The 244202-nt window shown below is 43.4% G+C and overlaps 2 protein-coding genes across 2 annotated transcripts; both read left to right on the forward strand.

Moving 5' to 3' along the window:
- Positions 1 to 9387: 9387 nt before the first annotated feature.
- Positions 9388 to 99345, forward strand: si:ch73-60h1.1 (calcium/calmodulin-dependent protein kinase type IV). Its single transcript, XM_051935012.1, has 11 exons — positions 9388 to 10020; positions 36650 to 36728; positions 44626 to 44688; positions 48042 to 48124; positions 52625 to 52697; positions 73018 to 73108; positions 77809 to 77883; positions 78121 to 78196; positions 88886 to 89012; positions 98037 to 98189; positions 98270 to 99345. Exons 1-11 carry the CDS (start codon positions 9902 to 9904, stop codon positions 98627 to 98629), a joined length of 1299 nt encoding a protein of 432 aa, XP_051790972.1. The 5' UTR covers positions 9388 to 9901; the 3' UTR covers positions 98630 to 99345.
- A 19524-nt stretch (positions 99346 to 118869) lies between these two features.
- Positions 118870 to 242725, forward strand: LOC114662902 (PWWP domain-containing DNA repair factor 3B-like). Its single transcript, XM_051934989.1, has 18 exons — positions 118870 to 118964; positions 138255 to 138314; positions 139193 to 139288; positions 144320 to 144396; positions 155310 to 155380; positions 155654 to 155752; positions 157159 to 157913; positions 166602 to 166905; positions 176124 to 176270; positions 176390 to 176460; positions 179764 to 179843; positions 206309 to 206369; positions 217222 to 217297; positions 223322 to 223372; positions 223828 to 224060; positions 226527 to 226736; positions 233743 to 233831; positions 239332 to 242725. The coding sequence occupies exons 3-18, from the start codon at positions 139232 to 139234 to the stop codon at positions 239414 to 239416; spliced, it is 2466 nt and encodes an 821-aa protein (XP_051790949.1). The 5' UTR covers positions 118870 to 118964; positions 138255 to 138314; positions 139193 to 139231; the 3' UTR covers positions 239417 to 242725.
- The last annotated feature ends 1477 nt before the right edge of the window (positions 242726 to 244202 follow it).

The following is a 244202-nucleotide window of genomic DNA, read 5'->3' on the forward strand; positions in this document are numbered from 1 at the left end:
AACTGATTCATAGAGCAATGAGAGAAGTCGCAAAATCAACTGGAATGTTCAAGCAAATTCTAGAAAAAAAAAAACCAATCTAAATCCATGAAGCAGTTCTCTTGTTTTCTAGCTAAGCGGAGGTAAGTGTTGGGAAAATGTTGGGAAACTAAGGTGCTTTCTAAATAAACAGGATTGTAAGAAATTAATTCCTGCATTTATTTCTAGTAGTATTGACTACTGCAATGTGGTGTTCACTGGATGTTCAAACTGTTCTCTATATAGCCTCCAGTTAATCCAAAATGCTGCTGCAAAAATTATTACAAGAACAAGAAAATACGAACACATAACTCCAGTCCTCGCATCCTTACACTGGCTCCCGGTTAAGTTTAGGGCAGATTTCAAAATCCTCCTTTAAACATTGTCACACACGTGCGCATGGGAGGCAGCTAAAGGGCTTGAGTGACGGCAGTTCCGAGGCATACCGGGATGTGGCAGAGTGCACGGACTCTTTTTCTCCCTTTCCTGTGGACCATTCCCGGGAGATTCCACCTGGCTCTCTTGACGTCACTTCCCGGGACCGAGCCAATGGAAGGAGACCTTACCGGCTCCGGCCCCTGTGATGTTACATCCGGGCTCGAACCAATGGCTGAAGAACATGGGCCCAATCCTTCTGACCTCACTTCCTGTCTTCCCCTTTAAAAGCCTGCCCCTTTTCCCTATTGGTCAGTCTTGTTTTGGTTGTGTGCACATCAGTGCTGTATACTTTAAAAAAAAAGCAACTTTGCAGCCAGGAAACAAATTATACGGGTGGCTGCCCCAAACCTTTATATGACTCTGTCTCAACTTTGTGACAACATATAAAGCATTAAATGGCCGAGGTCCGGCTTACTTGACTGGACTTATCATGACTTACAAACCTGAGCGCACATTAATGTAACAGGTGTCTGGTCACACTTACAGGTAATCTAACTTAGACACCATTAAAATATCCGACTACGCGACCCAGTTTAATTAAGAGACTGGGAACTCTCTGAAATTTACCAATAATAGCACGCAGGTTTCTTTAAATTGGTCGGTGAGTAAACACACAATGAAAGACATAAAGCAACAGTAAGTTCTATTACACAAGACAATATAAGGTACATTAAAAAGATAAACGAACATAACAAAATCTAAACATATCAGCAATTAATTTCCTTTTTTAAAAGGAAAATACACAGTCCACACTCTAAAAGTCCATTAAAAACAAGAATCGGAGGATGCAACCTTTAGTGGTGCAGAGTCCAAGTTGCTCACTGTGTTACCCCAACACTTAATCGTTCAACTGTCCACAGATGCACTCTGTTCACCGGACACTCATTTCCCAACAGAAGTTTTGTCAAACCGTTGAATCCCTGTCAACGTCTCTTCGTCGTTCCTTTTTTTCCACTCTGGCTCCTTGTGTTGCTGGGACCTAGGCACGCCTCATTTCTCGTCTGCCAGCTTTGCTTGGTCCTCTCATGCGGCTTCCCTCTCTCGCTGGGCCCACAACTGGCATCTCCTTGTGGAGCTGTCTCTTCCTCCCTGGAAGTAAATGTTGCCGTCCTTGTGCCTCACGTCATGCCAGCCAGGTACCCTCATTTGCCTACGAGACCCTGTGCTCTGTCTGAGTGTCTTGGCAGCTGTAAAGGACAGCCGGATTCCATGCCCGGCAGGGACGCCCCTGCTGCATCTGTTCCGGGGGAGCCACCACAGGCAGCTCAGTACCTCCCCCAGGACGCTTGGTGGCAGCCTTCCTGGCGGATGATGATTCCCCAGCCTGGCACATGGCTCCATGGGACATGGAGTCATCCACAGCCTGGTTGGGGGCTTGGATGGCCGCCAGGGGGAGCTGCATGGACTTTCCAGCCCGGCTGGTCAATTCCTCAGCCCCACCCGGAAATGCAATTAGGCCCAAGTGACCAAGCACCTGGACTACATCCGGGTGGGGTATAAAAAGGCCAGCCACCACCACTCGGGAGAGCCAGAGTCAGGAGGAGGAGGACTAAGCCTGAGGAGGAGTGGTGGTAAAAGGGAGAAGAGAGAGTAATTGTGAGTGTATTTGGGACTGTGTTGGGCCTGTGGGACACGGGGAAGGCATGCCCCACGGCTGAAGAAGAAATAAAGTGTGTTTTATTTAAGTACGTGCCTCTGTCTCAGTCTGTGCCGGGTCGGGCGCTATATAGCGCCTTTTACACAGCGTTCTCAGCAGACTGTTCCCCCCTGCCTTCTGCTGCCCAGGAGTTTAAATCTCCTTCAGTCCCTGCTGTTGTCAGTCCTGGACAATCAGTTTAATCAATGGAACATCTAAATTTCCTGGGTTTAACAATTAATGAAAACACAAGTTAACAAAATGTATTGTTACCAACCATTAATGAGTACAGATCTGCTGAATAGAAACCAATATTGTCAAACATGCTAATTTCAGGTAAATACAGACATCCTCCAAGGAAGCAGCAGTTCTTTTATCACACATGGTATCGTTGGTATACTCAACCAGCCAGACTTCAAAGTGGTGACTCCTTTGCAAGACAGCAAATACCTACACAGACAACCCTGACACAATCAATAACTGGATTATCCAGGAAATCGAAAAACAAGGTCCCCTTCTGACATTAAGATCTCAAGATGCTCAAGGATTAATAAAATAACAGGGGGAGGTCGAGCTTTTAGTTACAGGACCCCCCTAAACTGTGGAGTGGTCTGCCTGCTACTATAAGAGATGCCCCTTCGGTCTCAGCTTTCAAATTCTGGCTGAAGACTCACGACTTCAGTTTAGCACACCCTGACTAGAGCTGCTGATTAACTGTACAGACTGCATCTCTGTTGTTAGTCATTAGCACTAAAACATAAGTAACATGACAGTTAGAATTTGTTACTCACCCTCACCTATTCTGTTTCTCTTCTCGGTACTCAAATGTGCCACTTGGTGCCACAGCCCACCTGCCAAGTTGTTTTGCCTGCCTAAGTTAAAGTCATCCCTGATGGAGGATCACAGGAATCGTGGGGTAAAGGGGTCCTTTCAAAAGATTGGCTGACTCAGCTGTGGAATTGTCAATAGGGGGCAGCAGCTTGATGGCCGAGGTCTCCAGGACTCTCTGAACAAATCCAAATCATATTATGGGATATCATCTACTGTTAAATTCTGCTCTGTACTTGTAATATTTTTATTTTTATACTGTATTGAGGATTTGTTCTGTGTATTGTATTGTATTGTATTGACCCCCTTTTCTTTTTGACACCCACTGCACGCCCACCCTACCTGGAAAGGGGTCTCTTTTTGAACTGCCGTTCCGGAGGTTTCTTCCATTTTTGCCCTACAAGGGTTTTCTTGTCTTCTTAGAGAGTCAAGGCTGGGGGGCTGTCAAGAGGCAGGGTGTGTTAAAGCCCATTGTGGCACTTCTTGTGTGATTTTGGGCTATTCACAAATGAATTGTATTGTATTGTATTGTATTGTAAGGTATGCTCCAAGGCTGGCGCGTAAGTGAGGAGGGTCCTGCCCAGCTCCCCTCTCCTGACATCAAGCTTCCACCTTCCCTCTGCCTGCTGCCCCCGTCTCGGATTCGTGGCAATAAGTCGGTACGGCAAGTGAACTACGATACTTAGCACAATGAGAGGAGTCGCAAAATCAACTGGAATTTTCAGATAAATTATTGAAAAGAACCTGATCTAAATCCGTTAAATAGTTCTCTTGTTCACCAGCTAAGCGGAGGTAAGGAACTCCCCAAAGCTGGTGCATGAGTGACGAGGGCCCCTCCCCTTGGCCCGCTGCATGTCTCTCGGATTTGGGCAAATAAATTGGTACCGCAAGCAAACTCTGATTCTTAGGGCGATGAGCAAAGTCGAAAAATCAACTGGAATGTTCAAGCATATTCTAGAAAAAAACCCAATCCAAATACGTGAAGTAATTCTCTCATGAAAAGCGGACAGACAGACAGACAGATGTTAGATTTTATATATATACAGGCAACTTCTAACTTCTGTTCATTTTAGGGTATTCGATGGTAACAAATCCATTTCTCACATTTATTTTGAGGTCAGAAGTATAATTCATGACGTGAAAATTCTTTCTCTGACATTTTTGACACCTTTTGCTCCCACCTATGGAAAGTGCCGTTTTTGCTTTCCTGTTGTTATGCCAGGTTGCTAGGGGTGTGGCTTCAGGGGTCACAATCTCAGGATCAACTACAGTAATTGGGTAAAAATTTAACTGAGGTGTCCATTCTCTTTCCCCACTTGGCAGAATAAACCCTAAAAGACTTACCTTGTGCTTTTGTTGTTTAAGAAGGTTTTTTTTCAGGTAACAACCCTTTGGCTACAACGTCTGACTCCAGTTGTCGAGTTTTCTTTGATTTGGGTGTTAAGTGCGGAGTGATTTCCTGGTTTTTCATCCTTGCATGTCTTTTTATCTGGTGATTCCTCCACAAATTGATTCAATGTTGTGTCATTTTGTTTGTGGACCAACTGGAGGCGGGGCAACTCTGATGTCACTGCTGCTGGCTCCTCCCACTGCCTTTACTCAGCAGTGGATCATTTGTGTCATAATTTATATTTCCTGTCATGTTTCCTGGATAATCCGGTTGTTTTTAAATTATGTTATTCAGTCAGTTCCAAAAGTATTTGGACTGTAGCACAATTCTCATTTTTGGCTCTGTATGCCACCACAATGGATTTTAAATAAAGCAATCATTTCAGGCTCTAATTTAAGGGATTCACTAAAAATAGTGTAGGAGCTCCTTAAGAATGACAAATGACGACCATTTTTCTGCATAGTCCCCCTCCCACTCTCCCCCCCCCCCCCCCCCACCCCCCCATTTTCCAGGTGCTCAAAAGTATTTGTCCAAACGAACATAATCATGGATATAATGATTGTTTTCAATATTTGACTCATATATTTGTCCTCAATATTTGAGATTATATCTCTCCTCGTCTGTCCTAAAAAAGAAAAGCTTTTACTAAGGAAAATTCTGATTTGGCCCTTCCACAAGTTTCATACACTAATAGCCAATTAAAACAACAAGAAAATGAGATGCAAAATGACATCTTATAGGGCGACACAGCGAGTCTCAAGTCAGCCTTGTAGTTTAAAGCTCAGTGGTTTACTCAGCACTACTGATCACCGCCATGAAGTGATTTAAAAAGGAACCAACAACACAACACAGAAGGTAAATAAGGCCAAAAATCCCATGAAAATAAATAATGGGGGACATGAAATACCACTGGAAAATGTCCTGTTCATTTTCATCTATTCTTTTGTTTTATTTTTACAGTAAGAGTAATTTTGCACCTTAAAAATCCTGAGAGCATCGCTGGCCTCACAAGAGTCAGGAATGAAAACACTTGGAGCAGCAACTGTGAGGACGCAGTGCCACCTAGTGGAGGAATGTAGGAATAGCATTCGTTATTGTAAATAGCGATGTGACGTAGATAGATGTGAAAGGCACTATAAAAGAGATAGATAGATAGATAGATAGATAGATAGATAGATAGATAGATAGATAGATAGATAGATAGATAGATAGATGTGAAAGGCACTATAAAAGAGATAGATAGATAGATAGATAGATAGATAGATAGATAGATAGATAGATAGATAGATAGATAGATAGATAGATAGATAGATAGATGTGAAAGGCACTATAAAAGAGATAGATAGATAGATAGATAGATAGATAGATAGATAGATAGATAGATAGATAGATAGATAGATGTGAAAGGCACTATATAATAGATAGATAGATAGATAGATAGATAGATAGATAGATAGATAGATAGATAGATAGATAGATAGATAGATAGATAGATAGATAGATAGATAGATGTGAAAGGCACTATAAAAGAGATAGATAGATAGATAGATAGATAGATAGATAGATAGATAGATAGATAGATAGATAGATAGATAGATAGATGTGAAAGGCACTATAAAAGAGATAGATAGATAGATAGATAGATAGATAGATAGATAGATAGATAGATAGATAGATAGATAGATAGATAGATAGATGTGAAAGGCACTATATAATAGATAGATAGATAGATAGATAGATAGATAGATAGATAGATAGATAGATAGATAGATAGATAGATAGATAGATAGATAGATAGATAGATAGATAGATAGATAGATGTGAAAGGCACTATATAATAGATAGATAGATAGATAGATAGATAGATAGATAGATAGATAGATAGATAGATAGATAGATAGATGTGAAAGGCACTATAAAAGAGATAGATAGATAGATAGATAGATAGATAGATAGATAGATAGATAGATAGATAGATAGATGTGAAAGGCACTATATAATAGATAGATAGATAGATGTGAAAGGCACTATAAAAGAGATAGATAGATAGATAGATAGATAGATAGATAGATAGATAGATAGATATGAAAGGCACTATTTGATAGATAGATAGATAGATAGATAGATAGATAGATAGATAGATAGATAGATAGATAGATAGATAGATAGATAGATAGATGTGCAAGGCACTATATGATAGATAGATAGATAGATAGATAGATAGATAGATAGATAGATAGATAGATAGATAGATAGATAGATAGATAGTAACTGTAAGGACGCAGTGCCACCTAGTGGAGGAATGTGAGAGTAGCACTGGCCACATGAACTCGGTTAGCCCTCGTTATTGTAAATAGTGATGTGACGTAGATACTGTAGATGTGAAAGGCACTATAAAAGAGATAGATAAAACATTTAATAAATGAGTGGATGTTTCTGTGGGGCCATGGAATTGACTTTTACTCATTCACAGTTGGTTCCTGTCTTTTTGCTCTTTCAGACTTGGCTATAAGACAACCCAGCCACAGGGGATGCACAATCCAGTTTGTTTCTTCATGTCGGTCCCAAGCCCGGATAAATGGGGAGGGTTACATCAGGAAGGGCATCTGGTGTAAAATTTTTCCAAATCAATATGCAGACAACAATACAAATTTCAATACTGGGTCGGTCGAGCCCCGGGTTAACAATGGCTGCCACCTCAGGGTGCCTGGCAGAAACTGGGCTACTGTTGGCTGAAGCTGAAGAAGAAGAAGAAGAAGAAGAGGGTGGAGACATGTCTGGATGAAAGAAGCGAGGAGAAAGGTAAAGAGAGTGAAACTAAGGATAGGAACTTTGAATGTTGGCAGTATGACTAGTAAGGGGAGAGAGTTAGCAGATATGATGGAGAGAAGGAAGGTTGATATATGAGAGTGAAATGTCACACAAACTCCTTCATTTAAAGAGTAAATGTGTCCATTTCACAGATAGTTGAAGTTCACTCAGACGTTGACCTGTCAATCACAGCTGCAGCTACCCAATTAGAAAACTGGGCTTGTAGGAGGGAATCAACCAATGACAGCCGAGCAAACAGCCTTTCAGAAAATGGAAATGCAGAGGTGGGATGTCTGCAGTGCAGAAAGTACATTAGTGGTAGCTCAGCTACTGTTGGACCGTGTTTTGTAAACATGTAGGAAAAATATAATGATATTATTATATTAAGGACTCGACACTATCAACTGCCAAACAGTTCTTGTGAAGCCATTAAGAAGGCTAACAGACTGTCAGGTTATATAGCGCCTTGATGTGTGGGGTACAAGTCCCAGGAGGTTCTGCTCAAGCTTTATAACACACTGGTGAGGCCTCATCTGGAGTCCTGTGTGCAGTTTGGGTCTCCAGGCTACAAAAAGGACATAACAGCACTAGAGAAGGTCCAGAGAAGAGCGACTGGGCTGATTCAGGGCTACAGGGGATGAATTATGAGGAAAGATTGAAAGAGTTGAACCTTTACAGTTTAACTAAAAGAAGATGAAGAGGAGACCTGAGTGAAGTGTTTAAAACTATGAAGGGAATTAGTCCAGTGGATTGAGACAGTGACTTTAAAATGAGTTCATCAAGAACACAGGGACACAGTTGGAAACTTGTGAAGGGAAAATTTGGCACAAACATTAGGAGGTTTTTCTTACACAGATAACCACAGACACGTGGACTAAGTGACAAGTAGTGTGCTGGACAGGAGGACTTTAGGGACCATCAAACCTCGACTTGATGTTATTTTAAGTGAATAGAACTGACAGGCTTTGTTGGGCTGAATGGCCTGTTCTCATCCACATTGTTCTAATACAGGTTTCCCCAACTCCAGTCTTGGAAGGCGCCAGTGGCTTCAGGTTTTCATTCTAACCCTTTTCTTAATTAGTGACCTGTTTTTGCTGCTAATGAACTTTGGGCAAGTAGGAACAGGACAAGCACTGGCAGAGCCCTACAAAATGACCTCCAGCAGCCAGGCCACTGGTGTGAATGTCTCTGACCAAACAATCAGAAATAGACTTCATGAGGATGGCCTGAGGGCCCAACATCCTCTAGTGGGCAACGTGGAGCTCGATTGGCATTTGCCATAGAATATCAGAATTGGCAGGTCCACCACTGGCTACCAGTACTTTTCACAGATGAGAGCAGGTTCATCCTGAGCACATGTGACAGACGTGAAAGGGTCTGGAGAATCCATGCAGAATGTTATGCTGCCTGTAACATCGCTCAACAGTGTGGTGTGCTGGGCTGGTGACATCACTTCAAGAGAGGACCACCGAATACACAAACCAACTAAAAAGGCAGGCTCAGTTTTGAGACTCACTGTGGACCACCCGGAGATAATACAGAAAGAGGCAATGAAAATAAAATTGAGTGTCATTATGAACAAGGCTGCACATCCTCTCTGTCTATCTATCTATCCATTTTACAACCCACTGAATCCAAACACAAGGTCATGGGGGTCTGCTGGAGCCAATCCCAGCCAACACAGGGCACAAGGCAGGAACCAATCCCGGGCAGGGTGCCAACCCACCGCAGATCTATCTATCTATCTATCTATCTATCTATCTATCTATCTATCTATCTATCTATCTATCTATCTATCTATCTATCTATCTATTATATAGTGCCTGTCATCTATCTATCTATCTATCTATCTATCTATCTATCTATCTATCTATCTATCTATCTATCTATCTATCTATCTATCTATCTATCAAATAGTGCCTTTCATATCTATCTGTCTGCCTAAAATAATGAACTGAGCACATTTTCACTTTTGAATTATCCAATATTGAAGTTTTAAAGTTTTAGATTTAAAATTAACATTTCAAAATCCTTCAAATTCAATTTTTAATTTTTTCTACGAGATTCTTTACAAGTAATGTGTGGTCCCACTCAAATTCTCCGCTCTATTAAAAATGAGCTATTCCGGATTTGTCCGCTAGATGGCGAGCTTTAACGAGCAGCTGTAGTCATTCCACGGGAGTCCCACCCTCACATCGATGATCGACGAGGCTCTCACCCAATAAGCTGACAGCACCTGCCCGGATCTTGCTCGCTATTGGGCGGCTCGGGCAGGAGGTGGTGGCTCTTTATTTAAAGCTGCTCCGCGGTTCGTCTGCCTGTTCACTCAGCTGGCGGCAGGCGGCGGCGGCTGCTGTTATTATACTGTACTCAGTTGGCGTGTAAGTTTGTAGACTTCCACCGTCCGTTAGATGGAGGAGTCGTCGTTTGTCGTTTAATGACACATTTTTTCAGCGTCTACAAGCAGCGAAGCCTCCGTTTTCTTTCTAGCCGAGATCAGGCAACAACATCAGAGGAGGGGAGAAGTTGTCATTGGAGAGCTGCGGCGGCGTGTGCCAATGTGGCAGCCCCGCAACTGTAAAACATCGGCTGTCCACACATCTGGAGTTTGTCCGCTTCCACTTTGCTTTGTTTAAACGAGAGGATTCCCGCCGGCTGTCGCTGATGCGACGCTTCTCCGAGTTGCTGTAGGTGACGTGAGTGTCCTGTCGCGGAGCTGTCCCGTCTGTCTGGTGCTGAAGGACACGAGTTCTGCTGCGCTCCCCTCCGCTCTTTTTCAAATGCCGGCCAGCACGCCCACTCCGCGTTCTGGGACCGGAGCCGTGGAGTACTGGGTGGACGGCTCACGCAGGGATGCGCCGCTTGAAGACTTCTTCACAATGGGCCCAGAATTGGGGAGGTAAGTGGAGCGAAGGGGGAACATGGGGTGGCGATGGTGTCCTACGCGAGTCTGTTACGTACATCTGGTTGTGCTGCTGAGAACGGAAATGGCGTGGCGGTTTACTTAATCTTATTCTGAAAAGAGCTCCAGAATCAAAAATCTGAATGTGAGCATTAAACCTAAAAGTGGGATAATTTATGAAACGGATGGAGGGCAACATTTTACTTAATTCGCATAACGGAGTTTTGGAAGGTGATGTCAGCCACTGCATTTTGAGATCATTCTAAATGATCTCCTTGGGGTTTATTGTACGGTGGATTCAGAAAGTATGCAGGCGCGCTCACTGTTTTAGACGTTTTGTTTGGTCGCAACCTTGAGCTTAGATCATATGTGGCGGTTAGTCGGGGTTCTTACCCGGCCAGGATGCCCTGATTATGGAAGCACTTGGGGAGAGAGTATTTTCAAGACCATTTAAGCCGACAGAGTTGGTTTACAGCGGGGCCACGGGTCATGAGCATAAAAGCTTAACCCTGTTGGGGCCCGTGACCACCGCCAGGGGGCGCGTGGACGTTTTCAGGGCCCTATTTGGTAGCACTTCCGGCCAGAAGAAGCTTATTGTGCACTTGGAACCCTTCCGGGTTCCCTATAAAAAGGGGCCAGTCAGAAGGAGTCATTGTGTCCAGCAGGGGGCGCTAGCTACCTGGGAATTAGGTCTTTCGTAATTGTGGTATGTTACATAACCCAACTTTAATATAAAAAGGACATACCCCTCCCCAGTGATACGGTGGTAAGAAATCACACAAGAGAAATAACTTAGCTTTGTTTAAAGTCAACTTACGCTGCATAACAGACGAATGAAGCCAATGACAAAACCCAGTCCGTTGGTGGAGGTCCAAGGCGTAGAGTCTGTGGAGCAGTGGAAGGCATTTTCGGGAACAGATGATGGCGTCTCCCATCCGTTCATTGGCTTCAAAGATGTTCTGGGCAATGTTCCAAGGCTTTATACTTTTACTTCACGTGCAGGGCCCTCCTTACACGAACTTACAATTCCAAATAAGGCCACGGTGCTTAAATGAGGATATGATTCCATGCTGACTTAACAGATAGAAACAGCACACCGTTACAGCATCTCACAGTCTGACCGCACGCTTTCCAGTTGTTTCAATCTCTCTTATGTCATTCTGCTTAACTGGAAGTTCTATCTGGTGAACCCCTGTGCTTAATCTAGCATTGCGTCTGCTGTGCATGTGAGCAGAAGAAAAAAGATTTATAAGATACTAGCCGTCCCCCACGGCTCCACCTGCATAGATGTGAAACAGGACAGTGAAGAGGACCCTGCCTGGCTCCCTACTCCTGAAGCCCCGCCTCCCTCCCTATTCCTGAGGCCCCGCCTCCCTCCTTACTCCTGAGGCCCCACCTCCCTCCTTACTCTTGAGGCCCTGCCTCCCTCCCCACTCCTGAAGCCCCGCCTCCCTTCCCAGTCCTGAGGCCTCGCCTCCCTCCCTACTCCTGAGACCCCACCTCCCTCTCCACTCCTGAGGCTTCGCAGCCCTCCCTCCCCACTCCTGAAGCCCCGCCTCCCTTCCCAGTCCTGGGGCCTTGCCTCCCTCCCCACTCCTGAGCCCCCGCCTCCCTCCCCACTCCTCAGGCCCCGCCTCCCTTCCCAGTCCTGAGGCCTCGCCTCCCTCCCTACTCCTGAGGCCCCACCTCCCTCTCCACTCCTGAGGCCTCGCGGCCCTCCCTCCCCACTCCTGACGACCCGCCTCCCTTCCCAGTCCTGGGGCCTTGCCTCCCTCCCCACTCCTGAGCCCCCGCCTCCCTCCCTACTCCTGAGGCCCGGCCTCCCTCCCCACTCCTGAGGCCCCGCCTCCCTTCCCAGTCCTGGGGCCTTGCCTCCCTCCCCACTCCTGAGCCCCCGCCTCCCTCCCTACTCCTGAGGCCCCGCCCCCTCCCCTCATCCCGCAGCCTCTGTCTGAGTAGCGCTAATAAATCGCTCCTGCAAGTGAACAAATGATACTCAGTGCGATGAGAGAAGTTGCCAAATCAACCAGAATGTTCAAGAAAATTCTACAAAAAAACTCGATCTAAATCCGTTAAGTAGTTCTCTTGTGAAAGCAGACAGACAGACGTTGGATTTTATATAAACTGCTCACAAAAATGAAAGGATCCCTTTTTAATGCGAGTATCGCATCAAGTCAGTGGCACTTGTGGGCTGTTGATCTGCTCAGTGAAGTAGCAGAGGGGCTTGTTCATCAGTTTCGGCTGCTTTGGTGCACTAGAGGGGCAACACTGAGATGACCCCTAAAACAGGAATGAATGGTTTAACAGGTAGAGGGAGGCCACTGACATTTTTCCCTCCTCATCTGTTTTGTCACTCATTTTGCATTTGGCTACAGTCAGCGTCACTACTGGTGGCATGAGGCCATACCTGGACCCAATAGAGCTGGCACAGGTAGTCCAACTTCTCCAGGATGGCACCATCAATACCACGTGCCATTGCCAGAAGGTTTGCTGTGTCTCCCAGCACAGTCTCAAGGGCATGGAGGAGATTCCAGGAGACATACAGTTACTCTAGGAGAGATGGACAGGGCCCCTCGTAGAAGGTCCTTAACCCATCCGCAGGACCCACCGGTATGTGCTCCTTTGGGCAAAGAGAAACAGGATGAGCACTGGCAGAACCTACAAAATGACCACCAGCAGGCAGGCAGAACATTGGTGTGAATGTTTCTGACCAAACAATCAGAAACAGACTTCATGAGAGTGGCCTGAGGGCCCGACGTCCTATAGTTGGCACTGTGGAGCTCGATTGGCATTTGCCATAGAATACCAGAATTGGCAGGTCCACCACTGGCGCCCTTTGCTTTTCATAGATGAGAGCACATGTGGCAGACGTGAAAGGGTCTGGAGAAGCCGTGGAGAATGTCATGCTGCCTGTAACATCGTTCAGCATGACCAGTTTGGTGGTGGGTCAGTGATGGTCAGTCTGGGGAGGAGGCATATCCATGGAGGGACACACAGACCTCTACAGGCTAGACAACGGTGGGCCCCTTGACTGTCATTATGTATCAGCATTAAATCCTTGGACCCATCGTCAGACCATATGCTGGTTCCTTCTGATACACGACAATGCCCAGCCTCATGTGCTGAAGGAATTGATACCATTGACTGCCCCACACACACACACACTCACTCGCCTGACCTTAATCCATTAGAACACCTTGTTCCCTTTGATTTTCGGGGTGTCCCTCTGTTGGTTGATCATTTTCATTTCCATCCTTTCGTTCCTCACACATCACCATATCAGGCTGTAGCAGTACAGAGAGCCAGCAGGATTTTTTCTCCCATTAAGATCTGATGGGTTTTCAAAGTGGTCCTTTAATTTTTTTCAGCAGTTTATATATAGAGATGTGGTGGGCTGGCGCCCTGCCCGGGATTTGTTCCTGCCTTGCGCCCTGTGCTGGCTGGGATTGGCTCCAGCAGACCCCCATGACCCTGTGTTAGGATATAGCGGATTGGATAATGACTGACTGACAATGAATATTGGGCCGAGTGGGCCGACCTCGTCACCCGGGCCGGTTTTGAGACCCTGGGGTTAGACCCCTAATAAAGGATCAAAATAACGTTGAATTTGTAATCGCGGACCTTGAGATAGTCTAAAACGGTATGCCACATGTGTATGTTTGAAATGTGTCACTTACAGGGGGCCAGGATCACCAACAAAGTACCAAATTATATTCAAAATATCAGACACGTCTATTTGTCAGGAAGTCAAACCACAGAGGGAGCTGCTCACACCAAGGTGTCTGAGCTTAAGCACCAGGCTGGAGGGCACAGTGCTGTTGAAGACCAACCTGACAAAAGATGTGTTTGGTTCTCCTAGTGCCCCAGGGCGAGAGAGATGGCATCACCCACTGATCTGTTACGCCGGTGTATGCGATTGTGCAAACTGTTGCAGATCCAGGGTGGCAGGGATGTTGCTCATTTTTCGCACGCAGTGTCAGGCAGTTGAACCCGCAGCCTCAAAGCCATACCAACTTGACTACGCTGCACCTGCCTGTATAGATTTGTAAACCTTTGGTCCACTTTGATTAAACAGAGAAAATGAAGGGGAGGGCAGGCTGTGCTGGCGAGCAGCTCATTATCATTACCATGCAAGGCGCTATATAGCATGCAGGCTGATTGAACTGTCCCTTGGAGGTGTGCCAGGTGGTGGTTGGTAGTTGGTGTCTCTTGTGTGTTTCTTGATTTCTTTATTTAATCTGCGATGACTGACACAGCAGATCAGAAGACCCCACCAGTAGAAGCAAAGTGGGCTTAGGGCTTTGTTAGCAGCTGGCTGATGAGCTTTATTTCAGTTTGTACCTTAGAACTGAAGAGTGATGGGTGTGGGTGGAGCCAATCCAGATTTTCCCTGCCTCATTCTCTGACTCCGCCCACCTTGGCTGGCTCCCTCCGTCTGGCAGCTCCTCACCAGGATGCAATTGCCGTGAGTTCTGCTGTCCCTCGCCTAGGGGGGTCTGGGGATTGGTGTTGGGGGGGGGTTTAGAGCAGCGCCTGTTGTTTTGGAAGAAGTGTCTGGGTGTCCCTGGAAACCATCTCTGTGGGAGGAAACCGTGGAGCACAGGAAGAGTGCAGAATGTAATTAGAGGTCAGCCTGAACGAGTCAGCCCTCATTAAGAGGGGAACACGGGGCCAGAGCATCCCTGGAGCCGCTGTGGAAACTGAAGATGGAGCAGCAAGGCGGCCGCCGGGCTCTTCTGCCAGGTGGCTCCTCATCACGCAGGCCTGTAGGTGACCTCTCCTGCCGAGTAATGCCTCACTGTGGGTGATTTGCAGTGCTGCCAGTGGCCAAAGTGTGGCGCTATATGGCTACTCTCTGGCTTCCTGGTTAGCTCTGTTTCCCAGCCTTAGCATCATTTGAAAGGCGCTTTATTGTGATATAAAAAATGAAGTATCTGAGTGGAGGTGAGTATATCAGACAGCTCACCCGGACCCCCAGCCAGAATAAGGCTCTTTAAAATACACACACAGCTGCTTTTCATTGAGAATCCCACTACACGGGGCTTTGTGGGTTTAGTGCAGCTGATTCTCCCATCTGAGCTCAGGGAACTTAAGTGACTCCCAGTGAAGCTGATGACCTCGGCCACCGTCAGACCACCCAGCCTGCCTGGTGCCTCCAGAAGGTTGGAGGGGCAACTGAGCCCCAGCCTCCCTGAGTCTGACAGAATCAATCAGGCAATCAGTCGTTACTGTTTACGGTGCCCCTCCATGGTGTTCATCACTCCTCAGGGTTTTTAGTGCTGCCATGCGGTGGCTTTCAAGAATTTAGCTGGATAAATCAGGAGTGAAAGGCACTATATGATTTATTGAAAAATATAGCGGGTATAGAAAAGAATCCCCCTTTTCAAAATATTTCCATTTTATTTGCTTTACAGCCTTAAATGTAAACACACAAACTAATATTTCTTCCCAGCTTTACTTACTCAATGCCACCTCTAACATCCAAGAGAAAGATATCACAGCTACAGTTCAGAAAAATTATTAAAAAATCAAAAACAAGACCTACTGAGATTAATAAAGGATCACCCCCCCCCCCCAATGTCAGTGTCATTTTGTTGACCCCCCCTTTTGCTTTAATGACAGCCCTGAGTCTCTTGATACTTCTCTATCAGCTTTGCACACCTAGATTGAGTAATATTTGCCCCCCATTCTTGGAATCACTCACATTGGATGGTGAGCGTTGGTGGTCTGCTATCTTCAAATCTTTCCACAGATTTTCAGTGTGATTTAGCTCTGGGCTCTGACTGGCCACACCAGGACATTCACTTTTTTCTTCTTCAGCCACCGGGTGGTCAGTTTTGCTGTGTACTTCGGGTCATTGTCATGTTGAAAGGTGAACATTCTGCCCATCATCAACTTTCTGGCAGAGAGTAGCAGGTTTTCCTCAAGAATTTGACGCATTTTGCCCCATCCATTTTTCCTTCTACCCTAACGAGAGCCCCAGGCCCCCCACAACAGGATGCTGCCCCCTCCATGCTTAACTGTAGGTATGGTGTGTTGTGGATGGTGAGCTGCATTGGTGTACCGTTTGGTGTTGAGGCCAAAGAGTTTGATTTTGGTCTCCTCTGACCATAAGTTCCTTTTTCCACTTGGCATCAGAATCTTCAAGGTGCATTCTGGCAAAGCTCAAACGAGCCTTAAGGTGGCCTTTCTTGAGAAGTGCGACCCTCCTGAACAAGCCACAATGGTGGAGCGCTTATGAAATTGTTGTCACCTGCACACCATTAATGACCACTCTGTGCCATCAAATCCTGTAACGCCTTCAAAGTGTCGGACCCCGCAAACAGGCTTCTCCGACCCCCCGAGTTGGGCAACTGCCAGTTGTCGCTCCAGAACCTCCAAAAGACCATTCATATCCTTATATGGATGCCTCCAGACCTGCTGGGCAAGATATTCTGGCATGGCATTAACCAACCCCTCACAGGCTACCTGCTCAACCACCTGGAGGGCCCTGGTTGACGTCTGGCCTTAGCCAGCGGCCATGCTTTCCCCAGAACTTGAACGCCTGGGCTGTCGCTGGGCTGTTGGGGTCAAACTTCCATAGCCACCATTCTCTCGCCTGCTGACCCGAGGTTACGCCGTAGCATTTGAAGATCTCGGTCTTAAGGAGGTCATATTGGGCGGATTGTGCTGCGCGGGCCCCTTCAAGTACGGAGCCAGAATAGACTCCCACTCCGACCTCTGCCACTGGTTTCGAGAGGCAGTCCTCTCGAAAACCGACATATATACGACTCTATGTCGTCTGCCTCAGAGAGCGGTACAATAGGAGGTGGTGGAGGCCGAGTGGGCTCCGGTTTCACTGCTTCTGCCGCCACCAGCCATCTTCGGGTCTCAGCCAACTCCACTTTCGTAGTGGCCTGGTCCACCTTTAGAGCCTGCAGCTCATTAGCCATGGTGGTCAGGACCGCATTTAGGTCTTGCCCTTCTGTCATTTCTTCAGTGCTTTATCCTGCCGGCTACGCCACTGTAAAGAAATACAAAGACAATTGTAAAGGTTTGGGGTTTTTAGGCCCCGTATACTGTAAAATCAAAGGGTTTCTGTCAGTAAATTCCACTACAGACAAGCAACAACAAAAAATGGCTGGTGGACAATTTATAGTGATGGACAGGAAGTGATGAAATTGATGGGGTAGTCGTGATGGTAGATGGGTAATTGACGTCATCAGGAGGGGACCAGAGGAAAGAAAGGAACCCGGAAGTGGGTGGAATCAATGGTCTTCCGGGTACAGTCATGGCGGCGGTGCTTCGTTCTTTCTGGAGAGATAGAGAGAGGGGTTAGTACCCCGCCATTGTCCCCTGACACGACTTGTCGCGGCGCCCGTTGGGTCCTTAAGCCGCTCCCCATGTGCTTGTGCGTGACAGTATATATGTATAGACTCCAAATGTTCCAAAATACACACATTTTATTTTCAGCCCAACCCACAGTGCACACACTAGCCACAATTATGCTCTTTTTCTCTCTCTTCTGCCGCCTCCACTCCTCTCTCGCAAGCTCCGTCCCACTCCGGCTCTTGGAATGGAGTGAGGTGGCCGCTTTTATAGAGCACCCGGAAGTACTCCAGGTGCTCCTCAATTAACAACCGGCAGCACTTCCACAGTTCTGGAGCTGTCTGGGCGCCCCCTGGTGGTGGCCACGTCCTCCCATAAGGTTGAGCTTCTATGCTCTGTGGACCCCATACAATCCAGGGAGGTCGCCCTCTTGCGTTCTGGGGAGGGAGATATAGCGCTTCTCCCGGTCTTTCCCATCTCCAGGCATCCCGTTGGAGCAAGGTCCTCGGACATCTATATATACAGTACTGTGCAAAAGTTTTAGGCAGGTGTGAAAAAATGCTGTAAACAAAGAATGCTTTCAAAAATGGACGTGTTAATCATTTATTTTCATCAATCAACAATGCAGTGAATGAGCAAAAGAGAAAGCTAAATCAAATCAATATTTGGTGTGACCACCCTTTGCCTTCGAAACAGCATCAATTCTTCTAGGTACACTTGCACACAGTTTTTGAAGGAACTCGGCTGGTAGGTTGTTCCAAACATCGTGGAGAACTAACCCCAGATCTTCTGTGGATGTATGCTTCCTCACATCCTTCTGTCTCTTCATGTAATCCCAGACACACTCGATGATGTTGAGATCAGGGCTCTGTGGGGGCCATACCATCACTTCCAGGACTTCTTGTTCTTCTCTACGCTGAAGATAGTTCTTAATGACTTTGGCTCTATGTTTGGGGTCGTTGTCCTGCTGTAGAATAAATTTGGGGCCAATCATACGCCTCCCTGATGGTATTGCATGATGGATAAGTATCTGCCTGTATTTCTCAGCATTGAGAACACCATTAATCCTGACCAAATCTCCAACTCCATTTGCAGAAATGCAGCCCCAAACGTTCAAGGAACCTCCACCATGCTTCACTGTTGCCTGCAGACACTCATTATTGTACTGCTCTCCAGCCCTTCGACGAACAAACTGCCTTCTGCTACAGCCAAATATTTCAAATTTTGACTCCTCAGTCCAGAGCACCTGCTGCCATTTTTCTGCACCCCAGTTCCTATGTTTTCGTGCATACTTGAGTCGCTTGGCCTTGTTTCCACGTCGGAGGTATGGCTTTTTGGTTGCAACTCTTCCATGAAGACCACTTCTGGCCAGACTTCTCTGGACAGTAGATGGGTGTACCTGGGTCCCACTGGTTTCTGCCAGTTCTGAGCTGATGGCACTGCTGGACATCTTCTGATTTCGAAGGGTAATAAGCTTGATGTGTCTTTCATCTGCTGCACTAAGTTTCCTTGGCTGACCACTGCGTCTACGATCCTCAACGTTGCCCGTTTCTTTGTGCTTCTTCAAAAGAGCTTGAACAGCACATCTTTAAACCCCAGTCTGCTTTGAAATCTTTGTCTGGGAGAGACCTTGCTGATGCAGTAGAACTACCTTGTGTCTTGTTGCTGTGCTCAATCTCACCATGACATGAAACTGTCTTCCACAACCTCACCTTGGTAGCAGAGTTTGGCTGTTCCTCACCCAGTTTGAAGCTGTTTCTGTTTCAGTTAATGACTGTGTTTCAACCTACGTGTGACATTGATGATCATCAGCACCTGTTTGGTAGAATTGGTTGATCAGACACCTGACTAGAATCCTACAAAATCTCTGACTTTGTGCAAGTGGACCTCTAAGAACTGATGCTGGTTTGAAGGCAAAAGGTAGGAAGACCAAATATTGATTTGATTTAGAGTTTTCTTTTGTTCGCTCATTTTGCATTTTGTAAATTGATAACAATAAACAATCATTTATATTTCTGAAAGCACTCTTTGTTTACAGCATTTTTTCACACTTTTGCACAGTACTGTATGCAGGTTAGGCACATTGGCGATTCTAAATTGGCCCTAGTGTGTGTGTGTGGGTGTGTTTGTGTGTGTCCTGCGGTGGGTTGGCAGCCTGCCTGGGATTGGTTCCTGCCCTGTGTTGGCTGGGATTGGCTCCAGCAGACCCCCGCGACCCTGTGTTCGGATTCGGCGGGTCGGATAATGGATGGATGGATGCACAATAGGTAAATAAAGGCAATGGAAGGCACTCTCTGCAAATGAAAGGTTCATCCGCCTTCTCACAGGGGGGTGCTGTGAGCCGCACAGTGGGCTTTGTGACACTGAGGTGGCCTTTCTTTGCTCACTTAGGGATATCACAACTTCTAAATGGCTTACCCGGGTGTGTTACTTGGTGAGTGGCAGCAGCAGGCGTTGGCCGATGAGACCATGGAGCACTCTAGGAGTGACCCACCTGTCTGATATCACTGGGCCACCCAGCACAGCCTCTACTTTAATCTCCTTTGCAGAAAATCCAGCAGATGCAGATTTCATTCCTGGGAGATGCTGAAAGGGGGTTGGGAGAAGGGGGCAGGAGGGGGGGTCTGGATTATTTGTGTTTTTCCTGTGCATTTTTAAACGGGTCACTTGAGAGATCATTGCGACTGAGATAAGCTCGGAAACAAACCCAGATGGGTGCTGCGTGTTTCGCTTTCAAAGCTCCCAGATGAAATCCGAGCAGGATGGTGCAGTGCTGGCACTGGAGTTGGGACGTGGCAGGGTGACAGGCGGGCATCACTGCTCTACATTCGTCTCCCCTGCAGAGTCATGGACGTTATAATGGGTGCTTACTGTGAAAGGCGCTGTAAGGGAGAATAACATCACGGTTCAAGATTACCTTTTTTAGTCATTCAAAACCACACAGCAGTGCAGTGCAGAATAAATTTGTGCCACCTGGCCTGGTTATGTGCGAGAAGAAACGACAGAAATAAAAAGAATAATAACAAGAATAAAAAAAGAGAATCAGCAACATACACACATACATACATCAGCCACAACATTAAAATCTTCTGCCAAATATTGTGACGGTCCTCCTCGTGCCACCCAAACAGCTGTGACCCATTGAGACGTGGACTCCACAAGCCCTCTGAAGGTGACTGGTGGTATCTGCACCAAGATGTTAGCAGCACACCCTCTAAGTCCTGTGAGGTTGGACCACCATGGATTGGTTCTTGATGCTTGACCAACTTGAGATCTTGGAAATCTGTCAACACCTTGAACTCTTTGTCATGTTCCTCAAACCATTCCTGCTAAAAGAGGCCACTGCCATCAGGGAATACCATCACCATGAAGGGGTGTTACGTGGTGTGCAACAAGTAGGTGGCACGTGTCAAACTAACATCCTCATGAATGCCAGCATACCTGAGGCTTCCCAGTAGGACGCTGCCCAAAAGTATCACCCTGCCTTCATCGGCTGGCCTTCTTCCCATAATGCATCTTGCTGCCATCTCTTCTCCAGATAAGCGACGCACACACATCCGGCTGTCCACGTGATCGTAAAGAAAACGTGATTCATCAGATCAGGCCACCTCTTTCCATTGCTCCATGTTCCAGGTCTGATGCTCACGTGCTCATCGTAGGACAGGGGTCCGCTCGGATGCTCTGACCGGTCGGCGACCGTGCAGCAAGCTGTCTGATGCACTGTATGTTCTTCCACTGCCAGCATTACATTTTCCATGAGTCTGTGCTCCAGTAGCTGTTCGGTGGGATCGGACCAGACGGGGTAGCCTTCGCTGTCCACTCGTATCACTGAGCTTTGGACACCCATGAACCTGTGTGGTAGAAATTTAACATTTTATTAAAGAATGAAGCATCCTCTAACAGGACAAATCAGTTATCAGGCAGGAGAAGAGCTGTTCATTGTATCTAATAACTCTTTAGGGGTAATTTTTTTTTTTTCCTTTTGTTCCAGGCCTGAATATTTCTCCGAAACAGTCAGTTTTCTAAAAAGCAATGGTTTCACACATAAATCAGTATAAATTACTTATTTGTGACAAATGTCACTCTGTTTTATTTCCCATGAGCCCCAACAGCATGTAAATTCACATCCTTATTCCATACCTGTTTGTCTCATCACTCAAAAAATTAGGTTTACTTACCTTGGCAGTGACATTCACGTCTCTGGTGACTCTTCCTATGAAGCCAGTAGACGGACTGGAAGAACATGGGGGGTCATGAGGTCGCTGGAAAGGGGTGTGTGGTGCTCCTGATATCTGCAAAAGGACGAAGGTCCAAGTCTTTAGAGTCCTGGTGCTTCCTGTTTGTGAGATATGGAAGCTATCCAGTGACCTGAGATGAAGACTGGACTACTTGGGTACCGTGTCTCTCCGGAAAATCCTTGGGTACCGTTGGTTTGACTTTGTGTTGCTCATGGAGTCCTGAATGAGGCACATGACCTGCATTGTGAGGGAGCGTCAGTTACAGCACTACGGCCATGTGGCGCATTTCCCCTGAGGGTGACCCAGCTTGTAAGATCCTCATTGTTGGGGACCCAAGTGGCTGGACCAGGCCAAGGGGTCACCCACGTAACACCTGGCTGGGTCATTTCTGGAGGGTGGGACTGGACCGCATGTCTGCCTGGGTGGTTGTCAACCGGAATCCTGAGCTGCTTCGTCGTGTAGTGGGTGCGGCAACGTGCTGTACCAGTGCATGCTGCCCAACTTGACTTGACTCATCACTCATAAGCTGAATGGCACTTTCTGGAAAAAAAAAACTGCTTGAAATACTCGAGTGGCTGGTAATCCACAGTGTCTGCCAACACGCCATGTCGCTTGATGAAGTCCAGTAGCCACGGATCTACGCCTGTGTAGTCTTCCCAGGGCGAACGTTACCATTCTACCGTTAGCTACATAAGCGTGTTCACCACTACAATTAGCTGGATACTGGCCAGCTGATGTCAGTCACCTGTCTTTCGCTTTCCAGATTGTTTACATCAAAATAAGAGTTCAATATGTCCGAGTCCGGTTCAGTAATAATACACAAAAAATAAATAATATACGTTGTGGGATATGGCCAGCCTTTCATCCCGGCCAATACCCCCAGGCTGCCAGGTGGAACCCTCCCTGCAGCATGGAGGTGCCCCGAATGCCAGCAGGGAATTATGGTCATTGGAGTTTTCCTTTACAGCCTGATGAGCATCATCAACTCTCTTTGTGAGGTCCTCAGAAATCTCTTTTGTTTGTGCCATGATACATTTCCACAAACGTGTTGTGAAGAGCAGACTTTGATAGATCCTGTTCTTTAAATAACACAGGGTGCCCACTCACACCTGATTGTCATCCCATTGATTGAAAACACCGGACTCGAATTTCACCTTCAAACTAACTGCTAATTCTAGAGGTTCACATACTTTTGCCACTCACAAATATGGAATATTCGATCATTTTCCTCAATAAATAAATGACCAAGTATAATATTTTTGTCTCATTTGTTTAACTGGTTTCTCTTTATCTACTTTTAGGACTTGAGTGAAAATCTGATGATGTTTCAGGTCATATTTATGCAGAAATATAGAAAACTCTAAAGGGTTCACTAACTTTCAAGCACAACTGTACATATACAAAGTACAGCGATGGCAAAAGTACATTCTTGCTCCGATGTAGAACAGTCGTCATGATCTGAGTTGACCTCTGTTGTAGCGCGTGTTTATGTGAAAACAGCAGTGTCAAATGCAAGGGGTAGGGGGGGGAATTGGGAACGTGACTGAGAGAATAAAACTGAATTTAAAGAAAAACCAAAGCTAACATTTACAAGTATCATAAATCACAGCGGCTGTTACAGACTGGAATCAAATGTATGTTTTTATTCTAAAATAGTAAGAATATGTGCAGCTCACTTCTCAAAACAGACTCGTCCGGGATCGAACCCGTGAAGTTTAGATTACCAGTCAACAGCGGATACCGTTGCACCACCAAAGCGATCACAGCAAATGCGTGTCAATGTCGCACCCTAACGCGGGTTGTTTTTCTGCAGTTACATTTTTGAATAAAAGTGCACTTGTTCTGTTATATTTGTACCTTTTGTGAAAGTGTTTCTTTGATATTTGGAATTCAGGCTTCACACATTATAAACTTCATGTCTACATTTTGCCAATCCTCTTTAATAAAACCCCTGTGTGCGTCCAGTGTCCGTATGTGTGTCTTCTGGTGAAGTGCGCATGCGCAGGGCACGGTGCGATGCTTCAAAGCAGATGCTTCAAAGGCCACCTGACGGGTCACACAAGACAGAGAGGGCGGGACCTATAAAATATCGCGCGGCAGATCCAATCGGATTTCGGTAAATGAGGTAAGACCTAAAACATAAAACACGAAAAATCCAATCGGGTACTGGGACACGGAGACCAGCTTCCCCATTGTTGTGCAAGTGTTCACTCTGAGGATGTCAGATTTGCGATTAAGAAGCTTGGCCTGGTAAAGTGTAAAGTGTCAGTCACTGAAGGGGTTTTCCTAAATATACGAATTTTCATGATATTACAATACAATGACTTGTAAAAGTTGATTTAGTTTCACGCACATTACATCAGTTGCTGGGGAGAATCTGCTGATTGCCCACCGTTGTGACAGAAAATTAAACGCATATTACGGACAGCAAAGCCAGTATTACTGTCAGAGAAAATTACAGGCATTTTACGGAAAAAAATTTAATGAGGTAAAAGGTCCCTTGCCATTTAATATAAACTGTTCCTACTAATGTTTATGGACTACTTTTCTAGCGCCCGTTATTGTAACGGGCTAAATGTCTAGTTATTACTAAAAGATGAAAAACGTTTCTGTTTTACATAGATCGTTGTAGGCACGGAACACACATGAAATGCAAGTGTTCCACATAACGATATAGTATTTATAAAAGGTGTCATTTTGCTTGACTTCTCACTCTATACAATTCTAAGCAACTGACACACAGGTAAACAGACTTGAGCTGAGAAAACTGTGCAGGGTTGGGGATGTGATAGCAGGCTGCTTGCTGCTTATCAACACATTTACAGGACAGAAGAGAGAGACGGAGAAGTGCGAAGTGATTTAAGGTGGGATGGATCTGCGAGTTTTTTCGTAGGCTCTGGTAATTCTAGTGTTAATGGATTATTTATTTATTTAATAATGTTTGAAGCACTGCACTCTTTCTTTGAACGCTTTGTTTTGACTGTTTTTGAGTAAAAGCACTCTTGCACTTTTTTCTTGCACCATCCTCTAGCTTGGTCGTTGTGTCTTCACTGATCAGCTCATCCGATGGTGTCGGGTTGAAAAGCTCCCAAAAACGGAGATGGGAGCATGAAGTGGAACTTGCATCGTCACAGTACCATACCTCCACTTAGCTATCGAAGGAGAGAACTGCTTAACAGATTTAGATCGGGCTTATTTCTAGAATTTGCTTGAACATTCCGGTTGATTTTGCGACTTCTCTCATCATGCTAAGTATCAGAGTTCGCTTGCGGTACCGATTTATTTGCGCAAATCCGAGTGACACGCAGCGGGCTGAGTTCCCTCCTCACTCACGCACCAGCCTCGTGGAGTGTACCTGTGATATAGTGGGTCCATAGTTCGCTTGCAGGAGTGATATATTTGCACTACTCTGAGACGGAGGCTGCAGGCCGAGGGGAGGGGGAAGAGTGACATCAGGAGTAGAGAGCTGGGAGGGGCCCTCCTTATTGTCCTGTTTCACTACTTCGCAAACGAAGCCACAGGGGACGGCTAGTGTAAAATTAAAGTCTATTACCGTATATACTTGCGTTTAAGTTCTCCCACATATAAGTCGGGGCTTGATGTTACCATATAATTTCCGGTATTGTACTGTATAATGTCGGTCGTATAAGTCGAATGCGGAAAACTCCCAGTATTGGTCCAATAGATTACAATATGCAAACGCCCACCTGAGAGAGTAACCACGGAGCACATGGCCTTTTTATTTTCTATGTATTGTGCCAACGTGACCACACGGTAATACCCGAACTATTCCAAAGCGACGTTTGCACTGTTTTGTGTTTTTTATATCTCACCCCCTCATACACCTTTATCGTAAGAGCATCTGTTATCTATGATGGAACATTCGATCTGAAGAAAATATGAAGCTGGTTTTAAATTAAAAGTCGTTCGAGTGGCAAAAGAAATTGGAAACTGCGCTGCTGCAACAAAATTCGATGCGTCTGAGAAACTGGTGTGAGATTGGAGGAGACAAGAAGATGTAAAAAAAAATTTTAATCTTGTATTTTTGAACGGGCGTATAAGTCAGGGTCTGATTTTATGATGAATTTTTCAGGTTTCAAGACCCAACTTATACACGAGTATATACGGTACTTTATTTTCAGGTTCTTCTTATACCTTTCAGTTGAGCCACCAACCTGGAAATTTCTGTACATATACCAAATGTCCATTCTGTTTTTTTACAGGACATCTACTGACTTCTTAGTCATCTTTCCATACATTTTGTTGCTCACTTGACTGGTATCTGATTTCCAACATTTTTTAGCCCTTTATGATATTTCTTTATGATGAATGCTATATTACCCTTAAATTTTTCTTCCAAACCTGACGCCAGTTCACCAGTTGTCCTTTCTTGGACATCTTTGGTAGGCCCTCATCAGACCACACAAGACCCGCCATTATGGAGATGTTCTTATTCGGTCATCTCGCAATCAGAATGCGGCCTTTGTCAAAGATCATTACACTTGCCCAACACGTCACCTTCAAGAACCGAGTGTTCGGTAGCTCACTGCCTGATGTATCCCACCCTTTGATGGGTGCCATTTGAATGAGATAATCAAGGGTGGTCGCATCACCTCTCAGTGGTTGTAAGTTGATTTTTGGCCCTTCCGAGGTTTCTGGTATGGCCACTAGTAGTCGTGGTCCCCCGGAACAGCACTGGATATCATCAGCTAGGAGTCTGTGTGTCATTTTTGTCCCACGCTTTGAACTGAACAAACAGGTAAATTCTGTTGTTAAAAACTGTTTTTGCCATTTAAGACTGTTGGCTGTAATTCTCTGTACACAGCGGTCAGCCAGTTCCTTCTGTCTCGCCTACAGCTCGTTCAAAATGTAGCTGCTACTCCCATACTGGCCTCTTTTCATTCTCTTCTACCTGATAGTTTAGATTCAATTGAAGCTTTATTGCTCATTTATAAATCTTTAAATGCTTTTTAGCACTGGTATAGCTCGCCACTCTTCCCCCGTCTCGGTCTTTAAGACTCATTTGAGCAGTTTGGTGGGTGTCTCAGATAAGGCTGAAGCCATAGGGGTGATCATGCATTTACAGTGGCTGCTCCATTGGCTGCTGCACGTTAAATCTACTCCGAAACTGAGCATTTTTAAATCTCGATTGTAGTAGTAGGATGTTGTACCATGTTGGCCATTATGGAATGACAAGTCAAGCAAAATGACCCTTTTATTGGCTAACATAAAGATTACAAGATTATGCAAGCTTTGGAGGCAACTCAGTCCCCTTCTTCAGGCAGATATAACACAGAAACCTGTGTTTATAGTTTATATAGACACTAAATCCTGATTGAAAACGTATCATTTTTTTCCCTGGTTTTTATTTCCATTAAAAGGGTTGCTGGTTTGCATTTTATGTATTGGACAGCCACTACGCTTTATACATGTTGACTGTAATTATGAAATGTCTTTCTGTTATGATACATGTTATTTACAGTCTTTTATTATCGCTGTCTTTTACTGTACAACACTTTGGTAAACACTTTTGAGTTTTTATGTAGGTGCTTTATAAATAAAGTTGACTTGACTTAAGTAGACCCCATGGCAACAGTTGACATTTTCAACACATTTGACAGGCAAGGAGGTGCTTACAGATAAAGAGGACATATCTGATTAAAAAACACAGGGGAACTTTGCCTTCTCAATCATTTTTTTCCACCAAAATATCAAGAGATGGAATAGTGGTCTAATGGAGGGAAAGTAAACACCCCCTCGGTTTCAGAGGCTGGCTTTGCCACTTTCAGCAGAAGTGATTTCTTACAGATGTTTTGCATAACTGCCCACCAGTTTCTGACATCGACAAGGTGAAATTTCTGCCCACTCGTCCATGCACAGTTCCTTCAGTTACAAGATGTTTGTAGGTTTTCTCGCATATCCTGTCCTTCTCAACACTTTGATGGGATTCAAATCAGGGCTTTGACTTGGCGAGTCCATAACCCTCCATTTCCTCTTTCTGAGCCATCCCTTGGCTGATTTGCTAGTGTGCTTCAGGTCATTATTGTGTTCATTTCTGGTTCAACTTCAACTTTTGGACAGATGGCCATCTCACATTCTCCTTGTGTTATCGTGGTATTTCCCTCTACTTATCCTTTATTTATTTTCTTCAGGTATAAGTGTACTCATCAGGTTTGTTACCGGATTGGTCTACCGTCACACCTTAAGATTAACACACACACACAAACACACAGACCCTAACAACAACACTGCCCTATGAATGACGTCCACACAGCTGATTAACCTCTAGCATTTTAAACCACGCAAATACAGACACAACTTATCACTCTCTTAGCAATTCAAGAGACTTATTTTTTACTGGTACAAACAACATACGATGTTTTAAATATATCTGTATATACAAAGGCTCCACATCCTTGGCTATCAGCCATTTATCAACCAAGAATGCCTTATTTTATGGTCTGTTCCATACTGTTAGGTGGAGCTCACACCCTCAGCCTTAATAAGCCTTGCAGCACTTAGCGTATGGCAAACTCCTGACTGCTCCGGGTGCTCTTCAATATAAAACCTTATTACCTCATATCACTCTAGATATAAAGACAAAGTGTAGAAAGTTAAAAGCAGCATGGTATTTATTACATGAATAATAATACCAAATAGAAGAAGGAACACTAGGAAATTAGATTAATAGTAAAGTCAGGATATATATAGGCTTTAGAAAAAGCTTACGTAAAATTAAACATGTCGAAGATTTAGCAATCAATATTCATGGAATCCTTTAACTTACAATCAGAACAAAACAACAACAACAACAACAACAACATTTATTTATATAGCACATTTTCATACAAAAAGTAGCTCAAAGTGCTTTACATAATGAAGAAAAGAAGAATAAAAGACAAATAAGAAATTAAAATAAGACAACCTTAGTTAACATAAAAAGGAGTAAGGTCCGATGGCCAGGGTGGACAGAAAAAACAAAAAAAAAAATCCAGAAGGCTGGAGAAAAAAATAAAATCTGTAGGGGTTCCAGGCCACGAGACCGCCCAGTCCCCTCTGGGCATTCTACCTAACATAAATGAAATAGTCCTCTTTGTAGTTAGGGTTCTCACGGAGTCACTTGATGCTGATGGTTATACAGACTTCTGGCTTTTAATCCATCCATCATTGTTGGAACATCATGGTGCTTTGGGTAGATGGTGGTGGCACAAGCCACCACCAATAGGACACCGGAAAAGGAAACAGAAGAGAGAGTAGGGGTTAGTACAAATTTTGAATGAATAGTTATTATAATGAATTGGATATACAGAGTGTCAGGATTAAATTACAGTGAAGTTATGAGAAGGCCATGTTACAGTAATGTGTTTTCAGTAGTTTTTTAAAGTGCTCCACTGTATTAGCCTGGCGAATTCCTACTGGCAGGCTATTCCAGATTTTAGGTGCATAACAGCAGAAGGCCGCCTCACCACTTCTTTTAAGTTTTGCTCTTGGAATTCTAAGGAGACACTCAGTTGAGGATCTGAGGTTGCGATTTGGAATATAAGGTGTCAGACATTCCGATATATAAGACGGGGCGAGATTATTTAAAGCTTTATAAACCATAAGCAGAATTTTAAAGTCAATTCTGAATGACACAGGTAACCAGTGTAGTGACATCAAAACTGGAGAAATGTGTTCGGATTTTCTTTTCCTGGTAAGGATTCTAGCAGCTGCATTCTGCACTAACTGCAAACGATTGATGTCTTTTTTGGGTAGTCCTGAGAGGAGTGCATTACAGTAATCTAGCCGACTAAAGACAAACGCATGAACTAATTTCTCTGCATCTTTCGATGATATAAGAGGTCTAACTTTTGCTATGTTCCTTAGGTGAAAAAATGCTGTCCTAGTGATTTTATTAATATGCGATTTAAAATTCAGATTACAATCAATGGTTACCCCCTAAGCTTTTTACCTCCGATTTGACTTTTAATCCTAATGCATCCAGTTTATTTCTAATAGCCTCATTGTATCCATTATTGCCAATCACTAAGATTTCGTTTTTTTTCTTTATTTAATTTGAGAAAGTTACTATTCATCCATTCTGAGATACAGGTTAGACATTGTGTTAGCGAATCAAGAGATTTGGGGTCATCAGGTGCTATTGATAAATACAGCTGTGTGTCATCAGCATAGCTGTGGTAGCTCACGTTATGTCCCGAGATAATCTGACCTAATGGAAGCATGTAGATTGAGAAGAGCAGCGGACCCAGGATAGAGCCTTGTGGAACACCATATAGAATATCATGTGTCTTTGAGTTATAATTACCACAACTAACAAAGAATTTTCTCCCTGCCAGGTAGGATTCAAACCAGTTTAAGACCCTGCCAGAGAGGCCCACCCATTGACTAAGGCGATTCTTAAGAATATTATGATCAATAGTGTCAAATGCGGCACTCAAATCTAAGAGGATGAGAACAGATAAATGGCCTCTGTCTGCATTTACCCGCAAGTCATTTACTACTTTAACGAGTGCAGTTTCTGTGCTGTGATTTGTTCTAAAACCTGACTGAAATTTATCAAGAATAGCATGTTTATTGAGGTGCTCATTTAACTGCATAATGACTGCCTTCTCTAGAATTTTACTTAAGAAAGGCAGGTTAGAGATGGGTCTATAATTTTCAAGAGCAGAGGGGTCGAGATTATTTTTCTTAAGTAGGGGTTTAACTACCGCAGTCTTAAGACAGTCTGGGAAGACCCCCATATCTAATGACGAATTTACTATGTCAAGAACATTATCGATAAGCACACCCGATACTTCTTTGAAAAAATTTGTTGGTATTGGGTCAAGGGCACAGGTGGATGGTTTCATTTGAGAAATTATTTTATGTAAATCAGGTAAATCTATCCTAGTGAAAGACTCTAATTTATTTATTATGGAGTACTGGGGTTTCGGGGGATCCTTAGTGTTGGGGAGATATACTATGTTATTTCTAATATCATTAATTAACGGTCACACGTTGCTGGTGCCCTCTTCTGACATCACTCGCTGTCTTCTCATTGTTTAGTCCATCGTATTTATTTTAAAATTCCATGGGGGTTTCGTAACACATGATTGTTATATACACCTGATTGGCTGGCTGTCAATATGATGGATGAACTTGCTCAAACTCTTTAATTTGTTAAGTACTCTGTTTTTTTCAAACTACAGGGTGACGCAGGGAAACGGGAAATTTTGGAACTAGCGACCCTGAGAGGTTGGCAGTTGTTTGGGACCAATGCGACCTCGTTTAGAACCCCTTGCTATGAGTTATAATGGAGCAGTGGAGTGGTGTGCAACAAGTGGTTGTTGTGAAAGCCTTTTATAAGAATGGTGATAGTGGGACTGCTGTGCAAAGGGAATTTTGGCGTCATTAACAGTTAGGACGTCATGATGTGACGTGTTCCTTCTGCTCATGCGATTACAACATCTGAATATCGAAAACATGTGGTTTTAACAGTACAGAGCCACTTCGCATACTGCCCGACAATCGATGGCAGCTATTCGAAGATTGTTTGGAAGGCACGTCATTTCACGCAACGGTGACATTCTATGGCCTCCGAGATCCCCAGATCTCACTGTTTTGATTTTTTTTTTCCTGTGGGGTCATCTTAAAAGCCAAGCGTACTGCACACATCCTGCAACCATTGCTGAACTAAAAAGGAGGACTGAAGAGGAAATCGCTGGCATTCGTCTTGACATGTGACATCGAGCATTGCAGAATCTCCACAACAGGCTGTTAGAATGTGTATGGAGAAATGAGCAACACCTTCATGATGTTTTCTTCAAAACGTAAAATGAATATTGATTACCATCATTAATTGCGTATCCTGTACAATACATTTCATCACTAAATGTATTTTGTAATGTGTTTATTCGTGCATTGAATGTCAATTTAAAATTTCCCGTTTCCCTGTGCCACCCTGTATTAAAGAGTTAAGAATCTCCTGTCCCAAGCTGTACACTGGTTTGGCCATTTCCAGTCCAACGGCATCTCCTTCTGTTTGCAGGTTGTAAAGTAATCGGACACAACTTGAAGCATCAGCAGGTCTTCCGTTCCCAATTTAGTCCTGGTGCTCATCTCTTCACAGGTTATAAACTCATCAGCACAGCTTGAGGCATCTCCTGAACTGCTGCTCAGTTCAAACAGATGTTACTGTGCTTTGATTAATAATAGTAATAATAATAATAATACATTTTATTTATAAAGCGCCTTTCCCATTACTGGAACAATTCAGGAAAACAGGAGGCATTGATGTTAAAACTGCCCATGCAAGTGTCCTGTATTGAAGTTCATCTTGTTTTGTCTTCAGCAAAATATAATGAAAATATAGACCAATACTTGCAGATGTTGCACACCACAACACTTCTCAAACACACTTTTATAATATGGCACAGAATTCATAGTTGACTCGATGACTTCATGCTGCCCTGATGCCGACTCCAGACCAGAACATGTCCACCGCCAGGCTGCACAGCTGGTTTGAGGGTCTTCTCCTGAAATGCTGTCAAATGTGTCTACTGTTACCATACTTGCCGAGCAACTCTCTTGTTGATTCATCTGTCCAGAGGACATCAGAAGGCCAGGTCTTTGCTTAGATGCTCCATGGCGAGTTTTTTGTGAGTTTTTCCCCCTTGTCTTCTTAGATAGTCAAGGCTGGGGGGCTGTCAAAAGGCAGGGCCTGTTAAAGCCCATTGCGGCACTTCTGTGTGATTTTGGGCTATACAACAAATACATTGTATTGTATTGTACTGTCAGTGGTTTCCATTTTCGATATGTTTTTCAATTTTGTCGGCATCACGCTTTATATCATTCACTATTCTTTCTACTCTGTAAATTGAAGTAATACTTGTGGCACTTTCGCCATTTCGTACATGTTTAATAATTTCAGTTTTTTTGCGACAATTCCAACACCACACACATACGTTTATCCGCCATAACAATGTACAGTAGATTACGAAACACTACTAAAACTGAAGGTGCGTAACTTGCACTGTGATTTCAAAACATGGTATGACATGTGGTGCTGGTGGAAGAACACTAGATCGATAGATAGATAGATAGATAGGTCTTACTTATAGTGTAGTCGGCAAGATAGATAGATAGATAGATAGATAGATAGATAGATAGATAGATAGATAGATAGATAGATAGATAGATAGATAGATAGATAGATAGATAGATAGATAGATAGATAGATAGATAGATAGATAGATAGATAGATAGATAGATAGATACTTTATTAACCCCAAGGAGAAATTGACATACTCCAGCAGCAGTATACTGATAAAGAAAATATTAAATTAAAGAGTGATAACAATGCAGGTATAACAGACAATAACTTTGTATAATGTTAACGTTTACCCCCCCCCAGGTGGAATTGAAGAGTCGCATAGTTTGGTGGAGGAACGATCTCCTCAGTCTGTCAGTGGAGCAGGACGGTGACAGCAGTCTGTCGCTGAAGCTGCTCCTCTGTCTGGAGATGATCCTGTTCAGTGGATGCAGTGGATTCTCCATGATTGACCAGAGTCTGCTCAGCGCCCGTCGCTCTGCCACGGATGTCAGACTGTCCAGCTCCGTGTCTATAATAGAGCCTGCCTTCCTCACCAGTTTGTCCAGGTGTGAGGCGTCCCTCTTCTTTATGCTGCCCCCCAGCACACCACCGCGCTGGCACAAGGGAGAGCTGATCCCACATACTGAGCTCGCAGCGTACGGCACACCAGTAGTAGGACAGTAATAGGCAGGCGCTGGCGTACGCAATGTTTTGTTTTTTTTTCGGTTAATCGAGTGACGGATAATTGAGCTTTTACTGTATATTGCATATATTTATTTTGATATATATTAATTAGATCTGGTTGGTCTGTTTTCAACCTTAATGTATAAATATTTTAATTAAAAAACCTTTTCCTGATAACCGTGAAGGTTTGTTTTGCACGTCAGTGGTTGACCTTTGCTTAACAATACCCGGTTGATTTTGTATTTAGGTTCCTTACATTTATTGGAAATGATCACAGTATTAATTAATGATAATAATCCAAGTAGATTTGTGGTAAGTCTTTGTTTTTGTTGTTTAATCTGTGGAAAGCGCTTTGAGTTGCCTGTAAATGTTTGATAAGGTTGGTTCAATGTTGCTTTATTTAGTCAGGTTTACACAAGAAAACAGGAAATTTGCCTTCTCAGTTGCATCTAATAACAAGACAATAAGAAATGAAACGACACAAATAGGGTCCTCCCTGCGTGGAGTTTGCATGTTCTCCCCATGTCTGCATGGGTTTCCTCCCACAGTCCAAAGACATGCAGATTAGGTGCAATGGCGATTCTAAATTGTCCCTAGTGTGTGCTTGTTGTGTGTGTGTGTGTGTGTGTGCCCTGCGGTGGGCTGGCACCCTGCCCGGGATTTGTTCCTGCCTTGTGCCCTGTGCTGTCTGGGATTGGCTCAAGCAGACCCCCGTGACCCCCATGCCAATGACGAAGGCGTGGAGTCCCGAAACGCGCCGGCCTGACGGAGAGCCATGTGAAGTTCAATTCTTGGATATTTTGGTTCCATTGACCCTGTGGGCTTTGTTGCTTATTTGTTATTTAGGGTTGTTTACCTGACCTGTTTATACTTTACAAAAATGGTTATAAAAATGTTTAAAATGTGGGAAGTCTTTGTGCTTAAATAAATACTGTTAAATATTTTTGTATTTGAGTGAAGTAAAAATCTTTGTGATATGGAGGTTAGGTGAACTCATAATTTCTGATTAAAAAATTTTTGATAAATGACCTGGCTGTTCCCTAGTTTGTATCTTCATCAGGCTGTGACTTCGGATGCGGTGGGGCATTTTGCTGCCGAGTGTGAAGTGTCCAGGATGAGGATCCAAGTCTGAGGTTGTGGTGCTCAGCAGAAAAAGTGCAAGAGAGTGTAATTACAGATTGCTGTACCTAGGAGTTCAGTCCCGTAACACCCCAACACCACGAAACGCCCATCACATCAAACTACGGTTTAGCTTAGGGTTGTGGGAGGGTCATCTGACTCAGTGGGCATTTCGTGACTGATAGTGTGGGCATTACCTGACGTACGTCATGGGTATCTCCAGGTTGGGGATGAGGTGCTGCCTCAGTCAGAGCAGTTTAAGTATCTCAGGGTTTTGTACACAAGTGAGGGAAGAAGGGAGCAGAAGATTCACCGGCAGATCAGAGCAGCGTCCGCAGCCATGCACAAGTTGTATCGGTCAGTCGTGGTGAAGAGAAAGAGCTCTCGGGTTACTGGCCAATCTCCGTTCCATCCCTCCCCTATGGTCACAAGCTTTGGGTAGCGAAGGAAAGAACTCGTAGATCACGGATACGAGCAGCAGAAATGAACTTCTTCATAGGCTGTCTGAGCTCAGCCTTAGAGATGATATTCGGGATGAGCCTCTGCTCCTCCACATTGAATGAAGCCAGCTGAGGTGATTTGGGCATCTGATTATGAAGCCCCCCTCGGGAAATGTTTCAGGCGGGTCCAACCAGAAGAAGACCTCAAGGCAGACCAAGGACACGCGATGGCCTGGTAACGTCTTGGTAAACCCCAGAGGTGGTAGTGGGTAAAAGGGACATCTGAGAATCTTTGCTCAGTCTGCTGCTCCTTTAACCTGGATGTGTGTAAGCCTCCAAAAATGGATTGATGAAGGGATGGAAAAATGTTTCCTTTGCTAATATTTTAAATTATTATTGTGAGTAAATGAACTGTGTCTTGCATGTTGTACTGAAAACTCATATACGCTGTGATGGACGGCCAGTGTTTCAGTCTGGCCGGGACATCCCTCAACTAAGAGAAAGAGCCTTATTAGGACACTACATTCCCCGGGACGCTAGATGGCAGCTCCCCTGGACGGAAATGGTTCCCCAGATTCCCGCAGGGCAGCATGGGACATGGAGTCTGGTTCTTCAGCCCTGTTGAGTGCCACCAGGGGGAGCTCACCAAGAACCCGGGGACTATTATGGTGATGTTAACCCGGAAGTACTTAGGAGTCACGAGGACGGAAACCCACAGTACTTCCGGGACACCTGAAGAAGGATTTTGACCCGGAGACGAATACTTCTGGGTCAGAGACTTTAAAAGGACTATGGGAAACCCCAGCAGAGTGAGCCAGAGTTGGGTGGCAGTGTGACGGAGCTGCTGGGAATTGGAGGGTTGTATTATTATTGTTGATTATTGTATTGATTTATTACTGGAGAATTGTGGAGTGTGCGGTGCTTTGTGCACTTTATTGAAGAATTAATATTAAAGAATCTTCTTGGTGTTTTAAACTTGTGTCTTGGATGTCTGTCTGGTGGGTTCAACGGGGCAACAGCGACCCCTAGCGTCCACAACACATACCTACATGGTGCTGATCTTCAATCTTGGAGATGTTTTGAGAACGTTGAACGATATATACTGTAGAACATTCCATTTTGGTTCACAGTATCAATTTAAGTCCATACCACCCTGCCCTATACTGTACTGTCTAGGATACGTGAATGAATGTGTAACTTTCTCTCCTGCCTGTCCTAGGATTCTCCCTTTTCTAGTTTCACCTGCCCATTCTAGAAAGGGAAAAGTAATGAACTACAGGAGTGGTCCACTGTGACGGTGGTCAGGCTTCCAGCAAGGGCTAGAGATGGGGCGTTCTGTTAAGGTTGGCATAATAAAGAGTCTGAAAGGGAAATGAGGGTTACCTGAGGACCTCACCACAACAAAACAGTGAGTACAGGGACAGATTTCTACGATAGCCAGGAATTTTGGAAATGACAACAACGTGTGGTTTACGCATTGTGATCTGATGAACATCCATCTGGTTTTTGCACCTGCCCCATTTTCTGACCACTCTTTTTGTTTGCCCCCCAGAGCCCCTTCAAAGCTAATCTGTCTATCGGGATGAGCCTTTATATCAGTTTTCAACACAGGGATCAGCCAGTGAGATTGTCATCCAATCAGGAGGTGTTTACCAAAATAGGTGGAGCTACACATTTCTCATGGGTGCTTTTAATTAAACTCAGAATCCTGCCGGGGCTTTTGGCAGGGGGGCTACAATTCCCTAATGAAGTGTTTCTTTCCCTAGGGGCGCCACGGCTGTAGTGTTCAGATGCGAGGAGAAGCAGACGCAGAAGCCGTATGCGGCCAAAGTCTTAAAGAAAACGGTGAGTGGGCAAAATCGTCTGCACTCAAAGTGCACTCCACACCAGTAGGTGCTAATGACCAGACTTATTGATGTCACATTAAAACGTTTTTACAGTTGTGCTTGAAAGTTTGTGAACCCTTTAGAATTTTCTATATTTCTGCATAAATATGACCTAAAACATCATCAGATTTTCACACAAGTCCTAAAATTAGATAAAGAGAAACCAGTTAAACAAATGAGACAAAAATATTATACTTGGTCATTTACTTATTGAGGAAAATGATTGAATATTCCATATTTGTGAGTGGCAAAAGTATGTGAAGCTCTAGGATTAGCAGTTAGTTTGAAGGTGAAATTCGAGTCCGGTGTTTTCAATCAACGGGATGACAATCAGGTGTGAGTGGGCACCCTGTGTTATTTAAAGAACAGGATCTATCAAAGTCTGCTCTTCACAACACATGTTGGTGGAAGTGTATCATGGCACGAACAAAGGAGATTTCTGAGGACCTCACAAAGAGAGTTGTTGATGCTCATCAGGCTGGAAAAGGTTACAAAACCATCTCTAAAGAGTTTGGACTCCACCAATCCACAGTCAGACAGATTGTGTACAAATGGAGGAAATTCAAGACCATTGTTACCCTCCCCAGGAGTGGTCGACCAACAAAGATCACTCCAAGAGCAATGCGTGTAATAGTCGGCGAGGTCACAAAGGACCCCAGGGTAACTTCTAAGCAACTGAAGGCCTCTCTCACATTGGCTAATGTTCATGTTCATGAGTCCACCATCAGGAGAACACTGAACAACAATGGTGTGCATGGCACGGTTGCAAGGAGAAAGCCACTGCTCTCCAAAAAAAAACATTGCTGCTCGTCTGCAGTTTGCTAAAGATCACGTGGACAAACCAGAAGGCTATTGGAAGAATGTTTTGCGGACGGATGAGACCAAAATAGAACTTTTGGGTTTAAATGAAAAGCGTTATGTTTGGAGAAAGGAAAACACTGCATTCCAGCACAAGAACCTTATCATCCCATCTGTGACACATGGTGGTGGTAGTATCATGGTGTTTTGTCTCGGTAGAGTAATATATATATTGCTCTACTTTCCCCTATTGTATTATTAATATGTATCCTTAGAATGCCTAATCTCACAGACTTACCACTGTTTATAAGGTATTATTGTATATAACTTATCCCCACCTTCCCTTCTATATCTATAACCTTAGGCAATTAGATATAGTAAAAGACAAGCAGAAGTTAAGTTACAGTTTAAACAATGTATTAGTATTATTGATAATATTCATAAATAATAACAAAATGCAAAGTACTTTTGAATATCGGCAACCATACAACCTGATTAAATGGTGATATGTAGTTCAGGTGGCACACAGACTTCTGGTTACTTAAATGTCTCTAGTTAAGGCATCATTGATGCTCAGCTTTCAGCCACATGTCTGTTCAAAATGGCTGCTGAGCTGTGCTGTTCATTGTGTTCTCTTCAGGTTAGCAAGAGAGATGCTTCTTCATCATATGTTGGTTGGTAAGAGAGAGATACTGAGGTTAAACACATACATTTATAGATGTTCTGTCCAATCCCGAGAGCCAATAGGACATCATGGTACTTAAAGGCCTCTGAACCAAGCCAATTCCAAACAGCCATACTTCATACCAATGGGGGAAATAGAACATCTTAACACCTGCCCCCAAACCATATGTTAAAGTACACCTTAGCCCATTTGCGGGGGTAGAAATGACTTTAGCAAAGAAACACTTGCCAAACTACTTTAAAACACACACATCCCCCAAATCCTGTCGTAAAATTCAAAGAGGCTCAGCCGTAAAAGGGGGGCAAACACGAATGCCTCTCACCAAAGTAACACCAAATTACATTGCTTTGCCTAAAAATCAAATAAAGACATACAAAAATATTCATCAAATAATATGTAAAATCTCATATCACAACACATGGTTTGGGCCTGTTTTGCTGCATCTGGGCCAGGACGGCTTGCCTTCATTGATGGAACAGTGAATTCTGAATGATATCAGAGAATTCGAAAGGAAAATGTCAGGACATCTGTCCACGAACTGAATCTCAAGAGAAGGTGGGTCATGCAGCAAGACAACGACCCTAAGCACACAAGTCGTTCTACCAAAGAATGGTTAAAGAAGAATAAAGTTAATGTGTTGGAATGGCCAAGTCAAAGTCCTGACCTTAATCCAATCGAAATGTTGTGGAAGGACCTGAACAGAGCAGTTTATGTGAGGAAACCCAACAACATCCCAGAGTTGAAGCTGTTCTGGACGGAGGAATGGGCGAAAATACCTCCAAGCCGGTGTGCAGGACTGATCAACAGTTAGTGGAAATGTTTAGGGGGGTCACACCAGATACTGAAAGCAAAGGTTCACATACTTTTGCCACTCACAAATATGTAATATTCGATCATTTTCCTCAATAAATAAATGACCAAGTATAATTTTTTTGTCTCATTTGTTTAACTGGTTTCTCTTTATCTACTTGTAGGACTTGAGTGAAAATCTGATGATGTTTTCGGTCATATTTATGCAGAAATATAGAAAATTCTAAAGGGTTCACAAACTTTCAAGCACAACTGTAAGTGTATATTTTGAGTCATTTTATGGTTTTGTTAAAGGACAATTGATTAGGAAGTTTTTTACTGGTGTTAGTTTGTTTTGACAGACTTTTATTTTTGTTTTTTGTCTAGGGAAGTCTAGGGAAAAGGATTGTAATTGTCCAAAAATTCAATCTCGAGGTTTTGATGGAATCTCGACGTTTTAGACATCCCTGAGTCTGAAAAGACCATTTTTGAAATTATGTCTGTGCGTGTGTGTGTGTGTGTCTGTGTAAACAAGATAACTTGAGTACGCTTTCACGCAGGTCAACCAAATTTTGCATATGGAACATATTAGGTACAAAACGTAGATTTTTATCAACTTTTGAGCTATTTCCACTAACCAGAAGTGGTACTTTACCTTAATTTCATGCAGCTGCAGAGTCCGATTGATTCAACTTTACTTTTATAATAATTGTTCTGTCCATCCATCCATCCATTTTCCAACCCGTAATATACATAATATAAAAATATAATCCTTGTCTTGTGGTTTACTCCTCAAATATCCATCTCCATATCTGAGTATATGAGAAAGTCGAAGAGAGACCACTAAACATTTATTCATGTTTATGACACGCTAGCATTGCATCATGTGATCCTGAAGCATTTAATTTGGGAATTCTCTCTCATTTGGATATAAACAAAACAACTTTTTGTGTCACTTAATTTCCTTTGCAAAATAGGCCTAGCATTGGTTTTCATTTTTTCGGTTTTTGAACTCTTTTTCCATCTTTGCTCCTCGTTTTGCCCTTTGCTTTTTGGTTGCCTTCCTGACGGTCTTTCCGGCTCTGGCCCAGCTTTCACTTTATTGACAGTGATTTTTGGCTCACATTGCCGTCCCCTGGTTATGCTTGCCGTGGGTTCACATGTTCTTGGACAGATCTGAGTTGTTGAGTCAGAAAATCCACCTGAACACTCCACTCCCCCAGCTCAGAAATACGAGTCGGACAATTCTGACAAAACAAAGCTTGCTCGAATTTTCTGAGTTGTGACGTAACGCTGACCTTTCACCTTAGTCAATAGTTTGACCTGGTCAACCTGAAATGTCATATTTTGGTCAAATTAGATTTGGAGTGAAGTGAAACATGATTAATTTGTTTATTTTGATCTTTATTTCCATGTTTTGATTCTTTATTTCCATAGGGGCGGAGTGGTGGCTCTGAGGCTAAGGATCTGTGCTGGCATCCTGAAGGTTGCTGGTTCGAATCCCCATCACTGCCAAAAGAGATCCTACTCTGCTGGGCCCTTGAGCAAGACCCTTAACTTGTAATTGCTCCAGGGGCGCTGTACAATGGCTGACCCTGCACTCTGACCCCAAGGGGTATGCGAAAAAACTAACAAATTCCTAATACGTGTAATAATGTATAAGGCAAAATAAAGAACAAAAAAAAATATTACTGATATTTTTGACAGACCAAGTAATAAATCAACAGCGGCTTCATGTTTCTCTGAAACTCACGTCAACACACTGAAGTGGGACAGTGAGACGTCACCACTCAGAGCTCTGAACAGTCCAAGAGCACACGATCACAGCAAATGACACGCAAGAGAATTGAAAACAGCCAGGACAATCGTAAGTCGAAAAACGGGCTAAAGGTCAAACACCTGAAGTCAAGAAACAAAAATGCGATCGAAAAAACAATGGTGGGAATTCAAACAACCAGAAAGACTAAATAAGGACCTTTTAATGCAAAATGTAATCAGTCAAGCTCGGATATCCTAGAAACACCTGAGGTGACCTTTGTATTGTTGCCAATTTGACATCACATATGAGCGCACCACAAGGAATTCTAGGTAAGACCACCGTGGAAGCGGCAGAAACAGAAACTTAACATATGGGAAAGAAAAATGGTGTCAAAACGTGTAGATCTGACGCTCCTCCAGATCACTTCCTTTTCCTTTTTTGTGTTTTGATGGTTAGACCCGTCATTGGTTAATAACCGGAACAGCTTCAGACAGATAACACCCAACATTGGGCAATGCCGTCAAACATCGCCGTGCAGCTCACTGTCCTGTCCTGTATTTAAATGTGTGGAAGCCAAGGCAGTGTAGAGAAGCACAACAAAAACAGACAATGTTCAGTACAAAGCACACTGCTATAATATCCTACAACATTTTGTGCTGAAATATACAGCGTGCGACGTTCAAAAAGTTTCCGCACTTCTTTTTAACTCTATTTATTAAGAATTTCAAAAACAAATGACATCACTTTTCTACATAGTCCCCTTCCTTTGCAATGCATTTTATATAAATACGGCCACATGGTGCACCAGCAATAGTTCTGAGACAGTTGCGGTCAAAGACATCCCAACCAGGATGGTTATAACAGTCTCTTTCTCAGTTGGGAGGCCAGAAGAAATGTGGCACATTGGGAGACTGCCTTCCATGCACATGTCATCCATCCACACACTGGGCCGCAGGGCAGTTGTGGTCCCATAGGGCTGCCCTGTTGAGTTCTGTCACATCAGGTTGGAGAGCCTGCACTGGTACAGCACATTGCCACACCCACCAAACAACAAAACAGCTCAGGATCCCGGTTGGCATCCCCCCCATGCAGACATGCGGTCCAGTCCCACATTCTGGAACTGGCCCCCTATCTGCCGCAGCCAGGTGTTAAGTGGTGTGGTCCAGCCACTCGGGTCGTCAACAATGAGGATCCTGTGAGCCCTCAAGGAATCGCGCCACATGGCCGTGATGCTGTAACTGACGCTCCCTCACAATGCAGGTCATGTGCCTCATTTGGGATTCCGTAATCAACACAAAGTCCAACCAGCGGTACCCAAGGATTCTCCAAAGAGTGACAGTACTGAAGGAGTCCAGTCTTCGTCTCAGATCATTGGATAGCGTCCATGTCTCACAACCATATAGCAAAACAGGTAGCAGCAGGACTCTAAAGACTTGGACCTTCGTCCATTTGCGGAGACATCAGGAGCGCCACACAATCCTTACCAGTGACCTGATGACCACCCCCTCATGCTGTCCCAATCTGTCTACTGACTTCATAGGAAGAGTAACCGGACACATGAATGTCACTGCCAAGGTAAGTAAACCTCTCGATGAGGTCGACGCTCTCTCCGCAGACAGACACACTGCTGATGGCTGCGCCCAAGAGGCCATTAATTTAATTAATTCTGTGGTTCTGTGGTAGAAATTAAATTGGAAATATATTAAAGAAAGAAATCCGTCCTCACTAGGACCTCTTTGAGTCAGGAACCTGGCAGGAGGAAACTTGTCTTCATGGAGAGGGAGCAGCACCCTGTTACAGCCGTCTACTAAGGGACAGTACCCTCGGCAGAGAGAGAGAGAGGTTGGGAGCATGTGCCAATCGTTCATTGCTGCACCCACCACACGACGAACCATCTGGATTGGGACCCGAGTGTAGCGGGTGACACCTGAATGGCACAGTGTGAGGCTTTTTTTACAGTGCCTGGAGTGCCAAGCCTGACACCAACCCCCAAGTCTTCCCTGTGAGTTGGAGGACCTGCTTGTTGGGCTGGGTGCAGATTAACGTCATACACAGGATGGAGCGATTTCAGGTTAAGGGTCTTGCTCAAAGGCCCACTTCTAGTAGGTGTCACCAAATGGCCAAAGAGCAAAGACAGAGAGACTCCTACTTATAGATAACTGAATTAACATAAGAGTGCTGAATTAATGCTTCCATTCCACTTGACATTGACTCTGATTGCTTCATTCACGTACACCATCAGAATATCTGCTCTGATTGGTTAAAAGACATGAGATGTTTTCAGCAGAGAGTACAGCCAGCTTACATACCCAAAATAAAAAGTCTCCAATATCTCTTAAAGTTCAGCTCTCATTCTTTTATGCAAAACGGTTTGCGTGACAACAGGTACATGAAAGAACATGACATCTCCTGGAACATTCTGCTTGTTTCCTTCACCATTTCAGCACTCTCTTCACACTGTTCTCTGAGACAGATGTATAACAAGTAGGCCCGCGATTTGCTAGCGAATCGGAAATCCAAGAATGGCAATCAGTTTCTGTTCCATCCGATATCTGGATGGATGACATATCATGGAGGGTGGGTGCGTCTGGGGAAATGTCATTTAATTACATAAGCATATCTGTACTAAGGCGGTTTCATTTTGTGGAGACGTGATTCCGTTGCCTTTGCTGACACCGACTGTTGGCAGAGCGGAGCACAGCAAGTCTAGTTTACAGGTTGTGGTGTTTGTGTGCCAGCCACCGAGTCTGGGAAGCCGCTGGGTTAGCGTCTGTGACCGTTATGTGATCTATATTACTGGCACAGTGGATTAGAGCAAGTGTAGCTCACAGGTTGTGTTGTTTGGGCGCCACCTACTGACTCTGGGAAGCCGCTGCGTTTTGGGAAGCTGCTGCGTTTGACTCTGGGATGGGCACCACGGCGCATTACATTGTGTTATTTGGGCGCCACCTACTGACTCTGGGAAGCCGCCGCGTTTTGGGAAGTCGCTGCGTTTGACTCTGGGGTGGGCGCCGCCGCATTTTGGGAAGCCGCTGCGTTTGACTCTGGGATGGGCACCATGGCGCATTACGTTGTGTTATTTGGGCGCCACCTACTGACTCTGGGAAGCCGCCGCGTTTTGGGAAGCCGCTGCGTTTGACTCTGGACTCTGGGGCGGGCACCAAACTGAGTGACCGTTATGTGATCTACATTACTGGCACAGTGGATTAGAGCAAGTCTAGTTTACAGGTGGTGTTGTTTGGGCGCTCAGAGGTTGTGTTGTTCGGGCGCCACCTACTGACTCTGGGAAGCAGCCGCATTTTGGAAAGCCGCTGCGTTTGACTCTGGACTCTGGGGCGGGCGCCAAGCCTGCAGTGCGCATGCGCCTCGGTGCGTCTGCCGTGCATATATTAACTGTGGTTTAGTAAGATAGATATTTCTTTTTAATGTACACTGTACACCAAAACACATCATGCACAAGCCATGTTACCCCTAGATACCGATATGATTCTCTCACAGTTCCATTGGGACCACCAGGGGGAGCTGTTGGGTGATGAATGAGGGTGTTGAGGGCGGTTCCACCTGACCAGGAAGTACTTGGACACCAGAAGTACTGCCAGGTCGGATATTAAATAGAGCAGGACAAGCGAAACTTGATTCCATGGGATCAGGTGGATGGGACTGATGAGCTTTGTTTGGCTGGATGGCCTCTTCTTGTCAAAATGTTTCTAATGTTCTAGTGACACAAGTCCAGTGAAAGCCTCCATGTCTTAATGCATGAATTAATGTGTCACCTTCTCTTTCTGTCTTTCTTGTCTCTCACTCCTGCCTCCTGGCCCTTTGCAGATTGACAAGAAGATTGCGAGAACGGAGATTGGCGTCCTGCTGCGGCTCTCACACCCAAATATTGTAAGATGGCTTTGAGTTACTTTCTGACTTTATGAATCTCGGCAGGTGGGAGCCATGGGGGCTGCGGCTTCATGTCATGGATGGTGAAGGGGTGTAAACTGGGATTTTTCCTTTACATAGCACACTTTTTAGTTTCTATTTTCTCATTAGTAAATTTCTTGTAGAATTCCTTCTTCTCCATTTGATTTATCATGGTGTGTATGTATCAGTAAATCTGTCCTGACATGCGACATTTTAAGGTCACTCCAGACAACTACATTTAACTTCTTATTTGCATTGAATCACCGTGTTGGCTTCTTGTGTGCAGCTTCTCATGTTACGCAACTACAGACTCAGAAACGTAGAAGGGATGGACCTAAAGCACCTTCAGGAAATGTTCAGTTTGTTCAATGTTATTTTGGAGCCTTGGGCTAAAATGCTTTCTTCTTCATGTTCTCCTCAAATGAAGCAACACTCAATAGCCCAGAATGACAAAGCAACAACAGGATTTGAGAAGCCTGGCCCGTAGAGGTATTGCTATAGTGGCAGTCTCCCCACACCAGGTACCATGTGTTTACTTTATTACTTCAGTCGCTCCAGATATAAGCACAAAGTATAAAACTTTAAAAGCAAAAGTAGTATTTATTAAAATGGAATAACAGCAGTAGAAGAGAAGGTACCCAAGTCTGGATATACATTTAGTGTCCAGAAAATCAGCAGGAATGTCCATAGAGGATGTTGATTGCTTTTAGATTCAGCAGTCAGTCATCATTGGCGTGGTCTCTGGATGATGAAATGTTGGAGATGCAGAGGGAGGAACAGAAAGACCAAACTACCCAAATGCCTCGTCATCTAATTAGTGACAGGGAGGAATGGATGAACGAGATTCCCACTGTCCCTACCAACTTACTTACGATACCACATCCAAGGGAAATGAGATTGGCATAGTCATTAGGAAAAGAAGACCCTGCGGTATTCAGAGCAACATACTGCTTGTCATCCAAACTGTTTGATTGCATGATCAGGTAGAGCTCAGACAACATTTTAGAAGCCCTCCGCTGTCGAAAAACGCACTCCTGGAATTACTGTAAGAGAAAGGATGTCACGCGAATAGAGCGGTGGTCTTCTGGCCATTAGCCTACCTGTTGCTTTGGTTTTTGATTTAGAATAACGGACCTCTAAAGGCCAGGCTGTATTTATATTAGGCCTTTCTCCTCCAGCACCTACAGCAGCGGTTCTCAAACTTTCGTATTTCGAGCCCCCACCCCCCCCTATCTGGAATAATTCTGCACTCCCTGCATAATATTGTGAATTTCCCCTTGGGATTAATAAAGTATCTATCTATCTATCTATCTATCTATCTATCTATCTATCTATCTATCTATCTATCTATCTATCTATCTATCTATCTATCTATCTATCTATCTATAGTGAGAAGCAGCCCGGACACAGACAGACGGACACCATTTTAAAGTTCACCACACGTTTATTTCCCATATTTACAAGGACCATAAGTGCACAACCCCAGTGCCTCCAGCACCAATCTCCCCAAAGTCCAGGCCTCTCTTCCAGTGCATGCTTCCTTCAGGCCACCTCCACTCTCCTTCACTCAGAACCTTGTCCACTCCTCGCCCGACTCCAGTCCTCGTTTGTAGGGAGGCAGCCCCTTTTATACATGCCCGGATGGGCTCCAGGTGCTTTCCCAACACCTCTCTGCGGACACTCCCCTGTGTGGCGGAAGTGCTGGCTGTGCTCCCGGAAGCCCTCCGGGTGTCCCCAGTCTTCTTCCCCTCAGCACTTCCTAGTGTGGCAGAAGTGCTGGGGACCCGGGTCCCTACAGGGTTGGACTTCCAAGCCCTGTAACTGTGGCCCCCAATACAACCAGGACGGACGCCCCCTCATGGTCTGGAGGAGGAATGAGTCCTCCTTATGTTTTCCTGGGCGTCCCGGCTGGGTGCCACCCCCAGCCGCGTGCCGCTCTATCTATCTATCTATCTATCTATCTATCTATCTATCTATCTATCTATCTATCTATCTATCTATCTATCTATCTATCATATAGTGCCTTTCCTCTCTATCTATCTATCTATCTATCTATCTATCTATCTATCTATCTATCTATCTATCTATCTATCTATCTATCATATAGTGCCTTTCCTCTCTATCTATCTATCTATCTATCTATCTATCTATCTATCTATCTATCTATCTATCTATCTATCTATCATATAGTGCCTTATCTATCTATCTATCTATCTATCTATCTATCTATCTATCTATCTATCTATCTATCATATAGTGCCTTATCTATCTATCTATCTGTCTATCTATCTATCTATCTATCTATCTATCTATCTATCTATCTATCTATCTATCTATCTATCAAATCCTGCCAACTACGCTATCTATCTAGCTATCTATCTATCTATCTATCTATCTATCTATCTATCTATCTATCTATCTATCTATCTATCTATCTATCTATCTATCTATCAAATCCTGCCAACTACGCTATCTATCTATCTATCTATCTATCTATCTATCTATCTATCTATCTATCTATCTATCTATCTATCTATCATATAGTGCCTTATCTATCTATCTATCTATCTATCTATCTATCTATCTATCTATCTATCTATCTATCTATCAAATCCTGCCAACTACGCTATCTATCTATCTATCTATCTATCTATCTATCTATCTATCTATCTATCTATCTATCTATCTATCAAATCCTGCCAACTACGCTATCTATCTATCTATCTATCTATCTATCTATCTATCTATCTATCTATCTATCTATCTATCTATCTATCTATCTATCTATCTAATCCTGCCAACTACGCTATCTATCTATCTATCTATCTATCTATCTATCTATCTATCTATCTATCTATCTATCTATCTATCTATCTATCTATCTATCTATCTATCTATCTGCTTGCTGTGTCCAACATGGGGTGCCGTGACTCTGTACAGGGAACAATGACATCTCAAGACCATCCGAGACATTCTAGAACCAACCAGTGTTCTAACGTCATAGCTCAATAATGACTTTGTTGTCGTGTTTCTCGTTTCCATTCTCCATAATAACATGACATGAAAAATGGTTTTCTGACATCACAACAGCAGAGAGTAAGTAACAGATAAAGGAAATAGTCATTCTGGGTGAAGTACTCCTGTAATATTAATAAGGAAAAATTAAAACAAGAAATCAAGAATGCGATTTCAAAACTTCCACATACTGTTCACAACGAAAGGCACTATACACTGCAGGTATTCCAAAATGGAAACACAGAGCAGAGCTCTTGTGAAGGGTGGAGGTGACACAGAATGTAAACGGAGGTCTGACTCATTCCCTTCTTTTGCAGATTCAACTGAAGGAAATCTTTGAGACCCCTTTGGAGATCACACTGGTCTTGGAGCTTGTGACAGGCGGAGAGCTTTTTGACAGGTAAAGTGAAAAAGAGGCTTCAAGATGGAGGAGGGATGGCGGCTGCAGGGATCGGGACCCTGCATTCTCTTGGTACATTCTATGCCTGGTACAGGGTGGCCCATGAAAAAAAAAGTGGCTCACCTCCACCGAGATGACTCCTGTCTCGTCTGCCGTCGGAGAGCGAGAGTTTATGGCCACCACGATCGCCTGACTTAACAGCGTGCGACTATTTCTTGTGGGGTCATTTAAAGAACTGCATGTGTGAGACAAATCCACGGACTGTAAATGGATTGAAGTTGAGCCTTGAAAATGCAATACAAGGAATCGGTCCCATGACGTTGCAAAGAGTGTACGTGAAGATGCTGAAACTGGCACAGTGATGCATGGATGCACAAGGAGATCACTTTCAGCATCTTCTGTAAATGTGAGTGCCAAATTTGATCATTTTTCTCTTCACCACATAATGCAGTCGTCTTCGTGGAGGCAGCCCACTTTTTAATGCTTACAATAGATAGATAGATGGATGAAAGGCACTATATGATAGATAGATAGATAGATAGATAGATAGATAGATAGATAGATAGATAGATAGATAGATAGATAGATAGATAGATAGATAGATAGATAGATAGATAGATAGATAGATAGATAGATAGATAGATAGATAGATAGATAGATAGATAGATAGATAGATAATGAAAGACACTATATTACAAGTATGATAGATAGATACACACTGTATAATAGATAGATAATGAAAGACTGAAAGATTGACAGGAGTCTGCTCAGCGCCCGTCGCTCTGCCACAGATGTCAAACTGTCCAGCTCCATGCCTACAATAGAGCCTGCCTTCCTCACCAGTTTGTCCAGGCGTGAGGTGTCCCTCTTCTTTATGCTGCCTCCCCAGCACATCACCACGTAGAAGAGGGCGCTCACCACAACCGTCTGATAGAACATCTGCAGAATCTTATTGCAGATGTTGAAGGACGCCAGTCTTCTAATGAAGTATAGTCGGCTCTGTCCTCTCTTGCACAGAACATCAGTATTGGCAGTCCAGTCTAATTTATCATCCAGCTGCACTCCCAGGTATTTATAGGTCTGCACCCTCTGCACACGGTCACCTCTGATGATCACGGGGTCCATGAGGGGCCTGGTCCTCCTAAAATCCACCACCAGTTCCTTGGTTTTGCTGGTGTTCAGGTGTAGGTGGTTTGAGTCGCACCATTTAACAAAGTCCTTGATTAGGTCCCTATACTCCTCCTCCTGCCCACTCCTGATGCAGCCCACGATAGCAGTGTCGTCAGTGAATTTTTGCATGTGGCAGGACTCAGAGTTGTATTGGAAGTCCGATGGCTGAACAGGACCAGAGAAAGTACAGTTTCCTGCGGCGCTCCTGTGCTGCTGACTACAATGTCAGACCTGCAGTTCCCAAGACGCACATACTGAGGTCTGTCTGTAAGATAGTCCACGATCCATGTCACCAGGTATGAATCTACTCCCATCTTTGTCAGCTTGTCCCTAAGGAACAGAGGTTGGATGGTGTTGAAGGCGCTAGAGAAGTCCAGAAACATAATCCTTACTGCACCACTACCTCTGTCCAAGTGGGAGAGGGATCGGTATAGCATGTAGATGATGGCATCCTCTGCTCCCACCTTCTCCTGGTATGTGAACTGCAGAGGGTTGAGGGCATGGCGGACCTGTGGCCTCAGGTGGTGAAGCAGCAGCCGCTGCATGGTCTATACAATGCAAGTCAGAAATAATGAGGTTTCCCATCTTTCACGTTCGCTCTGCATAGGTGACAATTGGCTGGGTTGACAACTGACTGATGTCATGGTACGGAACTCCTCAAACAAGCAGTCAGTTGTCAGCTGCTGTAGCACCTGCGCTCCAGAACAGCTCACCCACCAGAAGATAAGCATGTCTGGGCTCAGCCAGTACTTGGATGGGAGACCATCTAGGGAAAGCTTGGGCTGCCACCTGAAGAGGTGTTGATGAGGCCAGTAGGGGGCACCTATCCTGTGGTCTGTATGTGGATCCCAATGCCCCAGTGAAGTGATGGGACACTGTGCTGTAAAAATGGTGCAGTCCTTCAGATAAGACGTAAATCTGAGGTCCTGACTCAATGGTCATTAAAGATCCTTGGGCAACCTTTGTAAAAGTAGGGTGTATCCTGATGTCCTGGCTAAACTCTCCAGCATGATGTCATCCATTGTAGCCCCCTAATTATCTCCTGGTCTCTAATTGTCTCTCTCTCTCACCACTTCACCACCTAATAGCTCATGTGTGGTGAGCGTACTGACGCATAAATGGCTACCATCACATCATCCAGGTGGGTGCTGCACATTGGTGGTGTGTTGATGTGGCTCCCCACTCACTAAGAAAAGAGCTTTATAAATGTAAAGAAACGTGATACTCACGTTTACTCCTTCATAACACCAATGTGCCACACTTGAGCTCTCTCAGCACGGCCCTAAATAGCCAGAGGGATGGTGATGTCAGTGTGGCCCCGCTTTCTAAGGTGCTACCCACAAAATACTAGGGACATGGGAGAACTTACGTTTACAGATAGAAACGCAAAATTTACAAATGAAATCATTAAACAGGTGTGGTCGTCCAAGGGGGTTCCAGGACGACACAAGACATAAACAGTGGGGTGCCAACCTGGCCATCCCCTTCTACTTCAGTCATTGAACAAATGAAAAAAAACACAACAAACAGAAAACACGGCCTCCTCTGGGCTCTTTGTATTTAAGTTGCTCCAGCAGTGATGGAGCTCCATCCCGTCATCTGCTCGGTCAAGAAGAGATGACGCCATCTGGGTGGTTGCGATGGTTGTGCCTTCATGGCCCAAGGACCAGAAGAGATGGAGTCAGTTGCCCCTTGGAGTCCATATCATTGTGTGGGCGTGGCTTATCTTTCATAAATGGCACCCCTACCTATCCTAATAGTCCTAAAGCCATGTGGTTGGCAGCTAACTGCCGACAGTTAAACTTGGAGATGTCAAAGGCTTTGATTTTTCGATTCCACTTGATTAGACTCGAGTTAATGGCCATTCCTGCTTTTCCTCAGCTTTGTCTTCATAGCTCAGCAATTGGGTTTGGATGCTCACACCAGTTCTATTTCTAACTTTTGCTTTTTTTCAGTTAATGAACCTTTCTTATTTGAGCCAGTGCAGAAATGGAGATGCTTGGTTCATGTGTTTATCTCAAAATGTTTAGATTATTGCAATTCTCGTTTGAGTAGAACGTCTCTGACTTGTACGCAATCCTTTGAAAACGCTGCTGCCAGGTTGTTAACGTGGCCTAATAAATGCTCTCCTATTACTCCACTTTTGAGATCTTTACACTGGCTTCCAGTGGAATAGCAAATTCGTTTTAAAATTCTGGCGCATTTTGAGCCCCACAGTATATGGCTGATCTTGTGCATCACCATTCTTCTAATTGAGCTCTAAGTTCATCTTACCGAGATCCTTTAGTTGTTCCACGTACAAGACTGAAGGCACGCGGTGATTAAACTTTTCAGTCGGTTGTGTCGAGATTATGGGTCAGTCTTCCTCCTGCTTTGCGTGCGGAGGTTTCTAAGAGAGCATTTAAAAAGTATTGTAGTTCAGAACTCTGTAGTGGTAGAGGAGACGCTAAGATTCACCCCGTCCGAAGACGGTCCTCTGTTCATTTTATTGTGGGGGCTACAGGAACACATCCAGCCTTGACCCGGCATGCCCACACTCACACACTGATAAATAATAATGAAACAAAGAACACGCAATATAACCAAAAACGTATACACAAACACCCTCCCCAGCTCCCCAACAGTGACACTAACGGCAAACAAGAAACACTAACAACAAGGTCTAAAACAGTTCAGGATAGCAGATGCAGGAGATAATGGATGTATGAATGAAAAATGCCATGAACCGCCTTCTGAAAGCTATGTAAAGTTTTGTCCTACCAGGTTCCTGATGAAGCTTGAGGATCTGAGGTTATGGGGACAGCTCTGCAGTCAAGAAGGGGCAGGTCAGCACTTACAATACATCCAGCCAGAAACTGTCATCCAAGGTGGTCAAGCCGTAATCCAGTTGCATAATGGGACATATTAACAAACCGATGAATGGTGTCTTTTAGGTTCCAATCTTCTACCCCAGCCAGCCCCTGCATCCTCCTAAGCTGTTCAATAGCATTGTGATACAGGGGCTGCTGGGAGATGTAGGACATTTCAAGTAGCGGTGCTGCAACTCATCCAAGTATTTTCACTTGGTGGACTGATTCAAGTGGAGTCGTATGTCTGTTAAGCACCCTGAGCATGGGAAAGGTGCTATGTAAATAAAATAAATTATTATTATTATTATTATTATTATTATTATTATTATTTGGTGCTTGTTGTTTGTTTTTGGTGGTGCAGTCAGTTTTTTTTTATTATGATTTTGTCTTTATGTAATTTGTATGGCACTCTGTGACTGCTGTCTGAGATGGGCGATTTATAAGTTATTTATCAAATAAATAAATGTGTGTCCCCCTTTAGGATCGTCGAGAGAGGCTACTACAGCGAGAGGGACGCCGCGCATGTCATCAAGCAGATCTTGGAGGCAGTGGCGGTAAGTTCTTGTTCTTGTTCTTGAATGTTCCTCTGTTCTGCCAAAGCTCAGAGTGGGTGGAGTTAAACGGCGGGCAGACTGGTAGCGGGTGATCGTCGATCCGTTACTGTGTTTAGTGCCTTTCACCAAGTGCCCCATCTGTTTCAAGAATACGATAAGATGCAACAAAAGGCGTTCGGTTTAATAAGTCTAAATCTGGCAGTATTTGAGATGTGTAGTGCCTCTCGTTGCGAATAGTTTTGTCATAAATTATTATATAGCACCCTTCACAGTGTGTGAAATAAGCCAGATAAGCAGGTGGCCCGTGTTAGTGTTGGCTGAGCACTGAAGTCTTTCTCTTACTTTAGAATATTCCGGCAGTGCCAGATGAAATTCACATGACGCCCCTGAAGTTACCAAAACGTCACCCTTCAGTATGTTACTAAAAGGTCCAGAGCATGCACCCCATGCGTTTCATAAACAATTCTCCTCAGGTTCCAAAAAGCTCTCCCAGTATTATTAGACTTCGAGGATGAGGACGGGTGTCAGTGCACCCCTGAAGTTAACAAAATGAACCCCTCGTTGTCCTTATAGGTCCAGAGTGCATGCCTCTTTAATAACGTTAATGGCACCCCTAGGTTTCCATGCACACATTAAACAATTAAACAAAATGTGCCTGGTGTCTCGAACACGTGCCCCATGAGTTATCAAAAGGGTGCCCCTTGTTGTCCATATCACACACTGGAGAAGGGGAGCCTTAAATGTCTGGAACGCCCGCCTCTTTACTAACATAAATGGCACATTCAGTATAATTAGATTTCAAAGGCCAGGGCAGGGGTACCCCTTGGTGTCTGGAGCATGTGCCTCTTGAGTTACCAAAATGGCGCCCCTCGGAGTCCATCATTCAGTGCGAGGGGGGGCTTTTAATATCATAAATGGCACACTTCAAGTGACGGCCACCAATGTCACCTGATGGACTGCCCGACTATGTATTCCGGTGTCTGCTGTTTATGGACTGAAGGCGTACCAGGGTCTGAAATCCATGGATGTCTTTCTACGCAATATGGAGACGGTGTTTAACCACAGTGGAGTGTTTATGAAAATGGTTGGACAAGTGTTAAGCACAAATAAGAGTGGCACGCCCGTCCCCTTCAAACAACAACATTGAGCAAGTCCTCACCATGAATCTGCTGAACTGATGATGGTCTCGGCCCCAGGTACACCTTAAACCCATAAAAAGTGGACCAACACTCACTGCTCTTGTTTAGTAATTCAAGGATTTATTTCATAGAATCCCAAAATCAAAAATAAAATGAAAAGAAGTCAAAAATAACTGCCAGAAAGGTAAACTACAAAGATTACAAAATGACGTCCACAATCCAGAATCAAAATTCCAACAGCCATACCACCTGCACTTCAGAAGAGTTCACCCACCTGAAGTTCAGGCCAGGCCACTACTTGGATGGGAGACCACCTGGGAGAACTGGGGTTGCTACTGGTGAGCCCAGCAGGGGGGTGCTGTGCTGGATCCCAATGCCACCAGTGTAGTAAACGGGGACACGGTTCTGTAAAGATGGCACCTGTCTTCAGATGAGATGTAAAACTGAGGGTCCTGACTCTCAGTGGTCATAAAAGGACCCTGGGCATCCTTCGTAAAGAGTAGGGTGTATCCAGATGTTCTGGCTAAATTGCCCACCACGGTCTGGTCATTCTGTCCATCTAATCATCCCCTGTCTCTAATTGGTGATCTCCTTCACCACCTGACATCTAATGGGTGGTGAGCATATTGGCACAAAAATGGCTGCCAGGTGGATGCTGCTTCACACTCACTACGTAAAGCCCTTTGAGTAGTGAGAGACAATAGCATATAATCATTATCATTATTATTATTAAAATCTATTAACAACAGCAAAGCCCATAAACACCTGCAAAAATCCACAATCACTCCAGAGATCCCGTCTTCACTGGTCCAGAGTCCAATGGCAGCCTTTACGACACTTGGCATTGCACATCGTAATCTGAGGCTCAGATATGGAGACCCAATTCATGAAGCTCCCGATGCACAGATCTTGGGCTGGTGTTGCTTCCAGAGACCATTCTGGAAGTCTGTGGTGGGTGACACCACGGTGGATTGGCCATTTTAACAGAAGTCATCACTCGGTGACCCCGCTCTGCGAGTTTGTGTGCTCTGCCACTTCATGGCTGAGCTGCTGTTGCTTCTCAACGCTTCCACTTCACATTAACAGACATCTAGGGAAGATCTCACAGAGCAGAAATGTCATTGTAGCAAAGGTGGCATGCTGTGACAGTGCCATGTTTAAAGTCACAATGAGCCCTTCTACCGCCAGTGGACACATTCATGGCTATGGGCTTGGTCTGATGCCCCTCTTAACAGTGAAACACCAGAATGCTCTCATTTGGAGAGGTGGCCGCAAACATTTGGCCAAATAGTGTACATGATCAACAAACCGTGAGACAATCTATATATATATATATATAAGCCAAATCCTACTGACTCACTCATCACGAAATCTCCTGAACCATGAGGACTTGGGACTTGAAATTTGGAATGTACCCTCAGCCCATAGCTGCTTGCTAAGAAACGGTTTTAAAAATGTCATTTTCCAAGCGTGAAATTTCTTATAGTTTTTTAGACCCATTTGTATGTCTGTCCGCTTTTCACGAGAGAACTACTTCACGGATTTAGATCAGGTTTTTTTCTATAATTTGCTTGAACTTTCCATTGATTTTGCGACTTCTCTCATCGTGCTAAGTACCAGAGTTCACTTGTGGTCCCGATTTATTAGCGCAAATCCGAGAAAGACTCATTGGGCTGCAGGGCCCTCCTCACTCGCGTGTCTGCATTGGGGCGTAACCTTAACTCCGCTTAGTTAGCGAACGAGAGAACAACTTCATGGATTTAGATCTTTTTCTTTTCTATAATTTGCTTGAACATTCCTGTTTATTTTTGGGTCACTGGGGTCTGCTGGAGCCAATCCCAGCCAACACAGGGCGCAAGGCAAGAAACAAACCCCAAGCAGGGCACCAGCCCTCCACAGGGCACACACCCACACACCAAGCACACACTAGGGACAATTTAGAATCGCTAATCCACCTAACCTGCATGTCTTTGGACTGTGGGAGGAAACCCATGCAGACACGGGGAGAACATGCAAACTCCACGCAAGGATTTTAGGTCCATAACAGCAGAAGCCCGCCTCACCACTTCTTCTAAGTTTAGCTCTTGGAATTCTAAGCAGACCCTCATTTGAAGATCTGAGGTTACAATTTGGAGTGTAAGGTGAGAGGCATTCTGAAATATAAGATGGAGTAGATTATTGAAGGCTTTATAAACCATCAGCAGGATTTTAAAGTCAATTTTAAATGACACAGGTAACCAGTGTAGTGACGCTCAGACTGGGGTGATGTGCTCAGATTTTCTTTTCCTAGTTAAGATTCTGACAGCTCCATTCTGCACTCGTTGTCACTGATTGATGTCTTTTTTGGGTGGTCCTGAGAGGAGTGCATTGCAGTAATCTAGTTGACTGAAAACAAAAGCGTGAACTCATTTTCAGCATCTTGCAATGTTATAAGAGGTCTAACGTTTGTTATATTTCTTAAGTGAAAAAATGCTGCACTGGTAATCTGATTAATATGATTTAAAATTCAGGTAAGAGTCAATAGTTACCCCTAAATTCTTTACCTCCGTCTTTACTTTTAATCCTAATACATCAAGTTTATTTCTAATACCCTCATTATATCTATTTTTGTTAATCACTAAGATTTCTGTTTTTTCCTTATTCAGTTTGAGAAAATTACTATTCATCCATTCAGAAATACAAGTCAGACATTGCGTTAGTGAATCAAGAGAATCGGGGTCGTCAGGCGCTATTGATAAATACAGTTGCGTGTCATCAGCATAGCTGTGGTAGCTCACGTTATGCCCCGAGATAATCTGACTTAATGTTAGCATGTAAATCAAAAAGAGCAGCGGACCCAGGAGAGATCCTTGTGGACCACCATTCAGAATTTCATGTGTCTTTGAAGTGTAATTACCACAACTAACAAAGACATCTCACACCTAATTATACCACTCATATATTCGTATTGGAATACATGCATACCATGAAGCAAAACACTAAAAATAAAACAAAGACACTATAAATAATACAGATAGTGTGCTAGGATTCAGTATATACTGTGTGATCAGAAAGTTTAGCAGCATTTAGGATTGCTATTGCTTTAGGAAAAAACAAACTATTCCTGAATCTACTGGTCCTTGTTTTGAGACATCTTGAGGGCGAACGTTCAAACAGGGAGCAACCAGGATGAGAAGTGTCTTGTGTGATCTTAGTTGCTCTAGAGAGCAATCTAGAGTTGGCAATCTCCTCTAGAGAGGGGAGAGAACAGCCGACAATCTTCTGAGCAGTGTTAATCACACTCTGTATTGCTTTTATATCTGCTGAAGAGCAACCAGCATACCACACAGTCACACCGATACATCAGGATGCTCTCGATGGTCAAACGATAGAAAAGCACCAGCAGCCTTGCTCACAAGTTGCATTTCCTAAGAAGTCTGAGGAAATGTAGGTGCTGCTGTGCCACCTTCACTGCAGCCACTGTCTGCCCGAGATGAGGGTTCCCAAGAATTTAAAGCTGAAGCAGGCTGAGTTGCTGCCTTGTGATTGGCTGATTAGAGATTTGTGTTAACCAGCAGTTGAACAGGTGTACCTAATAAACTCACCACTCACAGAGTTAAAATCTTGGGGCGCACATTAGCCGTATGATGAAGCGGCAGCCTGAGACTGGCTTCTTCTGTTGTTTGAAGTTGCAGCACTGGAGGCAGCTGCACGTCTTTTTTTTTGTTTCCAATGTTTCTGTGCCGATACTTTGCACTGTTTTCTTCCATGAGAAGACAAAAACACACTGTAAAGCATCATAAATCTGTTGTTATTATTATTTGACGGGGTCGTATGTGATTTTTTTTTAGGCTTTAAGGCTTGTGTAGTTGGGCACATTTCTAGTTATACATGAAAATTAGCCATGCGGCAGCGCATGACAGGGATCAGTGTTATATTGTACATCCTGTGGCAGCACTCATAGTATTCTCATTATGGTCAGTTCAAGTAACCCCCAAATGAAAATGTTTTTTTTAAACACATGGACGACTGGAGTGGTGACGTCACTCTTGCCTGAAGCAGCTTTAGCGTTGATGAGCGGTTCACGAACAATGCGTTCTCTTTGAATGACTCTTTTCAGTGAATCAAATGAACTGATCTGTGAACCCAATCAGTGGACCTCAAGTGCTAAAGTGAATGCTTGGCCTTCCTATGTGATGTCGGCAGCATTTTTGTTTTCGCCGATTGATGTTTAAAAACCGGCTGAATCGCGAGTCCTGACTCATCTGAATAGTGAACGAGCCACGGCTTGAGAATCAGTCTAACGACTCTCATTGTAAGGAGCACAATTCTTATTCGTTTGTGATTCTGCAATGAAACGTTTTATTTTAATTATGCGTATTAAATGTGTTATCATGCTTGTGTATGGAAACAGGACAATGCCATATGAATTATCATATTAAATATATAATGGCCAGTAACGGCGCACTGCTATAACGATAACATGCAGTGAATACACTTGCATTGATAGTTTTCATCCTCTTTCTTTGTACGTTTATCATTCGCTTGCTCAGAGGTTGATGCGCTTGCTGCTTCCTGAGCAGCTCTTCATTTCTCCACCCTAGTGGCCCGCTTCTTCTCTTTTTCCGTCAGCATCTTTTCGCCTTAAAACTGATTAAGTCCGTGTTTGTGTTGCAATTACTTAGTACATTTTCTTTAATTTTTCACTTAAGCTGGCACTTAAATCTTCAATCTGCCTCAAGAATGAGTTAAGACATGAAGAGGTAGGGGAAGTGACGGCGAAGGTGGTAGGGATGAGAACAGCACCCGCTGCCAAGAATTGATTCTACAATAAAATAAAATAAAAATGAAAAGAGGAATAACCTTGGAGGTCAATCATCACCCCGAAAGCGGACAGTAGACTTCACATAGTATATGTGTACCAAATTTCAGGTTAATAGGTCAAAGGGTTTATGAGCTACCGGTGATTTAAAATCCTGGACTGACACATGGACAGCCACGGTAACGTATTATATAAGAAGATATATTTGTATGAAATTCTACTCATTATTATATATAATAAATTATATATAAATTAATAAACACTGATATTATTTATATACACACAATCATAAACTGTACATCAAATATTGTACGAGTTATTAAATTATTTATACTGTATGTGATGCTATCGGTGGCAATCCCCACCCCCACCCCAACTTCCTATATGGGGGGTCCTCGGGTTACGACGTCTCAATATACGACATTTCGAGTTTACAAAGCTCACTCCCATAAAAACTTTAAAAAATTGAACTGTGAGTGTTTCGGCTTACGTCTTTAGCGTCGTACTTACAGACTACATGGTCGAACTAGTTTGGTTGTACGCAGCAGAAGAATACGCAGTAATGTGGCGTATGAGTGAGGGAGTTGGCGAACTTGTTTTGTTTGCGCGTTGTGTTCTGTTCTTTTTTTGGCGACTTTTTGGCCCTTATCATAGCTCCTAAACGAAAGTCAGAGTCTTCAGACGGTAGTGCTTCGAAGAAGAGGAAAGCCATCACGTTGGAGTGAAATTAGACATTGTAAAGAGATCAGAAGGAATAAAGATAAGGAATGTTTTTTACACTCATTTTTTGTCATTTTTTCTGTGGCTTAGTTGTGTTTTTATGTTCTAGATCAGCAGTTCTCAAACTGGGGGGGGTGCGAAGTAACAGAAAAGGAGGCGCAAATGTGGCCATATATGGTGTAATTTCACTATTCGTAGGAAAATTTTAAACTTATAGCAGTGTATTGGCAGCAAAAAATGCAGGAATAAATTTTATTAGGGTTTCAAAAAGACGTTAGGGGGGTGCGATTAAAACTGTTATGAAAACTCGGGTCGCAAATACTTAAAGGTTGAGAAACACTGTTCTAGATTATGATTTTGCAAATGTGTTAGGATAGGTAAGTGACTTAGGTTAGGGTGTGTTTCGACTTCGGGTTACATCACTGTTGTAAGAACGGAACTGTGTCGTAACCCGAGGGCCCCCTGTATACGCCAGACTGTAAAGAAATCAAACAAATTGATTCACATAAACTGTTAATTGAAATGAATTAAATCAATAAAGTGAATTGAAATTCCCTTTCACTAAACTCCACAATGATCTTACAGCGCACACACGCGAAAGTTCTGCACATGACTGTTACAGCTCTGTGATCTCACGCTGACTTCGCAAAGCATCATGGGACACTGGACAAAAAAATGTTTGCCTAAGTCGGCTGCCGGGCGAGTTTCCATGAAACTATTTGGTGAACAAGGACATTGGTGAATACAGCTTAGGAGTATTTCGTTATTTTTTTTTTTTTACAAATTAGTAGACCTCAACAAAATGAAACTTTGTTTTCTCAAGATAATATATCATTTTCTCGACAAAAAGAAACTTTGTTTTTTCAACATAACAGAATGATTTTCTCGCGATCTCAACAAAACGAAACTTTGTTTTCCCAAGATAATCGAATCATTTTTTTGAGATCTCGACAAAATAAAACTTTGATTTTGTATGATACTATATGTAACCTATTTAACCTTCCATCTGTAAGAAAGGACACAGACAACTGTGAAGTGTGGGGGCACCCGTAGGCAAACCCCATATAATTTAAATAAAATGTAGGTTATAGACACATTGAGAAGAAAACGTTGTTGCAGACACAAGTCTCCAAATACACTATTTCAAGATGGCGGCGCTTCCGCTGATGACGACTTTCGGTAAGAAGAGGCGGGTCCAGGCAGTTTGACACAAGACGTGAGGTCAAGGGTGGTGAAGCCGTCAATTTTATGGTTTGCAAAGGGAGGAAGAGATGATGTGTTAGTCAGCAGCGCCCTCATGTGTTCCAGTGGGAAATTTACTAGTAACCAAGCCTTTAAACTGTCCCCCGTGTGCCTACTTGATCGCTTCTGTCCTCTGTCTTGATTTGGATGGTGATCAGATCACTACCACTCCTAGGTCTTTCTCACAAGGGGTACTAACAAATTTTAGATCCCCTTATTGTGTATTCAAACCTCACATTCTTTACTTCCTACGTGTAATTCTTTACATTTACTGACATGAAATATCATCGTCTACTAATCTGCCCATGTCTATGTGCAGGTCCAAGTCCCTCTGTGACAATTTTAGCTGATTCTTCATAATCTTCTCTTCCAATAAGTTTGGTATCTGCTGCTGACCTAACCAACTAGCTAATTATATTCTTATCAGATTGTTTATGTGTGTGAAAAGAGCACTGGACCAATGACTGACCCCTGCTGGACACTACTGTTAGCATCACCTAATTCTGGTAAAGCTCTCCTTACTGCCTGCCTACAGATCTGCCATCAGGGTGTACTGGGGGCCCGTGACAGTAAGGGACCTTTTCACCAATGAAATGACAGAGATTCATCAAACTGACTAAGGGGGACACCCCCCTTCCCTAGCAAGAATGAAGAGATCAAATGTCATGCCGAAATCAAAGAGTGAAATTCCACGCTATATTAAATGACTCTCTGTCCGCCCCCTGCATTGTCACCCAGGGGCCTGTGGGGGTCTTAATCAGGTCTTGCCCACCTCTTTTAGTTTGACAACCAGCCTCTCTTATCAAACATCTTCTGAAAATCCAGAGAAGTAATCTCACCTGCATCTCTCTGACTGTCTGCTTTTTCTGCTTCCTGATGGAACTCCAGCCTATCAGTGAGTCGCGGGTCTGAACCCATGTCGAATGCTCACTAACACGTCTCTTCTAGATAGGTGCTGCTTGAACTTTTCCATTGGCTTGCCTGTGATTCATGCTAGCCTTGGTCTGGACTGGCTACTCACATCCTACTGGCCAGTGCCAGGGCATTATTGACTCAATGCTGGCACCTTTAGTCCTACCCTTCACAGGCAGACTCCCTGCCAGGTTAAACCCACTGCCTTCTTATTAGTTCAGCCTCACAAACCTCACCCCTCACCCACTTTGGTTAATCTGGAATGGGAGACAGCGAGCCCCCCCCCCCCTACAGATACGCTGTGCGGATTAGGCTGAATCCGCTCTCATTCTCTCTATTTTTTATATTAATCTTCAGCCGTAAGCTCTTGGGGTGGAAAGGTGGGTGGAATAGCAGCTTATGTAGGCAGCAATGCACGTGGGGTGGAACACGTGACAGTTTACAGGGTGAGGGGCTACTCACACAAGTGCTGCTTCTGCTTTTTTCCCATTTTGCTTCTGTGTTATTGTGATATTTCCCTCTACTTACCCTTTACTCATCAGGTTTGTTACCCGGTTGGTCTACTGTCACACCTTAAGATTATCACACACACACATACACAGATATACGCAGACACACACAGAAACTCAACAGTACCCCATGAATGACACACACACACACTCAGCTGATTAACCTCCAGCACCTTAAACCACACAAGTGCCTTAGGAATAACACGGCCTGTCACTCTCTCAGCACTTCAAGAGACGTACTTATTATCGGCACAAACAACATACAATGTTTTAAATATATCTCGGACATAAACATTACTTTTGGTGTCTTGGAATATTTTCAAACGTACAAATGCTCAAAATCCTTGGCTATCGGCCATTTATCGACCAAGAATGCCTTACTTCAGGCATGTCAAACACGTGGCCCCCGGGCCGCATGCGGCCCACAACAGAAATCTGTGCGGCCCGCATGACAGATCCTAGTTAGCACTGATCTTGTACAAAATGATTACTATCATTTGTGATTGAATCATTCTGCATCTTCGGTGTTACTTATTGACTTTTCTTACTTCTGCCTTCTGACAAAAGCACGTTTTCCCATGACATTACAGTACCGGAAACATCATCTGCTAGTATAGCCACAAGCCTTGACCAAAGTTAATGAGCCGCGACGTCGTGCTAGGCTGCAGCAGGGGTGGCCTTAGGCATGAGCAAACTGTACACCTGCACAGGGCCGCCAAATCCCAGGGGCCGCCACGCCAATATATATTGAATATAAAACAGAAAGAGAAAATAACGACACAGCTGACGGCAATGTGGCCGAAAAACATTGTGTTTCTTGTTAATTAGTACGCTGTATTTACAAATGTCGTTAGAGTCGGAGCAGTAAGCTATATGTAGTATTATAACATTCTGCTGTAATGAGAATATCATGGGCCGCCACTTGGTTTTCAAGTTACGGACACGCGTATATAGAAGCGTGTCATGAGCACGAGACGGCTATGCAGTGTCTGCAACGGACATGGCCACTCGCCGTGCATAAGATACCGTATTGACATTGCCAGGCAAAGGGGCCACCAATTCTTTCTCTGCCCAGGGCCGCCACGAGCCTAGAGCCGCCCCTGCTAAGGCTACACTACTGAGTGGGCTGCTGAGACTGGCCACTGGGCAGAACTGACCATCACGAGTAGTAATAGCCCGCATATTTTCACGTTTTTTTGCTCTAGTTTCATGTAATTTTGTGATAGTATTGTAACGAACAGTTAGTGCAGACTACAGCTGAAGATCTGAAGTAGACGCGAGAAGTTGGTGAGTTGTTTATTAACAAAGTTTTGTGATTTTAAGTTTGTAAAATTAGTGTAGGACATGGGGTCTTTTTGCATATCGGCTTATTTTACAATATAAACTTTGCAGTAAACTTAGTAAAGTAAAATTTGATTTTTGGAGGATTTGTTTTCCAACTTGAATTACTGAGCAATGAATTCAGTGAGCATTTTCGTGATTTCAGTTCACACAAACAGGGCATTGCGCTGTTCTCTTACAATGTTGAGAATGCGCCTGAGAATATCCAAATGGAATTGATTGAAGTGCAGTCAGATTCTATTCTGAAGGCAAAATACAACGAAGCTGGTGTGCCACTCTCGTATGTGCAGATCCGTAAGTTGGCATCGAGAGTACTGTCAATGTTCGGAGAGCACTTACCTTTGTGAGCAATTGTTTTTGTTAATGAAAGCTACCAAAACCCCACATCGCTCAAGACTTACCGTCGAGCATCTTTCATCCCTCATAAAAGTTGCAGCTGCACAAGATTTCAAGCCTGATATCGACGAACTGGTTACTAACAAGAGATGCTAAGTGTCGGGACAAAAGAAATAAATCTCAAACTGTAAGGCTACTATATAAGCAATAAATATAATATAATGAATATAATATAATAAGGACCTAGCTAAGAGGCTAAGACTCTAATTCTACACTGTTGTTTGGAGACTGTATGGAAATAAATTGCTTTTCTTTAAACTTTAAGCTTTAAGTGTTACATTTTTTAAAGTTTTCAGTATTGGAAAGAAAGCTACAGTAACTTTGTATAATAGTATAATAATATTTGTTACAGTGCGGCCCGCTGACGCACGTATGGCAGTCAAAGCGGCCCACCAATGGTAGTGAGTTTGACATGCCTGCCTTACTTGACGCTCTGTTCCCTACTATTGGGTGGAGCTCTCACCCTCAGCCTTAATAAACCTCACAGCACGGAGCGTATAGCAAACTTCCGGCTGCTCCAGATGCTCAAAGAAATCGACCTTATTACTTCAATCACTCCAGACATGAAGACAAAGCATAGAAAGTTAAAAAAAGTGTGGTATTAATTGCATGAATAATAATACCAAATAGAACAAAGAATAATAGAAAATAAGATTGATAGTAAAGTCTGGATATATATCGTCTTTAGAAAAAGCTTACGAAAAAGTTAAGATGTCAAGATTGAATGTTCTAGGGCAGCACTGATCTGGCACTCGAAGCTGTTCATGAGATGCTTTGCTGACGATCAGATGGAAGTGGCCGCATATTGTTGGCGCCCTCTACTCATGTCGCTTTCACCCTCCTGACGTTGCTCTGTCCTCTTTGTTTAGTCCGTCATATTTATTTTGAAATACTATGGGAGTTCCACAAGATGTGATTGCTACATGCACCTGATTGGCTGGCTGGCAATATGATGAATGAGTCCTTCATCAGTTTGATTTCATCCGTTTTCCCAAGCGATACAGTTTTTGATGTTTTAACATAATCTTCTGTATTTAGTCCTGGTGCCTTTGCCTTTACAGGTCATAAAATAATCAATACGGCCTGAGGTGTCTCCCAAATTCCTGCTCAAATCAAACAAATGGTACTATGATCCAGGAAAACAGTCTTTGATGTTAACAGTCCGTACAAGTATCCCGTATTTAAGTTCATCTGTTGTTATGTCTTGAGAAAAATATAATGAGAATATAGAGCAAAATGTACAGATTGAACACACCACAACAGCTTCCTTCGACTTGACCCCTTGGTCATCCAGTTCAAGGGTTGATTTGAGAGCCTCTGTGTTTATGCAATCTTAGAGCATCAGAAGATAAAGGAAGGCGAATAAGCGCTGAGCAGACATTTACGTCCATCCTTTGGCCTTGGAATTTGTCTGGTCCATGGCTTCTGTGAAATGCTCGAACACGAGGAAGGTTCTGTGCAGAACAAGCCCTACTTCACCTCGGCCACTAGCAGTGGAAGAAAATGAGATTTGATGAGGACCCTGGGGATGCTGGGGTGTGTACTACACCATCAAACTGCCACCACCAGTCTGTACTGTTTTCACCAAACACGATGGATCCATCAGCTTGGTTCCTTGTGCCATTCTGATCTTTCCATCAACATCATGCCAAAGGAACTTGGATATGTCCGACTAATTTCTTCCATTTCCTAATATCTCATCATCTTCTTAACTGCTTCTCTTAGTGTGAGAGTCACAGTAGGCAGCAGGGCAAGCAGGTCAGCCCAGACTTCCCTGTTCCCAGTTATGAATTCCATCCTAGTGGAATATGCCCAGAGCAGCTCATCTTTACAACAGGCCCGTACCCCCTCAACTGGCTGTCCTCCATTTGGTGGAGCAGCGACTCCTCTCTGAGCTTCTCACCTTATCATGGAGTGTCAGCCAAGCCACCCTGAGAAGAAACCTCACTTCTGTCACTTGTCCTCCTGGTCTCACTCTTTGAGTTGTTACCTAGTAGCTCATGGAGTGAGGACAGGGATGGGCAGGAAACCGAGGGGCTTTGTCTTTACACTCGACTCCTGCTTCACCACCATGGACTGGTGTAGAACACCTGACGCCACTCCAGTCTGCTTGTCGATCTCACGCTCCCTTCTTCCATCACTTCTGAATCATATCTTCTCCATTAAGGGTGGTTGTCCCCTACCTCACCTGGCATCCTAAAAAGAACCGTGACCTCCGATTTGGAGGTTCTGATCCTCATCCCAGCCACTTCACACTCGATAGCGAATCATTTGAATGCGTGCTGAAGGTCACAGTCAGATGAAGCAACGAGGACAATGTCATCTAGCATAATGCAATGATGCTACCCCTAACTTCCTCAACTGGACACCCACCTTGATATCCTGTCCACGGAAACCACAAACAGGAGTGGTGACAAGAGAAGAGTCCGACAGCCGCAGTCCATTCCTCAATAGTCCCATTTACTTCTTCTGTGCCCACTGTGGATGCGCTTTCTTATTTATAGCCAACAAATTTGGCACCCAACTGTCATGTTTCAGCCAGCTGGCTGAGATTCAAAGTTGTGTGTTTTGTCTAATTTTGTATCATTTATTTGTTTTAATACTTCTTTTGTTTATTATCTACTAGCCATTCCCCTAGTGAAACAGGACAAACTTTAACAATCAATAAACAAACCGGTCTGGCTAGCTAAGCGGAGGCAAGGTACGCTTCAAAACACAGTGGTACAGCGACTCGAACGGAGGCTGGCACGTGAGTGAGGATGGCCCAGCTCACCTCCCCACTCCTGATGTCACACTTCCCTCTCTCCTTGGCCTGCAGCCTCAGTCTCGGATTAGCGTGAACTAGCGTGCACGTGAATTATGATACTTAGCGCGATGAGAATGGAATGGAATGTTCAAGCAAATAATAGAAAAAAACCCGATCTAAATCCGTTAAGTAGTTCTCTCATTCACTCAGTAAGTGGAGTTAGCTACACCCTGAGGTTGGCATGTGAGTGAGGAGGACCCCACCTACTTCCCCCTCCACTCGTCCCGCAACCCCTCTCTCGGATTAGCGTGAATATATCTCTCCTGCATGTGAACTATGACTCTTAGCACGATGAGAGAAGTCGCAAAATCAACTGAAAAGTTCAAGCAAATTATAGGAAAAAAAACAATTGAAATCCGTTAAGTAGTTCTCTCGTTCGCTAGCCTTGCGAAGATACACGCCATGAGGCTGGTACGTGAGTGAGGAGGGCCCCGCCCCCTCCCCTCGGCCAACTGCGTCTCTCTTGTATTCACTCAAATAAATCGATAAACCGTTACCGCAAGTGAACTCTGATACTTAGCACGATGAGAGAAGTCGCAAGATCAACCAGAATGTTCAAGCAAATTCTAGAGAAAAACCCGATCTAAATCCGTTAAGCAGTTCTCTCTTTCACTAGCTAAGCAGAGTTAAGCTACACTCTGAGGTTGGCGCGAAAGTAAGGAGGGCTCCAACTACTTCCCCCTCCCCTCGGCCCGCAGCCTCTCTCTCGGATTAGCACGAGTATATCACTCCTGCAAGCGAACTCTGATACTTAGCGCGATGAGAGAAGTCGCAAAATCAACCAGAATGTTCAAGCAAATTATAGCAAAAAACCAATTTAAATCCGTTAAGTAGTTCTCTTGTTCGCTAGCCTTGCGGAGTTAAGGTACACGCCACGAGGCTGGCACATGAGTGAGGAGGGGCCCCGCCCCCCTCCTCTCAGCCCACCACAACTCTCTTGGATTCACACAAATAAATTGATAAATTGATACTGCAAGCGATCTCTGATACTTAGCGCGATGAGAGAAGTCGCGAGATTAACCGGAATGTTCAAGCAAATTCTAGAGAAAAACCCGATCTAAATCTGTTAAGTAGTTCTATCATGAAAAGCGGAATGACGGACAGACAGACGTTGGATTTTAAATATAGAGAGATATTTTTCCTTGTGTTTATTTGTAAGTGAAACTGGCACAGCTTATGTCAAATATATTTTGTGGCTGGTTCCCCAAGGGGCAGGGCCACCTGCCAATCACTGTCAGGAACAGCCTTCCACCCTGTTTATGGGAGGGCCTTCCACAATTCCCGGCAGTTCATTGTGAATGCTATGCTACAAAGTTGAGAGTTTCTTGGGTTTTTTATTTCTATTGCTTGTGAATTCCTAGATTTTTTGAACCTGTGCTTTGTTTTTGACTTTGCCTTCTGTTTTTGGACTTTGTTTGTCACAGATATGCCTTCCCTCTTCAGGCAATTCCCTTTTTTGTGCTTGTAGGATTTTGACAGTATTCCCCACCACCTAGAGGGCAACCTTTGTAAAGTACTATTGGGACTCCTGAGTCACGTCACCAACGTGGACTGCTGGCAGCCATTCGATACAAAGTCCTATAAATGGGGTATCTAAGATGACATTCTGAGATGATTTGGGCATGAGGTGTCTACTTTTGCTCTGTCCGTTTGCTTCTCGCCATTCTCATTTGGTTGTGATGCACCAGCGCAAAATGGCAAAGGGGCTGAAGGCTTCAAGAAAGGAGCAACACTAAGCAAGGACCTTTTACCAGTGTGCTGTAATAAGGCAAAATGTACACAAAAAAAGGTTTGGGGATCCTCCCCGTATATTGTGAAGTCGGGAGTAGTCTGATACCAGTCTTTAAACTGCTGTACACAACACAAGACCAAAAAAATGAATTAATTGATGTTTCTTTATAAGAAGGCAGCAGGAAGTAGGAAGTGAGGCCATTAGTACAGGACAGAGGTGAAGTCATCAGGGCAGGACGGCAGTGTTTGGAGAGAATAAGTTATTCTTCTGTAGATAGATAGATAGATAGATAGATAGATAGATAGATAGATAGATAGATAGATAGATAGATAGATAGATAGATAGATAGATAGATAGATAGATAGATAGATAGATAGATAGATAGATAGATAGATAGATAGATAGATAGATAGATAGATAGATAATCCCAAGGGGAAATTCCCATACTTCATCAGCAGCATACTGATAAAAAACAATATTAAATTAAAGATTGATAACAATGCATGTATACAGACAATAACTTTGTATAATGTTAACATTTACCCCCCCCGGGTGGAATTGAAGAGTCGCATAGTGTGGTGGAGGACCGATCTCATCAGCCTGTCAGTGGAGCAGGACGGTGACAGCAGTCTGTCGCTGAAGCTGCTCCTCTGTCTGGAGATGATCCTGTTCAGTGGATGCAGTGGATTCTCCATGATTGACCGGAGTCTGCACAGCGCCCGTCATCGCTCTGCCACAGATGTTAAACTGTCCAGCTCCATGCCTACAATAGAGCCTGCCTTCCTCACCAGTTTGTCCAGGCGTGAGGCATCCTTCTTCTTTATGCTGCCTCCCCAGCACACCACCACGTAGAAGAGGGCGCTCACCACAACAGTCTGATAGAACATCTGTAGCATCTTATTGCAGATGTTGAAGGACGCCAGCCTTCTAAGGAAGTATAGTCGGCTCTGTCCTCTCTTACACAGATCATCAGTATTGGCAGTTCAGTCCAGCTTATCATCCAGCTGCACTCCCAGGTATTTATAGGTCTGCACCCTCTGCACACAGTCACCTCTGATGATCACAGGGTCCATGAGGGGCCTGGTCCTCCTAAAATCCACCACCAGCTCCTTGGTTTTGCTGGTGTTCAGGTGTAGGTGGTTTGAGTCGCACCATTTAACAAAGTCCTTGATGAGGTTCCTATACTCCTCCTCCTGCCCACTCCTGATGCAGCCCACGACAGCAGTGTCGTCAGCGAACTTTTGCACGTGGAAGGACTCCGAGTTGTATTGGAAGTCTGATGTATATAGGCTGAACGGGACCAGAGAAAGTACAGTCCCTTGCAGTGCTCCTGTGCTGCTGACCACAATGTCAGACCTGCAGTTCCCAAGACGCACATACTGAGGTCTGTCTGTAAGATAGTCCATGATCCATGCCACCAGGTATGAATCTACTCCCATCTCTGTCAGCTTGTCCCTAAGGAACAGAGGTTGGATGGTGTTGAAGGCGCTAGAGAAGTCCAGAAACATAATTATTACTGCACCACTACCTATGTCCAAGTGAGAGAGGGATCGATGTAGCATATAGATGATGGCATCCTCCGCTCCCACCTTCTCCTGGTATGCGAACTGCAGAGGGTCGAGGGCGTGACAGACCTGTGACCTCAGGTTGTGAAGCTGCAGCCGCTCCATGGTCTTCATCACATGTGACATCAGGGCGACAAGCCGGAAGTCATTCAGCTCACTAGGACATGATACCTTTGGGACTGGGGTAATGCAAGATGTTTGTAGGTCTGTAGGAAGAAGAGAAAGGCATCAATGTTCATAATATTAACCCTAACCATAACCTTCTCCTAAGCCTAACCCTTTTCTCCTGTTTGATCGCCCTGAATTGGACCCTTTAGCTGACCCCTAAGTGCACGTGTGTGACAGTGTCTAGAGACAGGCCTGACCCAAACTCTGCATGCAGGCTTCTAATCCTACTCAGGCCCAAGGCACAAGCTAAATACTTGGGGAGAGGAAACCATAAAAAACTCTGGCTTTAAGGATAATGAACATGTGCTGACCTTTCTACCGTAGCATATCTGAGTCGCAGGACCTCTGAGTGTTATGAGTTGGAGCTTTAGGGGGCGATTTCAGATCCATATTAGGGTTTGATTCCTGTTGATTCCGTTAAGCATGTTTCATATTTAGGATACATTTAAGTCAGCTGAATTACGGTTGTGTCTTTTCTGACTCCATTTTGTTTGTCATGGGTGCCACCATATTCTGGAGCAGTCGCTACCACATTGCTTAGGGGTGTTTGACCCGGAAGTGTGTGGCACATGACATCACTCACCTATCGGTATAAAGATCACGGCGTGCACTTCCACCACAATCCGAGTTTACTGAGAAAAAACGTCAAGATTTCTTGAGTTAGTGTGCAAGCCTAATGACATTTGGACTGTTAGTTTAGGTTGTAATTTCTTTTTCAGTGATATTCTTTTCTGACCTCTCAGTTATGATTTTTTTGCCAGTTGTTGGCTTATCAACAGAAAACGGTAGCGTCTGTGGAAAGAACAAAATGGCGTCGGAAAAGACACAAAAATAATCTTTAGAACGAACTCAAAACAAAAAGCAAAAGTTGGATTGAATTTTTTTTTGGATATCTAAAATATAAAAGAAACATATGCAGTGCTGTGCAAAAGTATTTGCCCCCAACCCAATTTTGTCTGTTTTTGATGATTCATAGCACTTCATTGTTTCAGATCTCCAAACATATTCAGTGTTAATACTAAAAACAACCTGATCTGAGCAACTTTGACAAGAGCCAAATTGTGGTAGCTGCCTGACTGGGTCTGAGCATCTCCAAAACTTGTGGGCTATTCCATATATGCAGTGCTTACTGGTGAACCGGCTCCCAAGGCTCACTGATGCGCGTGAAGAGTGAAGGCTCCCACAGAGTGGTCGGATCCCACAGAAGAGCTACTGCAGCACAAATTGCTGAGAAACGTCATGCTGACCATTAGAGACACAGTGTAGCCCCCCCACTACACCAATTAGCATGTGACATCAGAAATGGACCCTGGAGAAATGGAAGAAGGTGGCCTGGTCTGAGGAATCACGTTTTCTTTTAGATCACGTGGGGATTACCTGGGGAAGAGATGCACTATGGGAAGAAAGCAAGCTTGCACTGCTAATGTCCTGCTGGGAAACCTCAGGTCCTGGCATTCATGTGGATGTTCCTTTGACAAGTACCCAGGGCCGTCTTAATGCATGGTGCATGTTGCCCGGGGGCCCCATGCTAATCTATGTATTTTGTGACTTGCTGAGTGGTTGTGTAGGTAGGGGTCCCAGTGCACTGCTTTGCCCGGGGGGGCCTATAATCCTGTTAAAGGTAGCCCTGCAAGTACCACCTTCCTAAAGACTGTTGCAGACCCCTTCGTGTCAATGGTATTCCCTGATGGCAGTGGCCTCTTTCATCGGGATAATGCACGTTGTCACAATGCAACAAATTCTGCAGGAATGGTTTGAGGATCGTGACAACAGAGTTCAAGGTGGGGACATGGCCTCCAAGTCGCTCAGATCTCAATGCAATCGAGCATCTGTGGGATATGCTGATGAAGGCCCCACCTTCAAGGATCTGCTGCTAACATCTTGGTGGCACAGGACATCTTCAGAGGTCCCGTGGAGTCCATGCCAGGATGGGTCAGCTTGAGTGGGGCCTACCCGATAATAGGCAGCTGGATTTAATATTGTGGCTGATCAGTGTATAAGTCAATTGTGATAATTAAGGTCCCCAAATGTAGCCGTAGATTATAAACCAACTATAATGATTAAAGCCCATGACATGTAGCCCCCGCGTGACGTAAATCGATGCCACTAATTAGGGCCCACCATTTGTAACCCTATTTCCTGCTTGGCATCCCCAGTATAATCCGTCTGGCATAATGGCAGCATTTTTTTTTTGATAGCTGGGCCGCCAACTTGCCCTATGAGGTGACTGGTGGAGACCCCCTTTTGTGTACCTCTACTTGTGAAGCCATCGATTGTATTAGTGCCAGGCCTTGGGGTAGCACCTAACAGACTCGTGACGGTGGTCCTCCACAAAGGTTGCTGTAACCTCAAACCTGACATGGTGGGGTTGTGCAGACCCTTTAGGCTGCAGGGCTCTCTGTGGTTTTGTCCTCTTTGCAGACGCAAGCAGAGCAGAAGGCACACAGATGACAATCTGACAGCAGACTGCGTCACTTCTTGTCCCACTTTATCAATTTGTCTTGCCATTTGGTATCATTCAGCTCCAGGCACCTTGCAGCAAATTTACTTATCCCATCTCCTGCTGCTCCATCTCTCCAGCTCCAATTTCCAGATTAGTGCTAATGGCCCACCGCAAGCCAACACCCCCACAACCCACCCCCCACCCCCCCCCACCAAACCCCCAGGCCTGCAGCCATCGCAGATGGAGCAGTTCAGTCCTTGTCACTTCTCATTTGACGTCGGAAAGACAGAGCCATCTGAAGGGTTGGACGCCACTCGTCCTTCAACTGTCCGCACTTGAGCCGTGTGACATGTGTTCACTCCTCGTCACCATGCCTGAGGGAGGCAGCACAGGCAGTCTAAGGTGGTGGCAGTGGCGGTGGCAGCGAGGGGGGTTTAAGGTCCCCCACCTTATTGTTACTCTGCTGGCCGTGGCTGTTCTCAATCGAAACGGTTTGACACTTCAGATGTTCTCCCATAACTTCTTGTCATCTGCACTCTTTCACAGTATTTGCAGGACAATGGAGTTGTCCATAGGGACCTGAAGCCAGAAAATCTGCTGTACGCTGACCGCTCGCCTGATGCCCCTCTAAAAATAGGTACTGGACACCTTCGTCTTCTTCATGCTCTTCTTTCTATTGTCTTATTATTGTGTATTTGGCAGACATCTTTACCTAACTTACAGTCGTGGCCAGAAGTTTAGAGAATGACCCAAGTGTTGGTTTTCACCAAGTTTGCTGCTTCAGTGTTTTTAGATCTTCGTGTCAGATGTTTCTCTGGTATACTGAAGTAGAATTACAAGCAGTTCAGAAATTTCGAAGGCTTGTATTGACAATGACATGAAGTTTATGGGGCGGCACGGTGGTGCAGTGGTAGCGCTGCTGCCTCGCAGTAAGGAGACCTGGGTTGGCTTCCCGGGTCCTTCCTGTGTGGACTCCCACAGTCCGAAGACATGCAGGTTAGGTGCATTGGCGATCCTAAATTGTCCCTAGTGTGTGCTTGGTGTGTGGGTGTGTGTGCCCTACAGTGGGCTGGCGCCAGGCCTTGCACCCTGTATTGTCTCGGATTGGCTCCAGCAGACCCCCGTGACCCTGTGTTAGGATATAGTGGGTTGGATAATTGGTGGATGGATGAAGTTTATGTGCAGAGTCCATATTTGCAGTGTTGGACCTTCGTTCTTTTTCAAGACCTCTGCAATTCACCCCGGCATGCTGCCAATCAACTTCTGGGCCAAATCCTGCCCATTCTTGCAGAATCAGAATTGGTGGGTTTTTGTTTGCCCACCCACTGCCTCTTGAGGATTGACCACATGGGATTAAGGTTTCGGGGGTTTCCTGGCCATGGACCCAAACTTTCGATGTTTTGTTCCCACTTAGTTGTCACTTTTGCCTTAAGGCCTGGTGCTCCATCATGTTTGGTCACCATACTGTTGTTGGATGGTTGGTAGAAGTTGCTCTCGGAGGATGTCTTGGTCCCATTCTTTATTCGTGGCTGTGTTCTTAGGCCAAATTGTGAGTGAGCCCTGCACTACCTTGGCTGACATGAATGATCTCAGGATGCTTTACTGTTGGCCTGACACAGGACTGATGGTAGCACCGCTCAACTTTTCTTTTTTCCGAATAATCAGAAAGGGGATTCATCCTAGAAAATGACTTTACCCAGCAGTCCAATCCCATAATACCAGTCTGTCCTTGATGTTTCTTTTGGCGTCTTTGCTGCCCTTCTTGACACCCACCAGGCTATCCTCCAAAAGTCTTCACCTCACTCCCACCTGCCTGCTGCCATTCCTGACCAAACTCTGCCCTGATGGTGCCCACAGCTGAATCCACTTTTGGAGATGCACCTGGTGCTAGCTGGACTTTCTTGGGTGCCTTGATGCCTTCTTCACCTCTCTAGTGTAACTCAATCAGCCTGACAGAGTGACCTCCAGCCTTGTCCTCGTCACCACTGTCACCCGTGTTAACAAGAGGACCACTGAAATGACGTCAGCAGGTCCTTTTTTGGGATGAAGTTCATTTCCATGGCAGACAGGGACTTTCAAATTTAATTTAATTTAAATGTATCTGCTCACTCTTCAGAACATTCTGGAGTAGCCATCATAAAAACTGAGGCAGCAAACTTTGTGAACATTAATATTTGTGTCATTCTCAAAACTTTTGGCCCCGACTGTAGATATTTTATTACGCAGGGAAGCAGAGGCAGCAAACTTGTGGTTTAAAGTCCACTGTCAGCCACTAGACCACCCGACCCGATAGATTGAGGAGCTCTGTTATGGAACAGTGTGATGGTATTGGAAGAGTTGGGGGGGGGAGGGGAGTTGAGAGGTGCCCCTTCTTTACTAATGTACTGTTACTGTGGACATTCATTCATTCATTCATTTATTATCCACTGTTTTTCTGAAACTGGGTTGTGGGGGGCAGCAGCGTTGAGGCCCAAACATCATTTTCTCCAGCCACACTTGAAAACTCATACTGTAGGATCTCAAAGTGCTCCCAGGCCATCAGCGCACCCTAAGTCTTCCCCCGGGGTCTCTTCCCAGCTGGTCATGCCCATAAAACCCCCCACAGGTAGGCGTCCATATCAGATTCCTGAAGCACCTCAATTGGCTCCTCTCGATGTGGAGGGTCTCTACTAGATGTCTGTGCCTCCCAGCCCATCTCTAAAGGAGAGCCCAACCTTACCATGTGGAGAAAACCCATTTTGGCCGCTTGTACCAATAACCTCATCTTAAAGGTCAAAGCTGATGACCATAGGTGAGGGTAGGGATGAAGACCGACTGGTGAATTGAGAGCTTCGCCTTCTGACTCGGCTCCTTCACCACCACTGCAGGTCGGTATAGAGACCCCATAACTGCACCCCCCCCCCCATTCTGTCTGCCAATCTCACCATCCCTCTTCCCCCTCACTCGTGAAGAAGACCCCAAAGTATTTCAGCTCCTCCCCCTGACGCTGTAACTCGCCTCCCACTCGGAGGGGACAGTCCACCTTTTTTCCGATTTGGAGGTGCTGATCCTTGAGGTAGTGTGGTGCAGCGGTTAATAACCCTGAAGTTATGGGTTCAAATCCCACTACTGACACCATTATGTGACCCTGAGTGAGTCACTTCACCCGCCTGTGCTCCGATTGGGAAAAGAAAAGAAAAGTAACCAATTACATCTCAAATGTTGTAAGTCGCTTTGGATAAAGGCATCGGACAAATAAATAAATATAAATGACCCTCCTCATTTACGCTCGGTCGTAAACCAGCCCAGTGCATGCTGGGCAGCCCGATGAAGCCAATCAGACGACGACATCTGCCGTAACACAATTCTAAGGCCTTGAATTTTTTCCTACTACAGTTAAACAAAACAAAGACCCCAGTAAGAATAACCCAAATGCCGAAACTGGAATGTCCATATACTGTATATGACTGGGACCCTAAGATATAACCCACAATTGAGACCCCTAGATGTTGCGCATAACTGTGTTTGCCGTAACTGGTGACCATTGATAAAAGCCAACTGCCCAAAATGGGATTTATTAGACGTAACCCTATTGTCATAATTGGGGCTTTCAGATGTAACTCATTGCATTAAATGAGACCCCCAGATATAAGGCAAGTGTAATTACTGAGAGCCACCATATGCACTCCATTTGCCATTATTGTGACCCCCATATACTGTTTAACCTAATTGCCATTACCAGGACCACTATATGTCAACCATAACTGCTACTAACACATATAAGCCCCCCAAATGTAACCCATTTGCCTTACATGGGACCCCCAGATATGACCCAACTGCAATGATTAAAACCCACTTTATATAATCCCCAGCTGCATGTAAATTGATTACATTAATTAGGACCCAGCAGATGTAACCCAATTGCCTTACCTGGGACCCCCAGATATGACCCATAATTGAGACCCCCTAGGTGTTACGCATAACTGGGTTTTGCCGTAACTGGAAACATTAGATATGAGCCAACCGGCAAAGTTGGGATTTACCCACTTGTCATAATTGGGATTTTCAGATGTAACTCAATTCCCTTAAGTAGGACCCCCGATATACACCAAGTGCAGTGATTGAGGCCCACCATGTTAACCAAAACTGGTACACACACATACTGTATATATATATATATATGCCAATTGCCATAACTGGTGTCTCAAGGTGTAAAATAATTACCTTAAATGGGACCACCAGATACTACCCAACTGCAGTTATTGAGACCCACATTATGCAACCCAGCTGACATTACTGGGACCCCCAAATGTATCCAGGTGCCATAACTGGGATACCTAGAAGTTAACCTTAACAGGTACCTCCTCACAAAAGGCAATTGCCATAAGTGGTGCCCCAGATATAACTTATTACATTAAATGTGACCCCCAGATATAATCCAAGTGCAATGATTGAGGCCCACCTTATGTAACCCAACTACCAGAACTGGAGCACCCAACCTAATTTAAGTCATTTTCAATAATTAGAGCCCAACAGATGTAACCCAGTTGTCTTAACTCAGACCCCCATATATAAGCCAACTGCAAAGATTGAGACCCATCATATTTTACCCAGTTGCCAATATTGGGACCCCTACATGTTAAGCATAACTGGTACCCACACATATAAATAAGCCAATTGTCATAATTGGGGCTTCTCAGAAAAAAAATATGGTCATAATTGGGACCCCTAGAGGTAACCCACTAACTTTAAACGTGACCCCCAAAATGCCCTAACTGCAATGATCAGGGCACACCTTATACAACCCAGTTGCCATTATTGGGATTCCCAGATGTAGCTCATTGCATTAAATGAGACCCCCCCCCCCCCCCCAAATATAAGCCAAGTGTAATGATTGAAGCTCACCATATATAACTCAACTGCCATAATTGGGGACAATCCCATCATATCAACCCCAATTGCTTTTTAAAGTCCCTCATGCCACATTGGGACTCCTTTTATAACCCAGTTGTTATGATGACAGCCTGTTGTTTGGTGTCTGTGCCACCAGAGGGCAGCAGTGCCTGCCATGAGAGATGAGTGGAGGTGACTCCCTTGTGGTGGTCTTCCACTTGAGAAGCTATGGGTGGTATTTATGCCAGGACTGGATTTAGAAGTGTTATCAGGGTGGTTGGGCACCATATAAGTAATTAAAGGCAGCTGATGAAGGCTGGGAAAACAATTGATTAATCCGCAGCCAAGCCAATTATCTATTTTTAAAATTTGTTTTGAAATCCCAGAAATACTATAATGGATAACTCCCCCACACCCCCACCAACTTTGCTAATCTCATTCTTTCTCAATATTGTGTTGCTGCAGCGGACTTTGGCCTGTCCAAGATTGTGGACGAACAGATGACAATGAAGACGGTGTGCGGGACCCCAGGATACTGTGGTGAGTGAACCAGTGGGCCACAAGAACAGAATTATGAAATTGAAGTGCCACATGGATCTTATACATGAACGCTTGCTCCTCTTCTAACGTCTGCTTTTGTATTGTGGCAGTGCTCTCCATGAGAGGCGCTATATCCAGTTTAAACTGGGTGGGAGAACTTTAGACAGGAGGGGGCAGTGATTGACATTATCAAATGGTGTGATCTTCAGCTACACTTTTTCTGACATCTTCTTGCAGCTCCTGAAATCCTGAGAGGTGCCCCCTATGGTCCTGAAGTGGACATGTGGTCAGTGGGAGTCATTACCTACATTCTGTGAGTTTTTGACACATGTATATTATTATTATTTTTGCCATTTTGGACATGTTCATCTTGACACCCTGTGTACCAAGAGAGCGTCACAGACTGAGAATGATCTCCTCTCAACTGCAAAAATTCGTAATCCAGTGCCTACAAAGCCATGCCAGCTTGTGAGCAGAGTGGGCACCACACAAATCTACTGGTCCTTTCACTTCCAAGCCCCTCTGTCTCTGTGTCCATTTACTGCTAGTTCACTGAGTTATGGAATCACCAGGGGGTCACATGTAGTGGGGGACACATAGGGGGTTTTATTTGTGTGTACGTATGTCCTGTTAAATGTGACTAACAACACTGGCTGCGTCGATTCCTGTTTGTAAATTGGAGTCTGTGCCTTTTAAACAGGTTTGCACTGATGCGGAGGGGTTTGTGGGATTTTTGGTTTCTATGCACTGTAAGGGGGTGGCCTACCTCACATCAGGGAGCCAGAGTCAGGAGAACGAAGGACAAAGCTTGTGAGAGGAGCGTAGGAGGCAGTGACCAGTGAAAGAAGGAAGGAAGGAAGCAAAGAGTTGTGCTATTGTGCTTGTGCCAATTTGTACTTGAGGCTGCGGTGGGAAACACTTGGTTTAAAGAGTTTCCCACAAGAAAAGAATCTTTATGCCTTTTAACTTCTGTCCATCCCTGATTGTATTGGGTGTTTGGGGCGCTGCAGCTCCCCCAGGTGTCCACAGTTTATATATTGACACACTTGGGCACAAGTCCAGCACTCCTAATATCGGTGTCAGAGAAGGAGCAATGCCCCTGCATGTTGGATATCCCCGAATCTGATGCGCTTAACTGAGCAGAGTTATTTAGAAAGCCCAAGAGGCTAGTAAGACAGTGTGTATGCCTTCCTGTTGTCATGCCAACGAGCGCTACTTTTGGTTCTCTTTTCTGGACCCTAACATTAAACAGGGTGGCCTGGTTGGTCCCACAAACTTTTTCTGAAGACTCTTCCTGTTGTTTTGCGCTCATCACAATATATTTACAGGCCAACACCTTGATTCTTCATACAGTAGTGGCCCACCTAGACAACAAGAGAGGGAATTACGTGTGAATGCTATTTACAGACTGTCATTCTCCAGTAAACATTATAATCCCCTCTAAGCTCAGGGATCTTACGTCTGAACACTTCACCGTAACATCCTGACTGGCAGACCCCTGGTGGTTCAATTGGGTGGCGCACCTCCTCATTTCTCAGTCTCGACACAGGGGCTCCACGGGGCTGTGTACTGAGTCCTCTGCAGTATTCCCCTTATGACAGCGGGGAAAATACGTACAGTGCATCCAGAAAGTATTCACAGCACATCACTTTTTCCACATTTTGTTATGTTACAGCCTTATTCCAAAATGAATTAAATTTGTTTTTTTCCTCAGAATTCTACACACAACACCCCATAATGACAACGTGAAAAAAAGTTTACTTGAGGTTTCTGCAAATTTATTAAAAATAAAAAAACTGAGAAATCCCATGTCCATAAGTATTCACAGCCTTTGCTCAATACTTTGTCGATGCCCCTTTGGCAGCAATTCCAGCCTCAAGTCTTGTTGAATATGATGCCACAAGCTTGGCACACCTATCCTTGGCCAGTTTGGCCCATTCCTCTTTGCAGCACCTCTCAAGCTCCATCAGGTTGGATGGGAAGCGTCGGTGCACAGCCATTTTAAGATCTCTCCAGAGATGTTCAATCAGATTCAAGTCTGGGCTCTGGCTGGGCCACTCAAGGACATTCACAGAGTTGTCCTGAAGCCACTCCTTTGATATCTTGGCTGTGTGCTTAGGGTCGTTGTCCTGCTGAAAGATGAACCGTTGCCCCAGTCTGAGGTCAAGAGCGCTCTGGAGCAGGTTTTCATCCAGGATGTCTCTGTACATTGCTGTAGTCATCTATCCCTTTATCCAGACTAGTCTCCCAGTTCCCCACAGCATGATGCTGCCACCACCATGCTTCACTGTAGGGATGGTATTGGCCTGGTGATGAGTGGTGCCTGGTTTCCTCCAAACATGACGCCAAAGAGTTCAATCTTTGCCTCATCAGACGAGAGAATTTTCTTTCTCATGGTCTGAGAGTCCTTCAGGTGCCTTTTGGCAAACTCCTGGCGGGCTGCCATGTGCCTTTTACTAAGGAGTGGCTTCTGTCAGGCCACTCTACCATACAGGCCTGATTGGTGGATTGCTGCAGAGATGGTTGTCCTTCTGGAAGGTTCTCCTCTCTCCACAGAGGACCTCTGGAGCTCTGACAGAGTGACCATCGGGTTCTTGGTCACCTCCCTGACTAAGGCCCTTCTCCCCCGATCGCTCAGTTTAGATGGCCGGCCAGCTCTAGCAAGAGTCCTGGTGGTTTAGAACTTCTTCCACTTACGGATGATGGAGGCCACTGTGCTTATTGGGACCTTCAAAGCAGCAGAATTTTTTCTGTAACCTTCCCCAGATTTGTGCCTCGAGACAATCCTGTCTCGGAGGTCTACAGACAATTCCTTTGACTTCATGCTTGGTTTGTGCTCTGACATGAACTGTCAACTGTGGGACCTTCTATAGACAGGTGTGTGCCTTTCCAAATCATGTCCAGTCAACTGAATTTACCACAGGTGGACTCCAATGAAGCTGCAGAAACATCTCAAGGATGATCAGGAGAAACAGGATGCACCTGAGCTCAATTTGGAGCTTCATGGCAAAGGCTGTGAATACTTATGTACATGTGCTTTCTCAATTTTTTTATTTTTAATAAATTTGCAAAAACCTCAAGTAAACTTTTTTTCACGTTGTCATTATGGGGTGTTGTGTGTAGAATTCTTTGGAAAAAAATGAATTTAATCCATTTTGGAATCAGGCTGTAACATAACAAAATGTGGACAAAGTGTTGAGCTGTGAATACTTTCCAGATGCACTGTATTTGGAAACCCGAATAGGCTAGTAAGACAATGTGTGCCACTTCCTGTTGTCATGCCAACGAGCGCTACTTTTGATTCTCTTTTCTGGACCCTAACATTAAACACGGTGGCCTGGTTGGTCCCACAAACTTTTTCTGAAGACTCTTCCTGTTGTTTTACACTCATCACAATATATTTACAGGCCCACACCTTGATTCTTCATACAGTAGTGGCCCACCTAGACGACAAGAGAGGGAATTACGTGTGAATGCTATTTACAGACTGTCATTCTCCAGTAAACATTATAATTCCCTCCAAGCTCAGGGATCTACGGCTGAACACTTCACCGTAACATCCTGACTGGCAGAGCCCTGGTGGTTCAATTGGGTGGCGCACCTCTTCATTTCTCAGTCTCGACACAGGGGCTCCACGGGGCTGTGTACTTAGTCCTCTGCAGTACTCCCCTTATGGCAGCGGAGAAAATACGTATTGAACGTGTCAACGTTTTTCTCAGTAAAAATATTTCTAATGGGGCTACTGACATGAAATTTTCACCAGATGTTGGTAACAACCCAAGTAATCCACACATCTGAAGAAATCAAAACAGATAAGTCCATAAATTAAGTTATGTGTAATAAAGTGGAATGACACTGGGACACACATGGAAAACAGGAGGTACAGAAAGGCCTGGAAAGCCAAGTAAGTAGCTGAAATCTGTCAATCCTGATAGCCCCCTGTCAGTGCAAATGAATATCTGCTGCTTTAGTCCTAACTGATGGCCTAGAAAAAGGTTTCTCATTCCCAAGGTGTCACACAAGAAGTATCTCATAATGGGGAAAAGCAAAGAGCTCTCTGAAGACCTTCACAACCTTATTGGTGATGACATTGGTAACAGACGTATTTCTAAACTTCTGAATGTTCCAGTGAGCACCGTCGGGGCTGTAATCTGCAAGTGGAAAGAACATCATGTCACCATAAACCGGCCACGACCAGGTGCTCCTCACAAGATCTTTGACTGAGGAGTCAAAAGAAGAATCAGAAGAGCCAAGGACCACTCGCCAAGAGCTTCAGAAAGACCTGGACTTAGCAGGTCCAGTTGTTTCAAAGAAAACAAGAAGTAATGCACTCCACCGCCATGACGTCTATGCACGCTCACTGCGCAAGACTCCACTCCTGAAGATAAAGCTCATTGAAGGTTTATTGCACAACATTTGGAGAAACCAATAAAATACTGGGAGAATAGAGTCTGGTCAGAGAAGAGCAAAATTCAACTCTTTGGATGTATTTGGAGGAGAAATGGCACTGCACATCACCCCAAAAACAGTTTGGAGGTGGGAACATCATGGTGAGGAGCTGGCAGACTTCATAGAATTGAAGGAAGGATGAATGGATGGATTGTTGATAAGAATCTGCTGCCATCTACCAGGATGCTGAAGATGAAACGAAGGGGGGACATTTCAGCAAGACAAGGACCCCAAACACACAGCCAAGGAAACTCTCAGTTGGTGTCAGAGAATAAAGAAAAAAAAGAAGCTGCTAGAATGGCCCAGTCAGTCACCTGACTTGAATCCAATTAAAAATCTATGGAAAGAACTGCAGATCAGAGTTCATAGAAGAGACACCCGGAACCTTCAAGATTTGAAGACCGTTTGTGTGGAAGAATGGGCCAACATCACACCTGAGCAATGCATGCAACTTGTTTTTCCATACAGAAAGCGTCTTGAAGCTGCCATCACCAATAAAGGCTTTTCTACTAAGCATGAAGTAAGCGTGTTCAATACGTATTCCACTTTTATTACAAATAACTTAATTTATGGACTTATTTGTTTTTATTTCTTTGGATGTGTGGATTACATGGGTTGTTACTAACATCTGGTGAAAATTTCATGTCAATAGCCCCATCAGAAACATATTTACTGAGAAAAAACGTTGACACGTTCAATACGTATTTTCTCCACTGTAACATCATTGTCAAGTTTCTTGATGAGATAGCTGAGGTGGGCCTGATCTCTAATGACAATAAGTGGGCTGACCTGAATGAAGTGGAGAGTCTCTCACACTGGTCTCAGAACAACATGGGTCAGATCTGCCGCACATCGACGCAAGCATTCTCGTTTTCTTTTAGAAATCCCAACCTTTGCATGGAAAGCTGCGTATGTGCATTTCGAGCCCCTTTTTGTGCATATGCAAGCTTTATACAATCAGGGCCGTAAGTATTTGGACAGATTTTATAATTTTGACTCTGTGCACTACCCATTTCCAGTGAGAGTTGGACTCCGCCAGCGCTGCCCTTTGTCACCGATTCTGTTCATAACTTTTATGGACAGAATTTCTAGGCGCAGCCAGGGCGTTGAGGGGGTCCGGTTTGGTGGACTCAGGATTGGGTCACTGCTTTTTGCAGATGATGTTGTCCTGTTTGCTTCATCAGGCCGTGATCTTCAGCTCTCTCTGGATCGGTTTGCAGCGGAGTGTGAAGCGGCTGGGGTGGGAATCAGCACCTCCAAATCCGAGACCATGGTCCTCAGCCAGAAAAGGGTGGAGTGCCCTCTCAGGGTTGGGAGAGAGATCCTGCCTCAAGTGGAGGAGTACAAGTATCTCGGGGTCTTGTTCACGAGTGAGGGAAGAATGGAGCGTGAGATCGACAGGCGGATCGGTGCGGCGTCCGCAGTGATGCGGGCTCTGAATCGGTCTGTCGTGGTGAAAAAGGAGCTGAGCCGCAAGGCAAAGCTCTCAATTTACCAGTCGATCTATGTTCCTACCCTCACCTGTGGTCATGAGCTATGGGTAGTGACCGAAAGAACGAGATCACGAATACAAGCGGCTGAAATGAGTTTCCTCCGCAGGGTGTCTGGGCTCTCCCTTAAAGATAGGGTGAGAAGCTCAGAGTAGAGCATCGAGAGGAGTCAGATGAGGTGGCTCGGGCATCTGATCAGGATGCCTCCTGGACGCCTCCCTGGTGAGGTGTTCCGGGCATGTCTAAGCGGGAGGAGGCCCCGGGGAAGACCCAGGACACGCTGGAGGGAGGGACTATGTCTCCCGGCTGGCCTGGGAACGCCTCGGGATTCTCCCGGAAGAACTAGAAGAAGTGTCCGGGGAGAGGGAAGTCTGGGCATCTCTGCTCAAGCTGCTGCCCCTGCAACCCGACCTCGGATAAGCGGAAGAGGATGGATGGATGGATGGACTCTGTGCACCACCACAATGGATTTGAAACAAAGCAAACAAGATGTGTTTGAAGTGTAGACTTTCAGCTTTAATTCAAGGGGTTTACCAAAAACATTGTATGAGCTGTTTAGAAATACAACCATTTTCTTACATGGTCCCCCTATTTTCAGGGGCTCAAAAGTATTTGGACAAACGAACATAACTATAAAAATAATATTTGGTTGAAACTCCTTTACAGTCAGTGACTGCCTGAAATCTGAACCCATGGCCATCTCCAAGTGCTGGGTTTCCACCCCAGTGATGTTTTCTTTGTTCATTGGACTTTCTGCCTTGAGTTTTGTATTCGGTAAGTGACCTGCATGTCCAGTTGGGTTGAGCTCAGTTGATTGACTTGGCCTTTGAAGAATATTCCACTGCTTTGCTTTATGAAGCTCTTGGTTTGCTTTCACAGTATGACTTGGCTCATTGTCCATCTGTACTGTGAAGTGTCGTCCTATCAGTTTGTCAGAATCTGAGCAGACAGTATAGCGCCCTGTACACTTCAGAATTCATCCTGCTACTTCTGTCAACAGTCATATCCTCAATAAACACTAGTGACTGACTTCCATTGGCAGCCATGCACAGTCATGCTATAAAACTGCCCCCAGCATGTTTCACAGATGATGTGGTATTCATTGGATCATGAGCCGCTTCTTCTCTTCTCCATACGTTTCTATTTCCATCATTCTGGTACATATTGATCTTAGTTTCCTTTGTGGAAAGATTTTTTTTCCACAGCTGGATTGGCTTTTACAAAATGTTTTCTGGCAAAGTCTAATCTATCCTTTCTATGCTTAATGTTTGCCAGTGGTCTGCACCTTGTGGTAAACCCTCTGTCTTTACTTTCATGAAGCCTTCTCTTGATTGCAGACTTTGGCAATGATAGGCCTGCCTACTGGACAGTGTTCTTCATTAGGTTAAATGTCATTCAATGGTTCTTCTTCACCAAGGACAGAATTCTGTGATCATCCAGCACAGTTGTTTTCCATGATTGTTCAAACCTTCTGGTGGTGTTGAGCTCATCAGTGTGTTCCTTCTTTTTAAGAAAGTGCCAGATGCTTGATTTGACCACTCCTTGTGTTTTTGCTATCTCTCAAAAGGGTTTGTTTCGTTTTCTCAGCCTAATGATGGCCATGTTTTACTTGCACGGACAGCTCTTTGGACCTCATATTGAGGGTGCACAGTGACAGCTTCCAAATGCAAATATCCACACTTGGAATGAACTCCAGACCTTCTACCTGCTTAACAGTTAATGAAATAATGAGGGACTTGCACACACCTGATTAGGAAACAGCTTGTCAGTCAAACGTCCAAATACATTTGGACCCGAACATAGCGGGGGCTTTGTACAGAAATGGCTATCATTTCTAAACAGCTCATATGATTATTTTGTTAAACCCCTTGAATTAAAGCTGAACGTCTACACACTCCAGCGTGTCCTGGGTCTTCCCCGGGGCCTCCTCCCGGTTGGACGTACCTGGAACACCTCACCAGGGAGGCGTCCAGGAGGCATCCTGATCAGATGCCCGAGCCACCTCATCTGACTCCTCTCGATGCGGAGGAGCAGCGGCTCTACTCTGAGCCCCTCCCGGATGACTGAGCTTCTCACCCTATCTTTAAGGGAGAGCGCAGACACCCTGCGGAGGAAACTCATTTCAGCCGCTTGTATTCGCGATCTCGTTCTTTCGGTCACTACCCATAGCTCATGACCATAGGTGAGGGTAGGAACATAGATCGACTGGTAAATTGAGAGCTTTGCCTTGTGGCTCAGCTCCTTTTTCACCACGACAGACCGATGCAGAGCCCACATTACTGTGGACGCCGCACCAATCCGCCTGTCGATCTCGCGCGCCATTCTTCCCTCACTCGTGAACAAGACCCCGAGATACTTGAACTCCTCCACTTGAGGCAGGATCTCGCTACCAACCCTGAGAGGGCACTCCACCCTTTTCTGGCTGAGGACCATGGTCTCAGATTTGGAGGTGCTGATTCTCATCCCAGCCGCTTCACACTCGGCTGCGGACCGATCCAGAGAGAGCTTAAGATCACAGCCTGATGAAGCAAACAGGACAACATCATCTGCAAAAAGCAGTGACCCAATCCTGAGCCCACCAAACCGGACCTTCTCAACGCCCTGGCTGCGCCTAGAAATTCTGTCCATAAAAATTATGAACAGAATCGGTGACAAAGGGCAGCCCTGACAGAGTCCAACTCTCACTGGAAACGGGTTCGACTTACTACCGTCAATGCGGACCAAGCTCTGGCACCGATCGTACAGGGACCGAATAGCCCTTATCAGGGGGGCCGGTACCCCATACTCTCGGAATACCCCCCACAGGATTCCCTGAGGGACATGGTCGAACGCCTTTTCCAAGTCCACAAAACACATGTAGACTGGTTGGGCAAACTCCCATGCACCCTCCAGGACCCTGCCAAGGGTGTAGAGCTGGTCCACTGTTCCACGACCAGACGCTGACTATGTCTCTCGGCTGGCCTGGGAATGCCTTGGGCTTCCCCCGGAAGAGCTAGAAGAAGTGGCCGGGGAGAGAGAAGTCTGGGCATCTCTGCTCAAGCTGCTGCCCCCGCGACCCGATCTCAGATAAGCAGAAGAGGATGGATGGATGGTTGGACGTCTACACACTTCAATCACATCTGATTACTTTGCTTCAGATCCATTGTGGTGGTATGCAGAGCCAAAATGATGAAGGTTGTGTCACTGTCCAAATACTTACAGACCTAACTGTAAATCTGACCCCAATCATCTTCATCTTGCCCCTCCACACTGTCCCCAATTTCTGCATGTGAGAGACTCACCATCAGTTCACCTTGTCAATGGGCTTTGACTCTCACTAGTCTGTCAATTTTGATTAGAACTGCCCGGTGTTTTGTGTGTCGCTGCATCACCATTGAGGCAAAATATTGATCGCACATCTATTCTGTCGCTCAATATTGACTGAATTGACGGACATTACAGGTCATATCGAAGAGAGCTGAATGATAAAGGAGGTCGTTCACCTTCAAACTCAAAGCTTCAGAAACAGATGGAAGCCTTTGCATGGGTGCAGCTGTTGCTTGTTCAGGCACCTTGATGACATTGGTGGGGCTCTGACTGATGACTAAGCTCGACGTATGCAACTGCACCACTGCTGATGTTGGGTTACCTGCTATACATGAAAGCAGACTTGGTGTCTCTGTATAAACGTGAGACTTGAAAGTATGGCCAGCTCTGACTATAGTTGATTTCAGTTATTTCACCAGCTTCATGACATCCTGATCTGTTAATTTGTCACAAAAGATCTTAAATGTCGTAAGACATGTGATGTAATTTTTGGCCAGCTCCCAAAGCCTGCTTCTTGAGTTTAGGAGTGAGGCCATTTTAGGTAACTAGGCCTAAGTGAAGCCTGCTTCTTGAGTTTAGGAGTGAGGCCATTTTAGGTAACTAGGCCTCAGTGGACCCTGCTTTTTGAGTTTAGGAGTGAGGCCATTTTAGGTAACTAAGCATAAGTGAAGCCTGCTTCTTGAGTTTAGGAGTGAGGCCATTTTAGGTAACTAGGCCTAAGTGAAGCCTGCATCTTGAGTTTAGGAGTGAGGCCGTTTTAGGTAACTAGGCCTCAGTAAGCCTGCTTCTTGAGTTTAGGAGTGAGGCTGTTTTAGGTAACTAGGCCTCAGTGAACCCTGCTTTTTGAGTTTAGGAGTGAGGCCATTTTAGGTAACTAGGGCTAAGTGAAGCCTGCTTCTTGAGTTTAGGAGTAAGGCCGTTTTAGGTAACTAGGCCTAAGTGAAGCCTGCTTCTTGAGTTTAGGAGTGAGGCCATTTTAGGTAACTAGGCCTAAGTGAAGTCTGCTTCTTCAGTTTAGGAGTGAGGCCGTTTTAGGTAACTAGGCCTCAGTGGATTCTGCTTCTAGAGTTTAGGAGTGAGGCTGTTTTAGGTACTAGGCCTCAGTGGACCCTGCTTTTTGAGTTTAGGAGTGAGGCCATTTTAGGTACTAGGCCTCAGTGGACCCTGCTTTTTGAGTTTAGGAGTGAGGCCATTTTAGGTACTAGGCCTCAGTGGACCCTGCTTTTTGAGTTTAGGAGTGAGGCCATTTTAGGTAACTAGTCCTAAGTGAAGCCTGCTTCTTGAGTTTAGGAGTGAGGCCGTTTTAGGTAACTAGGGCTAAGTGAAGCCTGCTTCTTGAGTTTAGGAGTGAGTCCATTTTAGGTAACTAGGCCTAAGTGAAGTCTGCTTCTTGAGTTTAGGAGTGAGGCTGTTTAAGGTACTAGGACTCAGTGGACCCTGCTTTTTGAGTTTAGGAGTGAGTCCGTTTTAGGTAACTAGGCCTCAGTGGAGCCTGCTTTTTGAGGAAAAGCCTGTGATTAGAAGCTACATGGAGCCCAGCAGGTCCTAACAGTCTGGTTCTGCCCTGCTTTGTCAGGCATCACTTGATGGTATGAAGGATTCTACATAATATAAAGACTAAATATCTAAAACTGGATCCATGCCTAGTCTGGTCTTCTTCTATCACCATCACTAACAAGCCACAGAAGACCCACAGATGTTTTTTTTAGTTATCTGATGCTGTTTGTCAAGTTTGTCTCCTGTTTTTGTTTCCACAGACTGTGTGGGTTTGAGCCATTTTTTGACCTGCGGGGGGATCAGTACATGTACAGCCGCATCCTCACCTGTGACTATGAGTTTGTGTCACCCTGGTGGGACGACGTGTCCCTCAATGCCAAAGATCTGGTAAGTAGCCTCCATGGTCGTGGCCCACAGAGACATGTGAAGGTGTGTCAGGGGGCTGGGTGATGATTCTATGCACTTTGTCATTGTCCTAGCGATGTGGCTCATATATTTTCTCCATTCTTTCCAATAGTTAACCGTTTTAGCAGATGTAGAATTAGTTTCTGGTTTATTATATGATATCAACAAGCTCATCCATTCCTGTTCACTTTGATGGTCTGAAGTGTTTTTTTTTCTCACTACTCATTCTTCCCTTCTTAGTTGTCTTCAAGGCCCAGTCCATGATGGCTCACAGATTGGGAGGTCCCCCAAAATTTCATGACGGGGTAATTTTTACAAAATTGGTGTCAAAGGTCCTGCATCTACAACCACAAAGAGACTGGCACAAAATCTGACCTGCATGCAAGGTGTGCCAGAAAAAAAATCAAGAGTCTCCCCTACACTTTCTCGTATACTCAGATATGGGGATGTATATTTGAGGAGTGAACCGAAAGACAATGTTTATATTTTTATATTATGTACATTATAGAGCCATTCACAACAAATCAAATCAAATTAGTAATATATTGAACAATTATTATAAAAGTTGAAAAAATCGGACTCTACAGCTGCATGAATAAAAGGTAAAGTATCACTTCCGGTAAACGCAAATACTCCAAAAGTAATCTACGTTTTGCACCTAGTACTTGTATGCAAAATCTGGTTGACCTAAGTGAAAGTGTACTCAAGTTATCATGTTTACACACACACAGACACACGGACACAGACAAAGACATAATTCTAAAAATGATATTTTTGGACTCGGGGAGGTCTAAAACATCGAGATTCATCAAAATCTTGAAATCGAATTTTTGGACGATTCCAATACTTTCCCTATACTTTACTACCTTCTATCTGCTTAACAGTTAACGAAAGAATGAGGGACCTGCTCACACCTGGCTATGGAACAGTTTGTCAGTCAAACGTCCAACAACAACAACAACATTTATTTCTATAGCACATTTTCATACAAAAAGTAGCTCAAAGTGCTTTACATAATGAAGAAAAATAAAAGACAAAATAACAAATTAAAATAAGACAGCATTAGTTAACATAGAAAAAAAGTAAGGTCCAATGGCCAGGGTGGACAGAAAAAACAAAAAAAAAAAACTGCAGACGGCTGGAGAAAAAAATAAAATCTGTAGGGGTTCCAGGCCACGAGACCACCCAGTCCCCTCTGGGCATTCTACCTAACATAAATGAAATAGTCCTCTTTGTAGTTAGGGTTCTCACGGAGTCACTTGATGCTGATGGTCATACAGACTTCTGGCTTTTAATCCATCATTGTTGGAACATCATGGTGCTTTGAGTAGATGGTGGTGGCTTGCGCCACCACCAAAAGGACACCAGAAAAGGAAACAGAAGAGAGAGTAGGGGTTAGTACAGATTTTGAATGAATAGTTATTATAATGAATTGGATATACAGAGTATCAGGATTAAATTACAGTGAAGTTATGAGAAGGCCATGTTACAGTAATGTGTTTTCAGCAGTTTGTTAAAGTGCTCCACTGTATTAGCCTGGCGAATTCCTACTGGCAGGCTATTCCAGATTTGAGGTGCATAACAGCAGAAGGCCGCCTCACCACTTCTTTTAAGTTTTGCTCTTGGAATTCTAAGGAGACACTCAGTTGAGGATCTGAGGTTACGATTTGGAATATAAGACATCAGACATTCCGATATATAGGATGGGGCGAGATTATTTAAGGCTTTATAAACCATAAGCAGAATTTTAAAGTCAATTCTGAATGACACAGATAACCAGTGTAGTGACATCAAAACTGTAGAGATGTGCTCAGATTTTCTTTTCCTGGTTAGGATTCTAGCAGCTGCATTCTGCACTCATTGCAAACGATTTATGTCTTTTTTGGGTGGTCCTGAGAGGAGTGCGTTACAGTAATCTAGTCGACTGAAAACAAAAGTGTGAACTAATTTCTCTGCATCTTTCAATGATATAAGAGGTCTAACTTTTGCTATGTTTCTTAAGTGAAAAAATGCTGTCCTAGTGATCTGATTAATATGCGATTTAAAATTCAGATTACAGTCAACAGTTACCCCTAAGCTTTTTACCTTCGTTTTGACTTTTAATCCTAATGTATCCAGTTTATTTCTAATAGCCTCATTGTATCCATTATTGCCAATCACTAAGATTTCAGTTTTCTCTTTATTTAGCTTGAGAAAGTTATTATTCATCCATTCAGAAATGCAAGTCAGACATTGTGTTAGTGAATCAAGAGAATCGGGGTCATCAGGTGCAATTGATCAATACAGCTGTGTGCCATCAGCATAGCTGTGGTAGCTCACGTTGTGCCCTGAGATAATCTGACCTAACAGAAGCATGTAGATTGAGAAGAGCAGCGGACCCACGATAGAGCCTTGTGGAACACCATATAGGATATCAGGTGTCTTTGAGTTATAATTACCACAACTAACAAAGAATTTTCTCCCTGCCAGGTAGGATTCAAACAAATTTAAGACGCTGCCAGAGAGGCCCACCCATTGACTAAGGCGATTTCTAAGAATATTATGATCAATGGTGTCAAATGCGGCACTCAGATCTAAGAGGATGAGAACAGATAAATGGCCTCTGTCTGCATTTACTCACAAGTCATTGACTACTTTAACGAGTGCAGTTTCTGTGCTGTGATTTGTTCTAAAACCCAACTGAAATTTATCAAGAATAGCAGGTTTATTGAGGTGCTCATTTAACTGTATAATGACTGCCTTCTCTAGAATTTTACTTAAGAAAGGCAGGTTAGAGATGGGTCTATAATTTTCAAGAGCAGAGGGGTCGAGATTATTTTTCTTAAGTAGGGGTTTAACTACAGCAGTCTTAAGACAGTCTGGGAAGACCCCCGTATCTAATGACGAGTTTACTATGTCAAGAATATTATCAATTAGCACGCCCGATACTTCTTTGAAAAAATTTGTTGGTATTGGGTCAAGGACGCAGGTGGAGGGTCTCAGTTAAGAAATTATTTTATGTAAATCAGGTAAATCTATCCTAGTGAAAGAGTTTAATTTGTTTATAACGGAATACTGGGGTTTAGGAGGATCCACAGTGTTGGGGAGATATACTATGTTATTTCTAATATCATTATTTTTTTGATTGAAAAATACAGAAATAGCCTCACAGGTTTTACTGGAAGTACTTAGGAGGCATTCCTTTGAGTTACCTGGGTTTAGCAGACGATCAATCATCAAAAATAAGACTCTGGGATTACTAGCATTGTTATTATAATCTTAGAGAAATAGCAGCGCCTCTCAAGACGGACTGTGTTATTGTATTCTGTTATTTTAACTTTTAATATTTCATAGTGGATAGTTAGTTTAGTCTTCCTCCATTTACGCTCAGCTCTACGGCATGTTCTCTTTAAATCAGACACTCTTTGGGTCTTCCATGGTATAACAATGCTAGAAGATTTTTTAACTGTCTTTTCAGGTGCAACTAAGTCAACAGCAGCTCTCACCTTAGTATTAAAAAACACTTTTGGGCCTGAACATAGGGGGGGGGCACATACAGAAATGGCTGTCATTTCTAAACAGCTCATATGACATTTTAAACCCTTTGAATTAAAGCTGAAAGCCTACACTTCAGTCATGTATTTATTTCTTCACTTCCATTGTGGAGGCCTACAGAACCAAAATGATGAAAATTGTGTCTGTAGCTGCATTTTTTCAAAATTACCAAAGTCCTGTGGCTTTTAGTTGGCTTCATAGGACAGTTCTGGTAATAGTATGACACGTTCTCAAATATCTCCACAGACCAAATATCTTAATTTTAAAAGTTTTAGTACATTTACAGCAAACCAGTTCACACAAAAATAGAGGAAAATTCATACTGCAGTAAACCACTTATATTCTAGGTTTATAGTGTTTGGACTGTATTGCCAATAGATATCTCTACTTTAATCCTTCTACACCGCTGCTGGGGTGCTTGTTTTGTTTCGGATGTGCTCTGTCTCTAAGTATGTCAGATGACTGGGACTTCATGAAGTGTGGCCTAGCCACATATGGGGAAGCAAAATGGGTGGGGATGAGAGACAGAGAGCAAGCCATTTCTAATCTATCATTTTAACCCTTACAATTGTAAGTGTAAGTGCCAACATGATAATAGGTTTCATAGTAATAACTCCTGGCAAAATTGGAAATTAAGGTTAAAGCTATATTATGTAATAATTTACCACCTTAATTTAAGACTGCAAAATATCAACAAACGTTCAGAAGCAATGTCTCTATGTCCAAACAGTGAACTTTGTGAGCTGGAATGTCAAAGGTCTTAATCATGAATTAAAGTGAAAGAAAATATTCTCTCACCTAGCAGGTCTAAACGGCAAGATAGTGTTTTCACAGGAGACCCACATATTAAGCAAGGATCAATCTTGGTTGCAAAGAGATTGGACTGGCCAAATATTCCACTGCAGTTATACAAAAAAAAAAACCCTAGGCGTGTGGGAATCTTAATACATAGAACAATTTCATGTGTAGTATCAAATGTAGTACTGATTCAGAAGGGCGATATGGGACGATATCGTCATTTATTTAATTGTAAAGTGTTTTTTTTTATAAATATCTAAGCATCCAATGTGGATGATAGAAACTTCATCCAAAATATATTTGTATCCATTCCTAATTTGAACATTAATAAAATTATAAAGGCCAGAAACTTTAATTGTGTTTTAAGTCCAGACCTGGATAGGTCTTCAGCCACAGTGGCGATAACATCTAACACTGCAAAAACAATTACACAGTTTGTAATTGATCTCAACTTATCAGACGCCTGGAGATTTCTAAATCCAAACTCAAGAGCATATTCCTTCTTCTCACCAGTACATCACTGCTACTCAAGAATTGATTATTTCTTTATAGATAACAAATTTCTGCCTATGATCAAATCTTACAAGTAGAATGCTATCTCTGACTATGCCCCTCTGATCATGGTGCTCAAATCAATATGTCCCACATACTCAACTCGCAGCTGGCATCTTAACCCACTTTTATTAGAAGAAAAGAAAAGTTCTTGATTAAGAAAAGTTCTGTTTAAGGCTTTTTTTTTTTATCTTATTTCATTTCTTTCTAAGTTTGGTCATACTGTATGGTCATATTACATGTAGAATGTTCATATTAGAAATGGTCAGAAAACTGTATGCCAATCTCCCGTTTGCCAGCTTATTTACAGTGCGTGCTAGCAATGATACAGATTCCTAACTGGCTTAATATACACCCTGTTATATATTGTCTAAAGAATGGACAAAACGCCACATAAAGGTGCCGTATAATGTAAGTTGGGTTCAAAAAAGACAGAACTGATTTACAGGATACAAAATGGTGGTTTTAAGGTCAGGCAGAGGAATTGAGGCAACCAGGGTTAGAACTGGAAATGACATCATCAGGCCTGAAACCTGGAAGTGACGTCATTGGCCCCAGAACTGGAGGTGACGTCATCGGGACCAGGTGGAATTTCCTGTAGCTGGTCTGCAGAGGAAAAAGGGTTAGTGCACACCACCACCCCCTGGTCTGGCATGGAATTACCTTCATTCAAGCCCTTTAGCTGCCTCCCATGCGCACATGTGTGACAACATGTATGTGTGTATATACGTATATGTATGTAATCCCGGTATCCCAGCCGGTGAGGAAGAAGGGATCATGGAAGAAGGAAACTTGGAAAAGCATGGATGGTGTTTTGTCTTGGTAGAGTAATATATTGCTCTACTTTCCCCTATTGTATTATTAATAAGTAGCCTTTGTCAGAATGCCTAATCTCACAGACTTACCACCGTTTATAATTTATTATAGTATATACAGTGCATCCAGAAAGTATTCACAGTGCATCACTTTTTCCACATTTTGTTATGTTACAGCCTTATTCCAAAATGGATTAAATTCATTTTTTTCCTCAGAATTCTACACACAACACCCCATAATGACAACGTGAAAAAAGTTTACTTGAGGTTTTTGCAGATTTAATAAAAATAAAAAAACTGAGTAATCCCATGTACTTAAGTATTCACAGCCTTTGCTCAATACTTTATCGATGCACCTTTGGCAGCAATTCCAGCCTCAAGTCTTGTTGAATATGATGCCACAAGCTTGGCACACCTATCCTTGGCCAGTTTCGCCCATTCCCCTTTGCAGCACCTCTCAAGCTCCATCAGGTTGGATGGGAAGCGTCGGTGCACAGCCATTTTAAGATCTCTCCAGAGATGTTCAATCAGATTCAAGTCTGGGCTCTGGCTGGGCCACTCAAGGACATTCACAGAGTTGTCCTGAAGCCACTCCTTTGATATCTTGGCTGTGTGCTTAGGGTCGTTGTCCTGCTGAAAGATGAACCGTCACCTCAATCTGAGGTCAAGAGCGCTCTGGAGCAGGTTTTCATCCAGGATGTCTCTGTACATTGTTGCAGTCATCTTTCCCTTTATCCTGACTAGTCTCCCAGTCCCTGCCACTGAAAAACATCCCCACAGCATGATGCTGCCACCACCATGCTTCATTGTAGGGATGGTATTAGCCTGGTGATGAGCGGTGCCTGGTTTCCTCCAAACGTGACGCCTGGTATTCACACCAAAGAGTTCAATCTTTGTCTCATCAGACGAGAGAATTTTCTTTCTCATGGTCTGAGAGTCCTTCAGGTGCCTTTTGTCAAACTCCAGGCGGGCTGCCATGTGCCTTTTACTAAGGAGTGGCTTCCGTCTGGCCACTCTACCATACAGGCCTGATTGGTGGATTGCTGCAGAGATGGTTGTCCTTCTGGAAGGTTCTCCTCTCTCTACAGAGGACCTCTGCAGCTCTGACAGAGTGACCATCGGGTTCTTGGTCACCTCCTTGACTAAGGCCCTTCCCCCCGATCGCTCAGTTTAGATGGCTGGCCAGCTCTAAGAAGAGTCCTGGTGGTTTCGAACTTCTTCCACTTACGGATGATGGAGGCCACTGTGCTCATTGGGACCTTCAAAGCAGCAGAAATTTTTTTGTAACCTTCCCCAGATTTGTGCCTCAAGACAATCCTGTCTGGGAGGTCTACAGACAATTCCTTTGACTTCATGCTTGGTTTGTGCTCTGATATGAACTGTCAACTGTGGGACCTTATATAGACAGGTGTGTGCCTTTCCAAATCATGTCCAGTCAGCTGAATTTACCACAGGTGGACTCCAATGAAGCTGCAGAAACATCTCAAGGATGATCAGGGGAAACAGGATGCACCTGAGCTCAATTTTGAGCTTCATGGCAAAGGCTTTGAATACTTATGTACATGTGCTTTCTCAAGTTTTTGATTTTTAATAAATTTGCAAAAACCTCAAGTAAACTTTTTTCACGTTGTCATTATGGGGTGTTGTGTGTAGAATTCTGAGGAAAAAAATGAATTTAATCCGTTTTGGAATAAGGCTGTAACATAACAAAATGTGGAAAAAGTGATGTGCTGGGAATACTTTCCGGATGCACTGTATAACCTCAGGCAATTAGGTGTAGTAAAAAGACAAGCAGGAGTTAAGTTACACATAAAATAATGTATTATTGATAATATTCATAAATAATAGCAATATGCAAAGTACATTTGAATATTGGCAACCATACAACCTGATTAAATGTTGATGTGTAGTTTCAGGCAGCACACAGACTTGTAGTTACTTAATGTCTCTAGTTAAAGCATCATTCAGCTTTCTTCAGAACAGGCTGCATTGCCTGTCTCAATATGGCTGCCGAGTTGTGCTCTCCATTGTGTTGTCTTCTTCAGTTCATGGTGTGATGGTCTTCATCAGTTTGGTAAAAGAGATACTTCTTCATCATATGTTGGCTAGTAAGAGAGAAAGAATGTGGTTGAATAAGCAGATTTATAGATTCTCTGTCTAACCCCTACAGCCAATAGGACATCATGATACTTAAAAGCTTCTGATCCAAGCAAGTCCACCCCCAAGACCATATGTGTTTATGGCTTTCTTGCGGGGGTTGAAAGACTTTAGCAGAGAAACACTCGCCAAATTGGTTTAAGGCACACACACCCCACCCCCCCCCCCCCCCCCCCCCCCCCCCCAACTCTGTCATAAAATTCAAAGAGACCCATTCCTGAATTAAACATGAATGCTTCTCACTACTGTAACATTGCTTTGCCTAAATTACAAATACAGACATACAAAATATGTATCAACTTATATGCAAAATCTTATATCACAACAGACAGACAGCCCAATTAAAAGAAATGTCGCTAGGGGGTTTTACTCCCCCAGTACGCTAGATGGCAACAGCCCTGGATATCGGGCCCCAGTGGGAAACAAGCAGGGCATGCTGGGAAATATAGTCTGGCAGAGCAGCCCTGCTGGGTCACCATGCCATAATAGGGTGCTGTAGGGAAACAAGCTCCCTGTTATAATGGACTTCCGTGTGACCCGGACATACTTCCATCAGACAATTGCCCTGCCACTGGAAGTACTCCCAGGTCTGTAATAAAAGAGACTGCACTCCCTTATCCAGGCGAGTTGGACTGGGGAGGTAGAAAGGCAACACTTCACTGGAAGAGGGCGGTGCGGTGATGACTATAGTGAGGAAGACTTTTTGTAACTTATAAAGGAGTGTGGTGTAATTAACACACCTGTATTTGCACCCGGGACTCTGTGTGTGTTCGTGTTTGGGGGTTTGGGGCTTGTTATATCACAATATATAGTTCTCTTTCATGGTAACTTACATGGGGTAAAGGACTATACCGTATTCTAAGTAACTATGAGAAACTGATATTCTGTTGAAATTAAGCAGCCACACTTAAGTAAATTTAACATTAAGATTGGCGCTTACAGCGTTGCTGCCCAAACATTTATGGACATGACTGTATATGGAAAAAGTCAATAATTTCCATGGGGTGCACTTACTTTTTCACATGACTGTATATTAAAACGTAAAGTCGTTTTCTGGGCACCACATCAATAAAGGACAGTGCAGGGTGACCCAGTGTTCACTTCTGAGACCCTCCACTCGACTCTTTTCAGCTCTCCTTCTTTCTTCCAGGTGTCAAAGCTCATTGTGTTGGACCCCCTGAATCGCTTAAATGTCCAGCAGGCTCTGCAGCACCCCTGGGTGTCGGGTAAAGCCGCCCGTTTCTCCCACATGGACACCACACAGAAGAAGCTCCAGGAGTTCAATGCCCGCCGCAAGCTAAAGGTGAGTTGGCAAATGTGCCATTCAAATGGCACAGTGCCCGCGTGAACTCAACCCAGCCTTGTACCTCACTGTCTCCACAGGCAGCTGTGAAGGCCGTGGTGGCCACCAGTCGCATTGGCAACCACAGAGACCACGAGGGATCCCGAGGGAGCCGCCAGGCTGAGTCTGAAGCTGGGTATCCAAACAGAAATACCAGTGAGGCAGGCGCACCACATTCCAGTAGCCACCCGGTCAAACAAGTGGCCAGTGCTTCTTCTGGTCTGACCTCCACAGGCTCTTCAAAGGGTGGGGGCAAATCAGGCCAGACTGGCAGCAACACCAGCACCACCGAGGGCCCCTCTAAGCCATCGGTCAGGTCGAAGACCAACTCGACAAAGACAGTGAACCCCAGGAAAAGCCGGGAGATGCCACCATCCCAGTCTAAGAAGCAGCAACCTTAGAGAAGAAGCCAAGTCAGGGGAGATGTGGGCGGCACAGTGGACCAGTCCATGGGACTGAAACTATGGAGGGCCTCACGCTCATCTTCACAGCCTGAAACAGTGTGAAGATACGGCAATGGCTGTGCCAACCTCTCTGTCAAGTATGTTTGTATTCTGCACTCTGAGGAGTGCCAGCTGTGCCATTGTGGCAGGAGGAGGAGGAGGAGGAGGACAGAGGCATCTCTGTGATGACATACTTAGTAATAAAGTGATGTTGGGGAAGAACAGGCAGCTTCTTCATTGTGTACAAACATTATGAGGAGGACTGCTGGGTCACATGTCACATTTCAGAATGAAACAGGACCTCAGAACATCACAGAGTAAAGAACAGAGAGGTCAGGCTACTTGGGGGATAACATGAAATGAATCAGCCAATCAAATAAATCCGGCAGGCTTATGGCGGGTAATGCATTTGGTACTAATAACGATGACGGGAAAATGAAACTAAATAAGAAAAACAAAAGCATCATGGGATATCTATGACTGATTTTATGAAAAGCAATAACTGCAAAAATTACAAAAAAAAACAAACAAACATATTTTTATATAGCACTCGTCAGCCGCCGAGTGCCGCAATAAGTCCACAGGTAAAATACGCAGAATAGTCAGCAGTGACATGCGGTGAGGTTGATGGCTGGTGACTCCTTCAGAGTCAGATTTACAAATATATGAGCCCCAAAGAGGGCGGCACAGTGGCGCAGTGGGTAGCGCTGCTGCCTCGCAGTTGGGAGATCTGGGGACCTGGGTTCGCTTCCCGGGTCCTCCCTGCATGGAGTTTGCATGTTCTCCCCGTGTCTGCGTGGGTTTCCTCCGGGCGCTCCAGTTTCTTCCCACAGTCCAAAGACATACAGGTTAGGTGGATTGGCGATTCTAAATTGGCCTTAGTTTGTGTGTGTCCTGCGGTGGGTTGGCACCCTGCCCGGGATTGGTTCCTGCCTTGTGCCCTGTGTTGGCTGGGATTGGCTCCAGCAGACCCCCGTGACCCTGTGTTCGGATTCAGCGGGTTGGAAAATGCATGGATGGATGAACCTCAAAGAGTCGCTTATTCACTATGCAATTGGCCGCCAGCATGCACATGGACTACTGCTTATGTTTCATATGTCATTCTTTACACACACAGGTAAGGTGCATATTTGGCTAAGAAAGAACGGCGAGAGAGAGCGGAGACAGCGCATTTGCTCCTCACCCTCTGTGTGTTCTAAATTTGCCGTTGCAATTCCACAATTCAAACTCATTCAATACAAATGAAATTATAGAGTGGTGTACAAAAAAAAACGGATTTCAATGTTGACCGTAATAGAAATATATAGTTGTTTTTAAAAGCTTCTAATTCTGATGCTTTAATCAATTTTAATACAGACTGTTCAACAAAAGAAAAACAAAAGAATATTTTATTTAAGGTCAAATTTTAGTTCTTAAATATTGGATTGTTTTTTTCTTAGTCTGATCCCATTTTGTATAAAATTGAAAACCGTTCATGGTCTTACCTTTATTTGTAAATGAAGTCCATGAAAATCTCCTCCTTATTTTCCTTTAGTTTTAAAAATTTTAATCTTCTATTTTGTCAGTCAATCGGAATAAAAAATAAAAATAAACGGAGCGCTGCAGTGCACTTGACTTTCTGATGTCGCTAACTTATCGGCGCCTCTGAGTAGAACAGCAGCGACGGGCACCTGTTGGGCTCACATGCGCCCCCTTCAGGGCTGCACGGTACTGTCGGCCTCTCTCTGTGCCTTTTCACTGTGGTTTTATATCCGATCAGCAAGACTCAATATGTCACAGACATTCATTAAAGATATTAGTCAGACTGTGGGAAGTCAGGGTGTATAATAAACGTGTCTGCACACCTTATATTGGTGAGAGACAGCGACAGGCATCAACCCCATCAGTGTGTGAAGGAGCGCGCAGTCCGCGGGGAGGCGAATCTCGTCGCTGTCACACCTCACGTTTCTTCTCTTTATTTGAACAGGAAATGCGCAAAATCAGCGATTTTAACTATAAAAATTATCAAAATTATTGGAATCATACAGAAAACACATTTATAGCACAGACCAGTAGACACATTTATTTTATGTTATCATTGTTAGTTTTTTTACTTTTCATGATGACGTAGAGCCTCACCTGCCTCCCCTGACCTCACGTCCCTGGTAGTCAGCACACAGTAAGGGACATTAGTCTCAAACGTCGATGTAAAATCAGGCTGTTCATTTAATACACTCCTGAAAAGCATTTTGTTATTGGGCAAAAAAAAAAGAAAATATTGTACTGCAATCGAATGTCACCATTTCCATTTCAGTGGTAGGACGTGAAACGCTGAGAGATCCTCAGATGGTTGTGGTTCTCCATATGTCAAATTATTTTTGTGAAAAATGAATGTTAATAATAATAATAATAATAATAATACATTTTATTTATATAGCGCCTTTCCCATGCTCAAGGCACTTACAGAATATACAGTAATCCCTCGCTACTTCGCGATTCACTTTTCGCAGATTCACGACTTCGTGGAAATTCAGTTATCGCGGTCGGCCTTGGAACCTATCTCCCGCGATAAGTGAGGGATTACTGTAATAAAGAACGGCAGCGTATACAGTATATAGCATTGTACAAACCAGATAAATAAATAAAGAAGATTAAGACAGTGAATTCTGTTATCCAAACATAAGTAGAAATCATGCGGACCCCAGAGCCGTCTTACCAGCATTATAGGCCCCCTGGGCAAAGTAGTGCACTGGGACCCCTGAACAGAAACATACATAGGCATCAGAAACACTGGGGGCCCCTAGCCAGTGCCCATATGTTAAGATGGACCTGGTGGACCCACTGGTCCCCATACGATCAAGGATGTAGCTCCTGTGATAATAATACCGTATTTACACATGTACCACGCGCACATTTCTTCCTGAAAATTAGCATTAGAAAATCAGGTGCGCGTCATACACAAGGAAATTTATTTCTGTAATGTTTACTTCTTCTGCTTGGACGCTCACGGTCACGAGCGCTCTCTCTCGCTCGCACTCTCGCACGACGGAAGAAAAAAAAACTTTCATCATGCAACAAAAACAGAAGGGCATTTCACGGAAAACGTGCCCTAAACGCTTCCTATACAATCACAACACGTGTCGTACATGGGGCAAAATGTGATTTTCTTTGTAAAAATTAGGGTGCGTGTCTGACACGAGGGCACGTGGTACACGAGTAAAAACGGTAATAATAATTTGTCACACTTATATACTCATACTACTCAAAGCACTTTACACAGAGAGTGGGGAGCCACTTCAGCCATACGCAGCGTCCGCCAAGATGTTGTGATTTTTAGCCATTTTTAGCACCAGTATGCTAGTCACACGTTAGCTGTTTGGTAATGAAGGGGTGAGAGACAGTTAGCCAGTCAGAGACAGGAGATGATTAGGGGGCCAGAATGATCAGGCCGTGATGGACTCTTACTCTTTATGAAGGACGCCCAAAGAGAGTCGGGACTTCGGTATTACACCTCATCCAAATGGTGGCGCCAATTTTTCAGTGCAGGCCCAGCAGGTTGCACGCAGTGGATGCTGAAGCTGCTATTCTTCTTCTTCTTCTTATCATGTAATCAGCTTCTGCGATTTGCTTCTGTTCTCAAATCAGTTTGGATATTCAGTTTGCTCTAAGAAAGGCACAAATCCTGATAAAGTTGTGGAGGTTGCCGCTAGCCACAGGTTTTGCTTCACCAGCACTTATCCACCTTAATAAAAACATAAGTCTCTCTGTGTCTGTGTATCTTTGTGTGTATTGGGTTGCTATGTCTCTATCGTTCCAACAGATGGTGCATCACAAATATTTGTAGCACTAAAATGCATTCCATTCAATTTTCTAACAGATGCCGCATCACAAGCATCCTCCTTAACAAAAGGAAAAATGGCTATGTGTCCGTCCTGTTGCTACAGTATGTGTCTGTCATTCCAACAGATGGCGTATCACAAACATTAACACTATCAAATGGCATGTAACTGAGACCTATGCACTACATTGGGCAATTTACCATCTCAGTCTCACATTTATCATATCCATAATGGTTACTCACTTTAATAAAATTTGTCTTCTTCTTACTTCTGTTATTCCCTAAGTCAGTATTTTAGTAGTAAACAAACAGTCAAGGAGGAGGTGAATTGCATCAAGAATAGTAAATGGGAATTAAAAAATAAAGACAATGAAATAGCGGACTTTCTAAACTCACATTTTTCTGAGGTGTTCACAAGTGAGAAAGTGGATAACAACATTACAGCAGTAACAGGGACTACTAAGGAGGTACTGAGGGATTTGGAAATTGTAGAGGGAGAAGAGCTGCGGAGATTAAATAAGCTGAAATCAAACAAATTACCAGGACCAGATCATATTCACCCTCAAGTTGTTAAGGAGGTTAGCGAGTACAGATATAAACCCTTGACACCCATTTTTAGAAAGTCACTGCACAGTGGAGAAATTCCAAAGGACTGGAAAATGGCAAATATCATCCCATTGTATACAAAGGGTGACAGGTGTAACAGGGCGCTATCGCTTCCTTGAACCCTTGTTCCAGACACCAGATAAATGTCCAGTTATTATTTATCTTATAATAATAATGTGCACCAAGCACCCTCCACTCCACTATACTCATAAACACTACAATAATACAATCAATAATCAATAAACAATCCTCCACTCCCAGACGCGTTGCCACCCTTCCACCCAGCTCAGCTCACTCGTCTGGGGTTTCTCCTAGTGTTTATAGTCCATAACCCGGAAGTGCTCCCGAACCCCTGTCCATGTGATTTCTTAGCACTTCCGGGTCGGATAAAAACCAATCTTTCTTCATCCTGGAAGCACGTCGTTCCTTTTGTCCATGTGACCAGGATGCACTTCCGGGTTATAGGGCACGTAGTATTCCCTGAGTCTCCCTACAGCGTCTCCTGGTGGTCCCCATGGTATCCAGCAGGGCTGGTTGTAAAAACTACAAGGTCCATGAGGCCCTGCTGGAATTCGGGGAACTTCCATGCTGCCGGGAGGGCTCCATCTGGTGGCTTGGAGGTGTTGGCCGGAATATTTAGCCAGCCATCCCTCACACAGGGCAGATCAGAGCAACTATAGGCCAGTAAGCTTAACGTGCATCACAAGAAAATTAATAGAAGGAATTATTAAGGATAAGATTGAGCAACACCTGGCAAGGACAGGAGTTATTAGGAACAGTCAGCGTGGGGTCAGAAGAGGGAGGTCGTGTTTGACTAACAGGCTGGAATTCTATGAGGAGGCAACAAAAGGATACGACCAGAGTGTAGCAGATGAGATTATTTATCTGAACTTTCAGAAAGCATTTGATAAGGTGCCACGTGAGAGGGCGGGCATCAAACTAAAAGAAGTGGCACTTCAGGGTGTGGCGTGTAGGTGGGTGCAGAATTGGCTCAGACACAGAAGTAGAGGGTGATGGTGCGAGGAACTCAATCAGAATTGGCTGATGTTAATAGTGGTGACCAGCAGGGGGCAGTGCTGGGGCTGCTGCTATTTTTAACATATATAAATGATTTAGATAGGAATATAAGGAACAAGCTGATTAAGTTGGCAGATGATACCAAGATAGGTGGATCAGCAGATAATTTGGAATCCGTTATATCATTACAGAAGGACTTAGATAGCAGACAGGCTTGGGCAGACTTGTGAACAAAGAAATTTAATGTCAGTAAATGTAAAGAATTACACATAGGAAGTAAAAATGTGAGGTTTGAATACACAATGGGGGGTCTGAAAATTGAGAGTCCACCGTATGAGAAGGATTTAGGAGTCATAGTGGACTCTAAGCTATCGACTTCCAGACAGTGTTGAGAAGCCATTAAGAAGGCTCACAGACTGTCAGGTTATATAGCGCCTTGATGTGTGGAGTACAAGTCACAGGAGAATCTGCTCAAGCTTTATAACACACTGGTGAGACCTCATCTGGAGTCCTGTGTGCCGTTTTGGTCTCCAGGCTACAAAAAGGACATAGCAGCACTAGAGAAGGTCCAGAGAAGAGCAACTAGGCTGATTCAGGGCTACAGGGGATGAGTTACGAGGAAAGATTAAAAGAGCTGAGCCTTTACAGTTTAAGCAAAAGAAGATTAAGAGGAGACCTGACTGAAGTGTTTAAAATTATGAAGGGAATTAGTCCAGTGGACTGAGACGGTTATTTTAAAATGAGTTCATCAAGAACACGGGGACACAGTTGGAAACTTGTGATGGGTAAAATTCACACAAACATTAGGAAGTTTTTCTTTACACAAAGAGCAATAGACACTTGGAAAAAGCGACCAGGTAGTGTGGTAGACAATAAGACTTTAGGGCAGCATTTCTCAACCTTTAAGTATTTGCGACCAATACTTCATAACAGTTTTAATTGCGCCCCCTAATGTATTTTTTTTGAAAGGAGCCCACTAATACCAATTTGTTCTTTTTTAATTAATGATATATCATAGATGCATATTTTATTATACCTACTCTTCTGTGACAAATAGGGGGCGCTGTCATCCCCTTGAACCCTCAGACACCACGTCAGACACCAGATAAAAGTCCAAATAATGGTTTTATTATAATAATAATGCGCACAAAGCACCCTCCACTCCACTACAGTCATAAATCAATACACGTATACAATAACCAATAAACAATCCTCCACTCCCAGACGCGTTGCCACCCTTCCTTCCGACTCAGGTCGTCCGTCTGGGATTTCCCAGAGTCCTTTATAGTCCTTGACCCGGAAGTGTTTCTGAACCCTCAGTCCATGTGACTTCCTAGCACTTCCAGGTCAGATCAAAACTCTTCTTTTCATCCCAGAAGTACATCATTTCCTCTGTCGCTGTGACTAAGACGTACTTCCGGGTTGTAGGGGAAATAGAAGTCCTTGCTCCTTCCTGCAGTGTCCCCTGGAGGCCCCCATGGTATCCAGCAGAGCTGTGATGTAAAACTCCACTGTCCATGATGCCCTGCTGGAACTCGGGGCACCCCAATGTTGCAAGAAGGGCTCCACCTGGCGGCCTGGGGGTATTGGCCGGGATGAACGGCAGGCCATATCCCACACTACTTAACTTTTATCGACATTTATCTAACTCTATATTTATTTTTCTAGTATCAGAATGTAGTTTAAGTTCATTTGTTTTGGTTTCAATAAATGTATTTTTCATATTTTCGATTCTTGTTTTCTTTTTTTCACATCTTCGTGCCCCCCTTTTTGTTACTTCGCACCCCCCTAGGGGCGCCTGCCCCACAGGTTGAGAACCACTGCTTTAGGGACTTTCAAAACTCGACTTGATGTCTTTTTGGAAGAAATAAGTGGATAGGACTAGCGAGCTTTGTTGGGCTGTTCTCGTCTCGAGTGTTCTGATGTTCTAACAGGCGATTAATGGACTGAGTGGTCTCCTCTCATTTGTCACATTTCTTATGTGCTCTCCCAGATCAGGGGCTAGAAGCCTAACCTCGTTGAATTGGGTAAGTGGAGGAGATCGGGGGGTAAAGCCCCAGAACCCCAAAACATCAGCACTGGTCTTGGTTGTATCTCGAAATCAAGTTTCATTGCTTAAAACAGCAAAATGTATCAGTTTTTAATCAAAAATATAAAACATTTCTGGATGATTCCAAACTTCTGAATGCTCCTCTCTGTCAGCAGATCCGGTTTTGGAAGAAAAGCCAATGGAGGACAAAACATGACTTAAAAGTAAGTAAGATAACGTAAAGTAAGGTCAATAAATAAATAGTTGGTAGAAATAAATAAGTCCTTGCCATAAATAAAAGAATAAATAAATATGTAGAATAAATGAATAAATAAATAAGATTCATTTATTTACTCAACGCCTAAGCTGCATTCATTCATTTCCATTGTGGCCTGCAGAGGACACTCCTGTCACCCTACCAGACACAGACGGACGCAGGAGGCACACTTATAAAACACGAATGTTTTTTTATTTTTCTTCATCTCGTGGGAAACGCCTTCCTCGTTTCCCACAGGCACAACACAGTCCAAAGTACCAAACACAATACTTTACTTTTCTCCTTCACTCCTCCTCGGCAAGCTTTGGCCACCTTCCACCTGACTCTGGCTCACCGAGTAATGTATGTTGGCACCTTATATAAGTCACGGGCTCTGGAGCAGCTGCGGTGCCCCTTGGCAGCACCCCCTGGATCCCAACAGGGCTGTATCCACCTCCATCGCCCATGAAGCCTTGCGGGAGTCCAAGGCACCTCTGCCACCCAGGGGGGCTGCCATCTAGCGTTCATGGGGGAGGTAATGTTCTGGCCACATTTGCTCCCCCAGTCCTCCCAAGGAAGTGGCATTCCAGCCGGGTAAGGGCCCCAGCCATCCATGACAAAGCACACAGGCTTTTTATTTTTCTTTTCTCTCGTGGGAAACGCCTTCCCCATTTCCCACAAGTACAGCACAGTTCAAAGCACAGCACTAAACTCTTCTTCTTCTCCTTCTTCTTTCTCTTCTCTCCTTCCTCCACTCCTCCTGTCAAGCTTCATCTTCTCCTATCTGACTTTGGCTTCCGGAGTAGTGGCTGCTGGATCCTTTCATAAGGCACCAGTGGTCCAGGTGCTCATTGACGCATTTCCAGCAGCACTTCCAGGTGTGGAGGAAGTGCTGCAATTAAAGATTCAGCAGCTCTCCAGGCGCCCCCTGGCGGAGGCCAAGGGCCCCAGTAGGGTTGAGCTTCCATGCTCCAAACCCCCGTGGTAATGTTGCATGCCAGGGGGGGCTGCCCTCTAGTGCTCCGGGGGAGGTAATGTTCTGGATAGGCTCTCTCCCTCGGACCAGGGCCCCACAACATCCTGATGGATTTCTTTCTTTCCAGATGTATTTATCTGACGATTCACAGATTTCCAGATTTATTTATTTGCAGATTTCTTCCTCTCGGTGCTAATGAGGTGGGCAGTCATGTAGCATCGGCGCCGAGCACCCCAATGGATGGATTCTCCCAATAGACTCCAGCTGCAGATGAGACACTGTGAAGTCTCAGGCTCATTCAGCGATGTGAGACACTCTGAGGCCCATAAGATTATATGACCACGCCCACCCACCTTTAGACCCCGCCCACTCTTCAGCAGTCTCAGATGTTATCCCGGCTCAGAACCTGATGACGTGGTGCTATACGGGTCCTACAATTCAAAAGCTACAAACTTTGTGCTTTAAAAGTAACACTTCAAAGTAAGACTCACAATGTCTACTTTTAAAGTAAATTAACATATTATTTTTTGTTTTATTACCTACAATAAGAAGCGATGTAGCGAGTTCCTCTTAAGTTGGATGAAGAGCCCGGCACACACAAAAAATCTCCTCCTCTTAGGAAAAATACTGTAAGTCTATCAGGAACGGAACCAGACGGAACCTTAGCCCCAATTTTGATGTCCTCAGCTGGAGTTGTCTTTTATGAATTTGTAAAAGGAAATAACCACCCCAACAACTATTTAAACAAATCAATCAAACAAACAATAAACCCTCTTTAACCAATCCTCATCAAATCTGTAACAACTAAACGCACACTAATTAATATGCTCCCCCCTTAAACACTTCTATAATATACTCCCCAGAAAATGGCGAAACAGAAAAGAAAGAAAAAAGGCAAGCAAGGAAAAGAAACGGAAATATACCCTATATACAGACAGCACAAATATACTCACAGTACATACCCCTATATATACAGTCACGGCCGAAATTATCGGCACCCCTGGAATTTTCCCAGAAAATGCACCATTTCTCCCAGATAATTGTTGCAATTACAAATGTTTTGGTATCCACATGTTTATTTCCTTTATGTGCATTGGAACAACACAAAAAAACAGAGAAAAAAAGCCAAATCTGACATCATTTCACACAAAACTCAAAAACTGGGCTGGACAAAATTATCGACACCCTCTACTTAATATTTGGTTGCACGCCCTTTGGAAAAAAATAACTGAAATCAAGCGCTTCCTCTAACCATCAACAAGCTTGTTACACCTCTCAACTGGAATTTCCGACCACTCTTCTTTTGCAAACTGCTCAAGGTTTCTCAGATTTGAAGGGCGCCTTCTCCCAACAGCAATTTTGAGATCTCTCCATAAGTGTTCAATCGGATTTAGATCCAAGCTCATTGCTGGCCACTTCAGAACTCTCCAGCGCTTTGTCTTCAACCATTTCTGAGTGCTTTTAGAGGTATGTTTGGGGTCATTGTCCTGCTGGAACACCCATGACCTCTGACGCAGACCCAGCTTTCTGACACTTAGCCCTACATTGCGCCCCAATATCTTTTGGTAGTCTTCAGATTTCATGATGCCTTGCACACAGTCAAGGCATCCAGTGCCAGAGGTAACAAAACATCCCCAAAACATCTTAGAACCTCCACCATGTTTGACTGTAGGTACTGTGTTCTTTTCTTCATAGGCCTCATTCTGTTTTCTGTAAACAGTAGAATGATGAGCTTTACCAAAAAGCTCTACCTTGGTCTCATCGGTCCACAAGATGTTTGCTCAGAAGGATTTTGGCTTCCTCAAGTACATTTTGGCAAACTCCAGTCTGGCTGTTTTATGTTTCTATGTCAGCAGTGGGGTCCTCCTGGCTCTCCTGCCATAGCGTTTCATTTCGTTCAGATGTCGACGGATAGTTTGAGCTGACACTGTTGCACCCCGAGTCTGCAGAACAGCTTGAATATGTTTTGAAGTTGATTGGGGTTGTTTATCCACCATTCGGACTATCCTTTGTTGCAGTCTTTTATCAATTTTTCTCTTCCGTCCACGTCCAGGGAGAACAGCTACAGTGCCATGTGTTGTGAACTTCTTGATCATGTTACACACAGTGGACAAAGGAACATGAAGATCTCTGGAGATGGACTTGTAGCCTTGAGATTGTTGATATTTTTCCACAATTTTTGTTCTCAAGTCCTCAGACAATTCTCTGCTCTTCTTTCTGTTCTCCATGCTTAGTGTGGCACACTCAGACACACAACAGAAAGGTTGAGCCAACTTGTCTCCATTTTAACTGGCTTCACGTGTGATTGCTATAGTGCCAGCACCTGTTTCTTGCCACGGGTGACTTCAAACGAGCATCATATGCTTGAACTAAAATGATTTACCCACCATTTTGAAAGGGTGCCAATAATTTTGTCCGGCCCATTTTTGGAGTTCTGTGTGACATGATGTCAGATTTGGCTTTTTTTCTCTATTTTTTTGTGTTGTTCCAATGCACATCAAGGAAATAAACATGTGTGTACAAAAACATTTGTAATTGCAATCATTTTCTGGGAGAAATGGTGCATTTTCTGGGAAAATTCCAGGGGTGCCGATAATTTCGGCCATGACCGTATATCTACAGTATATACAAATATAAATTATACACACACACTCTCCACACGTTCCCCAGTCCCTTTTATAATAACTTTGTTTTAAGTGTATAGTCCACTGGGATATAGCCTGGGAAGTCTGCAATAAATCCAGCCAGATCAAGACAGATACAGTATGTTCCGCTGACTCGTATACTGTATCTATATGTAAAAGAAGCGATCTCACTGGCCTGGCGACGATTCTTTTGTTGAAAACTGAAGTCCATCTCACCCGGGTGTCTTGGAGTTGGCATCCGTCCATGGCCGACGCCCGCATTACAAATGCAAAGTAAAGTCGTGCGCTCCGAAGATCCTCTCAGATAAGCCAGCACTCCTTTTCCGTGCGCCCGACCGAGCCTTATGTGCTTTACCAATAGCTTCTTTTCTAATCACCTTCCCAGCTCCTTCTTTAAACAATCTTTCTTCTCTTCTTTCTTTTAAAATATGTGCCTCCTTGCCTTTTAAAGTCAGTTCTCCTTACGTCACACCACAGCGCGTTTTGGCAAGGACCCACAGGCGTGGTTTGGCCCCCTGCTTCCCCTTAAAGAGATATCACTTAAGACAATATTCCCTCAGACAAACTCTAAAGGGAACAAGCGGCAGAAACAGTTAAAAGCACACAAAAAATATGTGACAACCGTTACAGCGGTCCAACTTTATTAGATTAGAATCATTATAGAAACGTTATTAATCCCATGGGGGAATTTAACAATAGATAAAGTTTGATGTTTGTGTCGAGAAGAGTATTGTGTAATATTGGTGATTAAAAGTTTGTGCGAGGACAAGTTTGACATAACAGGTGTGGTAAAAAGCAGACCGAAAAAAAGGATTTGGGGATGGCCACCCTGTACACTGCAAAATACGCAAAAATAAAGAAAACACGTAATTTACAGGCGGAGTTCAAAAGGGAACTGGCTAACAGATTAACAACTGAGCTTAAATATGGTGGGGAGAAGGAGGAGGTGGAGTCAGGATGGCCATAACAGGAACTAATGTGACGGCCTGATGGATTCTGGGTACGGGAAATGACGTCCTCAGTGTTGGTCCGGAAGTGGTGTCAACAGTGGGTGGACCAGTGCAGTGGCATAGGGGGCGGTCCACCCTGGGCAACACATTTTTTGGGGCGGCATTATTGGCCAATAGGCTCAGTTCAGTTCACGTGTAATCAGCAGGGTTCGGAAAAATATCACCCATGAATGAAAACAATGTAAAATTCTCTGATTTTTATCCACAAATGCTTTAAAAATAATTTTCAGACTGTCGTTCTGTGACGGCATCGGACACAGCAGTTGAAATTTATGAGGCAATAACAAAAAACATTACAAGTGTATTGCGCCAACGTTTTTGAACGTCTTTATGAAATCTTTTATTTCTGCCCCTGTTTGGACCTACAAGGTTATCAGTTCCACTTGGTCCGGGCTGATTATTACTTTCCTTATTTTCAGAATTTGCAAATAGATTATTATTGTTCTTTTTTGCCTTCTTTTTTCTCCAACACTTTTGTGTCTCTTTTTGACCAGCTGCTCTTTCTTCTTCACTTAGTCGGTGCCATCTAGAACGTATAACATTATTAAGAGCTGGGAGCACATGTTGTGTGTCTGCCAAAAGCATTCCAACAACTGAGAGGTTAGATGTCCGTGATCTTGTTTTAAATTGTTTGTAAGTAGTGCATGACGTGCAAAAGTCACCGTCTCACGGGTCTTGCTTCCAAAGGTTGTAAAGTCTAGTCTCACTGGACGTCAAAGTGTTTTTCCGAGAAGGTCACATCTCCACAGGGGATGCACAAACCAGTGTGTTTCTTTGTGCCAGTCCCAAGCCCGGATAAATGGGGAGGGTTACGTCAGGAAGGGCATCCGGTGTAAAATTTTGCCAAATCAATATTCAGACAACAATACAAATTTCCATAACGGATCAGTCGAGTCCCGGGTTAACAATGACTGCCACCAGTACTGTTAGCCAACAGGGTGCTGGTGGAAATTGGGCTACTGTTGGCCGAAGAAGAAGAAGGAGAAGAAGAAGGGGGAGACATGTCCGGAGGCAGGAGGAGAGGAGGAAGGTAAAGAGAGTGGAACTGAGGGTAGGAACTTTGAAAGTTGGCAGTATGACTGGTAAGGGGAGAGAGTTAGCCGATATGATGGAGAGAAGGAAGGTTGATATATTGTGAGACTAAATGGAAGGGGAGTAAGGCCAGGTGGATCGGAGGGGGATTCAAATTGTTCAATCATGGTGTGGATGTAAGGAGGAATGAAGCAGGGGTTATTCTGAAGGAACAGCATGTCAAGAGTGTTCTGGAGGTGAAAAGAGTGTCAGACAGAGTGATGATTATGAAGATGGAAATTGAAGGTGTGATGATGAATGTTGTTAGTGCATATGCACTGCAAGTTGGGTGTGCAATGGGTGGGAAAGAAGATTTTTGGAGTGAGTTGGATGAAGTGATGAACAGTGTACCCAAGGGACAGAAAGTGGTGATTGGAGAGGATTTCAATGGACATGTTGGTGAAGGGAAAAGAGGAGATGAGAAGGTGATGGGTAGGTATGGTGTCAAGGAGAGGAATGAAGAAGGTCAGAGGATAGTGGATTTTGCCAAAAGGATGGACATGGCTGTGGTGAATACTTATTTTAAGAAGAGGGAGGAACATAGGGTGACGTACAAGAGTGGAGGAAGATGCACACAGGTAGATGACATCCTATGCAGAAGAATTGATCTGAAGGAGATTGAAGACTGCAAAGTCGTGGCAGGGGAAAGTGTAGTTAAGCAGCATAGGACGGTGGTGTGTGGGATGACATTAGAGATCAAGAAGAGGAAGAGAGTGAGGGCAGAGCCAAGGATCAAATGGTGGAAGTTGAAAAAGGAAGACTGCAAGGTTGAGTTTAGGGAGGAGGTGAGACAGGCACTGGGTGGTAGTAGAGTCACCAGACAGCTGGGAAACTACAGCAGATGTAGTAAGGGTGACAGCAAGAAGGGTGCTTGGTGTGACATCTGCAAAGAGGAAGGAGGAAAAGGAAACCTAGTGGTGGAATGAGGAAATACAGGAGAGTATATAGAGGAAGAGGATGGCAAAGAAGAAGTGGGATAGTCAGAGAGATGCAGAAAGTAGACAAGAGTACAAGGAGATGAGAGGTGAAGAGAGAGGTGGCGAAAGCTAAAGAAAAGGCGTATGATGAGTTGTATGAGAGGTTGGACACTAAGGAGGGAGAAAAGGACCGGTGGGCTACAGAGAGGGGCAGAGCTGGGAAAGATGAGTAGCAGGTCAGGGTGATAAAGGATAAAGATGGAAACATACTCACAAGTGAGGAGAGTGTGTTGAGAAGATGGAAAGAATACTTTGAGAGGCTGAAGAATGAAGAGAACTAGAGAGAGAGGAGGTTGGATGATGTGGAAATAGTGAATCAGGAAGTGCAACGGATTAGCAACGAGGAAGTAAGGACAGCAATGAAGACGATGAAGAATGGAAAGGCCGTTGGTCCAAATGACATACCTATGGAAGCATGGAGGTGTTTAGGAGAGATGGCAGTGGAGTTTTTAACCAGGTTGTTTAATGGAACCTTGGAAAGTGAGAGGATGCCTGAGGAGTGGAGAAGAAGTGGACTGGTGCTGATATTTAAGAATAAGGGGGATGTGCAGGACTGCAGTAACTACAGGGGGATAAAATTGATGAGCCACAGCATGAAGTTATGGGAAAGAGTAGTGGAAGCTTAGTTAAGAAGTGAGGTGATGATTAATGAGCAGCAGGATGGTTTCATGCCAAGAAAGAGCACCACAGATGTGATGTTTGCTCTAAGGATGTTGATGGAGAAGTACAGAGAAGGCCAGAAGGAGTTGCATTGCGTCTTTGTGGACCTGCAGAAAGCATATGGCAGGGTGACTGAGAGGAGCTGTGATATTGTATGAAGAAGTCGGGAGTGGCAGAGAAGTACGTAGGAGTTGTACAGGATATGTACAAGGGAAGTGTGACCGTGGTGAGGTCTGTGGTGGGAGTGACAGAGGTGGGATTACATCAGAGATCAGCTCTGAGCCCTTTCTTATTTGCAATGGTGATGGACAGATTGATAGATGAGATTAGACAGGAGTCCCCGACTATGATGTTTGCTGATGACATTGTGATCTGTAGCGATAGTAGGGAGCAGGGTGAGGAGACCCTGGAGAGGTGGAAATATGCTCTAGAGAGGAGAGGAATGAAGGTCAGTAGGACCACCACGACAGAATACATGTATGTGAATGAGAGGGAGGTCAGTGGAATGATGAGGATGAGGGGAATAGAGTTGGCGAAGGTGGATGAGTTTAAATACTTGGGATCAACAGTACAGAGTAATGGAGATTGTGGAAGAGAGGTGAAGAAGAGAGTGCAAGCAGGGTGGAGTGGGTGGAGAAGAGTGTCAGGAGTGATTTGTGACAGACGAGTATCAGCAAGAGTGAAAGGGAAGGTCTACAAGATGGTAGTGAGACCAACTATGTTATATGGGTTGGAGACGGTGGCACTGACCAGAAAGCAGGAGACAAAGCTGGAGGTGGCAGAGTTAAAGATGTTAAGATTTGCATTGGGTGTGACGAGGATGGACAGGATTAGAAATGAGGACATTAGAGGGTCTGCTCAAGTTGGACGGTTGGAAGACAAAGGCAGAGAGGTGAAATTGCATTGGTTTGGACATGTGCAGAGGAGAGATGCTGGGTATATTGGGAGAAGGATGCTAAGTATAGAGCTGCCAGGCAAGAGGAAAAGAGGAAGGCCTAAGAGGAGGTTTATGGATGTGGTGAGAGACGTCATGCAGGTGATGGGTGTAACAGAACAAGATGCAGAGGACAGAAAGATATGGAAGAAGATGATCCGCTGTGGCAACCCCTCATGGGAGCGGCCAAAAGAAGAAGAAGAGAGAGATTTAAGTAGATTAACATATTCAGATATGTTGGAGGACTGCAAATTGAAGCATCGCCCTGAGCGGCATGAACTCTAGCTATGCTACTGGACCGGTGGTGGTGATGTCATCATCTTTGGGTGAACTGCAAGAGGAACAAGAGGAGAGAGGATTACGGGAGAGCGCCAACCCCTGGTCTGGCAGACAAATATCGGTATTCAGTCAGTCATTATTCAACCCGCTATATCCTAACACAGGGTCACAGGGGTCTGCTGGAGCCAATCCCAGCCAACACAGTGTGCAAGGGGCAGGGTACACATACCCACACACCAGGCACACACTAGGGACAATTTAGAATCGCCAATCCACCTAACCTGCATGTCTTTGGACTGTGGGAGGAAACCGGGGCACCCGGAGGAAACCCACACAGACACGGGGATAACATGCAAACTCGCTCCGGGAAGCAAACCCAGGTCTCCTTACTGCAAGGTAGCAGTGCTACTATTGCGCCACTGTGAATATCGGTATTTGAACCTGTAAACTGTCCCCCATGTGCATGTGTCTGACACAGGCAAAAGTTTTCCATCCTTCCAAAATGAATGCTGGTGTAATAAGCTTCTCTTCACAGGCTTCACAGTGTCTGATGTGCGCGGATCTGTCCAGGGGTTAAAAACTGTCCTTGCTGCAGCTGGATGCTTCTCTGACTCTCCGCTCTTTGAGGTGGCTCACCGTCCTTAAATGGACTACTCAGCTTTTTGATGACTATGTGGATTTGCCATTTTTATATTCGCTCCTGCTATTGATGATGTAATGCCTTTTGGTGACTCGTCCCTGGCTAATGTGACTTGTCCACTGCTGATGCAGTACTGTTGGGGAGGGGGGGGCAAACCATGCAGAAGTAACGTTAACCGATGGACTATCTCTCTTCACTTCTCTCTAGTCACACACAGGGCCGTCTTAACGCATGGGCACTCTGGGCAGTTGCCCCACAAGCATAGGGGCCCCATGCTAATCTATGTATGTTGTGACTTGCTGAGTGGTTATGTTGTTAGGGGCTCCAGTGCACTGCTTTGCCCGGGGGCCTATAATGCTGCTAAGACGACCCTGGTCACTCAATGGCTACCACAAGGAAACCACTAGTGAAGGTGGTGGGCAACCTCTTAACGTCTGTCTAGCACATGTGGCTCTTCATCTGTGTTGACCTCTGCATTTAACTCTGCCAAAGTAACCAAGAATTCCTCCAAGCGAAATTGAACAAACACGTTTGGTGCTCCCATTTCATCTTCTTTAGCTGATGAGCTTAGGGCACTAATAAGAACCCGTGAAGCATTGGCCACTGGATAAAAATGGTTTCTGTTTTTTTTTGTTTTGCTAGCTGTCATTAGACAATAAGAATGCCAGCTGGCAGCCAGGGCCATCTTAACAGCATCATAGGCCCCCAGGAAAAGTGGTGCACTGGGACCCCTGTTTTGATAGCAAAACAGAAACATACATAGGCTTGAGAAACATTGTGGGCCCCTGTACTCCTGGGGACCCCCGGCAAGTGCCCACTGGCATTTCTTCCCATCCAAGCAAGGTGAGCGCAGTTCAGCACAATCCATCTCACCAATAGGGCTACAGAAAAAGGTTAGGGCTGCCCTCCTCTTTAACACAGAGATGAAGAAATACGTAAATACTTATATATGGAAATAAATAAGTCAATAAATAAATACATCTAGGAATCATAAATCTGGAAATAGATGAATCAATCAATGCATAAATCAAATAATACATAAATCTGGAACTACATAAATCAATACATATTTGGTGTGAATAAATACATGTAAATTATTATTATTATTATTATTTATTCTGCAGATTTATTTGTTTATTCTTTAATTCATAGCAAGTATCGGGCGTGCTAATTGATAGTATTCTTGACATAGTAAACTCATTATTAGATACAGGGGTCTTCCCAGACTGTCTTAAGACTGCTGTGGTTAAACCCCTGCTGAAGAAAAATAATCTTGACTCCTCTGCTTTTGAAAATTTTAGACTCATTTCTAACTTACCTTTCTTAAGTAAAATTCTAGAGAAGGCAGTCATTATGCAGCTAAATGACCACCTCAATAAACCTGCTACTCTTGATAAGTTTCAGTCAGGTTTTAGAACAAATCACAGCACAGAAACTGCACTCGTTAAAGTAGTAAATGACTTGCGGGTAAATGCAGACAGAGGTCGTGTATCTGTTCTCATCCTCTTAGATCTGAGTGCTGCATTTGACACCATTGATCACAAAATTCTTAGAAATCGCCTTAGTCAATGGGTGGGCCTCTCTGTCAGGGTCTTAAATTGGTTTGAATCCTACCTGGCAGGTAGAAAATTTTTTGTTAGTTGTGGTGATTATAACTCAAAGACACATGATATTTTATATGGTGGTCCACAAGGCTCTATCCTGGGTCCGCTGCTCTTTTCGATCTACATGCTTCCGTTAGGTCAGATTATCTTGGGGCATAACGTGAGTTACCACAGCTATGCTGACGACACACAGCTGTATTTATCAATAGCACCTGATGACCCCGACTCTGTTGTTTCACTTACACAATCTCTTACTTGTGTTTCTAAATGGATGAATAGTCATTTTCTCAAGCTAAATAAAGAGAAAACAGAAATATTAGCGATTGTCAATAATGGATATAATGAGGTTATTAGAAATAAACTTGATGCATTAGGATTAAAAGTCAAGACGGAGGTAAAGAATTTAGGGGGAACTGTTGACTGTGACCTGAATTTTAAATCGCATATTAATCAGATCACTAGGACAGCATTTTTTCACTTAAGAAACATAGCAAAAGTTAGACCTCTTATATCATTGGAAGATGCTGAGAAATTAGTTCACGCGTTTGTTTTCAGTCGACTAGATTACTGTAACGCACTCCTCTCAGGACCACCCAAAAGAGACATCAATCGGTCACAACGAGTGCAGAATGCAGCTGCTAGAATCCTAACCAGGAAAAGAAAATCCAAGCACATCTCTCCAGTTTTGATGTCACTACACTGGTTACCTGTGTCATTCAGAATTGACTTTAAAATACTGCTTATGGTTTACAAAGCCTTCAATAATCTCGCTCCATCTTATATATCGGAATGTCTGACACTTTATATTCCAAATCATAACCTTAGATCCTCAAATGAGTGTCTGTTTAGAATTCCAAGAGCTAAACTTAAAAGAAGTGGTGAGGCGGGTGACCTTCTGCTGTTATGCACCTAAAATCTGGAATAGCCTGCCAGTAGGAATTTGCCAGGCTAATACAGTGGAGCACTTTAACAAACTGCTGAAAACAATTACTTTAACATGGCCTTCTCATAACTTCATTTCAGTTTAATCCTGATGCTCTGTATATTCAATTAATTATCATAACTATTCATGGTGGCTCCAAAATCCATACAAACCCCTACTCTCTCTTCTGTTTTTTTTCCAGTTTTCTGTGGTGGCGACCTGCGCCACCATCACCTAATCAAAGCATCAGGATGTTCCAACATTGATGGATTAAAAGCCAGAAGTCTACATGACCATCATCATCAAGTCCTTCCATGAGAACCCTAAAATACAAAGAGGACTGTTTCATTTATGTTAGGTAGAATGCCCAGAGGGGACTGGGTGGTCTCGTGGCCTGGAACCCCTGCAGATTTTTTTTTTCTCCAGCCGTCTGGAGTTTTTTTGTTTTTTCTGTCCTCCCTGTCCTTCGGACTCTTATTCTATGTTAATTAGTGTTGTCTTATTTTAATTCTTACTTTGTCTTTTTTTCTCTTTTCTTCATCATGTAAAGCACTTTGAGCTACATTATTTTTTAAGAAAATTTGCTATATAAATAAATGCTATTTATTTATTTATTCACTTAGTTTTAAGACTCATTTCGTCACCCATAAGGGCCAACTAACTGCGCATTACCGTTAAAGAATAAAAAATCCTCCATGCGGACCACAGATCTGCTCTTGGCACACAACGCTCACTTCAACCTCCGAACGGCAGGTGGCGGTAGTTGGTCTTGCGCGTAAATTGTGACAACAAGACTTTTATAGACGAGACCGGAAGTGGATTTACAGCAAGCAAGTTGTAAACATTAGAGGTGAGTGTGCCGTCGTGTTTAGAGATCGCCGAAGGTGGGGAAGTTTGAAGCAGTGCTGTAACATGGTGCCGAGCACAACTGGGCGTTAGCTTTGACGGTGCTGCTTGTGGGGATGCCGCCTCTTGTCCCTTAAACGGGGTGTTGCGTGCAGTTAGGGAGCGCCCGTGCAGACGTTGGAGGAGCCGCGGAGAAGAAGGAGCACGACGAGGGGGATTCATTCGGAGCATCGGCGTGGGGATTCCAGGTGTTGTGCCCAGCGGGAATATGGAAAGGCTGCAGCTTCGCCGTTTGAGACTAGAAGGAAAGCTGGCAGATGTGAGCAGGCGGCACGTTTTATTCTTCTCTTTTTAGGGGAGTGCAAGTCAAAAGGCTGGTCAGTGGTGAAGTTTGCATTATCTTGTCATAGGTTACATCTTGCCTGATGAAGGGGCCTTAGCTGTCGCGAAACCTTGCATTTGTAATCTATTTAGTTAGCCAATAACAGGTGTCATTTCACCCTGCTTTCTCCTGTATCAGTCTATGGCTAACACGGTACAACACTCTACTGCTATTGCTGAAACGAGCAGAGAACAGGGTCCAGTTTTATTTATTTATTTGTTTGTTTATTTATTTTTTACCGATGTCCACCCTCATAGAGTCCTCCTTCCTTCCCTATTAGCACAATGCCGTTATGATTGCAGTCTTAATAAACCCAATTTGGGGGCGGAGGGCGCTGGATAATCTTCATAATTTGCTTGCGTCATTTCTCTTTTAGTGATTAACGTTTCATTTCCTCCTTTCTGTTTCAGTTACCTGTTCATTAATAATAATGGCCCGTCTTGCCTCTTTCTTATTCGTTTCTGTCGCTCCGTTTCTTTCTCTCGTCGACATCTGTTAAAGTTGGCCGTTTCGCCTTATTTAGTCTCCTATGGCCGCCGTTTGTTTCTTCTCTGGCAGAGGGCCAAGAGCCTTTCAATCAGAAAAAAATGATTGTAAGGATTTACCAATTAAAGTTTTCCCATATAGCTAAATATTTCCTTTGATGATTTCTTTATCTGTTGAGTGATACATAAAATCAACTGATGTAATATGATGTGGTTATTCTCGAGTAACAGGACATTTTGTTATATAGCAATGTCACAGTCATTATAACATTATATAATGTTAGTGCTGCTAGTAGCCTAAAGTGCTGTAAAACTAAGCCGTTGGGAACTCCATAATGATCCTTAGTTTCCTTCAGTTGTTATGTGTAAATAAAGCCCCCCCACCCCCATGCAGGAATGTGTTCAGGGTGAATTATAGTCCTTGTTAAGACTAAGGGGTTTTCACAAAAGCTGCAAGAAGAAATGACTTCAGTGCAACAACAACAACATTTATTTATATAGCACATTTTTATACAAAAAAGTAGCTCAAAGTGCTTTACATGATGAAAAAAAGAGAAAAATAGACAAAGTAAGAATTAAAAGCAGAGAAAACTAATTAACATAGAATAAAAGTAAGGACCGATGGCCAGGGAGGGCAGAAAAAACAAAAAAAACTCCAGACGGCTGGAGAAAAAATAAAATCTGCAGGGGGTCTACGGCCATGAGACCAGCCAGTCCCCTCTGGGCATTCTACCTAACATAAATGAAACAGTCCTCTTTGTAATTAGGGTTCTCACGGAAGGACTTGATGATGAAACAGGAGGGCAATGGGTATAAGAAGGTCCCCTGAAAATGTAACATTCCAAAGGACACAGTTAGGAACCTTATAAGGGGGTCTAAAACAGGGGTGTCGGACTCCGGGCCTGGAGGGCCGCAGTGGCTGCAGGTTTTCATTCTAACCCTTTTCCTAATCAGTGACCAGTTTTCATTGCTAATTAACTTCTTTTACTTTAATTTTAATAGCCCTGTTTTTAAGGATTAAGTCCCCTGAATTTATTCATTTCTTAAATGGCAGCCAAACAGAAATGAGATGTGAAATGAGCCAACAGATGATGAATTAAACTGGGAGTTCAAACTCCAACCAGTTTCACTCCAATCACTTTCTTAATGAGAAGCTTATCCTTGCTGTTAATTAAACCTGTTATTTAATTCTATGACTTGTTGCAGCTCTCATTCTGCCACAGTAGACATTTCCAAAACTGTTGATTTTCTGTTTTTTTCTAAGATGTTTTGGTGACCTGGGAGATCACCCTTACCAAGGCCATCACCTTTCTTTATTTTCAGATATTGTGTGATGGGTACAAGTGAGCTGGTCATGTGGCGGCTCGTTTTGTGTCTCATTATTATTTGGCTGCTAATTAAGGAAGAAGAGACAAACAAGGGGCCTGAATCAAGTTAATTAAAACTAAGGCAAAAGAAGTTAGTTAACAGCAAAAACTGGTCACTAATGAAGAAGATGATCAGAATGAAAACCTGCAGCCACTGTGGCCCTCCAGGACCGGAGTTTGACACCCATGGTCTAAAACATGTGGCACAGTTGCAAACCTGCCCAGCTGTAGGAGCGGGTCCAGCATTTCCTCAGCTTAATCAGGACAACTCAGAAACACCCCTTCTGTTACAGCAAAACACCTACAAGGATGATCTGACAAGTTTTTTAGTGGCAACTCTTACATGAAGGGCCTCGTTTGTAAAGCCTGCGAATGCACAAAATGTGTGTACGCCTCGTCTCACGAAATCGTCGCCATTTATGAAAGACGGTTTGATAGATAGATACTTTATTAATCCCAAGGGGAAATTCACATACTCTAGCAGCAGCATACTGGTAAATAATATTAAATTAAAGAGTGATAACAATGCAGATAGATAGATAGATACTTTATTAATCCCAATGGGAAATTCACATTCTTCAGCAGCAGCATACTGATACAATAAATAATATTAAATTAAAGAATGATAATAATGCAGATGAAAAACAGACAATAACTATGTATAATGTTGAATGTTAACGTTTACCCCCCCGGGTGGAATTAAAGAGTCGCATAGTTTGGGGGAGAAACGATCTCCTCAATCTGTCAGTGGAGCAGGACAGTGACAGCAGTCTGTCGCTGAAGCTGCTCTTCTGTCTGGAGATGATACTATTAAGTGGATGCAGTGGATTCTCCATAATTGATAGGAGCCTGCTGAGCGCCCTTCGCTCTGCCACAGATGTTAAACTGTCCAGCTCCATGCCAACAATAGAGCTTGCCTTCCTCACCAGTTTGTCCAGACGTGAGGCGTCTTTCCTCTTAATGCTGCCTCCCCAGCAGAGGTATACAGATAGACAATATCTTTGTTCCTCCACCACACTATGCGACTCTTCAATTCCACCCAGGGGGTAAACGTTAACATTATACAAAGATATTGTCTATCTGTATACCTCTGCTGGGGAGGCAGCATTAAGAGGAAAGACGCCTCACGTCTGGACAAACTGGTGAGGAAGGCAAGCTCTATTGTTGGCATGGAGCTGGACAGTTTAACATCTGTGGCAGAGCGAAGGGCGCTCAGCAGGCTCCTATCAATTATGGAGAATCCACTGCATCCACTTAACAGGATCATCTCCAGACAGAGGAGCAGCTTCAGTGACAGACTGCTGTCATTGTCCTGCTCCACTGACAGACTGAGGAGATTGTTCCTCCACCACACTATGCGACTCTTCAATTCCACCCGGGGGGTAAACGTTAACATTATACAATCTCCTCAGTCTGTCAGTGGAGCAGGACAATGACAGCAGTCTGTTACCGAAGCTGCTCCTCTGTCTGGAGATGATCCTGTTCAGTGGAGGCAGTGGATTCTCTATGATTGACAGGAGCCTGCTCAGCGCCCGTTATGATTTGATGGAGGAACATGCGTATATTGATGTCAACTCTGACCCTTCTGTACACAACATTTCGGAGAAACTGGGAAATGACAACTGTGACAGTCTGGGTCGGCCCCATGATCCCAGGGTCACTTCTTTATGGGAGCCTCTTGAACCCAGAATCATGGATAAGGTATCTGAGGAGGAGCCCTGGGCAAATGATGGGACACAGAGTCTGTAAAGGGATTGGTGCAAAGTGCTTTTATTTACGAAAAAAATAAAAAATGCACAAATGTGTTCAAAAATGCAGTGCTACAGTAACTCTGTAAATAAATAATCCATAAAAATCCAGTGGTTGTAGAGATTGTAGAGGTAGGTTGTAGAGATTAAAATTATTGGTTTAATTTATGACCAATAAATTAAACTTGCACCTCAAGTGCCAGCCGTGCCCTTCTGTCAGGACCATCTTCCTGACCACTTGCTTCCATTCCACTCGCACGGCCTCCGTCTCTTTCTCTTTCATTAACTTCCGCCCCTTCTTTCCGTCTCCCGATTCTGCCGTGTAAACTCCCTTTATTGATATAATTGGGGATGCGTGCTGCCCTCCATCTACTCCGAGGTGTGAGTAAAGCACTTGACTAACCCCCTCGCATTTGCATGTGAATCAGCCAAGCACAAGCAATCAACCTTGGAGCAGTGCGCATACCCTCACATGTGTATCTGTACCTGCATGCTCCGGGACTCATGATTATTTATTCAAATTTGGCGTCACCACAGACCTCTCATCACAACGACACCCTTGATAAAGTAGGGAAATGCAGCCAAGCCTGCTAAATGACTTGAGCCTATAATAAATTTTATCAGTGAACCGTTATTTGAATGTGTGTTGACGTGATAAACGTATTACACCTCCGAAGTGTTCACTGAAAGGCACAGACTGCATTTGAGTTCCCTTTTACATTTACATTTCAAGATTCAAGAGTATTTATTGTCATTTCATCCATATATAGTAGTACAGCATACAGTGAAACGAAACAAGGTTCCACCAGGACCATGATGCTACATAAAACACAGGACAACGAAGAATCCACGACACATACTATATAACAAGGTGCATGTGAGTCAAATGTGCAAATGTGCAACACAGCAGAACAGAACACAGATATCAGTCCAGTCCATGAGTGTTCAGGAGTGTGCTTGGGCGAAGAAACTGTTCCACATTCTGGTGGTGAGGGCCTGAATGCTTTGGTACCTTTTTCTCAATGGCAGGAGTGTAAACCGTGAATGTGAGGGGTGTGTTGGATCATTCACAATGCTGGTGGCTTTGCGGATTCAAAGTGTAGTGTAAATGTCCATGATGGAGGGAAAAGAGACACCAATGATCTTCTCAGCTGTCTTCACTATCTGTTTTAGGGCTTTGCGATCCCTGACCGTGCAATTTCCAAACCAGACAGTAATGCAGTTGCTCAGGATGCTCTCTATGGTTCCTCTGTAGAATGTTGTTAGAGTAGCTGGTGGAAGATGGGCTTTCCTCATCAGGAAGTAGAGCTGCTGCTGGGCTTTCTTGGCTAAAGAGCTGGTGTTGAGGGACCAGGTAAAGTTCTCTGCCAGGTGGACCCCCAGGAATTTGGTGCTATTGACGACCTCCACAGTTGAGCCGTCAATGTTCAGTGGCAGATGGTCACTCTTAGTCTTCCTAAAGTCAACAGTCATCTCCTTTTAACTCCATTTATTGGCTTGGCAGATGCTTTTATCCAAAGTGACTTACAAAAGAGGTCAACATGATTGAGTAACATTAGGCTCGGGCCTGTTTGTTCAGCAAGTGTAATAGGACAGGCAACTAAAGCTGATTGCCATAAATGCCATAATTTGCAATTAATACAGCAAATAAACTTAAACAACAAATTAACCAACAATATAAAATTTCACAGAGCAAACTTTTTTTATATATTTTATTTTATTAGAATCATAAAACATTCCATACATGCAAGTCAAGTTTAACAAAATTGATTTGAAACTAATTGACCCTCCACCCATGAGAAAGAGAGCTAGGTCAGCAGAGTAGCACGTTCGTTCATCCATCCATCCTCTTCCGCTTATCTGAGGTTGGGTCGCGGGGGCAGCAGCTTGAGCAGAGATGCCCAGACTTCCCTCTCCCTGGCCACTTCTTCTAGCTCTTCCGGGAGAATCCCGAGGCGTTCCCAGACCAGTCGGGAGAGAGAGTCCCTCCAGCGTGTCCTGGGTCTTCCCCAGAGTCTCCTCCTGGTTGGACGTGCCTGGAACACCTCACCAGGGAGGCGTCCAGGAGGCATCCTGATCAGATGCCCGAGCCACCTCATCTGACTTCTCTCGATGCGGAGGAGCAGCGGCTCTACTCTGAGCCCATCCCGGATGACTGAGCTTCTCACCCTATCTTTAAGGGAGAGCCCAGACACCCTGCAGAGGAAACTCATTTCGGCCGCTTGTATTCGCGATCTCGTTCTTTCGGTCACTACCCATAGCTCATGACCATAGGAGAGGGTAGGAACATAGATCGACCGGTAAATTGAGAGCTTTGTCTTACGGCTCAGCACCTTTTTCACGACGACAGACCGATGCAGAGCCCGCATCACTGCGGATGCCGCACCGATCCGCCTGTCGAACTCACGCTCCATTCTTCCCTCACTCGTGAACAAGACCCCGAGATACTTGAACTCCTCCACTTGAGGCAGGATCTCGCTCCAAACCCTGAGAGGGCACTCCACCCTTTTCCAGCTGAGGACCATGGTCTCGGATTTGGAGGTGCTGATTCCCATCCCAGCCGCTTCACACTCAGCTTCGAACTGATCCAGAGAGATGATGTTGTCCTGTTTGCAAGATCACAGCCTGATGAAGCAAACAGGACAACATCATCTGCAAAAAGCAGTGACCCAATCCTGTCACTGAGTTCATCAAACCGGACCCCCTCAATGCCCTGGCTGCGCCTAGAAATTCTGTCCATAAAAGTTATGAACAGAATCAATGACAAAGGGCAGCCCTGACAGAGTCCAACTCTCACTGGAAACGGGTTCGACTTACTGCCGACAATGTGGACACCGCTTGTACAGGGACCGAACAGCCCTTATCAGGGGGTCCGGTACCTCATACTTCCGTGCTCCGGGAGTATAGCACGTTTAATAAGAGTAAAAATATGCAAATAAATAAACAAATAAAGATAGAATAGAAAAAGAGGGGAGAGTTTAGTCAATTTACCATATCTAATCGCGTATAAGTTAGGTCTTGAAACCTGAAAAATCGATCATAAAATCAGACCCCGACTTTTACGCCACTTAATTTTTTATTTATTTATTATTATTATTACGCATATATTCATCTGTTTGTTGTCTCGTACAAATCTTGTAATTGATATTTAACCCACTTCCTATTGTCCAAATGACTTGAAATTTTGCACTCACTTCCGATGGCAATACATGAATCAATAACCAGTTTCACTAATAGATCAATTAACCGATGTTAATTAAGAAATGAAATTTTCATATGAAGAATAGTTCAAAATTTCACCAATAGATGGTGCTAGTAATGGATAGAAATATTAGCCAATAGATGGCGTTAGTATAAGTTATAACATTTCATTTGAGAATATTTGAAAAAATTTTCAAGACTAAAAAGTTGAAAATAATATATATAATTAGTCATTTAGCCCGTTACAATAACGGGTGCTAGAACAGTAGTGCATAAACATTAGTAGGAACAGTCTATAGATAGATACTTTATTAATCCCAGGGGGAAATTCACATACTCCAGCAGCAAAAAATATTAAATTAAAGAGTAATAAAAAATGCAGGTAAAAAACAGACAATAACTTGAATAATGTTCAACGTTTACCCCCTCTGGTGGAATTGAAGAGTCGCATAGTTTGGGGGAGGAATGATCTTCTCAGTCTGTCAGTGGAGCAGGACAGTGACAGCAGTCTGTGGCTGAAGCTGCTCCTCTGTCTGGAGATGATCCTGTTTAATGGATGTAGTGGATTCTCCATAATTGATAGGAGCCTGCTGAGTGCCTGTTGCTCTGCTACGGATGTCAAACCGTCCAGCTCTATGCCAACAATAGAGCCTGCCTTCCTCACCAGTTTGTCCAGGCGTGAGGCGTCTTTCCTCTTAATGCTGCCTCCCCAGCACACCACTGCGTAGAAGAGGGCACTCGCCACAACCGTCTGATAGAACATCTGCAGCATCTTACTGCAGATGTTGAAGGATGCCAGTCTTCTAAGGAAGTACAGGCGGCTCTGTCCTTTCTTGCACAGAAATGGCAAGGACTTGAACCTCATTCTGTTTGTTGGTCGTATTTTTCTTTCATTCTGTCTTTCTTTTGTTGATGTTTACTTGCTGAGCTGACCGTTCTTCGTGGGCTGCTGCCGTGTATTTTGTGTCTTTAATTTTCTGTGACAGTAATACTGTCTTGTACGTCCGCTGGCTTGTACGTCCGTAATATACCTTTAATTTTCTCAGGCGGTAATACAGGCGTACGCGTCGGTAATATGCCTTTAATCTCCTCTGACAGTAATACTGGCTTGTATGTGGCTGTAATATGCGTCACTGTATTGTGTACTTTTAGTTTCCTCTCGCAGTAATACTGGTTTGTATTTCTGTAAAACGCCTCTAACTCTCTGACAGTAATATTGCGCATCGCACTGTGCCCCGCGCATGAGCACTTCACCAGAAGCCCCGCGCATGCGCACTTCACCAGAAGACACACACACACACGGACACCTGGACGCACAAAGGGATTTTATTAAAGAGGATACTTTTTAAAAACCAAGGTTATATTAAGTTAAAAAGTAAAAAATAAGTCTCTCATACATCACTTATAAAATAAAAGTGTGGGCGCTTTTCATCAATCAAAATTCAAAAAGCTTCCACGCTTTTATTATTATTATTTTTTTTTTTTAACGAGTGATTTACACCTTCTTGCTTCCTCCAGTCTCACACCAGTATCTCAGACACATCGAATTTTGTTGCAGCAGCACGGTTACCGATTTCTTTCACCACTTCAATGACATTTAATTTAAAACCAGCATCATATTTTCTTCTGATCAAGCGCTCCATCGTAGATAAGGGATGCTCTTACGATAAAGGTGTGTGGTGAGGGTGGGAGATACACAAAACAGTGCGAACGTCACCTTGGAATAGTTATGGTATTACCTATTACAAGGGGTCGTCCACGTAAAACCTGGCTGCAGCAGATAGAGGGTCATTTCTGGAGGGTAGGACTGGACCGCGTGTCTGCCTGGGGGGTTGCCAACCGGGATCCCGAGCTGTTTCAATGTGTAATGGGTGCATCAACGCACTGTGCCAGTGCATGCTCCCCAACTTGACTTGACTAAAAATGCCAGTGTGCTCCGTGGTTGCTCTCTCAGGTGGGCGTTAGCATATCGTAATCTCTTGGACCAATACCGTGAGGTTTCCGTATTCAACTTACACGACCGAATTTATAAAATACCAGAAATTATACAGTAAAATTAAGCCCCGACTTATACATGGGAGAATTTAAACGCAAGTATATACAGTAATAGACTTTTGTTTTATACTAGCTGTCCCTTGTGGATCTGCCCATGTAGCAGTGAAATGGGACAGTGAGGAGGGCCCCGCCTGGCTCACCATTCCTGACGTCATGCTTCCCCCTCCCCTCAGCCCACAACTGCTCTCTCGGATTAGCGCTAATATATCGCTCCTCCAAGCAAACTATGATTCTTAGTGCGATGAGGGAAGTCACAAAATCAACCAGAATGTTCAAGAAAATTCTAGAAAAAAGCCAGATCTAAATCTGTTAAGTAGTTCTCTCGTTCAGTAGCTAAGTGGATTTTAGGTACACGCCCCGGGGTTGGTGGGTGAGTGAGGAGGGCCCCGCGTCCCCCACCCCTTGGCGTATTGAGTGTCTCTCGGATTTGCGCAAATAAATTGGTACCGCAAGTGAACGTTGATGAGAGAAGTCACAAAATCAACCAGAATGTTCAAGCAAATTATAGAATATAACCCCGACCTAAATCCATTAAGTAGTTCTCTCGTGACCAGCAGACAGACAGACGTTGAATTTTATATATACAGTATATAGAGATAAGTCATTTGGGTGTAAACCAACGAACCAACCAAATTAAATGTATGCACGGATTGACACTGTATCTAAATTCAACAGTTTATAAAATGAACTGAAGAAAGGCCGTGTGCTCCGTGGTTGCTCTCTCGGGTGGGCGTTAGCATATCATTATCTCTTAGTTTTCTGCATTCGACTTATATGACCAACCTTATAAAATACCGGAAATTATACGGTAAAATCCAACCCCGACTTATCCGCGGCAGAACTTAAAACGCAAGTATATATGGTAAGTGCTTATTCTAAAATGTTATTGATCAGATCCTGCCAGGTTTTGAAAAGGTTTTGTACAAATCCTCTAAGTGAGAATTTGATTTTTTCCAATTTTAGATAATACTAGGGGGACAACCCCCAGTTGCGGCTAGTCTGCTGCTCGCATTGTGAAGAGAGGGGCTGAACACACCCCAAGGAGACGCAGTCACTCCTCCGACACCCCCTCTGATACAATGGGAAACAAATACAATTTTTTTTTTTACCTCCTCTTTGCTCGATCAGCTGCTGGTGATCTGCATCTCGCACAGCGCATTGAACATTTAAAAGTCTGAACAGCAGCCGTCCTACTCTTTGTCTTTTATTTCCGGCCCCGGGTGTGGTTAAATCTCTTGGCAAAAAGTCTCGTCTCGCGGGACATGAGTCTTTGATATTTTTTAGTTTATAATTTAAAAGCGGAATAAGAATCTGAAGATCAAACAACATCACATTAAAGTCCTGAAAAGAATGATACCAAACATTTATATAGGATTTAAAATAAGCCTGATTTAAAGCGTGACAAAAAACGTCATATAAAATCATTGCACAAAATTGTTGCACTTTTAGGCTTAGGATTTTATATTTAGAGAGTAGATATAATATCAATTATCCACTGACTTAAAAGAGATGAGTTAGGATTATTCCAGTTGAGCGAGATAAGTCTGCGTGCCAATAGTGAAGTAAAGGCCTTTAGATTTTGTTTGTCCTTCTCCACTTTAAGCCCCTCTGTGAGCCCACCAGACACAGATGTTAGTGGGTTAGGAGGGTTTGTGACACCAAGGCTGTCTACTGGCATTTAAAGATTTTGCTCCAGAATGATGTTAATGTCGTGCCGGCCCAAAACACGTTACCCAGTGAGGCAGGAGCTCGTTTGCTATGCTCACAGGTTGGATCTCGGCCGGGAAACATTTTGGACAATTTTAAACGAATGAGATGCGCTTGATATATAATTTTAAGTTGAATAATTGTACGCTTTGCACATATGGAGCTCAAGTGAAATCTGTGCATTGCTACCTTCCACTCCTTTTCTGAGATGTTGAGTGAGTGATCCTTTTCCTCCTGTATTCTGGGGTCTCTGAAGGGGAAGGATTTTAACCCTTAAACTACCGTAACCGGCTATAGTCGGTCCCCAGTGCAATTTGCCAGCACACCGAGCTGATCAGTCCATACCGTACATTCATTGAGCAGCCAGCTCATGACCACTGGCGCCCCCTAGTGATTCAGCATCACTGTACCTGGGATTCAGCCGCTGCACTACTAGACTAGCCTGTGAGCGTCAGCGTTGGCCTTTGTGTGCAGCCAGTTCAAGATCAGTTAGCTCAGTGATTTACTGAATTTGATCAATGGCGTCAGTTGTATCCTTCTACATATCATAAAAAATTGTTTCAGTAGTTTTTAAATAGTTTTTACAGTTCATTGGCAGTGTGTAAAATGATCAGTGTTGCAGTAATTGTGATGCTCTTTGCATGAAAAAAAATGTGTTCCTTTAAAATTTCATTTTTTCTTGGTGAATTGTGACGTTTACTTACAGAGTGCAGCAAAAAGTATTTGCCGTCCAGGGGTTGCATTAACCCCAAAGTGTGTGGCAGTTTAAGTATTACAATGTTTTTTTAAATTACAGAAATGCTGTCCGAGTCCACAAGACTGATCAATATTTCTTCTGGGATAGAGTTGGGGGAGGTGAGGAAAATTGGGCAGGTTTTGTTTAACAAAGTTTCTGATTTGGAGGAACTGAAAGAAATGTGTTGCTGGAAAGTTCAGTTTGGAGTATAATTGTTCTAAGGATGCGAAGACGTTGTCTGTGTACAGATCTCTAAGTGACTTAACCCCGAATGCTTTCCAGACATTAAAAACTGCATACGTTTGAGAGGGTGGGAAAAGGTGGTTATCATGCAGAGGTTCCACAGATAAAAGCTTCTCCATCTTGAAGAACTACCTACATTGGTTCCATATTCTGAGTGAGTGAGTGAAGCACAAATGGGTTGTCAGTATATTGGCGATAACTTGTACTTATTGGGGTACATAGCAAGGAATATAAAGAGGTACTGCAGGATTTTATTTCTATTGGGGACCAAGCCTGTGTATGTTCATCTATTTAGTGAGGGGGGTGTGTTGAGAAGATGGAAAGAGTACTTTGACAGGCTGATGAATGAGAGAGATAGAAGGTTGGATGATGTAGAGATAGTGAATCAGGAACCCTAAAGGGTTAGCAAGGAGAAAGTAAGGACAGCAATGAAGAGGATGTAGAATGGGAAGGCCGTTGGTTCAGATGACATACCTGTGGAAGCATGAAGGTGTTTAGGAGAGACAGCAGGGGAGTTTTAAGTAGATTGTTTAATGGAATCTTGGAAAGTGAGAGGATGCCTGAGGAGTGTAGAAGAAGTGTACTGGTGCTGATTTTTCAGAATAAGGCAGATGGGCAGAGCTGTAATAACTACAGGGGGATAAAATTGATGAGCCACAGCATGAAGTTGTGGGAAAGAGTAGTGGAAGCTCGGTTAAAAAGTGAGGTGATGATTAGTGAGCAGCAGGATGGTTTCATGTCAAGAAAGAGCACCACAGATGTGATGTTTGCTCTGAGGGTGTTGATGGAGAAGTAGAGAGAAGGCCAGAAGGAGTTGCATTGCGTCTTTGTGGACCTGCAGAAAGCATATGACAGGGTGACTGAGAGGAGCTGTGGTATTGTATGAGGAAGTCGGGAGTGGCAGAGAAGTATGTAAGAGTTGTACAGGATATGCACGAGGGAAGTGTGACCATGGTGAGGTCTGTAGTAGGAGGTGGGATTACATCAGGGATCGGCTCTAAGTCCTTTCTTATTTGCAGTGGTGATGGACAGGTTGACAGACGAGATTATACAGGAGTCTGCATGGACTTTGATGTTTGCTGATGACATTGTGATCTGTAGCGATAGTAGGGAGCAGGTTGAGGAGACCCTGGAGAGGTGGAGATATGTTCTAAAGAGGAGAGGAATGAAGGTGAGTAGGACCACCAAGACTGAATACATATGTGTGAATGAGAGGGAGGTCAGTGGAATGGTGAGGACGCAGGGAGTAGAGTTGGTGAAGGTGGATGAGTTTAAATACTTGTGGAAGAGAAGTGAAAATGAGAGTGCAGGACGGGTGGAGTGGGTGAAGAAGAGTGTCAGGAGTGATTTGTGACAGACAGGTATCAGCAAGAGTGAAAGGGAAGGTCTACAGGACGGAGGTGACACCAGCTATGTTATATGGGCTGGAGACGGTGGCACAGGAGACAGAGCTGGAGGTGGCAGAGTTAAAGATGCTAAGATTTGCATTGGGTGTGACAAGGATGGACAGGATTAGAAATGAGGACATTAGAGGGTCAGCTCAGGTTGGATGGTTGCGAGACAAAGTCGGAGAGACGAGATTGTGTTGGTTTGGACATGTGCAGAGAAGAGATGCTGGGTATATTGGGAAAAGGATATTAAAGATAGAGCTGGCAGGAAAGAGGAAAAGAGGAAGGCCTAAGAGAAGGTTTATGGATGTGGTGAGAGGGGACATGCAGGTGACAGGTGTGACAGAGCAAGATGACGAGGACAGGAAGATGTGGATCAAGATGATCCACTGTGGCGACCCCTAACGGAAGCAGCCAGTGGTAGAAGAAGGTTCACCACCCAGTAATAAAATTGAAAAAGTTAGGTAGAGCCAAGCCACCGTCTTGCTTAGGTCTTTGTAGGGTCACCTTTTGGATACGTGGATGTTTTGAATTCCAAATAAGTGAAGTTATGGTTGAATTTAATTTCTTAAAAAATGATTTATGGATGTATTTTGCAATGTTTTGAAGTAGAAAAAGAAGCGTTTTGTAATTTGACAGATATTCACAGAAAAGGTGGGTCTTCAGTTGCTGCTTCAATACATTGAGGGAGTCTGCAGTATGGATGGAGGCGGGCAGCTTGTTCCACCACCTAGAAACCATGCATGAAAAGGCTGTTTATTGAGACTTGAAATCACGTAGAGATGGCATTACCAGATGCTGTTTCCTGGCAGACCGGGGTACGCGAGCATTGTCTCCATATACTGAGGTGCTGACCCATTGACTATTGTGTAGGCCAGCCTCAAGGTTTGAACTTAATCTGTGCCTCTACAGCGAGCAAATGTAGCGACCTGAAGAGAGGAGTGACGCGTGTCTTTTAAGAGGGCCAGTGCTGCGTGTTTGCACTTTTTGGATTTTTCGTCCTTTTTTAACGGCTGCATGTTGTCACTTCTCAGTGAAATGGCCAGCAGGTCAGGAATATGTCAGCCAAGCTTCACTTCATCATGCCTGCCATTAACCATCCAGCAAGGCACTACATCCAGTGTTTTTATGGTGTTTGTGCACATACATGAAATATTGCATAATTTTACAAACATAAAAAGTCAATTTTCAGCCTTGTCCAGTTCTCCTAATGTCATTGGTACAATTTGATGCACTCATATTGTAATAAGGGCACCTTGTGAGACTGAAGCTGCTTTTATTATCCGTGAGCAGTAACATTCCTGTAACAACCTATGGCTGACATACGCCATTGTTCGGTGGCCTGGGTCAACCCGTGACTCATTTATGTTGAAGCAGAGTAGCTTTGGTAGATTTAATGGTGTTGTACGTGTTGGCTTGTTGGTAAGGGAGCTAGCTGAACCCTCGATGTTTGATAAGGCCTGTACAACTCATTATAACCACAATCACATCGGTGTACGTCGTTAGAGGAGCACTGGAATCATCAGGTAGAAGAGTCCTTTCATCTGATTGGCTGAACCAGCAGTGATTCAGCTGTAAAGTGGCCAGTAGTGGGGAGGCGGCTTGTTGGTTGAGGTCTCCAGGACTCTGAACAAATCTGAATCCTCAAATGTGTTATCCTCTACTCTTGCATTTTGCTTTATTTGAACTATTACTATTGTACAGGGAGATTTGCTCAAAAGGAGCCCCAAATATTCTGTTGTAACTTCTGTTAGGATGAAGCAGTCTGAACCAAAAAAATATGCTCTATACCAGGGGTCTCCAACACGTCGCTCTCGAGCTACCAGTAGCTCTCCACCCCTTTCCAAGTAGCTCGCCAAAGGGTTAATAAATCCTACATAAATTTGAAAACTTGATTAGTCACATTAGTGGTGGCCGATCTTTCCAAAAAATCATATCACCATCCTTTTAACACAAACTGACGATCCACAATCTGAATTGCAGTCTCTCTTTTCAGTGTGGCATACACTTAAGAGAATATCCGGACTCAGACTCATCAAGACCTAAGTAACACTTTATTTTAAATATCAAACAAACTTGAATTAAATAGTTCTCTCATTCGCTAGCTAAGCGGAAATAAGAATCGCACGCCCCGAAGCTGGTGAGTGAGTGAGGAGAGACCCTAACCCCTCGGCCCGCTGCTTCTCTCAGATTCGCGCAAATAAATCGGAACCACAAGCGAACTCTGATACATAGTGAAATGAGAGAAGTTGCAGAATCAACTGGAATATTCAAGCAAATTATAGAAAACAAAAGATCTAAATCCATTAAGTAGTTCTCTCGTGAAAAGTAGACAGACAGACAGCGAGACATTGTATTTTATATATTATATACAGTTGGTCCCTAGGTTATGGACATCCGACCTACGACTTACGAAGGGGGCCGCAGTTGCGACGCATGCGCCTCAGTAACTGCCGCTCCGTCATCTTCGGCCTGGGGACGCTGTAAGCGGTGGCTGGAGGTGAGCGATTTCGCTGCTCGCTCAGTGTAGTGTCCCTCAGGCGGCTCCTGGCGGCAAGCGGTGGTGACCCGTGGTCCATAGTCATTGGGGCCACAGCTATTGCTCGTGTGCAGGACAGAGGCTTGATGAGGCGGTTCACTGCCCCCCCCCCCCACTACGCCGCCGCAGCAGCTACTGCTCCTGACTGGACACAGGCTGGATGGAGCGGAGGGGGGCATTTCACTACCCGCCCACAACACACGGCTGCCCCGTTCGTTCTCGGTGGGCGGCTGGTAAAGCTGCAAGCGGTGACCAGGTTGTGGCTGAACGGAGGCCATTGAGGGTGAATGGGGCGGCGGGGGGTAACATTGTAGTGTGTCTCGGATGGCTGCCTGTTGAATGGGGGCGGTGGTGGACGATTCCCTACCCGCCTTAGGCCGCACCGTTTTCGTTCTCAGTGGGCGGACACTGCAGGCGGCATACTGTAGTGGAGGTGACTGTGTGGTGGGCGAATGGTGAACCACCCCTCGCCGCCCCCATTCATTCTCAATAGCAAGCCTGCTTGTACTGTTACGTACATAGCAGGAAGTTGTCTCTTGTCAGTACATCAGACACGTTGACGACTGGTGCCTTCCTGCTGTGATAGTGTGTACAGTGCTGTGCAGAAGAGCTCATCTTAATCTTTTGTCTTCACCCTTCAACAATGTCTCTGAAACACAAATCTGATGTAAGTGCTGGTGATACAGTAAATAAGAGGAAAACCATCACCATTGAAAATTAAAGTAGAAATAATAAAAAGGTCAGAGAGCGGTGAAACTCCATCATTCATTGGCAGAGCACTTGGTTACAGTCAGTCAACAATAGCATTTATTAAAATAAAGTACCTGTTCCGACTTACATGTAAATTCAACTTAAGTACAAACCTACAGTCCCTATCTTGTACGTAACCCGGGGACTGCCTGTATTAGTAAACTTTCAAAATAATATGCAGTTAAAGTCTCAACAGCATCCTCAGCATTTCTGGAGCTTAGTAGAATCTTCACCAAGCAGCTCTGAAAATGTCTTGGGTCTCCATATCTATGCAAGTCTGACATGAATGTCATGAAGTCAAAATTCAGAACATTGAAATTACTCTAGAAAAATGAACCTCATAGCAACCATTTCACGTTGGATGTTTTTCTTCAAATCTTCCACATTGTTCCGATAGACTTTTCCTTTGAGCAGACCCCAATGGAAGAAGTCTGGTGGTGTCCGATCTGGCAACCATGGTGGCCAAAGCCCCTTTGAAATGACCCTGTTGCTGAAGGAGGACTCCATTTCTGCCATGCACTCCTTGCTGATGTGTGACACGTTAAGTTCTTGCACGATCATCCAGTTGATTCTGACATCACTTAAACGAATTGGTGACCCAGTAGGTTCGCACCATGGAGCCGCGCTGCTCAATACTATATACCACCATCCTGATGAGAAGTCGAGTGACTGAGTGAAGGTATGGGCGGTAGGCACTCAGAAGTTGCAAGTGGAGGTTAAACATCATGACAGCTGTCCGGCGCCTACCTCATCACTCTGACGCAGGGGCACCCCAGCTTGTTCGAAGCTCCATATAGTGAGGAGCACGTTGTTTCGTTCAGATTGCTTCATCCTCGTGGGAGTTATTATTGAATATTTGGAGCCTCTTTCGAGTGAGTCTTCCTGTATAATTGTATTGTATTCCTGAGGTGGCAACGAGAGATTGGCCATCTAGCTCTTACTTGTGTTCTGCTTTGCGTGTTCTTTTGAATTTACCCCCTGTCTTGATGCCAGTTGCATGCCCAAACTACCTAAAAAGGGCTCTCTCTCTCTCTCTGTCTCTCTCTCTCTCTCTCTCTCTCTCTGAATTGCTTTTCCCAAGATTTCTTCCGTTTTTTTTTTTTTTACCCCCTACGAGGGCTTTTTTTTTTTTGTCTCCTTAGGGAGTCAAGGCTGGGGGACTGTCAAATCACAGGGTCCATTAAAGCCCATTTTAGCATTCTATGTGTGATTTTTGGGCTATACAAAAAATAAATTATTACAGGCCAGGTGATAGAAGCCAACTGTTCAGACGCTGACCCCTTACTCCTTTCCCGGACCCCCAGAGCACAGAGTAGAGGCGCTATAATGCCGCATATGATGTTGCGCCCTCCTTTGTGGTGCACAGCCACACTCTCTTGAATGCAGGAGGCGGGGTCTCGATGGTTCAGGTGAGAGGCTGCTCTACCAGCCAATGACGTTCTGCAGCATGATGATTGCATACAGTATGTACAGTGGAACCTCGGGTTACGACCGTAATTTGTTTCAAAACTCTGGTCGCAACCCGATTTGGTCGTGACCCGAACTAATTTCTCCCATAGGATTGAATGTAAATACAATTAATCCGTTCCAGACCGTACAAACTGTATGTAAATGTATATTTTTTTAAAGATTTTTAAGCACAAAAAAAAGAATGCACAGTGTAATAGTAAACTAAATATAAAAACATTGAATAACACTGAGAAAGCCTTGAACAACAGAGAAAACTAACATTGCAAGAGTTCACGCTACAGCCTTACGAACCGCTCGCTGTAAACACTTTTTTTTAATTTTAGTTTTAAGCACAGCGAAAAAAATGAAAATTTGAAAAATCCTTAATTTATACAAAAACTAACCATAAACAACCAAGAAAACTTACCTTGCATGAGTCGAGTTCTGGCATGAAGGAAGTGAGGAGGAAGAACTGGCCACTCGTAGAAGGATAGTTTTGCAGCAAATCGCCATGAATCTTCCTGGCTTTCTCGCATAACATCGCCTCGCTTACGCTGTCCCCTGCAAGTTGCTTCTCGTTCAACCACACTAGCAACAGTTTTTCCACCTCTTCCAGCACTTGCGACCTCTGCTTGGTTAACACTGTAACTCCTTTTGCAACATCAGCTGCTTTAATGGCCTCTTTCTGCTTTAGAAGTCGAAATCGTAGATTTTGACTTCTTGTACCCAGCGGCAAGATCAGTAACACGAATGCCACGCTCATACTTTTCAATTATTTCTTTCTTTAATTCGATTTCAGTTTTCTTCAAACCTTTCTTCTCACCAACACCACCACTCTTCACTTGCTTAGATGCCATGGTTATTGCAAAATTAATGCAAAAGCACACGAAATAGAGTACAAAGAGTTCAGAGCGAATGCACGCACATCTGACCGAGAACAATGCACAGGGAGAGACTAAACACATGTGGAAATCATCGGCGTGTACGAACTGGAAGCAAAACTGGCTTGTTCGTCACCCGAATGTGTGGTCGTGAACAGATGCAAAAGTTTGGCAAACTTTTTGGTCGTAACCCGATTTGTATGTGTTCTGAGAAGTTCGTGACCCGAGGTTCCACTGTATGAGGATTATTAGCATGCTCCATATAAGGCTGTTTCTGGACGGTGGATTTTAAATGAAATATCTCTGTTTAAATCTCATGTAATGTACCTCTTAGTAATCCAGTCTTCTGTGTTGTGCCAACAGGAAACCAAGAGGCCCACTAAGAGAATCCCTCCAATGTAATCGTGGGGCTAAAGCTATCAAGTAAGTGAAGGATGTGCACATTGTTTTAGCTGATTATAGTGTCATGTCTTCAAATGCTTGTCTCTCAGGAACAGCCATCAATTTTACTCTTTGCTGTTGTAAACCTTCCCATAGTTCAGGGGTGTCCAACTCCAGTCCTGGTGGGCCGCAGTGGCTGCAGGTTTTCATTCTAACCATCTTCTTAATTAGTGAGCTGTTTTTGCTGCTGATTTGTTTTGCCTTTGTTTTAATTGACGTGACTCAGACCCCTTAGTTGTTTCTTTTTTCTTAATGAGCAGCCAAACAAGAATGAGATGTAAAACATGACCAGCTCACCTGAAAATAAAGAAAGGTGAACATCTCAGTCATGTTGGTCTGCTCAGGTCACTAAAACATCTTGACGGTGGTCTTAGAAAAAAACAGAACGAGAGCAAGAGCAGCAACAAGTCCTGATATTCAATAACGACTTTTAATTAACAGCAAGAGTTGGCTTCTCACTAAGAAACTGTGAAATTGGCCGGAGTTTGATGTTCCAGTTTAGCTGCTCATCTGTCGGCTCCTTTCACGTCTCATTTCTGTTTGGCTGCCATTTAATGAAAAAAGGAATCAATTCAGAGGGCTGAATCCTTCAAAACAGGGCTATTAAAGTGAAGGGGAAAGGAGTTCATTAGCAGTGAAAACTGATTAGAAAAAGGGTTAGAATGAAAACCAGCAGCCACTGCGGCCCACCAGGACCGGAGTTGAATATCCCTGCCATAGAAGATGGACCACCCAGGCATTCCTTTTTGAGGCATCCAATGGAACTTGTGTGGTTTAATGAAAAATTGTATATTCTGCATTGGAAATCCATTTTACAATTTTTTTTTTCTTTTTCTCATCCTCTTGTTTTATTTGTAAAGTGGTGGTGACCCTTCAGCTGTTCCACATGAGGACTAAAAATGAAAGATGAGCAATATGTGTTCTGCTTATGGGAGGGGCGCTTTTGGCCAGCAAAGGTATGTGGAGGTTTGTTAGTTCTTTGCACATTTATAACACCATAGGACAATTCTGCTATGAAGCTCTTTGAGCTTCATAATAATTAATAATTCTTTCTTTGCATTTATATAGCGCTTCTCTCACTACTCAAAGCGCTCAGCAATTGCAGGTTAAGGGCCTTGCTGAAGGGCCCAACAGAGCAGAGTCCCTTTTGGCATTTACGGGATTTGAACCGGCAACCTTCCGATTGCCAGTGCAGATCCCTAGCCTCAGAGCTGTAGTCTCGCACTTCCGGGCCAGACAGACACACACACACTTCCATGTGTAGACGTTTATATATAAGACGTCACAAACTCTAAGACATAGCCATTATCATATGGTTTACTAGCCATTATCTAAATAATTCTAAAATTAAAACACTAAAATAAAACACAAATATTTTGAGCAGTATTTTCCATTCTGTAAAATCACAATTTTCCAACAGCATTACAGTTACTTACCCCCGTGTTGCTTGTAGATATGGCCGAGAAAATGTTTTCATGCAGAATGGAGCTGATAAAAGTTTCTTCTGTAATAAGCGTGTGTGCTGTACAACAGCAGACAATATCAAAATGTCCGTGGTGGGGGGCTGTCATGTTTGCTCATGTCACATAATCCACACGTGATGTCATCAATTCATATGTTCTTATTTTCTGAACACTTGCATGATTTCTAAATTACTGCTAATTGAAAACACTCTTGTGAACTTAAACAGAATATGCTCAGATGCAAATGAGCATTTAAATTGTCAGTTCGCCTCCCATTGTTATATTTACATTTATAGCAACGAGCCACAATTGGAGTACCTGGGGGTTATTTAGCAGCAGACCATGAAACTACACGAATGAATTTGAATTTCTGCTTGTTGTAGCATCTCCAAATGGCACAAGTATGAGGCATAGTCTTTTCCCAATCGTGTGCTCACTCACTTTTCTTTAAGAACCTTTAGTTTTACGTGTCTCTCAGTGAACCTTCTACTACTATGTGATGGCGCGTGTGGAGTACTGGACTGGTAACATCACTTCAAGAGAGGTCCACCAAATTGGCAAGCTAATGAAAAGGGCAGGCTCAGTTATGAGACACACTCAGGACCCACTTTAGATCATAGCAAAGGAGAGGATGAAAACAAAACCGAGTGCAGCTATGAACAACACTGCACATCCTCTCTCTGACACACCAACACTGAGGACTTTCAGCCATTGAGTCATTTAGCAGAAGTATGTCAAGGAACACACACACATGCCTTTGGCTTAATAAACTACAGGTGGTTACTAGCTCATACAGAATAATAAAAATATGTAGGCATAAGTCTTTTTAATCCTAACTCTTATATCTTAATGCTTAGTAGAATATAATGTCTACTTTTCACATGTGCTTATAATACTTTTCTAATATGCAGAGATTACCAATTTTAAGAATACAACTCTCTATAATGGGAGACTAAATTTGGAGTGCACGGTGGCGCAGTGGGTAGCGCTGCTGCCTCACAGTTGGGAGACCTGGGGACCTGGGTTCGCTTCCTGCGTCCTCCCTGCGTGGAGTTTGCATGTTCTCCCTGTGTCTGCGTGGGTTTCCTCCCACAGTCCAAAGACATGCAGGTTAGGTGGATTGGCAATTCTAAATTGGCCCTAGTGTGTGCTTGGTGTGTGGGTGTGTTTGTGTGTGTGTCCTGCGGTGGGTGGGCACCCTGCCCAGGATTGGTTCCTGCCTTGTGCCCTGTGTTGGCTGGGATTGGCTCCAGCAGACCCCCGTGACCCTGTGTTTGGATTCAGCAGGTTGGAAAATGGATGGATGGAAATTTGGAGTGTAATTGTTCATAGGATGCAAAGACATTATTTATATACAAATCTGTAAATGATTTAATCCCTGTTTCAATTCTAAGTTTTGCATATCAGGACATAACCAAAAAAAAAATCATCTGCTTCTTAGCAGGTCTTACCATTAGATAAATATAACCTCAGATGAACAGCAATACATAACATGTTACACCATATTGTTGTTTATTTAACAAAAAAAATGTGAAATTTGAAATGAAATTTAATACCAGCAAATGTAAGGTTTGAATACACAATGGGTATGAGAAGGACTTAGGAGTCGTAGTGGACTCTAAGCTATTGACTTCCTGACAGTGTTCAGAAGCCATTAAGAAGGTTAACAGAATGTCAGGTTATATAGCTCCTTGACATATGGAGTCCAAGTCACAGGAGGTTCTGCTCAAGCTTTATAACACATCGGTGAAGCCTCATATGGAGTCCTGTGTGCAGTTTTGGTCTTCATAAAGACATAGCAGCACAAGAGAAGGTCCAGAGAAGAGCGACTAGGCTGATTCAGGGCTACAGGGGATGAGTTATGAGGAAAGATTAAAAGAGCTGAGCCTTTACACCAGGGGTCCTCAATCACAGTCCTGGAGGGCCACAGTTGCTGCAGGTTTTTGTTCTAACCCGGTTGCTTAATTAGAAAGCAATTCTTGCCAATAATTTAATTTCATGTCTTGTTTAGTGCTTTAACTCTATGTCAAGTCATTCTCATATCCTAGATTTTCTTCCCCTTTCTAAGGATACCATCCAAATGATTTGAAGGCTAAAATGGATGAGTAATTCTCAGTCCTTCACTTTTTTTCTCTTCACTTTCCTTCCAAGTATTTAATTAAACCCAATAGTGCACAATAAATACACACAGGTGTAAATGGTAACAAGCTAAATGGAGAAATGCTGGTTTCTTTTGTCATTTGCATCTTATTGGTAATTAGGAGCCATTAAAAACCAGGAATACCGCAGTTAAAGACTAAAATAAGCAGTAAGGGTTCAAAATCTTAACGAGCGAGATGACTAAACTGAAGCAGAAGTGTTACTGAAGCAATAAGGGCTTCTTATTAGGCCATTGGGTTGGAGCAAAAACCTGCAGCCACTGTGGCCCTCCAGGACTGTGATTGAGGACCCCTGCTTTACAGTTTAAGCAAAAGGAGATGAAGAGGAGACCTAAGTGAAGTGTTTGAAATTATGAAGGGAATTAGAGCAGTGGATTGAGACGGTGACTTTAAAATGAGATCATCAAGAACACAGGGACACAGTTGGAAACTTGTGAAGGGGAAATTTCAAACAAACATTGAGAGGTTTTTCTTTACACAAAGAACGACAGACAGTTGGAATAAGTGACCAAGTAGTGTGGTAGACAGTAAGACTTTAAGGACTTTCAAAACTCAACTTGATGTTTTTTTGGAGGAAATCAGTGGATAGGACTGGCGAGCTTTGTTGGGCTGAATGGCCTGTGCTCGTCTCGAGTGTTCCGATGTTCTAACTAAGCCAAAATGCAGAAGCAGTGTGTAAAAAAATTAAGTGCACCCTTACTGCTTCCATAGGAATTTAAAAGGATATGTAGCAGCCTGGTGCAGCTTAACAAATGCACTCGATTAATTGATCATCAGCAAGTGTGACCACTTCAATAAAACCAGACATTCTGGAACATTCAGGTGTATGTGAACGCAGTGCCAAGGAGGAACAACATCAACAGTGATCTCAGAGAAGCAGTTGTTTCTGCCCATCAGTCAGGCCATTTCCCAAACAATTTGAAGTCCATCATTCTACAGTTAGAAAGATTATTCACAGGTGGAAAACATTCAAGACAGTTGCCAGCCATCCCAAGAGTGGACATCCCAGCAAGTTCACCCCAAGGTCAGATCTTGCGATGCTCAGATAAACTGCAAAAAACCCAAGAGCTCCATCTCCAACTCTACAGGCCTCATTTAGCTTGTTAAATGTTAAAGTTCATGACAGTACGATTAGAAAAAAGACTGAACAAGTATGGCTTGTTTGGAAAGGTTACAAGGAGAAAGGCTCTTCTCTCTAATAAGAACATGGCAGCACAGCTTGGGCTTGCAAAGCTGCACGTGAACAAACCACAAGACCTCTGGAACAGTGTCCTTTGGATAGTCAAGACCAAAGTCGAGATGTTTGGCACAGTGCCACATTTGATGAAAACCACACACAGCACATCAGCACAAACACCTCAGACCAACTGTCAAGCACAGTGGTGGAGGGCTGGTGATTTGGGCTTGTTTTGCAGCCACAGGATGTGTGCACGTTGTAGTGATTGAGTGGACCAGGATCTCCTCTGTGTACCAAAGTGTTCTGGAGTCAAATGTGATGCCATCTGTTCGACAGCTAAAGTTTGGCCAAAATTGTGTCATGCAACAGGATGATGATCTCAGGCACACCAGCAGATCTACAACAGAATGGCTGAAAAAGAAAAGAATCGAGATGTTGCAATGGTCAGACCTCAACCAAATTGAAATGCTGTGGCGGGACCATAAGAGAGTCATGCAGGGACGAATGGCCACAAACCTCAATGACCTGAAGCAGTGTTGTAACAATGAGCGGGCCAGCATTCCTCCACAATGATGTGAGAGATGGATAAAGACAGAGACAGACGACAGTGACTTCAAGTTATGGCTACTAAAGTTGCTTCTACAAACCATTCAGTCATGGGGTCTACTTAGTTTTTCACACGTTGTGTCTTCTCCATTTTGGCTTCATTTTTGTTAAATAATGATATGGTAGAATCTGTTGTGTGTTGTCTTACACCTGAAGTTAGATTTAAATAATTATAGAACCTGGTAAGGACCAGAGGTTTCTTTATTATGTCCTGATATGTAAAACCGTAGAACTGTGAGTGAGGGTACTTTTGTTTTCACGAGACGGTATATACAGTACACACAATTATATACAATTTGCACGTTCAAAAACACATGTAGTTTTTGTTATGTTGACTTGTTTTTCATTAAACTTACAATCTGTGGGTGGAAACCACCAATCTACTGTCTCTTCTGTGTGTGCGTGTGTGTGTGGTGTTCTTCTGTTTTTCTAATTACTGTTTTATTTTTGTAAATCTGTAGCTTACTTTGACATTGTGAAATATAGCAGGCGACAATAGACGTCAAAATTTCGGACCTTGAATGCAGTTCATAACGGCTGTGAGAAATTATATTTATGATAAATTCTTCTTCCTCTTTCTAGTGTATAAAACATCATGCTAAGGACACCAAATCGAGCCAAGATGAAATTGAGGTGGAGGTCCTTTATGTAGGAAAACGGTAAGGTTTGCTCAGGCTTTTGGGCACTTACGTATCTCTGCTTTTAGCCATGGGGCATTTTATTTTTAACATATAAGGAACAATCAATGGGGTTTTTTTTGGGTTTGTTGAAAGAGTAGATTTTTCCAAATATTTTGCATTTTGGTAACCTGTGTATGCTGCTAAGTATTAATGGAGTCTTATTCAGGAGTGCAGTGGTTTCATTAATATATAAATAAATACCTGATAAATAAGAGCAAAGGTGTCCTTTCATAAAAACGAGAAATTTAAGAAGTGCTACAGGTGCGTTAAAGGAACATCTGTTATGAATGCAAGATGGGAGACATTGTCATACAGGAAGCAACCTTTGAAAAGGATTTAGGGGTTTATGTTGATGCAACATTTTCATCGACTGAGCAATGAACAGAAGTAAATAAAATGTTAGGTTATATCATAAATAAAATTGTCGAATTTAAGTCAAGGGACATCATGCTTAAACTGTATAATGCACTAGTAAGAGCACATCTGGGGTGTTGTGTGTAGTTCTGGTCCCCACGGTACAAGAAAGACATAGCAGTACTTGAAGCTGTGCAGAGGAGAGACTTAAGGACATGTCGTGCTGCAATAGACGCAGAGAATTAAACCTGTTTGGACTGAGTGGTGACCTAATCCAGGACTTTAAAATCCTCAAAGGCATTGATAAAGTCAATCCAGCAACATTCTTTCAGCTTAAGGGTGAATCAGGTACTTGAGAACATCAGAGGAAATGAAGGGAAAGTGCATTTGAAACTGAAGCCAGGAAGCTCTTCCTTATGCAGAGAGTTGAGGGACTCTGGAAAAAACTACCAAGACATGGAGTTGAAGCAGAAACCTTTACAACCTTTAAGAAAAACCCAGATGAGATATTGGGACATCTTAGCTATGGGGTAAACAAGCGAGCTTGATGGACTGAATGGTCTCCTCTCATTTGTGAAATTTCTTATGTTCTAGAAGACAGCCTAAACAGAGCTGAATGCTGTCTGGAAAAAGAAGTCTTAAAATATTTATATGCGCCAGCTCCACCCTCCTGGCAAACCTACTCTGGATAGGCAGGTTAAAAAAATTGATGGACTGATATTTATACGAGGGCAATCCCAAAAGTAAGGTCTCCTGTTTTTTTAGAAATACAAACAACCGTTTATTTTCTATAATGTTTACATCATTTTAAAGGATAAAGACTTATTTCTTTTTCTACATAATCGCCATTTCGGTTGATGCATTTTTGTAGACGCTGTGGTAGTTTTAGAATGCCCATGTCATACCAGCTCGCCGCCGTGTCCTTCAGGAAGCGTTGAACCTCATCTTTCACCTCTTCATCGGAACAGAATCGTCTTCCGGACAAATGTTCTTTCAACTTAGGGAACAGGTGGTAGTCACTGGGTGCCAAATCCAGACTATAGGGTGGGTTGATGATGAAGTTCCAACCGCCGATCTTTACGCATGTTTTCCTCAACCTTCGCGACTGTCTCGTTGGAAATTGACGGTCTCCTGCGTGAACTTCGCACTTGGCGGTTCAACAGGAGCTCCATTTTCAAGGGCTGCCAAGCCAAGATTGAGCATCCCAGCGAAGCCGCACATGCTTGTTTGGGAGTGGAGGAAGCACCAATCACAACAGTGTGGCCAACAGCTGTACGAACAGTCTCTTTACGTCCCCACCGCTTTGGAGACCTTACTTTTGGGATTGCCCTCGTATGTTCCACTGATACCCAAGTACAAAGTGCCTGTCCACTTAAGACGTCACCAGTGCTCTTTTTGATTTCTGCCATTCTGAGCTTATTTTAAATAGGCAGCCCTGCCATTTTCTCTGCTGCTTGTTTTTTGCATTTTTAAGGCATATGGCTTGCCCACCCACTTTCAGAAAAAATTGATCATATTATTTTCTCCAACACAAAAAATAGACCCTTTCGGTTGTGAAAATAATGTAGAAAAGTAATTTTGCTAGTTGGTACGAGCCGTGGATAGGACACCAGGAGAAGCTTTGGATTGATGGATGCTTTGCAGAGTCAACAATAATAGACAGTGCTTGACCCGTGTGTTTGTTTTGTCCTTTGCAGTAGCACAGCCCATCCTGTCAGCTCAGATGTGGAGTACTGATGAGCTGTCATTGTACCCTGAAAAATCTATGAAAGAATCTACTGACTAATGCATGCAGTGTGCAAGTCAGTCAGGTGTCCTGGGCTGGTAACATCACCTCAAGAGAGACCCACCGAATCAACAAGCTAATTAAACTGGCAGGCTCAGTAATGGGAGGCACTCTGGACCTTCAGACCCTAAGCTTTGAGGTTGCAGTGAGGGAGAGAGTAAGGAATATGGGTAATTTGGACCTTGCAAGTAGAAGAGAGGCCTGTCTGTCTGATGTCTCATCCTTTACATACCGTGACTGAATAGAATAAATGTGTGAAAAAAACAGGAGCAGAGCTCGCCGTATTTGTAAACCCTTCGTGCAGTACCAGCTCCATCAGACATCATATTATTAGCTGTCAGAAAAAGGGGTAAATGTGCAATTCTGTGATGGAAAGTCATCACGCAATCACATAATTTGACCTGTCTCGCAATTACTAGTCACGTAAATTGTATAACCACAAGGGGTGCTAGTGAGCCACAGGCACAGATTCAAGATTCTTTATTTGTCACATGCATAGTTAGACAGGACAACACGCAGTGAAATGCATCCTGATCCCTTATGAAAAACTGTGCAAAGTTAGAAGAATATCAGTTAGATTAACAAAATTCATAGATTGAAAGATAACAGTATAGTAGAACATAATAAATAAGTAAAATTATGTGAATAAAGTAGAATTAAGTGTTAAGGTGCAATAGTGCAGTGATTATTGTGCAAAACCAAAGTTAGACTGGTGCATAGTTAAATGACAGATGTGATGGATGGCCGGCTAAATATTCCGGCCCACATCTCCAGGCCGCCAGGTGGAGCCTTCCCAACAGCATGGAGGTTCCCCGAATTCCAGCAGGGCCTTATAGACCTTGTGGTTTGTAGACACAGCCTTGCTGGATACCTTGGGGACCACCGGGAGTCGCTGTAGGGAGGCTGTCGGACTCTTGCATGCCCTATAACCCGGAAGTGCGTCATGATCACATGACAAGAAGAAACGATGTGCTTCCGGGTTGAAGAAACAGACTTTTGCCCTGACCTGGAAGCAGTGAGAACTTGTGGATTGTGGGACAGGAACACCTCCGGGTCAGGGGATATAAAAGGACTCTGGGAAAGCCCAGGCATTGAGCTGAGCTGGGAGGAAGGGTGGCGAAGTGTCTGGGAGAGGAGGAGTGTTTTTTGTGCTTTATTATTGATTATTGTATGTATAGTGTGGAGTGGAGGGTACTTAGTGCACAGTCTTATCATAAAAATAAAATGTCTTGGACTTTTACCTGGTGTTTGACGTGGTACCTGAGAGTTCGAGAGGTCGATAACAGCCTCAACTGTTACACAGACCAATTCCAAAAAAAGGTAAGGGTAGACGGCATAGTACAACTTACAGTCCAGTCTAAGTATGTGGAGGGTCATGGTTCAGATGGCATGTTTTAATTTAACAGTCTTATGGCTTGAGGATAGAAACTCCTTCTGAGTCTCTCTGTCCTGGCCAGGATGCTACAAAACCTTTTTCCTGATTTTAACAGATGAGACAGGGTATTGCTGGGATGAGAGGAGTCTTTGATAATGCTGAGAGCTCTGGTCCTACATCTTCTGGTGTAAATGTCCTGCATAGATGGTAGAGCTGACCTGCAGCAGCGTTCTGCTGCACAGATCACTCTCTGTAGGGCTTTACGGTCCTGAACACAGCAGTTTCCAAACCAATATGTAATGTTCTGTGTCAGGATACTTTCCACAGCGCCAGAGTAGAAAGTCTTTCGAATCCCTGAAGAAACCCCAAATTTCCAGAGCTGTCTGAGATGGTAGAGTCTCGCTTTGTCCTTTTGGTCTGAACTTGGAAAAAATCTGTCGTCCCGTGCACCAGATTTTACACTCTGTTTTATACTGTCCTATATTTGACCACCTGGATTAATAAAGTGACCTGTTTATGGACAATCTTTCTGATTCCGCCAAAGGAGCGTTGCCCACTGCCTCCCGACTCTGACTCGATTTATGAGAGGCAGTGGGCTTCCTTTTATACTAGACCTGGGAACTGCTTCCAGTCTCCTGTCTGGGTACAGGGCAACATCCTCTGGTGGTATCCAAAGACCCTGACAGGACAGCATTTCTGGACTCCCAACTCCCATGTCATTCTGTGAGTGTCTCCTGCTATGCAAGCGTTTTACTGTTTATACTTGTGCGCGTACTGAAAGAATCCACCAGGTGGCAGTGCGAGATTGTGCAAGAACAGATTGGGCTTCGCTATGTTGTGAACTGCCTGGAACACCCATTAAATTCCGATGACACCTTACCGCAATATTCCTGAAAAGGATGTTTAATGATTACATCCATTAATCCAGGGATGTGTCCATTCCAGCAAGCATTGGGCACGAGGCAGAAACAATCCCTAGACGGGGCATCAGTTCATCGCAGGGTGAATACAAGCACTCACATATTCTAGCGTCATTTTAGTGTCACCAAATCTGCATATCTTTGGAAGGAAGCCGGAGCCCACTGTGGAAACCCAGCAGGAAAACATGCAAACTCCAGGCAGGGAATACCAGCAATGTGACTTCCTGCGAGGCAGCAGTGCTACCGCTCCGCCACCGTGTCACCCCCATGTTTGTAATTATTAATTTCATTTAAATAATGAATACTGTTAACGATTTATCTGTAAAATGTAACATACATACTGTAATGCATTTCATCATGAAAGTGATATCAAGTATAAACCTAAGGATTCTAAATGTGCAGAGAGCTGGAATATCATACATGTAATGTGTTCTGTGTGGTGATCTATTGCTGTTTGCCGCTGCTGTCAGGTCAGGAGGAAGCCCCAGAAAAAAAAAAAGACACACAAAAGATGGTATGTGGGACTTTTAAAATGTATCGTGTCATTACGATCAGGAATTTATCGACGCTTGAATATAAAAGCACCACGAATGTATCTGTATGTCGGCATTTTGCATCACCACATCGAACCATTCATCAAACATCGAAGTGCGCACATCGATCCCGTAGGATCCGCATAGCGGCTTTCTGTCACATGTAGATAATGAACAGAGACCCTGATGTCACGTTCCAACTTTGATTACACTGCGCCCCCTGACTTTTTGCTGGTACTGCAACTCACACACACGTCACATTAATTTCTGAGGACCTGCTCAGAGGACTCATCAAATGAACACCGGGAAGGGAATGCGTGGCAGCCATGATGCATGTGCGTATGGGATCTGAGCGTGAAGTATAAACGAGTCCTTAATCTGGTCAAGCCTTAAGGAAAACGGCAAACTGTCATGTAGGGGGAATGAACTACTCACCGTAAGCCTGTTTGCTCAGTCCATCCATTATGGCCTCCTGGCCGGGTATAAATACATCCTTTATCCCAGCCAGGATGCCTGTCTTTGCTCACTCGTGCCTACATTTGACATGCACTGGCAATCAAATCAGTGACTGCAGTTGTCAACGTTAGCGTACCGTTCGACTAGAAGTTGTGTAATGTGACTTAAGCCTTAGGTTTTTGTTAATAAAAAATATTTATTATGGGTGATATGTGAATGTATACTTTGAAATCCACAGAATGATAATGACTTTCAAGGGAACTGAATACTTTTATGAGACACGTGTATATTAAAAATTCACGTAATTTATACGTACTAGCCATGGTACCTGTTTAAGACTGGTAATAGAATAATCTATATATATAAAATCCCTATGTGCGTCCAGGTGTCCGTGTGTGGGTGTCTTCTGGTGAAGTGCGCATGCGCGGGGCACGGTGCAATGCGCAATATTACTGTTAGAGAAAGTTAGAGGCATTTTACGGAAATACAAACCAATATTACTGCGAGAGGAAACTAAAGGTACACAATACAGTGATGCATATTACAGCCACATACAAGCCAGTATTACTGTCAGAGGAGATTAAAGGCTTATTACCGACGCGCACGCCTGTATTACCGCAAGAGAAAATTAAAGGTATATTATGGACGTACAAGACGATATCCTTCAATAAGGGCGCGCACAAAAAGGCGAGCCTCAAAAGGGCGACCTCAATTGGTCGCAGCGAATAAAGGCGCGCGTAAATAAAGATCTGCACCTTTGTTGCTCTTCACATATTCCTTATTGAATAGAGACGTACAAGACAGTATTACTGTAACAGAAAATTAAAGACACACAATACACGGCGGCAGCCCACGAAGAACGGTCAGCTCAGCAAGTAAACATTAACAAAAGAAAGGCTGAAAGAAAGAAAAATACGACCAACAAAAAGAATGAGGTCAAAGTCCCTTGCCATTTAATATAGACTGTTCCTACTAATGTTTATGCACTACTGTTCTAGCTCCCGTTATTGTAACGGGCTAAATGACTAGTTTAAAAATATTTGCCTTCTCTTGCTCTACGTGTACCTTGTGATTGTCCGAGGGAATGACAGGCTTAAACAGAAATAAATTTTATTCAATAGTTTGAACAAAAAGAACAGTAAAAGCTTAAAAAGGAAACAAAACTTGTGGCCATCAGAATAATTGGGCTGGTACAGTTCTGGCTTTTTCATCTGCTGTCCACAAGTTGTGCAGCTCCTTTACTGTGGTTGCTCTGAAAAGAAGTGACGCCTTTTTCCAGGCATTCGTGTTTTTATAGCCCAGAGACTGGAAGGGGTGGAGTCAGTTGCTCTTACTGGAAGGTTTCCCTGTACTGTGGAGGAAGAAAAAGATTAGAAGATAGCGGTAGCGCCCCCTCTTGGCCCGAGGTGGTATCACATACCTGGGAAGAACTTGAAGGATGACACTCTGATGCACATGTGTGATAACCTTCAGCGCCTTTCCTCTGTATCTGCGTATGTGTGTGTGTGTGTGTGTGTGTGTGAATGTCTCTCTACCGTTGCTCCCTCTCTTGAGCGCCGTGACAAGAAATACTCTCCAGACATTATAAAGGTTTGGGGCAGCCACCCATATATTATATCCTGGCTGCAAAAATTCGAAAATAATTGAACAGAGATGTTCACAAGACTGAGGTCAAAACAGAACTACCAGACTGGAGGTAAGATGGTGGTTTTAAAGGCCCGGAGAGGAAGTGACATCATCCAAAGCACCGGAACCGGAAATGTCATCCAAGGCACCAGAACCTGGTGGGATTTCCTGAGAATGGTCTGCAAGGAACTGAGAAAGACCGTCTGCACACCCCTCCCGCCCCCTGATCTGATACAGTGGGTACGGAAAGTATTCAGACCCCTTCAATTTTTCACTCTTTGTTATATTGCAGCCATTTGCTAAAATCATTTAAATTAATTTTTTCCCTCATTAATGTACACACAGCACCCCATATTAACAGACAAAAAAAGAATTTTTGAAATTGTTGCAGATTTATTAAAAAAGAAAAACTGAAATATCACATGGTCCTAAGTATTCAGACCCTTTGCTGTGACACTCATATATTTAACTCGGGTGCTTTCCATTTCTTCTGATCATCCTTGAGATCACCTTCATTTGAGTCCAGCTGTGTTTGATTATACTGATTGGACTTGATTAGGAAAGCCACACACCTGTCTATATAAGACCTTACAGCTCACAATGCATGTCAGAGCAAATGAGAATCATGAGGTCAAAGGAACTGCCTGAAGAGCTCAGAGACAGAATTGTGGCAAGGCACAGATCTGGCCAAGGTTACAAAAAAATTTCTGCTGCACTTAAGTTTCCCAAGAGCACAGTGGCCTCCATAATCCTTAAATGGAAGACGTTTGGGACGACCAGAACCCTTCCTAGAGCTGGCCGTCCGGCCAAGCTGAGCTACCGGGGGAGAAGAGCCTCGGTGAGAGAGGTAAGAAGAACCCAAAGATCACTTTGGCTGAGCTCCAGAGATGCAGTCAGGAGATGGGAGAAAGTTGTAGAAAGTCAACCATCACTGCAGCCCTCCACCAGTCAGGGCTTTATGGCAGAGTGGCCTGTCGGAAGCCTCTCCTCAGTGCAAGACACATGACAGCCTGCATGGAGTTTGCTAAAAGACACCTGAAGGACTCTGATATGGTGAGAAATAAGATTCTCTGGTCTGATGAGACCAAGATAGAACTTTTTGGCCTTAATTCTAAGCGGTATGTGTGGAGACAACCAGGCACTGCTCATCACTTGTCCAATACACTCCCCACAGTGAAGCATGGCGGTGGCAGCATCATGCTGTGGGGGTGTTTTTCAGCTGCAGGGACAGGACAACTGGTTGCAATCGAGGGAAAGATGAATGCGGCCAAGTACAGGGATATCCTGGACAAAAACCTTCTCCAGAGTGCCAAGGACCTCAGACTGGGCCGAAGGTTTACCTTCCAACAAGACAATGACCCTAAGCACAAAGCTAAAATAACGAAGGAGTGGCTTCACAACAACTCTGTGACTGTTCTTGAATGGCCCAGCCAGAGCCCTGACTTAAACCCAATTGAGCATCTCTGGAGAGACCTAAAAATAGCTGTCCACCAACGTTTACCATCCAACCTGACAGAACTGGAGAGGATCTGCAAGGAGGAGTGGCAGAGGATCCCCAAATCCAGGTGTGAAAAACTTGTTGCATCTTTCCCAAGAAGACTCATGGCTGTATTAGCTCAAAAGGGCGCTTCTACTAAATACTGAGCAAAGGGTCTGAATACTTAGGACCATGTGATATTTCAGTTTTTCTTTTTTAATAAATCTGCAACAATTTCAAAAATTCTTTTTTTTTTGTCTGTCAGTATGGGGTGCTGTGTGTACATTAATGAGGAAAAAAATTAATTTAAATGATTTTAGCAAATGGCTGCAATATGACAAAGAGTGAAAAATTGAAGGGGGTCTGAATACTTTCCGTACCCACTGTGTGGTATTATCACTACTCAAGCCCTTTAGCTGTCTCCTATTCGCACTTGTGTGACAGCGAGTTTCCGTAAAGCCTGCCTCTCAGACTTGGTCATTATTTTTGAAGAGCCTTTCTCACCTCCCGTCCAGTTTTATACTTCAAGCGTTGGAGTGCACCTTTTCTCTTTGCTGTGTGATCTTTGTCAGTGCTGTGTTACTGCCTCCTCAGCTTGGCTTCTGCTGTCTTTTCTCACTTCTTAGGGAAAAGGTGTTACTCATTCTGGCCCAAATGTTTAGATGCTGAAGTTCCCTAATGGTTCTGTAATGGCTGCTCCTAAGCAGACAGGGCTCGGTGATTAGCTTGGCAGACTGGAGAAGAGTTTGTTAGCTTTGACTTTCTAAGCAAGACTATCTCATAGCTTTTCAGGTTCAGAGATCAGGATTGAGATGTTTTCAGTCATCTTTAAGAGTTCACCATCCCTGAAAGAATCCCCAGGGTGTGCAGTGAGTGTCCAGTGAATATCCTAGAGAGAGAAAGGAAGCTTCTGGTGCATGTGGCTCTAAAGGAAGGTCTGACCTTCTCCTGATTGGATTAAAGTAACTTCCAGTGACTTATTGGTGCGTTCTTCTGTTCATCTTAGTCATCACCCTTTGAATTATCAGTGTTTGAGTCCATTTTGCATGTCTTCTGGCTCGAAATGTCTGCAGAGGGGCCTGTGGACAGATGTCAGGTCACCTCTGATTTGTTATCAGATGAAGTCCAAGCAGATCCTGGTACAAGCTGGAGTTCAGGGTTTTTTTGGGGGGGGGGGGGGTTTATGCAGCTGGATTCTGGACTTTCTCACTGAAAGACCTCAAACAGTACAGATTGGGAATATAAGATCTAACACCATCACACTGAGCACAGGTGCCCCCCAGGGTTGTGTGCTGAGCCCGCTACTCTTCACGCTGTTGACCCATGATTGCACCTCCAACTCTGACACAAACCACATTATCAAGTTCGCCGATGACACTGCAGTAGTGGGACTCAGAAGAGGTGGAACGGTTGGCACTTTGGTGTAAAGACAATAATCTGTCTGTTGAAAAGACAAAAGAGTTGATTGTTGACTTCAGGAAGACAAAGGCTGTCCATCTCCCACTCAACATTGATGGCGTCACAGTAGAGAGAGTGAAGAGCACCAAGTTCCTCGCTGTTCATATCACAGAGGACCTGTCGTGGACCAAAAACGCCAACTATCTTACAAAAAGAGCCCAGCAGCATCTTTACTTCCTGCGACGACTGAAGAAGGTGCACCTCCCTAAACCCATACTTACCACCTTCTACAGAGGCACCATAGAGAGCGTCCTGACCAGCTGTATTACAGTCTGGTATGGAAACTGCCATGCCTCCGACCACAAAGCCCTTCAGAGGATTGTGCGGACTGCTGAGTGCATCATTGACAGCTCTCTACCCAGTCTGCAGGAGATCTACACCTCACGCTGCCTTCATAAAGCCACTAGCATCATGGCTGACCCCCACCACCCCTCCCACCAATTGTTTACTCCTCTTCCATCTGGAAGACGACTCTGCAGCATCAGGAGCAGGTCTGCGAGATTGTGCAATAGTTTCTTTCCCCAAGCAGTCCAGCTCCTGAACACCATGCTGCCCTCCTCCACAATGGACTCTTTACTCCACATACTCTCTGGATTACATAATACTACTTAATACTGTATATGTTTTTTAGTTATATATATATATATATATATATATATATATATATATATATCTTGTGTACTGCACCTTTTGACTCTGGAGGACGATATTTTGTCTCACTGTGTACCGTAAGTATATTGTTAGGATGACAATAAAGCTCTACTTGATTTGACTTGACACCTGTTAAATCTGTTTCCTTAACAGGCCTGGTGTGCCATGAAAGCCTAGCAGAATGGGTATTGCCCACTTTGCCCTACAGGGCACAGTCTCTGTTTTTAAAGCTGCTTGTTCTTTTTTTTTTTGACAGAGTGCAAATAAAACGGAGCAACATCATTCCCCACAACAGGCAGACTTATGAGGATGTCTCCCAAGACCTGGGTAAGGTCCTTTAGAATTTTCTAGAAGGTGCTTTTTGGGTTTACCAGTCCATTTCGGTTCTTTGTGGCAGTGCCAAGTGATTTTTTTTTTTTCTTTCATACCTCGCAAATGGCTTTACTGGTTAAGCTGGAGAGAAACTGGGTCCAAGTCCTAATTCCTTTAGGATTTGAGTGCAATTTTGTTTTTGAATGGTGGCCTTTATAAATCATAAAGATAGAAGGTTTTAATGCAAGTCCTGATTTTGGAAAGCCTTTTTCAATTTTGTCTTTTCAGAAAAAAATCCAGACAGGCACCGAATATTGGATCTGTTTTTTGAGACTGAAGATGACAACATATCATTTAAGGGCTTTCCCATTGACGGCATCAGTATAGGTAGGTGGGAAATATTTGATTGCTGGTGAGACAAATTGAAATACTTCTGCTCTGAATGAATCTCTGAAGACTGGCCTCTCGTGAATTCTTGATGCCAGTTTGTTGAACTTTACACCTGAGTGGAAATGGAGGGTAGCAAGATACACAGCCTTGCCAAAGTGATCAGCCTCTTTCAAAATTCAATACAATTTTCTGGATTTCGGTAGACAGATATGAAAGGCACTATATAATAGATAGATAGATATGAAAGGCACTATATAATTTATAGATAGATAGATAGATATGAAAAGCACTATATAATAGATGGAACGTTTTGTCCACAGGGTGAAATTAGGCTTTTTACACTTAAATAAAGACATAAATAACTAAAGATAAGTAGATAAATACTGTAACAGATAGGGGGTGCGACTGGCCCCAAACCCTGGATACAAATGACAGACTGTCACTGCTTCAAAATAGAGGTTTTTTATTATAAAAATACCTCACAAAAGATTTCTCCCTGTTACACAAGCACAAGTAGAAACAACTTTTTCTCCCCAAACCCCACATGTTTGATACCTCTCCCTGACGTGGGGAAAACTTAACACAAAGCATTTAATGTGCTGTCTAACTTATGATGATGTTTGAGAAAATCTAGTAATTTAAATATTCATTTTAAGATGAAGTTTAGTGTACAATGTTCTACTTTAATGACAAACTACGAGAATAAAGTCAATGTGTCGACTTTAATCTCGACATAAACGGCTGCCAACAGATGACCAGCTAAACTGGGATTTCAAACTCCAACCAATCTCTTAATGAGAAGCCGTTTCTTGCTGTTAATTAAACCCGTTATTTAATTCCATGGCTTGTTGCTGCTCTCATTCTGCCACCGTAGACATTTCCAAAACTGCTGATTTTTCTGTTTTTTCTAAGAACGCCATCAAAATGTTTTGGTAACCTGAGAGATGAACCTTACTGAGACCTCCACCTTTCTTTATTTTCAGATATTGTGTGATGGGCACAGGTGAGCTGGTCATGTGGCGGCTTGTTTTGTGTCTCATTATTGTTTGGCGGTTAATTAAGGAAAAAGAGAAAACTGAGGGGCCCAAGTCAAGTTAATTAAAACGAAGGCAAAAGAAGTTAATTAGCAGAAAAAACTGGTCACTAATTAAGAAGATGATTAGAATGAAAGCCTACAGCCACTGCGGCCCTCTAGCACCAGAGTTCGACACTCGTGGTTTAAAGTATTCCCTATACGAGCAGCCATAGGGGTCTGGCAGGACTGAACTTGATGCTGTATGCAGGAAACAAAGTCAAATCATTTGTGTGTTAGTGTGATATGTATGGAGACCTTCCCTTCAAAGCCTTCCCTCTGTCTTTAACACACTTCCCTACTTCCCTGTCATCCTTTTGTATTGGTGCAGGTAAAGACATGGAGTCCAAGACATTCCAACCAGAGCTAATTTCACCTTACAGGAGAGCTCTTGAACAGATGATGGTTCTGCCTCTGAGTCCTTCCACATGCACATTGGCAGCTTCAATGACAAGAAACCGAGAGACGCCAACTAAACGACGAAGGATCACAAAGGGAAAACAATACTGCAAAGCCAAACGCTCTTTGGAGGACCAAACAGAATCATCAGTCGAAGTCACCAGCCTGAAGTCTTCTGATCCAAGTAAAACTACAATGGTGAGAAGCAGTGATGATGACCCTGGCTGCTACAAAGATACAGACAGAGAAGAAGTAGCAGACAGGAGATCCAAAAAGGTATCAAAACCCATAGAAAACTGTGACCCTTGCAACTCTGGGGGTAAAACTACAGCAGCTACATGGCTGAACACCCGGAAGGGGACTTCTAGGATGTCGAGGAAACCCACTGAGAAGAGTAATGGTTCTGTTCAAAATTTCACCCGCCACAGACCAGCTCTTCTCACTTCAACACCCCAGAACAGTTTCAGACGGCGGATGTGGAAGGATCCTGATTTCCAGTTTCAAGAGTCAGATTGTTATTTAACACCCAAACAAAAATTAACCTCCAAAGTGAAAGAGAAAAGCAAGTTTTGTACCAAAAACCAAAATTTCAACTGTCTGAGTCAGGCTCCCAGACAGAGCTGGCCTAAGAAAAATGTCAAAAGAAATTTTCAAAAGCTTTTTGTGGAGCACACTGATGAAACACAGGTAAGTTGTTGTTTCTCATTGCCTAATCATTATAAGGTGTGATCTTTCAAGGAAAAAATAGGTTGGTTGTGTAAGGAAAAAACATAATTTTACAGTATGTGTAAGTAGGTATTGTTTACAGTAGTAACATTTGTGCAATGCGATGAGGATACGTTAGAAAAATCTGGACGAAAACAGGCGATTCAAACTAACAAAGGTCACCTGTCTTATCCAATTAATTCTTCTAAAATAACATCAAGTCCCTGAAGTCCTACTGCCTGCCACACACTTGCTACATCATTGTTTGTTACCAGCGACTGTTACTTAGACTTGTCCATTGCCTTCATGGATGGGCTTGTAATTGAAGAAGGGGCCGCACTTGCCAAACTACAGGGCTCAACATTAACGGTAATGGCAACCAATCCTTGACCTTTCATTGACATTAGTCGCATCCGCTTTAGTGATGCACAGATTTTTTGGTGATAGATTGAAACTGGCCATTCTTTGCTCATTATTGACAGGCTGGCATACAACTTGCTAATCACTAGTTGGTTTTATGATTAAGATCATATCCCCGGGAGACCCAAAAAGCTTGATGTCTCAGGAAGACATCAAGACCAGTCATGAGGGGGTCTCATACCAGTAAGTCAGGAGGTGCCGGACAAAAATACTGAAGTGATTTCAAAGAGTTGACATGTAATTCTAATGAACATGATAAAGCTGAATAAACCTATGGCAAGCATACATACTCTTTACTGCATAACAATGATAATCCACATTACATAGTACATGATACACACAGTTACAGTATATGCAGATACAGAGGGGAAAATAAGTATTGAACGCGTCAATATATTTCTCAGTAAATATATTTCTAATGGGGCTACTGACATGAAATTTTCACCAGATGTCAGTGGATTACCCAAGTAATCCACACATACAAACAAATCAAAATAAATAAGTCCATAAATTAAGTTATGTGTAATAAAGTGGAATGACACAGTGAAAAAGTATTGAACACATGAAGAAAAAAACTTCCAAAAAGCCAGCTGACATCTGTCAATCCTGGTGGCTCCCTATCAGTACAAATTAATATCCGCTGCTTTAATCCTAACTGATGGCCTAGAAAAAGGTTTCTCATTCCCAAGGTGTCACACAAGAAGCATCTCATGATGGGTAAAAGCAAAGAGCTCTTCTCAAGACCTTCACAACCTTATTGGTGATGGCATTGGTGACAGACGTATTTGTAAGCATCTGAATGTTCCAGTGAGCACCGTTGGGGCCATAATCCGTAAGTGGAAAGAACATCATGTCACCATAAACCGGCCACAACCAGCTGCTCCTCGCAAGTTTTCTGACAGAGGAGTTAAAAGAATAATCAGAAGAGCCAAGGACCACTGGTGGAGAGCTTCAGAAAGATCTGGAGTTAGCAGGTCCAGTTGTTTCAAAGAAAACAAGAAGTAATGCACTCAACTGCCATGGACTCAACACACACTCACCACGCAAGACTCCACTGCTGAAGATAAAGCATGTTGAAGCTCGTTTAAAGTTTGCTGTGCAACATTTGGAGAAGCCAATGAAATACTGAGAGAGTAGAGTCTGGTCAAGTGAAAGCAAAACTAAACTCTTTGGATGTCACTGCACACCCCATGTTTGGAGGAGAAATGGCACTTCACATCTGTGGTATAGCGGGTCCACAGCTCCCATCAAAGGCCGGTTTTAAATAAATAATCACCGCACTCGTGCCTTAGTGAGGGGGCGTGGTGGTTGTGTGACTGAAGCGGTTTCCCGGGGTGATTCGGGATGTGGGCGTTTCTCACCTAAGTGCACAGGTGAGAAGCGGTCCGCATCCGTGATTGTTCCAGGCCTGCTGATTTGCCACAACTGCCACGTCCTCTTCATAAATAGAAGCGTGAGGTGGCTAAGAAAGAAAAAGAAAGAGCTGGAGGTTGCAGAAAGCTGAAGGAGAACCGGTGTGAGCGATCTAGCAAGAGTGAGCGTGTGCTCGCAGGCAGGCAGCTGGACTGTGAGCCCTAGCAGGAGTGTTTGGCCGACACTCAGTGGGGCAGAAGGAAGCGGTCGCTCCAGCTGAGCGTACAAGGAGCTGGAATGACCGGTGAAGTAGGACGGCTGGCCGCGTAAAGCAGAAAAGGCAGCGGGAGTCGGGACTTGGGACGTGGATTCCCCAGCGTGAGAGCCTTGGTCGTTGGGGATCCCAAGTCACTGTTTGGTGGAGCCTACCGGAGCCAGGGATTGGTGAGGCAAACCAACCAGCAGTAGTAGGCAGAGAAGGTCAGCTGCTAATAGGGCGACTCTCCTGTTGAGAAGCAGGGGAGACGTCAGGTAAAAGACACCGGGCTTGTGATTTTAAAGGGTCTGCTTCCAGGATTGTTTTAACCTCATTTTAAAGGATTGTTGTTTTTTCTATTTATTGGTTTTAACCTCCACTCAGGATTATTTATTTATTTAATGATCTTTGATGCACTGCACTTCTTTATTTGGACATTTGTTGTTGTTTTAAATAACAGCACTTTTGCACCATCCCCTTGCTCCATTGTTATGCCTCACTGCCGAGCTCATCGGTAACATTACCGACGGTGAAGGGTTCAAAGGCTCCCAGAAGCTGAAAGGGAGTGTGGAGCGAACCCGCATCGTCACAACGTCACACCAGAAACACCCCAAAATACTGTCAGACTACATGGAATTGAAAGAAGGATGAATAGAGAAATGTAGCAGAACATTCTTGATAAGAATTTGCTGCCATCTACCAGGACGTGGAATTGAAAGAAGGATGAATAGAGAAATGTAGCAGAACATTCTTGATAAGAATTTGCTGCCATCTACCAGGATGCTGAAGATGAAACGAAGGGGGGGGACATTTCAGCAAGATACGGACCCCAAACACAAAGCCAAGGAAACTCTCAATTGGTGTCAGAGAAAGAACAAGCTGTTAGAATGGTCCAGTCAGTCAATCAGCCGATCTGAATCCAATTGAAAATCTATGGAAAGAATTGGAGATCAGAGTTCATAGAAGAGACACCCGGAACCTTCCAGATTTGACGACAGTTTGTGTGGAAGAATGGGCCAAAATCACACCTGAGCAATGCATGGGACTCGTTTCTCCATACAAGAGGCGTCTTGAAGCTGTCATCACCAACCAAGGCTTTTCTACTAAGTATGAAATTCATTTCAGTAAGCGTGTTCAATACTTATTCCACATTATTCCACATAATTTAATTTATGAACTTGTTTTGATTTCTTTGTATGTGTGGATTACTTGGGTTGTTACCAACACCTGGTGAAGACTGCATGTCAACAGCCTCATTAGAAATATATTTACTGAGTAAAACGTTGACATGTTCAATACTTATTTTCCCTGCTATAAGTACATTTCAATTTCATTACACTAAACTACTTTGGAACCCAAAATATACACCCTGGGGGCTCCTGTCAGGTACCTGTTTAGTACGGTGAGTTTTATGGACAGTACTTTTCCCCAGGTTTTGGGCCCTGAAATACATTAAATGAATTTGTGTCTTGGAAGGTACTCTTTCAGAAATGCCATTTCTTGAAGTTCGATGGTGCTAGAATGCAATATGCCACATACTTACAGTTTTAAGATTTTCTTAAATGGTTTGTTTTTACCTTTTGGTGAATATATGTTCTGGTTTATCTAATTTTCTTGCACCCATTCTATTAACATTCCTCACCTTCCTCATAATTATTATTATTTATTTTTTTTGCTTCATCTTTCTGTTACCCAGCAAAGATTATTTGCCTTAACAGCAACTGCGTAAAAATTGCTCTCTCTGGAAATCTACCGATGCCCTTTATCCAACCATTTGGAAATCCTGCTTTTTTAAAAAAAAATTTTATTTAATTTTACCCTTTTAGAACTCTCAGCAACGAGGGTCAAGGAAGGGTCTGGTCCCTACATTGACAAATTGTTGGAAATGATACAGCTGGTCCATGTGTGGGTGTCACTTGATCTTCACTGCAGCTCTAATCCTCCTCTTATTACCCCTTGCTGCGGTTGATGCAGTGTTGCTCCTCTTCTATTTTATTCTCACTTATATTAGTCTGGCTTATTATTTTATTGCATGTGCCAAACTGATTTTCTTTCTTTAAGTGTTTGGCCTTTTTGTGTCTTTCATAAAGGATTTGATCAAAAACAAAAGACCTAACTGCATGTGTGTAGGAAACCAGAGTCCTGTTGCCAGTTGATTCCCTATTGGCAGTCACAGCACTGACTGGTTTAGTGACGTAAAGCATTAGTGGAGAGATTAAGCCAACCGCCGTGTGTTTACAGCCCAGCATCTTAATGCTGCCTTGATTTAACTGTTCATCCCAGATGTGACTTGAGCCTTGTTTCAATGGATTTATGAGCCCAGTGCTTTATCTTTTAGGCAAACTGGATATGAAGTCAAACATAAATTAAAATGCAAGTCTTTATTAAAAAATAAAAAAAAACTGATGTGGACGCTGAAGTCGAAAAATGACGGGAGACAAAAACACCAATTTAAATTAAAAGCAAATTCTTTATTCTTGGTGAGTTAAAGAGACTGCTGGCCCCCCCCACGCCTCCGAAGAGACTGGAGCCCCCCCCCCCAAGCTGGTCAGAACAGACAGTCCCCTCAAACAAAAGAAAAATCCTCTTATATTGCCTAGCGTATTCATTAGCCAAAGAAAAAAAACACGACAGTTCATTTTAAGGTCATACATAACTTGCTGTAATTATGGTTGCATCCTGATTATTACATGCACAAGTGCACAGAATTTCTTATCCAAATAAAAAGCTATTAGGGCGCTCACGTTCCTAAGAAATACGCTCTTATCCGCACACACACATAAAACCAGTTTAAAGCAGTTTCTTATAGTACATTAATTAGAAATTACATTCTTATAGTTTTAATATCTTCATTAGATTTTGTTTGGTTAGATTAATAAATCCTTTTTTATTAATCCATAAGGAACATGTTTCTTATGGTTTTAAGCAAGAATTCAGAAACTATCACATTGATTTATTATATCACAGGGTATATAAAGAAGTCAGCATTTTCTCATAAAAGAATGCAAGTTAGTCCCTTAAACTGTGCACAAGCTTAATTCTTTTTCTACCTAAATGAAGAACAAATTCAGCCATCCATCCATTTTCCAACCCGCTGAATCCAAACACAGGGTCACGGGGGTCTGCTGGAGCCAATCCCAGCCAACACAGGGCACAAGGCAGGAACCAATCCCGGGCAGGGTGCCAACCCACCGCAGGACACACACAAACACACCAAGCACACACTAGGGCCAATTTCGAATCGCCAATCCACCTAACCTGCATGTCTTTGGACTGTGGGAGGAAACCGGAGTGCCCGGAGGAAACCCACGCAGACACGGGGAGAACATGCAAACTCCACGCAGGGAGGACCCGGGAAGCGAACCCAGGTCCTCAGGTCTCCCAACTGCGAGGCAGCAGCGCTACCCACTGCGCCACCGTGCCGCCCGAACAAATTCATATAGAAGTAAAAATCATATAGCTCTCTGCAGCATGATCAATACAAAATACAGTCCTTGAGTTAAATACTTATAATCATTACAAATAATAATGTTTTTTCTTCCTCACTGGCTTTCATGCAATGGGATGCACTATTCTTAATAAAAACAAAAAAAAGGAAAAACAAATGCTGCTGTCTGCCCACCTTTGAAAAATTATACACAGCAGCCATACCACCTGCAATTCAGACCAGGGTATCCACCTGAAGCTAAACACGTTTGGGCCCTTCTGGTGCTTGAATGGGAGACCATCTAGGAAAAGCTTGGTTTGCTGCTGGAAGAGTTGTTGATGAGACCAGCAGGGTGCGCTTAACCTGTGATCTGAATGTGGGCTTCCCTGTGCAGTGACAGGGAACACTGTGCTGTAAAAATAGTTCCACCCTTCGGATAAGACATAAATTAAGATCCTGACACTCTGCAGTCATAAAAGCCCCCTGGGTATCTTTTGAAGACACTAGGGCAGAGGTTCTCAAAGTCAGTCCTGAAGGCCCACTTTGGCTTCAGGTTATTTGTTCCAACCAGATACTTAATCAGTGACAAGAGCTGATAACACTGATCTTTTCTTCTCTTATTCTACATTTAGTAAAGCACGGCAGTCTTACATCATTTATGTCTTTTTTCTCTTGTATCATTTACTAGAAGTCCCCCCCCCCCCCCCCCCCCCCGGCTCCGCCTGTGTACTAGTGAAACAGGACAACATGGAGGGCCCTGCCTGGCTCCCCACTCCTAATGTCCCGCTTCCTCATCCCCTCGGCCCGCAGCGTCTGTCTCGGATTAGTGCAAATATATTGATCATGCAAGCGAACTGTGTTACTTAATGTGATGAGAGAAGTCGTAAAATCAGCCGGAATATTCAAGCAAATTCTAGAAAAAAACCTGATCTAAATCCGTTAAGTAGTTCTCTTGTTCGCTTGCTAAGTGCAGATGAGAAACGTCCTCCTCCTCTCGGCCCGCTGCATGTCTCTTGGATTTAGGCAAATTAATCACTACCAATCTAAATCCATTAAGTAGTTCTTTTGTGAAAAGTGGACAGACATACAGACGTTGGATTTTATATATCTCTTTATATCCAATGTCCGTCCACTTGTTTTGAGAGCAGTACTTAACGGATTTAGATTGGGTTTTTTAGCGCGAGAAGTCGCAAAATCACCTAGAATGTACAAGCAAATTCTTGAAAAATGCGATCTAAATTAGTTAAGTAGTTCTCTCGTTCGCTAGCTAAGCGGAAATGAGGAACGTCCCCCTCCACTTGGCCAAACAAAACAAATCCTTACCAATCTAAATCCATTAAGTAGTTCTTTTGTGAAAAGTGGACAGACATACATACGTTGGATTTTATATATCTCAACATATCCAACGTCCATCTGTATGTTCGTCCACTTTTCATGAGAGAAGTAGTTAACGGATTTAGATTGGGTTTTTTAGCGCGAGAAGATGCAAAATCACCCAGAATGTTCAGGCAAATTCTAGAAAAAAAAAACGCAATCTAAATCCATTAAGTAGTTCACTCATTTGCTAGCTAAGCATAGGCTCCGCCTCCCTCCCCTCGGCCCGCTGTGTTTCTCACAGATTTGCATAAATAAATCGGTACTGCAAGAGAGCTATGATACTTAGCGCGGTGAGAGAAGTTGAAAAATCAACCAGAATGTTCAACCAAATTCTAGAAAAAAACCCGAGGTAAATCCGTTAAGTAGTTCTCTCGTGAATAGCAGACAGACGTTAGATTTTACAGTTAGGTCCATAAATATTTGGACAGAGACAACTTTTTTCTAATTTTGGTTCTGTACATTACCACAATGAATTTTAAATGAAACAACTCAGATGCAGTTGAAGTGCAGACTTTCAGCTTTAATTCAGTGGGGTGAACAAAGCGATTGCATAAAAATGTGATCATTACCTTCAGCTCGAACAGATCATTTCGGTCTTCACTGTGCTCCGCGGATGAAGTGGCAAGCCCATTTGAAGTCGATGTTGCCGGCTCGTGAGGGGTAGTTGACAACACGGTAAGAGGTAAGGCCATTTTCAGTTTCAATGAATCTTCTGGAATTGATGCGTTCTCCTGGCACGGCTCACTTGCACATTCTCTTCCACCTTCGCTCTTGGCTGGAGACGAAGCAGCAGCGTCAGGTCCCAGAAAATCTGTGCTTTCGCCTATCTGTTCCTGGTCAGTCTCTGGCAGGCCGTACCTTGAGCTTGAATTTGATGCCTGTTTAGGCATGGATGAAACTTTAGCTGTCTTTTCCTCTTCTTTTTGAGCTGTTTTTTGCTACGCTTGCTTATATTAATTGAACCCCCTTGGGTTGAGTAAATACAGGATGATAAAAAATGACATCGCTGCTAATGGAGTTCTGACTCAGACGCCCAACTCCCGTAACGGACGAGACCAAATCCCGGCAGCATGATTTTTACATTTATAAGACATTTTTAAATCCTGTTTTTGCTGTAGATTTAAATGCTTAACTCTCTTTTGTTGATTTCTTGTTATGTTGCCCTTTCTCTGTGCAGTTTTCTCCCTCCATTGTATTGTAATAATGACAATTAAAAACGAGCAGAGCAGACACCCAGGCAAGCAACGCTGCATGATCAAAGGCTGCATCTACTTTAGCGTCAGACCTACTAATTAGTAAATACACCTGGAAAATCGATGAAAATATTGTTAAAAAGAAAAAAAGTACATTATTCCAATATAACTGCTTAGTACATTTTAATATTTTTTTCCCTAAACTTTGTTTTCTAATTTCTGTATTGTTCCCAAAGCACATAATCTGTGAAGTAACAGCTCACTTAATTAGCCTAGCAGTCCAATTAAAAACAGAGGCTGGTTGGACACCTGCAGCCACAGGGGGTCCTCAGGACCCTGCAGTAGGGTGTTTCCTAATGTCCTGGCTAAATTGCCCACCATGGCCTGGTCATTCTGTGCCCCCTAATCATCCCCTGCTTTTAATTAACTTTCTCCCACCCTTTCACCACCTAACAGCTCATCTGTGGTGAGCATACTGGCGCAAAAAATGGCTGCCGTTGCATCATGCAGGTGGATGCTACACATTAGTGGTGGTTGAAGTGAGTAGTGAGAAAAGCGCTATATAAATGTAAAGAATTATTGTTATTTGAATGTGACTTTCTGTCAGATGGCTGTAGTTATCAATCCTCCCTTTTTCTCTATAGTGCTCATCATCTGCCCAGACTCTGAGAAATGGAGGGATCAGTGGAAGGACACAAACCTCTAGGCAGACGCGAAGAAAGAAATCCAGAGGAGATGCTAGAGTGGAGAGTTTGGACTTAAATTCAGATAAGCCTGTGCAGAAGATAAGCACGAGAAGCTGCTCGAGATTGGAGGACAAAGGCCATAACACGCAGTCACCCTTCACCAGTCACAGATGGAAAAAGCTGCCGATCTCTGAGAACAGGAAGCGGCCAATGAAGAGCCAACGGCACAACACACTGCCAGACTTTACCTTGGAAGAAATTGGTATGGAGCAGTGCTGCATGCTTTCACTTCTTTTGCCGACCAGTCAAAAGTGCAAAGGTGGACTGCTTCTGAAAGATAAGTGAGGTTAACAGTAGTAAATGATGAGTTGGCCTAGTTTCTCGAGGGTAGCTCTGCTTTACAAGTATTTAGTGAAGCAGAAGATAAGGATTCCCTGCCATCAGGGTGTGCCAGCATTGTTTCAAATTGCCAAGTGCAAAAAATCATGTGTGCTTGTTTATGCACTTGAGGTTCATTTTCCCAGACTCCCTTGGGTATCCACCGGCAGATTTATGACAGCCTGTTTCCATTTGCAAGCTGCATTGCCTTGTAAGCTGCTTTTATCAAGTGATGGGCTGATAGCAGCCATGTGTAGCACTTCCCACGAGAGGAGATTAGCCAGCAAACCGAGCTCTTCTAAGCAGTGCTTTGCTTCACAGGTCTCTTTGCTTTACATGCAGATGTCAAATTTGTGTTAAAGAGAGTGGGATAGAGACACAAGTCTCTCTGGATTTGGTGGCTAAGGCCGTTGTGTGTTATCATAGAAACAAATCTTATGAATTTGATTGTTTACAACACGTCACAGCAGTGGCTTCCCCTTCCTTTCTCCCCTAAGAGCTGTCAGCCCCTTTACTAGCAGTAACACCTTCTGTGTGGCCTTCGCGTCACCAAGGCGTGTCTGCACCCCTTGAAGCCCTCGCTCTGTCCCTCATTTACATGTACATTTATTGGCTTAACGGACACTTTTATTCAAAGCAACAACAACATTTATTTCTATAGCACATTTTCATACAAATAATGCAGCTCAAAGTACTTTACACGAAAAAGAAAGAGAAAAAAGACAAAATAAATAATTATAATAAGGGAACACTAATTAACAGAATAAAAGTAAGGTCCGATGGCCAGGGAGGACAGAAAAAACTAAAAAAAAACAACTCCAGACGGCTGGAGAAAAGAATAAAATCTGCAGGGGGTCCGAGGCCACAAGACCACCCAGCCCCCTCCAGGCATTCTACCTAACATCAGTGACCTCAATCAGTCTTCATGGAATTCAGGGTTCTCATGGAAGAACTTTATGATGATGGTCATCTGGACTTCTGGCCTTTAATCCATCAATGTAGAGACATCATGGTGCTTTGATTAGGTGGTGGTGGTGCAGATCGCCACCACAGAAAACCGAAAAAGAACAGCAGAGAAAGTAGGGGTTAGTACAGATTTTGGAGCCACCTTGAATAATAATGATAATTAATTGAATATACAGAGCATCAGGATTAAACTAAGATGAAGCTATGAGAGTGCTGCACTGTATTAGCCTGGCGAATTTCTATCGGTCAGCTATTCCAGATTTCAGGTGCATAACCGCAGAAGGCCGCCTCACCACTTCTTTTAAGTTTAGCTCTTGGAATTCTAAGCAGACCCTCATTTGAAGATCTAAGGTTACTATTTGGAGTGTAAGGTGTAAGACATTCCAAAATATAAGATGGAGCAGATTATTGAAGGCTTTGTAAACCATAAGCAGTATTTTAAAGTCAATTCTAAATTGCACAGGTAACCAGTGTAGTGACGCTAAGACTGGGGTGATTTTCTTTTCCTAGTTAAGATTCTAGCAGCTCCATTCTACACTCGTTGCAATCGATTGATGTCTTTTTTTGGGTGGTCCTGAGAGGAGTGTGTTACAGTAATCTTGCCGACTGAAAACAAAAGCTTGAACTCATTTTTCAGCATCTTGCAATGTTATAAGAGGTGTAACTTTTGCTATACAGTGAAACCTTAGATTGCGAGTAACTTAGTTTCTAAGTGTTTTGCAAGACGAGCTAAAATTTTTTTAAAATTTTAATCTTGATAAACGAGCGAGGTCTTGTAATACGAGTAGTACGTATACACTTTGTCCACCGAGCGTCACGTGGGGATTGTGGGTAATTGTCTCCCATGCCCATTCTTAGTCGGCATGCCTCACTCATATAGTCAACATCCGTACGAGCATATACTGTTTACTATAACATGGTGACCATGTGTGTGTGCTGTAACGTGCGATGTCCCTCTCATGCACCCCAAAACACAAGGCTACATCTCAGTACTTTAGCAAAACCAGCTTTATATATGCTTGCATATATTGTAATTGAACCCCCTTGGGTTGAGTAAATACAGGATGATAAAAAATAACATTGCTGCTAATGGAGTTCTGACTCAGACTCCCATCTCCTGTAACCGACAAGACCAAATCCCGGCAGCATGATTTTTACATATATAAGACATTTTGAAATACTGTTTTTTCTGTAGATTTAAATGTTTGACTCTCTTTTGTTGATTTCGTGTTATGTTGCCCTTTCTCCTACTCAGTTTGCTCCCTTCATTCTATCTTAGTAATGACAATTTAAAACGAGCAGAGCAGATACCCAGGCAAGCAACACTGCATGATCAAAGGCTGCATCTACTTTAGCATCAGACCGACTAATTCGTAAATAATGAATTAATTAAACAATTCAAACACCTGGAAAATCAAGATGAAAATATTGTTAAAAAGAAAAAAAGTACAGCCAAATTCTGTTTTCTGATTTCTGTATTGTTCCCAAAGCACAGAATCTGGCAAGTAACAGCTCACTTAATTAGCCCAGCGGCTAGGGATCTGCACTGGCAATCGGAAGGTTCCCGTAAATCCCGTAAATGCCAATAGGGACTCTGCTCTGTTGGGCCCTTGAGCAAGGCCTTTATCCTGCAATTGCTGAGCGCTTTGAGTAGTGAGAAAAGCGCTGTATAAATGCAAAGAATTATTATTAGCAGTCCAATTAAAAACAGAGGCTGGTTGGAACAAAAACCTGCAGCCACAGGGGCAGTAGGGTGTTTCCTAATGTGACCACGTGTGTGTGCTGTAACGTGCGAGTCCGTGATGCACCCCAAAACACAAGGCTGAATCTCAGTACTTTAGCAAAACCAGCTTTATTCAGTGTGAAACAGGAACAGCATGGTTATTTATTGTAGCGGGATCTACCGCTCCCCTATTCAGAGACACAGCAATCAGGCAGGGTCATGACCAGGTTAGTGGCTAAGTAACACTGTGCTCTTGCATTTATAATGTTCCTTGCATCACCCGTCGATGGCAGGCGCTTATAGTTTGACCGCAATCTTTTCTGATTCTCTTTTACAGCAAACTGCTACATCAGTGGGAGCCTGCGGTTGCTTTCTTCGGGGCATACGCATGTCCCCAAAAGAGTTTAGAAACTTTACAGTGCATAAACCATTTTTTAAAATTGTGTCCAAGTGTAGTGACTCTTTAGGCAAAAGCAACTGTCATTGGATCGGTTCCTTGTTAAAGTCGCAAAAAAAGAAAAAGATTCCAGTGAGCCAACAGATAACAGTGATTCTGTTAGTTAGAGTGAAGATTTTGTATTAATCATTTTTATATAAATATTTGTGGGTTGTGAAACGAATTATCTGAGTTTCCATTATTTCTAATGAGGAAATTCACTTTGATATACGAGCGCTTTGGATTACAAGCACATTTCCGGAACGAATTATGCTCGCAAACCAAGGCGACCATATTTGAGTACTCAGAAGAGAAACCGAATAATTGACTACTCTATAGGCACACATCAAGGATTTTAACCTGTGCTGCTATGATGGGGAACCTATGTAGTGACCTGAAAAGAGGACTGACACCAGAGCACTCGTGTGTTTTGAATCATCTTCAGTGGCTTGGTGACACATGCCACTACTCCTGCCAGCAGAGATTTGAAGTAGTCCAGATGTGACAAGACCAAAACCTGGACCAGGAGTTTTTCTGCATACTTGCATCAGATCTGGTCTCATCTTGCGGGTGTTGTATTGAGTGAATCTATAACACCGAGAGATACTTGCAACATGGTCAGTGAAGGACAGTTGGTCATCAGTCACCACCCCAAGGTTACATATAGAGTACAAACATGTCAAATGGTGGGTACGAAGAACCAAGCTGAACAGAGATGGGGTGTCAAATAGATGAATGAGCTGGGATAACAGGAAGGTCCATTTTTGCAGGGTTGAGCTGGAGATGGTGTCCCTTCATCCAGTTTGTAATATTGGTGAGTCACGCAAAGGTTCTAACTCATATCATGGTCCAGTAGAAGGAACGACTGGTACGTCGGCATATCATCAACATAGCACTGATAAGAGGATCTTTAGGTCAGGATGATAGGGCCAAAATGAGGTGAGAGAAGAGGGGACATCCCGGTCCTTGCTTGGTGCACCCTTGACATCTCTCCTCGCCAGGACACATGATAAGATCTGCCAGTTGCCAAGGTGGGAAGCGTTGTCCATCTTCACACTTCCTGCTGACATGTACATCGCAGACTTAGCAATCACTAACCAAAAAGTTAAAGTGAAATTGGATTTTGTTAAACTGTTGCTCCCCACAGGCCAATCAAAGTGAGTCCCACCATCAGCCCATGGACACCTAGCTAGCATGCTGGCTTTAAACTTTGTTAAACTGATCTGTGTATACATGCGTGTGTGTGCTTAAACAGCTTGGACACACACAGACTGCCAGCAGGTAATCAGTACATTGCAAATTAAATTACTAAGGTTTCAACCGACAATTGACATGGACATTAAAGTAACAACTTTTTCCACAAAGCTTAAAACTGTTTGTTGAACACAAAAAATCTACCATATATGCTCATGTTTAAGCTCTCACCTGGATGAGTCAGGGTTTGATTTTACCGTATGATTTCTGGTATTTTATAATGTCAGTCGTATATGTCGAATGTGGAAAATTCACGCTATTGGTCCAAGAGATTATGATATGCTAACGCCCACCTGAGAGAGTCACCACGGAACACACAGCCTTTTTTTCTATGTATTGTGCCTACGTGACCACACGGTAATACCTGAACTATTTCGAAGCGACATTTGCACTGTTTTGTTTTTTTTGTATCTCACACCCTCATACACCTTTATCGTAAGAGCATCCCTTATCTACAATGGAGTGTTCAATCAGAAGAAAATATGAAGCTGGTTTCAAATTAAACGTCGTTGAAGAGTTGAAAGAAATTGGTAACTCGCTGCTGCAACAAAATCCGATGTGTCTGAGAAACTGGTGCGAGATTGGGGGAAACAAGAAGATGTAAAAAAAAAAAATGTAATGGTCGCACGGGCGTATAAGTCAGGGTCTGATTTTATGATTGATTTTTCGGGTTTCAAGATCCGACTTATACACAAGTAGATACAGTAAATTGTGAGATGTAAAAAGCCGTTGAGTCTGCAATCCTGACTGTAAGGTGCTATGAGGTCCTTGGTATTGCACTTTGCACACGCTTTGTTTCTGTGAAAAAATGGGTCGTAAAAAGCAAGCGATTGGTCAGAGCAAACCTTCAAAGGCTAAGAGGGAGCGTAACACATTATTTCACGACGAGAAAATACAAATCGTAGATCTTTTGAAGAGTGGCATGTTGCTCTTCGAAGTTCTTATTGTCTAAACAGCGTGTGATAAATAAAGCAAATGAGCCAGATTAAGGGTTGGGGAGCCTCCCCGTATACTGGTTGTTGGTTTCAGTAATCAGTAACAAGGTCAAGGGTACAACAAAAACTTCGACACATTTGATAAAAAACTCCAGGGTCAGGAGGCTTTTTATAGAGAGACAAATCAAATTAACGGAAGTGACGAAGAGGGATTGAGCTGCGGAGGGACGGAATGGAAGTCATCAGGACGGACCGGAAGTGAGGTGATTCCCTGGGCCGGAACGGAGCGTTTTCTTCGTGGTGCGGAAATGTGGTGGAGATCAGTATACTCGTTGAGGTACAGACTTTTTATTCTGGTGTCTTTCTGTAGATGAAAAGGAGAGAAAAGCATTAATCCCGTGATCCAGATCCCCATTTCTTGTAGTTTCACGCATGATACAGCCCACTGACTGTCCCCTAATCGCGCTTATGTGACAAGTGTGAGAACTGTTTACATAGCATTTACATGTTATTAGAATGTAATTCACTTTTATTTAAAGTATATGGGAGGCTGTGCGCATGTTGTTTGCAAATACTGGGCCATTTTATATAAAGGACTTGAGCATCTGTTGGTTTTGGTATTCGCGGGGAGTGACAGAACCAATCTCGAGCTAATACGGCGGGCCGACTGTACTTTATTAATCCTTAATTGCATTCTGGTTTGTAAGTAGTAATGAGTCCAGATAAGTAGGCCGGGCCTTGCCTTTCAGGGCTTTATAGTTGAGAGGGAGGATTTTTAAACTTAACTGGAAGCCAGTGTAAAGACTTAAGGACAGGGGTTCTGCGATCAGACTTTCTAGTTCTTGTAATAATTCTTGTAGCAATATTTTAAATTGAAGATGAAAACGGGTCAGGTATAGAATTTTAGTAAACAGCTCAACAGTTTCCGAGGCATTTTACCAAAAGGGCCTTTATAAAGTAGAGGCCAAGACAAAGCTCTAGAAAGGAGTGGGGGCAAAATATGTCCTCGCCTGAAGATACTGCAAAGATGTTTCAGAAAGTGTTGTGGTCTAATTAGACCAAAGTGGATTTTTTTGGCTTGAGCACTAAGGAATACATGTCGTGTAAATCTTAACGCAGCACATCAGCCAAGTGACACCATCATCACGGTTACATGTGCTGGTGAGCAGCAGGGTCTGACAGTCCGGTCAGGATTGATGGGAACGTGAACGCTGTACCATGTAGAAAGAACCTACAGGAAAACTTGCACATTGTTGACATTTTAGTTTTTGGAACTTTTTTTTTTTTTTTGGGCAGCGCCGTGGAAAAAAATTTGCAAGTAAAAATTCACAGTCATATTGATCTGTATTGATTAGAGGGCTAAGACCTTCGGTAAGTCATCAAATGTAATAAAAATGATCACAAATATCTCAAAATCGTATATCAAAATCCCAGGTTTATGCAAAAAAAAAAAAAGGGTTTGGAACTGAAAACTTGACCCTTTTGCTCCTGGATTTTCTGTTTTTATATGAAAAATTATTTGGTGAGATATTCTACCTTTGGGGTGTCTAGGAAGCTCAAAAATGAAAAAACATAAAACGATCACTATTATTATACCATAGCTGCCAAATACTTCAATCTTCTTGAGGTAATAAAATTGAAAGTGGTACGCACAGTCTGGATGCGTCCATTTTCACTTCCATGTTTCGCAGACTGTATGCCAGTCTCTCCAGTCTGCGCTAATAGTAGCACACAAGGTTCCAACGGCTGCAAACATACCGAATGTGCTTTACAAAACACGGCTATATATATATATATATATATATATATATATATATATATATATATATATATATATATATATATATATATATATATATATATATAGTACTGTGCAAAAGTTTTAGGTAGGTGTGAAAAAATGCTGTAAACAAAGAATGCTTTCACAAATATCAATAATGATTGTTTATTGTTGTCAATTTACAAAATGCAAAGTGAGGAAACAAAAGAAAAATCTAAATCAAATCAATATTTGTTGTTCCTACCTTTTGCCTTCAAACCAGCATCAATTCTTATAGGTCCACTTGCACAAAGTCTGGGATTTTGTAGGATTCTAGTCAGGTGTCTGATCAACCAGTTCTACCAAACAGGTGCTAATGGTCATCAATGTCACACGTAGGTTGAAACACAGTCATTAACCGAAACAGAAACAGCTTCATACTGGGTGAGGAACAGCCAAACTCTGCTACCAAGGTGAGGTTGTGGAAGACAGCTTCATGTCATGGCGCGATTGAGCACAGCAACAAGACACAAGGTAGTTCTACCGCATCAGCAATGTCTCTCCCAGACAAAGATTTCAAAACAGACTGGGGTTTCTTCTTTTGAAGAAGCACAAAGAAACGGGCAACGTTGAGGATCGTAGATGCAGTGGTTGGCCAAGGAAACTCCGTGCAGCAGATGAAAGACACATCAAGCTTATTACCTTTCGAAATCGGAAGATTTCCAGCAGTGCCATCAGCTCAGAACTGGCAGAAACCAGTGGGACCCAGGTACACCCATCTACTGTCCGGAGAAGTCTGGCCAGAAGTGGTCTTCATGGAAGAGTTGCAGCCAAAAAGCCATACCTCCGACGTGGAAACAAGGCCAAGTGACTCAAGTATGCACGAAAACATAGGAACTGGGGTGCAGAAAAATGGCAGCAGGTGTTCTGGACTGAGGAGTCAAAATTTGAAATATTTGGCTGTAGCAGAAGGCAGTTTGTTCGTTGAAGGGCTGGAGAGCGGTACAATAATGAGTGTCTGCAGGCAACAGTGAAGCATGGTGGAGGTTCCTTGAACGTTTGGGGCTGCATTTCTGCAAATGGAGTTGGAGATTTGGTCAGGATTAATGGTGTTCTCAATGCTGAGAAATACAGGCAGATACTTATCCATCATGCAATACCATCAGGGAGGCGTATGATTGGCCCCAAATTTATTCTGCAATAGGACAACGACCCCAAACATACAGCCAAAGTCATTAAGAACTATCTTCAGCGTAATGAAGAACAAGAAGTCCTGGAAGTGATGGTATGGCCCCCACAGAGCCCTGATCTCAACATCATCGTGTGTGTCTGGGATTACATGAAGAGAAAGAAGGATGTGAGGAAGCCTATATCCACAGAAGATCTGTGGTTAGTTCTCCAAGATGTTTGGAACAACCTGCCAGCCGAGTTCCTTCAAAAACTGTGTACAAGTGTACCTAGAAGAATTGATGCTGTTTTGAAGGCAAAGGGTGGTCACACCAAAAATTGATTTGATTTAGATTTCTCTGTTGTTCATTCACTGCATTTTGTTGATTGATGAAAATAAATGATTAACACTTCCATTTTGGAAAGCATTCTTTGTTTACAGCATTTTTTCACACCTGCCTAAAACTTTTGCACAGTACAGTGTATGTGTGTGTGTATGTATGTATGTATGTGTGTGTTTATACTGTATATATATATATATATATATGTATATATATATATATATATATATATATATACACACACACATACTAGTAATAGGATTCAGGGCTGAATGGGTTAACTTGTAATTTGATCAAAGCCATAATATTAAACATTCTGTAATTCCAAATTATTTATTAGTGAGAAAATTGGAGCCTTGGATCATCTGCTTCACTTTCAGTGTAGCTGCTCAGATCCGCACTGCAGACTTCTTGCTTGTTTTCTTTTGTTCTGAGATCTTCACTCAGGACGTTGTCCTCTCATAGCAAATCTCTCTATCTGTCTTATTGTTTTTTCACTGTCTACAAATATTTTTTGACAGATATGAGCCATCAATCCTCGGATCTTTCACTGGGACTGAGCTTGACCGAGTCACTCATAGACACCTCTGTGGTGGAAGATGAAGAGGAGGATGAGGAGGAGGAGGAGGAAGAAGAAGAGCTACCTAGCATCTTCTTAGAGAGTAAGAGTGAGTACTTTATAATAAATACCAATAAAAAAAATATTGAAGAAGTTATTAGTGAAGTTCAAGTATATTCTGAGGAGTCACTGAGTTTACCTAATTATACTTTGCAATTTTTTCTGCAGAATCCTGCCCTATAGCAGAAGGAGCGTGCGTTTGGTGCAAATTCCGGAAATACCCATTCTGGCCGGCATTGGTTAGTATTCCCCACTATTCTTAATAATGATAATAATAATAATTATGATATATTTCCTTAAACCATCAATACAGGCTGGGGATGACAGGTGACAGTAGTCCGTTCTTCTCATCCTTATAAATTATAGGCGGTGAACACACTTTGGTGTCAAACACAAACAATTAAGAAATCTGAATTGGTGTAAGCTGCCCTAGTTCATGGTGTTCATAAGAAATGTGTTCATGAGGGTGAAGTTCATAATAATCGAGAGTAATTGAATCAAATGTTTGAAATATTCAAATGTGTGCTTCAATTTAAATATTTAAAGTCTCGATATTCCCTATCTTATTAGAAATTTGCTATTTATCCCCTTCTGATTGAGGTCCATAGATCCTCTAGTAAAAGATCAAAAATAGCATTCTGTTCACAATCGCAGACCTTGAAGTAGTCTAAAACGATACCCTGCATGCTTCAGTTTGAAATTTGTAATTTTTAACATTCTGTTAGCGGCTTTTAGAGTGCTAAGACCACCAGTAAATCATCAAATATCAAACGTGATCATATCTGTGAACCTCAAAATCGCATAAAACGCGACTCCACGTCTATATTACTGACATCCGTTTTTCTTTCAAATTTTTGTGAGAAGGAGTAACTTGAACATCTCACATGGCAAGTACAGGAGTTTTTCTAAACAGTCAGCATGGGGAAAGATGAGGGAGGTCGTGTTTTACTAACATGCTGGAATTCTATGAGGAAGCAACAAAAAGATACGATGAAAGTGGAGCAGATGAGATTATTGATGAAGACTTTCAGAAAGCATTTAATAAGGTGCCACATGAGAGTTAGGGCATCATACTAAAAGAAATGGGAATGCAGGGTGTGGTGTGTAGATGGGGGCATAATTGGCTCAGGCACGGGAAGCACAGGATGAGGGTTTTAAGGAACTTCATCAGAATTGACTGAAGTTAAGAGTGGTGACCAGCAGGGGTCAGTACTGAGGTCGCTGATATTTTTAATATATACTAGCCGTCCCCTGCGGTTCCCCTCGTGTAGTAGTGAAACGTGACAGTGATGAGAAAACTGCCCAGCTCTCCACTCCTGACGTCACGCTTCCCCCTCCCCTCGGCCTGCAGCCTCTGTCTCGGATTAGCATGAATATATCGCTCCTGCAAGCGAACTATGATACTTAGCACGATGAGAGAAGTCACAAAATCAACCGGAATGTTCAAGCAAAGTATGGAAGAAAATCCAATCTAAATCCATTAAGTAGTTCTCTCATGAAAAGTGGACAGACATACAGACACAGGTGTTGGATTATATATATATATATATATATATATATATATATATATATATATATATATGAGAGAGAGATAAATGATTTAGATAGGAATACAAGTAACAAGCTGGTGAAGTCTGCAGAAGATACCAAGATAGGTGGATTAGCAGATACATTACAGAGCGACTTGAGCATATTTGTCGCAGATGAAGTTTAATGTCAGTAAATGTAAAGTAATAGGAAGAAAAAATGTGAGGTTTGAGTACACAATGGACGATCTGAAAATCGAGATCTTATGAGAAGGATTTAGGACATTCTGTTAGCCTTCCTAATGGCTTCTGAACACCGTCTGACAGTTGATAGTGTCGAGTCCACTACAAGTCCTTCTCATAACAACATTCATTTCTACAGCACATTTTCATACAATTGATTTAGCTGAAAGTGCTTCACAAGATAAAGAAAAATGAAAAATCAAAATAAGATTAGGCAATACTAAGTAACAAAGAATACAGTAAGATTCAATGGGCAGTAGGACAGAAAAAACAAAAAAAATAATCCAAGTGCTGGAGGAAAAAAAAAACAAACAAACTCTGCAGGGTTTCCGATACCACCCAGCCTGCACTGGGCACTCTACCGAAAATAAATGTTCTCAATCAGTCCTCATGGTTTTCAAGCTTCACGTGGAAGAATTAGATGATGATGATGATGGTCATGTGGACCTCTGGCCTTCAATCCATCAATATAGGGACTGCATGGCACCCTGATCAGGTGGTGGTGGCGCTCATCACCACCACAGAAAACCGGAAAAAGAACAGCAGAGAAAGTAGAGGTTAGTATGGATTATAGCTCTATGATAAAAGTGATAATTAAATGCATATACAGAATATTACACTAAAGCTATGAGAAAGTCTTGTTAGCTGTATTATTAGACATATTAGGTGGACTCTCGATTTTTAGACCTCCCATTGTGTATTCAGACCTCCCATTTGTACTTCCTTTATGTAATACTTTACATTTACTGACATTAAACTTCATCTTCCAGAAATCTTCCCAAACCTGTGTGTAGTCCAAGTCGCTCTGTTTTGATTCATTGGACTTTAGATTATCTGCCGATCCACCTGTCTTGGTATAATTTGCAAACTTAGCCAGCTTGTTATTTATATTCTTATCCGAATCATTTGTAGATATTAAAAGTAGCATCGGCCCCAACATTGACCCCCACAATTTTGTTTGAACAAAACTGAAAACTTAACCTAAGCAGTCTGCAGTTTAATAAAAAAAGACAATTTTATTCCCTAGGATAGTTGGTAACCCCATCCGAATCATTTGTAGATATTAAAAGTAGCATCGACCCCAACATTGACCCCCACAATTTTGTTTGAACAAAACTGAAAACTTAACGTAAGCAGTCTGCAGTTTAATAAAAAAAGACAATTTTATTCCCTAGGATAGTTGGTAACCCCAAATAGCCACAGGGGTCCACTTCAACCACTAAATACACAGATGCTGGCCTTCTTCCGTTCTACAAAACTGCTGTCTTCCATCACAGATCTGAATTGTGCTTCTTCAATACTGGACAACCTTGAGAGCCTAACCTCACTTTAAAGATTCTACAAATCCTTGGACAAAAAAGCATTTGTGCTTGTTATGCTTTTTCATCTCCAAGTAAATGTGCCTGTGAGGAAGTGGAAAAAAAATGAAATGACCGAAAATGGGGTCGTTTAGAAGACCAGCCATGCAATTATGGTGAACTGCAAAGCCACTACCAGGTAGTCGCTGCACAAAGCGGCCATTGTGTTATCTGCAGTCCTATAAGGTGGTTTTGCTGCAGGATTGGCTAAGACAGAAATAAAAAGAGAAACATTAGAAACGAGAGGAGACCATTCAGTCCATCGAGCCCGTTTGTTAAATTAATAGCTAAGTGGTCTCAATAAAGATTTAAAAAGAAAAAAGAAACACCTGGGGGAGTTAATGTTCACAATTCAGTAAATTAGAGTGAAGGCTAATCTTGTTTTTTTTTTTTCCTTCTGACAACCCCATTGCAGGTCAAGAGCGTAAATCATAAGAATAAGAAAGCCAGCATCGTTTTTGTGGAGCAGCTGTTGACTGACAAACCTCGCAAAGGGTAAGTGTGGAGTCCTGTTCACTAAGGCCGAGGCTGCACAGACATACACACCGTCTTGCACAAGAACATTTAGTCGTTAATCTATTTAACATCCTTGTGATCTGAATGTGAATCCCAATGTCCCAGTGCAGTGATGGGGACACAGTGCTGTAAAAATGGCGCCATCTTTCAGATGAGATGTAAGACCAAGGTCCTGACTCTCTGTGGTCATTAAAGATCTCTGGGCATCCTTCGTGAAGAGAAGGGTGTCTCCTGATGTCCGGGCTAAATTACTCACCATGGCCTAGTCGTTCTGGTCCCCCTAATCATCCCCTGTCTCTGATTGGCTAATTATCTCTCACGCCTTCACCATGTAACAGCTAATGTGTGTTGAGTGTACTCGCACAAAAATGGCTGCCATCACATCATCCAGGTGGATGCTGCACATGAGTGGTGATTCAGGTGGCTCCCCACTCGCTGTGTAAAGCGCTTTGAGAACCTTGAAAAGCGCTCTATAATTGTAATGAATTAGTATTATTAATCATGGAACTGCTAGTCATTAAAGCAGTCTGAGAAACCACCATCAGGAGGCACCCGACAAAAAAAAAATAATCAGTTGTGAACCTTTAACAGCAAAAGACCGCATGTTGTCAAAGGAAGTTGGAGCACCACAGGCTGGCCGATTTAATGTTTAGTGTTAGTTTTGATTTGGTTTAGCGGTTTGTGCTGACTCTTACGTGCCCTGCTCCCTCAGTAAAGTGTGTCTGATGGTCTTGGTTTTTATTACGGTAAGCCCAAAAGATGCACGCAGCAGCCACAGTTTGACATTGCTGTGGCTCTCCAGGTCGATTTGGATCTTCTTGGTCGGATGTGGAAGATAAGAACTTTATTCATCCTGAGGGAAATTCTTATGTCATTGGCATGTTCAGTGCAACAAGAGAAATAAAGATAGTACAATCAAGATTTAAAAAGAGAAAAATAGTAATTGTGCAAATATACAAAAATATGACAGTTGTGCAAATGTACAAAAATACGACGGCATATGACAATTGTGCAAATATACAAAAATATAACAGATTATTATTAAATACAGATTATTAGTGTAGGTTATGAAAAGTGACTTAGTACTTATGCCTGAGTAAAATGAGCTAGCTGCTTGTGATGACAGGATGGGACTAACATACCACCATCAAGGCTGAAAAAGATCACCTACAGAACGAAGAGGATTTATAAAGCCTTATTGCCACAGGTAGAAAAGATCTCCTGTGGCGTTCGGTTCTGCATTTGGGGGCAATGAGTCTTTTGCTGTGTGTGCTCTGATGGTTCATCAAGGAGGCGTGCAAGGGGTGAGAGGGGTTGTCCGTGATACTGAGGAGCTTTTTCAGCATTCTCCTCTCAGACACCTACTTCAGATCCTCTAATTTGACGTCTAGGACAGAACCAGCCTTTTTAATCAGCTTGTTCAGCCTGTTGTGATCAGCTGTCTCCACTGCACTGCCCCAGCTCACAGCTGCAAAAAACACCACACTCTCCACCACAGAGTGATAAAACATTGTCATCATTTTCCTGCATACATTAAACGACCTAAGCCTCCTCATTAGGTAGAGCCGGCTATTCCCTTTCTTGAGCACAGTGTCTGTGTTCTTGGACCAGTCAAGTTTACTGTCAAGTAGGCAGAAGTAGGCCGTCTTTAATTTGCTGTGCTGCTGTCAACTCCTTTCCCTCCTCTAGCAGCATCTTGACCAAACTCCATAAGCAACAAACTGTTTTCCTTGTGTGTGATACAGCACTGTACAAGAAGAAGAATGAGACAGTCTGGGAAACTGTGGATAGCCAGTTTGCCTCAGAACTAGGACTTTGTTATAACTGACCGTGGACTTCCAGAGAAACAGAGAACTCTCTGTTGCGTTTTGCTATTAGAACATTAGAACAATCTAGATGGGAACAGACCATTCAGCCCCACAAAGCTCTCCTGTCCTCTCCACTTATTTCTTCCAAAAAAACATCAAGTTGAGTTTTGAAAATCCCTAAAGTCTTACTGTCTACCACACTACTTGGCTGCTTATTCCAAGTGTCTATCATTCTTTGTGTAAAAAAAAAATTACTAGTTTTTGCGTGAAATTTACCCTTCACAAGTTTCCAACTCTGTCCATGTGTTCTTGATGAACTCATTTTAAAATAACAGTCTCAATCCACTGGGCTAATTCTCTTCATCATTTTAAACACTTCACTCAGGTCTCCTCTTAAACTTCTTTGCTTAAACTGTAAAGGCTCAGCTCTTTTAATCTTTCCTAATAACTCATCCCTTGTAGCCCTGAATCAGCCTAGTCGCTCTTCTCTGGACCTTCTCTAGTGCTGCTGTGTCCTTTTTGTGGCCTGGAGACCCAAACTGCACACAGGACTCCTGATGAGGCCTCACCAGTGTGTGTTAAAGCTTGAGCAGAACCTCCTGTGACTTGTACTCCACACATCAAGGCGCTATATAACCTGACAGTCTGTTAGCCTTCTTAATGGCTTCTGAACACTGTCAGGAAGTCAACAGTTTATAGAGTCCACTATGACTCCTAAATCCTTCTCTTAAGGTGGACTCTTGCTTTCCAGACCTCCCATTGTGTATTCAAACCTAACATTTTTACTTCCTTTGTGTAATTCTTTAAATTTACTGACATTAAATCTCATTGTCCACAAATCTGCCCAAGCCTGTCTGCTATCCAAGTCCTTCTGTAATGATTTAACAGATTCCAAATTATCTGCTAATCCACCTATCTTGGTATCATCTGCAAACTTAACCAACTTGTTAGTTATATTCCTATCTAAATCATTTATAGATAACTAGCAAAATACCCGCGCTTCGCAGCGGCGAAATACTGGCTGAATATTTTAATTAAGAAAAAAGTAAACATTTTTAAACTGAGGGAAAATATACAAATAATTATTTGTTAAGGATCTCTTTGTACACGACGTTGTCAGTTCGTCCCTCCGGTTGTAATATGACCAAGCTGTGTGCTGAGCTTACTCTTGAGCATGCAACATACAGTTGGCCATGTGAAAAGCAATCCTGCCTCAAATCAATGCCAACCTTTTGTAGTGTTTGTCCTTGAGACTTATTAATTGTCATTGCGAAGCAGAGCCTTACTGGAAATTGAATGCGTTTGAATTGAAATGGGAGATTAGATGGTATAACGGGGATGCGAGGAATAAAAACTGTGTCACCCGAGGCACTGCCAGTAAAAATAGTTGCTTCAATCAGGTTGTTTTGTAGAGATGTGACCTGAAGTCTTGTGCCGTTACAAAGTTTTGGTGGCTGTAAGTTTCTCCGTAACATTATTGGTGCCCCGACCTTCAAAATGAGATTATGCTCAGGAGTGCCTGGAGGATTTAGAGTGTTGAGAAACTCTATCGGATAATGCACCGCGTCTTCTACTTCTACAACTGAATCAACAGATTGATATGTTTTTGGTTGTGAAGGTAGTTCTTGAAGTAAAATGTGGTTTATAGTCGTAGTCATGTCATTTTTTGGTGTCAGGATAGCTCTCTCTCTTAACCATGACACGTTATTTTGGTGGAGATTTCGTAGATCGGGGTAAACATTTTGAAGAAGGCTTTGTAAGGTATTCACGATGAGACAGAGATTTGTAGGAATATTTATTTTACGATTTTCTTGTATGAAGGTGCCATCACCTATACTCATCAGAAGAGCAGAGAACTCCTCGGCTTTTTTGTCGCCTTTCAAATGAACTCTCATGTTTATTTTTAAAGTAACAACATTGATTTGTGGCCATAAGTATGAAGATTTCAGAGATGCTTTAACTTCATCAGCGCGTGTTCCTCTGGGCACGACTGGTAGGGTTTGGCGGAAGTCTCCAGCCAGTAACACTGTCAAGCCTCCCATAAGTTTGTTGGTGTTTCGGATGTCTTGGAGGGTCCTGTCTAAAGCCTCAATACCTGCTCTGTGTGCCATAGTGCATTCATTCCAGACAATAAGCTGACAATGTCGCAGCACTTCAGCCATGTTGCTTTGCTTTGATATGTTACTCATGGGGGATTCAGTATGGTTGAGGTTCAGAGGCAGCTTGAAAGCTGAATGAGCAGTTCTGCCACCCTCTAGAAGAGTTGCAGCAATGCCAGAAGAAGCCACAGCTATGGCAATGTTACGTTTTGCTCGGATTTTTGCAAGGAGAAGGTTTATTAGGAATGTCTTACCAGTTCCTCCTGGAGTATCAAGGAAAAACACTGTGCCAGTGGCTGACGCAACGCTGCTCATGATTTGGTCATAAACTGACTTTTGGTCACTATTTAGCAAACGCTCGTTATTTGTGACTATATTGGCCAATTGCAAGGTGTTGTAAGATGTCTCTTTCAAGTACTCGGGATTTGACGTAAGTTGTACCAGTTGTGTTAAAGGTGAAGGCAAACCGTAATGATGAAGAGATTGACCTCCAATACCAATTACGTAGTTTTGAAGCAACTGTAGACAGTTGTTATAGATCAAATTTAACCACTGGTGGACTGTTTGTATATGATCTCTTTCAGTCTGTCTCCTAATATCTTCTGCTATGCTGTCTTTATGTTTTTCCCATAGGTTTAAGGGGTTTTCCATTTGGCAGAACACCAATATGACAGCAAACAGTTCACGGATCTTTTGAGGTGAGCGAGACAGAGCAGGTTCCTGTAGAGTCTCGTCCCAGTTGATATCATCATGTAATAAACCGAGTGCCCTGCAGGCTGACTTATAGGTCGGATGTAGGACACCATCAACTGTTCTGAGAGATTTGAAAGATGTGGGACCTGTGATTTTGTTGAGCAGCAGTCGAAGATGGTAGCATTCAGAGTTATTCGGGTGTACAGTGTAGACCCGTCCCAGCACATTATGCTTTTTCACTCCCGAATGTCCTGATACAGGGTTGCCTTGTTTTCTTCGACGAAACATGTTGTTTGCCCACACATAATATAATGGAATTTCATTATAATGAAGTTGTTTTGCAAAATCATCGTGTTTACAAAGATCAAAGAATGCTAAAAGGGTGGTTTGTGGTGGATTGTGTACTTTATCGGCAACGTTGGCTTCTGTGAAATAAATTCTTTGTCCGTTCTCAAGATGCACAGCAAGATGAACGACCGGAGGGTAACGTTCGTGAATGGGGAAACAGAAAATGCGCCAGGCTGCTTCAGAGCTACTAATGTAACGACCAGCTTCGTATCGAGATACTTCGTCATTTTCATTTTGTATTGTAAATACTGCCTGGTCACTTCCCTTGTTTACATACTTGCAGATGTATTTGATTGATTTTACTGAAGTGCAAAATTCGACATTGATGTGAGCATTGAAGAAGCGGGACAGCACAGGACTATAAGGGACCACCCATCTGTTGTCGATATCTACTCCTTTGATGTTAATTGTATGACCTCCATCAGCAGGTGCGCGCCGGTGGTACTGAGGGTAACCATCTTCTCCGGTCTGAGTTTCTGAGATGAACGGACGCGGGTACTTCTTAGTGCATATTTTGTTGATCATGCAGGGTGAGTTGATATTATGAGGTCCACATGGGCCGTGAATCATGGTGGATTTTACTATTTTGTGTAGGGCAGGGTCAGTCTGTGGATCAGGAATTTCCGCACGGATAACTTCATCGATGAGAGCTGGTTTAATCCTATCTTTTAACCACAATAGAATGTGTGCATGGGGAATACCTCGCTTTTGCCACTCTATGGTGTACATGTAGCAATTTGTACAGCCAAAAATGTTACTCTTCGTGAGCAAGTCTATGATTTTGCGAATCTTGAGATGAAATACATGACTGATAAGGTCGTGGCGATCGTGAGGTTTTTGACGTGGAAGGAGAATTTCAGTGATCTCAGGCCATTTAGGATTGCAAGTAAATGTGATGAATAAGTCAGGGCGGCCATAATGACGTACGTATGTCATTGCGTCTTGTGTACGCTCGTGCATATAGCGAGGTCCTCCAGTGAAGGAAGATGGTAATATCACAGCTTGACCAAGTTCTATTAAATCAGTGTCTTTTTTGTCAATAGCATCTTTTAAGTGAACGTAATTTTCAGCACATAGTTTTTTCTGATTTAGTCTGATATAATTTAGTCGTTCAGATTCAATTTTTACATACATATCAACTAAAAACTGATTTAATAAAGTTCGGAAGAAAAGGATAGTATTATCATGATGTTGTCTGATCATAAGGCGGTATGAATAGAAGTTTGCTGCAGAGACGGTTTTGTTCATAGGTAACTTACTGGTAGCATGAACTTGAGGTATAGACACAGAATAGCCGTCTTCACCATAGCAGAACATGAGAGGATATTGAAGTGCATCATAGGATCTGTGGGTTTCCTTAATGCGTTGTAGTTTATTGTCTCTGGTTTTCAAGACAATATCTCTACTGTTGAACGTTTGCCCAACGATGACAACACCAACTTGATGAACTGTGGGTTTATTAAATCTGCCTTCGTGTGCATGTAATGGTTTTTTGTCTGCGTGAATGACAACTTTGAAGTGTTTGTCATCATCTGAAATACTGTCCATTGTGGAGTGGAAGTCCTGGATGTAAGTGTTACAGTCATGGAGCATTTTTTGTAATTGCTTGACCAGGGGTATGTTAAGTCCAGAAAAATTAGCGCAGCAGATTTGTGCTTCCTTTTCATCATCCCCGACAAAATAAATTTGCAAAAATTTGTGTTCCTCACTCGGCATAGATAAAAGACTGCCAATCAAGTGATACACTTGTCCCTGAACTTTAAATGAAGGCATAAAATTTCCCTCAACGATTTGTTTAGCACCAAATGACGTCATTTGAAATGCGCTGTTGTACTTTCGAATATTGTTCAAGAAATGCTCACTTTGAGGATGTTCGCCATTTAGCAGGCTCTCAAGAAGGTCAGGAAGCTTACGTAAAGGAGTGAGAGAGACTTTACCACCGTTACAGCACAAACCAGGAGACTCGCATTTCCACTTCTGAGCTTGACAATAGTCACAGTGAACATCAATGGATCCAATGTGTACTGTTTTGTCAGACTCATAATGTATGTTTGGGTCATACGCAAATCCACAATTGGCTTTTTTGAGCCAAACCTGTTGTTTTCGTATGAGCCGCTTTTCATTATTGGGATCGTATCTAGAAACAGAAGCTCTATTAACTTGTGGATTTGCCTCAGTGTATTTAGCGACAGCGTCTCTATGAACTTGTGGATTTACTTGCGAGTATTTAGCTACAGCGTCCCTATTAACTTGTGGGTTTGCTTGCGAGTTTTTAGCCTAAGGTTGTGCGGTATCCAAATTTTGATACCGTCAAACCTCCTCCCTATTTTACCTCGGTATACGGTATTACCGTGAATAATAAAAAAAATGTGACGTAAGGCTCAGACAGCGTCACCAAACTGTTGGCTTGTGCCTAAACCGTTCAGAAACTGAATATCAAACACTAATACTGAAACAATAACAAAATAACATGCAGAACAATATTAACAACTTTTATTAGCAACAAATAGCAGTTTATAAAAAAGTGCAAATACAACAGTCAAACAGAATTAAATTAACATAAACATCCAGAACAGTTTTCGCGTGGAGACGCGCACACAAATCAATTAAATTAAATCACACCGCCTGAACAACTTTTAATAACAAAGAAGAGCAGCTTATAAAAAAGTGCAAATAGACCCACAACAGTCAACCAGAGTTGAATTAACATAAACATCATCCATATTATAAAACGTATTGCAAAGCAATAGTCCTAAACAAAAACTTCTTTCCAGTCTTCTTTCCAATATTGTTTTTAACGTAAACCAAATAAAAATACCTGAATCAATTAAATAAATAAAAATAAACACAGTGCGAATAGGAACGAGTGGCAAGTGGCATCAATCTAGTCAAGATTTTTCGCTAGAAAAACCAGCATGTTTACTTTGTCCGGCTTTAACAGGGCACGTTGTGGACCAACAACTTTACCTGCGGTGCTGAAAACCCGCTCCGATGGTGTGCTTGTGGCACAGACACACAGGTACTTTCGTGGCACTCGCGACATCTGGGGAAAACGCCCGGCAGCATTTTTCCACCAGAGAAGTGGGTCCTCGTCTCCTTGAGTAACTGGCTCCAAACAGTAGGCTGTTATTTCAGCTCCGACTCGGTCCTCTACGGTGCCGATGCCAACGGGACCTGCCATTGCATCCGATTTTTTTTGCAACATACTTCCCAGAGTCATCTTTTTTCGTGAGGGTGCAGGTTGCGCCTCTCCCTCTTCCACTCTGATGGCCACTGGACCTGCTGCCTCTAAGCTCACGATCTCAGCCTGTAATTCAGCCTTGGTCTCAGCCAATGCGTTGTCATCCGTCTCATATCCTCCACGGTAACGAGGGTCGAGGAAAGTGCATTTTCGCAATATTTTGCGCACTGAATTGGATTCATACTTGGCCTCCAGCTTTGTTAGAATTCCAGTTTTTATTGACTTTGTTAGCTGGAGGTCATTTTCTGACGCAGCCAACACATTGTCCCTGCAGAGCTGTAGTATGGGGAGGATACAGGAACTGGTCACATAATTTTCTCCTGACAAAATATCAGTGAAGTCACCGACTGGTTTCAGTGCTTCGTGAACAGCTTTCAAGACGTCCATGTCCTGCCAGGTCAGAGACAGGCTGCTCCTTCTGTCATCAGACAGGACGTGTCTGATCGCTTGAGCCTGCTCGAGGATGCGCTCCACCATTGCCAGTTTGGAGCCCCAGCGAGTTGCGCAGTCCTGCCGACAGATGGATGGATGAATTAATTAATGAATGAGGAATAAACGATTAAATGAATGAATAGGACTAAATAAACAAATAAATGAATAAATAGGCATAAATAAACGAATGAATGAATAAATAAATAAGTCTATTAATGTATATTATTCCATTTGGTCAAATTTGCATGCACATTTATTTTAGGCTAAATAAGTCCCTTATGCGCATCAAGCCTGCATTTATTTGATAAAAAATACAGGAAAAAAATTACAATTTAAAAAATGGTTTTCTATTTTAATATAGCCTACTTTTCAATATAATTTATTTATGTGATGCAAAGCATATATATATATATATATATATATATATATATATATATATATATGCCCCTTTTTTTATATTTGAGCCCCTGCCCCTGAGGAACTCTCTGCACGTTTTATGCTTACCGTTATGAGACTATGTTTTGGGAGTCCCAAGTCCACTTGCTTCTTGTGGAGTTCATGCTTACGTTGCCAACTGTGTGAAAAGGCCCCGACAATATTACGGCATAGTCCGAGGGCGCGCTCGGTTTTTTGCCTCTGGTCATGCAATCCATTTGTGACAGCCAAGTTTAGATTGTGACCGAAGCAGTATAGCCACGGCCAATGCAGGGACCTGATTGCGGCATGAATATTGGCAGCGTTGTCAGTGGTTATGGCTGAAAGTTTTTTCTCGTCAATTTGCCATTCCTGAAGTGCAGCTCTGAGCGCAGCAGCAAGATTGTCCGCTGTATGACTCTCAGGAAAATACGTAGTTTGGAGGCATTTGGATTCAAGTTTCCAGTCAGGTGTAATAGTATGGACAGTCAGAGACATATATGGTGTCATGTTAACTGACGACCACATGTCAGTTGTTAAGGAATAACTGTCTGCCGCTGACAGCAGCACTTGAACATTGTCTCTAACTTTACTATATAAATGTGGGACGGCTGTTTGTGAGAAATATTTCCGTCCAGGCAGCTCGTACTGGGCATCTAGGACCTTTACCATGTCCGTAAAGGACTTTTTTTCCACTGTGTGGAAAGAGACCATTTCCTTCGCCAAGTATTTTGTCACTGCATCAGTACAGGTTTTCCAACGGACACTGTCCCTTTTGTACTTTGTTGCTTTCCCGAAGGCCCCCATTATCGTCGGCTGCGTACTGGCGGTGGACCTAGATGTTGTTGGTCCTGCATCGGGAGGCGTTGAAACTGTTGCACTGAGTGAACTCTGGTTCATCCTCGCAGCAGTGAGTGGATGGTGGTTTCGTATATGCGACCTTAGGTTCGAGGTATTGCCATCTCTCGCGATCACCTTTTTGTTGCACAATTTGCAAATTGCCTCGTCCGTATTTACCGCCTCTCCCGTCTCGTTCAGTCGAAACCCGAAATACTGCCAAACTGCAGAAGTTGTGTTCTTTTTCGAGACCAGGTCACTTGGTGCACGACTCGCCATCTTTCCCCACCTCTCTCTTTCTCCTCCACGCTGTCACGTGATGGCAACCATGCATACGCATTTTTAGGCATTAAATAAATTATATTTAATATTTAATCCTTGTCTCCCATATAAGTGCATTGTTTTTATGACGGTATAACGGTATTGAAACTGATACCATTGCTATTTTTAGATCCCGCGGGATACCATATTACCGTATTACCGCCCAAGCCTAATTTAGCCACAGCGTCTCTATGAACTTGTGGATTTGCTTGCGAGTATTTAGCCACAGCGTCCCTATGAACTTGTGGATGTGCTTGCGAGTATTTAGCCACAGTGTCCCTATGAACTTGTGGATTTGCTTGTGAGTATTTAGCCACAGCGTCCCTATGAACTTGTGGATGTGCTTGCGAGTATTTAGCCACAGCGTCCCTATGAACTTGTGGATGTGCTTGCGAGTATTTAGCCACAGCGTCCCTATGAACTTGTGGATTTGCTTCTGAGTATTTAGCCACAGCGTGTTTATTAAGTTGTGGATTTTTGTGCGAGTATTTGGTGGCAGCTGCACGAAGTTGCTTCCGTCTAGCTGCATCAGAAAATCTACCACGACGTCTGATACGCCTCCTTTTTACTGTGTTCTCACAGCGTGGATTGCTGCTGTCATAATCGGCTCGAGCTGGATTTGTGTTGAACTGACATTCGGTATGTGTCAATCGATATAGGCATACAATTGGCTTCATCAATAACTTCGCATCCATGTTTTGAGAGTTGAAATATTCATAAACATCAAAGTGTCCACTACTCAAATCGTCACCTGTGAATCTAAGATGTTTAAGAGGTATTGACGGTTCTCCAAAGGTGTAAAATATTTGGCCATTTCGGTATACTTGAAAGCGACAACCAAACAATTCAGCGGCAGCCATCAACTCACATGCAGAACCATAGGTGAAGGGCTTAAGCATTTCAGTCTTATAGTGCTCCTGTGTAGTATAATTATCTCCTGTACCATCATCAGTCCACACTTTGAACCTGTCCCAGTCATTTAATACATAAGACACAATGTCCCTGCGGATATCAAAAGTGAGCCTGATATGTCCATGCATTATGTAACACAGAGAATGGAAAAGGCAGGCGCCATCTCCGGGCATACACACCACTCGGTAAGTGATAGTTCTTTGATTGATGGTGATCACCTCGATAGACATTTTAATAGGGGTAGAGTTGCAAGAATAAAGGGAATGGGTACTTGATCAACAGCAGAGAAGTCACGGATTAAATAAAGAAAATGGGTACCTGAACACTAAAGTAAGTGTAAAATATCTACACAATAACTATAACAATCTTAACAAATGAACAATAAAACAGCGTTGAACCCGTGGATTAAATGTGCTTTATAAACTGCGGAGCGCCTTATATCGGCAGGCAGTCAGGCAAAGAAAGGGATTCAAATATACTGTATAAACGAAGAAAACAAAAGCAGAGAAGCCGCGGATGAAATGTGCCTTATATGGCGTTCGTTTATAACACAGCAAAAAAGATGTGTAAAGACCGCTTCACAAAAAAACTGCAGAGCACCTTAGCTTCCTTGGCGAAGCAAGGAAAAAGGACGGCTTTATATCTCGTTCGTTTATAAAACTGTGGATAAGCTTTGAAAAGAATGCCTCCTTGGCGAACTGCAGAGCGCCTTATGTTCCTTGGCGAAGCAAGGAAAAAGGACGGCCTTATATCTCGATCATTTATAACACAGCGAAAAAGATGTGTAAAGACCGCTTCACAAAAAAACTGCAGAGCACCTTAGCTTCCTTGTCGAAGCAAGGAAAAAAGACGGCTTTATATCTCGTTCGTTTATAAAACTGTGGATAAGCTTTGAAAAGAATGCCTCCTTGGCGAAGCAAGGAAAGGAATTCATACACCGCAGCGAAGAACGGCTTTATATGGGCAGGCAGTCAATTACGTGAGGGGCGTGGTGATTTCCGCAGCAGCCGCAGGGAGGCGTGATGATGCAAGACACAACCGCCTGCTATGGCCGTATACAGTATAAGAAAAAGGTTCCAGTTATGACCGTTACGCTTTGAATTTCGAAATGAAACCTGCCTAACTTTTGTAAGTAAGCTGTAAGGAATGAGCCTGCCAAATTTCAGCCTTCCACCTACACGGGAAGTTGGAGAATTAGTGATGAGTGAGTCAGTCAGTCAGTGAGTGAGTGAATCAGTCAGTGAGGGCTTTGCCTTTTATTATTATAGATAGAAATGGCAGCGGCCCTACCACTGCCCCCTGCTGGTCACCACTGTTAACACTGGCCAATTCTGATGAGGTTCCTCACCCCATCACCCTCTGCTTTCTGTGTCTGAGCCAGTTCTGCACCCATCTACAAACATCACCCTGAACTCCCACTTCTTTGAATTTGATGCCCACCCTCTCATGTGGTACCTTATCAAATGCTTTCTGAAAGTCAATTTAAATAATATCATCTGCTCCTCTTTAGTCAGATCCTTTTGTTGCTTCCTCATAGCATTCAAGCATGTTAGTAAAACACGACCTCCCTGTCGATTGTTCCATAAAACTCCTTTACTTACCATGTGCTGCTCAAATTTTATTCTTAATAATTCCTTCCATTAGTTTTCCTTGTGATGCATGTACTGGCCTATAGTTGCTTGGATCTGCCCTGTCACCCTTTTTATATAATGGGATGATATTTGCTATTTTCCAGTCCTTCAGAATCTCTCCAGTGCACAGTGACTTCCTAAAATGTGTAAGATATCTATGTTGCAACCTTGTGCTAAAATTATTTAAATTAATTTTTTCCCTCTCAAGAAACATTGAAAGCCCCAGAATGACAAATTGAAAACAGCCGCAGTGGCTGCAGGTTTTCATTCTAACCCTTACCCAAATCAGTGACTGGTTTTTGCTGCTAATTAACTCCTTTTCCCTTCATTTTAATTGCCCTGTTTTTAAGGATTCGGTTCTCTGAATTGATTCGTCTCTTCATTAAATGACAGCCAAACAGAAATGAGATGTGAAACGAGCCAACAGATGACCAGCTAAACTGGTTGCAGTTTGAAATCCCAATCTCTTAATGAGAAGCCATTTCTTGCTGTTAATTAAACCCGTTATTTAATTCCATGGCTTGTTGCTGCTCTTATTCTGCCACTGCAGACATTTCCAAAACTGTTGATTTTTCTGTTTTTTCTAAGAATGCCGTCAAAATGTTTTAGTGACCTGAGAGATGAATCTTACTGAGACCTCCACCTTTTCAGATGTTGCGTGATGGGCACAGGTGAGCTGGTCATGTGGCGGCTTGTTTTGTGTCTCATTATTGTTTAGCAGTTAAGGAAAAAGAGACAACTGAGGGGCCCAAGTCAAGTTAATTAAAACTAAGGCAAAAGAAGTTAATTAGCAGGAAAAACTGGTTACTAATTAAGAAGATGGTTAGAATGAAAGCCTGCAGCCACTGCGGCCCTCCAGCACCAGAGTTCGTCACTCGTGTTTTAAAGTGTCCCCTATACAAGCAGCCATAGGGGTCTGACAGGACTGAACTTGATGCTGTATGCAGGAAACAAAGTCAAATCATTTGTGTGTTAGGTATGGAGACCTTACCTTCACAGCCTTCCCTCTGTCTTTAACACAGTTCCCCACTTCCCTGTCATGATGATTTTGTGACTTCTGTCATCATGCTAAGAATCATAATTTGCTTGCAGGAGAGATAAATTTGCGCTAATCCTAGACAGAGGCTGCGGGCCGAGGGGAGGTGGAAGAGTGATGTCAGGAGTGGAGAGCTGGGTGGGGCCCTCCTCACTCACACACCAGCTTCCATTCAAGTCGCTCTACCTCTGGCCACATTTTGGAATGTTTCTTGCCTCCGCTTAGAACATTAGAACACTCTAGACAAGAACAGGCCATTTACCCCAACAAAGATCACCAGTCCTATCCACTTATTTCTTCCAAAAAAACATTAAGTCGAATTTTGAAAGTCCCTAAAGTCTTACTGTCCACCACACTACTTGGTCGCTTAATCCAAGTGTCTATCGTTCTTTGTGTAAAGAAAAATTCCTAATGTTTGCGTGAAATTGACCCTTAAGTTCCCAACTGTGTTCCTGTGTTCTTGGTAAACTCATTTTAAAGTCACCGTCTCTATCCACTGCACTAATTCCCTTCATAATTTTAAAAACTTCAAGCATGTCACCTCTTAATCTTCTTTTGCTTAAACTGTAAAGTCTCAGCTCTTTTCATCTTTCCTCATAACTCATCCCCTGTAGCCCTGAATCAGCCTAGTCGCTCTTCTCTGGACCTTCTCTAGTGCTGCTATGTCCTTTTTGTAGCCTGGAGACCAAAGCTGCACCCAGGACTCCAGATGAGGCCTCACCAGTATGTTATAAAGGTTGAGCAGAACCTCCTGTGACTTGTACTCCACACATCAAGGCGCTATGTAACCTGACATTCTGTTTGCTTTTTTAATGGCTTCTGAACACTGTCTGGAAGTGGATAGCTTAGAGTCCACTACGACTCCTAAATCCTTCTCATAAGGTGGACTGTCGATTTTCAGACCTCCCATTGTGTATTCAAACCTCACATTTTTCCTACATTTACTGATATTAAATTTCATCTGCCACAGCTAGCGATGTCTGTTTGTTTGTTTGTTTTTAAAGTTTGTCCTGTGTCACTACTACATGGGTGGAGCCACATGGGGCAGCTAGTCTTTAATAAATTTGCCCCAGGAGGTCCACCCACGGTTAGAGCAGATTTAAGTACTTCTCGTGTCTCTTTCTGTTTCCAATGTCTCAGATGTCTCTTTGCAATTTGAGCGCATTATTTAAAGACTGCCTTATATTTGTCTGAACAATACCAATAATTGAAGAGCTGCAGTGCCTGACCACTGAGCTCCTTGTTTCCCCTTTTGCCCACCTTTGTTTTCCTGCCTGTTTACCTGGGAGTTGGTCAGTCAGTCATTTTCTAACCGACTCAGTCCTGAACTGGGTTGCTGGGGTCTGCTGAAACATATCCCAGCTAGCATAGGGCACAAAGTAGGAACAAACCCTGGACCCAGGGTGCTAGTCCATCGCAGGGCAAACAGACACCCACACTAACTATACACTAGGATTCCCAGTTCACCTGAAATGCATGTCTTTGGACTGTGGGAGGAAACCGGGAGAACATGCAAAATCTAAGCAGGGAGGACCTGGGACACACAACCTGGTCGTCTTATTGGGAGGCAGCAGGACTAGCAATGCACCACTGTGCTGCCCTACCTGGGAGTCTCCCATTCAAAATATTAACAACTCAGGATAATTACTGGTTTTCCCAGACATGCAAACAGACAAATCCCACTAAATTTCGGGGATGAATATATGGGTATTGTAAACGGTTATGCATTTTGCACAGGTAACCCCTGCTTTTCCTGACATTGGAGGTTTTGCTCCCATAACGTCTTTACAGTTACCACCAATAGACTGATGGGTTTGTTGCCGTGAACACAATTTCAGGGCTGTGCAACTCAAATCTTTTCATGTTAGCAGTGATGCAATAATTTAACAAAGCAGATTAGGCCAAAAAACCCTGCAGAGAGTTTCCTGTCCTGTTTCCGGAGCTTGCTTAGAAGCTTTATTTGTGGTGTGGCTTTAATTATATGTTTGGGTGCAAGTATGCAAGGTCTCATTTCTGGACTACAGAACGGTCATACTGTAGAATGTGAGATTAGAGGGGGCAAATTGACTGGGTCACATTTTCAGCAGTTCAGATTGGAATCGTGTGCCTTTGTGCCACAGATTGAAAATCTCAGCTTTGTGAGTAATGCTGTAGATCTGTCAGTGACCACCAGAGAGTATATTTGTATTCAGGACGTGATCAGCTGTAGATGTCGATGTGCATTGTGTGCGAGAGGCGAGCTTCACTCTCTGATTAGCAGTGACAGTGAGAAAGCACTTTAAACAGTGCGTTTACATGCGCCTCAATAACCTGCTTATTCATGGATACCTGTTTTATAAAATGTCATGTAAACCCTTATTCTGGTTTGAGAAACCAGGTTATTGATGTCTGAGAAATCTGCCAAACAGACGTAGATTTCTCGGTAAGTATGTGGTATAGCAGGTCTTCGGCTCTGAATGAAAGGCCAGTTTTGAAATCCATTTGGCCGTGTCAGTCTCCGCGGGTGCGATTGTGCTGCCGTGGAGAGTTGATGAGGTTATTGGGGCAAGTGAGGGTGCGATCGTCCTCAGTTAGTCAGCTTCCTGCGGTGTATGATTGAGCCGCTGTGCCCACGGAGCCGTATAAGTACAGGCCGGCACAGGAGAGATGGAAAGGAGGAAAGAACGGAAGAAAGGCTTGCAGAGCGAGAGTGTGGCATTAGGGCAGTGAAAGAGTGTACAAGCCAGCCAGCTTGAAAGAGAAAGGTCAGGGGTCCTGGGTCAGAGCGAAGGATCGGCGCTCAAGGGATGTGAGGGACGACTATGTGTGCGAAAAGGAAGATGGAAGGACAACCAATGGTGAGCATTCTGGCAGACGCCAGTGGAGGAAGCCAAGACAGAGGTCGGTGGCCTGAGGACCGCGGCGGCTGAAGTCTCCAGCTCACGCAAGGCTCGCTCAGGAAAGGAGCTATGCTTGGCTGATTTGCCCCAATGACTGCTGCAGGCTTTTAGTCTAGGTTTAGCCATGTCTTAAATATTTGGATTTTCTACCTTTTTTTATGGATTATGTATTTATGGACGTTTTTGAGCACTGCACTTTAGTTGGACACTTTTTTTTTTTGTTTTATTGAATAAAAGCACTTGCAGCTTTTCCACCCTCCCCTTGCTCAGTTTGTTTGTCCCCATCAGACCAGCTCATCTGGGTACATTACCGACAGTGTTGGGTTGAGAGGCTCGTAGATGTAAGGTGGGAACATGCAGCAGGACACGCACCGCCACAGAGTAACTCAGTTATTTGGCCATGTAAACCCTTATGTAGGTGCCACGTAGTGCTGAGAGGTATACCGGTTCATACCGAAAACCGTTTTTTTATTTTTGTTACGATGTGGATTTTTCTTATACCGCAATACCGGTTTAAATAGCCTAAACAACGTTCGGAATGTGGTGCAGCGAGAAACTTTTTAAAGGGGGACTTTTTTCACTGCTACACCGCTAGACACACTTGCAATGGAGTACAGTAATCCCTCCTCGATCGCGGGGGTTGCATTCCAGAAAGGTGAAAATCCGCGAAGTAGAAACCAAATGTTTATATGGTTATTTTTATATTGTCATGTTTGGGTCACAGATTTGCACAGAAACACAGGAGGTTGTAGAGAGACAGGAACTTTATTCAAACACTGCAAACAAACAATTTCAAAAGTTTAAACTGTGCTCCATGACAAGACAGAGATGACAGTCCCGTCTCACAATTAAATGAATGCAAACATTTCTTCCTGTTCAAAGGAGTGTGCGTCAGGAGCAGAGAATGTCAGAGAGAGAAAAAAGCAAACAATCAAAAATATCAATAGGGCTGTTTGGCTTTTAAGTATGCGAAGCACCGCCGGACAAAGCAGCTACAAGGAAGGCAGCAATGTGAAGGTAGTCTTTCAGCATTTTTTAGAGGAGCGTCCGTATCCTCCAGGCCAGTGTGTGACCAGCCCCTCTGCTCACACCTCCTCCGTCGGGAGCAGAGAATGTCAGAGAGAGAGAGAGACAGAGAAAAACAAACAATCAAAAATCAATACGTACCCTTTGAGCTTTTAAGTATGCAAAGCACCGTGCGGGAAGCATGTCGCTTAACAAAGCAGCTGCACAGAAGAGAGCAATGTGAAGATAATCTTTCAGCATTTTTAGAAGAGCGTCCGTATTGTCTTGGGGTGCGAACAGCCCCCCTGCTCACACCCTCTCCGTCAGGAGCAGAGAATGTCAGAGCAAGAGAGAGAGAGAGAAAACCAAACAATCAAAAATCAATACGTGCTGTTTGATCTTTAAAGTATGCGAAGCACAGTGCAGGAAGCATATCGCTTGACAAAGCAGCCATATGTAAGCCCAGCAAGGAAGAGAGCAATGTGAAGGTAATCTTTCAGCGTTTTTTGAGGAGCGGCCATATCCTCTAGGGGTGCGAACAGCCCCCGTGCTCACAATATATTTGAGGAGTTTTATTTAATACGTAATACGCGCTCTGGTTGGGTAGCTTCTCAGCCATCTGCCAATAGCTGCGTTCCTTGTATGAAATCAACTGGGCAAACCAACTGAGGAAGCATGTACAAGAAATTAAAAGACCCATTGTCAGCAGAAATCCGCGAACCAGCAAAAATCTGTGATATATATTTAAATATGCTTACATATAAAATCCGCTCCTTTAACCGCCACCTTATCGTGGTGGAGGGGTTTGCGTGTCCCAATGATCCTAGGAGCTCTGTTGTCCGGGGCTTTATGCCCCTGGTAGGGCCACCCAAGGCAAACTGGTCCTAGGTGAGGGATGAGACAAAGAGCGTTTAAACAAACCTCCTATGCTGAAAAACAATTTTGGACGGCGTTTTCCCTTGCCCGGACGCGGGTCACCGGGGCCCCACTCTGGAGCCAGGCCTGGAGGTGGGGCTCGATGGCGAGCGCCTGGTGGCCGGGCCTGTACCCATGGGGCTCGGCCGGGCACAGCCCGAAGAGGCAACGTGGGTCCCCCTTCCCATGGGCTCACCACCTATGGGAGGGGCCAAGGAGGTCGGATGCAGTGTGAGTTGGGTGGTGGCCGAAGGCGGGGACCTTGGCGGTCCGATCCTCGGCTACAGAAGCTGGCTCTTGGGACGTGGAATGTCACCTCTCTGAAGGGGAAGGAGCCTGAGCTAGTGCGTGAAGTGAAGAGGTTCCGGCTAGATATAGTCGGACTCACCTCGACGCACAGCTTGGACTCTGGAACCAATCTCCTTGAGAGGGGCTGGACTCTGTACCACTCTGGAGTTGCCCCCGGTGAGAGGCGCCGAGCGGGTGTGGATATACTTATTGCCCCCCGACTTGGAGCCTGTACATTGGGGTTTACCCCGGTGGACGGGAGGGTAGCCTCCCTTCGCCTTCGGGTGGGGGGACGGGTCCTAACTGTTGTTTGTGCGTATGCACCGTACAGCAGTTCGGAGTACCCACCCTTTTTGGAGTCCCTGGAGGGGGTGCTAGAGGGCATACCTTCTGGGGACTCCCTCGTTCTGCTGGGAGACTTCAATGCTCACGTGGGCAATGACAGTGAGACCTGGAAGGGCGTGATTGGGAGGAATGGCCCCCCTGATCTGAACCCGAGCGGTGTTTTGTTATTGGACTTCTGTGCTCGTCACGGATTGTCCATAACGAACACCATGTTCAAGCATAGGGGTGTTCATATGTGCACTTGGCACCAGGACACCCTAGGCCTCAGTTCGATGATCGACTTTGTGGTCGTGTCGTCGGACTTGCGGCCACATGTCTTGGACACTCGGGTGAAGAGAGGGGCGGAGCTGTCAACTGATCACCACCTGGTGGTGAGTTGGCTTCGATGGTGGGGGAGGATGCCGGTCAGGCGTGGTAGGCCCAAACGTGTTGTGAGGGTCTGCTGGGAACGTCTGGCAGAGCCCCCTGTCAGAAGTAGCTTCAACTCCCACCTCCGACAGAACTTCAACCACATCCCGAGGGAGGTGGGGGACATTGAGTCCGAATGGGCCATGTTCCGTGCCTCCATTGTTGAGGCAGCTGACCGGAGCTGTGGCCGTAAGGTGGTCGATGCCTGTCGTGGTGGCAATCCCCGAACCCGTTGGTGGACACTGGCGGTGAAGGATGCCGTCAAGCTGAAGAAGGAGTCCTTCAGGACCCTTTTGTCCTGTGGGACCCTGGAAGCAGCTGATAGGTACTGGCAGGCCAAGCGGAATGCGGCTTTGGTGGTTGCTGAGGCAAAAACTCGGGCGTGGGAGGAGTTTGGGGAGGCCATGGAGAACGACTTTCGGACGGCTTCGAGGAGATTCTGGTCCACCATCCGGCGTCTCAGGAAGGGGAAGCAGTGCAGTGTCAACACTGTATATGGTGGGGATGGTGCGCTGCTGACCTCGACTCGGGACGTTGTGGGTCGGTGGGGGGAGTACTTCGAAGACCTCCTCAATCCCATTAACATGCCTTCCAATGAGGAAGCAGAGCCTGGGGACTCAGGGGTGGGCTCCCCCATCTCTGGGACTGAGGTCACCGAGGTGGTCAAAAAACTCATTGGTGGCAGGGCCCCGGGGGTGGATGAGATACGCCCGGAGTTCCTCAAGGCTCTGGATGTTGTAGGACTGTCTTGGTTGACACGCCTCTGCAACATCGCATGGACATCAGGGACAGTGCCTCTGGATTGGCAGACCGGGGTGGTGGTCCCCCTCTTTAAGAAGGGGGATCGGAGGGTGTGTTCCAACTACAGAGGGATCACACTCCTCAGCCTCCCTGGAAAAGTCTATTCAGGGGTCCTGGAGAGGAGGGTCCGTCGGATAGTCGAGCCTCGGATTCAGGAGGAACAGTGTGGTTTTCGTCCTGGTCGCGGAACAGTGGACCAGCTCTGTACCCTTAGCAGGGTCCTGGAGGGTGCATGGGAGTTTGCCCAACCAGTCTTCATGTGTTTTGTGGACTTGGAAAAGGCATTCGACCGTGTCCCTCGGGGAATCCTGTGGGGGGTACTCCGAGAGTATGGGGTACCGGCCCCCCTGATAAGTGCTGTTCGGTCCCTGTACAACCGGTGTCAGAGCTTGGTCCGCATTGCCGGCAGTAAGTCGAACCCGTTTCCAGTGAGAGTTGGACTCCCCCAGGGCTGCCCTTTGTCACCGATTCTGTTCATAACTTTTATGGACAGAATTTCTAGGCGCAGCCAGGGCGTTGAGGGGGTCCGGTTTGGTGGGCTCAGGATTGGGTCACTGCTTTTTGCAGATGATGTTGTCCTGTTTGCTTCATCAGGCCGTGATCTTCAGCTCTCTCTGGATCGGTTCGCAGCTGAGTGTGAAGCGGCTGGGATGAGAATCAGCACCTCCAAATCCGAGACCATGGTCCTCAGCCGGAAAAGGGTGGAGTGCCCTCTCAGGGTTGGTAGCGAGATCCTGCCCCAAGTGGAGGAGTTCAAGTATCTCGGGGTCTTGTTCACGAGAGAGGGAAGAATGGAGCGTGAGATCGACAGGCGGATCGGTGTGGCATCCGCAGTAATGCGGGCGCTGCATCAGTCTGTCGTGGTGAAAAAGGAGCTGAGCCGCAAGGCGAAGCTCTCAATTTACCAGTCGATCTATGTTCCTACCCTCACCTATGGTCATGAGCAATGGGTAGTGACCAAAAGAACGAGATCGCGAATACAAGCGGCTGAAATGAGTTTCCTCCGCAGGGTGTCTGGGCTTTCCCTTAAAGATAGGGTGAGAAGCTCAGTCATCCGGGAGGGGCTCAGAGTAGAGCCGCTGCTCTTCCGCATCGAGAGGAGTCAGATGAGGTGGCTCGGGCATCTGATCAGGATGCCTCCTGGACGCCTCCCTGGTGAGGTGTTCCGGGTACGTCTAACCGGGAGGAGGCCCCGGGGAAGACCCAGGACACGCTGGAGGGACTATGTCTCTCGACTGGCCTGGGAACGCCTTGGGATTCTCCCGGAAGAGCTAGAAGAAGTGGCCGGGGAGAGGGAAGTCTGGGCATCTCTGCTCAAGCTGCTGCCCCCGCGACCCGACCTCGGATAAGCGGGAGACAATGGATGGATATAAAATCCTTGATAGAGTGAAGCTGCGAAAGTCGAAGCGCGATATAGCGAGGGATTACTGTACATGTGTTAGTGGAGGTATTAAGCGGTGAAAATGGGCGGGGAACACTCTGAAACTGAAGCTGTAGCAGAGGATAAAGTTGAACATGATGACACAGAAGAACTTTTGCCGAAAAAAGGAGCCGCGTCTGTTGTCTGGAGATTTTGGTTTTAAAAGGTCGGATGTGGACCAAACAACTATTTACTGCAAATGCTGTCGAGCTGAAGTTGTCGCCGGAGGCGGCAACACGAGCAAAATTTGCTGCACCACCTTAGCCGCAAACATGCTTTGGAGGACCATGAATGTATGGAAGTAAGATTGGCACCCTCCACGTCCTCACGTAAAACTGAAAAAGCTAGAGGACACTCGAGTCAGACGTCACTTGTAGACGCATTTGCTAGAGGGCTGCTTACGACCAAAAAAAGCAAGCGGTGGATCGAGATAACCAATGCCATTACAATCCATATACAGTAGCTAACGTGTCAGTGGCCAGAGATTGTTAACATTAACAGAAAGTGTAGTTGGTTTACAAAAAATATTTACTCTTTATTCCTTTTCTAAGACATGTTCAGTGTAATACAACTTTTGACAAGCACCTCTGAATATTTTACTAAGTCTAAATGCCTCTTTAGATGGTTGAAAATATGTTGTTTGCAAAATTTGTTCAACAAAAAGGTTCTATACTTTGACTGCACCTGTAATGCAATGTGATTCCTTCTCTTCATTAGCGCCACCCCCTTGAAAACTATCACTTTATGGGCCATGCAGACCTGTATTAATACTTGTGTGCACAGTAAAATGTTTTCTTATACAATTCTCATGACAGTGGAGTAGGTTATTCTTAGCCAGTCTAGTGCAGGAATTGCAGTGGAAAATGTGGTTAACATCCACTCATGCATGGGGAAAAAAAATACCGTTGAATACTGTGAAACGTATAATTTTGAAAAATACCATGATATAGAATTTTGGTCATACCGCCCAGCCCTACTGACACGTAAGAATTTTGTGGTCTGCACATCTCCGTTGTACTCTGAGTGAGCCTGTTGATGTGTTAGCTTCACATACAGCGGAGAAATAAGTATTGAACGTGTCAACGTTTTTCTCAGTAAATATTCTAATGGGGCTACTGACATGAAATTTTCACCAGATGTCGGTAACAACCCAAGTAAACCACAAATACAAAGAAATCTAAACAGATAGTCCATAAATGAAGTGCTGTGTAATAAAGTGGAATGACAGAGGGAATAAGTATTGAACACGTGAAGAAAAGAAGGTGCAAAAAGGCCTGGAAAGCCAAGAAAGCAATTGACATCTGTCAATTCTGATAGACCCCTATCAGTGCAAATGAATATCAGCTACTTTAGTCCTAATTGATGGCCTAGAAAAAGGTTTCTTATTCCCAAGGTGTCACACAAGAAGCATCTCATGATGGGTAAAAGCAAATAGCTCTCTTAAGACCTTCACAACCTTATTGGTGATGGTATTGGTGACAGACGTATTTCTAAACTTCAGAATGTTCCAGTGAACACTGTTGGGGCCGTAAGCCGTAAGTGGAAAGAACATCATGTCACCATAAACCGGCCACGACCAGCTGCTCCTCACGAGATTTCTGACAGAGGAGTCAAAAGAATAATTAGAAGAGCACCACTCGTCGAGAGCTTCAGAAAGACCTGGAATTAGCAGGTACAATAAGTAATGCACTCCACCGGCATGGACTCTATGCACGCTCACCATGCAAGACTCCACTGCTGAAGAAAAAGCATGTTGAAGCTCGTTTAAAGTTTACTGCACAATATTTAGAGAAGCCAATGAATTCCTGGGAGAATAGAGTCTGGTCAGATCAAAACTGAACTCTTTGGATATCGCTGCACACCCCATGTTTGGAGGAGAAATGGCACTGCACATCACCCCCAAAAACCCCACAGCAACAGTGAAGTTTGGAGGTGGGACCATCATGGTGTGGGGCTGGCAGTCTTCATAGAATTGAAGGAAGGATGAATGGAGAAATGTACTGGGACATTCTTGATAAGAATCTGGTACCATCTACCAGGATGCTGAAGATGAAATGGTGGAGGAACGTTTCAGGAAGACAAGGACCCCAAACACACAGCCAAGGAAACACTCAGTTGGTTTCAGAGAATAAAGAAAATAAAGCTGCTAGAATGGCCCAGTCAGTCTGCCGACTTGAATCCAATTGAAAATCTATGGAAAGAACTGAAGATCAGAGTTCACAGAAGATGCCCCTAGAGCCTTCAAGATTTGAAGACCGTTTGTGTGGAAGAATGGGCCAAAATCACACCTGAGCAATGCATGTAACTCGTTTATCCATAAAGGAAACGTTTTGAAGCTGTCCTCACCAACAAAGGCTTTTCTACTAAGTATGAAATACATTTCAGTTAATGTGTTCAATACTTATTCCCTGTGTCATTCCACTTTATTACACATAAATCCATCAATTATCTGTTTTTGTCTTTATATGTGTGGATTACTTGGGTTGTTACCGATATCTGGTGAAAATTCCATGTCAATAGCCCCATTAGAAATGCGTTTAGCGAGAAAAACGTTGACATGTTCAATACTTTTCTTCCCAGCTGTATGCTTTCAGTAGACGCAGGTAGAAGATGATAGAACCATCCACAAGATGACTTTCTTGATGCAAATGCTCAGGCGATCACATTATTCCTCCTCCTGGATGAAATAATCTGTCTCAGTATTTCAGGAATGGTTAAATTTATGTTGCTGTTCTGAACGTACAGTGCATTATGTATTTGAGTATGCAATGAGAGGTCTGAAGATCAAAAGTCCACCTTAACAGAAGGATTTAGGAGTCATTATGGACTCTGCTATCAATTGTCACTGTGTTTGGAAGCCATCAAGAAGGCTATCAGGTTAAACGAGGTCTGCCCAGAAAGTATCCAGCCATGTAATATGAAAAATAGATACATTTATTGAAGGAGATACAAGATACAAGAAACATTGTATGTAGGACAGTGACACCTCAGTCCCCTTCAAAGTAGGCACCTTGGGACCTCACACAGTTCTCCCAGCATCTCTTACACTATTCAAAACACTCTGCAAAATCCTTTGGATTCGCCATAAGCTGCCTCAACATATTTTTGTGAATCTCGTCGACGGTCTGAAATCCTCTTCCCTTTCAAAGTCGATTTTAGTTTTGTTAAAAAGCCAGAAGTAGCAGAGCGCCAAATCTGGGATGTAGGGGGGGGACTGAGTTACCTGGGTGATTAGACGTTTGACCAAAATACTCTGCACAAGACGTGATGCATGGGTGGGCCTTCTGAATCATCCAAATAATTTCCGTTGATGAATGTTCAAGCTTAACACAATATTTGTTGCACATCCGTTGCTCTACTCGGTCCGTCATTTTGAATGTGATGACTACACAGTACACATGCTAACTCAACAGCGTCTAGCGCCCCCCACTGACTGGTCCAGGGAAGTCATCACTGTTCACGCATGTGCATTCCAGTCCGCTCTCCTTGGCTGCCAAGTTACATCAGTGCCACGCAAGTTATTTTAACAATAGCTGGACTTTTTCTGGACAGACCTGCCCTGATGTATGGAGTTCAAGTCACAGGAGGTTCTGCTCAAGCTTTATAACGGTTTAAGCAAAAGAAGATAAAAAGCTTTATAACACACTGGTGAGGCCTCATCTGGAGTCCTGTGTGCAGTTTTAGTCTACAGGCTACAAAAAGGACATAGCAGCACAAGAAAAGGTCCAAAGAAGAGCGACCAGGCTCATTCTAGGGCTACAGGGGATGAATTATGAGGAAAGAATAAAAGAGCTGAGCCATTACAGTTTAAGGAAAAGAAGATTAAGAGGAGACCTGACTCAAGTGTTTAAAATTATGAAGGGAATTAGTCCTGTAGATCGAGACGGTGACTTTAAAATGAGTTCATCAAGAACACAGGGACACAGTTGGGAATTTGTGAAGGGTAAATTTACACAAACATTAGGAACATTTTCTTTACACAGAGAAGCACAGACACATGGGATAAGTGACCCAGAAGTATGGTAGACAGGAGGACTTTAGGGACCTTCAAAACTAGACTTGATATTATTTTGGAAGAACAAAGTGGATGGGACTGGTGTGCTTTTTTGGACTGAGCATCCTGTTGTCGTTGAGATTGTTTTAAGCTCAGCAGTACAATCTCAGAGTTAGTAGGGTAACGCATAAAAAAAATAATGTGTATTACATAGTCTGTATACTTTTTAAAGTAACAGGTAACATAACCCAATACTTAATGAAGCAAAAATACCTTGCTAAAATCCCAGCAGCACTTTTTGTAAGGATAAAAGCACACATACCAGTGTTACACTCAAGCCCACCCTCTCAAAGGTCTTCATGATGTGTGAAGTAGGAGCTTGTGATACCTTGTGGCAGAGATGATAACGTCACCCTACTCCAGTGCTATTGACTGATTCCTGATATTTTTGGGTGCTTCCCTCTTGTATCTTGCATACTTGCAATCAAGGCAAATATCCACTTATAAGGGCTTTGCGTCGAGGAGTGAATGCTATTCAGTTTTCATAGTAGAGCTGCAAACGTACGAAATGTTGGTAAATTTTGTGAATTATTTTTCCCTCTTTGTTCCTCCTCCAGGTTGTGTGTCTCACTAAGAACACTGAAGCCGTTTGACTGCGACGAAAAGGAGATGTTCATTGTAAGTGTTTCCCGCTCCTCTTCTTTCATTACTTTGTTTTCCTAGAGCTCTAAAGACTTCAAACTGTGATTGTCTGCTATTTTAAAATACAAAAAAAAAAGAATGAAGGTGGCCCAATAGGCCTGTGCGATATATCGAGTGGCACAATATGAACAATATTTTTTAAAGCATCGTTTGAAAACAAACCTATCACGATATATTATGTAATATGTTTTATTAAACACTACAAGTGTGTAGTGCGTTATTTCTGCTAATTGGAGCACATCCTAAATGCAGTCATTGCGATTAAACCCCACCTCCTGCTTATCTTAAACGGTAACAACAATGGCTGAGATGGAGGCAGAAACGAGTACGGCTATCAGCGATGATTTAGTGCCAAATAAAGGTACAAATGTGACCTTCGTTGTTTGGAAATGGTTTGGCTTTAGACAAAATGATAAAGAACAAAAGACTGTTATATGTAAACTTTGTAAGAGAGAAGTAGGAACGAAGAGCGGCAACACCTCGAACCTCTTCAATCATTTGAAAACAAAACACGTTACGAAGTAGGAAGAATGTATTAAACTTCACAAGAACTCTGCTCAAAATGCAAAGAAACACATCCTGCCGCAAAACAAATCACGCTGGCGGCAACGTTCTCTTGTTGCATACCGTATGAAAAAACAAGCCCCAAATGGAAGGAAATAACAGTTGCAGTAACATACGACATTGCAAAAGATATGCATTTAGCACATAGTGAACTGCTACAGGGCATCTTTAAAGCCAGAGGCAGTTGACAGACTTGTCTTTCTTGCACAAAATTTGTGAAATTGTGTTACCTGAATGCATGTTCTTGCCACGCTTTATTTGTTTACAAAACATAGCTTAAAAAGAGCACATTGAAACATTATTATTTTATGGTTTTTTTTTAGGCAAACCTAGTAAAGTAGATAAAGCATCTACTCCTACGTCACCTAATATTCAGACAACTGGGTTTCTTGCGTAAATGTTTAGATGTGTTTCTTGCATTAATGAGTATATTTTGGTTTATGCCTATGATGTAAAGTTGCAAGTTTGCAATTACATGTAATAATAATAATAATAATACATTTTATTTATATTGCACTTTATATTTTAGCAATCCCAAAGTGCTACAGAGTAAGAATAGAATAATAAATAAAAAACAGAAGAATCTATAAAATACTTTAACAAAATGACTTTCTAAAAAGATGAGTTTTTAGGTTTCGCTTAAAGGCCTCGGTCGACTGTGGGGCTCTCAGGTAATCAGGGAGGGCATTCCACAGCCTCGGTGCCACAGATGAAAATGCCCTGTCACTCATGCTGCTGAGCTTAGTTCTGGAGACTTGAAGAGTGTTAGTGTGTACAGAGCGGAGGGAGCGTAAGGATGTATGAGGGGTAAGGAGTTCCTGTAGATAAAGAGGGGCATGTCCATAAATGCACTGATGGGTAAGAAGGGAGACCTTATACTCTATTCTGAATGAAACAGGGAGCCAGTGAAGGGTTTTAAGGATTGGGGTGATGTGATCATGCTTTCGCACCCTCATCAGGATCCTGGCAGCGCTGTTCTGAATATATTGGAGTCTCTGGATACTCTTGCCAGGAATCCCAATGAGGAGCGCATTACAGTAATCCAGCCTGGAAGAGGCAAAGGCATGGACGAGCTTCTCTGCATCTGCCAGGGTGAGTAATGGGCGGAGTTTGGCGATGTTCTTGAGATGGTAAAAAGATGACTTACAGAGATATTTGATGTGGGTGTCAAAAGTAAGTTGGGAGTCCATTCTAACACCCAAATTAGTAACAGATGTGGAAGAGGAATATTTTGGCCAGAGAAAGTAATACTGGTGATGGTAGAAGAGCGAAGATGATGTGATGTACCAACTAAGATGGCTTCTGTTTTGGATCTGTTCAACTGAAGAAAGTTGAGCCTCATCCATGCCTCTATCTCCTCCAGGCAGGTAGACAATGTAGATGTTGGCAGAGGAGCAGTAGAGGAGGTGGGTGTAGTCCTGAGGTAAAGCTGAGTGTCATCGGCATAGCAGTGGAACGATAAACCATGTCTGCCAATGACAGTTCCAAGGGGGAGCATGTAGATAGTAAAAAGGATAGGGCCCAGCACAGAGCCCTGTGGAACACCACAGGTGACGTTGTGGGTGTAGGACTTTGCGCTACCAAGAGCGACATGCTCAGTTCTGCCAGTTAGGTATGATGTAAACCAATTTAGAACATTTCCTGAGAGTCCAATAGTGTATTGCAGGCGGTGAAGAAGGATGTTATGGTCTATTGTGTCAAAAGCAGCTGTCAGGTCAAGGAGGATAAGTAGTGAAGGTGAACCAGTATCTGCCGTCATCAGAAGATCATTGTTGACCCTGACCAGGGCTGTTTCGGTGCTATGGCCTGGGCGAAAACCAGACTGAAACTTTTCAAACAGGTTATTCAGTTTGAGATGATCATGAAGTTGTGCTGCAACTATTTTTTCCAGAACTTTGGAGAGAAATGGAAGATTGGAGATGGGCCTATAATTGGAGAGAACTTCAGGATCCAAGGTGGATTTTTTCAGTAGAGGTCTGATGACAGCAGTTTTTAGTGCAGAAGGAACATGGCCAGCCAGGAGGGACTGATTTATTATCCTGGTGATAAGTGGAGAGATGGCAGAAATGTTGGCCCTCAACAAGGGTGAGGGGAAAGGGTCCAGGGAACTAGTAGACGGTTTCATTTTCCTGATGACATCCTCCACCTCTTCCCGTGTGGCAACAGAGAAAGAGCAAAGAGGATGGACAGTCTCAGACAATGAGTCAACAGTTGGGAAGGGCAAGATATCCTTGGTAGAGAGGTGTAAACGGATATTATCAACTTTTTGTTTAAAAAAGTTAATATACATGTTGCACCTCTCATCAGTGGTCTCAGAATGGGCAGGTAAAGGTGGTTTGAGAAGATGATTTATGGTTGAAAAAAGTTTTTTAGGGTTCCTGGAGCCATTTCTGATGATGGTGGAATAAAACTTGGACCGTGCAACCTTCAGAGCTTCTGCATACGCTCTCATATGTTCTCTGTAAGCCTGTTTATGGACAGTCAGCCCAGAGGCCTTGAGCCACCGCTCAAGGACACGCCCAGCCACCTTCATTTTTCGCAGCTCGCAGGTATACCAAGGTGCTGAGCACGAGAATGAGACGGACCTGGATGTTAAAGGGGCGTGGAAGTCCACGAGGTTAAAAATCCACAAGGTCAGCAACAGAGAGGGAGCTGATAAAGTCAGAGGAGAGAAATGTAAGGTCCAAGGCCAAGGCATCCACATTGATATTCTTCAGATTTCTGAAATAGATCTGTCGTTTTGGTTTGATACGGGGGGAGAAAAAGGGCAGCTCCAATGACACTACTTTGTGGTCGGAAATACCAAGATCATATACCTGTAGATTTCTGATTGGGGCACAATTTGAAATGACCAAGTCAAGAGTGTGACCCCTAGAATGTGTGGGAACATCAACATGTTGTTGTAGGTTGAGAGAATCTAGCAGCTCAAGGAAGTCAGCAGTGAGATAACCTGTGGGATTGTAAATGTAAATAACTAAAGAGCAATATAAATGTGTGGCTTCTTTTTTTAAGTAATAATAGATAGGAAAAAAATATCGTTGCATATCGTATATTGACTTTTGGTCCAAAAATATTGCAATTTGAATTTTGAGCCATATCGCCCAGCCCTATGGCCCAATGCTGTCCTCTGCAAGTGTCCACCGGTTATTACCTTCCTCCTTGTGACATTTTAAATTAACAGTAGAAAAGAGTTACCAGAGCCTACAAAAAAACTCGTAAAATCTGTCCCACCTTAAATCCCTTTGCACCTCTCCGTCAGCGTCTTTTGTCTTGTAAATAAGTAGATAAGCAGCAAACAGCCTACTATACCACCACCACCCCGACACCCCCACTGCCGTAGAACAGGCAAGAAGTTCTCCCAGTTCCAGCCCTGATTATCTGGCAGAGAGCTACCTAGAGCTGTATAGGGGAAATAATTTCATGTGTGTTCCGTGTCTACAACAATCTATGTAAACACATTGTTAAAACAGAAACGTTTTTCATGTTTTAGTAATAAAGGACAAAATGTAGACATGAACTGTATAATGCGTGAAGACTGATGGCCAAAGATCAAATAAACACTTTCAAAAAAGGTACAAGCGCAATACAACACCTTCTGTGGTGCAGCGGTAAGAACTGCTGAGTTATAATCATGAGGTTATGAGTTCGAAACCAGCTCCCCCGCAAATTTACCGTTTTGAGTAGTGAGCTGCTCTTATTGTTAATATTATACAATAAAAACATACATTTGATTTGTGTCTGTAACAGCCAGTGTAAATTTATAGTACTTGTAAAAGTTAGTGTTTTATTTTTTTTTTTATTTTTTCTTTTTACTTCTCTCAGTCACGATCACGATACAACCCCTCAGTACCCCCGCCCCAGATCTGATGGTGTTACTTTTTATCTGAAACTGGGAATAACTGTAGATGTGAGTGGTGTTTTGAGACAATGGAGCTGGAAATTCTCTGACCTGGAGGGATAAAAGCTGACACACAAACGCTTCTGAATCTGCCTTCTTCCTTTGTCACTGTCACTTGATTTATTTTTATTCAGTTTTATTGAGTGTTCCTGTTCACGCTGAATTAGTATGCGCCTTATGGTCCATGATGTCAAAGCCGCACTGACAAAAAAAAACAGAGACATAGGTATCTTCTTATATAATACGCTACTGTGGCTGTCAGTTTGTCTGTCTAGGATTTTAAATCACCTGTAGCTAGCAAACCCTTTGACCTATTGACCTGAAATTTGGTACACATATACTACATGACGTCTACTATCTGCATTCGGGGTGATGATTGACCTCTAAGGTTATTTCTATTTTTATTTTATTTTATTGTAGAATCAACTCGCGGCTGTGCGGCGCTGCGTACAGGCACCGTTCTCAGCCCTACTTCTTCATATCTTAAATCATTCTTGAAACAGATTGAAGACTTAAGTGCCAGCTTAAGTGAAAAATTAAGGAAAACATACTAAGTAATTGCAGCACAAACACTGACATAATCAGTTTTAATGTGAAAAGATGCTGATGGAAGAAAAAAAGAAGCGGCTGCTAGGGTGGAGAAAAGAAGAGCTGCTCAGGAAACAACAAGTGCAATCAACCTCTGAGCAAACGAAGAGTGTGAGAGAAAGAGTTCGAGTCAAGTGGATTCACTACACGTTATTGTGCGCCGTTACTGGTATATGATATTTGGAATAACTCATTTTATGACCTGTATAGTACATTTCGGAAAACATTGCGGCACGGCTGCAACATTATTCATATTTCATTCATATTCATTCACATGCCTTCTTGCGGTTGTAATCAGTGACCGCGTTTTTTTTGCCCAATCTCCACATTTTGCTGTTATTGTGCTGTTTCTTTTGTACTCCAGGACATGCAGAGGAAAGAATAGTAAAGAGAGGTCAGTTCCGCGCTATATGCAATCATCAAATTCAAATGTTTACAGTTCCCACACACCCAAGGACCGTCCTTCCTACATTTACAACGTGTACCTGTTACAATATACACACTTCTCTCTGCTGTTGAAGTGGCACCTGACACTGACCAAGTTTGCTTTCCTGGGGGAAGCGGTGGGCTTGGAACAGAAGCTTGTCGATGTTGCATCCTCCTTTTCTTTTTCCATCGCCTTTTCTTGTAAGAAGCGACGACGAAGTTCCTCTGCAAGGTGACCCAAGAACACTCTTGTTTTCTCAGTGGCCCCCGTACATGCCTTGCACAGTACATGTGCATTGATCGCCGCCAGGTCAAGCTTGTTATAGCACAAGCAACTGGCCACCTGCATGCTCCTGCTTGCACTGAATAAGCTCACGCCTTCTGGTTACACGATGTCAACACAGCACTGGGCAAAAGAGACAAATACATGTGACATTTTGAAAAAATCATCGTATGATCTGAATAGTACCAATCAGAAAACATAGGGTGTAAATTTATGGTACTTGTAAAAGTTTGCTTTTTTTCAGTTTTATTCACGTTCATGCTCCCCCCCACCCCCGATTTGACCATAACTAACAGCGCAGAATAAATTCACACCCAATCTGACGCGGTTTGTTTTCAAATAGTCTTGCATTAGTGCAATGATGTTTTCTGATTGGTAATATTCAGGTCATACAATGATTTCTTCAAAATGTCACATATTTGTCATTTGATTTGATTTTTATTTTATTTGAGCATCATCCAGGCACATTCTCACACACACACCCACACACACGCACAAAGAACTGGGTTTGGTGGGGCAGGGTGGTCCCTGAGCCAGGGCAAATGCTAGCTGCTGTGAGCAAATGAGTGCCACTTGCTGGCAACAGAAAGTTCATAACCAGCCAGAGAACTCCTCTATCGTAACCTCATGAACTGAAAATTCATGATTCACAAGTTTTGTGCCTTCTCCAGTAAGAGATGAAAGTTCTAGATAAATTATGTGCCTTTTTCTGTAGGAGAGACTGGGGAGTTGTACTTTGTTAGCCATTATGAATGTAGTGAGAAGTCAAGCAAAATGAATCCCTTCTATTGGCTAACTAGAAAGATTACAATATGCCCCTTTGTAAGCTTGCATATTATAATCTTTTTATATCACCAATTAAAGGGGTAATTTTGCTTGACCTCTCTCTGTAGGAGAGGAAAGGTTAAGCAAAGCTTTTGTAATTTTATGTTTTGTGTGGTTTGTGTCTTTTGTCTACATATACTGTTTATCTGCATTTATCTGCCTTCCATTATCCTTACGTTTTAAATTGTATTATTTTGCTTATTTCAACAAGCGTGTCTTGGTTATTTATTCAAGGAAGTCTTTGGCCACGTTTCAAATCATAACAGAGAAAGTGAAAGTGTTAATTACAGTATCTCACAAAAGTGAGTACACCCCTCACATTTTTTTAAATATTTTATCTTTTCATGGGGCAACACTGAAGATATGACACTTTGATACGATGTAAAGTAGTCCGTGTACAGCTTGTATCACAGTGTAAATTTGCTGTCCCCTCAAAATAACTCCACACACAGGCATTAACACTAGAATTACCAGAGCCTACGAAAAAACTCGTAGATCCAGCCCACCTTAAATCGCTTCTTAAATCCGTTCGCACTTCTCCGCCAGCATCCTTTGTCCTCTAAATGTGCTGATAAAAGACAAGCTGCCAGCAGCCAGCTATTCCATCCCCCCACCGACTTAGAATGTGAGCGAACTTTTCCCAGCTCATGCCTTTGTTGATTATCTGGGAGTGAAGTGGAGTTTTACAGTGGAAATAAGACATCATTATTCTAAAGTAATCTGTGTAAACACATTGTTAAAACAGAAACTTTGTCATATTTTAGTAATAAATGTTACAAAATGTAGTAGGCATAAACTATAGAATGTGTAAAGCCCGAGTTCCAAAGATCAAATAAACACTTTCACAAAAGCTTCAAGAATTGTACAACAACTTCCGTGGCGTAGCGCGTTAAGACTTGCCTCTTAGAGCACAACAGCTTTGCCGTCTCACAGACCTGAGTTCGATTCCCCACTGGGGATGAAGTGTTGTTTTTTTTTTTCTTTTTAACCTCAAACGGACATAAAATTTATAAATTGGTATGCACTGTCAGTTAATGAGATCGTTATATTTTCATGTGGGATGCTCCTTTTAAAATATTTTTTTAACAATTGAGACTGCAATTAACAGGAACAACTTTCCTTATAACGTGTTATTTTTAAGATCCATAACACACAGACAGTCAGAGCACTGCGTAATAGAGAGACAGACAGGCAGAGAAGTCACTAGATATATAAATAAACAGGGAAGGCACATGTACTGAAAGAAGAAAAAAGATCAACGTGCGTTGTTCCTGCTGCAATGAATAAGCTCAGGCGCTCTAACATCAACCCTCCCCCCATCTGACTCTCTAAGTAAGTTACTTTGCAGCAGGAACAACGCACGCTGATCTTTTTTCTTCTTTCAGTACATGTGCCTTCCCTGTTTATTTATATATCTAGTGACTTCTCGGCCTGTCTGTCTCTCTATTACGCAGTGCTCTGACTGTCTGTGTGTTATGGATCTTAAAAATAACACGTTATAAGGAAAGTTGTTCCTGTTAATTGCAGTCTCAATTGTTAAAAAAATATTTTAAAAGGAGCATCCCACATGAAAATATAACGATCTCATTAACTGACAGTGCATACCAATTTATAAATTTTATGTCCGTTTGAGGTTAAAAAGAAAAAAAAAAACAACACTTCATCCCCAGTGGGGAATCGAACTCAGGTCTGTGAGACGGCAAAGCTGTTGTGCTCTAAGAGGCCAGTCTTAACGCGCTACGCCACGGAAGTTGTTGTACAATTCTTGAAGCTTTTGTGAAAGTGTTTATTTGATCTTTGGAACTCGGGCTTTACACATTCTATAGTTTATGCCTACTACATTTTGTAACATTTATTACTAAAATATGACAAAGTTTCTGTTTTAACAATGTGTTTACACAGATTACTTTAGAAACGGAACACGCATGAAATGCGTGTGTTCCAAATAACGATGTATTTCCAGTGTAAAACTCCACTTCACTCCCAGATAATCAACAAAGGCATGAGCTGGGAAAAGTTCGCTCACATTCTAAGTCGGTGGGGGGATGGAATAGCCGGCTGCTGGCAGCTTGTCTTTTATCAGCACATTTAGAGGACAAAGGATGCTGGCGGAGAGGTGCGAACGGATTTAAGAAGCGATTTAAGGTGGGCCGGATCTACGAGTTTTTTCGTAGGCTCTGGTAATTCTAGAGTTAATGTCTAAACCACTGGCAACAAAAGTGAATACACCCCCATGTGAAAAATGTCCAAATTGTGCCCAAAGTGTCAATATTTTGTGTGGCCACCATTATTTTCCAGCACTGCCTTAGCTCTCTTGGCCATGGAGTTTACTGGAGCTTCACAGGTTGCCACTGGAATCCTCTTCCACTCCTCCATGACAGACATCACGGAGCTGGTGGATGTTAGGGATCTTGCGCTCCTCCACCTTCCCCACAGATGCTCAATAGAGTGTAGATCTGGAGACATGCTTGGCCAGTCCAGCACCTTTACCTTCAGTTTCTTTAGCAAGGCAGTGGTCTTCTTGGAGGTGTGTTTGAGGTCGTTATCATGTTGGAATACTGTCCTGTGGCCCAGGAGATCATGCTCTTCTTCAGTATGTCACAGCACATGTTGGCATTCATGGTTCCCTCAATGAACTGCAGCTCCCCAGTGCTGGGAGCACTTATGCAGCCCCAAACCATGACACTCCCACCACCATGCTTGACTGTAGGCAAGACACACTTGTCTTTGTCCTCCTCCCCTGGTTGCCGCCACACACGCTTGACACCATCTGAACCAAATACGTTGATCTTGGTCTCATCAGACCACAGGACATGGTTCCAGTAATCCACGTCCTTAGTCTGCTTGTCTTCAGCAAACTGTTCATCTTTAGAAGAGGCTTCCTTCTGGGACGACAGCCATGCAGACCAATTTGATGCAGTGTGCGGCGGGCGTACGGTCTGAGCACTGACAGGCTGACCTCTGCAGCAATGCTGGCAGCACTCATACGTCTATTTTCAAAGACAACCTCTGGATTTGACGCTGAACACGTGCACTCAACTTCTTTGGTCGACCATGGCAAGACCTGTTCTGAGTGGAACCTGTCCTGTTAAACTGCTGTATGGTCTTGGCAACCGTGCTGCAGCTCAGTTTCAGGGTCTTGGCAATCTTCTTATAGCCGAGGCCATCTTTATGTAGAGCAACCATTCTTTTTTTCAGAATCCTCAGAGAGTTCTTTGACATAAGGTTCCATGTTGATCTTCCAGTGACCAGTGTGAGAGTGATCACGCCAAATGTAACACACCTGAGACCTTGTAACACGAACGAGTCACATGGGGAGGGAAAATGGCTACTTGGGCACAATTTGGACATTATTCACTTAGGGGCGTACTCACTTTTGTTGCCAGCGGTTTAGACATTAATGGCTGTGTGTTGAGTTATTTTGAGGGGACAGCAAATTTACACTGTGATACAAGCTGTAAACGGACTACTTTACATTGTATCAAAGTGTCATATCTTCAGTGTTGTCCCATGAAAAGATATCATCAAATATTTACAAAAATGTGAGGGGTGTACTCACTTTTGTGAGATACTGTATTTCATTTTTTCATTTTATATTTCATTTTGTAAAGCACTTTGAGCTACATTGTTTGTATGAAAATGTGCTCTAGAAATAAATGATGTTAATGTAGACTTTTGCTGATTCATGAACCTTGTTCATCAATTGTGCAGATCTCTTCATATTTCTGACGTCCCGTCCGGATCATGAAACTGAGATCCCATGCCCCATTATCTACATGCATTTGCCATTCCGGGGTGGCTGTCTTACTTATTACTAATCACACAAAATCCTCCGGTGGATAATACAGTACAGCTACATGAGATGTGCATCTGGGAATTTTATTGCACTGTGCACACATGACAGTAAACTAGATGGCGTGAAATGAGCCAGCTAGCCATGTGAGATTTTTTTTGTTTGCTGTAGTTAGTGAACTGGTGATCTGTTTGTCGCACTGTCTGTTGATTCTTTATTTTAATAGGCCAGTAGAATTGCTTTGGACTTGACCCCCCCCCCCCCCCCACACACACACCTTTGACCTAACGCTTGGTCAGGGCTTGGAGGATTCAGGTCATAGTTCAAGCTCTGCCTCTGTGTTTTCTTCTTCTTTCCTGAGCAGGTACTTTCAGATTTCCATGTCTGCCTGATGACTCCTGACATTTCTCTCTTGTTTTAATACCCTTTGTGCGTTTTTTTTCTCTTACAGAATACTGCCCGGGAAACCTATGACAGAGCGATTGACTTTTGTGTTGCACTGATCGATGACTACATCATTCGAATAGGTACCTGTCTTTTTTCCTGTTTTAATTGAAATATTCTTCGTTTATATTTAAACTGAAGCTGGTCATCTGTTCTCTGAGAACCATTTATTTTAAAGGCCATCAAATATGGCCTACAATTCCTGGTATTCACAGTGTGTAGAAATGATGGAAAACAGCTACATGCCTTTTCCATTCTGTACATTTGGTTCTTTTTTTGAGATAAATACTCAAACACACACAACAATTCTTTATCTTCTGTAACACCTCTCTATAGTGATTGCCATGCTGAGGTGTTGTATGAATAAGTGAAGTACAGGGTACTGGAATGGCCAGGGGGTTACAGCTCACTCTTTAAAGGCAAGTCAACATTATTTCTTTACAAATTTGTTATATACAGTGCACATAGAAATTACCCCCCCCCCCTTCTAAAATATTCACATTTTGGATCTTTACGGCTTAAAATGAAATCACCCACAAAAATACTTTTTTGAGGTCTATTTACCTGAAGCAACCAACAATATTCGAGCTAAAGATATAGTAGCAACAGTTTGGAAAAATAACAATAAATGAAAACAAGAATCACTGAGGGTTGATAAAGGATCACCTTCCTGTACCAAACAATACATGTAAACGCATTTGGGTGGAAGTGATCACCTAAATTGCACACCAAGGTAAATGGCTTCCACCTCTGACCTGTTGTAAACTTTGTGAAGAGTTTTGCCATTTCTGAAGCATCCCAGTGCTTGGAAGTGCAATGGAAAGCAAAGAGTTGACTGTGGGGGGACAAGACACGGTCAAAAGATCTCAGGGATAAAGTTGTGGACAGGCACAAGTCAGGAGTTGGATACATAAAGATCTCAAAGGCTTTATCAATCCCTAGAAGCACACAGTAAACGCCATCATTAAGAAGTGGAAAGTGTTTGTGGAACAACCACTAAGAAACTTGTTCAGAGAGGCCACCAAGAGGACAATGGTGACTTTGGAGGAGTTACAGGACTTTATGGCAAAGAGTGATCATTGTGTGCATGCGGCAGCAATATCACAAATGTGGCTTGTGCAGGAGGGTTGCAAGAAGAAAGCCACTCCTCGAGAAAGGCCACGTCAAGTCTCGATTGAACTTTGCCAAAACATACCTTGGAAGATTCTGAGGCCAAGTGGAAAAATGTGTTCTGGTCAGATGAGACCAAAATCAAACTATCTGGCCTCAACACCAAACAGCATATCTGGATCCAATGCAGCTTACCATCGTAATGTGCACCATACCTACAGTAAAGGATGGAGGGTCTAGCGTCATCTTGTAGGGGTATTTCTCTACAGCAGGAACTGGGGCACTTGTTTGGGTATAAGCAAAAATGGATGGGGCAAAATACAGCCAAATTCTTGCAGAAAACTTGCTACCCTCCGCCAGAAATTTGAAGATGAGAAGAACGGTTCACTTTTCAACATGACAGTGGCCTGAAACACACGACAAAGCTGACTGACCACACAGTGGCTGAATGAGAAAAAAGTGAAAGTCCTTGTGTGGCCTCGTCAGAGCCCAGACTTGAACGCCATTGAAGATCTCTGGAATGACTTGAAGTTTGCTGTCCACCAACAGTCACCATCTAGTCTGTCTGAGTGGGCAGATATTGACAGAACATACTGATACAGAAGAATCCCAACAGACTCAAGGCTGGAATTAAAGCAAAAGGGGGTTCTAACATGGAGTGGGGGTGATCCTTTATCAATTCAAACTTTAGCAGTTTTTTGTTTAATTTTAATTTTCTGAACTGTTGCTATTGTATTTTTGACTTGGATGTTAAAGCTGCATCAAGTAAATAAACCTGAAAAAAGTTTTGAGTGTGTTGTGTTTTAATGTTAGGCTGTGAAAGGGGTGTCTTTTCTATACCCACTATATGCATATGCAATTTTAATACTGTAGTAGTAGAGGCTTTTATCGACCTCTTCAACCCTCAGGTACCACGCCAAACACCAGGTAAAAGACCAATTATTATTTATTAAATAATAATACTGTGCACAAAGCACCCTCCACCCCACACTACTCATACAATACTCAATAATAATCACTCCTCCACTCCCAGACACTTCGCCACCCTACCTCCCAGCTCAGCTCAATGTCTGGGCTTTCCCAGGGTCCTTTTATACCCCCTGACCCGGAGGTGTTTCTGTTCCATAACCCACAAGTCCTCATTACTTCCGGGCCAGGGTAAAAGTCCTTTTCTTCAACCCGGAAGCACGTCGTTTCTTCTTGTAATGTGATCATGACGCACTTCCGGGTTATAGGGCACGTAAGAGTCCTACAGCGACTCCCGGTGGTCCCCAGGGTATCCAGCAGGGTTGTGCATAGAAACTACAAAGTCCATGAGGCCCTGCTGGAATTCGGGGAACGTCCATGCTGTCGGGAGAGCTCCACCTGGCAGCCTGGGGGTGAGGGACGGAATATGTAGCCGGCCATCCACCACAATACAGACTGTTCAGCAAAAGGATAACAAGAAAAACAAAAGAATACAGTGGTACCTCGGTATGCATCCTTAATCCGTTCCAGATCCTTTGACGTATACCAAACAAATTTTTCCCATAAGAAATACATGGAAAATGATGAATCCGTTCCCATGAAAAAAATCCTATTGTTATTGGCATATTATACATTGATGGGGTTGTATAAAATAATTTAAACACTGCTTAATACTAAAATACATAAATACAAAAGCAATTAGATGAAATAAATGAAAATTTAACCTCATTTTACTTTTTAATAACATCTTTGTTTTTCACAGTCGTAGATACCATCGTTCTCGGCATACGGTATGCAGCAGCCACGTCCCGGATACGCATGCCACCTTCATACTTTTCAACAATCAGTTCAAATTTACGAGAAAAAACACAAAATCACATGAAAATTCACATAGAGTTATAGTACGGGTTGTTCGCTGAATGCTAGCAACTGGCGTACTGACGCTCGTGGGCAGTCGTGGCTTTGTCTGGAGAGAGGTAAACAAGGGTAGCACACGGTGTTCTAGCACATGAGTCATATTCCAAATGAAGGTCGTATACCACGCAAAATTTTTTGCGTCCAAACAGGACGTATACCAAGTTGGACTTATTCCAAAGAAGACATATACCAAGGTACCACTGTATTTTATTTAAGGTCAAAATTTAGTTTTTTAAATATTGGATTGTTTTTTTTCTTAGTCGGATCCCATTTTTTTTATAAAATTGAAAACCGTTTATGGTCTTTACCTTTATTTATAAATGAAGTCCATGCTCTTATCCTTCTCCTCGAAAATCTCTGTCACTTTCTTGTAAAAGTCCCTCCTTATTTTCCTTTAGTTTTAAAAATCTTGATCTTCCATTTTGACAGTCGGTCGGAACAAAAAATAAAAATAAACAGACTTTTGCAGTGCACTCGACTTTCTGATGTCGTTAACTTCCTGGCGCCTCTGAGTAGGAGAACAGCAGCAACGAGCACCTGTTGGGCTCACATGCGCCCCCTTCAGGGCGACACGGTACTGTCTGCCTCACCTTGTGCCTGTATCCGATCAGCAAGACTAAATATGTCACACACATTCATTAAAGATATGAGTCAGACTGTGGACAGTCAGGGTGTATAATAAAGGTGTCTGCAAATCTTATATTGGCGACATACAGAGAGAGACAGCGACAGCGTGTGTGTGGTAGAGTGCAGTCCAAGGGGAGGCGAGGCTTGTCGCTGCTGCACCTTGCGTTTCTCCATTGTATTTGAACAGGAAATGCGCCAATTCAACGATTTTGACTATAAAAATGATCAAAGTTATTGCAATCATATAGAAAACAAATTTATAGCACAGACCAGTAAACACATTTATGTTATCATTATTTTTTTTTTTTACTTTTCATGATGACCTCACCTGCCTCCCGTGACCGCACATCCCCTGCACTGCGCTGCTTTCTGTTGAGGACGTCTCCTGTCAGCTGCTGGCAGTCACCCACAGCAGGTGCTCTTTGACCCAATCAAACCATTTAAAATCATTATTATTATAAAGCAACATTAATATAAATACAGTAAAACCAATGGCAGCAAAAGTAGCAGACTTGAAAAGTTAGGAAATGTATTTGAAAAAGAGTCCTCTATTAAAAATACTTATGTACTGTAGAAAATACCGGTGAGGAAGAGGAGTCGATCTCAAGTCTGAGCATGGAGCTCCTTCAGATTGGTGTTCACTCCATGGACTTCTTGCCAATTTCTTTGGATGCTTCTTTCTTTTGTTGTTCCCTGTGCAACATGCAACTCAAAACTTAAAGGCCTTCCTTCACTTCGAACTAACAAGGATTTCAAGAATAATCGAGAAGAATTGACATCTTGCCTGAAGAAGGGGCCTGAGTTCACTTGAAAGCTTGCATATTGTAATCTTTTTAGTTAGCCAATAAAAGGTGTCATTTTGCTTGGGTTTTCTCTACATTCATAATGGCTAACACAGTACAACACCCTAGTACTAAGAATAATCAAGAAGTGTTTGTCTAACTCCGGCCCGATTATCTGGCTAATAAATAACGAGAGTTTTTCACGTTCCAAAGAAATTAAGCAAAAGATAAAACTTCGGATCAATAAAAGGTTCAAAGTTTAGGTCCGTATCTAGCAGCCTGCACCAATACTAGTTTAAGGCTACAGAATATCACATAAAGATTTCAACAGGTAGAATTGTGGCTTGTTTAAGCATTTCTGTATATTTTGAGAATCAAAAGCTTAAATCAATGCCTAGTAGTTTTGAGTTTTATGATTTAAGATGGTTAAAGTCCGAAAAGGTTGAAGTTCAGAGGGTCCAGAGTATGGGCTTGTTTAATCCATGTTGGCTCACACAGTGCTTGCAGTCCAAGCTCCTATTTTATACATTTTCTTTAATTCATCGTTCAATATTGTGAGTTTTGAACATTTATTCCTTGTATGGTATTTTTCTACGCCCATAGAGTGGGATTGATTTGCTCTTTTCGTGCCAAAGTCCATTCTTCTCTAGGAGACAAAGTGCATCTCCTTCCTGAGCGGTATGACAGCTGGGTGGTCCCATGGTGTTTATACAGGGTGAGCCAAAATGAAGTAGCACATTTCTCAAAGTCATTGCGTGAGGTTGAGGCAGCCGATGGGTTGCAGTGGGGTGGGGGTCCTTTGATAGGCAATCCCTTGTAATTTTCAGTCGGCAATATGCCTTGGTCCAGTGTGGACCGTGCTTTCATTGTCAAAGCGTTCTTCAAAAATAATGAATCCATCATAACTACGCAACGCACCTTCCGAACACACATCAACATTCCTCTTAACGGTGACGTCCCAAATCGGAAAACAGTTCTTCAGTGGTGGCTAAATTGTGTTCCAAAAATGCTTTAGTTGCCTCACATTTTTATGCAATCGTTTTGTTCACCCCACTGAATTAAAGCTGAAAGTCTGCACTTCAACTGCATCTGAGTTGTTTCATTTAAAATTCTTTGTGATAATGTACAGAACCAAAATGAGAAAAAAGTTGTCTATGTCCAAATATTTATGGACCAAACTGTATCTCTGTTGGGGTGCCCAAATTTATGCACCTGTCTAATTTTGTTATGATGCATATTTTCTGTTAATCCAATACATTTAATGTCACTGCTGAAATACTACTGTTTCCATAAGGTATGTCATATATTAAAAGAAAGTTGCTACTTTGAAAGCTCAGCCAATGAGAAACAAAAATCCAAAGAATTCAGAGAGTTCCCAAACTTTCTCATATAACTGTATGTCTCTTTTATGTCATTTGGTATAGGATTTGTAAAAGCAGTGTTGATGTTTGTCATGCGCCATCTTTTGGATTGACAGATGCAGTGCATTTTATTACTACAAATGTTTGTGATGCACCATCTGTTGGAATGGTGGTCATTGTAACTGGACAGACATAGAGACACACAGACAACACTTACCCTTTTATTAAGGTCAATCCCTGATTTGATTCAGTGTGACTGTGTGGTCTCCTTCTTGCTGCTTGTAAACAGCTGCTGAGGTTTGTCTGTCATTTCAATTTGTACTTACTTTGTTTTCTTCACCAGGTGGTAGGGCATTTTCTGGGTCCTTTACTGATTACTGCACAAGTGAAATAAGTGAGTATCATTTCTTAGTTTATTTGATTAGATAAACTTTATTAAAGCCATGGATAAATTCAGATGCATACGGCAGTAGAAACATAAAAATCAAGAATGCAGACATCTTAATTAAAAATAAGTTCAATGAGTACATTTGGAGGAAGCACTGAATTGCCTAATAGCAGCGGGCAGAAAAAATACCCAGAGGTGCATCTTAACACACTGTGGTGGAGTGAGCCTGTGGCTGAAGGTACTCCAACAGAGCGCCTCCTGGAGGGGATTGTTGTCCTGTTATATCTCACAATCCCTCTGATTTATTAAAATATGCTATCATGTCATTGCTTAATCAGACCCCTAGCAGCTCATGGCCTTTTGATAAACATTATAAACCAATGAAATGCTGAGCGAGGCCACCTAACCTGCCTCTATGTCCAATATGGGCCTAAACCGTTTTATCTCTTTGTCAATTCAAGGCCATCCTGTCCGGAAAGAATTTCATCAAGGCCACGATACGCTGACCTTTCCCAGTTGCCTTATCCAGGCAGAGTGTGACGACACCACCGAAAGCCAACCCGGGGACAGCTGCTGTGAGCAGTTAACTCAAAAGAAATTACTTCCTGATCGCTCCAAGGCAGCTCGCAACAAAGCCAACCAAAAACTGGTGCAGTTCATCGTGAAAACCCGCGGTGTGGAGAAACACCTGCAGGTAAATGTGAAAGCTGTGTTTGCATGTTGACTCTGTCTTGTTCTGACTCTTTTAACAAGTGAGAGCAGTTGCTGGAAATGTACACAAATTCACACAACAACAGACATGGACAAATGTGTCCATTGCCCCTCTGGGGGGAAAAAGAAAAATCCACAATTGTCTCTGAAATAACTTCAAACTAACGAAAGTTATTATCACCCATCAGTAATAAAGTTTTAATTAAAGTATTATAAGATAATAAAGATATATTATAAGATTAATAAAGTATCATCATTGTTTGTTCTGTATTTAACAAAATTCAGACGTTGCTTTAGAGTTTGGATTCAGCAGAATATTTCAAATAACACAAATGAAAATGGCTTGGACACAAATGATGGGACCCCCAACGTAATATTTGATTGCACGACCTTTAGACTTTGCAGTCCATATCAACAAGCAATTCCTGGAGCTCTCCGTGAGACTTCTGCACCTGTTGACAGGTTATTTGGCCCACACGTCCTGAGCAGCTGGTAATGTGTGCCCACCACCCAGGCGCAGCAGCCAGTGTGCTTAACATCTTTTTCATAGCTTGCAGAGAGTAAGGAAGTCCATTGTCAAGTGAACACAGAGACAGAGGGTGCTAAGGGGGTATGGGACCAGTTGACTAGGACAAAAGTTTAAGGTATTGTAACCAAAAACGGTTGTTAGCAATAGAACCACCGTACATCGTAACCTGATGTTACATTGTGTGACTTTTTGTCACGGGGTATCAGATTTGCTGATCACAGTCACTGGTCTCGCCATTGCACCATGTTAAATTACATGACTAAAAACTACAGACCATGTCACATTTACTGACCAGACCACCAATTTTTCATGCTCGACCCTTTTTCCGACAGCCAATAGCATGCTGCCTGACGGTGCCGGCATTGTCTGAAGGGTCGACAGCTGCAGGGAGTTCAGCAGCAATCTCTGCCCTTTATTTCATTTTTCCGTTCTGCTTTGGTATGTAAAATACCATATGAGACGTCAGGCAAACGAGCTTCTTTTCTGTTTGTGAGGTTCAAAACACACATGATTATTCTTCATCACTCTATTCTATGCATTGTACTTCCAGCTAAATGTTCGTTGATTCTCAGCTCTCACACACAAGAGAACTCCCACCTCTCCAACCAAGAGAAAATCAAATCAGTAGCCAGTTGCAGACTAGTTGGTCTCCGGTTGTTGGGTTTGTCACATGAAGCAGCTTCACTGGAGCGTCTGTGGCTAAAATCACATAAATGAAGACTACAACTGAAAATCGCTGGAAAAGTCGTCAAATGTGACACGGCCTTTAGAAGTTGGTGCCAATTGCACTACTTTAAGTGCACATGGGCTCATTCAGACTAAAAGTTTTGCTTTTCACTGTATGACCCAGACATCAAAATTTTTGGCTCTACTAAAATGAATGTAGTGAGAAGTCAAGCGAAATGACCCTTTTCATTGGCTAACTAAAAAGATCACAATTTGCAAGCTTTTGAGGCAACTTGGGCCCCTGCTTCAGGCAAGATGTGAGTCACCTCGAAAGCTTGAATATTGTAATCTTTTTAGTTAGCCAATTGAGGCAACTTGGGCCCCTGCTTCAGGCAAGATGTGAGTCGCCTCGAAAGCTTGAATATTGCAATCTTTTTAGTTAGCCAATAAAAGGTGTCATTTTGATTGACTTCTCACTACATTCATAATGGCTAACACGGTACAACACCCTAGTACAGTCCTGGAGGGCCGCAGTGGCTGCAGGTTTTCATTCTAACCGTCTTCTTAATTAGTGACCAGTTTTTGCTGCTAATTACTTCTTTTAATTAGCTTGACTCAGGCCCCTTAGTTGTTTTTTTCCTTAATTAGCGGCCACATAACCAGCTCACCTGTGCCCATCACACAGAATCTGAAAATAGAGAAAGGTGGAGGTCTCAGTAAGGCTGATCTCTCAGGTCATGAAAACATCTTGATGGTATTCTTAGAAAAAAATACACAATCATCAGTTTTGGAAATGTCTGCTGTGGCAGAATGAATTAAATAACGGGTTTAATTAACAGCAAGCATTGGCTTCTCACTAAGAAACTGATTGGAGTTTGAAGCCCCATCATCTGTTGGCTCGTTTCACATTTCTGTTTGGCCCTCATTTAATGAGGAAACAAATCAATTCAGAGGACTGAATCCTTCTAACAGGGCTATTAAAATGAACGGAAAAAAGTGAATTAGCAGTGAAAACTGGTCACTGATTAGGAAAAGGGTTAGAATGAAAACCTGTAGCCACTGTGGCCCTCTGGGCCTGGAGTTCGACACCCATGCCCTAGTACTACTAAAATGAATGGAAATGCTTCTATTGACTTGGCGCTGCTCTAAAAATGACTGATCACCTGCAGGCTGCACATTGTGCCAGTGTTTTTTTTCCAGTGCTGTGGGTTTGCTTTAACATTTCCTCACTAACAAGCCTTCTTCTATCTATAGGCCATCATTGCAGGCAAGAAGCACTCCAAATGGTTAACGGAGTATTTGAAACCAAGCCGCTTCCTGAAGTGGGTCGACACTTACCTGGAAGATGAAAGCCAGCTCTGGGAAGTCTTGAATTACCTGAAGTCATTTGTGGCTGGAGTTCAAGGCCGATCACAGCTCCTTGCTGACAATAATGAGTTGATTTTCAACGTACTTTTGCCTGAGGTGGGCCGTGTAGTCTTTTTTTCATTTCTTGTGTGTGTGGGGAAATTGTGTGTTGTTAAGAGAAAAAGAAGCGGTTGTTTGAGTAACATCAGTCGGTTAATTTATTATTTGTTTTGCCTTTTGGAAATCAGCAATTGATTACATAATTTGGTGTGGCGCCCACTTTACTTTCTTTACCTTTCTCTGTAGGAGGTAATCTTTTGGCAGTTAGACTTATATTATGGTAACAGAAGCCCCCTTGCATTTTCATTTTATGCTTGTAAAGCAGTAAAATGTGAATTTTTTCAAAGGGTAGTATAAAACATTATATAAGACAGGACACAAGACAGACAACACAAACGAAGCTGGCTGTTTGCTGGCTATTTAGAGTTCTGCTTATCTGTGGCAGGATAAATTAGTTTGACAATACCAAGTGTTCAAGGATGATGTTCGGCACTTTTGTGAACTTGTTGCTTCACTGTTCAAGTGCAGGACTGTTCTTGCGTTGGTTTTCACTATGTGGTCTTTTGTCTGGGGTGACCACCCCAGGCCCCGCTTTTGAGTTCCGCGTGTCCCGTTCGAGCGGATTTGTCAAGTTATATTCTCCAGTTATATTTTGATAAAGTCCACGTGTTATCTTGCAAAAATGTAGCTGAATACTGTAATAAGAAAATCTGGTGTATGTTAACATTATTTTTATTAAATTCTCGCGCAAGTTTATACACTCCATACATACCGGCAACAGCATTTGACGTAACTGCATGGGGTTGGTCAGCCCTAGGCCCCGACACACCCCTAAGGCCGCCTAAGGTCCGTGGTGTGATCCTGCTGCCCTCATCTCGCTCTTAGGCTCTTTGCTGTGTCCTCTCTGACTTCACAGGGAAATGCGTTACTCTTCCTGGCACAAGAGTGTAGATGCTGAAGTTCTCTTCTCGAAGTAATGGCTGCTCCTTAGTCTTTACAGACTGGGCTCAGTCACTCGCACATGGAGTGGATCTCAGAGCTAGCTCAGGGTGATTTGACAGACATGGAATAATATTGGTAATAAATCTTGAACGTCACGTGATCACTTCATCTACGCAAAGAAGCCAAGCACAGTCAGCCGAAATGAAAGTGCTGATCACGTCAGGGTAAATGTAGCTTTACAGTAGCGATAATTTGGGTGTGTCACAGCCAACCATTTCATGAAGTCTGCAACGAGCTTTGAACGCTCTTACCACATGTTAAGGTAATGTGTAGAGTTATAGTAGCAATGCTCCAATCAGGTTTTTTAAGGCCACTACCGATCACTGATTTCATGTTCCTGCATTGGCCGATTCCGATGACAATTTTATTTTTTCTTTATCCCTTTCAAAAACTTTTTACACGAAGCTCCTGCACAACCAGAAACATGAAAGCCTTATGTCCTATTTTAAAGTATTAACTTGGTTTTTCTTTCTTTTTTTATGATTTTCATTTTCTTTATTAATCTCTGAGGGGAAATTATCTTTTCACATGACCTGTGGGGGTCAGAGTGCAGGGTTGTACAGCGCCCACCCCCCTGGAGCAATTTTCAGGTGAAGGTCTTGCTCAAGGGCCCAGCAGTAGTAGAATGTCTTCTGGCAGTAGCGGGATTTCAACCAGCAACCTTTCCAGATGCCAGCACATATCTTTAGCCATAGAACCACTGCAGTATCTATCTGGAACAAAGCTTAATTAAAAAAAGGAGTTTTTACCTTTTCTGTAACAACAAAATAAATATCTGCACTCACTGGCCACTTTATTAGGTACAACTGCTTATTAGCACAAAACTCTTATCAGCCAATCACATGGCAGCATGTCAATGCATATCGGCTTGTAGACATTGTCAACTCGAACTGCTGAAGTTCAAACCCAGCATCATAATGGGGAAGAAAGGCGACTGAAGTGACTTTGAACGTGTCATCGTTGTTGGTGCCAGAGAGGCTGGTCTGAGTATTTCACAAATTTCATGCACAAACATCTCTAGGATTTACAGAGAATGGTCCGAAAAAGGGAACATATCCAGTGAGTGGCAGTTCTCTGGGCAAAAATGCCATGTTGATGGCAAAAGTCAGAGGTCAATGGCCAGACTCGTCCAAACTGATAGAAAGGCAACAGTAACTCAGATAAGCACTCAATACAACTGAAGTGTGCAGAAGAGCATCTCTGAACAAACAACATGTAGATCCTTGCAGCAGGAGACCACAGTGGGTGACACTCCTATCGGCTAACAACAGGCAACTGAGGCTACAATTTACACGGGCTCAGCAAAATTGGACAACAGAAGATTGGAAAAAATGTCACCTGGTCTGATGAGTCTCAAGTTTTTCCTGCAACATTCAGATGGTAGGGTCAGAATTTGGCATCAACAACATGAAAGCATGGATCCATCCTGCCTTGTATCAGTGGTTCAGGCTGCTGCTGGTGGTTTGATGGTTTAGGGGATATTTTCCTGCCACACTTTGGTCTTCTTAGTATCAGCTGAGCATCGTTTAAATGTCACAGCCTACCTGAGTATGTTCATCCCTTTATGACCGCAGTGTCCATCTTCTGATGGCTCCTTCCAGCAGGATGACACACCATGTCACAAAGCTCAGATCATCTCCAAATGGTTTCTTGAACATGACGATGAGCTCACTGGACTCAAATGACCTCCACAGTCAGCAGATCTCAATCCAAAAGAGCACCTTTGGGATGTGGTAGAACGGGAGATTCGCATCATGGATGTGCAGCCGACAAAATCTGCAGCAACTGTGTGATATTATGTCAATAAGGACCAAAATCCCTGAGAAATGTTTCCAGCACCTTATAGCAATTGTGAAGGCAAAGAGGGTCCAACCTGGTACTAGCAGGGTGTACCTAATAAAGTGGCCACCGAGCATGTAGAGCATGCAATCAATTAACTGATTTTGCAATTAAACATTGCTTACAGCGCATCACTTTTTCCACATTTTGTTATGTTACAGCCTTATTCTAAAAGGGATTAAATTCATTTTTTTCCTCAGAATTCTACACACAAAGGAATAAGCATACAGTTTTCTGACCGCTTTGAAATGGTTCAGAAATTATAAGTGATTAGTAATGATTTAAGATGTAACAAGATTAAGCTTAGAACTAAATTTTTCTTATTATAATTTCTTTTTTTTGCTATTTTTATTTTCTTTTTTGTGTGAACTGTTTTTACTTTCAAACTTAACTAAACTTTTAAAAAACGAAAAAAAAAGAATTCTACACACAACACCCCATAATGACAACGTGAAAAAACTGAGAAATCCCATGTCCATAAGTATTCACAGCCTTTGCTCAATACTTTGTCGATGCCCCTTTGGCAGAAATTCCAGCCTCAAGTCCTGTTGAATATGATGCCACAAGCTTGGCACACCTATCCTTGGCCAGTTTTGCCCATTCCTCTTTGCAGCACCTCTCAAGCTCCATCAGGTTGGATGGGAAGCGTTGGTGCACAGCCATTTTAAGATCTCTCCAGAGATGTTCAATCAGATTCAAGTCTGGGCTCTGGCTGGGCCACTCAAGGACATTCACAGAGTTGTCCTGAAGCCACTCCTTTGATATCTTGGCTGTGTGCTTAGGGTCATTGTCCTGCTGAAAGATGAACCGTCGCCCCAGTCTGAGGTCAAGAGCGCTCTGGAGCAGGTTTTCATCCAGGATGTGTCTGTACATTGCTGCAGTCATCTTTCCCTTTATCCTGACTAGTCTCCCAGTCCCTGCCGCTGAAAAACATCCCCACAGCATGATGCTGCCACCACCATGCTTCACTGTAGGGATGGTATTGGCCTGGTGATGAGCAGTGCCAGGTTTCCTCCAAACGTGACGCCTGGCATTCACACCAAAGAGCTCAATCTTTGTCTCATCAGACCAGAGAATTTTCTTTCTCATGGTCTGAGAGTCCTTCAGGTGCCTTTTGTCAAACTCCAGGCGGGCTGCCATGTGCCTTTTACTAAGGAGTGGCTTTCGTCTGGCCACTGTCCCATACCGGCCTGATTGGTGGATTGCTACAGAGATGGTTGCCCTTCTGGAAGGTTCTCCTCTCTCCACAGAGGACCTCTGACAGAGTGACCATCGGGTTGTTGGTCACCTCCCTGACTAAGGCCCTTCTCCCCCGATTGCTCAGTTTAGATGGCCGGCCAGCTCTAGGAAGAGTCCTGGTGGTTTCGAACTTCTTCCACTTACGGATGATGGAGGCCACTGTGCTCATTGGGACCTTCAAAACAGCAAAAATTTTTCTGTAACCTTCTCCAGATTTGTGCCTCAAGACAATCCTGTCTCGGAGGTCTATAGACAATTCCTTTGACTTCATGCTTGGTTTGTGCTCTGACATGAACTGTCAACTGTGGGACCTTCTATAGACAGGTGTGTGCCTTTCCAAATCATGTCAGTCAACTGAATTGACCACAGGTGGACTCCAATGAAGCTGCAGAAACATCTCAAGGATGATCAGGGGAAACAGGATACACCTGAGCTCAATTTTGAGGTTCATGGCAAAGGCTTTGAATACTTATGTACATGTGCTTTCTCAAGTTTTTGATTTTTAATAAATTTGCAAAAACCTCAGGTAAACTTTTTCCACGTTGTCATTATGGGGTGTTGTGTGTAGAATTCTGAGAAAAAAAATGAATTTAATCAACTTTGGAATAAGGCTGTAACATAACAAAATGTGGAAAAAGTGATGCGCTGGGAATACTTTCCGGATGCACTGTACATGTAAGTATTTGTGCACATGTGAGTGTTAATCGTTTTTAATCATTAATTGCACTACAGCTTGTGTCTTCAGTGTAGAAGATTGTTATTCTTGAGATGTAATTATAAATATGGATTACCATTCTAATTATGCAGTACTTGCTTCTTGCCAAAACGTCTACTGTATGACACACGGCAACAATTAATAAGCACAGTAAGGACCTTTAAACAAGCAAACATGTCACTTTTCATCATGAAGACAGGACAGGCTTGACATGTTATATAGACTTACAGAAGTAAAAGACACGTTTTGCTTTTAAGCTAACAAGCCTGTCATTTACTAAGCAGTAATTTAAAATTTGACTTTTTCCCAATTCACAATTTAAACTGCTGTTCTTAACACAAACTTGCAGGCCAATCTAAGAAAAAATGGTGTCCTATTTTTAAACAAAGGACAAAGTGAAATTAATCGAAGCTTTTTGTGCCATTTGTCTAATTGCATGGGACGGCTTCTATGATTTCTCGATTTCCGTTTATTACTCCGCTTTCTTTAATGTAAAGGCGAATGTTCCAGTCGTCTCTCGCTGTTTATTAAAACAACCTTTGACTTGCTGTTCTGCAAGAAGCTCGCTCGCAGCAAAAAAGATGCCGTAATACTTTGTGTTAAGGAGCAGTGCAACTAAATTACCGTAAATCTTAGACAAGCACAGGCGGGATTGACCAGTTGAGTCTTTTGTAAGGGAAAATTGGCTGATTTAGGATGGTGTCCGATCGATCAGAGCATCCTAAATTTATACAGTTGGTCCCCCCTTTGCAGTTATAACAGCTTCTGCTCTTTTTGGAAGTCTTTCCACAAGATTCTGGAGTGTTTCTGTGGGAATTTGTGCCCGTTCATTCTGTAGAGCATTTATAAGGTCAGGCACTGATGTGGAATGAGAAGGCCTGACTCACAATCTCCATTCCAGTTCATTCCATAAGTGTTTGATGGGGTTGAGGTCAGGACTCTGTGCAGGCCACTCAAGTTCTTGCACACCAAACTCATCCCACCATGTCTTTCTGGACCTTGCTTTGTGCATGGGGCACACAGTCAGGCTGAAATAGAACAGGGCCTTCCCCAAACTCTTTTTGCAAAGTTGGAAGCATAGCGTTGTCCAAAATGTCTTGGTATGCTGAAACATTAAGATTTCCCTTCACTGGAAGTATGGGGGCCGAGCCCAAACCCCAAAAAACAACCCCACGCTATTATCTCTCCTCCACCAAACTTCACAGTTGGCACAGTGCAGTCAGGTAGGTAACGTTCTCCTGGCATCTGCCAAATCCCAGACTCGCCCATCTGACTGCCAAACAGAGACGCATGATCCATCACTCCATATAACACGTTTCCACCACTCTGTCCAACGCTTGGCATTGTGCTTGGTGATGTGAGGCTTGCATGAAGCTGCTTGGCCATGGAAACCCATCCCATGAAGCTCCTGCTGCACAGTTTTTGTGTTTACATTAATGCCAGTGGAAGTTTGGAGCTCTTCAGCTATGGAATCAGCAGAGTGTTGGCGACTTTTTACGCACCATGCCCCCTAGCAGTCGCTGACCCTGCTCTGTGACTTTACGTGGTCTTCTGCTTCGTGACTGAGTTGCTGCTGTTCCTAAATGCTTCCACTTTCCAATAATTCCACTTGCAGTTGACTGTGGAATATCCACTGAGCTCTTCAGAACGACACATTTTGTTTCACAAATGTTTGTAAATGGAGACTGCATGGCAAGGTGCTGATTTTATGCGCCTTTGGCGATGGGTCTGATTAAAACACCTGAATGCAATAATATTAAGGGGGGGTCCGGGGGGGTTCCCCCCCCCCAATACTTTAGTCCATGTAGTTGGTGTATGTGGACTTGTGTCTCAAAAGAGGGAGATGGATGATCTTTTCTCACACAAGCATTAAAGAAGTGATGGCTGACTATCCATAAAGGTTTTGAGTGCCACATTAATGAATTGTGTACCCGAGACCCTCCAAAAGTGTCGAGTGGTTGGGCAGACATCATGGACTCTGCATGAGGAAATAAAACGAGAATTCCTTCTCATCCACTGCACCCCAATTAAAATCATCAGTTGACATTTCCCAGACACTTGTGGTATGCCGTCAGTCAGTGACGGAAGAAACGATAACCGAAAAGCAACTTGTGTATGGCGGGCACAGCAGAACAAGGAGGTCTGAAAAATCAAACGGCTCCTGCCGTCTGTGTTCACCAGTAGGGGATGTGCTCGCACTTTGCCCCTTAGACCTTTTGTAGGTTCTTATCAATCTGCTCTAACTGTGTTGAATTTCCTCTCTCGCAGGCGGTCATCTTTGCCATCTCTGCTGTGGATCGCATCTCCATAGAAAAAGCTGAAGAGAAATATAATAAAGGCCCCGACATTAGTGCCAGGTAAGTTGGGTAGGAATGTTTAAAAACCAACTCTCTGTAATCTCTTTGTAGCGCACCCCCTGCGGACAGTGTTACAAACATGCGTCGAAAACAAGGAAAGCGTGTTCTTTTATATAGAAGCTTTGATCAGAAAATTTTTAGGCTTTTATTTTCCGGTCAATGTCCAGTGGCTTCCACTATAAAACGTCGGGATGGGTTCTGTTCTTTTAAAAATGAATAAAAAATGATTACCGTATATACTCACGGATAAGTTGGGACTTGATTTTACTGTATAATTTCTGGTATTTTATAATGTTGGTCATATAAGTTGAATGCGGAAAACTCACACTGTTGGTCCAAAAGATTATGATATGCTAACGCCCACCTGAGAGAGTCACCACGGAGCACACGGCCTTTTGTTTCCTACTGTATGTGGGTACGGTAATGCACTGTATCAGCATGCACTCCTAACTTCTCTCTCTCACTCTGTTTTGCCTACGTGACCACACGGTAATACCCAAACTATTCTGAAGCGACGTTTGCACTGTTTTGTGTTTTTTTTGTATCTCACCCCCTCATACACCTTGATTATAAGAGCATCCCTTATCTATGATGGAGAGTTCAATCAGAAGAAAATATGAAGCTGGTTTTAAATTAAACGTCGTTTGAGTGGCGAAAGAAGTTGCTAACTATGCTGCTGCAGCAAAATTCGATATGTCTGAGAAACTGGTGTGAAATTGGAGTAGGCAAGAAGATGTTAAAAAGAAAAACAAAATTGTCGCATTAAGTTGGGGTCTGATTTTATGGTCGATTTTTTTGGGTTACAAGACCTGACCTTAACTTTAGAACAGAATTTTAAGTGGCTGATGCCATCTACAGTGGTCTCTATAATGTTGGGGACAAAGACCCATTTTTATTTGATGACTGCTCACAGTTTCAAATTACAAATCAAACAATTCAGACTTGTGATTGAAGTGCACATTGCAGACTTTCATTTTAGGGGATTTGCTTGAATTTCAGTTACACAACACTTTGTCTACCCAACCCCAACAAATTCAGGGCTCCGTAATGTTTGGGACAGATGACGTCCCAGGTGTTTGTGATTCCACAGATGGGTTTGATTGCTTCATAAGATATCTCTTTTTGCCACCATCCTTTGGAGTCTGCAGCTGCCATTGTCCAACATGAGGACAAGAGCTGTGCCAGAGAAAGTCAAAGAAGACATTTTGAGGCTGAGGAACAAGAATACTGCAGAGACCTCTGAGGAAAACAGAAAAAAACTGATTCGTTTTGATATAAATTCTGTAAAGTTCTCGTCTGCTAATAAAATTGTGTTAAGACGCCATCTGCAAGATGATGAGTATGTGGAGCATAATGATTTTATCTCCAAGATCAGAGGGGCATGGTCGGAAATAACAATAGCAGCGTACTTGCAGGATTTAATCATAGGCAAGAAATGGTTATCTACAAAGAAATAATTCTTGAGTAGCAATGATGCACTGGTGAGTAGGAGGAATATGTTCTTGAGTTTGGGTTTAGAAACCTCCAGGGGTCTGATAAGTTGTGGTCAGTTACAAACGGTGTAATTGTCTTTGCAGTGTTAGATGTCATTGCCCCTGTGACAGTAGACCTATCTAGGTCTGGATTTAAAACACAATTTAATCCCCAGCCATTATAATTTTATGAGTGTTCATATTGGGAATGGATGCAAAACCATTTTGGATGAATTCTCGATCATCCACATTGGGTGCATAAACATTTATCAAAATCACTTTACAATTAAATAAATTACCCATGACGATCATGCATCTCCCTTCAGGATCAGATACTACATCTGATACCACACATGAGAGACTGTTCTGTGGATGAGAATTCCCACACCTCTAGTTTTTTTTTTTTTTTTTTTTTTTTTGTAAAGCTGGAATGGAATATTTGGCCAGTCCAGTCTTTTTGCAGCCGGAACTGATCCTTACTTAATAAGTGGGTCTCACGTAAAAATACTATTTTAGCGTTTAGACCTGTTAGATGAGAGAATACTTTCTTTTTAATTCGTGATTAAGGCCTTTAACATTCCAACTCACAAAGTTAACTGTCCTGTCTTGGAGACGTTGATTCTGAATTTTTGATGTCATTTTGTAGTCTTAACCGAAAGTGAAACAGTTTTGACCTTAATTTCTAATTTTCCCAGGGGTTATTGCCATGCAGCCTATTGTTATGTTGGTAATTATAATTATAAGGATTAAAAGGATAGAGAGCTTGCTCTCTTTCTCTCCCCCCCAGTTTCCCCTCTCCACATGAGGCTGGACCCCACTTCGCAAAGTCCCAGTCTTCTGACATACCTAGAGAGAGAGCACGTCCAAAACAAAACAAGCCCCCCAGCAGCAGCGTTTGAAGTATCTCAAGATATCTATTGCTGATTAAAGTCTGAATACTATAAGCATAAAATATATTCTTCAACAGTCTTGAAATGTTCAGATAGTAAACCCAGGAAATTGTGTTAAATAGTGGTCCTAGATAAGCATAGTAAACCCTAATACAATAATAACAATAAACCAAGGGTTTATTCCTTTAGAACAGTTAAAAAAATAAATAAAAGGGTTACTAATTTAATTTCTTCCACACATACATACATAAACGTGTATATTTGTAATTAAAACAAAAACAGAAAGTGACCGAGAAGGGAAAAGGATGTATAATTACGGTACCAGTGTCATTGCAAGCGGATAAGACAGCCGGTAATATCTTCTTTACGATGCCATGACAGGGTGCATGCGACTCACGGTCGTATTTCAGGAAAGTGTCGGGATCAGCTTTCTTAACTGCTTCCTCCGTAGTGGTAAATATGTAATCTTTGCCTTGAATATCCACTTTCAGTTTGGCAGGATACAAGAGGGTGTATCTAATATCGGCTTTTTGTAAGCGCTGTTTAATATTCTAAAAAGAGGCACACTTAGCAGCTGTTAAGGGTGAGAAATCAGGGAAAATACGAATTAGGTTATTTTCACATATAATCTCTTGTTTCTGTCTGAGAAGTGACATTACATTTACTTTAGATTGTAACTTCTCGAAGCGCATAATAAAAGTCCTAGGTTTAGAGTTGTTCGATCACTGTATGCGATTAGCTGCTGCTATCTCGGTGTCTGATTTAAAGTCCTCTCCACTTCTTTTGGAGAATAATTCAGCTACGAATTTCACTGGGTTTAGACTTTCGCGATTCTCAGGTAGACCTTCAGTTCTAATATTATTCCTTCTTCATCCATCTTCGAGAGCAGCAACTCTGTCTCTGAGTTTTTTGCATTCGGAATTCGTAGCTGTTGCGTGTCCTCACAGGTGGTGCAGTGGTAGTGCGGCTGCTTTGCAGTAAGGAGACTGTGGAAGATTGTGGGTTCGCTCCCGGTTCCTCCCTGTGTGGATAGCGCTTTGAGTACTGAGAAAAGCGCTATATAAATGTAATGAATTATTATTATTATTAGCAGTGGATGCTAAATTTTGGCTGTTTCAGTTTGAGTCGTGAATGTCTGCCTGACGTCTTCCAGCTGATCGGCAAGTGCTCTGTTTAGACGCATTTTCCTGAATGTGCTCCTCAATTTTTTCCAGCATACATTTAAACGAGATTATATACGTGTTTCTCCGAGTCTTTATTATCCTGCCGCAGCTCTTGTGGCTCCCACCGCAGCTTCTCAATTGTCTTGAGCATACTATTTATTTCTTTCTTTATATCTTTCTTTATATCTTGCTTGAGCTCAGCGATCATCACCTTCAGTCCAGACAGATCATTTCTGCTTTCATGCACTGTAGGTGAAGCGGCGGGCTCTATTATAGCTGATGTTCCCGGCTTGCAAGGAGTAGGTGAAAGCGCGGACTGCGAGGCCTTTTCCAGTTTCAAGTGATCTTCTGGAATCGGCGAGCTATCGTGACCTGCATCACTTGCACATTCGCTCCCATTTTCGCTCTCAACTGGAGACGATGCAGCGGACCGTGGTCCCGAGGAGTCTGGGCTTTCACCTGTCTGTTCCAGGTCAGTCTCTGATAGGCCGTACCTTGAACTTGGACTTGCCTGTCTAGGCTTGGATGTAGCTTTAGGTTTCTTTTCCGTTTCTTTCTGAGCCACTTTCTTGTCGGTCATGTTTATATGCTTGCATATACTGTAATAGAACCCTCGGGCTGGGTAAATACAGGATACCTCGGGATAATAAGAAATAATAGAAAAAATAACACAGCTGCTAAAGGAGCTCCGCTTCAGACGTCCATCTTCTGCAACAGACAAGACCAACACCGAGAAACAAGAATAAAACATCGATGAAACCTTAGGATGACCAAAATCAACTGTCTGGAATATCACGAAGAAGAAAGAACAGACTGGTGGGCTCAGTAATCCCAAAGGGACTGGTAGGCCAAGGATGACAGAAGAATCCTCACAGTGGTAAAGAAAAAGCCCTAAACGCCTGTCTGACAGACCAGGAACAGTCTTCAGAGGGCCGATGTGAACGTGTCAGAGACGACTATCAGCAGAAGATTCCATGAACAGAAACACAGAGGAGGCCACACTGCAAGATGGAGACCACAAAAATAGGCCGACCAGATTACAGTTTGTAGAAAAAAAGGACTACAAGGAGCCTGCAGAATTCTGGGAAAAGGTCTTGTGGACAGACGAGACAAAAATGAACCTCATCAGAGTGATGGAAAGAGCAAAGTGTGGAGACCACAAGGAACTGCCCGAGATCCAAAGCAGACCACCTCATCTGTTAGACATGGAGATGCTGGGGGTGTTATTGGTTGGGCATGTATGGCTGGCACAGGTCCTTGCATACTTCTCTTCATTGAAGATGGAACTGCTGCTGGCACAGTGAATGAGTGTGTAGAAACATGTGATCTGCTCGGGTTCCAGTAGATTTCTCCAAACTCGGTGGACGGAACTTCATCCCATATTCGCATAAGAATGCGTTGACGGGCCTTTAGGTCAGTCCACATTGTATAAACCAGTGCCTTTCTGTCTCCTTCCACCTTCACACTGATTGTTGTCCTCTTCCTCCTCAGTGAGGCAAGATGCCTTCTTTTGTGTTGGACACTGGAGTACTTCCGATGTGACAATATAGCATGGTGGATGCGCTTCCAAGTCATGAAACCAGGTAGACCTTTTCCCAGCAGCACTCTTTTGCCACCCAAGTACCAAAACAGGGTTGCCTTTCTGAACTACATGCCCCATGGAACCCTGCAGGAGTCCAAAATGAGACCAAACCAGAGTAGCACTGCTAGCCTTGGCTAACTGTCTCTGAGGACCGGTCACCCTCATTACATCTGTTATCTCACCACCCCAGCTGGGATTAGATACCTAGCGCCATCCCGGGCCGGGGTTGCATCTCCACTTATGCACCCCAGCCACGTAAGGCACCATTCCTCATCCTAGAGGAGAGGCCTAGCCATCCATTACAGCATCTACAGTGACATTTCAGCTTCTCACACCCAATGTCTTTTTTGTCTTTTTGCGCTAAACGTTTGTGCTTTCAATTTGTTGTTTCAGGGAAAGGGAAGAATTTGACCAACAGATTGAGAGAGAGATCAGGATGAAAGCCGCCATGTGCCTTAATGACCAGAGTCAGCCTTGAAGAGCAGAAGACTGATGGCTGCCATCCGCTCTCCTCTGTGGCACTGATGTGGAGAGCAGAAGGGACCTGGAGTGGCACGGCAGGAGAAGATGGCTCTAATCCTTTTTTTTTTTAAATGAATGAATGTTTTCAAGATGATTGATAGGAATTCATTTTAACTCAAATCCTCATATGATATGGTTGGATTGTGAATGGCACACTTTTATATAAATGTTAAAGATGAAAGTAAACTAATCATGAAATGCACGATTATAATGAGCAGGTGTAGACTGGGCACTGTGACAAATGGCCACTCCATAGTCTGTGGGTCCATGAAATGTAGAAATCCTCTTATGGGAAATGTTCAGACCAGGCCGTCGCTGGACGTCACCTTTAGTTTCTCTGAAATGTAAATTTCCATCGAGGTGGACGGTCGGATGTGGTTGGCGATATCTTGTGTAGGAATGTGAATGCCACGCGGATCTGAAGTATGATTCATAAGAATCTACAGGTGTGTGTGTGTGTGTGGGGGCCCATCCAGGTGGCGGCACAGGACAAATTCAGAACGGCTGCTCATTGTTTCTCTCTCGTTATTCTCTTCTATTACACTTTGATCTGTCCTCACTAAGCAGAGGGGGGTGGCACTCGTATCGTTTATGCGGACCACCGCATTCATTCATATTTTTTTTTTATTTTTTTTTTTTTTAAACAGATCAAAATGAGAAAATAGTGGCAGACACCAAAAAGCCGTTTTGCCTTACAAGAAATGAAAAGTGCTTTGCTGCTTCAGTCTAAAAACTGGGAAGTCTGGAAAAAGGCCACTCTGGGCGATGAAATATAGCGCCTTTCACTATTTTTATGGACTTGTGAAGTAAACAATGTTGTATCTCATGGTGTGTGTATATGTGTGTGTGTTTGTATTAACCAAAAATGGTGGTCAGGCCCTCCTTTGTTTTTCCAAACATGTACATCGCCATCATCTATGACGGGACAGCCAGCCTGTTACTGGGTACATGAACTTGGTCGCACTTCACTGTAGACTTGACATAATGGAGGAAACACGCAGTACTGAACTCTTCGCCATCCCGTATTTAAAGCCCGAGGCCACCGCCATACAGTCCCCACTCAGTAGTGGACCGTGCGGAGCACGCTATGAATCCTGGGATGACGGCTACCTAAAGTTGTCAAGAAACACATCCCATGTCTTTTACCTTCATTTCCCAGATACACCTGAGAAACATGAAAGTTTTTACCCTAACTGAATAACAGTTTGCATTGTCACGTTGGCCAAAGAATATCTGCTTTGTGATCGTTTAGGACATTTATGGGTGCCGGTATTAGTCGCTTCACAATCGAGGGGTTTGAAAGCCAAGGTGCACAGACCGTCCTGCGTCCAAATAAATCAAATACAAAAAAAAAAAAGGCCATAAACGGGAAGAGGAGCAGAGTGGCACCGGGTGTCCATTGTGCCCACGAGCTCTTTGGTCGCAAAAGGGATCTTTTTACATCTTCAAAGAGACACGCTGGGTGCGTTTCGGGTAAATAAATGCATCGGAAATACGTGATAGGCAAGTTCTGTTTTTTAAGAAAATCTCGAGTTAAATAAAAAGGAAGCAAACAAATGCACTACATTTGTTGTCATCTCTTTTTCTGGTATGTGAAATATTTTGGGCTGTCCGCACACAAAACGTTATGAATTCTGACGACGTCCACTCCATGTGATTATTACCATGGCGATATGTTTGTTTACCATACCCCTCCAAAAACTCTCTTTATTTTAACAAGGAAACTTCTTAATATTTGTGACAGAAATGTGTAAATCCCAAACCATTCACACAAACACGGCAGGGACGAAATGTCCGGTGTCCACCGCTGGACCGATGCTGATTTAGTAGACGTCCTTCGTGCGTCACCAGTGCATGGCCTCACTTACGTTGCAGTCAGCGCAGTACACGCCTGTTTCTTTGCATACTTGCATCTTTCTCTTGCGTGCACATTTGCAGATTAAATGTCCATTCCTGACCCATACGATGGACGGGCGCCCCTTGTGTTAGCGTAGGCTTAGCGACTCCCACATTTCCCCGAAACGAACATTGACAGTTGCTGCATTGTAAACTGTGCTTACGGGGCTCACGCCTGTCTTGTCTTTTCTTCTTGATCGCAGTCGTTTTGTCAGAGACCTACTTGAGGCATGTTGTCCCTTGTGGTGGAGTTGTGAAATGCCGTATGCATCAGTTTCAGTATTCGTGTCACCGACTGATGACAAATTCACGTTGTCTTTGCCATATATAAATGTAATGAATTATTATTAATTATTATTATCACCCGATCCAAAGGACAGTTCAGTTTCAGCTGGTGCTTTACAGCTTCTTGTTTACATGCCATTGAAGGCTCCTCCCCACTCATGAATATTAACAAGTTACCATAGAATGACAAAATGCATAGAAATCTTCATGATTTTTTTGCAGCATGATATTTTATCCACTAGATGGCAACAGGCTACTGTTTGGAGCATCATTCTGACTTCACAGTTTAAAAGCAGATCATTACACGTCACCCCGCATCTGACTCCGGCTTCACCGCATTTACCGAGAATTTCTCTCCGAGAGACACTCGGTGTTAACGCCAAGGTGGTGTGACCAGGTGTGGTAATGACAGCCCCAAAGAAAGTGAGGAAATTTTGGGGTGCCAACCGGGTTATCCCATTTATCGTCCGGAGACGGCAGTTTCAAGTAAAGAAAAACAAGAAAAAGACTCGTAGCTGTTTGTCCCTTCAGCAGGAATGTCTGGAAACGGTGAACAAAAATGGTTGATGCTTCCATCTGGCAGGTTCCTCTGGCCAGTAATGAAGCCTCCTTCTGGGACGGTCGGGGTTTTTATGGCAGCTGGACCAGAAGGGGCGGAGTTAAGTGCCTTCTCAGAACTATAGGGAAAGGAGGAGATGGCCGAGTTAGCAGCAGCGCCCCCTCTCATCTCAGTGGGTTATTACATACCTTGACTGAGGTCCTCCGACACCCACATGCGTGACAGCAGTTAAAGGAATAGCCCACCCAAAGGTCCTCATTTTATTACCTTCTTTCTCCTGTGTCTCTTGTAATGATGGCCAAGAAAAAAATGTTGACTCTCATGTATTGTCATGAAGATCGGCCCCCCCACCATTCGGTGATCAAGAGACCCATCTTTAATTGGAAAAACTCAAAAGTGCACTTGGGATTGAAACCTGGAGGCACTTCTTTGTGTAAAGAGTTGTGAGAACTGGAACATCCTGTAAACCGTTGGACTTTAGACGACAGTGAAGACGCGAATGTTTGCTTTTACGTTAAATGAAGTGGAGTCATAAAATGAAAAAAAAAAAAAAAAACAAATCTGAGGAGTTGTTGGTGCCCTCACAAGAAAGAGACAGGCGAAAATACCCAGGGAAAGCATATAAAACAAATACAAATAAACCGAGCTACCGAATCCTAACGAGACGAGACTCGAAGTTGAAGAAACAGGCAGAAAGGTCAAAGCTAAAGCCGCTCACGAGATCCACTCTTTTTTTATTATTATTATTTAAGAGCGTTGTAGACGACGAGTAAATAATGAAAAGGAACCTCCAGCCGACCTTTTATCCCATCGCGCCAATTACCTGTGAGTCATGACCCTAGAAATGTTAACCATGGCAATGCGAGCAAGTGGTGCCAGTGATAGCTCTCAAGACAGCGGCGATAGGAGGACCTAAAAAAGAGCATTTAAATCGTAAGAAACGCCAAATGAATTCACGCAAAACCAAATCATGACAGTCATATTCATGGAGAGGAACGGCATAGTTGGTACCCCTCATTGTCTCTGACATAACATGAAACTGAGAGACGTTGTTGTCAGACTCAGAGGTTAGGAGCACCCACCACATGGCAGACCACCTCAAGATCCCCAGAATAGGACCTGGGTGCAGCCATGCGACAGGTGACATCTCAGCACCACACTAGTTCAGATGGAATGGAACAGTGTGAGGTTTTTTATGGGGGCTGGGGTGCCAGTTCTGCCACCAAACCCCCCAGGTTTTTCCCTGCAGATTGGAGGGCCTACTTGCAGGGTGGGATGCAGATGAACGTCATACCCAGAGTCAGAGCAATTGCAGGTTAAGGGCCTTGCTCAAGGGCCCAACGGAATAGAGTCACTTCTGGCGTTTTATGGGATTCGAACTGGCAACCTTCCGATTACCGGTGCAGACCCCTAACCTCAGAGCCACCACTACCCAACAGAATATTTTAAATAATAACACAAATGGACAAAAACAATGAGACCCTTCACCTCATAGTTTGTTGCAGAACCTTTAGAGTTTACGATTCCTGGGGCTTTCAGTGAGACGTCTGCACCTGTCCACGGGTCGTTTGGCGCAGTCGTCCTGAGCAAACCGCTCCAGCTGGGTCAGGTTTTTAAAGGGGGTCTTCTCCAGGCTGCATGTTTCAGGGCTTTCCAGAGATGATTGATGGGATTCAAATCAGGGATCCTAAAAGGTTACTTCACAATAGTCCTATGTTTTGTTTTTTGTTTTGGCTTTTTGCTGTGTTTTGGCTCCGTATCCTGTTGGAGGGTCCACAACCCGCAACTTGACACTGAGCTTTCTGTCACTGTGCAGGACGTTTCACTCCAGAACGTCTTTAGATACCCTTGCGATTTCACTGTTACCTGCACAGACGCAGCCCCAAAACATCACCTCCATGTTTTATAGCAGCTCTGGTGTTCTTTTCTTACTGTGGGCACAGAGCTGGTGTGACTTGCCGAAAAGCTCCAGTTTTGTCCCATCTGTCCAAAGGACATTCTC

The sequence above is a fragment of the Erpetoichthys calabaricus genome, chromosome 12 (assembly GCF_900747795.2).
Source record: "Erpetoichthys calabaricus chromosome 12, fErpCal1.3, whole genome shotgun sequence".
Lineage (NCBI taxonomy): Eukaryota > Metazoa > Chordata > Cladistia > Polypteriformes > Polypteridae > Erpetoichthys > Erpetoichthys calabaricus.

Bases quoted from the DNA above. Each gene is read 5' to 3' on its own strand.
- si:ch73-60h1.1 (XM_051935012.1), top strand. From the start codon at position 9,902: ATGCCGGCCAGCACGCCCACTCCGCGTTCTGGGACCGGAGCCGTGGAG. The intron at 52,698-73,017 runs GTAAGTTCTTGT...ACTCTTTCACAG, and splicing joins AGATCTTGGAGGCAGTGGCG to TATTTGCAGGACAATGGAGT. The intron at 89,013-98,036 runs GTAAGTAGCCTC...TCTTTCTTCCAG, and splicing joins CCCTCAATGCCAAAGATCTG to GTGTCAAAGCTCATTGTGTT.
- LOC114662902 (XM_051934989.1), top strand. From the start codon at position 139,232: ATGAAAGATGAGCAATATGTGTTCTGCTTATGGGAGGGGCGCTTTTGG. The intron at 139,289-144,319 runs GTATGTGGAGGT...TCCTCTTTCTAG, and splicing joins GGCGCTTTTGGCCAGCAAAG to TGTATAAAACATCATGCTAA. The intron at 226,737-233,742 runs GTGGGCCGTGTA...CCTCTCTCGCAG, and splicing joins TCAACGTACTTTTGCCTGAG to GCGGTCATCTTTGCCATCTC.